General features: G+C 48.4%; 1 protein-coding gene across 2 annotated transcripts; it reads left to right on the top strand.

Moving 5' to 3' along the window:
• Positions 1 to 154,645: 154,645 nt before the first annotated feature.
• taf1b (TATA box binding protein (Tbp)-associated factor, RNA polymerase I, B) lies at positions 154,646 to 270,836 on the top strand. Of its 2 annotated transcripts, none has more exons than XM_038800276.1 (15): positions 154,646 to 154,782; positions 156,251 to 156,349; positions 167,134 to 167,221; positions 182,172 to 182,269; positions 197,879 to 197,974; positions 210,542 to 210,683; positions 212,879 to 213,041; positions 219,209 to 219,308; positions 229,839 to 229,986; positions 232,706 to 232,883; positions 232,975 to 233,021; positions 233,178 to 233,268; positions 250,417 to 250,487; positions 252,559 to 252,778; positions 268,483 to 270,836. In XM_038800276.1, the coding sequence occupies exons 1-15, from the start codon at positions 154,765 to 154,767 to the stop codon at positions 268,664 to 268,666; spliced, it is 1,743 nt and encodes a 580-aa protein (XP_038656204.1). In that variant the 5' UTR covers positions 154,646 to 154,764; the 3' UTR covers positions 268,667 to 270,836. The 2 variants fall into 2 exon arrangements, with proteins under 2 accessions (XP_038656204.1, XP_038656203.1); XM_038800275.1 differs by lacking the exon at positions 154,646 to 154,782 and adding an exon at positions 155,003 to 155,091.
• Positions 270,837 to 288,358: the final 17,522 nt, after the last annotated feature.

Here is a 288,358-nt window from a genome sequence, read left to right as displayed (position 1 = left end):
CCAGGGTGATGGTTAGCTAGTTATTTATTATGATGTTCCTGGTTGTTCTTGCTCTTGTTTTTTGTTTATATTTATTGTTTGTACACATGCCTTAATACAAATATTTTTAAAATACATTGCTTTGTGAATAAAATTGTGCTTGCCCTGACATTGTTGTCTTTGCTTTGCACTAGTGCAGTGATTATGTTATTAGATAGTAATCCAGAGGCCTGGTCCAATAATCCAGAGAATGTGAACTCAAATCCCACTATCGCTGTTTGAGTATTTGAATTCAATTAAAGAAATGTGGAAATAAATGCCAGGTAAAGTGTTCATAACACTGTCAGATCACTAATATCCTTAAGGGAAGAAAACCTGGCATTCTTGCCCAGTTTGAACTGTTTGTGACTCTTGTCCAGCACAAACACAGTTGACTCTTAGCTGGCTTCTGAAGTGGCCGAGCAAGACCACTCAGTTGTATCAAAGTATAATAAGGTTGCAGTGGCTCCAGAAAGCCCAGCGTCCTCTGATAGGCAACTTAAGCTGGACAATAAATGCTGTCCTTTAAAGCGATGCCAACATTCCTAGAATTAATTAAAAAATAGTTATCCTTCTTGGAAAGTTTGCTAAGCGGCTTTGATGTGGTGCTTTGCATGAGATCCACGTTTATTAAATGCACAGAGAAAGGCCTGAAGATGATGTCAGCTTTCTGGGTGCAGTTGCAGAATACGTAGCCAGGGCGATTGATGAATCAGCTGGATGTGGTGGGAGGAGGATCTCTTGTTATCTGATTGCCTAAAAATGTCTCACAGCCAATAATGGATCATCCTCCACATTATTTTCCGACTGTTCCTTCTGCAATCCCAAATTCTCTGAGCTCATGCGCCCGTGCAATGCCATGTTGTATTGTCGGATATCTAAAGCACATGGTCAAAATTGCAACTGAAATTAAGAAACAATAGGTGTATCGTTGTACTATTTATATAGGCAACCAACTAATGGGAAAGGTAGAGGTGTCCAAATTTGTCAGTGCATAAACTAGGTGGCACAGTGGTTAGCGCTGCTACCTCACAGCTCCAGAGAGCCGGGTTCAATTCCAACCTCGGCTGTCTGTGTGGAGTTTGCACAATCTCCCATGTCTGCGTGGGTTTCCTCCAGGAGCTCCAGTTTCCTACCACAGTCCAAAGATTTGCAGGTTAGGGGGAATCGGCCATGCTAAATTGCCCCTTAGTGTTCAAAAGGTTATGTGGGGTTACTGCCAATGAGAACGGAAAATTTGGCGTTCAGCCGAAGCTCCATTCCCTATAGTGGTACCGGAGAATCCTGCCGGCATGAACGGACTGTGATAATAATAAAGGGGAAAGGAAGGAAGAGTTTGTGACGTGAATTCAGGAGCATTTTCTTGATCGTATGTTTCTAGCCAAAAAAAGTAGGTACTGCTGGATTTGGTTCTTGGGAATGAAGTGGGTCAAGTGGATGAAGTGTCAGTCTGGGAAGATTGAGGGAACAAAGACCATAGTATTTAAATTTAGATTAGACACAGATAAAAACGACCAAGAGTAAAACTAGTTAACTGAAGGAGAGCCAATTTCAGTGGGGTGAGAACAAATCTGTCGCGGAATAAAAGATAGTCAGACAAAAGCGTAACTGAAAAATGGGCTGCCTTTACAGAGAAGATAGTTTGGATACAGTTGAGGTTCATTCTTGGGGGCGAAAAGTGAAGGCAAACAAAATCAGGGGTGCGATCTAACTGATAAAAAACAGAGTCCCGTTGTTGGCGAGTTTAGCAGGGTGTTTCCTGGTACTTGCAGCACCGGGAACGACCCAGCTCTCGAATGGGACTCTAGTTATTTTTTCAGGCCTTGGCAAGGAAGGTCCCACTGAGGCTGCACATACCTTCATTTCCTGCACTAAGGAACTCCGATCGCCAGTGTAGGAAGAGATCGGGGTGCCGTTTAAAAATGCTCGGTCCCCCTACCCGACCTCCGGACTCCCAAACTTACCTTGGCAGGGTGGCAGGCTGGCCGTGCCAAGGTACCCGAGTGAGATCAGCAGTGCCAGGGTGCCAACCTGCCCAGAGGCCGACATCCCAGGGCCTCCAATCGCCTGGAAGACCACCCGAAGTGCCATCCTGCCTGGTCCCTGTTTGTGGAGACCAGTGCTAAACGGCCCCTGGCTTGGGTTTCACCGGCGAGGGGATTCGATCCCAGGCACTGGTTAGATCTGGCGAGTGCATAATCAAGAGTTCCTAACTATACACTTAAACATGCAAATTTAGTCCCCCCCTATTGTGGGCAGGATCCAGATCACAACGTCGCACGAGATCCGGTTAGGTCCCGTGAAGTGTGGCTAGCCTGATTAACCTCATAAGAGACCTCTCATGAGATTTACCGGCCATGTCCTGTCCCGGGTTGGGCAGAGTACGGCCATGAGATTTCACCCCAGATCTCCCTGAATGACAACAGAGATAGCGATTCTTGAGATCCTCGAAAAAGGGTGTAAGGAAAAGTTCAGTGTCTGCAGACAGGTCAGTTAAACCTCGGTGCTGGGAAAACATATAGAAACGTTAATCCAAGATGAAATCAACAGTCATTTGGACAAGTGTGGGTTAATTAAAGAAAGTGTTTTTTTAATTAAGAGTACTTAATTAATTTTTACCAATTAAGGGGCAATTTAGCGTGACCAATCCACCTACCCTGCACATCTTTGTGTTGTGGGGGTGAAACCCACGCAAACACGGGGAGAATGTGCAAACTCCACGCGGACAGTGACCCGGGGCCGGGATCGAACCTGGGACCTCGGCGCCGTGAGGTAGCAGTATTAACCACTGTGCCACCATGCTGCCCCATTGAAGGAAAGTTGACTTGATTTCTTAAGGGCAAATTTTATTTACTTAACTCAATTAAGTTTTTTGATAATTTGACAGTGAGGGTTGATGAGAATAATGCTGTTGATGTCATGTAAATGTAATTCCAAAAGACGTTTGCTAAAGTGCCACAAAAAAGATTTGCTAGTTAAGGTGAAGCCCATGGAATAAAGTGAACAGCAGTAGTATGAATATCAGATTGGCTGAGTGACAGGGGGCAGAGAGGAGTGGTGAATGGTCATTTTCCAGCCCAGAGAAGGTAGGGTTTCCCATTGGCCAGTACTAGGAGCACTGTTATTCATGATATATCTATGTTAACCACCAAGATTTGGGTGCAAAGGGTACAACTTCAAAATTTCCAGACAACACAAAACTTGGCATCATTGTGAATTGCAAGGAGGAAAGTGATTGATTATTCTCATCAACCCTCATTGTCAAATTATCAAAAAACTTCAAGAGGGCATAGGTTGATAGAATGGGCAAACACATGGCAGATGACATTTAATGCAGAAGTGGCACATTTTGACAGGAGAACGAGAAGATGCAATGCAAAATAAAGGGTACAATTCTAAGGAGCGGAGAGATCTGGGCGCATGTGTGCATAAATAATTGATGGTAGCCAGGCTGCTTGAGAAAGTGGTGGAAAATGAAAACGCAATCCTGGGTTTTGTAAATGGAGACATAGGGCAGGATTTTCTGGGTGTGCCCGCCCCAAGACCAGAAATTCCAGTCCAAGGTCAACAGACCTTTAAATGGTCTGCCAAATCTCCCGTCCCGCCCGCGATGATTTCCATGGCGGGTGGGACCCTAACATTTACTCCATAGAGTACAAAAGCAAATAAACGACGGTGAATCTTTAGAAAACGCTGGTTTGGCCTATTGTGATCAATTCTGGTCTCCACACTTTAAGAAGGATACAAAGGTTTTAGAGAAGGCGCAGGAAAGATTTGTGAGAATGGTTCAATGAATGAGGGAGTTCAGTTACATGGATAGATTGGATCCTTAAAGAAGAGAAGGTGGAGAGGAGATTTGACACAAGTGTTCAAAATTATGAGGGGGTTCAGAGTAGATAGTGAGAACTGCTCTCATTGGCGGAAGGCTCAAGAACCAGTTGACACAGATTTTAAGTGATTGTCAAAAGAACCAATGTTGGCACGAGGAAAAACCTTTATACACATTGAGTGGTTACCAGGGTTGGTTTAGCACAGTGGGCTAAACAGCTGGCTTGTAATGCAGAACAAGACCAGCAGCGCAGGTTCAATTCCCGTACCAGCCTCCCCGAACAGGCGTCGGAATGTGGCGACTAGGGGCTTTTCCCAGTAACTTCATTGAAGCCTACTTGTGACAATAAGCTATATCTATCTATTATCTGGTTAGGGTGTGGAACGTACCACTTGAGAATGTGGTGAAGTGTAGTGAAGGCAGATTCAATCATGGCACAGGAAAGGAAATTGGGTAAGCACCCACACAGTAATAAGTTACAGGACTGTTGGGAAAAGATAGAGCAATGGGACATTATATGATCCTATGAACTGAGCTCTATCATGACTGATGTCAGAATTGACCTCATTATAGTAATGCTGAGCTTGTGTCATGTGGAAGTGCGCAGGCACATTAGCCAAGTCTGTAGAGGGTAGCCTTAATCTCCCAGAGACTTGCTGATTTGAATGGTGATTACTGATGAAATGACTGAATCATGCCAGCTGCCGGGAAGTCGAGCATGATGCAGTGTTGCTGGGCAAAAACAATCTGGATACTGAGAAAGTGAAATATTTTCCTGTTAGTGTAGGTTTTTTATTGATAGTACTCACTGATGTTGCTTTACCCCTCCCATTAATTTCCTGCTTTATCTCCAGTAAGAAGAATAGGAATTCAGGAAGAGATAGGGAAGAGTAACTGTGTTGTTCAGAACCAATGGTTGCAGATGGAAGGAGAGAAAATGGGAGAAGAATAGAAACAAAAATTAAGACAGAAATAAAAGTTAAATGTCTTTGCCAAATTGCAGCATCATAGAAAATTAATCTTTTATTTAATATTCCATGGAAATATTTGTATAGATGATAGAGGATCACACGAAAAAGAATGCTTAAATAAGGCGACAGACTGAAAACAAATGCTTGTATGTGGTGAATAAAGTTAAGATAGTCTTTCAATCTTCAATGCACAAATAGCTGGTTAATAAGTAAGCATTCACACGAGTTTGATGGTAACAGTGAGAGGAACTCTGCTTCTGGAAGAGGAAATACACCAGGGCTAGGATTTTATGTCCTGACCCAACCATGCATGAAATTGTGCGAGAAAACATCAGTTGCATGCCCCAATGTCATGGCGCCATCAACAATATTGCGGGCACATGGGAGTCAGAAGCACACCCACCAACAATTAAAAGGGAAATTAAGCCCCATTAATCATGCAATTGGTCAGAATTTTACATTGCCCTCGCCCCTTTAACGCTTGATGCATGGGCCAAACAGCTAGAATGCTTTCACGCTTTTTCACCATTCCCGATCCAGGTCGGAATAAAAGGCCCAAATATTTTTGAGGTTTGATGATTTATGAGTATTACTGTCAGTTGTTTGTTGTGTCATCATAAATAGTTTTGGGGCATTTTTTGTATGCTGATATCCCTCCAACAATTCTGCAGCTCTCCGAGGTATCTTTGTAGCAGTTCTCAGTCTTCAGGTAGCTCATGTGATGCTGCCTGCCTGCACCCTCACTTGTCTCAGTGTCTGGCCTTCCCAGTGCGTTGCATGCTAGCCAGTCGTTAATTGGCCAGTCAGCATGAAATTGCTGTTGGGAGTCAATGGAGGGCGGGAGCGGATTTACATTAGCTTCTGGTCCCGCTGATCGCGTCCTGTACAAAATGTAAAATTCAGGTCAAGATCTTAGGCTACTTCTGACTTGTCTCAACAGTAATCCTACACAGCCTATTGATTTTCATTGAGGAACTAGTCTGTTTTCAATGGAATGGGAAGCACAATAGCACAGTGGTTAGCACTGCTGCTTCACAGCTCCAGGGTCTCAGGTTCGATGCCCGGCTTGGGTCAGTCTGTGTGGAGTCTTCACGTTCTCCCCGTGTCTGCGTGGGTTTCTGTCAGGTGGCTCCGGTTTCCTTCCACATTCCAAAGATGTGCAGGTTAGGTGGATTGCCCATGCTAAATTGTCCTCGTGTCCAAAAACATTAGGTGGGGTTACTGGGTTACGGTGATAGGGTGGAGGCATATGCTTATATATGGTGGTCTATACAAGGGCCGGTGCAGACCCAATGGGCTGAATGGCCTCCTTCTGCACTTTAAATTATACCATTCTATGAAAAACAGGCAGATTTCTCAACAACTTAGTTGGATTATTAACCAGGCAGTGCAGATGAGTTACAACCGGTTTCCGCGCACTCCCCCACAGCCTCTCACCCAAAGTGAAACACTCCATCTAGTGGCTTTGGCATTGAACTAAATCAACCCTGGTGGGGAAATAAGAATGACCAGCACTCTGGGATCTAAACTTCCATGATCAGTTTCAAATACAGATGGATAATATGCACCGTTTCAAACAGCTAGTGTGTGTACTTTAAAAGGAAACTTTATTTTGTAAGATTGTAGTTCCTTTTATTGGGATTCAGTTGTATCAGAGAACTTGTATTTCAGGCTAACGTTTTAAACACTTCCTTTCCTTCGCTCTTGAATGGTACATTCCTTAACATAATTCGAATGCCTAAACTTGCAAAAACAGCAGACTGACTTCAGTGGAGAATATTTATAGGAACAGAGGACTTGCTGAGATTCATAACAAGTAGATCCCATTGTTACTTTTCATAATGCTAACTTGCTGACAAATTCACACACGGAACAGCCCAACCTGAGCTTTAAATCTGCAGATTTACTTTCTAACAGCAGTTTCCAATTTATTGAAGAAACGGAAGAAATAAAGAATGAAAAACTGAAAGTCTGACTGTCAATAAGGAAACCAATCAATATTTGGCAGCAGAACTCTGTGACCATTTTAAGGTTCTGATATACAATCCCAGATAAAAGGTTAACTTTATTTGCTTTTACACTGCTATTCTGACTCGGGGGATCATGTTATGAAAGCTGGTTTTCAATATTTATACTGCTAAATCTGCTTTATTCTGACTCATTAATCCAGTTTTTCATGGGCCTGAACTGTGGATTAAGTTTGCCTGGGTCAGTCGTGTAATTAAATTCCCGTGGAATCAGAAGCATAAAAAAGGTATATAACTAGGTTTCCACCTGTAATCAGAAATTTGACGATATTTTATGTCAAACGGAATCCCAATTATCTGTACTCCTATTATTAATGTCTTGATTATTCAAGGAAACTTTCACAGGAATTGAGGGAGTCAGTGGCCGTCAGCATCATTTTTCCTTTCAAAATGTTTAGACTACGAAACTGTATATGGCAGCCGGCAGCATTTCTGCTCTAGCTGTCGCCAATTTTCTTCCTTCCTATCCTGAAGTTGTTGAGTCATAACAATGTGGGTTTGGTTTAACACCTCATCTGAGAGCATATGAAAGAAGCCCTCCCTTCTCACTGGGGAGTGGGGTGATGAGAGTGGATTGTGAGGGAGAAAAATATCACAGTCACAGTCAGATGGAAAATAATTCTTGTTCCATTAACATTTTGATCGCTGTTACGTCTTCTGGGTCCCATAAGGAAAAGAAAAATCACACTTCAGACTGAATATGCTGGAGCTTCACCAAATGTATTTCTTTCAACTCTCCATGCGGCTGGTGGACCGATTGATTGTCGCAAAACGGCAGTGCAGCTGTGAAATGTGACACCCTGAATGTATATTCACAAAACAACGTTCTGAGCATTTTATCAATAATGTAACAATATAACATAGGGCAGCGCGGTAGCATTGTGGATAGCACAATTGCTTCACAGCTCCAGGGTCCCAGGTTCGATTCCGGCTTGGGTCACTGTCTGTGTGGAGTCTGCACATCCTCCCCGTGTGTGCATGGGTTTCCTCCGGGTGCCCCGGTTTCCTCCCACAGTCCAAAGATGTGCAGGTTAGGTGGATTGGCCATGCTAAATTGCCCTTAGTGTCCAAAATTGCCCTTAGTGTTGGGTGGGGTTACTGGGTTATGGGGATAGGGTGGAGGTGTTGACCTCGGGTAGGGTGCTCTTTCCAAGAGCCGGTGCAGACTCGATGGACGAATGGCCTCCTTCTGCACTGTAAATTCTATGAAACATCCCTATTTCTTTAAGCAAAATATAATGGGCTGAATTCTCCGTCGTCGGGATTCTCTCTTTCGCCGGCAGCCCGAGTGTTTCTGATGGCGTGGGGCTGCCCCACAATGGGAAGCCCCATTGACCAGCCGGCGAAACAGAGAATCCCGCCCGCATGCTGAACCGGAAATCCGATGCGGCGGGATGGAGAAACCCGGCCAATGCCTCCCTATCAATGTAACTGTTCCAATCATTAACTTTTTAAAATCTAAACTGAAGTAGATTAACAATAAACTGACATTGTAGGAGTTATGCTTGATGGCGGCACGGCAGCACAGTGGTTAGCACTGTTGCTTCACAACACCAGAGACCCGGATTCGATTCCTGGCTTTGGTCACTGTGTGGAGTTTTCACGTTATCCCCGTATCTGCGTGGGTTTCCTCCGGGTGCTCCGGTTTCCTCCCACAAATCCCGAAAGACGTGCTGTTAGGTTAATTGGACATTATAAATTCTCCCTCTATGTACCCAAAGTGGCGCCGGAGTGTGGCGATTGGGGGATTTTCACAGTACCTTCATTGCAGTGTTAATGTAAGCCTACTTGTGACACTGATAAAGATTATTATGTTGCTAATGTTGCGTCACTTGCTGGTGACGTTGATGTCACACTGCTTGTTGGTGATGCTGTTGATGTTGCCTCACTGATTAGCGACGTTGCCAGCGTTATTTTATGTCACAATGCTTGATGGTGATGATATTGATGTTGCCTCACTAATTAGCAATGTTGCCGTCGTTGTTCATGTCACAGTGCTTGGTGGTGATGTTGTTGATGTTGCCTCGCTGGTTAGCGATGTGGCTGACATTATTGATGATCTTTTCTGCTTTTCCTGCTCAGGTGTAGGTTGAATATGGACTCTGCTCCTGTTGACCTGTTTTTAGTCTCAATGATTTGTGACCTTGTGACCTTGGAGTCTCAACTTCACCAACAACTTTTGTTGGGTGTCAGGTTATCATGATTGGATCCTGTACATGTACAGTTTATCCTTTCAACAACATAGGCAGGAATTTAGCATGCTTCATGAAGCGTAGACCTTGTTCGACCTGCACATCTGTGAGTTGTCTTAGCTTGCTATGCTTGGCAGAGCTGTCTTATAGTTTCTTCCGTTCAACAGCTCTGTAGGTGATTATATGTCTGCCTTAAGATTGGAGTGTCAGTAAGGCAAAGTTCCAAACTTATATATGGACATACAAATTAGAAACAGGAAGCGGTCACATGGCCCTTTCAGCTTGCTCTGCCATTCAATAAGATCATGGTTGATCTGATTGTAATCTCGACTCTCAATTACCTTTCACTCCCTTGCTAATATAGAATAAAAATGTTCAAAGACTCTGCTTCCACTGCATTTTGAGGAAGAGAGTTCTAAAGACTCTGACAGACAAACGTCCTCTTCACCTTTGTCTCAAATGGGCGATCCATTATTTTTAAACAGAGACACTTTGTTCTAGGTTCATGCAGAGCAGGAAAATCCTCTCCACATTCACCTTGTCAGGACTTCTCAGGATCGTATATATTTCAATCAAGTCGCCTCTTACTCTTCTAAACTCCAGCAGATACAAGCCTAACCTGTCCAACCTTTCCTCAGAAGACAACCCTCCCAATTCCACCTATTCATCTAGGAAACCTTCTCTGAGCTGTTTCTAAAGCATCTACATCCTTCCTTAAACAAGGAGAACAATACTATACACAGTACTCCAGATGTGATCTCACCAACAGTGCTCAAAACGTGGTCTCAAGTTATACATGCTTCATATATAGCTGAAGCATAACCCCCCCTACTCCTGTATTCAATTCCCCTAATATTCTATTCGCTTTTCTAGTTACTTGCTGTATCTGCATAATAGCCTTTTGGAATTCACATTCTAGGACACTCAGGTGCCTCTGCATCTCAGAGCTCTGCAATCTCTCGTCATTTTGATAATATGCTTTGTTATTTTTCCTGCCAAAGCGGACATTTCACTTTCCCCCACATTATACTCCATTTGCCAGATCTTTGCCCATTTCAATTTTGGATCTTCCTTTGTCTCTTGGTAGTTCATGAGGGTTTTCTTTTTTTAATATAAATTTAGAGTACCCAATTCAATTTTTCCAATTAAGGGGCAATTTAGAGAGGCCAATTCACCTAGCCTGCACATCTTTGGGTTGTGGGGGCAAAACCCACGCAGTCACGGGGCGAATTTGCAAACTCCACACGGACAGTGACCCAGAGCCGGGATTGAACCTGGGACCTCGGTGCCGTGAGACAGCACATGAGGGTTATCTTGACCGTTGATTTGTAAATGGGTGGATTTGTGCATTCATAGGAGTCATTTATGACCCAGAAGGAGTCCATTTAGCCCCATATAGCCTATGCTAGCCCTCATGGAGCAATCTAGTCAGTTCCATTTCTCCACCCTATCCTCATAGCCCTGCAAGTTCATTTCTTTCAAGTGCCCATCAAATTTCCTTTTGAAATCATGATTGTCTCTTCTTCCACCACTGTCATTGGCAGTGAGTTCCCAGAATCCTAACCCTCCCCATTCCACCATTCATTGCAGAGCCTTTCAGCTATCTCTGCCCTGTCCTCTGGAAACCCATCCCTAAACCGTGCCAATTCTCTCTCCATCTTCAAAGAGATACATTTTGAGAAGGTTTACAATCAACCTGTCAGCCATTTCTGCCAATGTACCCAACAGGGCTTGGTGTCATTCCTCCGTCTGATGTATCTTTCTATAGACTTGTGTTCCTTGATTGATGTGGTGATGATGTTGAACCCAAAATGTTCAGTGAATTACTTAAGTTCTCTGCAGGTGGCGCAGGACGGCGGCGCACTGCTGCCTCACAGCGCCGAGGTCCCAGGTTCGAACCCGACTCCGGGTCACTGTCCGTGTGGAGTTTGCACGTTATCTCCATGTCTGCGAGGGTCTCGCCCCCACAACCCAAATGAGGTGCAGGGTAGGTAGATTGGCCACGCCAAATTGTCTCTTAATTGGAAAAAAAATGAATTGGGTACTCTAAATTCATTTAAAAAAGAAGAGAAAAAAAGATCTCTGGAGGTGAATTGGGTTCCATTATCACATTGTCCTTCAGGAATCCCTTGCTCTGCGTACTGCTGAGATGATTGTTAGGGCGGGATTTCCCATGAGGTAATGGGATTCAGAGTGCAGGAATTGCTTCCTGTTCTTTCCTTCTCTGACACTGCTTTGTCTCCTCATTAAGGTTTTTGGACTCAAAGCATGATGCAGATTGTTGGACAAGTTGTCGCCAATTTGAACAAATCATAGCAAGCTCCTCAGAGTCATTAATATAAATGTTGCCATGCTTCAAGGAGACCTTCAGAGATGCCGTCAAATGCCTTCAAAATCTGCCCTGTAAATCTATTTTTTATCCTTCTTTCAGTGTATGAGTATACAGGGGTTTACATTGAGAAGCCCCACCCACCTTCACGTTTCCCATGTTTGTAAATATACTAACTTTTTAAAAATGAATTTAGATTATCCAATTTGTTTTTCCAATTAAAGAGTAATTGAGCATGGCCAATCCACCTACCCTTACTACAGAAAAATTGTAAATGTCTTTACTCAGAAAATATATATATATATATATATTTTTTTTAAATTTTAGAGTACCCAATTATTTTTTTCCAATTAAGGGGCAATTTAGCATGGCCAATCCACCTAACCCGCACATCTTTGGATTGTGGGGGCGAAACCCACGCAAGCATGGGGAGAATGTGCAAACTCCACACGGACAGTGACCCAGGTCCGGGATCGAACCTGGGACCGCGGAGCTGTGAGGCAGCAGTGCTAACCCCAGTGCCACTGTGCCAACTGCAAATAAACTGACCATCTAATTTCATCCCACCTCGAGTTTGCTGTGGGGTTATTAATAGAAACTGATCACACCAAAACCAAGAGGTTGAGAAATATGTCACTGGTTATAAAGGGAAAATCAAAACTCCTTACTGTTCATGGGCGGGTAGTGAGAGGAGAAAATTAGTCCCCCCTCCCTGACAGTAACACTATATTGGATTTTATTGTCTCGGCTGATGTTACAGCTACGGATGTTACTTTTGGTTTTTCTTCTTGTGCCAGGGCTCGTTCCAGTACTTTTGTAGAAGCATCTATTTCCAGAGTGATAGGTTTCTTTCTGTTGTAGTATGACAGACCTGCCTCCTTGTGTACTACGTCTTTACATTACGGAAACTTCTCCCATGTGACTCTGACAACTGGTACAACATCCTCCCTCATCAGCTCTCGTAGGTTTGCTTTGACATGAGGTATGAAATAACTAGGGGATCAAGCCAAGAAAACCTCTCTGCTCATTCTTGTCTCTTGGAGATTCTGCCTCAAAGATGGCTGTGACTTTTTCGGGACTCAGCTTGACTCTTGTCAGGTATGTTTACCATTCCAAAAAACTGGTATTCTGTCACCTTCACAAGGCATTTGTCTGCGTTGAGCTTTATTGTTTCACGTAGATAGTGGTCATGATCTTTCTCATCCACATCATAGATCTGGATATCATCAGCTATGCTGATTGCTCACTTACATCCTCAGCTACTTTCTACTGCTCACTTCAAGCCTAAAATAGACACAGGAATTTGTACCAGCCAAAGAGTATGTTGAATGATGTCACCAGTTTCTTTGTCAGGAGACATTCCTCGCATTTAGCTTGCCAAAATATTTTATTCTGTCAGTGCTGGTGTGATCCCTTCTGGAGTTGGAATAGGGTGGTGCTTTCCCTTTATTGCTTGATTAAGATCTTTGGGATCCAGGCAAATTCTTAGCCAGGCTTCTCTCTCATCATGATAGAATTTACCCAATCTGCAGACTCTGTGGGCGGGATTCTGTGATCCTGAGGCCGTGTTGATGCCGTCGAAGAATGCGACGGCGTCAACACGGCCTCAGGATCAGCAATTCTGGTTATTCACAACGGTGGCTCGGCCCATCCCTGGGCGAGAATCGGCTAGTGGGCCATGGAGAGTGGCCCCTGACTGGCGCTGCGCCAACCACGCTGATCCTGAGGCCGTGTTGATGCCGTTGAGAAATGCATCGGTGTTTCCGACGGCTTCAACACTTAGCCTCAGGATCTCAGAATCCCGCCCCCCCCATTCACGAGACTGGAGAATCCCACCCAGTATATAAATTGCAGTTCAATCTTTCAGATACTATCCAGTCTTGCACCTTGTTATTTTCTGTGCTTTTGAATGCCTTGGCCCCATAATTCCTTGGGCGTTCTCCCAATTTTCCAGGATAAGAGACTGAAAGCAGTTGGTTACCTAATGGATCCACCTGTCTATCATTGAAACTATGGAAAAATAATGAATACTAATTAGACAAAAATTACACACCAACAATGTATAGTAAAATGGGAATGGGATATAGACAGTTGCCATCGTTATCCTTTTCTTTTTTTTTTAAAAATAATTTTTATTGAAAGAGTTTTTCCATACAGACATTTACCCCTACTAATTTTTAAATTATTTACAACACAATCCCTCTAGGCAAATATCCCTCCCTCGCCGGCCCTCTCGCGCGCACCAGTCCTCCTCCCCCCCCCCCCCCCCCCAAGCCACAACTTAACAAACAAGGCAGCCTACAGTTTCAGACATGAGCAGCGAGCAGACTTGCCCGCGTTACAGTCGTGCATGTCCCCCCACGACCATTGCTGCCCCCCCCCTCCCCTCCCCCCCCTCCCCCCCTCCCCTCCCCCCCCTCCCCCCCTCCCCTCCCCCCCTCCCCCCCCTCCCCCCTTCCCCCCTCCCCTCCCCCCCTCCCCCCCTCCCCCCCTCCCCTCCCCCCCTCCCCTCCCCCCCTCCCCCCCCTCCCCCCCTCCCCCCCTCCCCCCCTCCCCTCCCCTCCCCCCCTCCCCTCCCCCCCCCCGGGTTGCTGCTGCCACGACCCCGAACGCCTATCTCTGATCTAAAAAGTCAAGGAAAGGTTGCCACCGCCTGGAGAATCCCTGTACCGACCCTCTCAGGGCAAATTTGATCCTTTCTAGCTGAATATAGCTAGCCATATCGTTAATCCAAGTTTCAACGCTTGGAGGCCTCGCGTCCTTCCATTGAATTAATATCCTTCGTCGAGCCACTAGGGACGCAAAGGCCAGTATTCCGGCCTCCCTAGCCTCCTGTACCCCCGGTTCTACCCCGACCCCAAAGATCGCAAGCCCCCATCCTGGTTTGACCCTGGACCCCACCACCTTCGACACCGTCCTTGCCACCCCCTTCCAGAACCCTTCCAGCACCGGACATGCCCAGAACATATGCACATGGTTCGCTGGGCCTCCCAGACATCTGACACACCTGTCCTCACCCCCAAAGAACCGGCTCATCCTTGTCCCCGTCATGTGAGCTCTATGCAGCACCTTAAATTGAATGAGGCTCAGCCTCGCACACGAGGAGGAAGAATTGACCTTCTCCAGTGCATCCGCCCACGTCCCGTCTTCTATCTGCTCTCCCAGCTCCACTTCCCACTTGGCTTTCAGCTCCTCCCCTGATGCTTCTTCCGCCTCCTGCATTATCTTGTAGATGTCTGATATCTTCCCCCCTCCGACCCAGACCCCCGAGAGCACCCTATCACTCGCCCCCTTACTGGGGAGCAGGGGGAACCCCTCCACCTGCCGCCTAGCAAATGCCTTCACTTGTAAATATCTGAACATGTTTCCCGGGGGGAGCTCAAACTTCTCCTCCAGCCCTCCCAGGCTCGCAAACCTCCCCTCTATAAACAGGTCCTTCAGCTGCCGTATGCCCACCCTGTACCAGCTCTGAAATCCCCCGTCGATGTTCCCCGGGATGAATCTATGGTTCCCTCTTATTGGCGCCGCCAACAGACCTCCCTTTTCCCCCCTGTGTCGCCTCCACTGCCCCCATATCTTGAGGGTGGCCGCCACCACCGGGCTCGTGGTGTACCTCGTGGGGGGGAGCGGCCATGGTGCCGTTACTAGGGCCCCCAGGCTTGTGTTGCCACAGGACGCCCTCTCCATTCGTTTCCAAGCTGCCCCCTCCCCTTCCATCATCCACTTGCGCACCATCGACACATTTGCCGCCCAGTAATACCCCGAGAGATTGGGTAGTGCCAGCCCTCCACTGCCCCTACTCCGCTCCAAAAAGACCCTCCTCACCCTTGGGGTGCCGCGCGCCCACACGTAGCTCATGATGCTACTCGTCACCTTTTTGAAGAAGGCCCTAGGGAGGAAGATGGGCAAGCACTGAAATAAAAACAAGAACCTTGGGAGGACCGTCATTTTGATTGACTGCACCCTCCCCGCCAGCGACAGCGGTACCATGTCCCACCTCTTAAATTCCTCCTCCATCTGTTCCACCAGCCTGGAAAAGTTCAACTTGTGGAGGGTCCCCCAGTTCCTTGCCACCTGCACCCCTAAGTACCTAAAGCTCTTTCCTGCTCGCTTGAAGGGGAGTCCCCCAATTCCCTCTCCCTGGTCCCCCGGGTGTATCACAAAAACCTCACTTTTGCCCAAATTTAGTTTGTACCCCGAAAAGTCCCCAAACTCTGCTAATAGTTCCATTATCTCCGGCATTCCCCCTTCTGGGTCTGCCACGTACAGCAGTAGATCATCCGCATACAGCGATACCCGATGTTCCTCCCCTCCCCTAGTCAGTCCTCTCCACCCCCCTGAACCCCTCAGTGCCATCGCCAACGGTTCAATCGCCAGTGCGAAAAGTAAGGGGGATAGGGGACATCCCTGCCTGGTCCCTCGGTGGAGCCCGAAATACTCCGACCTCCTCCCGTTTGTCACTACACTCGCCGTCGGGGCCGAGTAGAGCAACTTCACCCACTTAATAAACCCTTCCCCAAACCCAAACCGTTCCAACGTCTCCCACAGGTACTCCCACTCCACCCTATCGAATGCCTTCTCCGCGTCCAGCGCTACCACTATCTCAGCCTCCCCCTCCACTGCCGGCATCATAATTACATTCAGCAATCTCCGCACGTTCGTGTTGAGCTGCCGCCCCTTCACGAACCCCGTCTGGTCCTCATGGATTACCCCTGGCACACAATCCTCTATTCTAGCTGCCAGGATCTTTGCCAGCAACTTGGCATCCACGTTCAGAAGCGAGATAGGCCTGTAGGACCCGCACTGCACGGGGTCTTTATCCCGCTTCAATATCAGGGAGATCAGAGCCTGCGACATTGTCGGGGGCAGAACCCCCCCCTCTCGCGCCTCATTAAAGGCTCGTACCAGTACCGGTCCCACCAAGTCCACATTTTTCTTATAGAATTCCACCGGGAACCCATCTGGCCCCGGCGCCTTCCCCGCTTGCATCTGACCTATTCCCTTGACTAGCTCCTCTAGCCCTATTGGCGCCCCCAGCCCTTCTACCAGCCCCTCCTGGACCCTTGGGAACCTCAATTTGTTTAGGAAGTCCTCCATTCCCCCTCTCCTCGTCGGCGGCTCAGACCGATACAACTCCTTGTAAAAATCCCTGAAGACCCCGTTCACTTCTTGCCCCTTCTGCACTACCTTCCCGCCCCTCTCCTTCACTCCCCCAATCTCCCTAGCCGCATCTCGTTTGCGAAGCTGGTGTGCCAGCATCCTGCTCGCCTTTTCCCCATACTCATAGACTGCGCCCTGTGCCCTTCTCCACTGCGTCTCTGTCTTCCTGGTGGTCAGCAGGTCGAACTTGACCTGCAGGCTGCGCCGTTCTCCCAGCAGCCCCTCCTCTGGTGCCTCCGCATATCTCCTATCCACTTCCAATAGCTCCCCCACCAGCCTCTCCCTCTCCTGCCTCTCCTTTCTTTCTCTGTGTGCCCTTATGGAGATCAGCTCTCCCCTGATCACTGCCTTCAGGGCCTCCCAGACCATCCCCACCTGCACCTCACCCGTGTCATTCAAGTCCAGATAGCTCTCAATGCTCTTCCGGGCCCTTTTACACACCTCGTCGTCCGCTAACAGCCCCACATCCAGCCGCCACAGCGGGCGCTGGTCCCGCGCCTCCCCCATTTCCACATCCACCCAATGTGGTGCATGATCAGAGATCGCAATGGCCGAGTACTCAGCTTCCCGTACCCTCGGGATCAGCCCCCTGCTCAACACGAAGAAATCGATTCTGGAGTACACTCTATGGACGTGGGAGAAAAAGGAATACTCCCTCGCCCTCGGCCTACCAAACCTCCATGGGTCTACTCCTCCCATCTGCTCCATGTACCCCCTCAGCACTTCTGCCGCTGCCGGCCTCCTATTGGTCCTTGAGCTCGATCTGTCTAGCCCGGGGTCCAGCACTGTGTTAAAGTCCCCCCCCATGATCAAGCCCCCTGCCTCCAGTCCCGGAATGAGGCCCAATAGGCGCCTCATAAAACCCGCGTCATCCCAGTTCGGGGCATATACGTTGACCATCACCACTTTCTCCCCCTGCAGCTTACCCTTCACCATCACATACCTACCCTCCTTATCCGCCACCACCTCCTCCGCCACGAACGACACCCTCTTTCCCACCAGAATCGCCACCCCCCGGTTCTTTGCGTCCAATCCAGAGTGGAACACCTGTCCCACCCACCCCCTTCTCAGGCGAACCTGGTCCACTACCTTCAAATGGGTCTCCTGTAACATTGCTACATCAGCCTTCAGTCCCTTCAGGTATGAGAATACCCTTGATCTCTTGACCGGCCCATTCAGCCCCCTCACGTTCCAAGTGATCAGCCGGGTCGCGGGACGACCCGCCCCCTTCCCCTGCCGATTAGCCATGTCCTGTTCCCTGCTCGCCCCGGGTCCTCGTTATCCTTTTCAATCAGTGCCAGGACCTCCTCAATACCATTGCGACCTTCCCACAAATGTGCCACTACCCATTCAAACATTGCCAGAATTGTTGCTGTATCCACTGAAATACAATTGCTCGAACGCCCGATTAACATTGCTACCCCCTCAATCTCTATTATTAGCCCCCCTAATCTTTGTCTCTCTGCATCTTGATCTATGTCATTATAGTTCTCTGGGGAAAAGTGGTGGTCAAAGTGTCATTTTGGGAAAGTTTGGCGGGTTGTTTCCTGCCAGCTTTTTGGGTGAGGTTCGGAACTGGGCCAGAATTGGCGGGAGGATAGAATCCTGTTGCCAGCAAACGGCGCGTGGCCGAGATTCACGCAGCTGGGAGACAGAAGAAAGCCGCCCCTGGATTCACTCACACTTAGTCTTTGGGGCCTTGTGGTTTCTCCCCAGTCTAACCCACACCTAGAATTTTTTCAGAGATCGGTGCGCCATTTTGAAAGGGTGCCCCAATCTCTAAGTGACCTTGAGGGTCCTCCACACCCCCCCCCCCCCATTGACAATTCCACCTCCTGCAGACATGAGAAGTGAGGGTACTCTGCTATGGGGTCGCTGAGGGCTTCTGCTTTCAAGCCCTCCACAACCCCCTTTCAAGCCCCCCTTTGCAATACTGCCCCTTCACCCCCCCAACCTTTTTGATGCCCTTTCATACACTCCACTTTCACCCCCCCCCCCCCACCCTTCATACCCCACCTTTCATGGGCATGGCCCCCTCAGGCCTTGATCCTTGGCAATGCCAACCTGACACTCAGGCACCCTGGCACTGCTGGCCTAGCACTCAGGAAATTTTCCTCTCATCCTGGCAGTGCTAACCGGGCATTATGCCCTGTGCCCAACCACCCGGGGGCTCCAATGGCCCCTGAGACCACGGAGTGACCATAGCAGAGACCAGGACCAATTGGCGCTCAGTTGAGGCCTTACCGGTGAGGCTGGTGACTCCTGGGCGCCGGGTGGATTTGGCGGTGGCATATTTAAATGAGCCTAATGACATTTAAATATCATCATCTGGATCACACCCAGTGAGTCAGGTGACTCACACCATGTTTCGTGCCCAGCATGAAGCCCATGTCGGGCATAACGCGGTGGGAAAATCGCACCTGTAATCTTGGTGGAGCTTGCGTCAGAGGTTCCAAGTGGCACAACTCAGCACTTACTTTGGAATATCCCCCTCCCTTGCAGATATTCAGCAATCCAAATATTCACCCAGTATTTGCTTAAAAAATATATTTTATTGCCGTTAATTAGTCTTGCTGAGTGTTCCACAAATTCGATGTAGGAAAACATTTCTTTATAGCTCCAGGTTTGTTTGAGGCGTGTTAATGCGGTGCATGTGTCCTCTAATGCTGTGATTATAGAGCTAGCTGAATTGCCTACTTACACCCACATCATGCAGCTTTTGTTGCTGTCCCGCACTATAAATTATACCATTTAAATAGGCTACATTATAATTGTTAATCATGATTATTACCCAATGCCCACTTTGCCTCTTATATTGGTAGGGATTTCAGAGATTTGCTTTGTTAGGAGTGCTGACTATCTTCACCTTTCCTGCCTACGGATATCATCTCAGCAGTTCTACGGTTTCATAAATCACTGACAGATATCCTGTGTTGTTCATCGGCTAAAATTTGAAAAAGTACCATGGGAATTTTCAACTTCCTCCCCTCCCTAGCCTGAGTAAGAATGGTGTGGTGGGCAGTTAGGATGCTGTCGGGTGGGATGGGAGCGCTCGCAAACTTTGACTCCTGCCTGCTAACGGTGACGGCATTACCAATGGCTTTGGGTGGAAGGTAGTAACAGGAATGACTCCTGGAGGCTCCTGATAGTACATTAACCTGCTCCTCAGCGGAGCGCCTGCAGTGGCGGTCCCAGCCCAGCAGGGTAAAACTGCTGGAAAGTCAGCATAAGCCGCGAAAGACAAGTGAGACTGAGAACATCAGAAATAGGAGCATGGGGGAGATCATCTGCCCCTCGAGCAAGAAAACCGCGGCTGATCTAAGCTTGCCCTCAACTGCCCATTTATACCCGCCTCCCTAAACATTTGACTCCCTCAAAAATCTGTCTAACTCCCGGCAGCACGGTGGCACAGTGGGTTAGCCCTGCAGCCTCACGGCGCTGAGGTCCCAGGTTCGATCCCGGCTCTGGGTCACTGTCCGTGTGGAGTTTGCACATTCTCCCCATGTTTGCATGGGTTTCGCCCCCACAACCCAAAGATGTGCAGAGTAGGTGGATTGGCCACACTAAATTGCCCCTTAATTGGAAAAGAATGAATTGGATACACTAAAATTAAAAATAAATCTGTCTAACTCAGCCAGAGGGGGCAGATGGGAGGGGTGTGTGCAGAGAGAGAGATTTCCAAAGATTTAAAACCCTCTGGGGGAAGAAATTTCTCCTCATCTCCATCATGAATGGGTGTCCCCTTAATGTGAAACTTTTCCTCAGCGGGGTTCAAGTGCAGCAGAAGCTGCTGCTCCTGGTCCACATGAAGGGAGGCTCTTTGGCTGACAGTCAAACATCACTCAATTAGCTAATGAGCCCGTTTGCTTTCTAATTGTACAGGAAGGCAGTATATCTCAAGGATGGATGTGTTGTTCAACTAATGGCTGGAGCATGGGGGCAGGTCATGTGATGAACCTCCAGGAATACATTTAATCATCTTGGGCAACCTTATTACCTCCCCCGGCTCACCCCATGAACAAGCTGTACCGAATACAGTGCACGCTACACTTTAAGCTCCCCAACACTGTTTCCCCTTCCCAAGAGCCTCGCACTCCAAGTGCAGGTGATTCAACAGTTGACCTTTTACCTCCGTCCCTCCTCCTCACCAAGGCCTTCTAGTTGAAACAGCGATTTACTTGTATTTCTTTCAATTCAGCATACTGCATTCTCTGCTCATGATGAAGTCTCCTCTATATTGTGAAATCCAAATGCAGATTAAGTAATCACTTTGCAGCACATCTCTATTCAATCCATACAAGAGAACTCAGTAATTCACTATCTCTGGCATTTTCCGTTTTAATTTCAGATTCTCAGTATGTGGGGTATTTGGATTCATACAGTATAACTATTAGCGTATACAAGCAAATATTTGCTGGTACTGTCAGCTATGATAGTATAATATTGAACTGTGATGTGTTAGATAAGCTGGGTCTATGTGGACTGCGTTTGATGCAGTGTAGCGAGAGATAGACTTCCAACACTTGATGAGATGCAACATGATTTTATTTAACATCTAAACTATATTACATGTTCAACTGTGGGTTGACACTATGCTGACTTGACTGGAGACCTGAGGATAGCCTGACCAGACTAACTGACTACCACATGGTGTTTGCACTGGCTGCTGCTCACGAGCTCTGACTGTCTCAGAGACTGGATCCCGAGAGAGCGGGGAAACTGGTGCCCTCTGGCTTTATAGTGGTCGTGTCCTGTCTGGTGATTGGCTGCTGTGTTCTGTGTGCTTACTGGTTATCCTGTGTGTCAACCACTGCCTGTCTGCACTTCATCATATACATGGATGTATATTATGACAAACTGTACACATGGCAAACTATGGGCGGGATTCTCTGATCCTGAGGCGAAGTGTCGACGCCGTCATAAACGGCGTCACGTTTTATGACGGCGTCAACAGGCCCCTAGGAGCAGCGATTCTGCACCGCACAGGGGGCCAGGATGGCACTGGAGCGACTCACGCAGCTCCAACGGCCGATACCGGCTTCAGAACGGCCGGCGCAAATTCGCGCATGGGTTGCCTTCTCCGCGACAGCTCCTACGCAACATGGCGGAGAGCCACAGGGGTTCGGCGAGGAGGAACATAGGCCCCCACCGGGATAAGCCCGCTCGTCGATCAGTAGGCCCCAGTCGTGGGCCACTTCACCGTGGAGGCCCCCCCCCCCCCCCCCCCACCAGGCCGCCCCCGCAGGATGAACGCCAAGGTCCCGCCGGGTAGGCCACACGTGAACAGCGCCGGCGAGACTCGGTCTATCCCGACGGGCACTCAGCCCATCGCGCGCGGAGAATCGGTGGGGGGGGGGGGTCCGCATAGAGAGGCCCCCGACCGGCGCTGTGCTGACCGCGCAGTGCCAATAGCGCCGATTCTCCAGTCACCGGAGAATCAGCGGACCGGCGTTGGAGCGGCGTCGCGATTCTCCGACCTGGCCCGGGGTCAGAGTATCCCGCCCTATAACTTATTTACTGAACATATTTTCAAAATAATGAGCACAATTTTAACTGTTGAGTTCTCCAAGTGGATTGGATCACATTGTCCAGACTTCACCACCACCTCCTCAAGGGCAGTTAAGGATGGACAAGAAATGCTGGCCTAGATAGTGATGCTCACATTCCGTGAAAGAATGAAAAATGGGAGTAGAAGGCCCAGAAAAGGATAAGATCGAGACTCGGGCCATGTTGACATCTAATAACCTCCACTGGGGTGAATTCCCGACACCGAGTTTCACTTTTAAAAATCGGGAAATAGGCGCCTTGGCTGGTGAGGGAGAGGGAGATGGTAGGACATGGAGAGGCGCGACCATGGGCTGCTGGTCCTGACACTGGTCAGGTTGGCTGGGGGGGGGTGTTGCCTGCCAGGGACGGGATGTGTTGATGAGGGGACAGGCCGTGGACCATGGGACTGGGATGGTGTCCAGGCAAGGACCACCATTGCTGCGGCCTGCAAGGCAGCCATCTTTTTAAAAAATGAATTTCGAGTACCCAATTAATTTTTTCCAAATTAAGGGGCAATTTTTAGCGTGGCCAATCCACCTACCTGCACATCTTTGGGTTGTGGGCCCCACGCAAACACGGGGAGAATGTGCAAACTCCACACGGACAGTGACCCAGAGCCGGGATCGAACCTGGGACCTCGGCGCCGTGAGGCAGCAGGGCGTGCACCACCGTGCTGCCCTGCAAGGCAGCCATCTTGCTATACACCCCACTGACCACCCACCTTGGCCCCTGGTTCTGCAGAGTGCCACCAGCTGTATGGGTGCCCCCACTCCACCACCACCACAGCCTAGCCCCCACCCCCGCACCCTACCTTCCGCCATACCAACCCCAGCCAACTGGCCGCCACCAGCCGGTGGAGAATCACGCGGTCCAACCAATGGAAGCACCCTCAATAGCCCCCATGGTGGGGACGCCCCAGATGGAGGCCAAGGGCGTAGGGCCACAGAGGCAGCAGGGGGGTTGGCGTTGCCAAACATGCTTCATTATTATTGGGCGGCAAATGTGGACAAGGTGCAGCGGTGAGGAGCTGTTCGTCGCAGGGGGTGGAGTGTGGGTGATGGGGAGGGGGGTGAACAAGGAGAAAAATCTGTACAGACTGTATAGCTGATTGTTGGGAAGTATGTTTCCCGTGGGTTAGGATGGAGGAGGAATCTTGTAAGGAGTCTGGTTTGAGGGCTATGGTGACGGCAGCGTTGCCAATGGCTCCGAGTAGGTATTCAGGGAGCCCAGTGGTGCAGTCCACGATGAAGGTATGGAATCAGCTGAGGAGGCATTTTAAGGTGGAAGGGATGTCGGTGCTAATGCTGCTATGCGAGAATCATGGGTTTGAGCCAGGGGGGGATAGATAGTGTATACAGGAGGTGGAGGGAAGTGGGGCTGGTCAAGGTGAGGGATTTGTATTTGGAGGAAGAGTTTGCTAGTCTGGAGGAGCTAAGGGAGAGGGTAGAACTGCCAAGGGGTAGTGAGTTCAGGTATCTACAGGTTAAGGACTTTGCACGAAAGGTCTGGAAGGGGTGCCTAGATTGCCGGTATACACCCTGCTGGAGAGACTGCTGCTTTCCGGATGTGGAAGGGGAGGGAAGAATTGGGGATATATATAAATGGCTGGGGGAGCAGGGAAGCGAGCGGGTGGTGAGATCAAGGAGAAATAGGAAGCAGAGTTGGGAATGGAGATCAATTGGGGAGTATGAGGGACTGCAAAGGGTAAACGGGACCTACACGTGTGTAAGCATGAGCCTGATACAGTTTAAGGTGGTGCACAGGGTGCATATGGCTCGGGCGAGAATGAGTGGGTTCTTTCAGGGGGTAGCTAATGAGTGTGAGAGGTGTGGGCGGGGGACAGCGAATCACGCGCACATGTTTTGGGGTTGTGAAAAATTGGGAAGATTCTGGGCAGGAGTGTTTGCTGTCTTAGCCAGGATAGTGGAGGAGGAGTGGATCCGGACCCTTTGGTGGCGATATTTGGGGTTTCAGAGAAGCCGGAGCTCATGGAGAGGAGGAAGGCCGATGTCGTGGCCTTCGCCTCTCTGATTGCATGGCGATGACTTTTGCTGATGTGGCAGTCAGCATCGCCACCGGGGGTAGCAGCATGGTTGGGTGACCTATATGACTTCCTGTGGTTAGAGAAGATAAAGTATGAGTTAAGGGACTCAGCAAGGGGGTTTGAGAAAAGGTGGGGGATGTTTGTGACCTTGTTTGAGGAGCTGTTCGTCGCAGGGGGCTGGGGGTTTGGGTGATGGGGAGGGGGTGAGGGGGGTGAAAGAGGAGAAAATTCTGTACAGACTGTATAGCTGATTGTTGGGAAGTATGTTTCCCAGGGTGTTTATTTGCTGTAACCTACTTTGATACATATTTGAACATGAAGACAATCGACCGTTGGTCAGTGAGGAGAGTGAATCTCCTGCCGGCCAGGTAATGCCTCCAATGTCGCACAGTTTCTACTATGGTTTGGTCCTCCTTCTCGATGGAAGAGTGCCGAATTTTTGAGTGAAAAGAATGCCACGGACCTGCCTGCCTGGTTGAGGGTGGCGGCCAGAGCGATGTCTGATGCATCGCTCTCGATTTGGAAGGGGAGTGTCTCGTCGACTGCGTTCATTGCGGCCTTGGCGATGTCGGCCTTGATACAGTTGGGGGCCTGGTGAACCTCGGCCGTCAGTGGGAAAGTGGTGGAGTGAATGAGTTATGGACCCACTGGGCGTAGTACGAGAAGAACCCCATAGTTAGGGACCCACTGGGCGTAGTACGAGAAGAACCCCAGGTATCGTTTGAGGGCCTTGGGGCAGTGGGGAAGGGGGAATTCCATGAGGGGGAGCATGTGATCGGGGTAGGGCCCTAGAACTTCATTTTGAACTACATAGCCAAGGATGGCTAATCGGTTCTGCGTGGGTTTCGTCCCCACAACCCAAAAATGTGCAGAGTAGGTGGATTGGCCATGCTAAATTGCCCCTTAAATTGGAAAAAATAATTGGCTAATCTAAATTTATAAAAAAAAAGGATGGCTAATCGGTTAGTGCTGAACACACACGTCTCCTTGTTGGAGGTTAGATTGAGGAGTTTGGAGGTGTGGAGGAATTTGGAAAGGTTAGCGTCGTGGTCCTGCTGGTCGTGGCCGCAGATGGTGACGTTATCCAGGTACGGGAAGGTGACCCGTAGTCCGTACCGGTCAACCATTCGGTCCATCTCCCATTGGAAGACCGAGATCCCATTAGTGACGCCGAATGGAACCCTAAGGAAGTGGTAAAGGTGGCCGTCCGCTTACGGCCACGCTAGTCTGACGCCCTCCCGCTATTCTCCCCCCCCACTCCCGACACGAATCGCTGCCGCCGTTTTTTTACGGCCAGCAGCGATTCTCAGCTGGCCGATGGGCCGAAGTCCAAGCCCTTTACGGCTGTTTTTACGAACGGCAAACACACCTGGTCTGACCGTTCGTAAAAACGGCCGTAAAGTCCCGATTTTGAAAACCATGGCACCGATTGGCACGGCAGTACCACGGCCGTGCCAAGGGTGCCATGGGCCCGCGATCGGTGGGCACTGATCGCGGGCAGCGGGTCTGATTCCCGCGCACGCTTTGTCCTTCCGCCGCCCCGCTGTATCACTTTGCGGGGCGGCTGAGGGGCGTCCCGGCCCGCGCATGCGCGGGTTTCGCGCAAATGCGCGATGACTTCATCCGCGCATGCGCGGGTTGGAGTCTTCCAATCTGCGCATGCGCGGCTGACGTCATGAAGCCCGCGATGCCGGAGTTCACGGCCGCGGCATACTAGCCCCGACCGGGGACCAGAATCGGTTCCCGGTCAGGGAGGGGGAGGCTGGCGTCAAACCCGCCCGGATTTGACGCCAGCCTTACGATTTCTCCCTGTCTGGGAGAATCGCGCCCTCGATGTCTCGTACCATCGACCTTCACTGTCGTCGACGCGGTCATGAGGTTGTGTGGTCGGGACTGTTCAATCATGATGGAGGTGAGACGCGGCTGGTGTTGGAAGGCCCCTGGCCGGTCGGCGGCGGTTGCAGGCGATGAGCGGCCCGATGAGGTGCCCGACGAGCAGGGGTCCTGGGGCGGGGAAGATGGCGGTGCCCACGGGGCACACATGGCGGGCGGCGTTAAAGATGGCGGCGCTCACAGGCCGCACATTTCCTGAGGCAAGCAAGATGGCGGCGCCCACGGGCCTCACATGTTCTGAGGCGAGCAAGATGGTGGCGCCCAGGGGCCGCACGTGGTCTGAGGTGAGAAAGGTGGCGGCACCCACGGGCCGCATGAGGTCTGAGGCGAAGAAGATGGTGGCGCCCACGGTCACATGTGGGGGGTGCAGGGACAATAGCAGCGATCGAGCGGGCCTGGCACACAGCAGCAAAATGTCCTTTCTTCCCGCAGGCCTTGCAGCCTCTGGGACTCGGCTACGTCCCTCTGTGTCTGTGCCACATCGGCCAGAGTCTGGGCAATGACGCCAACGCTCTCAGCCATGGCCCGCTGTGACTGGGCCACACTCTGGAGTACTGCTGCATTGCCCAGGGAGCCCTGGCATAAGGCCTGCCTGTGAGGCGACAGCCCTGTCCTGGCCCTCAGCCACTGCCTGCACAGAGTGTCCCAGGCCATGGACATGTTGATCCACGGCCGAAACCTTCACCCCCAATGACGCCACTGCGGGTGCCACCCATACGGTGTTGGCCTGGTTGGCTCGCATGGCCGGCACCACCTCCTGCTCCCGTACGCGGTTGGACTCCTCCAACCGCACCTACAGGTGCTGGATACTCCCCGACAAGCCCTCATGTAGTCCCTGGCTCTGTGACTGCATCTCCACAATTGATGGGACTGTCCATTCCAGAAGCCCGAAACCCGTCTGGACGGCAACGAGTCCCTGGGGTCGGCAGCCCTCCAACCATCCGCACCCTCGGGAGTTCCCACCTCTACCTGCTGTACTGGATCAACTGTGTGGTGCGCACCAGATAGTGCCGTGTTGGGGAGAGGCATGTATTGGGGAAGTGAGGAGGGGAGTGGTGGTGGAGCGGGGGTGTGAGGGTGCGAGGGTGCTGTGGGCTCGCTGACCACATCCAGCCCCCTGCTGTGCTGCAGTGAGTGGGGCCACTGGTCCGGCAGTCCCACTGCAGTCTTCCCCGCTCCCGGGGGTGATGAGCGGCCTTATCCATGTGGTGTAGGATGGGGGTTTGGCCGCCCTCTGGGTGGGTGGTGGGTAGGGGTAGGGTTACGGGTGTGTGGGACAGGGGTTGGTGCCAAGGGCCCTGAGGAGGTTGTGCAGTTTCTTCGGCACAGCTGGCCAGCCGGGACGGTGTTACCTACGGCACTGACCACCGCTGCCACTTGCAGAGGCGAATGATGGCGGCTGGCAGCCTCCTTCCTGGGCTGGGGTACAGAGTTGACCGCCTCTCCTCAACAGCATCCACCAGGGTCTCCAGTTCCGTGTGGGTGAACATCTTGTTGGCTGGGATGGTGTGTATGGGAGTGAAGTGTGTATAAGCGGCTGCAGCTTGTCAGCCGCCTGATTGTCAATCACGAAAGCAGCGAATCCAGCACCGTTACTCATTGGAATCGACCATGTTCCAGATGGCTCCAGTGCTAACCCCTTAACAGTAGCTGAATCGATCCTGGTGCGGCGCCAGTTTTCCTGTTGTAGTGGGCAGCACGGTGGCGCAGTGGGTTAGCCCTGCTGCCTCACGGTGCTGAGGTCCCAGACAGATTCATTGAAAAAAAATTTTGGTAGATAAACAAAGGGCGGGATTCTCCCAGCCCTGGGCGGGCCGGAGAATCCTCGCGACCGGGCCACGCCGCCCCGATGCCGGCACGCGATTCTCTGCAGAGCAGAGAAATGGCGCCATTAGCGGGCTGCTCTACGCAGCCCCCCCCCCGTGATTCTCCGGCCCAGATGGGCCGAGCGGCCGTAAGAAAAAAAATGAATCCCGCCGGCGCCGTTCTAACCTGCTCTGGGCCGGTGGGACCTCGGCGTGTAAGGGTCGTGTGGCGGCCTGTGGGGGAGGAAGGGGTTGTCCGACCCCAGGTGGGCCTCCGATGTGGTCTGGCCCGCGATCAGGGTCCGGCAATCGGTGGGCCAGCCTCTCTGTCTGGGGGCCTCATGAACCACGCGTGGCCCCTGTAACCCTGCGCCACGCTGCGTCGGGGTCGACGCATTGAAGGAGGCCACTGCGCATGTCCGCGTTGGCGCTGCGCATGCGCGGACCCCACGGCGCACAGTTCACGCCGAGATCGGCAGCTGGAGCGGCGCGAACTGCTCCAGCGCTGTGCTGGCCCCCCATAGGGGCTGGAATTACTCCTGGCAGCGGCTTGTTCATGCCGACGTTAAATGCGGCGGCGTTTACGACGGCGTGGACACTCTGCCCCGGGATGGGAGAATCCTGCCCTAAGTCTCCACTTGCAAGCTTTCCACCTTTCGTTGAATTGAAGAACTGGTGTGATTTTTCAGCATCCTGTCCATTTTGTAGCCCACAGCCATTTGCGATACTTAACAATATTTTCTTAGAGTCAAAATAATTTTCCTTTCATGGTAGCTTTAATAAGAACACAGAGAGTCCACACCGCGTAAAGTAAACAAGTAGATTTATTTACAATATGGTATATCCAATTCTCGATAGGTCCCGGCCAGGTCTCAATCTGGCCGGTGCCTTACTAGCTGACCGCTTATACATTGGTTAATCAGAGTTCTCCCACCCCTAGTGGGGGAGCTTGTACTCCGCGGGGACCACGGGAAAGCTCATCATTCCCATCCTGTAGGACCCATGCGGGGCACAACATTCCTCCTCCCCAAAGTCCAAAACCCTCTCGACGACCAATGACGGGAAGTTGGAGGAGCAGGTGGAGGACATCGGACTCTCTTCGGCTCCGGTAAATCTTCATGTACCTGATGTATTCGATCAGTCGGCATATAAATCGTCGGTGAATGCCATCTGCAGCAGGAATGTCACAGTAGATGATCAGCAGGAGGTGGCTGAATTATTGAATCGGCGTCCAAGACCTCAGATTCCTGCATCTCCAGGTCAGAGTCAAAAGATACAATGTCGGGCATGTCGGCGTCCCTGTTTCTTTAGTCCCCTTTTAACTGTCTCCTGGCCTTCTCTGCCAAGCCATTTGTGCCAGATGGTATGGGGCAGTGTGAACATGCTAATTCCCTTGCTTTTCACAAAAGCGGCAAATTCCTGCCTCATACCCTGGTAGTGGAAAGTACCCCAATTCATGTCATTCGTCCACGTACATGCTAGGTCCTTGTATAACAATTTTGCCCATGCCACAAACTTTGGCCCAATCCCACACATCTCCAGCACCGCAAAACAAATAATGTCACACCACTCTGTCAAACGCCTTCTTCGCACCTAACGCCACCTTCTAACTCCCTTCCCTCTGCTGGAGAAAGCACCACATTCAGCAGCCACCGCACGTTCGACAGCTGCCTGCCCTTGACGGACTCTGTCTGACCCTCCCCAACGACCTTCGAAAGACACTCCTCCAACCTCGCCGCTAACACTTTGGCCAGTATCTTAGCATTGATTTTGAGTAGAGAAATGGGCCTATAAAACCCACACTCCACCGGATCCTTCGCCTTTTTCAGTAACAATTAAATTGATGCCTGCCTCATTGTCTCCGGCAATATTCCCTTGACCATTGCATCCTCAAACATTTCCACCATTAGGGGCGCTAACTTATTCTTGAACTTCTTGTAAAAGTCCACCTGGAACCCATCCGGCCCAGGTGCCTTACCCGACTGCACCTTCCTCCAACCCCAACTGTTCCTCCAGCCTGGCCTTTCCCTCCTCTCCCACCTCTGAACACTCCGGTCGCTCCAGGAATTTCCTCATCTCTGACTCACCCTCCGGCGGCTCCGACTTTTACAAGCCCATCTAAAAGTCCTCAAACACCTGGTCCACCTGCTCCGGAGCCATTCCATCCCTAATCCGCACGATCTTCCTCGCCGCTGACTGCTGACGGAGCTGACCCATCAGCAATCAACCAACCTTCTCTCCATACTCATACACAACCCCCCATGCTTGCCTCAACTGCTGAACTGCCCTCCTCATGGACAGGAGATCAAACATCACCTGCAACTCCTTCCTCCTCACCCATAGCCCGGCTACGGATCATCCGCATATCTTCCATCAACCTCCAAAATCTCCTGTATCAGACACTGCCTCTCCTCCCGTGCCTCCCTATCCACCTTCGCCTTGAATGAGATGACCTCATTCCTCACAACCATCTTCAACACCTCCCAAACCACCGATGACGAGACCTCCTTATTTCGGTTAAACGCCACATACTCCTCAATCATCTTCTCCACCTTGATGCAAAAGTCCAGGTCTGCCAACAAACCCACATTGGCCTCCACGCTGGCCTCTTGGCCGGACCATTCTCCAAGACCACATCCACCCAGTGCGGAGCATGGTCCAATATCACAATCACCGAATACTCTGCCTTCTTCACCTCAGCTCGCAACTTCTTCCCTACCGCAAAAAAGTCGATCCTTGAGCGCACCTTATGGACTGGTGAAAGGAATGAATACTTACTATCCCGTGTGTGCAGAAACCTCCAGGGATCCACCTCTCCCATTTCCTACATGAACCCAGCGAACACGGTAGCACAGTGGTTAGCACAGTGGATTCACAGCTCCAGGGTCCCAGGTTCGATTCCCGGCTTGGGCCACTGTCTTTGCGGAGTCTACACCTTCTCCCCATGTCTACGTGGGTTTCTTCCGAGTGCTCCGGTTTCCTCCCACAATCCAAAGATATGCAAGTTAGGATTGGCCATGATAAATTGCCCTTAGTGTCCAAAAGGTTAGGTGGAGTTACTGGGTTACGGGAATAGGTTGGAGGCTTGGTCTGAATTGGGGTGCTCTTTCCAAGGCCGGTGCAGACTTGATGGGCTGAATAGCCTCCTTCTGCACTGTAAATTCTATAATTCTATAACCCCCCCCCACCGAAGGGAGAAGCAAGCATGGCCAGGATCAATCCACCTTTGGGTCCAACACCACCCCTCTCAATAACAACTGGTGAGTATCCTAGTCCAGTATGGCAGCTAACATCTTCCTCACAAAGCCTTGTCATCCCATTTTGGACCAACACCACTAGCCTCCCTTCTAAAGCCCCAGTCGCTATCATGTACCTGCCTCCCTGATCCGCCACCACCTTCTCCATCTGGAACTGCATCCGTTTACCCACCAGCATTGCCAACCTCCCAGGCCCTGCTGTCAAAGCCTGAATGGAACACCTGGCTCACACAGCCGTTCTTCAGCCTCATCTGATCCTTTACTCTCAGGTGGCCTCCTGTGGCAACACCATGTTGCTTTCAGGCCCTTTAAATGCAAGAAAACTCGCGCTCTCTTCACCGGTCCCCCCAACCCTCGCAAGTTCCATGTTACCACTCTGACGGGGGACTCTCTCACCGCCCCCCCCCCCCTACCTCCTACCCGCCATGACCATCCTCCCAAGCCCCGCCTATCAGGCCAGACCCAGCTCCAGCCCGAGTCACCGTCACCTCCGCATCCCTTCCCCCTTCTCAGAAACCCCTCTACCATTGGTTTAGGGCTGGTTCAGCTCAGTGAGCTGGACAGCTGGCTTGTGATGCAGAACAAGGTTAGGTGGAGTTACTGCAGTGCGGGTTCAATTCCCGTACCAGCTGAAAATTCTGAATTCTCCCTTAGTGTATCCGAACAGGCGCCGGAATGTGGCGACTAGGGGCTCTTCACAGTAACTTTGTTACAGTGTTAATGTAAGCCTACTTGTGACAATAAAAAGGTTACTTACACGTCCTCTTGAAAATACCTCACCCACTTTCGTCCCCATTCCCCCACCATTCACCCCTCCCAGCTCCATCAAAATCTGACCATACAGGTTCCAACCACCGTGGCCCCTCCTCCCACCTTGCACCCGTTCACAAACCTACAATACGTTTGCTAGCGCGGTGGCTCCTGCCAGACTACCCTCCCCCACATTAAGAAAGAAAAACCCTTCAACTCCAACGCACCCCCCCACACCCATCTCTTCCAAACTCCTCATATCCTGCATCCTAACAAAACCTCCCAAACCCCAACAACCATTAATCCGAAACCACCCTGGCCCAAACCCCTATTACACCAAAAAAGTTAACCATACACCCACACAAGGAAAAAGCAACCAGAAAAAAATTAGGAAAAGCTCAGTCAAAAACCATCAAATTCCAAATTCAGTCCAGTCCCAGGCCTTCTGCCTTCACTAATGCCTCCGCCTCCGCTGTTGTCTCGAAATAATAGTCCCTGCCATTGTGCGTGATCTGCAGCTTCGTTGGGTAGACCACAGCAAACCGTACGCTTCGCTTGTACAATGCTGTCTTGGCTCAAACGAAGGCCGCTCGCCTCCTTGCCAGTTCGTCGTTAAGTCCTGGTATATTCATATACTGTTGCCGTCCCACTCCACCTCCACCCTCTGCTTCACCCACTTCAGCACCTTCTCCTTTACCTGAAAGTTGTGAAAACAGATGATCACTACTCTTGGTGGTTCACCCATCTCAGTTTTGGGCGGAGCGACCGGTGGACCCTGTCCAAATCATACTGAGAGGAATCTTCCCCCTTCCCCATCAACTTCGCTAGCATATCGGCGAAGTATTCTGTAGGCCTCCAGCCCTACATCCACTCAGGCACACCCACGATTGATCCTCAGATTATGTATTTTTAAAAATGTTTTAAATTAGTTTTTCTTCAATTAAGGAGCAATGTAGCATGGCCAATCCACCGAACCTGCACATCTTTGGGTTGTGGGGGTGAAACCCACGCAACACGGGGAGAATGTGCAAACTTCACACGGACGGTGACCCAGAGCCGGGATTCGAACCCGGGTCCTCAGCGCCGCAGTCCCAGTGCTAACCATTGCGCCACATGCCATCCTAGATTATGTCTTCATGACCTGTTCTCCATGTCTACCTTCGATCTCAGCCTTCTGTTGATCTCTGCCACCCTCCGCAGCTCCTCACCCATCAAGGTGAACTGGTCACTGTGCCGTGTCAATGCCTCCTCACCCCCTTCAGTTTCTTCCCCTGCTCCTGCACCACTGTCAAAGTTCTCACCAACTATTCTCTCATAATAATAATAATAACCGTTTATTGTCACAAATATGAAGTCACTGTGAAAAGCCCATAGTCGCCACATTCCTACGCCTGTTCGGGTAAGCTGGTACGGGAATTGAACCCGTGCTGCTGGCCTCGTTCTGCATCACAAACCAGCTACCTAGCCCACTGAGCTAAACCATCCCTGTGCAACAGGGCAAAAGTCTCACCCACCCATGCCTTAAGCGACGCTATCATCCCTGTCCAATGCTTTTCAAAATGCTTCGAAAACAACCGCTCAAACTCTCCAGCTATCACTTCAGCCAACTTCTCCACCGTGATGGGTGTGGCCCTACCCAACGTGCTCTCTCCCACCACCTTTACTCTTACTGCTTCCCTCGCCACGCTCAGAGGTGGGCTTCCGCTCGCTATGTTTTTCCCTGGATTCTTCTTTCAGGTTTTTGACATTTTATAAATGCCACAAGCCTTTCCGCATCTTCTCACAAACAGATTTTCCCCCAAAACTGGGTGTAAGGAGCCTAAAAAGACTGCTCTGGCAGGAGCCACCAAACATGCAACCTCCACCTACGTGCCGTAACAGTCTTTTCTCATCAATTTTTGATAACTCAGAAAAACATTTGCAATTGTTAAGAGAAAACTCTGAGGTGATTAAAGCCATCCTCTGCACAAAACAGCAGACCTCACTGAGAAAACCACAAAGAGCAAAGTAGCCCCATCTCTTGGGACATCCCAACATTGGTTTCCTGATTGTCAGCTGGCCCTTTGACCTTCAAGAAAAATGTGCGTCCTGCTCGCTAGTATCCGTCCACCTCAGAGCACTCCATCACCTGCTCAGCATCAGTCTCAAATTTCATCCCACTCTATGCACTTAAAACTGTCCCCTAAACTAGGTCTGCTTACCACCTCCTACCTCCTGCTTCACCCCCATCTCTGCTGCTGCTGCTACTATTCCTCCCACGTTCAGTAATTATGAGCTTGTCGTGGGTGGTTATCCTCCACTTCAGTGATGGTTCTTCAAATGTCACAAGGGATGCTGGGATAATTGCAGCCCCTTCCCCTTTACAGTTGTAGCTGCAGCAACCATCAATAGCAAACAGTGGAGGAAAAATAAGACAGGATGGAGCAGGTGTGTGAGAAAGACTGATAAACTAGAGGCCAGCTGGGAATGAAGAACAGGAGTTTCATCAGAAATGCTATGGGGTTTCATGCTGATATGTAGAATTTGCAGGTTTTTTTTAACCAGATATGGAATGGTTAAAGCTGAGGGGGAGTCAATTTATTTTGGAACTAACACATGTAAGTCACATATATTTTTTTTGCAATAGGAAAAATGGAACAATGAATGTTTACGAAGAAAGAAATTACTTTTGTGCCAAGGATCATCAATAGTACTCGGTACTGCAAAAAACATGACACAATAAATCCAAATGTTCACAAAATGAATGAGCTCAAAATAATCTTTTACCATCAGAGTAAATTGCAAAACAAGTTTCAACACATGCTGCATGAAAAACCTTTCAAAGCCTTTCTCCCTGAGGGCCGGAATCATCCCTTTTAATATAATTGCTTTCTCCATTCCCGTCTTCCTCTCTGATCTACAGAGAAGTTTTGATTCGCAGGGCAGGTGGGAAGTTAGTTCCCAGTCCCTTTTATGCTGCTCTGTGCCCCGGGTACTAGGGATTCATGACATCAGCTTAATCTTTCCTCCCTCCCTGGGAAAATGCCAGAACTCTGCCCGTGTGCTCCCCAACGTCACGCTGCTTTGATAGAGAACCTGAGTTGTCAGGATCACAGGGCGAAGGTCATAGCCCTTCCCCTCACACACATCAGGCTGCACCTTAACCTATGTGTGAAATGTGGAATCAAGGCCTCATCTGCATTTGCAGGTGCAGATAAATTTGAAGGAGACCAGGGAAATTCTGCTTGTGTCTGGCCAACATTTAGCCTTCAATCGCCAAAAGCAGATTATCTAGTAATTTATTTGATTGCTGTTTGTGGAAGATTGCTGTGTGCAAATTGGCTGCTGTATTTTCCAACATTTCCAGTGTCGTGCTTTGAGCCAGATGAAGTCATATAATGTGGTGAATAAAAGCAATTCTTTTCACCACTCTGTATATGTTTGGAATCTTCTGACTCCTGTTTATTATTTGCTACAGAATTCTTTACTGCTGCACCAACCCAAGGTTTAAAACAGACTCTTAACCTTGATTTGTTGTTATGATCTACTTCGAGACCAATACATTAAAAAATAAATTTGAACTTCCAGTTAATAGATAAAAGGATGTTACAGGATTCCACAGTTTAAGATTTTTACCATAATAAAAGATGAAAAGCACTTATGACTAAACAATATCTTTGTCGGCAACTGTTTGAAAAAAATCCTTCAGGGCTGGGTGCATTGGTGGCAAGACCAGAATTTATTGCCTTTCCCTAATTGCCTTTGAGAAGGTGGTAATAAGCTGCCCTCTTGAATAACTACAGCCCATGTGGTTTATATATGCAAACAGTGCCAATAGGGAGTTCCAAGATTTTAACCCAATGACTGTGTAGGATTGATGATATAACTTCAATTCAGGATGGTGCGTGGCTTGGAGGGGAATTTTCAGGTGATGGATTTCCCATGCATCTGCTGCCCTTGTCATTTGAGATGGTAGAAGTTTCAGGTTTGGAAGGTGCCATTGAAGGAGCTTTGGTGAGTTGCTGCAGTGCAACTTGTATAATCTACACATTGCTACCAATGTACAGTCGTAGTGGAGTGAGTGAATGTTTAATGTTATGGATGGCATACAGACCATGCGGGCTGCTTTGTCCTGGATTTATCAAGCTTCTTGAGTGTTATTGAAACTGCACTCAAAGAACAAAGAGCAAAGAAAACTCCAGCACAGGAACAGGCCCTTCGGCCCTCCAAGCCTGTGCCGATCATGATGCCCTAACTTTTAAAAAAACCTTCTTGATCTGTATCCCTATTCATGTACCCATCTAGATGCCTCTTAAATATTGCTAATGTACCTGCTTCCACCACATATTCTGGTAGCGCGTTCCAGGCACTCATCACTCTCTGTGTGAAAAATGTAACCCACACATCTCCCTTAAATTTCCCCCCTCTCCTTGAACATGTGCCCCCTTGTAATTGACACTTCCAAAGAACAAAGAACAAAGAAAGGTACAGCACAGGAACAGGCCCTTCGCCGCCCCCCCCCCCCCCCCCAAGCCTGCACCAACCATGCTGCCCATCTAAACTAAAATCTTCTGCACTACTGAGGTCCGTATCCCTCTATTCCCATCCTATTCATGTATTTGTCAAGATGCCCCTTAAATGTCACTATCGTCCCTACTTCCACCACCCCCTCCGGCAGCGAGTTCCAGGCACCCACTACCCTCTGTGTAAAAAACTTGCCTCGTTCATCTCCTCTAAACCTTGCCCCTCGCATCTTAAACCTATGCTCCCTAGTAATTGACCCCTCTACCCTGGGAAAAAGTCTCTGACTATCCACCCTGCCTATGCCCCTTATAATTTTGTAGACATCTATCAGGTCGCCCCTCAACCTCTGTCGTTCCAGTGAGAACAAACCGAGTTTATTCAACCTCTCCTAATAGCTAATGCCTCCATACCAGGCAACATCCTGGTAAATCTCTTCTGCACCCTCTCTGAAACCTCCACATCCTTCTGGTAGTGTGGCAACCAGAATTGAACACTATACTCCAAGTGTGGCCTAACTAAGGTTCTATACAGCTGCAACATGACTTGCCAATTTTTATATTCAATGCCCCACCCAATGAAGACAAGCATGCCGTATGCCTTCTTGACTACCTTCTCCATCTGTGTTGCCCCTTTCAGTGACCTGTGGACCTGTACACCTAGATCTCTCTGACTGTCAATACTCTTGAGGGTTCTACAATTCACTGTATATTCCCTACCTGAATTAGACCTTCCAAAATACATTACCTGACATTTGTCCAGATTAAACTCCATCTGCCATCTCTCCGCCCAAGTCTCCAAACGATCTAAATCCTGCTGTATCCTCTGACAGTCCTCATCGTTGTCCGCAATTCCACCAACCTTTGTGTCATCCGCAAACTTACTAATCAGACCAGTTACATTTTCCTCCAAATCATTTATATATACTATGCACAGCAAAGATCCCTCCAATCAGAAAAACACCCTTCCATCACTACTCTCTGCCTTCTATGACCTAGCCAGTTTTGTATCCATCTTGCCAGCTCACCTTGGATCCCGTGTAACTTCACCTTTTGTACAAGTCTGCCATGATGGACCTTGTCAAAGGCCTTACTGAAGTCCATATAGACAACATCTACTGCCCTACCTGCATCAATCATCTTTGTGACCTCCTCGACAAACTCCATCAAGTTAGTGAGGCACGACCTCCCCTTCACAAAACCGTGCTGCCTCTCGCTAATACGTCCACTTGCTTCCAAATGGGAGAAGATACTGACTCGAAGAATTCTCTCCAGTAATTTCCCTACCACTAATATAAGGCTCACCGGCCTGTAGTTCGCTGGATTATCCTTGCTACCCTTCTTAAACAAACGGAACATTGGCTATTCTCCAGTCCTCCGAGACATCACCTGAAGACAGTGAGGATCCAAAGATTTCTGTCAAGGCCTCAGCAATTTCCTCTCTTGCCTCCTTCAGTATTCTGGGGTAGATCCCATCAGGCCCTGGGGACTTATCCACCTTAATATATTTCAAGGTGCCCAACACCTCCTCTTTTTGGATCTCTTGGGACTTGATGGTTTGAGTTACAAGGGGAGGCTGGATAGACTGGGACTTTTTTCTGCAGCGTCGGAGGCTTCGGGTTGATCTTATAGAGGTCTATAAAATAATGAGGGGCATAGATAAGGTAGATAGTCAACATATTTTCCCAAAGGTAGGGGAGTCTAAAACTAGAGGTTTACAGTGAGAGGGGAGAGATACAAAAACATCCAGAGGGGCAATTCTTTCACACAGAGGGTGGTGAGTGGCTGGAACGAGCTGCCAGAGGCAGTAGTAGGGGAGGTACAATTTTGTCTTTTAAAAAGCATTTAAACAGTTATCTGGGAAAGCTGGGCTTCGAGGGATATGGGCCAAATGCAGGCAATTGGGACTGACTTAGCGATAAAAACTGGACAAGTTGGGCCGAAGGGCCTGTTTTCATGCTGTAAACTTCTACGACTTTATGACAGCACCCTGGAGAAGTCCAGCAGCAACGTCCCAGGCCCAAGATGATTAAACTTATACTTTGAACATTTATTGAACATAAAAGTAAAGATCTTACAAATAAAGCATACACAGTATTGGCAAGACTGCATCTTGCATCCTGCGTCTAGTTTTGGTCTTCTTATTTAAGAACAGTGCAAGGGCATTGGAGGTGGTTCCCTGGAAGTTTATTTGATTGATACTTGGAATGAGTAGGTTGTCTTCTGAGGATAGGTGGGAAAAGCTGGATTGGAGTTTAGAAAAGTAGGGCATGATTTGATTCATAGAATTTGCAGTGCAGAAGGAGTAATTTGCCCCATCAAGTCTGCATTGGCCATTGGAAAGAGCACCCTACTTATGCAGTATATAAGATCCTGATTAGAAGTGGCAAGGCAGAAGGGAACAAAGAAAAAGAACAAAGAACAGCAGAGCACAGGAACAGGCCCTTCGGCCCTCCAAGCCTCCAATCATGATGCCTGTCTAAACTAAAACCTTCTGCACTTCCGGGGTCCATATCCCTCTATTCCCATCCTATTCATGTATTTGTCAAGATAGTTCTTAAACACCCATATCGTACCTGCTTCCAATGCCTCCCCGGCAGCGCGATCCAGGCACTCACTATCCTCTGTGTAAAAAACTTTCTCGCAAATCTCCTCTAAACTTTCACTCTCACACCTTCAACCTATGTTCCCTTGTAATTGATTTTTCCACCCTGAGAGAAAGCACCCGACTATCCACTTTGTCCATACCACTCATAATTTCTCCTATCAGTCCGCCCCTCAACCTCTGCCATTCCAGTGAAAACAATCCAGGTTTATCCAACCTCTCCTCATAACTAATACCCTCCAGACCAGGCAACATTCTGGTAAACCTCTCCTGTACCCTCTTCAAAGTATCCACATCCTTCAGGTGGTGTGGCAACCAGAAATGTACACAATGTTCCAAATGTGGCCTAACTAAGGTTCTGTACAGCTGCAGCATGACTTGCCAATTTGTATACTCAATGCCCCGACCAATGAAGGCAAGCATGCGGTATGTTGCACAATTAATGGACATGAAACGTAGATAAAGTCCGAACGATAGGTTTTAATATACAAGAAGTGTACCCGGCAGCAGACGTACAGAAGAAAGGCCGACTGCCGGGAAGCACGGGTTCTTATATCCCACCTTGTAGGCGGGGCTACCTACCGCTCAGCCAGTGGGCTGAGAGGCACATGACTTACCTGGGCCAATGGGCAGCGTGTCCTCTGCACCAATGGCAGCTCACATTTCCAGGTATCGTATTACCACTAGTCATACTACCACATTCACCCCTTGTTGAAAAAGGAACCGGGGGGGAGGGGGGGGGGTACGGGAAACACGGACATGGGGGGGGCGTGTCCCATGAGTGCATGAGAGACTGGTAGTATGACTAGAGATGTTAGGTCGTACCATTGCATTGATGGCTGCCCACTGGCCCACATTTATGTGCAAAATGCAACAAAACTATGTACAGTGTACAAAAACTGGGAGGGAAAATCAATGGAGAACAGACAAAGAAAACAAGAGTCCATCAGTAGGTCACATCGATTCAATCAGTCGATCGGGCACCTTGGATGTCCTGCTTGACCTGCGTAGCTCTGCCGGCGACGTCGGAGCGGTGGTCGTCCGTGACTCCGGGAGCGATGGTCCTGTTCTTGTGTCCATACCCCTGGTTGGAGCTAGCGGGGGCTGGGCCGGGGGAGGGTTGTCCAGTCCGCTGAGCCGTGGGTGTGCAGGTGTCGGTGGGGCCGGGGGGGGGGGGGGGGGGGGGGGGGGCTTGCTAGGGGCAGTTGGGGTTGGGGGGGGGGGTGCTGGCGCCGGGGGGAGTGGCCGGGATCCGGCGGGTGCCAGGTCCCGGAGGGAGACCGTGTCCTGTCGGCCGTCGGGATACTCCACATACGCGTATTGCGGGTTTGCGTGGAGTAGCTGGATTCTTTCGACCAACAGGTCTGACTTGTGCACCCGCATGTACTTCCGGATCAGGATGGGCCCGGGGGTAGCCAGCCAGGTCGGGAGCGGGGTCCCTGAGGAAGACTTCCTGGGAAAAACAAGAAGGCGTTCGTGAGGCATTTGGTTAGTGGAGGTGCAGAGAAGTGATTGGATAGAATGGAGGGCATCTGGGAGGACTTCTTGCCAGTGGGAGACTGGGAGATTTCTGGAACTTAGGGCCAGCAGGACGGTCTTCCAGACCGTACCGTTCTCCCTCTCGACCTGTCCGTTACCCCGGGGGTTGTAACTGGTCGTCCTGCTGGAGGCAATGCCCTTGCTGAGCAGGAATTGTCGCAGCTCGTCTCTCATAAAGGAGGACCCCCTATCGCTATGAATGTAAGCGGGGAAACTGAACAGGGAGAAGATGGTGTGGAGGGCTTTAATAATGGTGGGTGTGGTCATGTCGGGGCAGGGGATGGCGAAGGAGAAGCCGGAGTACTCATCAATCACGTTGAGGAAGTACGTGTTGCGGTTGGTGGAGTGGAGGGGATCTTTGAAGTCCATGCTGAGATGTTCAAAGGGGCGGGAAGCCTTTATAAGATGCTCTTGTTCAGGGCGGTAGAAGTGCGGCTTGCACTCCACGTAGATGTGGCAGTTCCTCGTGACTGTCCTGACCTCCTCGATGGAGTAGGGCAGGTTGCGGGTCTTTATGAAATGGAAAAAGCGGGTGACCCCCGGGTGGCAGAGGTCCGCGTGGAGGGTTCGGAGGCAGTTCACTTGTGTGTTGGCACAGGTGCCAGGGGACAGGGCATCGGGAGGCTCGTTCAGCTTCCCAGGATGATACAAGATGTTGTAGTTGTAGGTGGACAGTTCTATCCTCCACCGCAAGATCTTGTCGTTCTTTATCTTGCCCCTCTGTGCATTGTCGAACATGAAGGCCACTGACCATTGGTCTGTGAGGAGGGTGAACCTCCTGCCGGCCAGATAGTGCCTCCAATGTCGCACAGCTTCTACTATGGCCTGTGCTTCCTTTTTGACCGAGGAGTGGCGGATTTCGGAAGCGTGGAGGGTACGGGAGAAGAAGGCCACGTGTCTGCCCGCTTTGTTCAGGGTGGCCGCCAGAGCTACATCGGACAGGTCGCTCTTGACTTGGAAGGGGAGGGACTCGTCGATAGCGTGCATCGTGGCCTTTGCAATGTCTGCTTTGATGCGGCTAAAGGCCTAGCGGGCCTCCATCGACAGGGGAAAAGTGATTGACTGGAGAGTGAACGGGCTTTGTCGGCGTAATTGGGGACCCACTGGGCGTAATATGAAAAGAAGCCCAACCAGCGCTTGAGGGCTTTGAGGGAGTGGGGGAGGGGGAGCTCGATCAGGGGGCACATGGGCTCGGGGTCGGGGCCTATCACTCTGTTACGCACTACGTAGCCGAGGATGGCTAGACGGTCGGTGCTAAACATGCATTTATTCTTGTTATAGGTCAGATTAAGGAGTTTTGCGGTTCGGAGGACTTTTCGGAGGTTGGTGTCGTGGCCGCAGATGGTGACATTATCGAGATACGGGAAGGTTGCCCGCAAACCATATTGGTCGACCATTCGGTCCATCTCCCTTTGGAAGACCGAGACCCCGTTTGTGACACCGAAGGGAACCCTTAGAAAGTGGTTGAATCGCCCAACCGCTTTGAACACAGTGTACTTTCGGTCACTCGCGCGGATGGGGAGCTGATGGTAGGCAGACTTGAGATCCACCGTGGAGAAGACCTTGTACTGCGCGATCCTGTTGACCAGGTCGGAGATACGTGGGAGGGGATACGCGTCCAGCTGCGTAAACCTTTGATTGTCTGACTGTAATCTGTGACCATCCTATTTTTCTCCCCGGTCTTTACCACCAGCATTTGTGCTCGCCAGGGGCTGTTGCTAGCCTCGATAACCCCTTCCTTCAGAAGCCTTTGGACTTCGGACCTGATGAAGGTCCGGTCCTGGGCACTGTACCGTCTGCTCCTGGTGGCGACGGGATTGCAATCCGGGGTGAGATTTGCAAACAAGGACGGGGGATTGACCTTGAGGGACGCGAGGCTGCAGACAGTAAGGGGGGGGGGGGGGGGGGGGGGGGGGGCATAGGGCCGCTGAATTTGAACGTTAAGCTCTGGAGGTTGCACTGGAAATCTAACCCCAGGAGTGCTGCCGCGCAGAGGTGGGGAAGGACGAAGAGCTTGTAATTTTTAAATTTCCTCCCCTGGACCGTGAGGTCCGCTATGCAGCACCCTGTGATCTGCACTGAGTGAGAACCGGAGGCCAGAGCGATTTTTTGTTTGACCGGGTAAACAGGACGAGTGCAGCATCTTACCGTGGCAGGATGGATGAAACTCTCTGTGCTCCCGGAGTCCAGCAGGCAGCTTGTCTCGTGGCCATTGAGAAGGATCTTCATGGTTGCCGTGGATAGCGTGCGAGGCCGCGACTGGTCCAATGTGACTGAGGCGAGTCGTGGCAGGAACTCCGAGTTGTCATCTGGCAGAGAGCAGTCGCCTGCAGGGTCTTTGGTGCCGATCCAAGACGGCGGCGCCCGTCGGCCGCACGTGGTGGGGGGTGGACAAAATGGCGGCGCCCGGCGATCACACGTGGCGGTGGAGGGTGGGGGCAACGAGGTCCGCGGGCCGCATGGGGCCCCTGAGGTGAGCGGGGGGAGGGGTCCCGCGGTCGCTGCTTGGGATCGCAGTGACCGCATTTGATTGGCAGACGGCCGCAAAGTGGCCCTTCTTGCCGCAGCCTTTACAGGTTGCGTGTGTGGGCCGGGCAGCGCTGGCGTGGGTGCTTTGCCTGGCCGCAAAAGTAGCAGTGGGGCCCCGTGGGTTTTTCGGGGCGCCCTGCAGCGCAGGCCTGGGGGGTCCGAGTCTGCGGAGGTGAGGGGGGGTCGCGTTCCACGCTGCCCAGGGGGCCGCCGCACGGTCGGGGGCGTACGCGCGGGCGTTACGATTCACAATGTCTAGGGAGGAGGCGAGGGCCCGGGCCTCGGTGAGGCTTAAAGTCTCTTTCTCTGAAAGTCTCTGGCAGATCTGCGAAGATTGCATACCCGCAGCGAAAGCATCTCTGATTAAAAGTTCGGTGAGCTCGGCCGCAGAAATTTGTGGGCAGCCGCAGTTCCTCCCCAGAACAAGGAGGGCCCGGTAAAATCCGTCTAGAGACTCACCAGGAAGTTGCTGCCTCCTGGCCAGTAAGTGCCGAGCGTAGACCTGGTTCACCGGCCGAATGAAATGTCCTTTAAGCAAGTCCATGGCCGCGTCGTAGTCTGTTGTGTCCTCTATGAGCGTGTACACGGCGGTGCCGATGCACGAGTGGAGGATGTGCAATTTCTGTTCCCTCATCGGGATGTTTTCGGCTGTGCTCAGGTAGCTATTGAAGCAAGCCAGCCAGTGCTTAAATGCTGCTGTTGCATTTGCTGCGTGCGGGCTGAGTTGAAGACACTCCAGCTTGATGCGAAGCTCCATCCTTTAAAATCTTGTGTATTAAATTGATGCACAATCAATGGACACGAAATGTAGATAAAGTCCGAACGATAGGCTTTAATACACAAGAAGTGTACCCGGCAGCAGAAGTACAGAAGAAAGGCCGACTGCCGGGAAGCACGGGTTCTTATATCCTGCCTTGTAGGCGGAGCTACTTACCTCTCAGCCAATCGGCTGAGAGGCACATGACTTACCTGGGCCAATGGGCAGCGAGTCTTCTGCACCAATGGCAGCTCACCTTTCCAGGTACCGTAATACCCCTAGTCATACTACCACACGGTATTCCTTCTTAACTGCTGTGGTCAATGTATTGCTGCTACAATTCACCACTGTATTGTATTGTATTATGTTGATGCCTTGTGGGCTCCGCCTGTGGCTCCGCCCCCTCAGGGTGGTATATAGATCTGCAGCCTGTAGGCGGCACTCAGTACAGAGCAGTCGCAGGCAGGCACAGATCTAGCTTATTAGAACCACTGTTCACTTCTACTAATCGTCTCGTGTGAATTGATGGTCGCATCAATTGCCTTCTCCACTGCGTTGGCACTTTCAGTGACCTGTGGACCTGTACTCCCAAATCTCTCTGCCTCTCTGCCTGTTAATACTCCTAAGGGTTCTGCCAATTATTGTATAATTCCCACCTGCATCAGGCCTTCCAAAATGCATTACTTCACATTTGTCCGGATTAAACAGCTGCCATTTCTCCAATTAATCTATATCCTGCTGTATCCTCTGATATTCCTTTTCACTATCCGCAACTCCACCAATCTTTGTGTCTTTCGCAAACTTACAAATCAGACCAGCAACATTTTCCTCCAAATCATTTATATAAACTACGAACAACAAAGGTCCCAGCACTGATCCCTGAGGAACAACACTAGTCACAGCCTTCAATTCAGAAAAGCACCTTCCACTGCTACACACTTGTTTGAGCGAGCTGGTCCTGTAAATTCTACCTCTGGCGCAAGTTAGTTGAATGTTCCAGCCTAGTTTTAACACCTCTTAAATTTGGTATTTCTAATCTGAGCACAAACTCCCTCCCACATTCTTCATGGTGAACCACAGCATAGAATCATACAATTTCCAGTGCAAGAGGAGGTCATTCAGCTCATCGAGTCTGCACCAGGCCATGGAGAGAGCACCCTACTTAAGCCCATGCCTCCACTTTATCCCCATAACCCAGTAACCCCATCTAACCTTTTGGACACTAAGAGCCCCCAGGGGACTGGGGCGGACCGCCATTACCCCGACCAACTTGCTGTGCACCCAGTGACCATCGACCCTGGTCCTTGGTTCTGCAGAGCGGCACCGGCTGTATGAGCACCCACACCCCCATCACTGCACCCCACCGCCGCCACACCCCTTCCTCTCCTACCGGGCCGCCACCCGGCAGAGGCCCCCCAGGGCAACACCCACTGTAGCCCCTACGGGGGCAGCGGAGTGCACTCCTGGTGAGGGCAGTGCCAGCCGACGGTACCACTGGCATCAGGGACAGGCGACAGGGCCAGAGGCCCCCACGGCGCCAGCCACCAACGGGGTCAGGGGTGCGGAGATGGGGGAGACACTTGGGGCGATGCCCTGTGGCTGTACGAGCTGGAACTGTCACTGAAGCCACCAGCTACCCACACCCTGGGACTGCTCGAGGAGGAGGAAGTTGCAGAAGCGGAGCGTGCATCAGTGGACTGTGCAACAGTGGAACATTCCCCAGAGGAACAGGTGTAGGTGCCCAGGATGGAGAGCGAGACGCCCAATAGGCCGAGGAGGAGGTGCCAAAGAGGCTCCACATGAGGCCTTGTGTGTTTGTGTGTACTGGCACCACCTGTCATTCGAGAGCCTGCCGGACCTGGCATGCCATCAAAGGCTCTGGCTGAGTAGAGAGCGAGACAGTGCAACATACCTGCCAGATGATGTTGAGTGGTTGCCGAGGGCTCCGGGCACAGTGATGGATGATCAGCTGTCAGGATCATGAGGACAAAGCATAGTGGGGAGGGTTGAGGGTCCCGGAATTGACTGTTAGTGACTCGCCTTTTCTACATCCTACCAAATAAAAAATAAGCTCAACTGAGGTGGCTATTGTCCTGATAGTTGCAGCTGAGGCTGACAGACATTGTCGACTGCATCTAAGCCAATACAGTGACATGGGGTTGCCACTCAGATTCAAGACCCAGTCGCCCATCAAGCTGAGGTGGAGGTCAGAAGGGTACATCGAAGAGGGCCTCGAGCGTACAGGACTCAATGGTCCTTCAATGAGATGAAGGGCACCATTTGCAACAGAAGGCTGCATCTCACCAGGGAGATGGGTGCGGTACCTGTGCCACATCCTCTTGGACCTGACACCCCGTGGAGGAAGAGGACATCTGCGCCCGGTGAAAGTCACGGCTGCCCTCAATTTCCCTGCAACTGGGTCATTCCAGGCCCTTGGGAGAACCTGTGTGGAATCTTGTAATTATTAGCCCACAGGTGCATCTGGGAAGTGATGGATGCTCTGTATGCTCAGGCATCCACTACATCAACTTCAACCTGGACCAGACTCAACTAGATGCCCGGGATGCAGGATTCGCTGCCATCACCGGGATGCTCCAAGTCCAGGCATGCATGTCACTCTGCGAGCAGTGTGGAAACAGGGACTTCCTTTAGTTAATAGGAAGGGTCCCACTCCCTGAATGTTCAGATCCTGTGTGACCACTGCCTCAGGATCATGCACGGATGCACATGCTATCCTGGAAGTGTGTATGGCAGTTACATCCTGGAGCATTGGAGATCCCTGGAGTCTTCGAAGACCACCCCAGGACGACAGGTTGGCTCGTGGGGACAAGAGGTACCCATTGAGGTTATCGCTGAAGGTGCCTGTGCGGATGCCATAGACCTAGGCGGAGACTCGTACTGTCATTGACCGGTGCATTCGGCTGCTAAAGCATGTGGCTGTATTGCCTGGAACCCTCTTTGTAGTACAGCCCCCAGAGGGTCCTCTGTGTCTGGGACATGCTGTCGCTGCCCTCAGCCATGGCCGTCACAGTTAGAGTCATGCCTTGGACTTCACCATTCATGGCTTGGATGTTGTGCCCCAGGATTTCCACTGCAGTCACCACCCTCGCAGTGTTGGCCTGAGTACCAAGCATTTCCCTGTCCCTTGGAAGTTCCTGCATCCCCCTAATGATCATCAGCAGTTGTGTGGTGCTCACCAGATAAACAGGGGCTGTTTAGCACAGGGCTAAATCGCTGGCTTCAAAAGCAGACCAAGCAGGCCAGCAGCACGGTTTGATTCCCGTAACAGCCTCCCCGAACAGGCGGCGGAATGTGGCGACTAGGGGCTTTTCACAGTAACTCCATTTGAAGCCTACTTGTGACAATAAGCGATTTTCATTTCATCTCATTTCATTTCAGATAGTGACCCAGAGGTCTGCCTGCTAATTTGGTCCACTGAGGTGTGTGTCTCTGCGATGGTGAATGGTGGGGGTGAAAGCTGTGAAGCATTGACAGTATTCTCCTCGGAACTTTCCTCTGAGGTGGGCTCTTGGGCGGCGGGCGGGCTGGGGGCGTGTCTCCTGATGGCCTGGCCTTATCAGGTGGTGATCCTGCTAGACAAGGGACATGGGTTCAATGAATGGGAAGGGTAATGGTCTGGGACATCAACAACTTACTTCAGACAAGTCATCTGGATGAAGGTGCAGTGGATCCTCACTTTGCTGGCGCAGGTCAACGTCGCTTTTGATCACTGCTCAGCCAACCCCATGGACTCCAGGGCCCCGTTTACATAGGGGGGGAGGACTCGCTACTCGGAACTCCCCCATCTTCTCCCTCTCTCTCTTACTATGGGCTACCTTCTGTGGGGACAGAAATAGGACATGGCAAGCTGCACGCCTGGCAGGGCAGGGGCTCTACAGCAGGTGATATGTGTGGGCACTGCACCTAGACACAATGGGATTGTGGTGATGAGTGTCGGGGGTTCTGAGGAACAAACTGGCGTTGGATGTTGGAAGGGTGTGAGGTGGCAGCCAGTGAATTGTGGAGATGGGGATGGGGGGCGGGAGTGGTGAGGTGTATCCAGGGGTGGCAGGTGGAACTGATGCCAGGAGGAGAGAGGTCGTAACTTACCCTTGCAGCTCGTAGGAGGTCATTCATCTTCTTCCGACATTGGACACTGGTCCTCCTTATCATGCTGCTGGCACTGACTGCAGCTGTCCCAGCTTCCCAGGCAGGATTAGTCACAGTGCTTTGGGGTCTCCTGCCCACTCAGGGGTACAGGGTGCCTTGCCTCTCCTCCACAGTGCCCAGAAGCCTGACCAGGTCCAAGCGTGCTTCACATGGGGGATCAATTTTCGCACAAAGTGTGGGTGAATTACAGTCTGGATCACGTCCATCCACGCGACGGGAATCACCCCGTGCTTCCCGCTCGAAATAACACCGTCCTTTTACAGGAGAATCGCGCCCACAGTCTCTGAAATTGGACTTGGAGCCACAACCTTCAGATTCAGAGTGTTCTGCCACTCTTTAGAGCAAGCAGGGAACAGTCAATGATTAGTTAGTGGTACGGTGTTTGTGAACTGGGATGCACAGTTGCAGAATATTTCCCAGAAAGAGTGGAGCAAGGTTGTGGGATGATCTTGTTCTGATAAAAAAATTTAAACCACTCAAGTCTGTATGTTGTGACAATTGAGACTTCATTAAGAAACATATTTAAGAGACATTGCCCTGCTCCTACAAAATGTCTGACAGTTACTAAGGCTGTGTGACATGTTTCTATCTCCTAATATAAATCCTAGTAATCAGCATTATACTGGCTGCAGCCGTAATTTAACTAGCTGAAGGCTGATCTTTATGCTTCTTATCACACTTTTGCCTCCCCATTCTGGGACCGGGCTGGTCATTAGGTTTGTGAATTGATACTTTCCCAAACCATCATGCTGAGAATAACTTTTAAAGTTATTAATACTCATGACTACATTTGCCTACTTCAAAACTATTAATGTTTAATGTAAATTATTCCATTTACCCCATTTCAATCTGACAATGAGGAAGAGGATCTTGAAACTAATTTATTGAGGCACATGGCGCCACTGGATCTCAATGGTGATGTGAATTGGATGTGTGGAATTTTATGGGGAAGAAGTCTCAGCCTGCAAGGTTCTAGATTAGCTGACGTTTATGAAGGATGGACATGATCATAGAATCCCTACAGTGCAGAGGGAACCATTTGGCCCATTTAGTCTGCTCCGGCCCTGGGAAAGAGCACCCTACTTAGGCCCACACCTCCACCCTATCCCCGTAACCCCACCTAACCTTTTGGGCACTAAGGGGCAATTTAGAATGGCCAATCCATCTAAACTGAACATCTTTGGACTGTGGTAGGAAAGTGGAGCACCCGAAGGAAACCCACGCAGACAGAGAGGAAGAGCGGTAGCACGGTGGCGCAGTAGTTAGCACTGCTGCCTCACGGCACCGAGGTGCCAGGTTTGATCCCGGCTCTGGGTCACTGTCCGTGTGGCGTTTGCACATTCTCCCCGTGTTTGCGTGGGTTTCATCCCCACGACCCGAAGATGTGCAGGATAGATGGATTGGCCACGCTAAATTGTCTCTTAATTGAAAAAAATGAATTGCGTACTCTAAATTTATTTTTTAAAAAGACACAGGGAGGAAGTGCAAACTCCACACACACAGACACCCGAGGTTGGAATTGAACCCAGGTCCCTGGAGCTGTGAGGCAGCAGTGCTAACCACTGTACCACCGTGCCACTGTGATGAGCAAGCTTGATTTTTGGGGTGATAATACAGCAGATATGGATTTCAGCAGCAGTGGAGTTGAGGGATGGGCACAAGTGGCAATGTTGCAGAATGACAGGTGTAGATGGTCTTAAAGACAGGCCAGGTGAATGACTTGAAATTCAGTTTATTGTTGAGGAGAATGCTAGATCCACAATAATGGGCACAGCTTCAGTAAACAGCTAAATAAATAATAGTGATGGAATCAGAGTTTTGCAGATGCTGGCGAGATTCTACATGGTTTCAGCCTTGTTGATATTGAGCTGTAGGAAATTTCAGTTTATACAGAATTTGATGTTGAACAGGCAGTCAAAATCTACAATAACGATGGGCGATGGTGATATTTAGATAGCGTATTGGAGAATAAAATACCAGAGAGGACGCTGTGGCCTAGGGTAGGTGAACCGTTGTTATTAGCAATGATTGAACTTTCTATCAGAAGACTGATTGTTCTGATTAATTACATGAGTTTTGCATGGTCTCTCCTTATTGAGATGCAAAGGACTCTTTCTTAAAGATCTTAGTGGCAGACTTTATAAGCTCTTATATGCCAATGAAACCTTACTGTTCGAGCTGTGTCCTAAAGCATTACTAATTCTTTGGCACTTCAGGATGGACGTCATTTTTGGAGGAATTATGTGAGCATAAATGATTACTCCCATAAAGCTGGTTTGAAAATGTTATTAATGTGGGCAGCACGGTGATGCAGTGGTTAGCACTGCTGCCTACGGTGGCGAGGACCCGGGTTCGGTCCCGGCCCCAGGTCACATCCGTGTGGTGTTTGCACATTCTCCCTGTGGTTGCGTGGGTCTCACCTCCACAACCCAAAGATGAATACATGAATACGATGAGAATAGAGGGATACGGACCCCGGAAGTGTAGAAGAATTTAGTTTAGACGGGCAGCATGGTCGGCGCAGGCTTGGAGGGCCGAAGGGCCTGTTCCTGTGCTGTACTTTTCTTTGTTCTTTGTTATTTTGTATGTGCAGTGTAGGTGGATTGGCCATGCTAAATTTCCCCTTAATTGGAAAAAAATAATTGGGTACTCCAAATTTACTTTTAAAAACAAAAATTTTATTAACTATCTTCACAAAGGCAGATTTTGGAGACTGGCACTGACCACCTTGTTAGGAGACTCCTGCCTAAATTTGTCTATCCGCAGCCAACTGCTACTGAAGAAGGGAATGAGTCCTAATCTCACCCGGGAATAAATGTCAACGGCCCGATTCCCATTAGGAAACTGTTCTGGCTGATATCACGTTTCCTTGTTAAATTCAGTTTGTGTGTTCCTGCATGTGGTTCAACTGTGAGCTCTGCGGTTGCCAAGTGAGCTGGATCGATCAAGGAATGGCAACAGCAATATTCAAGGAAATGTTTGTGTTGCATCTCCCAGTCCTATCTGGTTGTGGGGTTAACTCTGCTTTGCACAGCCCTAAAGTACAATGAATCACAGAGGAGTACTGCACATCAGGTATTTACTCCAGGCACTTAAAATGAGCACAGTCAGATTGACAAAATAGGACAGCACATGTCTGTGAAGTTAACCTCCTGTACCCACCCACTCATCAGGCTTTCCTATGGATCCACACAATTGCTTCAAGCTCCTTTCCCAAAATCCCACTCAGCTACATTCGGGCTGGCCAGTAAACTCAATGCAGCACATCAGTGACATTTCACATTAAATATTATATGAGCACATTGTAAAGCTGACAGAATCTGAAACGTAAATGCATGTCAAATCTCAGAACATTTTAAAAAGCATGCAATACTGACTCACTCCGATTCGACAGTAAAATATATTTCAACTGAACGATACAAAATGAAAACACAAAGCAACAATATGAACCAGGTTTTAGAACATTTGGCTTAAATTGATATCATTATTATTTGTGTTTAGGAAAGTGAACCAACAATTAAAATACATTTTGTATGTTCAAGAAACCTCTGGAAGAGTGTTTTAAAATGAATCGCCATGTTAGTTTTGATGGAACCATCAATTCACTAGACACGTGCTTTAAGATATGAACAGTGGTTTTAATCTACTTGCAACAGAGTCAGCCTGTTCCGCGTTGAACTCTCGATGAACTGAACGACTGGCTCTGAGCATTGGTATTTATACAGCAGTCCAGAGGAAGGAGTCGTGGGCGGAACCAAGGGTGGAGCCCTGTACAAACTCCTAAGCATTCCCAGCACTACTCCCCCCAGTGGTCGGGCAACGCAACTGCGCTTACAAATGCATGGTCTCATATACAATACAGTGTGAATTACGGAGTTACATTCACCACAAGTTTGCAGAAGAATTTGTGACTAATCAATGCCTTCTTTATTTTGTAACAGATGTTCCCACTTCAGAATATTTTTGCAGGTATGTTCATCTGTCCACATTGCCTTTTTAGTGGCTAGGAAGCTGATGACTGGATTTAACTTTTCTGTCACAGTGTAATTTTAGATCATCACGGCCACGCTCTGTAACATCAGATAGGGTGCAATATGGAAGTGCGTTGGCTAGAAGACAGAAACACTTAGGATTTAGTGGTCGGCATCACAGCAAGTGACCAGTGGGTTGCGGCCACCCAGTTTTCTGGGATTTCTCTACCAGACTCCAGGGCGCAATTGGCGGCACCAACTTTACTTCGTCAGCTCCATAGAAACTAGATTACTGTTCACTCTCTGAAATTACATGTTGTGTGTGACAACATGTAAACAATCTGACATGTCAGTTCTAGGTAGCCAGAAGTCTCCATGAAGAATTTTTCCGTTCCCTTCAGAGAAGAAAATCATGGATATACTTGTAAAGAAAAATTTGCAAGGTTGAGGAAAGAGTGGAGGCATGGGTCTAATTGAACAGCTCTTTCAAATAGCTGGCACTATTTCGATCCAGTGGCCTCCAGTCCTGCTGGATTCTATGCTGGATAGCTTGAAGATGTCAAAGCCTCCCCATGCTCCCATGAATAATGAAGCTACAGTGGCCAAAACAGCAGGAGAGAAGTCCTGCATAAGGTACATGCTTCCACAAGGGTGGTCATCAAGCAGCTTATTGGCATCTGACACAGCTTTTGCTGCCAGGGAGGAACAATGCCATACACTCCAGCTCGTATGTTACAGACATTTCGAGCCAGCTGTACCTTTCACAACTTCACCTTGCAATCAGGTCTGGACTTGAATATTGCTGGGAAACAGCCCTGGCTTCCTTTGGAATCAAAAGTATGTGAAGGAGAGCATCACAATGCCCTGGACTACTGGGTGACTGCTACGCACGACTCATCACTTAAGTCATCTCTTCTGTTGAATGCAATCTATTTCATCATTCTGTTTGAACAAACCAACATCCAATCAGTTCAAGATCAAAGTAATTCTAAAGCTGCAAATCACATCCTTTGTCTCTGAATTGAATTCATGGCACATAGCCACATTAATAAGGAAGTTATACTTTATAGTTTCTGATATTGGATGCAAGACAAAAGTTTCAGTACTCCTGCCAATAACAGAAACTAGCAGTCAGGATAAATATCAAAGCAAATTGCAAATCTGACGCATTCTAACTAGCAGACTTGCATTGATATAGCACCTTCCACAACCCCAGGGCGTTTCAAAGTTCTTCAATTCCAGCAGAGTACTTTCAAAGTGTAACTTGGGGAAAATAGGCAGTCAATTTACATACAAAAGATCCTGCAAGCAGAAATGAGATAAATTACCAGATAATACTGATACTGGCTATGGGATAAATATTAGCCAGGACACATTTCCACTCTTTTTCAAATAGTGCCATGGTATCTTTGATTCCCACTAAGGAGACCAGATGGGGCCTTCATTTAATTTTTCATCTGAAAGAGGGTCCCAAGGAAATAATAATATTACTGGAATGCTACCTTTTTAAGTAACATTTACTTTGTCTTGAATCAGGGTTTTAAAGATACTGTCAATGCATTGTCTCTTGGCCAGAAATCTTTCCTCAACTCAACATTTTGTGGCAATACTAATGAATCTTTGGGCTGAACTGAGTAATTTACTTCTGCACTGACAGGGATTATGTTTTAACTTGTCAAGGTGGGAAATTGGGTGGTGACTTGACCTTAAATGCCCGGGGCTGGATTATCTGTTCCTGAGACTAAGTGTTGACACTGGCCCAGGATTCGTGGAGTTCCACGATCGCAAAACTGGCACCGCACCGGGATCGAATCAGCGACTTTGGAGGGGCTATCACCGGTGCCACGTGGAACACAATCAACTCCAATGAGAAATGGTGCCGGATTCGCCAGATTTGTGTATAACACTGAGGAGGCTGGCAAACTGCTGCCTCATATACACACTGCAAACCCCACACACATTCATCCCACCGCTGGAGTGCGCCCATACAACTGATGGTCGGCTGGGGCCAGAGGGTACGTGGGGGGTTGCTCTGGGACGACATCCATACGACCTGTGGCACTAAGTTCATAGTGGGCAGTCAGCGGCATGCGCAGCTGCATGGCTGGCTTGCAGACTGCGGCAATGGTGTTCCATGCCCGTCCACCCTGACCCCACAGGCCACCTCCTGGCCACCCACTGCTACTCTCCCCAGCGCTGGCAGAAGCCTCCCGGAGAGAGGCACAAATGTCAGCAAACCAAGGCGATGTTGAACACTTTCCGTACCCCCTCTCTCTCCCTTATCAGCCAGAAGGCCGGTTTCACGATTTTTAACAGCACAAGTGAACCACGCCGTCGGGAATTCGGCCCATTGGAGGCAGAGTATCGCAGAGCCCCCGGAGAATACCGGGTCAGCCCCATTAATGATGTTCACACAGTGTTTATTGTACATGCATTCCGGAACGCATTGACGCCACTGTTGAGGCGACGGAGAATTGCGATTTGGCGACAAATCGGCATCTGCCGCGATTTTGACGTCAGAACTGATTCTCCGCCCAATTGTTTTCCTGATTTTGGCATCGGCCGACGGAGAAACCCGCCCCTATTTCCCCTTCACTGTCCATTGTACACAACTGAAATCCAAGAGGTGAAGCCAAGCAAGCTGACAAATTCTCGCAGTTGTCTCCATCGTGGAAGTGACAGTGGTCACTGGGTGTAGCGCTAACAATTATACTCAAAGACGAGAGACTAGTACAATAGAGGCTTTATTGCTGTGCGATGCTATTCCCCCATCTGCAACTGTAGACTAGGGTCTGAGTGACTCACACGCATATTTATACGCAAGCGCCCTGTGGGCGGAGCTAGCTGGCAGGGGCTTACCGGAGGAACCTGTATTACAGGTACAGGCATACATCCCCCTACTGAAAGTACGCATATCTACAGTGGTTATATCACCACATTCACCCCCTGTAAAAAAATGAGTCCGGTGGGGGTGACGTGTAACTATAATACAAAGGATGAGCTATTTACAAGAGGGTCCAAACAAAGAAAACCTAGAGTCCAAACGGTCAGCAGGTCACAGGTTGAGCCGAACCGGCGGTCAAATGTTCCGCTGTGATCGGCGTAGCTGTGGTGGCAACGTCGGTGCAGGTGCTGGCGGTGTTGGTGCTGGCTGCTGGCGGCATGACTGCAAGAGCGAGCCGAAGTCTTCCGAGAGCGAGCCAAAATCTTCCGTGTCCTCCAGTGTGGGCAGGGGGACGAGGGATGGACCTGGTGGGGACAAATAGGGGGCGCCGGGGAAAAAGAGGGTGGCGCGGGGGAAAACGGGGCGTGGGCATGGGATCGGCACCTGAGGGAGCCAGGTCCCGGAGCGAGACTGTGTCCTGGCGGCCGTCGGGGAACTCCACGTAGGCATACTGAGGGTTGGCGTGGAGAAGGCGTACTTTGTCCACCAGGGGTTTCGCCTTGTGGTGCCGGACATGCCTACGGAGAAGGACTGGGCCCGGAGTCGTGAGCCACGTCGGGAGCGACACCCCGGATGTAGACTTACGAGGGAAGGCAAAAACACGTTCATGGGGTGTACTGTTCGTTGCGGTACACAGTAGCGACCGAATGGAATGGAGTGCGTCAGGGAGGACCTGCTGCCAGCGAGCGGCTGGGAGGTTCCTGGACTGTAGGGCCAGCTGGACGGCCCTCCATACCATCCCGTTCTCCCTCTCTACCTGCCCGTTTCCCCGGGGGTTGTAGCTGGTCGTCCTGCTGGAGGCGATACCTCTGCTGAGCAGGAAATGACGCAGCTCATCACTCATGAACGAGGATCCCCTATCACTGTGGATGTAGTCGGGGAAACTGAACAGGGCGAAAATGGAATCCAGGGCCTTGATGACGGTGGCAGACGTCATATCCGGGCATGGGATGGCGAAGGGGAACCTAGAAAATTCATCGACCACACTAAGGATGTAGGTGTTGCGGTCGGTGGAGGGGAGGGGCCCTTTGAAATCCACGCTGAGGCGTTCAAAGGGGCGGGACGCTTTCACCAGGCGCGCGCGATCTGGCCGGTAGAAGTGCGGCTTGCACTCGGCACAGATCTGGCAGTCTCTGGTGACTGTCCGTACTTCCTCGACGGAGTAGGGCAGATTGCGAGCTTTGATTAGATTGTACAAGCGAGTGACCCCCGGATGGCAAAGGATCTCGTGCAAGGCACAGAGCTGGTTCACTTGTGCGCTGGCACATGTACCTCGGGAGAGGGCGTCTGGGGGTTCGTTGAGCTTGCCGGGGCGATACAAGATCTCGTAGTTGAAGGTGGAGAGCTCGTTTCTCCACCGCAAGATTTTGTCATTCTTGATCTTGCCCCGCTGCGTGTTGTTGAACATGAAGGCTACCGACTGTTGGTCAGTGAGGAGAGTGAATCTTCTGCCGGCCAGGTAAAGCCTCCAGTGCCGCACCGCTTCAACGATTGCCTGGGCCTCCTTTTCAACAGAGGAATGCCGAATTTCGGAGGCGTGGAGGGTGTGTGAAAAGAATGCCACGGGTCTGCCTGCCTGATTCATCGTGGCGGCAAGTGCAACATCTGAAGAATCGCTTTCTACTTGGAAAGGCAGTGTCTCGTCTACTGCGTGCATCCCGGCCCTGGCTATATCTGCTCTAATACGGACAAAGGCCTGTTGTGCCTCGGCCGAGAGGGGAAAATGTGTGGACTGGATAAGTGGGCGGGTCTTGTCTGCGTATTGTGGGACCCACTGGGCGTAATAAGAAAAGAACACAAGGCAGCGTTTGAGGGCCTTGGGGCAGTGGGGGAGTGGAAGCTCCATGAGGGGGCGCATGCGGTCGGGGTTGGGCCCCAGTAGTCCGTTTTGGACTACGTAGCCGAGGATGGCTAAGCGGTCTGTGCGGAACACGCATTTCTCCTTGTTGTACGTGAGATTAAGGAGAGATGCGGTGTGGAGGAATTTATAAAGGTTGGCATCATGGTCCTGCTGGTCATGGCTGCAGATGGTGACATTGTCGAGGTACGGGAAGGTGGCCTGCAGTCCGTACCGGCCAACCATTCGGTCCATTTCTCGTTGAAATACCGAGACTCCATTCATGATGCCAAAAGGAACCCTAAGAAATTGGTACAGACGACCGTCTGCCTCGAAGGCAGTGTAGGGACGGTCCGATTTACGGATGGGGAGTTGGTGGTAGGCGGATTTCAGGTCAATAGTAGAGAAGACCTGGTACTGTGCAATCTGATTGACCATATCAGAAATGCGGGGGAGGGGGTACTCGTCGAGCTGCGTGTACCGGTTGATGGTCTGACTGTCGTCCACGACCCTCCTGTGTTTCTCCCCGGTCTTAACCACTACCACCTGGGCTCTCCAGGGACTGTTGCTGGCCTCGATAATACCCTCCCGAAGCAGCCGCTGGACTTCGGACCTGATGAAGGCCTTGTCCTGGGTGCTGTACCGTCTGCTCCTGGTGGCAACGGGCTTGCAATCTGCGGTCAGATTGACAAAGAGTGAGGGAGGCTCGACCTTGAGGGTCGCAAGGCCGCAAACGGTGAGGGGAGGTGGGGTCCGCCGAATTTGAGGGTGAGGCTCTGGAGATTGCACTGGAAATCCAGGCCTAGTAAGAGTGACGCACAGAGGTTGGGGAGAATGTACAGACGGAAACGGTCGAATTCCACGCCCTGTACAGTAGGTTTAACCAGGCAGAAACCCCGGATCGGGACAGAGTGGGACCCGGAGGCGAGAGAGATCTGCTGGTTGGTGGGATGGACCGCAAGGGAATAGCGCCTTACCGTGTCCGGGTGGACGAAGCTCTCGGTGCTCCCGGAGTCGATGAGGCAGGAGGTCACATAGCTGTTGACCAGCACCGATGTGGAAGAGGGTGCCAGGTTGCGAGGACGCGACTGGTCGAGCGTAACGGAGGCGAATAGCGGGCGATCGGCGGTCGAGCCAGATGAGTCCAGCGAGGAGCGGTAGAGACCCGTGTCCTGTGGCCCCGTCCCGGGGAGGACAAAATGGCGGCGTCTGGAGTACCTGTGGGTAAAATGGCGGCACCCATGGAGCACACGTTGTGGGGTCGGGGCAAAATGGCGGCGCCCATGGAACGCACATGGCAGTGGTGGATGAAGATGGCGGCGCCCATGGAGTGCACGCGGCGGGGCGGCGAAAGATGGCGGCGCCCACTGATCGCACGTGGGGTCGGGGGAAGCAGACTGCGGGGCCCATTGAGCGAGCGGCTGAGACGAGGGGACCGGGGGCGCGATAGTGGCAACCGTCCGGGACTGACACACCGCTGCAAAGTGGCCTTTCTTGCCACAAGCTTTGCAGGTCGCGGTGCGGGCCGGGCAGCGCTGGCGGGGGTGCTTCTGCTGACCGCAGAAGTAACAGTGGGGACCCCCAGGGAGCGCGATGCGGTGAGCAGCGCAGGCGTAGTGCGCGGGGGCGGCTGCTCGGGGGGCCATTTGCGGGGTCCACGAGGGGTAGGACGGTGGGCCTGGGGGGTCGTTTGCGGGGTCCACGAGGGGTAGGACGGGTGGGCCGAGTGGCTAGCGGAGTAAGTTCGCGCACTACGGGAGGCGGCTGTCATGGAAAGCACCAGGGCCTTTGCGGCCGCGAGGTCGGGGGCGGCCCCTTCCAGCAGTCGTTGCCGGATTGGGTCCGAAGCAATGCCTGTAACGAAGGCATCGTACATGAGTAAATCAGAATGTTCTGTGGCTGTGAGGGCCCAGCAGTCGCAGTCTCGTACCAGAGGTATAAGGGCCCTCCAGAAGTCCTCAATCGACTCACCTGGCTGCTGGACGCGAGTAGAGAGTTGATGCCTCACAAACAGGGTGTTCGTTGACTGTGCATAGTTCTCCTTGAGCAGTTCCATAGCTCTGGTGTAGTCAGTCGCATCTCGAATTAGCGGAAAGACGCTGGAGCTAAGTCTGGAGTACAGGAGTTGCTTTTTCTGAGCCTCCGTCGGGGGAGGGTCTGCTGAAGAGATGTAGGCCTCGAAGACTGCGAGCCAGTGAACAAAGTCTTTTCTGGCGTGGGGCGACTGCGGATCCAGCTGCAGACGGTCAGGCTTGATCCTGATGTCCATGGTGTACGGAAAATCACACAGCAATAAATTGTAGCGCTAACAATTATACTCAAAGCCGAGAGACTAGTACAATAGAGGCTTTATTGCTGTGCGATGCTATTCCTCCATCTGCAACTGTAGACTAGGGTCTGAGTGACTCACACGCATATTTATACGCAAGCGCCCTGTGGGCGGAGCTAGCCGGCAGGGGCTTACCGGAGGAACCTGTATTACAGGTACAGGCATACATCCCCCTACTGAAAGTACACATCACTACAGTGGTTGTATCACCACACTGTGGCATGTTGGTAATTACCCAAAGTTACAGGATGGAAGGAGAGGACCTATTAATCTGCCTCCTCATGTGCTGCAGCAGTTATGTGACTATCAGAATTGCCCTCCATGGCAGTGGTCGGTCCCTTTTGACAGGTAGCATCCTGGTGGAAGGCCACTCTGCATGATCCCTGACGCTGGAAAATGGGTTTTGGTTATGGATAGGTGGGGGATTGGGAAAGGGAACCCTTCTACTACTCATCCACCATGAGGGAAACTCAGCCACTTTTGACCATGAACCGTGAATACAAACAAATGAGCCTCAAACATAAATCTTTGGGAGCAGGCTCTCACCGTATTAATCTGGGCCAAGATCAATATTTCATTTGGCATAATGCAATTCAAAGGAGTGGTGGAAGGTTTGCAAATATTTTTGAAGCCACTACTTCCTCAAGGTTGTACTGCAATGTTGTGAAAACCACATTGATGTTGATATACTGCAGAACATGCTTTTCTAAGCACCCGCTGTTCACCTAGTGGGAGGGTCTGCAGATCCTCCACATATTCAATAGTAGGAGGGTCTGCAGATCCTCCACATATTCAATAGTGGGAGGGTCTGCAGATCCTCCACATATTCAATAGTAGGAGGGTCTGCAGATCCTCCACATATTCAATAGTGGGAGGGTCTGCAGATCCTCCACATATTCAATAGTAGGAGGGTCTGCAGATCCTCCACATATTCAATAGTAGGAGGGTCTGCAGATCCTCCACATATTCAATAGTAGGAGGGTCTACAGATCCTCCACATATTCAATAGTGGGAGGGTCTGCAGATCCTCCACATATTCAATCGTGGGAGGGTCTGCAGATCCTCCACATATTCAATAGTGGGAGGGTCTGCAGATCCTCCACATATTCAATGCTCTAATTGCATTCTTTGTTTCATGGTCGAGCTTGTGAAATCATAATTTATATACTTTGCTGACATTTCCTAAGACTTCACTTAGCTAACTCACACTCACATGCACTGGCCTCCTTGTGCTTTGTGTCTGACTGCACCAATTTCTCATCTACACTTTTGTTTTTCTTTTTTTTTAAATTTAGAGTACCCAATTATTTTTTTTAATTTGTCATCTACATTATCTGCACTTTTGCTATTGACTGTATCTGGGGTGTTGTGTGCAAGGGAAAAGGTTGAATGAGGATAGGCTAGGTGAATGAGTGCCAATACTGGGCAGAACTCTATATTGAATGTAATGCTATGGGTATCATTCCCTACCCACAATCTGACAAACCATGAGAGTGTTGCTTCCAAGCCTGTCACAATTTTTCCCATGTTGGGCAGGCACCGAGTGGGAAACCTAGTAGTTTTCATCACTGCTGGTGGGCAATGGTGGAGATACCTCCTTTACAGACTATTGGGTCCATTGGCAGCCCCCCACAGTCTCTCACCAACGCCCCCCCCCATCCCCAGGTTTTCCCTCCCCTGCTGGCTTGTCCTCCCTCGCACCACAACCCAGCCCCTCCACTGCCTGTCATTGCCCTTGCCAGTGCCTGCTAGCGGTGCCCACCAAGCCCCAACTTACGTCCCCATCTGGCTCCCGTGAGAATTTTCATTGGGGATTGGGTGCAATCCCAGCAATGTCCACTTCACCCAGTGGTGCTGCTGGGTCCATAGGCCTGCCAGCTATTTGATTAGGGGTTCAGGACCCAGCCTGAGCCAATTAACGCCCCGACGAGCATTAAATGACTGTAGGGCAACTTTGGTAGATGGAGCATGGGCTCGCCACCAAACGTATGTCGGGGGAGGGACCCCAGCGCAATGTACAATTCTGCCCATTGTGAGTGATAGTGAGACTGCTGTCTCTTGGCCATCATTATCTTTCTCTTTCCTGGTTGCAGTCACTGAAGTGAAAAACACTGCAGTTCGCTTGGACTGGCATGATCAGCGTACTGTCTGAAATAGCTCATCTTTGGATCTTCTATGACAGTGTTCTTCAAAGTCGGGGGCGGACGGGTGTCGCGATCGCGCAAATCCCCGTGCAGCAGCCAGCTTTTAATAACACCAGCTGCAAGCGGCCGCGAACATGATAAAAAAAAGTCAGCCGCATTGCGCATATGCGGACGATGATCTGCATGCGCACCGATCATCGTGCGCGCATGTGCAATATGGCCGACTTTTTTTTAAACATGCTCGCAGAATGCGCATGCGCGCCGATCATCGTGCGGCCCATAAATACGGCCGCTATTTTTTTAAACGGTTGCAACTTTTTGTTTTACAAGTTCTGTAGTGGTTTTTATTCATTTATTCATTTATTTTATTCATTTAATTTTTATTTTTTTTCATTTATTTTAATCATATTGTTTTTACAAGTTCGGGGGGGTTTATTTGATAAAAAAATTACAGGAACAAAATGCAGAACTTTGGACAGATGGAGACTCCATACATTCTGACACCAGAGGGCTTCACCTTCATCCAACAGGAGGCGCGTGTACGAGGGCCAAAGGGATAAACCATTTCCTCCATTTTTGTCAGCAGCAAACAAGGTAAGAGAAAATGATGGGTTGTGCAGGTTGACCGGCGTGGGTTGCGAAGGTTGGCCGGCGTGGGTCGCGAAGTTCAGCGGTGTGGGTCGCAAAGGTCGGCCGGCGTGGGTCACGAAGGTCGGCCGGGTTGGGTCCCGAAGGTTGGCCGGTTGGTAAAAATGGGTCCCCGGAAAAAAGTTTGAAGAACACTGTTCTATGAGGAAACTGGTAACTGGTGGACAGATCGAAGAGTATGGACACATAAAGGAATCAGTTTAGAATCTTTTTTGATTATGCCTCTTTGAAGTGCTGTGGGACGTTTTTATCTGTTAAACATGCAATATAAATGCACATTCCCTTTGTTGATCATGAACCCACTGTAGCGTAATGACTCCGACATCTCCACACTCAAAAGACATGGACAGGTTTGATTCCAACTATTGACATCACCTCCTCGTTATGATGAGATAATGTGTGGGTGTCTGTACTCAGTCCCTCGATGGCCTCTGTTCCCTGACAAGAGCTATGTTCCCCTGCAGGAAGAATGCACTGTGTTAATTAGCTACACAACCTGCAGTCACAGTCTCTCAGAATTCATTGGTGATAATTTTAACTGTTGATAACAGCTGAAAACGGCACTATTGAAAATCTGATGTGCTGTACAACATCCGGTCAATTGAATGTTGCCCATTTTACATTTTCACCAGAAGTTAAAATGACCTTGCTGGAATGGCTGGTAATGATGCCCACTTGATCTTTTCTCCTTTGTGCTGATTTTTGGTTTGTGGCGAGTGATTGATGGAGCGTGGGTGCTGATCGCCCTTACCCGCTGCAAAGAGGTGACCATGGTGAGGATACAGCGGTCTCATTAACGAAGGGCTGGTGATCTGTGGGCTGCAAACTGTGGGTTACTAGATTGAGACGTTCCAATATCAGGAATGTAGTGTCCTTGGGTGACTCTGCTCCAGGCTTGGCAGTTATATTGATGAGAAGCAGAGAAAAAAAGTCACATTTTTGTATCCTGGACCACTCTGCAGTTACACACATTTTATATTGTGAGTGTGCACCTGGACCACAGCTTTTGTACATTTGGGATCTGTTATCTCATTTAATTACTGAAGTGGCCTTCCCAACAATGGAATGGAAAATAATGCAGTTCTGAAGATCAGATACGGGATTCTCCAATATCGCGGCCAAGTGTTGACGCCGGTGTCAAAACCGGTGTGAGCGACGCCGGCATCAACAGGCCTCCAGGCCCAGTAATTCTCCTCTTCTTCGGGGGCTAGAACGGCGCAGGAGTGCTGTGCACTGCTCCAGTGCCGACAGCCGGCCCTGCATCACACCCAGCAAAGGCATGGTCAACACCCCCAACCCTCCACCCCAGAGAGGCAACCTTTCTACATCCCCCACCGACTACACACCCCTTTAAGCTTCCCCCTTCAACCACCCCTTGCTGAAACCCCCCATTTCATGGCATAGCCCCCCCCTCAGGCCTCTTAGAAATGCCCATTGGCACCTGGCCGTTTCTCCTGGCACTCAGGAGGTGCCAGTCTGGCATCTCTGCAGTGCCAACATAGCAGTGCCAGGTTGGCACTGCCCAGGTGTCAGGGGTGGTGCCAGGACACTGCCCTGCCCTGTCCCCAACCACATGGGAGCTCCAATGACCTCCGAGCACCCCAGCTTAGCCATCTTGTCTGGTTACCGCTTTTGTAAGCCAGTACCGATTGGCGGAGGCATCATGCTGTGTATCTGGGGCCGATGAATCCCGGGAGCCGGGAGACTCCAGCGTCGACCAGGCTTTGCACATTAAAATTAATTTCATGAGTCATTTACATATACAGATATGGGTCACGCCCAGCGAGGTCATGATCCAGATCCTGTCATGTGCCGTGAGTCAAGAGTATAGTGATCAGTTCGGCACCTGACGTGAAACATGTTTTTGGACTCTCTCAATGTTCACTGGCGTTCTGAAAATTTCCTTGTTGGGAATTGAAGTGAGAAGAAAAGAATTGAAAGCAGATTTTTAAAAATCTAATTTCCAAAGAGAAAAATTGTTGCGTAGCATCTGAATATAACAGAAACACTAAAACTGAATACAGAGAACAATGTTCTCTCACTAGTGGTTTTATGGCACTACCTGCAACATTCATTCGTATTAAGAGGTATTATAGTCTCTCACAGAAGAGCAGAATTGGCCAGTTTTATTTCACAGCTTAGTGCAGTTCCGATCCTGGAAAATCAATGTCAAAATGATCTCTTTGATACTCATTTTTATATTTCAAATCTTTCGCTGGTCTCCCAGGGAATCTGATCAATTTCCATGCAGACAAATTCTTTCACAGGCGTTTGAATGCCCATCCATATGCTCACAAAATGCCACATTAACTTGGAAATGGCCTTGCTATATTTTCAAATTAAATTTGATTTGTTGAGCCTCTGTTACTTACACTTCCTTTTCACTTAGCTTTTTAAAAACTCTTCCAGTTAATTATTTAATCAGCATGCTTGCAATCTGATTATCTTTTGTGTCATCACAGAAATGTGCTAATGATATGCACTAGTTCAATTCATTTAGAAGATCAGAGGAGAAAACAGCTGATCAAATGAGAGGACACAAAGAACAACACAGGATCAGGCCGATCATGATGACTGTCTAAGCTAAATCTTTCTGCACTTCCAGAGTCTCTATCCCTCTATTCCCATCCCAGTCATGTAGTTGTCAAGATGCCTCTAAAACGTCGCTGTCGTATAGGCTTCCACCACCTCCTCCGGCAGCGAGTTCCAGGTACTCACCAACCTCTGCGTAAAAAACTTGCCTCACACATCTAAGTTCATTAAAATCATGGGTTGACCCTACCATTAGATTTGCAGTGATCTGTCAGACAAGATTGGAAATCAACAGCATTCAAGTAAGAAATCATGTATATTTATATAGCACCTCTCAAATATTCCTAAATGTCTGAATGCAGGTTACATCAAAGAATTACATTAAAGTGCAATGACAGTTGTTTTATAGACAAACATGACAACATTTTGCTGACAGCAAGAACTCACAAATAAGAATGAGAGGAATCATCAACTAAACTGCTTTTGGTAGCGATATTTAAGGGGAAAATGGTACCCAGTGAATTCCTTTGCTCTTCTTAGAGCAGCACCTAGAGGAGAGTGTGAGAGGAGGACACCAGGACACCGGGACATACAGTCAGCAAAACCTCCGAGAGAAGAGTGTGAGAGGAGATTGAAAACAGCGCGAGAGTGCAGTCAGATATCTGTGTGGTAGCTTGGAGTTCGGAGCTCCTGAGGTGATGTCAGGTTTAAAAGACACAGGACTAGTGGAAGCATCTGATTGGGTGAGTACGGTCGAGTAAGTATTTGCTACTTTTATTGCTTATAGTTTGTAAGATCTATATTTTATTACGATCACAGACCCCAGCTGGGGCTAGGATACTGGACAGAAACCCCAATATTTTATTTTAATTTTGTAAGACTGTGCGGAAACGATACTTTGCTCCAGGAATGATGCACAAACAAATAGGGTTCTGGTATAATAAAATAAAACTTTATTGCTAGCCATAGAATCACTACAGTGCAGAAGGAGGACATTTGGCACATCAAGTCTCCCTCGGCCCACACCCCCACCCTATCCTTGTAACCCCACCGAACCTTTGGACACTAAGGGGCAATTTAGCATGACCAATCCACCTAACCTGCACATCTTTGGACTGGGGAGGAAACCGGAGCACCCGGAGGAAACCCACACAGACACGGGAGAATGTGCAAACTCCACACAGTCATCCAAGGCCAGAATTGAACCTTGGTCCCTGGTGCTGTGAGGCAGAAGTGCTAACCACTGTGCCACCCTAACACAGTATTAACATTTTTAACATCACACCCGAAAATAGCTTACAATTACCCCTTAAACAATACCACTGAATACAGTGAATACAATACCCTTACTTACTTTCTGAACCAATTCAAAATAATCTGCCATTTCTGCTGCCAGTCTAGCAGTTTTAACTCTTTGCTCTTCCACATGAGTTCTCACTACTGCGGAAAGTGAATCTTTAAATTTCTCCAAAATTTCCCTAAGAGCATCATACGTTTAGTTTATTTTTAATGCTCTTATCCACCTATCAAAGTTATTTTGTTTAATTCTTTTGAATTATATATATGAACAACCTGCTTCTTTCCTCAGATTTCTAAATTTTCGTCTCTAGGCTTCTGGCACTAGTTCATATGCACTTAATATAATTTTTTGCACCTCATCATAATCCTTAGATACTTCCTCTGCTAGCAATGTAAACGCTTCAGTAACTCTGCCTACTAACTTTATTTCAACTAACACTGCCCACATGGCCTTTGGCCAATTCAGTTGTTTATCCACTTTCTCAAATGAGATTTTAAAAAGTCTTCCATATCTTCCTCATCTTGGCAGTGCTTGAATATGTTTAAACACATCCCTACTAAGCTGTTGACTAGGAAGTATTTCCTTTTTTTTTGGACCTTCCTCAACTTCGGCCTTTGTCTCCAACATTTTCCATTGATGTTATCTTTGCAGTTCCTGTTTCTGGGTGAAGTTCATATTCTCTCTCTTTTTCCTTATCCCTTAATTCTTCTGTTAATTTTTCTATTTTTACCTCAAGCTTCCTCCTTTCCATTTCCTTTTCAAAAATCCTCTCTCTTTCCTATCCTTCTGCCATTGCCAATCTCTCTTGTTCTTTCATTTCCAATTTTTTTGTTTTCTTTCTTTCTGTTTATCTTTTTCTTGCATTTCTAATTGTTTCATTTGTATTTGAATTCTAGCTAATTCTAATGATTCAGACTGTATTGCTGGCAAATTTAAATGCTTGTATTATCTCTACCTTCCTCATCCATTCTACTGGCCATTGCATCTCGGGTCCATAGACCTCTGGGGTTTTGGGGGTGGGGGAGTGATAATGGGGCTGGTGAGCAGTGATGGATCACTCACCTGGTAGGCCATACCACATGGTGCACCCACATCTCTGGCCTCATCCTCGTTATTATTGATCAGCCAATTTCATTGCCCTTCAAAGTATTGAAGGCTGTTTATATGCCTAGAAGGCTAAAAGCCTTGAACTGCATTGTTTACATTCAATTCCATGGGCTATTGCCTCTTACAATCATTTTGCTTGAAAGGCAAGGCAGTTTGAAAGGGGAATTAAGATTGTTTATTTATATATCTCTGCAGGAGTCCATTAAATCAGGGGAGCAGCTTGTTTTCTAACCACAGTTTTTGCAAGAGGCTGTTTCTTTGTTTCCAAGAGCTTCTTGAAAGAGCAGGCACCTGCAGGTGTAGGGGCAACATTCAGACAGAGTAGATGATCATTCTAGGAAGCTCTTCAAATCAAATAAACAGCTTCTTTTTTAAAAATTGAGGTTAGAAAGAACACGGGCTGAATTCTCCGCAGCCCCACGCCAAAATTGCGGCCAGCTCCGGGGTGGAGAATCCAGTTTCACGCCGTAATCGAGCCTGGCACCAGTTCGGTGATTCTCCGGGCACTGAAAATTGGCGTCACCGTGGAGTACACCGCGCGGCCGGGGGCCCATTGCGAGAGGCCCGCCCAGCAATCCTCCGGTCCTGACCGCCTGAGTTCCCGACATGTGGAACTAACCACCTATTGCCGGTTGGGATGCTGGCGTGGTGGCTGCGGACTCAGTCTGCGGTCACCCTGGTTGGGGGTGAATGAATAGGATACCGGGGGGGCCTTATAGGCAGCCGGGGATTAAATGTTGGTTGAGGCACGGGCACGCGACCGATCGGGGAGTTTATTCTTTTTGTCTGGCTCCGTGGCCCGAGTCCACCTTGGAGCACGGCATGGCCGCTGGAGGCTGTCGCTGTGCGCATGCGTGGCCTCTGACCCAGAAGTGCGGGGGCCCATATCTCCAGCAAAAGCTGCGTGATTCACTCCAGGTCCCTGCTAGCCCTTTGCAGGGCTATGAATCCATCTAACTTTTTTCAAGGAATTCCGGGGTTAAACGCCACCGTTTGTATGCCGGCATGGGGACATAGTCTCATTTTGGGAGAATCCAGCCCCACGTGCTCAAAAGAGGGGGCACTTCAGTGTTAATGGAACCCTGCAGAGCTATAGAAACATCCAATGTCCCCTCCTTTGCGATAGCCTGGAACTGTCAATAAAGAGGCTTGTAAAAGGAAATGGACACTGAAATTGAATGTGATTGATGCAGTTCAAAGCTTTTAGGCTTCTTAAATTGACCAGAGGCTTGAAAAAGTTAAAGGGGAATGAAAAAAACACATCAAAGGTTTCCAAAACATCAAAGGGAAGGTTTTCACTTTCTTCTGACAGATAATTTATATTGACATGCTAGGAGAGACATAAAAGCGTTCTAATACATCAGACAGTAAACTTTAAACTACAACTTATTCTGAAAGGCAATTTAAGGATCTTTAAAGTTACAGAGGGATGACCTGCCACACAATTCCCATCCCAGGAAAGACCCCAAACCTGTGCCTCTCCAACTCATCCCAACCCAAGCCATTCCAACCCTCACCACCCCTGAAGGACCCCCCTCAGCATCTTGATGCAAGTGTAGAGAAGGTATTCACCCTCTTTCCCCCTCAGAGTCCAAGACACAAGGTAATCACTTGTCAGGAACTGCACTAATTCATGCCCACGTGACTCTCGGCTGCGGCTGGCTGGTGCATCCCAGGCGATCGGTGAATCGAGTTTACTGCCCGATAATCACATCAAAATGAAAGTAAATAGGAGTTAGCATGTTCTCATCCACTCTGGGTGAGGACCTGATTGGGGTTGGTCGAGCGGGCGGGGAAGCTCACAATAGGTTTGATGCCTGGCAAGATTCCCGTTTTGGCCCTCGCACCTGATTCTGCAGGCCTTGCAATTCCTGCCTGGAACTCACAGCCCTGGAAAATCACCCCCCCCCCCGTATCCCCGACAATGAAGAACTATGCAGAGCTACATTACAGGGCAGTACAGTGGTTAGCACTGCTGCCTCACAGCACCGGGGACCAAGGTTCAATTCCAGCCTTGGGTTACCGTCTATGTGGAATCTGCGCATTCTCCCCGTGTCTGCGTGGGTTTCCTCCTGGTGCTCCTGTTTCCTCCCACAGTCCAAGGATGTGCAGGTTAGGTGGGGCTACGGGCATAGGGTGGGGGAGTGGGCCTTGGTAGGGTGCTCTTTCAGATGGTTGGTGCACACCTGATGGACCAAATGGCCTCCTTCTGCACTGTCATGATTCTATGGTTACACTGAAATGTCACACTTAAATTCTGTTCATTCCCCTTTCCCTTTGTTGCTCCTAAGTATGGTAGTGGTTGCATGTGGTATAAGCTAATTTATATTCTTGCACGGGTTGTCGAGTGGTATTATGAATCTGTTTTAGATAGAGTTGTGTAATTGGAAAAATTTTGAGTGTATTTTACATTCCAGTGTTTATCACACATTTAGGTATCAAAATTATTTGATCATACACTGCAATTTTGTCTTTTTAATGGAACTATAACCTGCTTGTTCTGCACATTATTGCCTACAATTTCTGCAGGGGATTTTCCACTATAATGTCAGCAAATCAACAGAAAACCGAGAGAAGCTGCAGAACTGGGAGGTTACACCTTTTCTTCAGGGTTTCCACTGAAGTCAAGGTCAGAGATATCAGTAAACACCTCCCCCATTAAAATTCCAACCAGTTATTACTTCCATTACACTAACAGACAATTGCATTTGGTATAAGTGGACCAAGTATAAATACCGAATGGATTTTGTATTTTTCGAAATAAATGAATATCATTCACATCGCTTTATATTTAAGATTGTCAAGAATGATTTTATTATTCAAGATAATGAGGTATATAACATGGAGCTGAAGTGTAAGATACAGTCTGTTGACCACATTTTATGGTTAATATTCTTTAATTTGGGGCAGCACGGTGGTGCAGAGGTTTGCACTGCAGCCTCACGGTGCTGAAGTCCCAGGTTCGATCCCGGCTCTGGGTCACTGTCCGTGTGGAGTTTGCACATTCTCCCCGTGTTTGCGTGGGTTTCGCCCCCACAACCCAAAGATGTACAGGTTAGGTGGATTGGCCATGTTAAATTGCCCTGAATTGGAAAAAATTAATTGGGTAATCTAAATTTATATTTTAAAAACATTCGTGCAGAGGTCTGAATAACTGCTTCCGGATAAAGCTAGAGCTTCTTCAGCTACAAAAGGTTTCCTATTCGGCTGTTACTAAGCAACAACTTTTCTAATTACACCGCACCATATGAAAAAGACTCTCACTACCGCACAATAATACAAAATGTGCCTTCCACCACATTCAAACACGACCATACTTCGGGAAGGAGGGGAGAGGATGGGAAGGGGAAGGCGGAAAGAAGAGTAGGCATGGTAAGGAAAAGGGAGGAGTGATGATAAGTAGGGAAGAGAAAGGAACAGGACAGAAAGGAAGAGGCAGGTGTGGTGATATGCATCACTGTAAATACACAAGGGGTTAATGTAAATACACTACAACTAAGTAAACACTAGAGGGAGCACCAGAGATGTCATGACAAGCAGACAGACAGCTAATGAGCACAAAGAATAGGACACGACCAATGGGCAGTCAAGACACCCAGAGGTGACACTACCACAAGGGGGCATTGTACAACCCACAAATAAAAGGACCGGGCACACATGCTCTTTCTCTTTCCACAGGCGACACTTAGAGAAGACAGGGGCAGATCAGAAGCATCACACCCACCATGTGGCTTAGAGCAGACTAGTTAGTTAGACTGAGTTACTATAGCAAGATTAGCAGGAGAGTCAAACTCAAGTAGGAGAATTGTTAACTGTTCAATAAAGGTGTTAAACCTATCTCCAAGTCTGAACCTTCCTTTGCCAGAGCATACATCAAAGAAGCAGCTTATGCTACATGAAGAAGCATAACACAACATGGTACCAGTGAGTGCCTGTTGAATCTATATAGTTCAACTCAGCGAGATCCGTGACTACCAGCAACAGCACCCAGGCAAGATGATCGAGATTCCGGTTCCTCAGCAGCTCAGGTGCCACGGCAATTTCAGTGCCAACTGGCGCGCATTCAAGCAGAGATTTGAGATTTACATGGTAGCACCTGACCTAGATGGCGGGGCCGATGCTGAGAAGATAGATCTTCTGCTCACCATTGCGGGTGAAAGTGCAGCAGAAATCAACTCCTTCAGGTACTCCAAAGTGCAAGACAAGAGTGACTTCCAGACAGTCCTGGACAAGTTTGAAAACTACTGAGAGGTAAACACACCAGAAGAAATTGGTAAAACTGGCGCTTATACTCACTACGACGCAAAGGTAGGTTTGCAACAGAAGCAAACGGCAGTTTTGATTGGCAGCCATCTTGCGAAAGGAGCCGCACATGCGCAGTTCTCCAGAAGACGCGAACCGGCAAAACAGTGTTTTGTGCATGCGCGAGAAGCCGCACATGCGCAGTTGCAGAAAGGGCGTACAGTAAAGGAGAAGCGATCTGCGCATGCACAATCCATTCCTACGCACTACGTCACAAGCGTCATGACGTCAGAGGCCCCGGACCACTCCCACTTAAAAGGGAAATGTCCGAAAATAGTGAAAAAAACATTTTAAAGCCAGAAAACACAGTTCTTTCACCTGGAACAACAGCACAATGCCTGAACTTCGACCAGTAGCTGAAAGTAACCTCCACAGAACCCTGCAACAAGCAGTTAGCACTACCCAAAGAGATGATTTGGTCCTTGAAGACTACGACTCAGGCGTTGATTTCTTCCTTGGACATAGCGAGCACAATGACAGCTCCGACACAAAAAGTGATGATATGGTCCTTGAAGACTACGACTTGGAAGATGATTTTGTCATTGGATGTGGCGACCTCAGTACCAAATCCGAACTGCAATGAGATGCGCTGTACATTGAAGCATCCGACACAGTCATGGACAAGTTCTTCGGACTTGAGGATGCCCAGCCCAGCATAGACAACATCCCGACCCATGAGTACAGGATTCTGCTGCGGCCTGACACCAATAGACAGAGAGCGGTACAGGGCCCACAGAGAGCGGCCTGACACCAATAGACAGAGAGCGGTACAGGGCCCACAGAGAGTGGCCTGACGCCAAGAGACAGAGAGCGGTACAGGGCCCACAGAGAGCGGCCTGACGGCAAGAGACAGAGAGCGGTACAGGGCCCACAGAGAGCGGCTTGACGCCAAGAGACAGAGAGAGGTACAGGGCCCACAGAGAGGGGCCTGATGCCAAGAGTCAGAGAGCGATACAGGGCCCACAGAGAGTGGCCTGACACCAAGAGACAGAGAGTGGTACAGGGCCCACAGAGAGCGGCCTGACGGCAAGAGACAGAGAGTGGTACCAGCCCACAGAGAGCGGCCTGACGCCAAGAGGCAGAGAGTGGTACCAGCCCACAGAGAGCGGCCTGACGCCAAGAGGCAGAGAGCGGTACAGGGCCCACAGAGAGCGGCCTGACGGCAAGAGACAGAGAGCGGTACAGGGCCCACAGAGAGCGGCCTGACGCCAAGAGACAGAGAGTGGTACCAGCCCACAGAGAGCAGCCTGACGCCAAGAGACAGAGAGTGGTACAGGGCCCACAGAGAGCGGCCTGACGCCAAGAGACAGAGAGTGGTACCAGCCCACAGAGAGCGGCCTGACGCCAAGAGGCAGAGAGCGGTACAGGGCCCACAGAGAGCAGCCTGACGCCAAGAGACAGAGAGTGGTACAGGGCCCACAGAGAGCGGCCTGACGGCAAGAGACAGAGAGCGGTACAGGGCCCACAGAGAGCGGCCTGACGGCAAGAGACAGAGAGCGGTACAGGGCCCACAGAGAGCGGCCTGACGGCAAGAGACAGAGAGCGGTACAGGGCCCACAGAGAGCGGCCTGACGCCAAGAGACAGAGAGCGGTACAGGGCCCACAGAGAGCAGCCTGACGCCAAGAGACAGAGAGCGGTACAGGGCCCACAGAGAGCGGCCTGACGGCAAGAGACAGAGAGCGGTACAGGGCCCACAGAGAGCGGCCTGACGGCAAGAGACAGAGAGTGGTACAAGCCCACAGAGAGCGGCCTGGCACCAAGAGACAGAGAGCGGTACAGGGCCCACAGAGAGCGGCCTGGCACCAAGAGACAGAGAGCGGTACAGGGCCCACAGAGAGCGGCCTGACGGCAAGAGACAGAGAGCGGTACAGGGCCCACAGAGAGCAGCCTGACGCCAAGAGACAGAGAGCGGTACAGGGCCCACAGAGAGCGGCCTGACGGCAAGAGACAGAGAGCGGTACAGGGCCCACAGAGAGCGGCCTGACGGCAAGAGACAGAGAGCGGTACAGGGCCCACAGAGAGCGGCCTGACGGCAAGAGACAGAGAGCGGTACAGGGCCCACAGAGAGCGGCCTGACGGCAAGAGACAGAGAGTGGTACAAGCCCACAGAGAGCGGCCTGGCACCAAGAGTCAGAGAGTGGTACAGGGCCCACAGAGAGCGGCCTGACGGCAAGAGACAGAGAGTGGTACAAGCCCACAGAGAGCGGCCTGGCCCCAAGAGACAGAGAGTGGTACAAGCCCACAGAGAGCGGCCTGGCACCAAGAGTCAGAGAGTGGTACAGGGCCCACAGAGAGCGGCCTGACGGCAAGAGACAGAGAGTGGTACAGGGCCCACAGAGAGCGGCCTGACGGCAAGAGACAGAGAGCGGTACAGGGCCCACAGAGAGCGGCCTGACGGCAAGAGACAGAGAGTGGTACAAGCCCACAGAGAGCGGCCTGGCACCAAGAGACAGAGAGTGGTACAAGCCCACAGAGAGCGGCCTGGCACCAAGAGACAGAGAGCGGTACAGGGCCCACAGAGAGCGGCCTGGCACCAAGAGACAGAGAGTGGTACAAGCCCACAGGGAGCGGCCTGGCACCAAGAGACAGAGAGTGGTACAGGGCCCACAGAGAGCGGCCTGACGGCAAGAGACAGAGAGAGGTCCAGTGCCCACAGAGAGCGGCCTGATGCCAAGAGACAGAGAGTGGTACAAGCCCACAGAGAGCGGCCTGATGCCAAGAGACAGAGAGAGGTCCAGGGCCCACAGAGAGCGGCCTGATGCCAAGAGACAGAGAGTGGTACAAGCCCACAGAGAGCGGCCTGACGCCAAGAGACAGAGAGTGGTACAAGCCCACAGAGAGCGGCCTGATGCCAAGAGACAGAGAGAGGTCCAGGGCCCACAGAGAGCGGCCTGATGCCAAGAGACAGAGAGTGGTACAAGCCCACAGAGAGCAGCCTGACGCCAAGAGACAGAGAGAGGTCCAGGGCCCACAGAGAGCGGCCTGATGCCAAGAGACAGAGAGTGGTACAAGCCCACAGGGAGCGGCCTAATGCCACACCAGTTCGTCCACGCACCACGAAGAGTCTCCGGCTCCACACAGAAAGCGATGACAGACTCCACAGCGAGACCACTGCACGTCCCCACACAGAGAACACAGAAAGAGACCACTGCACGTCTCTGTTGAGAGCGCACAGATTGACTCCACAGCGAGACCACTGCATGACTCCACACAGGAAACTATGCCAGACTCCACAGAGAGAGCGACACAAGCCTCCACAGCGAGCTTGTTGACAGGCTCCACAATAGAAGCAACGCAAGACTCCAGAGCACAGTCCTTGCATGAACAAGACCATGAAGGTCTAGCAACCTTATCTGAGCAACTAGCAGCAGACGATGCAAGTCTCCACGCTCAAGTGCTCAGCAAGATGACTATGACAGTCTACCACGCTCACGTGAACAACAAAAAGACTACGACAGTCTACCCCAGATTATTTGAGCCACCAGAAGAAGACGCTGACAGTCTACCCAGCTCATTTACCCAACAGGAAGATACTGAATGTCTACCCACTGCATGTGCGACAAGTGACAAAGGCTTCACAATTCCCATACAAGAGGTGCGACATCACAGCGAGACTGACAGACCTCAGTTAGTATATGCAGAGGCACTCGACAATCAAAGTGAGACTACTAGTGACTCCAGTGATTGAAACCGCATCCACTCGAGTCTCTCCACAAGAAAATGCATTCCTGAACGTTTTGACTCCAGACGGGGGGCATCAAGACACCTTAGGTGATTCAAGTAACATCTCAGATGATTCAAGTGAACCTGCAATGACTCCGGACGGGGAGTGTCAAGAAACCAACGCTGATTCAGGTGAACCAGAAAGGATCCAGATGGGGAGCATCGACAAGCCAAAGATGATTCAAGTGAACCGGACATGACTGCAGACGGGGAGTGCCGAGGAATCAGAGTAGGCACGCTCAGTGAAACAGCAGATGCCATAAAGGACACTGACACAAGTAACTTTGTAAAGGACTCAAATTCACCACTCGGTGTGGTCACTGAGTGCAACAAACACAACAACAAAACTGCCAAAAAAAACAACAAAGACAAAAACAAGAAGCGTACCAAAGGCACCAATGTCAACAACAAGCATGACAACAACATCAACAATGGAACAACGACTGGTACGACATGGTACAACTCTGCCAATGTAGGACACTGTGACAGCACAACTCAAGACAAAGGCAAGTGTGCAGACATTCCATGGCATGATAACACATCTTACAAATTCATGTTTGCTACACTACAAACAAGCAGACCATCTTTCAAGGCAGCTGACATGTGGCATCAATACCGCAAACATAAACATCGGTCCACGTCAGACAGGAAAGATGACATCAAGAATCGCTACCACGAGCATCGAAAAAAAAGAGTCCAAATCAGACAACAAAGTGATTTGACCATTTGCACACCTCCTGATGACTTCTTGGTTCCTTAAGCACAAGGACACTGACACCGTTCACAAGGAAATAACAACATCAACATCGGCACTTCAATAACAAAACAAGGAAGCCACTCGACCATATAAATTCATGAATTTTGAACTCATACGTATTATTTGGTATTGTATCATCATTACTGTCATCATGATTTGTATATGTCATCACTTATCGACCTATTTTGTTCAATTTTCTTCAACCAAGTACAGAAAATATGCAACACAAAAAAAGGGGGGATGTGGTGATATGCATCACCGTAAATACACAAGGGATTAATGTAAATACACTACAACTAAGTAAACACTAGAGGTAGCACCAGAGATGTCATGACATGCAGATAGACAGCTAATGAACACATACCCACCCAGAATAGGACACGACCAATGGGCAGTCAAGACACCCAGAGGTGACACTACCACAAGGGGGGCATTACACAACCCATATATAAGGACAGGGCACACATGCTCTTTCTCTTTCCACAGGCGACACTTAGAGAGTAGGACGGGGCAGATCAGAAGCATCACACCCACCACGTGGCTTAGAGCAGACTGGTTAGTTAGACTGAGGTACTATAGCAAGATTAGCAGGAGAGTCGTGCTCAAGTAGGAGAATTGTTAACTGTTCAATAAATGTGTTAAACATATAGAGTCATAAAACAGTACAGCACAGAACAGGCCCTTCGGCCCTCAATGTTGTGCCGAGCCATGATCACCCTACTCAAACCCACATATCCACCCTATACCCGTAACCCAACAACCCCCCCTTAACCTTACTTTTATTAGGACACTACGGGCAATTTATCACGGCCAATCCACCTAACCCGCACATCTTTGGACTGTGGGAGGAAACCGGAGCACCCGGAGGAAACCCACGCACACAGGGGGAGGACGTGCAGACTCCACACAGACAGTGACCCAGCCGGGAATCGAACCTGGGACCCTGGAGCTGTGAAGCATTTATGCTAACCGCCATGCTACCCTGCTGCCCCAAGTCTGAACCTTCCTTTGTCAGAGCATACATCAAAGAAGCAGCTTATGCTACATGAAGAAGCATAACACAACAGCGGGGTGAGGGGACAGCAAGTGAAGGAGAGAAAGTAGGTGGCGGGGTGGTCTATAGGTATCCACCATAGAAAATATCCTGTTGGCTAATACCTCATGAACATATCATTACAGATGTTAAACAACAGATTTTTAAAAATTCATTTACGGGATGTGGATGTCGCCAGCTAGGTCAGCATACACTGCCCATCCCTAATTTCCCTTGTGAAGGTGGTGGTGAGCCGTCTTCTTGAACCACTGCAATCCATGTGGTGGAGGTACACCCACAGTGCTGCTAGAGAGGGAGTTCCTGGATATTGACCCAGCAACAGCGAAGGAATAGCGATAACTTTCCAAGTCAGGATGGCGTGGAGGGGAACTTCCAGGTGGTGGTGTTCCCATGTATGTGCTGCCTTCGTCTAGGAGTGCAATGTGAAGGAAACCTATACATCTTATTCATTGTCAATTGTGGTTATGAATTGATACGGTCTGTTCCTAACTATGGCATGAGTTTTGCTAAACATTTTAATGCTAAATCTCATTCATATACATTCATGAAAAATGCATCAAAATGTGCATTATACAAGGGCAATATTGAATAATTGAGAGATTGATTTTGCATAATTTTGCACATTCCAAATACAGTTGTATTATACATAAATCTATTAACAAAGGGCGGCACGTGGCACGTGGCACAGTGGTTAGCACTGGGACTACGGCGCTGAGGACCTGGGTTCAAATCCCGCCCCTGGGTCACTGTCGGTGTGGAGTTTGCACATTCTCCCCATGTCTACGTGGATTTCACCCCCAAAACCCAAAGATATGCAGGCTAGGTGGATTGGCCACGCTAAATTGGCCCTTAATTGGAATAAAAAAATATTAATTTGGTATTCTAAATTTATTTATTTTTTAATTTTTAAAAATCTATTAACAAGAGAGATTAAGGGGTGGCATTGTGGTGTAATGGTTAGCACTGCTGCCTCATGGTGCCGAGGAGCTGGGTCACTGTCCGTGTAGAGTTTTCTCCCATGTCTGTTTGCGTCTCACCCCCACAACCCAAAGATGTGCAGGGTAGGTGAATTGGCTATGCTAAATTGCCCCTTTGTTGGGGGGAAAAAATGAATTGGGTACTCTAAATTTAGATTTTAAAACAAGAGTGATTAAACTCAGAAATTTATAGAATTCCTACAGTGCAGAAGGAGTCCAGTCGGCCCATCAGGACTGCACCAACCGGGACTTCCAGTGGTGGCAATGCGGAGCTAAGCCGCACATTCGGCAGCTCCCGCTGAAAACAGACTTTGGGGCTCTTTCCAGGGCCCCCAACGGAACTTAATCGGCAAATCCCGACGTGGGAAGAGGACAGGAGTCGACCCCTATGGTCCTATGGTCCGGACCAGGAGTGGGGTAAGGAGAAAAATGGTGGAAGCACCCCTGGAAAAGCGGGGGAAGAAAGACAAAATGGCGGCCGGCGGAGGCCCGGAGGACTGGAGGCAGTGGGCGCAGGAGCAGCAGGCGACTCTGCTGCGCTGCTTCCAGGAGCTTAAGGTGGAGCTGCTGGAGTCGTTGAAGGTCACCACCAGAGAGCTGATGGAGACCCAGACAGCCCAGGGGGCCGCGATCCGGGAGCTGCAGAAGCAGACCTCCGAAAGGGAGGATGAGTCCGTGGCCGTCGTGGGGAAGGTGGAGATGCACGAAGCACTCCATAAAAGATGGCAGGAGCGGTTCGAGGAGCTGGACAACCGGTCAAGGCGGAAGAATTTGCAGATCCTGGGCCTCACAGAGGGGCTGGAGGGGTCGGACCTGGCGGCCTATGTGGTTGTTATGTTGAACTCGTTGATGGGGGCTGGGTCCTTCCAGGGGCCCCTGGAGTTGGAGGGGGCCCACAGAATTCTGGCCAGGAGGCCCAAGCCGAATGAGCCGCCACGGGCAGTGTTGGTGCGGTTTCATCGGTTCGTGGATCGTGAGTGTGTGCTCCGGTGGGCCAAGAAGGAGCGGAGCAGCAAGTGGGAGAACACGGAGGTGCGGATCTTCCAGGACTGGAGTGCGGAGGTGGTGAGGCGGAGGGCCGGGTTTAACCGGACGAAGGCGGTGCTCCACAGACGGAGCGTGAAGTTTGGCATGTTGCAGCCGGCGCGTCTGTGGGTCACCTATAAGGATCGGCACCATTATTTTGAGTCCCCGGAGGAGGCGCGGGCCTTTGTGCAGGCCGCGAAATTGGACTCAAATTGAGGGTCTAAGATGGAGGATGTTGTATAATACTGTACTTGTATTTGCTTGGTTTAATGTAAGATGTGGGTTGGCCTTAGGGTGGGTCAGGTGATGTCGTTATGTCTTTTCTATATGGGTTTTTCTGTATGGGTCTGGTGGACGGGTTCGGGCAGGGGGGTAAACGGGGAGTTCGGGGAGCTGGTGGGGGGGACTGACAATGGGAGTGGCCCTAGAGGAGGCGGGGCTGGGCAGGGCGAAAGCGCGGGCTTTTCTCGGGTTTCCCGCGCTGGGAGATGGTGGGGGCGGAGTCGGGGCTGAGAAGTGCGGGCCGTTGCTGGCTGTTTTCTTTTCCCGCGCAAGAGCGGCGGGGGGGGAGGAGGACCCGTTGACGGGCACAATGGAGGAGGGGTAGTCCCACGTGGGGTGGAGTCGGAAGTAGGGCGGGAGCGCCGGGGTCAGCAGAAGTTTGCTGGCTCACGGGAGTGCTACGGGGGAAGGGGCGCAGCTAGGAGGGATCCTAGCCTGGGGGAGGGGGGGTGTACCGGGTTGCTGCTGAAACGGTTAGGAAGGAGCTGGAGGACGCAGGGGGTGCTGGAGGGGGGAGTTGCCGCCGTGGGAAACTGGCAGAGCGGGAGACACTGGCCGGTGGTGGGCAAGGGATGGGTTATGGCTAATCGGCAGGGGAGGGGGGCAGGGAGCCCTCTGATCCGGCTGATAACCTGGAATGTGAGGCGGCTGAATGGGCCGGTCAAACGGGCCCGGGTATTTGCGCACCTGAAGGGGCTGAAGGCGGACGTGGCCATGCTCCAGGAGACACACCTGAAAGTGGTGGACCAGGTTCGGCTGAGGAAGGGATGGGTGGGCCAAGTATTTCACTCAGAGCTGGATGAGAAGAGTCAGGGGGTGGCGATCCTGGTGGGGAAGAAGGTGATGTTTGAGGCGTTAAATGTGGTGGCTGACAGTGGCGGGAGGTATGTGATGGTGAGTGGTAAGCTGCAGGGGGAGCGGGTGGTGTTGGTGAATGTTTACGCCCCAAATTGGGACGATGCGGGGTTTATGCGGCGTATGTTGGGCCGCATTCTGGACCTGGAGGTGGGGGGGCCTGATCATGGGGGGGGGGGACATCGACACGGTACTGGATCCCCCATTGGATCGATCCAAGTCCCGGACGGGTAGGAGGCCGGCGGCGGCTAAGGTGTTGAGGGGATTTATGGACCAGATTTGGGGGGGTGGGGGGTGGGGGGGGGGGGGGGGGGGGGGGATCCTTGGAGGTTTGCGAGGTCAAGGGCCAGGGAGCACTCGTTTTTCTCCCACGTGCATAAGGCCTATTCGAGGATTGATTTCTTTGTCCTGAGCAGGGGGCTGGTTTCGAGGGTGGAGGATGTGGAATACTCCGCCATTGCCATTTCAGATCATGCCCCGCACTGGATGGACCTCGGGCTGGGGGAAGAGAGGGACCAACGTCCGCTCTGGCGCTTGGAGGTGGGGCTGCTGGCAGATGAGGAGGTGGCCGAGAGGGTTCGGGGGTGTATCGAGAGGTACCTTGAGGCCAACGACAACGGGGAGGTCCGAGTGGGGACGGTCTGGGAGGCATTGAAGGCGGTGATGAGGGGGGAATTGATCTCCATTTGAACCCATAGGGAGAGGGGGGAGCAGAGGGAGAGGGAGAGACTGATAAGGGAGATAGTGAGGGTGGATAGGAGATATGCGGAGGCTCCAGAGGCGAGATTGCTGGGGGAGAGGCGTAGCCTTCAGGCCAGGTTTGACCTATTGACTACCAGAAAGGCAGAAGCTCAGTGGAGGAAAGCACAGGGGGCGGTGTATGAATACGGGGAGGAGGCGAGCAGGATGCTGGCACACCAGCTCCGAAAGCTGGACGTGGCCAGGGAGATTGGGGGAGTGACGGATAGAGCTGGGAAGGTGGTGCGGAGGGGGGTAGATGTTAATGGGGTCATCAGGGACTTCTATGGGGAACTGTACCAGTCGGAACCCCCGGTGGAGGGGGGTGGAATGGGGCGCTTCTTGGACACACTGCGATTCCCGAGGGTGGAGGAGGAGCAGGTGGAAGGACTGGGGGCGCCGATTGAACTGGAGGAGGTGGTTAAAGGGATAGGGAGCATGTAGTCGGGGAAGGCGCCGGGGCCGGATGGGTTTCCGGTGGAATTTTATAAAATGTATGTGGACCTGTTGGGCCCCCTGTTGGTACGGACCTTTAACGAGGCAAGGGAAGGGGGGGGCTTTGCCCCCAACTATGTCACGGGCGCTGATTTCCTTGATCCTGAAGTGGGACAAGGACCCTCTGCAGTGTGGGTCATATAGGCCCGATTGTGCTGCTAAATGTAGACGCCAAGCTGCTGGCAAAGATCCTAGCCACAAGAATAGAGGATTGCGTGCCCGGGGTCATTCATGAGGACCAGACGGGGTTTGTGAAGGGAAGGCAGTTGAATATGAACGTGCAAAGGCTCCTCAACGTTATTATGATGCCGGCTGTGGAAGGGGAGGCGGAGATAGTGGTGGCATTGGATGCGGAGAAGGCCTTTGATAGGGTTGAGTGGGAGTATCTATGGGAGGTGTTGGAGAGGTTTGGGTTTGGGGAGGGGTTTATCCGTTGGTGAGGCTGCACTACGAGGCCCCGATGGCAAGTGTAGCCACAAATAGGAGGAGGTCGGAGTACTTTCGGCTGTACCGGGGGACGAGACAGGGGTGCCCCCTGTCCCCCTTGCTCTTCGCGTTGGCGATTGAGCCCCTGGCCATGGCGTTGAGGGAGTCAGAGAACTGGAGGGGCCTGGTGCGGGGTGGGGAGGAGCATCGAGTGTCGCTTTAGGCGGACGACCTGTTGCTGTACGTGGCAGACCCGGTGGGGGGGGGGATGCCGGAGGTGATGAGGATTCTTAGTGAATTTGGGGGTTTCTCTGGGTACAAGTTGAACCTGGACAAGAGCGAGTTGTTCGTGGTGCATCCGGGGGATCAGGAGGAGGGGATTGGTAGGCTCCCACTGAAGCAGGCAGGGAAGAGCTTCAGGTTCCTAGGTGTCCAGGTGGCTGGGAGTTGGGGGGGCCCTGCACAAGCTCAACCTCACAAGGCTGGTGGAGCAGATGGAGGAGGAGTTCAAGAGGTGGGATATGTTACCGCTGTCACTGGCGGGGAGGGTGCAGTCCGTTAAGATGACGGTGCTCCCGATGTTTTTGTTCCTGTTCCAGTCCCTCCCCATCCTTATCCCGAAGGCCTTTTGCGGGTGGGTTGGCAGGAGTGTTACGGAATTTGTATGGGCACATGGGACTCCGAGCGTGAGAAGAGTGTTCTTGGAACGGGGCAGGGATGGGGGGGGGGGGGGGGGGGGGGGGGCTGGCGTTGCCCAACCTCTGTGGGTATTATTGGGCTGCCAACGCAGCGATGGTGCGTAAGTGGGTAATGGACGAGGAAGGGGCAGCATGGAAGAGGATGGAGGTGGCGTCATGTGTGGGCACAAGCCTGGAGGCGCTGGTAACGGCGCCGTTGCCGCTCCCTTCAACGAGGTATACCACAAGCCCGGTGGTGGCGGCTGCCTTCAAAATTTGGGGGCAATGGAGACGGCATAGGGGAGAAGTGGGGGGCTCGATGGAGGCCCCGATACGGGGGAACCATCGGTTTGTCCCAGGGAGCATTGATGGCGGATTTCTGGGCTGGCACAGGGTAGGGGTTAGGAGGTTGAGGGACCTGTTTGTAGAGGGGAGGTTCGCAAGCTTGGGGGAGTTAGAGGGGAAGTTTGGGCTCCCCCGGGGAACATGTTTAGGTACATGCAGGTGAGGGCGTTTGCCAGCCGGCAGGTGGAGAGGTTCCCCTTGCTGCCCCACGTGGGGTGCGGGACAGGGTGCTCTCAGGGATGTGGGTTGGAGGAGGGAGGATTTCGGGCATATACCGGGTGATGCAGGAGGTAGACGAGGCCTCGGTGGAGGAACTGAAGGGTAAATGGGAAGAGGAGCTGGGTGAGGAGATTGAGGAAGAGACGTGGGCGGATGCCCTGAAGAGAGTGAATTCCTCCTCTTCCTGTGCGAGGCTTAGCCTCATACAGCTCAAGGTGCTGCATAGGGCCCACATGACTGGAACGAGGATGAGTAGGTTTTTCGGGGGTGAAGACCCTGTGCTAGGTGTTCGGGGGGCCCAGCGAACCATGCTCATATGTTTTGGGCGTGCCCAGCGCTGGGGGAGTTTTGGAAGGGGGTAGCAAGGACGGTGTCGAGGGTGGTGGGATCCAGGATCAAGCCAGGCTGGGGACTCGCAATTTTTGGGGTTGCAGTGGAGCCGGGAGTGCAGGAGGCGAAAGAGGCCGGTGTTCTGGCCTTTGCGTCCCTAGTAGCCCAGCGGAGGATCTTGCTCCAATGGAAGGATGCGAGGCCCCCAAGCGTGGAGGCCTGGATCAATGATATGGCGGGGTTTATCAAATTGGAGAAGGTGCAATTTGCCCTGAGGGGATCAGTACAAGGGTTCTTTAGGCGGTGGCAGCCTTTCCTGGACTTCCTGGCAGAACGGTAGGGAAATAGGCCGGCAGCAGCAGCAACCCTGGGGGGGGGGGGGGGGGGGGGGGGGGTTGGTTCGGTGGGAGGGAGAACTGTGTACATGGGTTTGTGGGATGTGGCGGGTGTGATCTCTTTCCCTTTTGTTGTTTGGGTGTTCTTTTATTTTTTCTTTTGTTTGTAGTTGCTTTTGAAGTTGGGTGGGTGTTGTTCTTGGGTTGGTACCGCGGTTGTTTTGTTAATATTGTTGTGATGTTTATATTTTGTAAAAATTTCAATAAAAATTATTTTTTTTAAAAAGGACTGCACCAACCCTCTGAAAGAGCACCCTACCTAAGCCCACTCTCCCACCCTATCCCCGTAACCCCACCTATCTTGCACATCTTTGGACACTAAGGGGCAATTTATCATGGCCAATCCACCTATCTCCCATCAGTAGGAGGAAACCGGAGCACCCAGAGGAAATGCACACAGATACGGGGAGAACGTGCAAACTCCACACAGTCACCCAAGGTCAGAATTGAACCTGGTTCCCTGGTGCTGTGAGGCAGCAGTGCTAACCACTGTGCCACTATACTTGTTCAGTCTATAATTGGCAATGAAAAATTATTTTATTTCATCTCCTGAATTGCCAACGTAGTTGCTCAAATCATTAAATCAGCTTGCTGTAGAACAGTTTCCCACATGGTGCCCTTCAAAACCATGGCAGACGCAGTTCGCCAAGAATTTTGAACCATAAAATTATAGGAAAAAGTATTTTTTAAATGGCGAAAAACTAGGAACAATGGATATCCAAAGAAATGTCGGCCGTCATGTACATAGATCACTAAAATGTAGTTTTCAGGTATAAAAAAATAATCAAACAGACTCATGTAATGTTAGCCCTTATAACTAGAGGTTTAAAATATAATGAGAAGAAGCTTTGCTGCAGTAATACAAGGCTCTGGTTAGACCACACCTGTGTACTGTTCTGGCCACTGCACCTTAGAAAGGATATAAGGAGCCAGACCTTCTGGTCACGGGCAATGCTGGACACAACTCGCTGCCCGCAAACTTTTCTCCCACATGACAGAACTGCCCATTTTCAGAAGAGACTTCTCATCCTGGCGGCTGCAATGATGGGTCAGCATGGCCATCCTCATGGAAGGACCTTTAAAATATATATTTAGAGTACCCAATTATTTTTTTCCCAATTGAGGGACAATGTAGTGCGGCCAATCCACCTAGCCTGAACATCTTTGGGTTGTGGGGGTGAAACCCACGCAAACACAGGGAGAATGTGCAAACTTCACAAGGGGCCTCACGGTAGCATGGTGGTTAGTGATGCACCATCGATTGCACGCGAGGCGAGTGATTTACCAATGTCAGGCTTTAATTAACTAGAACACAGCCTGGCGATCGTCTACAGTGGAAAGGAACGATCGTCAGGCTTCTGAGCATTTATACCTCGTTGATAGAGGCGTGGTTAACTCAGCCTCTCGGCCAATCGGTCGAGAGGCACATGACCGACCAGGGCCAATGGTAAGCCGACGTTCTGGCCCAATGGCAGACGAGTATGCAGATCATATCATCACAGTTAGCATCAATGCTTCACAGCTCCAGGGTCCCAGGTTCGATTCCCGGCTGGGTCACTGTCTGTGTGGAGTCTGCACGTCCTCCCCGTGTGTGCGTGGGTTTCCTCCGGGTGCTCCGGTTTCCTCCCACAGTCCAAAGATGTGCGGGTTAGGTGGATTGGCTATGCTAAATTGCCCGTAGTGTAAGGTTAATGGGGGGATTGTTGGGTTACAGGTTTACGGGTTACGTGGGTTTAAGTAGGGTGATCATTGCTCGGCACAACATCGAGGGCCGAAGGGCCTGTTCTGTGCTGTACTGTTCTATGTTCTATGTTCTATGACAGTGACCAGGGACCGGGATTGAACCCAGGTCCTCAGAGCTGAAGGCAACAGTGCTAACCATTGTGCCACCATGCTGCCCTCCTCACAGTAGAACAATAAGTCAAAGGGAATGAAATGAAAATCGCTTATTGTCACGAGTAGGCTTCAATGAAGTTACTGTGAAAAGCCCCTAGTCGCTACATTCCGGCGCCTATCCGGGGAGGCTGGTACGGGAATCGAACCGTGCTGCTGGCCTGCTTGGTCTGCTTTAAAAGCCAGCGATTTAGCCCAGTGAGCTTATCCAGCCTCAGAAGGTGGAAAAGGAGAGGATGCATCACTGTTTTATGACATTAACTGCCATATTCAGGTGAGTTTTTAAAGGTCTGAAAATGGGCAGTTCTGTCATGTCGGAGAAAAGTTTGCGGGCAGCGAATTGTGTCCAGCATTGCCCTTGACCAGAAGGTCTGGCTCCTTGTGAGTAGCTGGGTGGGTATGTAGGTGGGTGAGTGCATGGATGCGCGATTGGATGGGTGGGTAGATGGGTGGATGGGTGGGTGCGTGGGTGAGTGTGTGAATGGGTGAGTGAAAGGTAAATACATGGATGAGTGAGTGGGTAAATGAGTAGGTCAAGAGTAGGTGACTGCTTTGGGTGAGTGAGAAGATAAGCAAGCAGGTGAGTGGGTAGATGGGTGAGTGGATGAATGGGTGGGAGAGTGAATGGGTGGGTGTGGGTGAATGACAAATTGGGTCGGAGAGTTGATGGTGGGAGAGAGACTTAAATCCGGAAGATGGTTCGGTCGGGTTAAGGGAGGTCATACGGTTGATGGTTTGACTGAGAGGTGAATTCAGTTGGAGAGAGAATTACATTGTGGTGAGGTGGGGCATGGAGGGTTGTTCTGATTCTCAGTTCAGTGCCTAACCCTGGAATCAGATCAGGTATTAACCAGCATTACAATTCCAGAGTAATATCTAGTAATATCCGGCCGACGACTCTGGCCTAGGTTTGGAGGCATTCATGGAGGGCCTGGGCAGTGTAAACCAGCCCATCACAATGTTAAGCTTCTCTTGTAACCTTCTGTGTGTGCCAGGTGGGGGGCATGGGGGTCCTGACATGCATCTCACAACTTAAGTTCCAAACTCAATGATAGGCATACAGGAAGATTTGGGCTATTGGCTTTGGAAATAGTTCATGCTGTCTCAGGCTCAAAAGGTTAAATTATGAGGGCAGATTACATAAACTAGGCTTGCGTTAGATGTTACCTGAAGTGAGTTGGAGCATCTGAACTGCACACTGGCCTGAAATCAGCTAACTCAGCATTAACCAGGAATTGAACGTGCTGCCTGAAAGCCAATCTGTCTGCATGTACGGAGCCATCAGAGAAGAGACATCAATCCAAATTCCTGAATGTAATAAATTGCCACGTCTGGTTTTAATTACAAATATATTACACATAGCAAGATTGAAGTATTATGGGTACTTATAAATAAAAGCATCTGCTGCCTTTTGAAGCAGAACAAATTCTGACAGAATAACAAAATTGCTCTTTTAAAAATATTCTCAGTATGCAGTGATCTTATGCTCATCAAGTTAAGAAGTGTTAAATGGTAGGAATGGATCACATTCCCATTTCTGTCACATAATCAGAACTGAACTTCTGGAGTCTGATCCAGCAAGAGCCAGGCACTGAGTAAAACTTCTTCCTCTTAATCTCAGTCAAGAGGATGATTCCATTTTCTAATAGGTGCAGAATAATGATAAATATATTCTGAGTAAGGTGGCTCAGTGGTTAGCATTGCTGCCTCATGGTGCTGAAATCCCAGGTTCAATCCCGGCTCTAGGTCACTGTCCGTGTGGAGTTTGCACATTCTCCCCGTGTTTGTGTGGGTTTCACCCCCACAACCCAAAGGTGTGCTGGGTAGGTGGATTGGCCACGCTAAATAGTCCTTCAATTGGAAAAAAATAATTGGGTACTCTAAAATTAAAAAATATATATATATCTTCTGAGTAAAGATATTTACAATTTTTCTGTAGTGAGGGTAGAGAGAAAATCAATCCCAAATGTGCCCTAGTCTAAATGTGCCGCAACTGTTTCCCATTCATTTATGCACTTTGCACCATTATCCGTTGATATTGCTTTGCTGAATACAATGCTAATTTGGTGATGGTTGGTAGTGGAACCTTGATTGAAACTACCCCTCATCTCGTGTAGGACCTTTACACACTCAAAGAGAGGGAGGAAGAGAGTGAAATGGAGACTTTCATCCGATCAATCTGAGCTGGATTAAAATTTAGGTCTCAAGACCTTTGCCTATAATGTTAAAACTTAGTGATGCATAAGAACTTGGGCGCGATTCTCCGCTTCCACGCCGGGTGGGAGAATCGCGGGAGGGCCGCTCTGGCACCCCCCCCGTGATTCTCCCACCCCCCCTCGCGTTTTGGGACACGCCGCTCGGAGAATCGCGGGCCACCGTTTTTCACAGCGGCCCGCGATTCTCCGACCCGGATGGGCCGAGCGGCCTGCTGTTCCCGACCAGTTCATGCCGGCGGCAACCACACCTGGTCCCTGCCGGCGTGAACATGGCGCCAATACCTGGTTTGTGGCTTGTGGGGGCGGAGAGGGGAGTGAGCAGCACGGCCGTGCTCGGGAGGGGACTGGCCCGCGATCGGTGGGCACCGATCGCGGGCTGGCGTCTCAAAGGGACACACTCTTTCCCCTCCGCCGCCCCGCAAGATCAAGCCGCCACGTCTTGCGGGGCAGCGCAGGGGAAGATGGCAACCACACATGCGCGGGTTTGCGCCGGCCAACCCGCACATGCGCGCCGGCCGCGTCATTCTCGGCGCGCCGGGCCTTGACGCCAGCAACAAGGCCCCACGGCTGGGATTTACGGCACGGCCCTCCTAGCCCCCCCCCCCCCCCCCCCCGGGTGGGGGGGGAGAATAGGGGGCCAGGAGCGGCCTCCGACACCGTTGTGAACCTCTCCGGGTTTCACGACGGCGTCGGGCCTTGCGGACAATTCCGCCCCTTGTACTTTGTCACTGAGTCACTCAATCTAGAAGTCCAGAAGCTGTTTTCAATTTTAAAAGCGTTATAACTACTGAAAGTATCCAAGCAACATTCTTATTTTTCACATGAAGGGCAGCAGGGTGGCACAAGTGGATAGCACTGTGGCTTCACCGCGCCAGGGTCCCAGGTTCGATTCCCCGCTGGGTTACTGTCTGTGCGGAGTCTGCCCGTTCTCCCCATGTCTGCGTGGGTTTTCTCCGGGTGCTCCGGTTTCCTCCCACAGTCCAAAGACGTGCAGGTTGGGTGGATTGACCATGATAAATTGCCCTCAGTGTTCAAAAACGTCAGGAGGGGTAACTGGGTTACGGGGATAGGGTGGAAGTGAGAGCCTAAGTCGTCCAGTGCATACTTGATGGGCCGAATGGTCTCCTTCTGCACTGTATGTTCTATGAGCATATTTATAACCCTTTTTTTCATTCGTATCACAATCCCAGACCAGACCGCAACAGTGGCTAGGATACTGGACTGAAACCCCAATATTTGAGTTTATTTGTAAGACTGTGCACAAAGAATGATTTGTTCCAGGAGTGATTGCATGAAGCAATAGGGAATTGCTATTTTTAAAACATTAATCAAAATGTTATCAGGAATACAATATTAAACTCTTTAACCTCAAAACCAAAAATAGCAGCTTACAATGACCCCTTAAACACTACTACTCAATTTACCTTTAAACAATAAGAAAAGAAACATACAGCTCTCAATTCATCTTAAAATGCGCATGGCATAGAGTAATACCTACTTTACAGAAGAGATTTGGCACCTGTTAGAACCCCTTCAGAGCCCGGCTGAATATCTTCAAAGAGTTGGTTCACCTGATGTGTTGCAGCTTCTTTCTTGTCCTCAGACCAGACTGATGTGCTTTAAATATTATTACTCTTTTTCTAACTATCCTACTGTGAGAGAATTGTGGATTTGGTGTCAGACAGATCAGACTTCAACACCTCTCCAAAGCTTTTCCAAAATGTATCTCCACATCCCTTAGCTCCACCCAGCAATGACATCATCTCCCTAAGCTGCAAAACAACTTACCTCTTCAGGCTGAAAACACGTTGGGCGCGATTCTCCGCCCCCCACGCCGGGTGGGAGAATAGTGGGAGAGCCTCCCGATATTTTTCACGCCCTCCCGCTATTCTCCCCTGTAGCCACCTAAGATGGACACTGGGCTACAAAATGGAGAACCGCTAAGGCTGCAGGGAAAAAACAGTCTTAGCAAGGACAAGCAGTTTGCAGAAGACTAATTAGCATTCTGCACGTACAGAAACCAGTTTGTGGCCAGGTGCAGAGTCTCAGCCAAAGGTGTAAATGGCAACAAGATCTGCATAGTAATGAGGTGATCCAGATCCAGACCCCGCACAATAGAAACATTTAAGTATCAATAGATACTTTTGAGTAGACGCCCAGACAGAATGGCACCACTGTATCCAACACAAAGAACCATAGGGACAGCCCACCCATCGAGGGACGACCCTCAGATTGGGGGGTTTGGAAGATATCGATTGGGAAAGGCCCAATCGATACATGGCAGGTAAAAGGCCCGCCCCGAAGGGGCACGGACTTCTAGGGACTATAAAAGTAGACCCTGCACATGGTTCGGTCTGTTTTGTCGCTCCGGCTCTGCTTTGCTGATACATCGCATCCTGACTCCAGTTCCATCACCAGCCGTTGAGCCATCAGCCATCGAACTGTAAGTGCCAATACAACGATCGCTACGTGATTCAGACCTTGCTAGATCCTGACAACTTTAAGTACCTGAGAGTTGCAGACCAAGAACGGGACGAAGGCCTTGCTCCCTGACCTTGCCTGTTCCTGTCTAGATAAGTATTTTAGTTGTTTAGTATTAGAAGTAAGTTAGTCTCTTTAGCGTATGCATGTGTATTTATTATTTGTCATAATAAATATCAATCGTTTGGACTTACTAATCGGTGTACAGATTTATTACTTTGAACATGACCTTGATATACTTGTGAGGTGTCTAAATACGGCACCTGGCGACTCCAGAGCATAATTACATACACAGAGCCATAGTAGTGTTAAGCACACGGCCTTTAAACGGAGGCGTGTTAATACACTCCAGTAAAACGCGCAACACCCCCCCCACGCCCGACCCACGCCACGAATCGCCGCTCGCCATTTTTTACGGCGAGCGGCGATTCTCCGAGGCCGACGGGCCGAGCAGCTGGGCCTTCGTGCCCGTTTCAACACGGCAGCAAACACACCTGCTTGCTGCCGTCGTGAAATGGGCGCCAGATGCCCGTTTGGGGCATCTGGGGGCCCGATTGGCATGGCAGTACCACGGCCGTGCCAAGAGGGGCATAGGTCCGCGATCGGTGGGCACTCTTTTCCCTCCGCCGCCCCGCAAGATCAAGCCACCAAGTCTTGCGGGGCGGCTGAGGGAAAAGACGCCAACTGCGCATGCGCGGGTTGGCGTTGTCCAACCTGCGCATGCATGCACGGCTGACATCATCGGCCGCGTCAGCCGGCGTGACGCTTGGTGTGCGGCCTTGACGACCGTCATCAAGGCCGCACACCGCCGTGACGCACGGGGCAGCACTCCTAGCCCCGCCCGGTGGGTGAATCGGTCCTGGAAGTGGGCGTGAAGGCTGCCATGGGTCACGGCCTGTCGCACGACAGCCTTTATGATTCTCCGCATTTGCGGAGAATCGCGCCCATTAACTCCCAGTCAAACCACAGCGCATCAGCCCAGACTGAAAACCACATTCCTCTGGTCAGTTTTACCTTCTGACTCCTAAAAGCTCCCAGGCCCTGCAAAACAAAATCCTCTTTAAAAACATGACCACTGCAGTCAAACACACTTTAACCCCAGGCTTTTAACCCTTAAATTGCCCCAATATTTAGAAGCCGATATTCCTAAAATCCTCCATTCGGCGCATTCGCTACTGGTGGCAGAAAGGGAAGGAAAAATACAAAACCGGATTCATTCTCACATTTTCTTTCACCCACCTTATTCTCTGTTCCCTTCCTCTGGCTTCCCCGTGAGACAGAGAAAGGACATTTGCCATTAACAGAGTGCTGTTGCCCAAAGCAGCAGTCAGTGATTACCTTCCAGACAGATGGGAAAAGTGTAATTCCTCTTCATAGTTAGTGCAGCCAAAATGTTTAGAAACACATTTCTCTGGAAATTAATAATAGAAATTATGCCTAAAAGTAGGTGAAAAACCTAATTCTTGCTATATTCAATCCAGGAGCTCTATGGGACTCAATGCATTTTTAACATGGTTTCGCCCCTTATTTTTAAGCATTTCTTTCTTTAATCCATTCTCATGTCAAGACATGTCTATAGAATATACAATAGTACAGCCCAGGGTGACTCACCGATTGGCTGTCTCTCTCCTTTAGGGAAATATATTTTGATCTACCTCACACCTCTCAAGATGGCACAGTAGATTGACCGTCTTGATTTGCAGTCCTCTCTCCCATCCTTTTCAACCTTGATGATAATCTGCACAACAAATCTTTGGTTTTCACATTTTAACAGTAAAAGAAATGAGTGTTCCTTCTTGATCAATGAATATGAATCTACATCTGCTAAAGATTCTGGGCAGGATTCTCCGACCCGCTCGGCCCATCGGGGCCGGAGAATCGCCGGGGGCGGCGTGAATCCCTCCCCGCTGCTCAGACGCCGGCTGCCGAATTCTCCGGTACCATTTTTTTGGCGGTCCACCGATCTGTGTGTGGGCCTGTGCCGTGGATGCACTCTTTCCTTCCGCGCCGGCCTCTGTAAGGCTCTGAGATGGCCGGCGCAGAGGAGAAACCCCCTGCACATGCACATGGATCATGCCAGCGGTTCTGCGCCTGCAGCAGAACACGTTGGCACTCCCGCGGAGGCCCTTCGCCGGCGGTTGGCACGGCGCCAACCCCTCCAGCGCCAGCCTAGCCTCATGAAGTGCGGAGAATTCCGCAACCTGCGGGCGGCCTGACGTCGGAGTGGTTCATGCCACTCTTTGGCACCGGTACGGCCCGCCCACCGGTTAGGGGAGAATCCCGGCCCCTGTACTTCTCTTTTTTTAAATATAAATTTAGAGTAACCAATGCATTTTTTCCAGTTAAGGGGCGATTTAGTGTCGCTGCGCATCTTGGGGTTGTGGGTGTGAAACCCACGCAAACTCAGGGAGAATGTGTAAACTCCACATGGACAGTGACCCAGAGCCGGGGATCGAACCTGGGACCTCGGCGTCGTGAGGCAGCAGTGCTAACCACTGTGCCACTGTACTTCTCAACACCGTAAAAATTGTGAATAAGCTCTGGTCCAGGGCCAATTTGCATCTGACTATCCCCAATTAGTTGATTTAGTTTCTTTTAATGTAATGCCAGAAAATCTGAACTTGTTTTTGACTGATTTGAGACTGAATAAAATACTTGAGAATAAACAAATTGTTTGGACATTACGTGCCGGGATTTTATTCTGTAACTTTTGTAAAAATAACTAAATTTATATTTCATAAAATAATCTGAGCACCATGAAAAGTACCTTGTAAAAGACAGATTAAAATGTAGCAGGAAAGCACTTTAACAGCAAATGTTTTAGCACTCTGTGGAGTGCAAGTCAGCACAAATTGGGAGGGTGTGGCATCAAGGGTGCTTGAAATGTTGAGTTACCTAGGAAACGTTAGGAAATCCTTCAGGCAGGGGCAAAACCACAGTATGCAAGGGAGGGTTATTGGAAGGTAAGATGTGTTCTGCCACAGGGCAAATTAGTTCTAAAGCTATCAGTTGGAGAATGACTGATGTGGAATGAATTTTCATTTCACTCAGCAGGTTTCCATGCCCACCAGGAACATGTTATGAGACAGCAGGGTGCTCTTACACCTTAGTTGCCTGAGGCCGATTCTGAACAGATCAAACCAGCACAATTGCAAAATCATGTGAAAATCCTAAAATGAAAAAAAAATGAAAAAAAGGGAAATGTAAAGTCTATTCAGGCTCCGGGCGGAATTTGCCCCCAAAATTTGAAGTGCCGTCTCCAGAGGGAAACAAGGTGCATTCCATCCACACGTTGAAATTTATTGGCGTCAGGGATGATTCGCCCCGTGGGAGCCGGAGATGCTGGCAAAGCCAGATCCTCAGAGATTGGGGTGCCCTGATCTTAGAATATCACTGCAGCTCCTCCCACAATCACGGGCAAGGCCCCCCTCCCCTCCCCTGCACATCGCCTGTAAAGTGCAACAGGTAAGGAAATTAAGATCTTCAGCGATACAGGAGCAAGTCAGTCTTAAATGGTGAGGCATAAAGAGATATGGGTCAGGATTCTCTGATTCAGCAGCTAATTGTTGACACCGTCGTAAAAACCGGAGCATTTAACGGTCGCTGTCAGTCGTGATTCTGGACCGCAAAAAGCGCGGGGGTGGGGGGAGCGGCCCCAGACCAGCGTCGGATAGGAGTGACATGTCAATGACGCTGGCCCGCGCTGCTTAAGGTGCTCGAGGGCGCTCAGTCCCGAGACCCGCAAGATGGCCGCCGCCCGCCGTTCCACCCTGAGGTTCAGGGACCTTGACCTGGGCACGCTGCTGGACACTGCAGAGGAGAGGAGGGCGGTCCTGTGCCCCAGACGTGGACAACACCACCCACACAGAACCGTCCGGCATTTGTGGAGGGAGGTGGGCAATGCCGTCAGCATCGTGGGGCACACCGCACGTACGGGCGAACAGTGCTGCAAGAAGATGCACAACCTTATGAGGGCAGGCAGGGTGAGTACACAGTGACGTGCCCCTGGCACCACCCCCGCATATCACCCACACATGTGAAAGGTGGCCCCACCCCCCAGGGGGACGGCGTAACCCCCTACCTGACCCACAAGGGCTGCACCCACCCATGCCAGGTGCTTTGGCTGGGTGCCCCATGCTGCCGTGCCATCATTTACCCATATCTGCGCTGCCTGTGTCGGACCACCTATTACTGACGTTGTACGCCCACAGGGAGGCCAGACACCATGGAAGCCCTTCCACTGACACAGAGACCCAGAGGACGGACACCCAGGACCCAGATGCATACGACAGCGAGGATACTGACACACAGAGGACACTGACACACAGAGGACACTGACACACAGAGGACACTGACACACAGAGGACACTGACACACAGAGGACACTGACACACAGAGGACACTGACACACAGAGGACACTGACACACAGAGGACACTGACACACAGAGGACACTGACACACAGAGGACACTGACACACAGAGGACACTGACACACAGAGGACACTGACACACAGAGGACACTGACACACAGAGGACACTGACACACAGAGGACACTGACACACAGAGGACACTGACACACAGAGGACACTGACACACAGAGGACTGACAGACTGGACAGTGACATGCAGGCGGCGGCGACTCAGGGCCGGCGCCAACCCTAGGGTTGCTGGCGCCCCGGGCAAGCTGAACTTCAGCGCCCTTGGGGGGGGAGGGGGGGGCGCGGGGCCGAGGTGGGGGGGGGCCGAGGTGGGGGGGGGGCCGAGGCAGGGGGGGGGGGCCGAGGCGGGGGGGGCGGGGCCAAGGCGGGGGGGGGGCCGAGGCAGGGGGGGGGCCCAGGCCGGGGGGGGGGGGGGGGCTGAGGCGGGGGGGGGGGGGGCCGAGGCGGGGGGGGGGGCCGAGGCGGGGGGGGCGGGGCCGAGGGGGGACGGACGGAGGGCGACCGGAGGGGGGGGGGGGGGCGGAGGGGGCCGCCCTGGGGGAGGGCGGCCACCGCGCATGCGCTGGTTGGCACCGGCCCAACTGTGTATGCGCGGGACCCGAGTCTGGCGCCCCCTAGCACATGGCGCCCCGGGCGACTGCCCGAGTTGCCGGTACCTTGGGCCGGCCCTGCTCAGGGCCCATCAGGCCAGGGGTCGACACAGGAGACCCGGGACTTTGGGTCCGATGACGACCTTTACTTCTCGGCACTGCTGTTGCCTGCACCCACCACCATCGCAGAGACTATCACCTCGGTTGGGCACTTTAGTGATGAGGCTTCTGGGACACTGACTGGTACGCACCACACAGCCGCCCCGGTACAGCAGGTGGAGGGAGGAGCAGCCGCGGGGCCGGACTGTCAGAGAGCAGCCCAGCCCCAGCAACCAGCTGCCGCCCAGAGGGTTCCCAGGTTCCTGGACTTACCAGATCCACCACTAGACCCGACGCAGTCAGACACCCAGGAAGTGGACAACGGCATGACGGCCGGCTTCCAGCAGCTGCAGATGCAGGTGGAGGACTCCATCCGCATCCAGGAGCAGGGAGTGGTGCCGGTCATGGCTGCCACCCATGCCGACACCGCACGGCTGGCGTCCGCGGTGGAGGCAATGGGGGCAATGCAAGGCGTGGGGCTTCATGTGCACGCGTCATCCGTAGCCCAGGACAGGGCTGCCCTCTCACACGCAGCCATGTGCCAGAGCCAGCTGGACATCTCAACTGTACTCAGCACTGGCCCAGTTTCATCAGGCTGTCGCTGAGAGCATCGGCGGCATTGCCCAGGCGATGGCCCAGTCTCAGCAGGCCATGGCCCAGTCTCAGCAGGCCATGGTCCAGTCTCAGCAGGCCATGGTCCAGTCTCAGCAGGCCATGGTCCAGTCTCAGCAGGCCATGGCCCAGTCTCAGCAGGCCATGGCCCAGTCCCAGCAGGCCATCACTCAGAGCATCGGTGGTCTCGCCCAGATGCTGGATGGTGTCGCACAAGCCTAGAGGGAGGTGGCGCAGTCCCAGACAGGGATGGCTCACTCCCTGAGCTCCATCGCTGCTGACGAAAGGACCCCGGTCGATACCACAGCGGGCCTCCAGGACTGGCAGCGCCAGGTGTCGGTGGTGCCTCGGGGCTTGTCTCCATTCGCACCCCCGTCCCATAGAGAGGCCCGGGGGCCATTGGGCACCCCATGGGAGGGGGAGGGGCTGGGGCCCATGCTGGTGACTCCTGCAGGTGAGGTCCCGGAACACCGCAGCATCTCGGACTCCCCCGGTTCCCTCCCTGGTGCATTTGGTGAGCAGCGGGCAGAACAGGGTGTCACCACGCCATCCAGGATGCCCGAGGAGCAGCCTGGCCCATCCAAACTGGGCCACCCCAGGAAACAAGCGCAGATAGGGAGCCAAGTCACAGGGCAGGGGTCTCAGCAGTCCGCCTCCACTCCTGCTGTACTGTATGGGGAGGCACAGAGACGTAGTGGTAGGGCCCGTAATGCCAGGAAGTTAGACCTTCTGTGCTATGTCCGATGACGGTGGGGTCGGGTAGGGGACTGAGTGCCACTGTGGACGAGGGGTGAATGAACGTTGAGCCCCGGTGGGTGTAATGTGTACCCCCCCCCACCCCCCAGACGTCCACGCCACCCCGCCCCCAGCGGTTCGACACGGCCATTTGATGGAGTGTCCAGCACGCATACTGGGACCATCCAGGTGGAGGGTGTAGCTGTGGCCATGAGTCAGACAGTGTCTAACGATTTGGAGCTCACAGCTCATCGCAAAGTGGGTTGTCATCATCCTTCATGGCATTGATCACACCCGCTTCTGCAAGCGTGTGAGCCCAGCCCGTTGTGCCGCAGGTGGATATGTAATGATGGGGTGTGGTGCATGAGGTCCTGTGGGAGGTAAGGGTGGTGGGTGGTGGGAGGAGTAGTCCAGGCACCTGAAGCACATCTTCAGCAGCCCAAAGCACCTCTCAACCACATCCCTGGTCACTGCATGGGCCTCATTGTATCGGGTCTCCGTGTCGGTCTGTGGCCTCTGTATAGGCAGCAGCAGCCACAACCTCAACGGGTAACCCTTGTCACCCAGCAACCAGACCCTCAGCCGGGGGGGGGGTTCCTCGAACATGACGGGGATGAACGATTGTGCCAGGATAAATGCGTCATGTACACTGCCCGGGTACCAGGCGTAGACGTGCAGGATCTTCATGCGGTGATCACAGACCACCTGAATGTTCATGGAGTGGGTCCCCTTCCTGTTCATGAACACGTCCCTGTTCTCCGCTGGTAGCCGTATGGCGACGTGAACCCCATCCATTGCCCCCTGTACCATGGGTATCCTGGCTACGGCTGCGAATCCCGCTGCCTGGGCATCCTGATGGGCACGGTCCACAGGGAACTGGATGTAGCGGGCTACGATGTCGGACAGAGCGTCTGTCACTGCACGGATGCACCGGTGTCTGGGAGGTGCCGGACAGGTCCCCATTCGGTGACTGGAACAATCCCGTGACATAAAAGTTCAGGGCCACCGTAACCTTGTCGGCCACCGAGATGGCATGTTCTCCCCCAGTGTCACGTGGTGCCCGGTGTGCCATTAGGTGGCAGATTTAGGCGACGGTCTCCCGACTCATCCGGAGTCTCCTCCTGCATGTCTTGTCCGGCAGGTCCTCGAGGGACATGCGGCACCGGTACACACGAGGCATCATCGGGCGCCTCCAGCGCCGTGGCACCACCTCCTCCACCTCCTCCCCATTCACATCAGTATCCCCATCCTGTGCCTCGCTCCCATCGTTGTTCTCCACCACCTGCGCCTTTCGGGCAGCCGGACCTGCAGCCTGAGCGGGTGCCACCTGGCCCTCTGCAGCCTGTCCCTCTGCTGCAGCCGCTGCTGCCGCCGCCTCTCTGAGCCGCCTGCGCCGACGCTGCCATGGGGCTGCATGCAGGGAAGCAGCCCCCGCCACGGCGGCCAACATCGCTGGCTGGTACCCAAACATTATGATCTGCAGGGGTTGGGGGGGTAGACAACAAGTTTAACCATGGCGCATGGCCCCCTCCACAACCATATGCCATGGGCTGCATGGCTGCCCTGGTTGGCCGGTTGCGCCATGCTTGCGTCACCCATACGCATGCACACCCACCCCTGGCCGCACCCTCTGTACCCTGACACTTGTTGCCCGTCCATCTTGATAGCGCCACCGTTGGATGGCCGTGCCCCCACTAGGGGTTTCCATGGATGCAGCCCTGGACTGACCCGTCGGTGGGTGCCGCCAGCTAGGTGGCCCGCTCTCCGGGGGGGGGGGGGGGGGGGGGGGGGGTCCGGCACCCATCTGCACGGCTGGGGGCTCGCGCTCAGCCAGCGCTCGTGGTCGGTGCCCATCAGCCTGGCTGCCGTAATGGCAGCCATGGTTTAGGCACCGCCCTGCCATGGCGGGCCGTTCCCGGCTGGCGGGGCTGTCCTTCTCAAACCCCCTCCCCGAACCTGGAGGCCCTCCACCCCCGTCACATCCTCTACCCCCCAGCCATGGCCATCCCACCACCCGTAGGTCCCCCCACGCCAACCCCTCACCTCCTGCTTCCGGATCGTGAGCCAGCACGACTGGTTCAGGATTTTTAAAAGGAGGTTAGAACTGCGCCGGCAGGGCAGCACGGTGGCGCAGTGGGTTAGCCCAGCTGCTTCACGGCGCTGAGGTCCCAGGTTCGATCCTGGCTCTGGGTCACTGTCCGTGTGGAGTTTGCACATTCTCCCCGTGTCTGCGTGGGTTTCGCCCCCACAACACAAAAATGTGCAGAGTAGGTGGATTGGCCACGCTAAATTGCCCCTTAATTGGAAAAAATAATTGGCTAATCTAAAGTTTTTTAAAACTGAACTGCGCCGGCGTGCCCTGGGGTCATGTCGTTGGGACTTCAGCCCATTTGGGCCGCAGAATCGCCGGAGCCCCAGAGAATCGCTGAACGGACCCCCTCCGGCGATTCTCCTGGCCGCATGGCACCAATCACGACCACGCCGTTTTCGGTTGTTGGCAAAATCACAAAACGGCGTCGGACCGGTGTTGCACGAAATACCTTCGGGAAGAGGGATTCTCCGAACCGCTGCGGGCTGAGAACATCCCGCCCAGGTTGTCTGGAAGGAGCATTTCCTGAAAAAGTGGTCACCTGTGGATTTAGTGGTGAGAGCAATAGTGTGCCACTGTGTAATGTAAGGTAGAAAAGTGGTGGTAAGAGTAATAGAAAAATTACCGTTTTCTGGGTACAATTTATCCTGGGTAATGAAACAGCTGGATCACAGGTAGAAGTGCAGCCTACTGTGGTGGAAAAGCCAATGGAAAGTTAAATAACCGACATGTTGCAAGAAGTATATCCTGGGGTGTTTCCTGATTGTGTGGTGACAAGATCACAAAACCACAGATTGAGACAAGATGAAGAGAACTGAGGAGTACCGATAGGGAGGCTGAGTTGTCAGAAACCAGGTTTGATCAGACAGAACAAGAGCAAGTGGTGGATGAAGTGGAATATTTTTAGTTCAAGAAAGTTGGTTAAATTACAACAGAAAGATTCAGAAATAAAGCAGTTGTATAAGAAAGGACATATGGAAATACGATCTGAGTGTATACTCGAGCATTAATAAGGTAGAAATAATGTATTAATGAGAAAATGGTGACCTCTACATATTCAAGCGGATGAGAAACGGGCACAGTTCATCACGTGGTATTACTGGTGGGTTATAGAAAGGTGGTTTTATGGGTAGCGCATAAGGTTCCGGAAGGGGGTCATTTAGATGTAAGGAATAAATCAAATAAAAATACAAAAACATTTTTATTGGCCCGGGCTGCATAATGATGCAGTCGAATTTTTCCATACATGTCACACATGTTATATAATGGGGAAAACTCAAGCCGTAATCAAACTAGCACCTTTAATATCCATTCCAGAATTTGAGGAACCTTTTTACGAGGATCCTAATTGATTCCGTGGGGCTCGTGCCTAAAACAAAAAACCGTAATCAGTATCTGTTGACCATAGGGGCAGCACGGTAGCATTGTGGATAGCACAATCGCTTCACAACTCCAGGGTCTCAGGTTCGATTCCCGGCTTGGTTCACTGTCTGTGCGGAGTCTGCACATCCTCCCCGTGTGTGCGTGGGTTTCCTCCGGGTGCTCCGGTTTCCTCCCACAGTCCAAAGATGTGCAGGTTAGGTGGATTGGCCATGATAAATTGCCCTTTTAGAAAGCACAACAGCGCCTATACTTCCTCAGGAAACTAAGGAAATTCGGCATGTCCACATTAACCCTTACCAACTTTTAAGGATGCACTATAGAGAGCATCCTATCGGGCTGCATCGCAGCCTGGTATGGCAACTGCTCGGCCCAGGACCGCAAGGAACTTCAGAGAGTTGTGTATACCGCCTAGTCCATCACACGAACCTGCCTCCCATCCATTAATTCCATCTACACCTCCCGCTGCCGGGGGAAAGCGGGCAGCATAATCAAGGATCTCTCCCACCCGGCTTACTCACTTTTCCAACTTCTTCCATCGGGCAGGAGATTCAGAAGTCTGAGAACACGCACGAACAGACTCAAAACAGCTTCTTCCCCACTGTCACCAGACTCCTAAATGACCCTCTTATTGACTGACCTCATTAACACTACACCCTGTCTGTTTCTACCGATGCCAATGCTTATGTAGTTACATTGTATATCTTGTGTTGCCCTATTATGTATTCTCATGTATTTTCTTGAATTCTGTTTAATTCCCTTTTCTTCCATGTACTGAATGATCTGTTGAGCTGCTTGCAGAAAAATACTTTTCACTGTACCTCGGTACACGTGACAATAAACAAATCCAATCCAATCCAATCCAATCCAATCCCTTAGTGTTGGGTGGGGTTACTGGGTTATGGGGATAAGGTGGAGGTGTGGGCTTAGGTAGGGTGCTCTTTCCAAGGGCCGGTGCAGACTCGATGGGCCGAATGGCCTCCTTCTGCACTGTAAATTCTATGAATAATGGATGTGTCTACTAGATTTCCGGAGGCTATTCCATTTAGAAACATTACAGCTAAGAGGGTTGTAGAAGAGTAACCCAAAAATTTTGCAAGATATGAATTACTAAAAGAAATTCAATCAGACCAGGGATTCTATTTTATCTCAAAGTTATTCAAGCAATTTAAGGATAGTTTAGGAATAAAACAATTGAACTCAATTGCATATCATCCGGAATCACAAGGGGCGTTAGAAAGATGACATCAAACTTTAAAGACTATGTTGAGGGCCTATAGTCAGGATTATCCTCAGGATTGGGATAAAGGAATTCCATTTGTGCTATTTGCAATTAGGGAGATACCTAATGAATCTGGGACTGGTGAGTTGCCCAGAAAGTATTTAAAATTGTCACAACTTGTGATTAAAAGACTTATGGCGAATAAGAAATCAAAAATTTGTAGTTTTGTTCGTGGAAAAATAGTTTTAATATTAGTACTGGTAGGTGAACCATTAAAAGCCAAATTTAGTGGACCTTATCAAATTGAAAGGAAGTTGAATGAGGTGAATTATTTAATAACAAAGCCAGATAGAAGGAAAACTCACAGTGTGTCATGTTAATATGCTCAAAAGGTATTATGATAGAGAAGGAAAGGAGGAGCTGTTAGTCGTTGTAACTCAAGGAGAATAGATATATCCCGATGATTCTGAATTTGACATTCCTCAAATTAGTTTGGACAATGAGGAAGTAATGAAAAATTGGGATTAATTATCGAGTTACATTCTGGAGGAAAATCAAAATGACTTAAAAGAGTTATTACAGTTAAATAGAGCTGTATGTGGGAATAAATTGGGCAGTACAAAAGTAATTATGCATGTAGGAAATGCTATTCCCATTAAACAACATCCATACAGGCTCAATCCACTAAAATTAGCACAGGTACAAAATGAGATTGACAGCATGCTTAAGAATGATATCAAAGTGAGTTACAGCAATTGGAGTTGGTACCAAAAGCGGATGGAACACAATGATTGTGTGTGGAGTATAGAAAGATCAATGTAGTTACGAAGTCAGATTTGTATCCTATTTCTCATTTGGGAGACTGTGTTGAAAAGGTGGGACAAGCAAATTTTATTACAAAACTTATCACTTGAAGGATATTGGCAAGTATCTTTATCAGGGAAAGGAAATTTTGGCTTTTGTGACGCAAAATGGTCTGTATCAATTTAAAGCCATGTCTTTTGGAATAAAGAATGTGCCAGCAATATTCCAAAGATTAACCAACAAGGTTATTTCTGGACTAAACAGTTGTGCAGTGTAGCCACTGTAGCCACCTAAAATGGACACTGAACCAAACAAAATGGAGAATCGCTAAGACTGTAGGGAAAAACAGTTTAGCCAAGGCAAACAGCCTGCAAACACTCATTAGCATTTTGCAAGCAGCAAAACCAGTTTCTGGCCAGGTGGAAGATCTCCAACCAAAGGTGATAATGGCAGAACGTTCTACATACTAATGAGGCAGTCCAGATCTAGGCACACACAATGGCAACATTTGGGTTTGAATAAGATACTTTAAGTGGATGTCCAGACAGAGCGGCACCAGAAGTATCCACTATAGAAACCGCCCCCACCATCGAGAAAGACCCTTACATTGGAGGAATTTAAAAGATATCGATTGGAAGCTATCCAATCGATACCTAAAGGTAAAGCCCGCCCAGAAAGAGGGAAGGACATTGGGGACCCCTATAAATATAGACCCCCACACATGGTCCTGTCTGTTGTTTCGTGCTCCGGCCCTGACCAAGAACTTGAACCTGTATCCTGACTCCAGCCGTTGAGCACCAGCCGCCGAACCGTAAGTGCCAATACGACGCTCGCTACGCGAACCAAGCCCGCTAGACCCCCAGTGACCAGCACGCTTTCTGAAGGTTGCAGCCCAAGACCGGGACGAAGGCCTCGCTCCCTGACCTTGCCTGTTCCTGTGTAGTTAAGTATTCTGTTTGCTTAGTTTAGTCATAGCTTAGTCCCTTAGTGTGTGCATGCGTATTTATTATAATTGTATAATAAATATTGATCGTTTGGAACTTACTAATCGGTGTATCGTTTTATTACTTTGAACTTGACCTTGAGATATATGTGAGTTGTCTATATGGCAACTGGCGACTCCTGAGCTGAAAAATACATAAGACAGAGCCTAGTGGTGTTAAGCACACGGCCTTTAACACAGGCAAGTTAATACACCCCAATAAACGCGTTTTACACTCATAGCAAAACGTGCAACAGCAGTGTACATTGACGAGTTGGTGATGCTCAGTCAAGTGGAAGGAGCATTTGAAACATTGAAAGGAATTATTCGATCGACGACAGGAGGCTGGATTGGTGGTAAATTTGGCTAAGAGTGAATTTGCAAAAGCTCAAATCACATTCTTAGGCCAATTGTACAAGGTCAGATGGCCCCAAGGAATGCAAAAACGAAGGCTATTGGGGAGTTTCCAATACCATTAAGAAGGAGAGAAGTTCTGTGATTTCTAGGCTTGAGTGGTTTCCACCAGGAATTCGTGCCAAAGTTTAACTGTGGTTGCTCCACTGACTAAACTTCTGCACAGAAAATTTCCGTGGCTGTCAGGAGGCATTCAATAATCTGAAAACTTTGTTAACCACCTCACAAGTGTTGATGACACCGAATTATGCCAAGCAATTTAAGATGGCAATTGATGCGTGTGATGTGGGTGTTGGTACGGTACTGTTATAGGAAGATGACGACAGAATCTAAAGGCCTGTTGGTTATTTTTCTCGGAAACTAAATATTCATCAAAAGAAATATTTGCCCATCGAGAAGGAGACCTTTGAGTTTGGTATTGGCTTTACAACACTTTGACATGTAAATTGCTAACAATTCATTGGAGACAATTGTATATTGCAGAAGAGAAGGAAAGAGAGAGAACTTTTCAAAGGGTAATGGAAAGGAGGAAGCTTGAGGTAGAAGTGGAAAGATTAGCAAAGGAAGAAAGGGTTAAGGAAAAAGAGAGATTGGCAATGGCAGAAGCAAAGGAAAATAATTTGAACTTCGGAAACCGGAACAGCGAAGAGAACGTCAATGGAAAATGCTGGAGTTAAAGGCAGAAGCTGAAGAAAACCCAGAGGAATGAGAATCACTTACTGGTCAAAAGCTTAGTAGAGATATGTTTAAATATATTTAAGCATTGCCAAGATTTGATGAGAAAGGTATGGACGCCTTTAAAAAAAAATCTAATTTGAGAAAGTGGCTAAACAATTGAATTGGCCAAAGACTACGGGGGGGATTCTCCATTCCGGGGACTAAGTCCCGACGCTGGTGGGAAAACCGGCACCAACCACTCCGGCGCCAATTCCTCACTCCGGAAGTGAGGAATTCTCCAAGTTTCGGGGGCTAGTTTGACGCCGGAGTAGTTGGTGCCGCTCCACCTGGCACCGAAAGGCTGGCACGATTTCACGCATGCACGGAATGGCCAGCATGATCTCGCACATGCGCAGACCGGCCGGCGTATTTGCGCGCATGCGTAGACCAGCCAGTATATTTCTGCGCATGCGCTGGGGTTCTCTTCTCCGCGCCGGTCCCCAGGCAATATGGCGGAGCCCTACAGGGGCCTGCCGCACAGGAAAGAAGGTCCCCACGGAAACAGCCCACCTGCAGGATCGGTAGGCCCCAATCGCGGGTCAGGCCACCGTGCGAGCCCCCCCCGGGGTCGGATCCCCTCCGCCCCCGCACACTTACGCGCCAGGTCCCGCCATGTGTGAGGTGAGTAATTCACGCCAGCAGAACCGACCAAAACTGGATGACCACACGACCCATTGGGGCCCAGAGAATCGCTATCAATGGCCGCCGACCGGTATGGCGGGAATCCTGCCGGCCCCCGAAAAATGGCGCAGGAGAATAGGGCAGCCGGTGATGGGGCGGTGGGGCGGGATCCCTGGCGGGGGGTCGGAGAATTCCGGCCAAGTGTTGATGCCGGCGTAAACACCAAGTGGTGTATGCCGGCGTCAACGGGCCTCCTGGCCCAACGATTCAGTGGCCCTCAGTGGGAAAGCACGGTGCCGGAGTGCTCCACACAGCTCCCTGGCGCCGATACGTGGCCCTGCACTGCCGGTGCGGGTCCGCGCATGCGCGCTATTGGCCATCTCTGCGCCGGCGCATGCGTATGGTGGCTGACCCCACGCCGGCGCATACACGTGGGGGCCATTTCCACGCTGGCACCGCACAATATGGCGGAGCCCTCCAGCCGGCCCACGCGGAAGGAAGTAGGCCCCCTCCAGATTGCGGGCGTCCGCTGATTGCATGCCCCTGATCACGGACCTGGACACCGTGGAGGCCTCCCCCGGAGTCTGATGCCCCTGCCCCCCCCCCCCCCCACGAGGATGGGCACCGCGGCCATGGGTCCAAGCTCCCACCGGATGGTTGGATCCACGGCGGCGGGACTCGGTGGGAATTCGGCCGGTCGACGGCAGAGGCCGGTGCCGCGTCGACCGCATGTGTGCGATTGGTGTCGATTCTCCGGTCGGCGGAGCATCGCGTCCCGGCGTCGGAGCAGCATGGCGGGAATTTTCCGCGTCTCCACCGATTAACCCATCATCCTCAACAGTGGTGCCCCACAAAACTGTGTCCGCAGCCCCCGACTATACTCCTTATATATCTACGACTGTGTGGCTAAATTACAGTCATAGCAAGGGTGTCGGCCTGTGGGTTAGGAAGTTCAGGATCCAGTCACAGAGGGAGGAGCCCAGGCCCAGGCCACAGAGTTTGGAGATGAGTTTCGTCGGAATAATAGTGTTGAAAGTCAGGGTCAATTTGCGCACAGCAGGATTCTGTAAACAGCAATGGGATAATGACCAGATAATGGGCTGTAGGAGGGTAGACAATTGTGACTGCTGTTAGTTAGACTCGCTGCTGTTTTCTTCTGCTGAAAAATCTTTGGCCCATAACGCCGGCCCTGACGCAACATGGTGTCGGTTTACAGGGGCTGGCGCGGAGCAAAAGGGGCCCCAGTCCGAGAGGCCGGCCCGCCGATTGGTAGGCCCTGATCGTGGGCCAGGCCACAGCTGGGGGCCCCCCGGAGTCAGACCGCCCCCTCCCCCCCTCCCCACCAGGCCGCCCCCTGGATGGATGCATGCCGAGGTCCTACTGGGTAAGACCACACATGGACGGCGCCGGTAGGACCTGGAAATTTTTTTGCAGCCGCTTGGCCCATCCCGGGTGAAGAATCGCCGGGGGGGGGGGGGGGGGGGGGGGGGGGGGGGGGGAGGCATGTAGAGCGGCCCCCAATCGGCGCTGCGCCAACCACACTGGCACCAATGGCACCGATTCGCCACTCTCCGGAGAATCGGCGGACCAGCGTCAGGGCAGAGTCGCGCGATTCACAACCGGCCCGCCGATTCTCCGGTCCGGTGTGAGCTGAGAATCCCACCATAAGTATCTACTTACCAAGTAGATTTAAGGACTGGAAAACAAACACAGGAAGGACTGGTAAGAAGGATGAATTAAGAGGGCACCTGGCAGAAACCAGGTTGTGATATGAAGCCTTCACACACATTTTAGGGAGCAGCCTCAGTCAGTCAGACAAGGAGATTCAGAGGAAAGTGATCCAGACCAACAAAAGAAAGCTTGGTGGAATTCTATGAAAATGGACCCTCCCCCCCCCCCCCCAGATTGTGACACCGATTGGTGGCCCTCAGTCGTGAGCCTGGCCGTCCAGGAGGCCCCCCGAGTGACGGTGTCCCCCCCCCCCCCCTACTAGGATGGCCACAGACTGGGTCCACAGCCGCCACTCCAAATTGCTCACTCCACGGTCCCACTAAAAGTAATGCAACGATAAGCTCGGTGGAACAGTGGTTAGCACTGCTGCCTCACAGCACCAGGGACCCGGGTTTGATTTTGGCCTCGGGAGACTGTCTTTGTGGAGTTTGCATGTTCTCCGTGTCTGCGTGGGTTTCCTCTGGGTGCTACGGTTTCATCCACAGGTTAGGTGGATTGGCCGTGATAAAATAACTTGCCCCTTGGTGTCCAGGGATGTGCAGGTTAGGTGGAGTTATGGGGATAGGGAGGATGCCCTGCACAAAGAACGCATTAGCAGGCACCGCTGGGACTGCAACTGGGAACAAGAAGAAGGCCCATGGATCCAGGAGCTGGGTAAGTCTGGGGTCTGGGGTCTTGGGTGGGGGGGTGCATTTCAGCAGTTTAGGGAAGGAGACAAGAGTGGTGTGTTTTAAAGAGCAGAGGAGTAGAATGACAAGGGGATATTATCTAGGGGAGCTGCCCCCTGAAAAGTGTAGAGAGTACCCCTAAAGATAGTGCCACCACCCCCCCCCCCCCCCTTTCCTACCCACCATTTGAAAATGTTTTTAATCAAGTCACTGTGGCCACTCCCATCCATTTTATGGTGTGGGAAGTGTACTATCAAGGTCAATTGGCTGGTTAACTAGCTCAGTTGACCCCTAATTATTTATTTAAATATGGCAAGTAAGCTGGTGATTTCAGTGCCGGCCCCCAACCTCCCGCCCCAGTATTATGTGGAGTATTATCAAGAGGAGATGAGGTGCAGATTTGAGGTTACTCTCAGATTAGCCATGGTGTTATGAAATGGAGCAGGCTTGAGGAGCTGAACAGCTTTCCCCTGCGCCTTGATCGTATGTTCGTGAAGTGTGGAAAGGTGGTCAAGTGGGCACCTGTCCTATTTTACATGCCCGTCCCCGCTGAAAAAAACACGCCTGGCAGGGGCATGTAAATGCAGCCCAATATATTGTGGGATAAATATTGTCCAGGTCACTGGGGTGAACTCACCTGCTCTTCTTTGAAGTAATGACATAGAATCATTTATATCCACTGAGAAGGCAGTTAGGACCTTGGTTTAATGTCTCATCTGAAAGATGGCACCTCCGACAATCCAGCACCTCCTGAGTATTACTCCTGAGTGCAATGCTGCCTAGATTTTGTGCTCAAGTCTTTGAAGGGGGTGTTACACTCATGACTTTCTCATTCACACATTCTGCAACAGGAGCACATTGTAACAGTAAAACCCTCTTCTATTAATGTTCAGCCAGCAGAGGCAGATGATCATAACATGTGCTGTGGAGGCTGCCAAGGATATTGGCACATGTTTATCCTTGCCAATTAGGCATTGGTAGGAGGTTTGTGGAGCAAGAATTATTGATGGATGGTTATTGTTTTAGGTAGAAAGCCGTAATTGGGGCCCTATAAATTAGAAAGCAACACAATATTGGACAACGACTTATAAAATGTGGATTATGATTGTCACAATGATAGAGAAAACCCCCGAATTATGTGTAGGCATATTGAACTTTTAAATAAGACATGTGTTTTTAAAATGAACATATCGGCCAAAGTTGACGATGAATGAAAATTCTGTCACTGTCCAAATTTCTCCGGTGTGGGGGATACAAAGAGTGACACAATGGAATGTCACATCCTTTGTCTCAGAAAGAGATTTGACAGGAAGAAGCTAAGTAAACGTGAACTGCCATCTCCGGTGGAGATAATGGCAGCTGATTGTCATTTCAGCAGGAATTATATCCTGTGGATTATGTCCGATAACCTTTTTGCCTTCTGGGAATATGCAAGAGCCTGGGATAAAAGCCAGCTGGAACACTTGGTCAGTGTGCACTAGTGCTGGGTGTGTCAGGGTGTGTAACACACAGCCGAAAAGAGAGAAGAATCCCTCTGCTCTGCGAGGTAAAAATACAAGTCTCGCTCTTTCTCTCTGATTGCTGAAGCAAGCCTAGTCAGCAAAGACACAGCCAGACCCTGGAATCTGGGAATGAACGACTCAACCGCTGAAGTCAGCTCTACTGGAATCATGAATCTCAAACAGCCGCAACATTTCACTATCTACTCCTCACGGACATGTCACTGATCTGTATTTTTTTAACTTATTGTTGGACTCATTAAAAAATTTTTTTTAGAGTACCCAATTAATTTTTTCCAATTAAGGAGCAATTTAGCGTGGCCAATCCACCTATTTGGGTTGTAGGGCGAAACCCACGCACACACAGGGAGAATGTGCAAACTCCACAGGGACAGTGACCCAGGGCCGGGATCGAACCAGGAACCTCGGAGCCGTGAGACAGCAGTGCTAACCACTGCACCACTGTGCTGCCGACTTCTTACTTCTAATCAATGAGAATGCATTTGCATATGTTTAACTTTATTCCTTGTGTTTATAGTTAATACATTTACTCTTTTACTGACTTATTATTATTAAATTGGCTCCTTTTAAAACATGAATATGGTGGGACTGGGAAAAAGGGATCCACAAGGAAAGAGTCCTTTTTGAAATAATCTTGTTGCGACCAATTGAGAGGTTTGAATGAAGAAAGGGAGTCAGTTCACCCTCCTCACCTGGGAGCATAACAATTTGTGGGTACCTGTCCAGAATGTTACAAATTGGGGCTCATGCCAAGTCTAAAGATGTGCGGGTTAGGTGGATTGGCCATGCTAAATTGCCCGTAGTGTAAGGTTAATGGGGGGATTGTTGGGTTACGGGTATACGGGTTACGTGGGTTTAAGTAGGGTGATCATTGCTCGGCACAACATCGAGGGCCGAAGGGCCTGTTCTGTGCTGTACTGTTCTATGTTCTATAGTTCCCACAGAGGGGACGGAGGGGAATAAATTTGGGGACCGCCCCCGTGGATTGCTCACAACGTGATAGAAAACAAAATTATCATGCAATAAATATTTGAATGTATGGTTGAATTTGTGGTAGAAATGATTTAATACACTATTGACTTATCTTTCTTGGGAGTGAAAGCAACTGAATTTGAAGGGATAACTGCTGGCTTTATTGTGAAAACAACCAGCAAGAATGTCTCATAGGCCACCCAAGTGTGGAATGAGGTTTTACACAACCCTGACATGGTAACAAGCCATTGAATTTGAATCTATTGATACAGCATAAACATGTCTGACTAACAAGCATTATCTGTATTTGAACCAGACGAATACTTGACCCTCTAATATAGTTATGAAAGAGAAACTTTAGATTTCCTTTGTTCCAGCTTAATTCCAAAGGACCCCGGTCCAGTACCTCAGATTAACTTGCTCCAATCTTGTAAACATTCTTAAGCCATCAGATAGAATGGGAGACCAGACACTCTGTGGTAGGTTAGCAGTGAGCAAGCACGCAAGATTAGTCAGGGATTTTGTTTCACTTTTGCATTACATTTTAGTATAGGAGTTACTTTGTTCTTTTCTATTTTGTGAGGAGGAATACTTCAATCTACAAATATTGTCAAATATATAGGGTGCGATTCTCCAGCCTGGTTGTGCTCTCGCTCGAGTGAATTGAGGCCGGTGAATAGCGGGAGAGGCTAGAGCCGCACCAGACACCAAACCGTTTGCGATGCAACCAGGCACCTCCCAGAGGCGAAATCAGGATCTCGCCGTAGCGTAAACCACTTAAACCCTATTTCCATACGATTAATGAGAGCCACCCCATATCACATGGCCTCCCATCATTCGGCAGCCTTCCAAGCAAGTGATCACACTGGCACCAATTAGTGCTCCTTTGGAAAAACGTAAACCTGGTGGAAGGGTTTCTATGGGATGCCGAGGAGGTGAACAGCCATCTTCGCTCAGGGTAAATAGTCCGGGGGCGCTGGGTTTGCCACCACAGTGCTCAGCGGGGTGGGGGGGGGACCCTCGGCTGGGGGCGGGAAGGGAACCCCAACTCCACAGGGGTGGGCCGTCATGGGAGGGTGGGGGGGAGGCGCTGAGGGGGCAACTTGGGGGAAACCATACGCGGCACCAGCATGCCAGCCCCTGGATTGTGTGTACCAGTTCTGGAGGCAACCCTTGTCCCTGCTCGTCTGCCCCACTGACCACCCATAATCCCCATAGACTGCCAAGGCCTCTGGACATGCGGCTGAATGCTATTGCTCATAGGAAATTGGCAATTGTGGTTAAGTGAGCATTTCACACAACGAAAATGGATTCCCGTGGGTGGGCGGGTCATGTAGCATGTGCACCTCATTGCCTAGCATCCCAATCAGACCTTGATGCCTGGACAGTGTACCTGAACACTGAGGGAGGCAACTCCACAGACGCAGCAGCCAACAACGGAACACTCAGAGGATGGGACACAGTTCTGGGAACATATCCAAATCCGGAGGGTGGGGAGTGCCGTGGGGTGGAGGGAATACCTAGTCTGATGGGCCAAGGGTTGGGAGGTGGGCACGCATTGCAGAAGAAAGTGACAGAGGCTTCATACTAGTTGTGCACAAAAGTGTTTATTGTGTGTAACAATTCTCCACTACCCCAATGGTGCTTCCCTCCGACCCCCCACCCACTCTCATCCCCAACAAAACCCCCCCCCCCCACCCCATCTCCCTCCCCCAGAACTCTCAGTGATCCTCGATGTGCTTGCTCCTCCTAGCTCTACCACTACGTCTAAATGTTTCCCCAGGATGCACATGGAGGTATGTGAAGGTAACCAATGGCTTAGCACATCTCATGGCCTTTAATGCCCCTGGTTGGTGCCCTCTGGGGGCTGTGGGGCCGGGGGGCCCCAGCTGGCTTGTCGGCAGCACTTGTACAGCAGTGCCACCCTGGCCCGTGTGCTAACTGTGAGATGTGACCTCATCAGAGGGGTGGAACACGGGGGAGCTGGTGGCCACCGTTGCCACTCCACGGGACGGGTCCAGGTTGGCACCCAGCACCCCCTTCTCTTGCTCGGTGCCCATAGGGTCCTGGGATTCACTTGGGATGGTTCGAGAGACCCGGCTGCCTCTGCATCATCTGTCTCTGCTTGTCCTGGAGGCTCCCCATGGTCTGCACCATCGTGTTGTGACGCCCTCGCCAATGCTCCTCAGTGACTGGGACATGCTCTGCAGAGCCTCGGCAATGCCAACCTGCAACTGGGACAAGTTCCACCGCACCGCCACCATTCCCATCTGAGAGTGGGACATGTCCCACAGAACCTCATCAAGGACTTCCGGTGTGCACCATGGAGTGTGTGGTCACACACACGGCAGCTCCTGCTAAGATCACAGAAAAGAGCTCTTTTTTAAGCAATATGGAGTGGAATTTTTATGAAAAAGTATAGGTGAATGTAGGAGGAGTTTTTTTCACCCAGGAATGATATGTTTCTTGGTTTCCAGTCCCGCAGAAACAGTGTGGGATTTGGCTGGGGCTGCAGCAGAGAGACAAAGCCTATTCAGCAGGCAGGCGGGGGAAGGGCTGTGTTAGAGGCCTCAAGCTGACCTGAGGGCCCTTGTGAAAGCTGGATTCTAGCAGCAAAGGGAACAACTGGAAAAGATCTCACCAAGGGCTCTTTTAAGGGCCCGCAACGGCGCTGATTTGATTTTTCCCCAGGTGGGAACACAGCCTCGGCGCTTGGCGGCCGGTGGATGGGCTGGACTAGAAGTGGAGCGACCAGAAAATCAACTTTGAAGCAGAAGAAGGTGCGAGGCAAAAAGGACAAGATGGCGGCGGGCGGGGAACCGGCAGCGTGGCAGCAGTGGGCGAGGGAGCAGCAGGAGCTGCTGCTGCGCTCCTTCTGGGAACTAAAGGCTGAGATCCTGGAGCCGTTGAGGGCATCGCTGGACAGGCTCGGGGCAACTCAGACGGCTCAGGCGGTGGAGATTCGGGAGCTGCAGCAAAAGGCTTCCGAGAACGAGGACGAACTCCTCGGTCTGGCGGTGAGATCCTGGTGGGGAAGAGGGTGTTGTTTGAGGCATCGAGTGTGGTGGCAGACAGCGGCGGGAGGTACGTGATGGTGAGCGGCAAGCTGCAAGGGGAGCGGGTGGTGCTGGTCAATGTATACGCCCCGAATTGGGATGATGCAGGTTTCATTCGGCGCATGTTGGGCCGGATTCCAGATTTGGAGGCGGGGGGGCCTGATAATGGGGGGGATTTCAATACGGTGCTGGATCCGCCACTGGATTGATCCAGTTCCAGGACGGGTAGGAGGCCTGCGGCGGCTAAGGTGCTGAGGGGGTTTATGGACCAGATGGGAGGGGTGGATCCTTGGAGTTTCGCGAGGCCGAGGGCCAGGGAATTTTCATACTTCTCCCATATGCATAAGGCCTACTCCCGGATCGACTTCTTTGTTTAGAGGAGGGCGCTGATTGCGGGCGTAGTAGACGCTGAGTACTCGGCGATAGCCATTTCTGACCATGCCCTGCATTGGGTGGACCTCGAGCTGGGGGAGGAGAGGGGCCAGCGCCCGTTGTGCCGCTTGGAGGTGGGGCTGCTGGCGGACGAGGAGGTGAGGGGGTGGGTTCGAGGATGCATCGAGAGGTACCTGGAGGCCAACGATAATGGAGAGGTCCGTGTGGGGACGGTCTGGGAGGCGCTGAAGGCCGTGGTTTGGGGGGAGTTGATCTCCATTCGGGCCCACAGAGAGAGAGGGGAGCAGAGAGAAAGGGAGCGATTGGTGGGGGAGATGGTGAGGGTGGACAGGAGGTACGCGGAGGCCCCGGAGGAGGGATTGCTGAGGGAGCGCGCAGCCTTCGTGCTGAGTTTGACTTGTTGACCACCAGAAAGGCGGAGGCTCAATGGAGAAACGCTATGGGTGCGGTGTACGAGTATGGAGAGAAGGCAACTAGGATGCTGGCACACCAGCTCCGTAAGCGGGATGTGGCTAGGGAGATTGGTGGAGTTAAGGACCGGGGAGGAAATGTGGTGCGGAGGGGGGTAGATATTAATGGGGTCTTCAGGGACTTTTATGAGAGACTATATCGGTCCGAACCTCCGGCGGAGAAGGGGGGTATGGTGCGCTTTTTGGACCGGCTGAGATTCTCGAGGGTGGAGGAGGGACGGGTGGAGGGTCTGGGGGCGCCAGTTGAGCTTGAGGAGCTGGTTAAAGGGATAGGGAACATATAGTCGGGGAAGGCGCCAGTGCCGGATGTATTCTGGGTTGAATTTTACAAGGCATATGCAGACCTGCTGGGCCCCCTGTTGGTTAGGACCTTCAACGAGGCGAGGGAGAGGGGAGCTTTGCCCCTGACGATGTCTCGGGCACTGATCTCCTTGATCCTTAAGTGAGACAAGGATCCCCTGCAGTGTGGGTCATACAGGCCGATCTCACTCCTGAATGTGGACGCCAAGTTGTTGGCAAAGATCTTAGCCACGAGGATAGAAGATTGTGTGCCGCAGGTTATCCACGAGGATCAAACGGGGTTTGTGAAGGGGAGGCAGTTGAACACTATATTATGATGCCGGCGGTGGAAGGGGAGGCGGAGATAGTGGTGGCGCTAGATGCGGAGAAGGCCTTTGATAGGGTCAAGTGGGGGTACTTGTGGGAGGTGCTGGAAAGGTTCTGGTTTGGGCAGGGGTTTGTCAGTTGGATGAGGCTGTTGTATGAGGCCCCGATGGCGAGTGTGGCCACGAATAGGAGGAGGTTGGAGTATTTTTGACTATACCGAGGGACGAGGCAGGGGTATCCCCTGTCCCCCCTACTTTTTGCGCTGGCAATTGAATCCCTGGCTATGGCGCTGAGGGAGTCGGGGGATTGGAGTGGGCTGGTCCGGGGTGGGGAGGAGCACCGAGTGTCGCTCTATGCGGATGACCTATTTTTGTATGTGGCGGACCCGGTGGGGGGAGTGCCGGTGGTGATGGGGATTCTCTGGGAATTTGGGATTTCTCAGTGCATAAGCTTAACTTTGGGAAAAGCGAGCTGTTTGTGATACACCCGGGGTACCAGTAGGGCGGGATTGGGAGGCTCCCACTGAAAAGGGTGGAGAGGAGCTTCAGGTACTTGGGGGTCCAGGTGGCCAGGAGCTGGGGGGCCTTGCATCAGCTTAACCTCACAAGGCTGGTGGAGCAAATGGAGGAGGAATTTAAGAGGTGGGACATGCTGCCGCTGTCTCTGGCGGGTAGGGTGCAGTCAGTCAAGGTGACGGTACTCCCGAGGTTTCTGTTCCCGTTCCAGTGCCTCCCCATCCTTATCCCGAAGGCCTTTTTCAGGCGGGTTAACAGGAGCATTACAGGGTTTGTGTAGGCACATGGGACTCCAAGGGTTAGACGGGTGTTCCTGGAACGTGGCAGTGATAGGGGGGGGCTGGCGTTGCCCAACATCTGTGGGTATTATCGGGCTGCCAACGCAGCGATGGTGCGTAAGTGGGTAATGGACGGGGAGGGGGCGGCATGGAAGAGGCTGGAGATGGCATCCTGTGTGGGTACGAGCCTGGAAGCGCTTGCAACGGCGCCGCTGCCGCTCCCTCCGACGAGGTATACCACGAGCCCGGTGGTGGCAGCTACCCTCAAGATTTGGGGGCAATGGAGGCAGCACAGGGGGGAGGTGGGGGCCTCGATGGGGTCCCCGATATGGGGAAACCACCGGTTTGTTCCGGGGAGAATTGATGGCGGGTTCCTGAGTTGGCACAGGGCAGGTGTCAGGCGGCTGGGGGAACCTGTTCATAGATGGGAAGTTTGCGAGCCTGGGTGGGCTGGAAGGGAAGTTTAGGCTCCCCCCGGGGAACGCCTTTAGGTACATGCAAGTTAGGGCGTTTGTCAGGGGGCAGGTGGCGGAGTTCCCTCTGCTGCCGCCGCGTGGGGTCCAGGACAGGGTGCTCTCGGGGATGTGGGTTGGAGAGGGGAGGATCTCGGAAGTGTACCAGGTGATGCAGGAGATAGACGAGGCCTCAGTGGAGGAGCTGAAAGATAAATGGGAAGAGGAGCTGGGTGAGGAGATTGAGGAGGAAACGTGGACGGATGCCCTGGAAAGGGTGAACTCCTCCTCTTCCTGTGAGAGGCTTAGCCTCATACAGTTTAAGGTGCTGCATAGGGCTCATATGACCGGGACAAGGATGAGTCGGTTTTTTGGGAGTGAGGACAGGTGTATTAGGTGCTCAGGGAGCCCAGCAAACCATGTCCATATGTTCTGGGCATGCCCAGCGCTGGGGGAATTTTGGAAGGGTGTAGCAAGGACGGTATCGAGGGTGGTAGGATCCAGGGTCAATCCGGGCTGGGGACTCGCAATATTTGGGGTTGCAGTGGAGCCGCGAGTGCAGGAGGCGAAAGAGGCCGGTGTTCTGGCCTTTGCGTCCCTAGTAGCCCGGCGGAGGATTCTTCTTCAGTGGAAGGTTGCGAGGCCCCCAAACGTGGAGGCCTGGATCAACGATATGGCAGGGTTTATTCAATTGGAGAGGGTGAAATTTGCCCTAAGGGGGTCAGTGCAGGGGTTTTTCAGGAGATGGCAACCATTCACAGATCTCCTGGCAGAACGGTAAAAACAAAAGGTCAGCAGCAGCAGCAACCCGGGGGGGTTTGTCTTTGTTTTGGGTTGAATATCTGTTTTTTGCCAATGATGGGCGTTAATTTATTGTTTCTCTTTTGTATTTACGGCACGGGGGGGGGTTATGTTTTTTTTTGTTCTTAGAATTTTCTGTTATTGTTTTCTTTTTTGTGAAAATGTGAAAATTTGAATAAAAATTATTTTTTTAAAAAAGAACCTCACCAAGGTCAGCCTGGTACTGGGTGCCATCCCTCAGCGAGTTGGATATTCTGGTGAGACCCTCAGCCATGGCTGTCACTCACTGTGCAACGCCTTGGACACCTTCACTAATGGTGCCGATGCCGTGCACCAGACTTTCCACAGTAATTGCAACCCTTGCAATGTTGGCCTCGGTGCCACGCATTGCCGGCAACATCTCCTGGGCCTGCAGCCTCTGGGACTCCTCTAAGCGGCTATAGACCTGCTGGAGTGTTGCTGCCATCTCCATCTGAAAGTCCCGCCGCTCTCTAACATCTCCATCAGCTCCGGGATGACCTTTCCACAGGCTCAGCATCAGGCTGGGACTCAGCTGCGTCCTGAAATCCAGCAGACTTCTGACTGCTGTCTTGCCTGGGCATTACTGCCTCCACCTGATGTACATCAGCAGCAGTGTGGTGCTCACCAGATTGTGCCCCAGGATCTTAACCACTAACGTTTCCCACCGAGGTGTCTGTGTCTATGCTGCTGGAGGGTGGGGATGACAGCTGTGACACCTTGATCGTGGCATCCTTGGAATTCCCCACCGAGGTGGTCTCCTGGGAGGCAGGAGAGAGGGCCAGGATGGGCTGGCACCGTTGGCTGGAGATCTGCAGGAGAATGGACATGTGGTCAGTGGAGGGGGGGGATCAGTCAGTAAGGCAATAACAACTCATGTCCTTTGGCTGGGACCTCTGCGGTGTCCGCCAGCCTCCGTGTTGGTGACCGCTCTGTCCTCTGCCTCCCCAGGTCAGGCGACCCTGACCTGTACAAGAAAGCTAGATATGATATAAAGAAATCCATCAAAGATGCCAAAAGATAGTACTGGACCAAGCTTGAGTCCCAGGCTAGCCACACGGACTCCCACCATCTATAGCAAGGTCTGCAAGACATAACGGGCTACAAGATGAAGGCATGTAAACTCGCCGGCTGCAATGCACACCTCCCTGATGAGCTCAACGCATTCTATGCCCGCTTTGAGCAAGAGGTCAGCGAGAGCGAGCCCTCCACCCCAGAAGCCACGGATGAAATGAAATGAAAATGAAATTAAATGAAAATCGCTTATTGTCACAAGTAGGCTTCAAATAAAGTTACTGTGAAAAGCCCCTAGTCGCCACATTCCGGCGCCTGTTCGGGGAGGCTGGTACGGGAATTAAACCGTGCAGCTGGCCTGCCTTGGTCTGCTTTCAAAGGTAGGGATTTAGCCCAGTGTGCTAAACAGCCCCTGTGAACTTGTATGAACTTGTATCTGAGATCACCACTGCAGACGTCAGAGCAGCGTTCTCGAAGGTCAACCCATGGAAAGCCACTGGCCCGGTTGGGGTACCCAGGCGAGCACTCAGGCCGTGCGCGGATCAGCTGGTGGGGGTATTCACAGACATCTTCAATCTCTCTTTACAACAATCTGCTTCAAGAAGATTACCATCATCCCTGTACCAAAAAAAGCCAAGCAGCGTGCCTTAATGACTATCGTCCCGTGGTTCTGACATCCATCATCATGAAGTGCTTCGAAAGGTTAGTCATGGCACGAATCACCTCCAGCCTCCCGGATTGCCTTGATCCACTACAGTTTGCCTACCGCTGCAACAGGTCCACAGCAGGCACCATCTCCATGGCCCTGTACTCTACCCTGGAACACCTAAATAACAAAGACACCTATGTCAGACTCATATTTATCAACTACAGCTCAGCCTTCAACACCATCATTCCTACGAAACTCATCTCCAAACGCCGTGGCCTTGTCCTCGGCTCCTCTCTCTGCGACTGGATCCTGAACTTTCTAACCCAATGTCAACAAAACGAAGGAGATTGTCATCGACTTCAGGAAGCGTAGTGGGGAACATGCCCTGTCTACATCAATAGGAACGAAGTACAAAGTGTTGAGAACTTCAAGTTTTTAGGTGTACAGATCTCCAACAACCTGTCCTGGTCCCCCCATGCCAACACTATAGTTAAGAAAGCCGACCAACGACTCTACTTTCTCAGAAGACTAAGGAAATTTGGCATGTCAGCTACGACTCGCACCAACTTCTACAGATGCACCATAGAAAGCATTCTTTCTAGTTGTATCACAGCTTGGTATGGAGCCTGCTCTGCTCAAGACCGCAGGAAACTACAAAAGGTCGTGAATGTAGCCCAATCCATCACACAAACCAGCCTCCCATCCATTGACTCTATCTATAATTCCCGCTGCCTCGGAAAGGCAGCCAGCATAATTAAGGACCCCACACACCCCGGACATACTCTCTTCCACTTTCTCCCGTTAGGAAAAAGATACCAAAGTGTGAGGTCATGTACCAACCGACTCAAGAACAGCTTCTTCCCTACTGCCATCAGACTTTTGGATGGACCTTCCTTGTGTTAAGTTGATCTTTTCTCTACACCTTGCTATAACTGTAATATTATATTCTGCAGTCTCTCCTTCCATCCCTATGTACGGTATGTGTTGTTTGTGTAGCATGCAAGTAATAATGCTTTTCACTGTATACTAATACATGTGACGATAATAACTCAAATCAAATCAAATCAAACCAGTAATCCTCGGGGTGAGGATTCTTATATCCGGCACACCACCGCCAGTCTGGGCCCTCTCCCGGCGATCGTGGGAGAGCTTTTCTTGAGGACACAGAGAGAGGACCATTAGCCACACGTGCAGTTCACAGTGATGGATGGGAGGGGTGTGAAGGAAGGGTTGAGGGTGGTTTAGGGAGAAGTGATGGAGGGAGTGTTGGGGTGGATACTCTTTTCGAGGTAGAAAGGTCTCGGGAGGGGTGGAGGGGGGGGGGAAACGTTGGTGTCTACTCTCACATGCTGCCGGTGTAGGTCGTTTTTCCGACACTGGTAGCCAGTCCTCCTGGTCACACTTCGGCACTCACAGTAACTGCCACCTCAACCCAGGCAGCATTGGTTGCCCTGTGGCTGACCCTCCAGGACCCTTGGTGAACAGGACATCCCTCCTGGCCTCCACTACATCCAGGAGCCTCCCCAGGTCAGCATCCCCGAATCTTGGGGCCGGTCTCCTGGGAGCCATTGTTATGAGCTGGCTGGGGTTGGCTGAGCAAGAGCTGTGTAATTGCTGCTCAACCTTGTTAACGGGGGGTTGACGAACGCGATGCCGGTGAATTGTTTGGTGAGCCTTCATTTGTGGTGGGAAGCCCGTGGGGCCTCGTTAAGTGGACCAATTAACGTTGAATTGCATTGCCGGCCTCGCGGGGCCGAGTGCCAGGAAGGTAGTGGCAGTTCCTGCTCGTTACCAAACTTAGAAATCTTTCCGGAGAATCGCGTCCACAGTTTGTTATTGTTGCTGTTCGTCTATCGTTCAAATGGTTGCTCTGGTAGAATGTTAATCTTCTTTTCAAAGTCCTGTGAGATATCCCAGTAGACTGAATTCAGTGAAAAAGATCATTTTGTGAGACCCATTTTTGGGCCCTATTTGCCGAGGTAAAAATAATTCCAGTTCATTGGAAGTCAGGTCTTTTGCGGAAATGGTCTGTGATGCTAAATCTGAGTGCAAAATCTAAAAGCATGCATTCTTCTGGTGGTATTGATCATAGAAGTTGCAGTATTACTTATTGTGCCTGTGCTCACGCCGCTTATTAGCAGATAGTGCATCTTTGGAGTAGAAGGCCATCGGGTTAGCCCATGATGCACGATCAATAACCACAGAAACGAAGAGTAGTCTGAATTGAAGGCTTTAATCAACAAGAAGTGTGCCCAGCAGCTTGAGTACAGAAAGAACGATGGCTGCTGGGAAACATGGGTTCTTATACTCCGCCGCATGGGCGGAGCTACCTTCATCTTGGCCAATGAGAAAGCAACACTTGGGCCAATGGGCAGCGAGCCTTCTCCACCAATAGCAGCTCACACTCCCAGGTACCGTAGTACCTCTAGTCATACTACCACAGCCCACTAAACTGGTTCTAAAGAATAAACAGGACTATTTACTTTTGTACAAAGGCATATTCAGACCCTCCTGTAGCTCCCCTGGGGTTCATTGGACATAAGTGATGTTTTCAGGTCAATCCAATGTGGAAAATGACTCCCCCGAATGTGTTTCATGTTGTTCCATCAAGTGATGATGCCTTTTCCCTAGTTTCACTGTTTTTCAACCTATTGAATATTTAACTTCAATTTAGGACAATTAAGTTAATTCAATGTTCTTTGCTTGCATCATTGATTTTTAAGAATTTTTTTAGGAAACAATAAATTTAAATTATTATTTGCTGAAAGTGCACTTTTTTCTGCTGAATATTTTATGAGGCTTTCAAAAATATTATTACTTTATCTTAATCAGAAAGCCCCAGTGTTAACTTCATTCCATTATTATTGTGGCCACAGCAACTCTATTTTATTTACATGATTTCTAGAATGCACTTATTCATCGGTCTAAGTAATGGAATGTCAAATTTCCACCAAAACCTGGTGTTAAGTATGTGCCAGGAATCACATAAGCAACTAAAAAGGTCCTTCTGTCATCCTCTGAGTTCTGTTTTCTAAAACTATACAAGCTATGTTATTCCCTTGCCGAAAGTAGGTTTCACAATTGGCATCAATGAATCAAAGACATTTAGCTCGAGATCAGCCTTGTACAAGAAACATTTTTCACATCAGCATTAGAAGCTTATAGGTCCAGAACTGCCAAGTCTGTTGCTCAGCAGGTGTAGTTCAATTTAAGAGCCAAACAAACACCGAATACTGCATTTAATATGCCTCAAAATACATTCTGTCCTGCTTTGTGGGTGACCATTTTGGGAAAACTGACCAAAAGTATTCCATTTCGGGCAGCACGGTAGCACAAGTGGATAGCGCTGTGGCTTCACAGCGCCAGGGTCCCAGGTTCGACTCCCCGCTGGGTCACTGTCTGTGCGGAGTCTGCACATTCTCCCCGTGTGTGCGTGGGTTTCCTCCGGGTGCTCCGGTTTCCTCCCACAGTCCAAAGACGTGCAGGCTAGGTGGATTGGCCATGCTAAATCGCAAAGGGAAGGAGGGGTTATTGGGTTACGGGGGTAGGGTGGAAGTGAGGGCTTAAGTGGATCGGTGCAGACTCGATGGGCCGAATGGCCTCCTTCTGCACTGTATGTTCTATCTTCATTTCGGGCCTTGAAATGCAACAGTATTTCCTGCAATCTGGATTGGATTCTGGATGTAGAAATATGCTCTGAATGTTTGTTTCAGAGGCCATTCAACTATGTTACTCATGTAAAGTCTTATTCTTGCAAAATAAAGTTTTTTGTTTCCCACAGGAATTGTAGCTATTGACATTTTTTTAAAACATAATTTACGGGATATGGACGTTGCTGGTTAGGCCAGCATTTATTGCCCATCCCTAGTTGCCCTTCAGAAGGTGGTGGTGAGTTGCCTCCTTGAACCATTGTAGTCCCTGGGGTGTAGGTTCACCCACTGTACTGTTCGGGAGGATTTTGACCCAGCGACAGTGAAAGAATGGCGATATATTTCCAATTCAGGGTGGGGAATGATGGTGAATGACTTGGAAGGGAACCTCTAAGTGGTGGGGTTCCCAGGTACCTGCTGTTTTGTCCTTCTAAATGGGAGTGGTTGTGGATTTGGAAGATGCTGTCTAAGGAACCTTGGTGAATTCTTGCTGTGCATCTTGTAGATGGTACACACGGCTGCCACTGTTCGTCTGTGGTGGAGAGATTGAACATTTGTGAAAGGAAGAGCAATCAAGGGGGCGGCTTTGAACTGAAGCTTCACTCATCCAGGCAGGTGGAGAGAATTCCATTACACTCCTGACTTGTGCCTTATAGATGGTGGACAGGCTTTGAGGTGGGGGGGGGGGGGGGGGGGGGGGGTGTTGTCAGAAGGTGAGTTACCCGCCGTAGGATTTGTAGCCATCTGGGTTGGCCACTTCCTCACACAAAATGGAAGAACGCAAAGGTTACAGGGAAAAATGGACAGTTGCAAAGAGACAAGCAGTTTGCAGAATCCCCCGTGTATTCTAGCTGCTAAAGAAACCAGACAGCATTGTAACTAACGAGCTGCGCCTATTAAGTGAGCAATTCCCGGTGATTCCCAGGCACAAGGGACACAACAACAGGGCAGCACGGTAGCATTGTGGATAGCACAATGGCTTCACAGCTCCAGGGTCCCAGGTTCGATTCCGGCTTGGGTCACTGTCTGTGCGGAGTCTGCACATCCTCCCCGTGTGTGCGTGGGTTTCCTCCGGGTGCTCCGGTTTCCTCCCACAGTCCAAAGATGTGCAGGTTAGGTGGATTGGCCATGATAAATTGCCCTTAGTGTCCAAAATTGCCCTTAGTGTTGGGTGGGGTTACTGGGTTATTGGGATAGGGTGGAGGTGTTGAACTTGGGTAGGGTGCTCTTTCCAAGAGCCGGTGCAGACTCGATGGGCCGAATGGCCTCCTTCTGCACTGTAAATTCTATGATCAATTCTATGATCTATGAACAATTAGAAGAGATTGAAACATTCTATAGAAGGTCAGACATCCCGACGCCAGTGGAGTCTGAAACAAAGGACACAAATAAGGTGGAAAGAACCGCCCAGTGATCGAGGAACAGCCCCGTTATTGGGGAAATTCAAATCAATCGATTGGAAAGAGACCCAATCGATTGCAATTTATAGAGGGTCCGCCCAGAAGGGTGCGAAGCCCCTGGGACCTATAAAAGTCAGGTCCCAGGACTGATTCTTCTTGACCAGCCGGCCCTCCCAGCAGAACACCGTTGCAGCAGAAGACCTTGAGAAGGAGAGGCCTGGTCAGCCGCCACCATCAGGTAAGTGCCATACAATGCACACTACGAGAGTAGACACTCCTGACACCTTTAGTCCACACCAACTGGAAGCCTGCGGATCCAGGACAAAGCAAGAGGCCATTGTTCCCCGATCCGGCAGTTCTCTTATTCCAGATAAGTATTGGCCTGTTAGTGGTAGGAATAGCCTAGTCTTTTAGTGTTATATGCATGAGTAATGAGTAGTAAATAACTGTGTAATAATAAACGTGTCTTGTTTGAACTTGCTAACTGGTGTATTGAGTCATCGGTCTGAACTTGAACTTGAATATTGTGGCGGTATCATAAGGATACCTGGCGACTCTAGAGCTAAGGAATAAAACAGAGCTAATTGAGTGTAAAGCACACTCACCCAGAATGAGCAACAGATTCCTACTCTTTGACCTGCCCTGGTAGCCACAGTATTAATATCGCTCATGCAGTTCAGTTTCTGATCAATGGTAACCCCCAGGATATTGATTGTGGAGGGTTCAGCAATGGTAATGCCGTTGAATGTCAACGGTTGATGGTTAGACCCTCTCTTGTATTGGGCAGCACGGTGGCATAGTGGGTTAGCCCTGCTTCCTCACGGCGCCGAACTACCAGGTACGATCCAGGCTCTGAATCACTGTCCGTGTGGAACTTGCCATTCTCCCCGTGTTTGTGTGGGTTTCGCCCCCACAACCCAAAGATGTTCAGGGTAGGTGGATTGGCCACGCTAAATTGCCCCTTAATTGGAAAAAATGAATTGGGTACTCTAAATTTATTTTTAACATTTTGTTTTTAAAAAAATCCTCTCTTGTAGAAGATGCTCATTGCCTGGCACTTGTGTGGCACAAATGTAACTTGTCACTTGTTAGTCCAAGCCTGGATATTATCCAGGTCTTGCTGCATTTGGACATGGACTGCTTCATTATCTGAGGACTCACAAATGGTGCTGAACATTGCCCAGTCATCTGCGAACATCCCCACTTCTGACTTTATGATGAAAGGGAGGTCATTGATGTAGCAGCTGAAGATGGTTGGGCAGAGGACACTACCCTGAGGAACTCCTGCAGTGATGTCCTGGAGTTAAGCTGATTGACCTTCAACCATCACAACTATCTTGATCAGTCGTAGCCACAAAAACCCAGGGAAACCGGGTGCTAATGGCCATAGAAACCAAGGGGTAAGAGTGTTAATGGCAGTCCCCAGAGAGAACCAAAGATGTGAAAGGTTAAACAGCAGAGAAACTAACATCAGAGATGAACTGTAGATGTGGGGGGAGGGGAAGGGGAAGCAAAGAGGAGAAAGGGTAAGGAAAGGTGGATAAGATGAGGAGCGGTTATATATATTAAGAAAGAAATGGTAAAAGGCAGTTAAAATGAAATGGGATGAAAGCAAATGAGTCGAGGTGGGGTAGAGCAGATCATTTGAAGTTGTTGAATTCGATGTTGAGATCGGAAGGCTGTACCTTTCCCTCCCGGAAGATGAGATACTGTTCCTCCAGTTTGCATTGAGCTTCACTGGAACATTGCAGCAGGCCAAGGTTAGACATGTGGGCATGGGAGGAGGGCCTTTTGTTAATTTGGCAAGTAACCCGCAACCACTCTCTCCTTCAGAACTTTCTGCTCTTCACTCCGTCAGGTCTAACCCCGACTTTGTCATCAAACCTGCCAACCGGGCAGCACAGTAGCATTGTGGATAGCACAATTGCTTCACAGCTCCAAGATCCCAGGTTCGATTCCGGCTTGGGTCACTGTCTGTGCGGAGTCTGCACATCCCCCCCCCCCCCCCCCCCCCCCCGCCGTGTGCACGTGGGTTTCCTCCGGGTGCTCGGATTTCCTCCCACAGTCCAAAAATGTGCAGGTTGTGTGGATTGGCCATGATAAATTGCCCTCAGGGTCCAAATTGCCCCTTAGTGTTGGGTGGGGTTTCTGGGTTATGGGGATAGGATGGAGGTGTTGACCTTGGGTAGGGTGCTCTTTCCAGGAGCCGGTGCAGATACGATGGGCCGAATGGCCTCCTTCTGCACTGTAAATCCTATGATGACAAAGAGGGTGCTGTTGTTGTCTGGCGCACTGACCTCTATCTCGCAGAGGCTGAGCGCCAACTCTAAGATACTTCCTCTTACCTCCCCTTGGACCATGACCAGACCACAGAACATCAAGCCATTATCTCCAACACCGATAGCGACCTCATTTCCTCTGAATGCCTTCCCCCTACGGCTTCCAACCCCGGACAGCCTGCTTTTACCTACTTCCCAAAATCCACAAAAAGGACTATCCCGGCAGGCCCATTGTGTCAGCATGCTTCTGCCCCACCAAACGTATTTTCTCTTATCTTGACTCCAACCTCACTCCTCTGGTCCATTCCCTCCCCACCTACATCCGGGATTCCTATGATACCCTGCATCATATTCACAGCTTCCAATTTGCAGGCCTGAACCACATTCTATTCATCATGGATGTGCAATCCCTCTACACCTCCATCCCACACCAGGATGGCCTGAGAGCTCTTCGCTTCGGTCTTGAAAAGAGACCCGGACAATTCCCATCCACCACCACTCTCCTCCGCCTGGCTGAACTTGTTCTATCTCTCACCATGGGTCTTAGCTACGCTTGCCTTTTTCTGGGATATGTCGAATGTTCCTTGTTCCAGGCCTACCCGAGTCCCCTCCCACAACTCCTTTACCGATACATCGATGACTATTTTGGTGCCGCGTCATGCTCTCGCCCGGACCTGGAAAAATTCATCAACTTCACTTCCAGTGTCCACCCCTCCATCACTTTCACCTGGTCCATCTCACACACTTCCCTTCCTTTCCTTGATCTTTCTGTCTCCATTTCCGGCAATAAACTATCTACTAATATCCACTACAAGCCGACTGACTCCCACAGCTATCTGGACTACAGCTCTTTGCACCCTACACCCTGTAAGGACTCCATCCCTTTCTCTCAACTCCTTCGCCTCCATCGCAATTGTTCCGATGATGCCACTTTCCAAAATGGTGCTTTGAAAATGTGTTCCTTCTTCCTCAACCGTGATTTCCCACCTACAGTGTGGACAGGGCCCTCAACAGTGTGCGGTGCATCTCCTGCGCCACTACCCTCGCCCTCCCCCTCCCCTCCCTTTCAGAACAAGGATAGAGTCCCCCTCGTTCTCACAATTCATCCCACCAGCCTCCGTATGCAAAGCATAATCCTCCGCCATTTTCGCCAAATCCAGCGTGATGCCACCACCAAACACATCTTCTCTTCACTCCCTCTGTCAGCATTCCGCAGAGACCGTTCCCTCCGGGATTATCTAGTCTACTCCTTCACCATACCCAGTACTTCTCCCATCACCCATGGGACCTTCCCATGCAATCGCAGAAGGTGCAATACCTGCCCCTTTACCTCTTCCATGCTTAACATTCCAGGTTAAGCAGCATTTTTCTTGCACCTCTTTCAATCTGGTCTATTGCATTTGCTGCTCCCAATGTGGTCTCCTCTATATCGGAGAGACCAAACGCAGACTGGGTGATGGCTTTGCTGAGCACCTTTGGTCTGTGCGCATTCAGGACCCTGACCTTCCTGTTGCTTGCCATTTTAACACAAGACCCTGCTCCCATGCCCACATGTCTGTTCTTGGCCTGCTGCAACATTCCAGTGAAGCTCAATACAAGCTGGAGGAACAACATCTATCTTCCGGTTAGGCACGCTACAGCCTTCCGGCCTGAACATCGAATTCAACAACTTCAGATGATCAGCCCCACCTCGATCCATTTGTTTTCATGCCATTTCATTTTAACTGTCTTTTACCATTTCTTTCTTTCTTGTCTTTCTTAATATATATAACCCCTCCCCATCTTATCCACCTTTCCTTACCCTTTCTCCTCTTTGCTTCCCCTTCCCCTCCCCCCCCATCTACAGTTCACCTTCTGATGTTAGTTTCTCTGTTGTTTGGCCTTTCACAACTTTTGTTCTTTCTGGGGACTGCCATTAGCACTCTTTCCCCTTGGTTTCTGTGGCTATTAGCACTCTTTCCCCTGGGTTTCTGTGGCTATGATTTATCTTTCATTCTCACTCCACAGTATAAATATCTCCCACTTTCTCTGTCTGTTAGCTTTGACAAAGAGTCATCGGACTCGAAAAGTTAGCTCCTTTCTCCCCCTACAGATGCTGCCAGACCTGCTGAGATTTTCCAGCATTTTCTTTTGTTTCAGATTCCAGCATCTGCAGTCATTTGGTTTTATCACAACTATCTTCCTTTGTGTCAGGTATGACTCCAACCAGCAGAAACTTTTCCCCCTGATTTAATTGACAACAATTTAATTAGGGCTCCTTGATGCCATACTCGGTCAAATGCTGCCTTGATGTCAAGGGCAGTCACTCTTACCTCACCTCTGCCATCCAGCTCTTTCATCCATGTCTGAACCAAGGTAATAAGGTCAGGAGCTGAGTGACCCTGGCGGAACCCACCTGAGATTGCGTGATCACGTTATTGCTGAGTAGGTGCTGCTTGATAGCACTGTTGATGATTCCTTCCATCACTTTGCTGATGATGGAGAGTAGATTAATAGGGTGATAATTGGCTGTGTCGGATTTGATCTGTTTCTTTTTTTATAAATAAATTTAGAGTACCCAATTACTTTTTTCCAATTAAAGGGAAATTTAGCATGGCAAATCCACCTAGCCTGCACATCTTTGAGTTGTGGGGGTGAAACCCACGCAAACACGGGGAGAATGTGCAAACTCCACATGGAGAGTGACCCAGAACCGGGACCGAACCGTGAGGCTGCAGTGCTAACCGACTGCGCCACTGTGCTGCCCTTGTTCTGTTTCTTGTGTACAGGACACATCGGGGCAATTTTCCACATTGCTGGGTGGATGCCAGTGTTGTAGCTGCACTGGAACAGCCTTGGCTAGGGTGCGGCAAGTTCTGGAGCACAAGTCTTCAGTACTATTGCCGGAATATTGGCAAGGCCCATGGCCGTTGCAGTATCCAGTGCCTTCAGCTGTTTCTTGATATCACATGGAGTGAATCATATTGGCTGAAGAGTGACATCGTAATGCTGGGGACCTCCGGAGGAGACCAAGATGGATCATCCACTTGGTACTTCAGGCTGAAGATTGTTGTGAATGCTTCAGCCTGGTCTTTTGCGCATTCTACTCGAGAAGCAGTTATTAAAACTTGAACTTTCACAGGAAAATAGATTTGCGAAATCTACTGGATAATTAACTCTCATTATTTGATTGGTGCACAAAGGCCTGCAATTCTTTCCAAGATAACTTTTGTCAATCAAAATCAAATTTCTTTCTGCAGGTACAGTATGAACAGCAGAACTTCCTCTTTGACTATTGCACATTCCTTGGGCGGAATTCTCCGCAAGGCCCAAAGCCGTTGTGAAACCCAGAGAGTTTCACGAAGGCGTCGGAGGCCGCTCCTCGCCCCCTATTCTCCCCCCCCCTCCCCCCACCGGTGGGGGCTAGGAGCGGCCTTTTGTAAATCTCGGCCGCCGGGCCTTTTTGAAGCTGCGAAAATGTGGAATTTTAAGCTAAAATGTCACAAGCACTTCCCTCTGTGAGATTATCTAATACGTAGCCAAGCCACCTTATTGAGGGATGTAGGATTTTCAGGGGGCTTGAACTGTGTTCATCGTTCCACCAGTCACGCTTGTGACTTCAGTCGTCATGACCTATGCTCTGGAATTCTCTCTTTTTTAGTGGTTAGCACTGTTGCCTCATGACACCGAGGACACGGAATCGATCCCGGCCCCGGGTCACTGTCTGTGTGAAGTTTGCACATTCTCCCCATATCTGTGTGGGTCCCACCCCAACAATCCAAAGATGTGCAGGGTAGGTGGATTGGCCACGCTAAATTACCCCTTAATTGGAAAACAAATTGGGTACTCTAAATTTGTTAAAAAACTGATGAGGAAAGTTCAGAATAGAACTGGATATTTTTTTTGAACCTTAAAATGATGCAACAAATAATAGTAAGTCAGAGGAGTGAAAGAAGTATAGAAACCAGCAAAGGTTGATCAAAAGTTGATTAAAAAGTAGAGAAATCGAGAGAGTATATTAGCTAGGAGTATGAAAACAGGTTATAAGCACTTTTAATAGCATATAAAAAGGATGAGAGTAGCTAAAGTAAATGTTTATACCTTAGAGGCAGAGACTTAAATTATTCTGAAGAGTAATGGCTGAGACATTGAACAAATATTGGTCTGGATTCTCCGTTCTGGAGACTAAGTGCTGTCGCCGGTGGAGAAGCCCAAGAACTGCGCACATGCGCTAGGAGAGCCAGCAAGGAGAAATTCACATCATGTAAATGGGCCAGCACATAGGCCACATGCAGCCTGCCCGATTCCTGGCCCGCTGGTGACTTATTCACTCGAGTTGGGATTCGTGTTCAGAGCCTGACACGCTGGAGCAGTTTTTAAGCACTCCACTCAGCACAGACCCTCATTCCAGCCAAGGTGATGGCAGCGGAAAGACCAGCTCCAAGGCTCCTGGACTCAAAGATTGCCCAAATACTGGATGGCATTGGGGAGAGGATAGGGGCCCACCAATCTGCGGGCGGGCCTGTGCCGTGGGGGACACTCCTTCCCTTTATGCCGGCCCCTGTAGGGCTCCTCCATGGGCGGCGTGGAGAAGAGACCCCCCTGTGCGTACGCCAGAATATGCCGGCTGGTCTGCGCATGCGCTAAACCACGCCAGCTAACTTGTGCAGTCCCTTCGGCGCCGGTTGGCACGGCACAAATTCCTCCGCCGCCGGCCTAGCCCCCGGAAGTGCGGAGAATTCCACCCAAGTTTGACTCCAAGTTTATCATGTTCAGTAATCACTTTTCCACAACAAAACAGTGTAATCTGTAACCCCTTTATGTACTGGTGCAATGTATTGAACAATAACTGCAATTTATTAATCAATTAAAAACTCAAATCTAATTTAAGTACAATGAAAGAGTTTTCCCCTCTTAAAGCTCACTATTTCAATCCGTAGTCTCTTTTCATTGATGCATTTGGCAGAGTCTCCCAAAGGGACTTGTTATCTATGTGACACTCTGTAGGTGTTGTTCCTGAATACTCTGTACCATTTGAAATTTCAGTCAGGATCCGGGATATAGAAAATAACATATCTACAGGCTTCACTGGACACGGGAGCCAGTGGGCGCGATTCTCTGGAAAGATTTCTAAGTGTGGCAGCTGTGAGCTCGGGAAGTGTGACCATGAGGACTGGCCACCAGTGCCATAAGAAGGTTAAAACGACCTACACCGGGCAGCATGAATGAGTATATACCAAAGCCCCCCCCCGCTCCCAAGGGAGCATCTACACTTTATTATTGTCACAAGTAGGCTTATGTGAACACTGCAATGAAGTTACTGTGAAAATCGCCGAGTCTCAAACTCCCCATGCGACCCCCAACCCTTCTTCCATCCTTCCCCTTCAACCCCCCAACCTTCTCTTCAAACCACCCCTCCCACCAATCTGAACAACACGTGTGGCTAATGATGCCCTCTCTGTGCCTCCTCAGGAACATTTCACCCATAATCATTGGGAGAGGGCTCAGACTGGCGGAGGGGTGCCCGACTTAAGAATCCTCACCACCTTCGAGGAGTGGGCCCTGGAGGTGACTGGGGTGGCCGAGGACAGAGCGGTCATCCATGCGGAGGCTGGCAGATGCCGCAGAGGTGAGGAACCACCGGGCTCCACCCTGGGGACCTGTCAAACGTGAGCAGTGATTGCCTAACTGACTGACCCATCCCTCCCACTGACTACATGTCCATTCTCCCGCAGGTCCTCCAGCCGACGACTCCAGCCCGCCACGGGTAGCACCCTCTCCTGACTCCAGAACACTTAGAAGGAAAGCTCCGACGATGTAACTGTTAGAGTCGCGGCACAGCTGTCAACCCCACCCTCCACCAGCGCAGATGCACACACCTTGGTGGAAAACACTCGTGGACAGGCTTCGAGGGCACTGTAGAATTCCTAGTTTGTATCAAATTTCTTGACCTTGTTGAGCGGTGTCCTCTATCCTGCAGCACAGTGGTTAGCACTGTTGCTTCACAACACCAGGGTCCCTGGTTCGAATCCCGCCTTGGGTCACTGTCTGTGCAGAGTCTGCATGCTGCCCCCATGTCTGCGTGGGTTTCCTCCGGGTGCTCCGGTTTCCTCCCACAGCCCAAAGGTGTGCTGTTAGGTGAATTGGACATTCTGAATTCTCCCTCTGTGTACCCGAACAGGCGACGGAATGTGGCAACTAGGGGGTTTTCACAGTAACTTCATTGCAGCGTTAATGTAAGCCAACTTGTGACATTATTGCAGACTGTTATTGCAAGATCGCCTCTTCCTTTTATGAGATGTTCTTTCAACAGTTCTTGACCTCCTCGTATGGTTATGGTCACTGACAGGCCTACTGTCTGAACTGACACTACGTTTCTGTGCTCTCCATTTTTTTTATATCATGTTCCCAATCGATGGGCCTAACCTCCTGCCCTTTATGTTATACATTCAACCATTAAAAAAAATATTTTCCTGTGGCCTTAACTACTCTGCCAACAATAGTTGCTTCCTCCCGCTGACTGACCTCTTCTTGCAAATATGTCACTTTAGTGCCAACCTTTGGCCGTTGTCCTTTGGCACAAAAAGCCCCCTCTGGTTTATTAGAATTATTCTGTCCCTCTTCAGATACCCTACAACCTGGTCCTCATAATTCTGCAACATACGTGCATGAGAAGTACCTGGTCCCTCAGCTTGTTCAATAACCCTTTTTGAATCTGCAAATTTATAATCTGTGCCCACAATTCTTGACAGTATTCTCACAAGTATGCTTGAACAATATGGTTTCCATGCTGCAAAATTATTGTTTTACCATCTGGCCCTATAACCTTACTTGGACCTTTCCATTTGTTAAATTAATCTCTTTTAAATTATGTCATGTCGCCCTGTTTGAAAATAGTTTTTGATGGCTGTGCATGATGCCTCAAATCTTTCTTTCTAAGATTTCTGCTTTCAGGAATGTTCTTCTGTCTCTGTGAAGTGCATTGAAATGCTCAGAAAAGGTAGAGCTAATCATTGTTTCCTCCCAAGCCGGAAATTTTGTGCTTTTTCCCCAAAACCAACTGATGTGGATTGTGGTTCCCAACCATCTGTAGCGAATTATTTGCATAGATGGCCCATGCTAAAGCCTCAGTTAATTTATAATTTGGCCTATCTGCCAGAATTTTACAAAGCATTTAATCTATCACAGCATACCCTATTGCTAAATGGGCACCTGCAGCTGCATTCTTAACTACTATGTTCATGTCCTGACACATATTCCAAAATTCATTGTTAGCAAATCACCCCAATCCCCCCTCCCCCCCCCCCCCACACCTCACCCCCCATTATCCATGAGAAAATTTGCCAGTGGCCCCATCTTGGTTCCTATCCATTTTTCCATTATCTGTTCCACAATTATTTTCTTTACTATATATGATTATCGACTGACTAAACCTCGTTGCTTAGTCTACAAAGTGTCAAATGAAAATGCTCTTTTCTTTATCCCACACCTTAAGATTCATGGCCACAACTTCATTAAAATCTGACACTAAGGCATACTCACTGTAGGTCATGATCGTGTTCACCTAGATTTCTTAAATATATCGCATCTATCGCTTGTCTATTCTGTACATTTGGTGAATTCTTCAACTTTTACACCAGCATCCCTGAACAAAATTTCTAATCTTTGGGCAGATGGATGGACAAATTGCCGATGCAACTTTAACATGATCAGCTTTTGGTTTTCTAGACTTTTGTTCTCTGATACCAACAGTACTTCCTTAATTTCTTCACAAGAAAAATTAGGATTCATTAATGCAATACAACAGTGTCCAGACTGTGTAAACTGCAAGACCACAGTTCTTCCAAATATGATGGCATTGTTGTTTCCATGTGATGCACAATCAATGGACACGAAACGTAAATGAGATCCAAACGATAGGCTTTAATGTGCAAGATGTGTGCCCGGCAACAGACGTACAGAAGAAAGGCCGACTACCAGGAAGCACGGGTTCTTATATCCCGCCTTGTAGACGGATCTACCTACCTCTCAGTCGATTGGCTGAGAGGCACATGATTTACCCGGGCCAATGGGCAGCGAGTCCTCTGCACCAATAGCAGCTCACTTCCAAGGTACCGTAATACCCCTAGTCATACTACCACATTCACCCCTTGTTGAAAAAGAAGCGGGGGGGAACGCGGACGTGAGGGGGGGGGGGGCGTGTCCCGTGAGTACGTGAGACTGGTAGTATGACTAGAGATATTTAGGTCGTACCGTTGCATCGATGACTGCCCACTGACCCTCAACTAATGTGAAAAAAGAAAACAGCAACTATGTACAGTGTATAAAATTGGGGAACAGGCAAGGAACAAAAGAAAAAACACAAGAGTCCATCCGCAGGCAGAAGTCCACCAGTAGGTCACATCGATTCAATCAGTCGAATGGGCACCTTCGATGTCCAGCTTGACCTGCGCAGCGGTGCCGGCGAAGTTGGAGCGGTGGTCGTCCGTGACTCTGGGAGCGATGATCCTGTTCCTGTGTCCGTACCCCTGGTCGGAGCTAGCGGGGGCCAGGCCGGGGGAGGGGGTTCCGGTCCGCTGGGCCGTGGGGGCGTCGGTGGGGCCGATGGGGGGGGGGGGGGGGGGGGGAGGCTGCTGGTGTTGGGGGGTATGGCCGAGATCCGGCGGGTGCCAGGTCCCGAAGGGAGACCGTGTCCTGTCGGCCGTCGGGATACTCCACATACGCGTATTGCGGATTTGCGTGGAGTAGCTAGACTCTTTCGACAAATGGGTCTGATGTGTGCACCCGCACGTGCTTCCGGAGCAGAATGGGCCCGGGGGTAGCCAGCCAGGTTGGGAGCGGGGTCCCTGAGGAAGACTTCCTGGGAAAAACAAGAAGACGTTCATGAGGCGTTTGGTTAGTGGCGGTACAGAGAAGTGACCGGATTGAGTGGAGGGCGTCTGGGAGGACCTCTTGCCAGTGGGAGACTGGGAGAGTTCTGGACCGTAGGGCCAGCAGGACGGTCTTCCAGACCGTACCATTCTCCCTCTCGACCTGTCCGCTACCACGGGGGTTGTAACTGGTCGTCCTGCTAGAGGCGATGCCCCTGCTGAGCCGGAATTGACGCAGCTCGTCACTCATAAATGAGGACCCCCTGATCGCTATGAATGTATGCGGGGTAACCGAACAGGGAGAAGATGGTGTGTAGGGTTTTGATAATGGTGGTCGTGGTCATGTCGGGGCAGGGGATGGCAAAAGGGAAATGGGAATACTCATCAATCACGTTGAGGAAGTACGTGTTGCGGTTGTTGGAGGGGAGGGGACCTTTGAAGTCCATGCTGAGACATTCAAAGGGGCGGGAAGCCTTTATCAGATGCGCTTGTTCAGGGCGGTAGAAGTGCGGCTTGCACTCCACGCAGATGTGGCATTCCCTGGTCACTGTCCTGACCTCCTCGATGGAGTAGGGCAGGTTGCGGGTGACCCCGGGTGGCAGAGGTCCACGTGGAGGGTTTGGAGGCAGTCCACTTGTGCGTTGGCACAGGTGCCGCGGGACAGGGCATCGGGAGGCTCGTTTAGCTTCCCAGGATGATACAAGATGTCGTAGTTATATGTGGACAACTCGATCCTCCACCGCAAGATCCTATCGTTCTTTATCTTGCCCCTCTGTGCATTATCAAATATGAAAGCCACTGACCGTTGGTCTGTGAGGAGGGTAAACCTCCTGCCGGCCAGATAGTGCCTCCAGTGTCGCACAGCTTCGACTATGACCTGTGCTTCCTTTTTGACCGAGGAATGGCGGATTTCGGAAGCGTGGAGGGTACGGGAGAAGAAGGCCACGGGTCTGCCTGCTTGGTTGAGGGTGGCCGCCAGAGCAACATCAGACGCGTCGCTCTCGACTTGAAAGGGGAGGGACTCATCGATAGTGCGCATTGTGGCGTTTGCAATGTCTGCTTTGGTGCGGCTAAAGGCCTGACGGGCCTCCATCGACAGGGGAAACGTGGTGGACTGGATGAGTGGGCGGGCTTTGTCGGCGTAATTGGGCACCCACTGGGCGTAATATGAAAAGAAGCCCAAACAGCGCTTGAGGGCTTTGAGGGAGTGGGGGAGGGGGAGCTCATCAGGGGGCGCATGCGTTCGGGGTAGGGGCCTATCACTCCGTTACGCACTACGTAGCCGAGGATGGCTAGACGGTTGGTGCTAAACACGCACTTATCCTTATTGTAGGTCAGGTTAAGGAGTTTTGCAGTACGGAGGAATTTGTGGAGGTTGGTGTCGTGGTCCTGCTGGTCGTGGCCGCAGATGGTGACATTATCGAGATACGGGAAGGTTGCCCGTAAACTGTGTTGGTCGACCATTCGGTCCATCTCCCTTTGGAAGACCGAGACCCCATTTGTGACACCGAAAGGAACCCTTAAAAAGTGGTAGAGTCGCCCATCCGCTTCGAACGCAGTGTACTTTCGGTGTACTTTGGGGAGCTGGTGGTAGGCGGACTACGGTCCACCATGGAAAAGACCTTGTACTGCGCGATCCTGTTGATCAAGTCGGAGATACGTGGGAGAGGATACGCGTCCAGCTGCGTAAATCTGTTGATGGTCTGACTGTAGTCTATGACCATCCGATTTTTCTTCCCGGTCTTAACCACCAGCACTTGTGCTTGCCAGGGGCTGTTGCTAGCCTTGATAACCCCTTCCTTCAGAAGCCTTTGGACTTTGGACCTGATGAAGGTCCGGTCCTGGGCACTGTACCATCTGCTCCTGGTGGCGACGGGTTTGCAATCCGGGGTGAGGTTTGCAAACAAGGATGGGGGATCAACCTTGAGCGACGCGAGGCTGCAGACAGTAAGGGGGGGGGGGGGGCATAGGGCCGCCGAATTTGAACGTTAAACTCTGGAGGTTGCACTGGAAATCTAACCCCAGGAGTGCTGCCGCGCAGAGGTGGGGAATGACGAAGAGCTTATAGTTTTAAAACTCCCTCCCCTGGACCGTGAGGTCCGCTATACAGCACCCTGTGACCTCGACCGAATGCGAACCGAAGGCCAGAGCGATTCTTTGTTTCACCGGGTAAACAGGAAGTGCGCAGCATCTTACTGTGGCGGGGTGGATGAAACTCTGTGCTCCCGGAGTCCAGCAGGCAGCTCGTCTCGTGGCCGTTGAGAAGGATCTACGTCGTCGTCATGGACAGCGTGCGGGGCCGTGAGTGATCCAATGTTACTGAGGCGACTCGTGGCAGGAACTCCAAGTCGTCATCCGGCAGCGAGTGGTCACTTGCAGGGTCCTCGGTGCCGATCCAAGATGGTGGCGCCCGTCGGCCGCATGTGGCCCTTCTTGCCGCAGCCTTTACAGCTTGCGGTGCGGGCCAGGCAGCGCTGGCGGGGGTGCTTGGCCAGGCCGCAAAAGTAGCAGCGGGGCCCCGTGGGTTTATCAGGGCGCCCTGCGGCGTAGGCCTGAGGGGGGTCCGAGTCTGCGGAGGTAAGGGGGGTCGCATTCCATGGTGCCCAGGGGGCTGCCGCGCGGTCGGGAGCGTACGCGCGGGCGTTGTGATTAGCCTAGAGAGGAGGCGAGGGCCCGGGCTTCGGCGAGGCTTACAGTTTTTTTCTCTAAGAGTCTCTGGCGGATCTGGGAAGATTGAATACCCACAACGCAAGCGTCTCAGATTAAAAGTTCGGTGTGTTCGGCCGCAGAAAGTTGTGGGCAGGCGCAGTTTCTCCCCAGAACAAGTAGAATTTGTCTAAAGACTCACCAGGGAATTGCTATCTCGTGACCAGTAAGTGCCAAGCGTAGACCTGGTTCACCGGATGGATGAAATGTCCCTTAAGCAAGTCCCTGGCCGCGTCATAGTCTGTTGTGTCCTCTATGAGCGTGTACACGGCGGTGCCAACGCACAAGTGGAGGGGTTTTCGACTGTGCTCAAGTAACTATTGAAACACGCCAGCCAGTGTTTAAATGCTGCTGTTGCATTTGCTGCGTGCGGGCTGAGTTGAAGGCACTCCGGCTTAATACGAAACTCCATCCTTTAAAAACCTGTGCATTAAATTGATGCACAATTAATGGACACGAAATGTAGATGAGATCGAAATGATAGGCTTTAATGCACAAGATGTGTGCCCGGCAGCAGACGTACAAAAGAAAAGCCGACTGCCGGGAAGCATGGGTTCTTTTATCCCGCCTTGTAGGCGGAGCTACCTACCTCTCAGCCAATCGGCTGAGAGGCACATGACTTACCCGGGCCAATGGGCAGCGAGTCCTCTGCTCCAATAGCAGCTCACTTCCGAGGTACCGTAATACCCCCAGTCATACCACCACACCATGTCAAGTTTCATATATGCTTTCTTCATTGATGGTCAGCTCAATAATAAAGATATTTCATTGGATATGACATCTGATCTAATAAAATAATTCCTTCTGACGATTTTATAAGGTATCACTACTCTTTTCAGCGATTTAAGGGTATTACATCTCCAAATATGAAACTCATGGAACTTTCAAGTTCCTTAACCTTGTTCCTATTTTTGTCACTTAAAGAGTCCAGGTAACATTTCAGCCAGTCTATTCCACATACCGTACATGTACATCTACTGTCTAATACAGCACAATTGAAGGATTCTGTGACCAGCACGTTTCGAGTTATCAGTCCAAGGTTTAGACCTGCACTGGCTGAGATGAGTGGCTTTGCTGACCGTTTATGATCTGGAACTATAGATTTTTATTCTCGTCAATACATTGGATTGTCAGACTAATTTGTTCAGTGGCCATCTGTATAAGCTTGGGTTCCTTTTTTCTAGTGAAAGATTTGTGTGTGGAATGATTTGGCATCTTGCATTTAGAACACTGCTTTCCCCACACTGGACACACCTTTTCCTATGTGTGATGTCCTCCACAGTATTTGCATCCTGGTCTTTGTCGGTGATTATTCTGCTCTTTCAGCCTCGAAAGTCTATTAGCATAATGCAAAGCCTGCTCTGTTCTGCCATACATATATTCTAGCCAACATTTTACAATCTGTTCTTTTGCACATGTTGATCACTTTCTTGAGATTAAGTTTCTCCTCTCTCAGTGGACTTGCTCTCACTGCCGAAGACAATCCTATCTTTAATGAGATCCTATTTTAGTTGCCCAGATTCACAGGCTTATGTGGGCTGTGCTGCTGTGTCGCATATCGATAGATTATTTTTCACCTTGAGCCCTAATGTTGAATACATGGGGTTCATAAGTTACTTTCACCAGGAGTTCAAAATTTAGAGCCATAGAGTCATAGATGTTTACAGCATTGAAACAGGCCCTTCGGCCCAGCTTGTTCATGCTGCCCAGTTTCAAACCTTTCAAGATTTCTGCTGTCTGTTTCTTCTGTTTTTCAGAGAGATTTAGGGTGGAATACAGAACTGTTTTATTGTTTTAAAAACAGCAAGTGCCTGGCATATCCTTGCTGTAAACTTGAAATTATCCTGAATCGACAGAAAAAGTAGACAACCTTGCCAGAAGCCTCAAGATCCTTAAAGGAAGAGGAGCTGTGTTTTCTCCCTCTCTCTGCTACCAGTTGTCTGCTGTCTTTGTCAGTCTGCAGTAAAGAACGTTACAAACTGAAGGAAAAGAAAGTACACAATTGAAGGCCTAACCTTCAGAAAGACATTAACTAGAAGTCATGCTAGTGCATCAAAGATCCTTTATCCTGTTATCTTATTAATATTTTCTTTACCTCTCAATCACCCTTTCCCCTCTGTGTTGTTTGTAAGTGTGTATATAGAGTGGGGGTAGTTAGAAAAGGGCGTTGCAAAAGGGGTATTAGGTTGTCAGTTACATTAGTAACTAGAATTACTGTAAATAATAAAATGTTACTTATGTTAAAGTTACAAATCTGGTGATAGCAGTTTATTGGGCTCAGCCAAGGACCTTGGTTACTTTAAATAACATCTAATTTTTCTTATGTTGCGACTCAACTCTGGGTCAATTAGGGTTGGAATTGGCCATGCACAAGCCCAGGGTGTCGATCAGTTGCTATTTGTATTTACCCCAACTTGTTAATTAAATCTGTTGCAATCTCATTGTTTTGCCTTTCCAAGTAGAAAAACTGCCAATTCTGTCACATATCACCTTTCTTTTCAACAGGAGATGGTACAGGAAAACTAACAGCCATTTTGACTCATCCAATGGTTTCCTTGCAGTTTGTTAGCTTTCCTTTTCAATGGCTTTGTTTTTGTTTCAGCAGCTTTTGGCAATTCTAAACATTCGTTTGTTCCTCTTTCATAGAATCATAGAATCTACAGAGCAGAAGGAGGCCATTCGGCCCATCGAGTCTGCACCGGCTCTTGGAAAGAGCACCCCCTACTTAAGACCACACCTCCACCCTATCCCCGTAACCCAGCAACTCCATCTAACCCAAGGGCAAGTTAGCGTGGCCAATCCACCTAACCTGCACATCTTTGCACTGTGGGAGGAAACCAGAGCACCCGGAAGAAACCCATGCAGACACGGGGACAACGTGCAGGCTCCGCGCAGACAGAGACCCAAGCCGGGACTCAAACCTGGGACCCTGGAGCTGTGAAGCAACAATGCTAACGCTGTGCTACTGTGCCGCCCAGTGGCTGTCATTGCTCCAGCACTTCAAAACTCTCTGAAACCATGTGATTAGCTCAAAGAGGACAGTGCTTTTTTTTAAATTTAGAACACCCAATTAATTTTTTCCAATTTAGGGGCAATTTAGTGTGGCAAATACACCTAGCCTGCACATCTTTGGGTGGTGGGGGCGAAATCCACGCAAACACGGACAGTGACCCAGAGCTGGGATTGAACCAGGGATCTCGGTGCCGTGAGGCATCAGGGCTAACCCACTGAGCCACCATGCTGCCCGAGTACAATGCTTTGAAGACAATGGCTGCTCTCCAAATTTTTTCTGTCCCATCCACGATGTCACCATAGACGATTAACCCAGTGTGTTTGATTCAACCCTTTGCTGACAATCTCAATTTATGCGATTGATCCTTGAAGCCGATCAGCTCAGATTACATCATTCCCCCATTTATCTTTTAGTTCAATATGTGTGTGTGCTTCCCCAGCCGAGGATCTCTGTTTGTGGGATTCCCCCATAGTCACTGATCTTTGAATATGTGATTACACTGTTTGCTGATGAGCTTTGTGTGTGTAATTACCCCTGAAAAACAATGAGCATGGCGTGTGTGAGTCTCCCACACCCCAGACCATGAAAGTGGTTTGTATGATTACCGTGAACATCAGTGACATTGCCGAGTGTATATCTCGCCTCAGCAGAAGAGCTTGGTGTTTATGACTCCCCCGCCTCGTCCTCCATAGCTGCTGAGCTTTCTTTGTCCAATTTTCCACCAGACGCAATGAGCTTGGTATGTGGGCTTCCTCGATTTACCAACAGGCTTATTGTGTCTGATATCCCAAGGATTGTGTGACCTCCCCCCCCCCCCCCCCCTAGTAGCTGAGGGAATCCATGTATCTGATTCCATTGCAGCTGACCATCTAGGTGTGTATGATTTGTTCATCTGCCAATGATCTTCTTGCCTGTGATTCCCAACATAATCAATGTGCTCATTTTGTGTGATGTCTAACATAGCCAAGTGGTCACAGTGTGTGTGATTTCTCCATTTCTATACCTTTGGTGTGCAACGCTCCATCATGGATAATTAGCTTGGTTTGTATGAGTCGCCTCGATTGTTGATGGGCTCAACCATGGGTAAAAACCCTGCCCACATTTGCAAGTTACCATGGGAACAGACAGAGTATAGTTTTGACGCTCAACAAGGGCAGCAGGCCCCACATATAGAAAAAGGTCACCAGGGGGAACTAACACTGCCCACAGTCCCAGATCACCATGTCAAACATCCCCAAATTTCAAACTGGCACAACAGAAATATCTCTCCTGTGCACCCCCCCCCATAATCATGAAATGAAATGTGGAAACTCCAAAAATTCTCAAAGATTCAGTTCTTCTCATCATTAAATTAATTGAAGAATTAGAGTAAAGGGATATTTCGGCAGATTCTTCAACTGTTCTCTTAACTTAGCCAGGGTCACAGCAAAATACCAGTGTCTGTGCAGCAACTCAGGTTCTGCAGCTTGAAACACATTTTTGAAACGTAATAATATAACCATAAAGAATTATACCCCAAATACAACATCCAGTTCCACATAAAAAATTCAATTTACACTGACCATAACGAGATGAACTTGGCTGAGATAACAAGCTTTTAAAATGATGGATTTCTTTCAACTCTCCATCTCTGTGTCACTGGGACTGTCCCAGCTACTGTGGCATGGAGTCTCCTTTGGGCTCTGCTGGCCACTAAAATTTATCTGATGGTAAAGACATTGAACAGCAGAATCAGAACAAATGATATGCATGGTGTTATAATGTGGAACAACTCAATTGTTCCCCAGAATGGAGAGTCCATAACATCGGCTGTAAAATTACAAAACCAGTGGGAATTGCCCAGTGGCTGCTTGAGGATGAGTGTGTGTGGGTGAGAAGATGAGTGTATATGTGTGTGTGGGAGGAAGAGTGTATGTGTGTGGGTGAGAAGATGAGTGTGTATGTGTGTGTGAGGATGAGTTTATGTGTGTGAGGATGAGTGTGCATGTGTGATAATGAGTGTGTGTGAGAATGAGTGTGCATGAGGATGAGTGTGTGTGAAGATTAGTGTGCGTGTGCATCTATGTGAGAATAAGTGTATGCATCAGGATATGTGTGTTTATGAGGGTGAGTGTGTGTGTGAAAATGAGTGTGCCTGAGGATGAATGTGTATGTGAGGATGAGTATATGTGAGGATGAGTGTGTGTCTATGTGAGGATGAGTGTGTGTGAGGATGAGTGTGCGTGTGTATATGAGAATGGGTATGTGTGAGAGAGAGGGGATATGAGACGGGTGAAGGTGTGCGAGAGATGGGCGAGTTAATGTGAGGGGTCCATGTTGCTGCTGATTGTATTTGCAACTGTGTGCCTCTTCCATTTTAAAAATAAATTTAGAGTACCCAATTCTTTTTTTTCCCAATTAAGGGGCAATTTAGCACGGAAAATCCACCTAGCCTGCACATCTTTGTGCAGTGGGGGTGGGACCCACACCGACACGGGGAGAATGCGCAAACTTAACATGGACAGTGTCTTGTAAAAGTACCTTTAAGAAATGGGTGTTTATCGAATAGCTGCAGTGATGTCAGTGTGGGTGAAGCTGGGCTGCTGTCTGCTTTACTTTCATTTTTGAGCGAGCAGCTACAGTGTGTGTTTAGTTTCGCTTTCAGAGTTGGAGCTGCATCCAGCTAAACAAGGTGTAATTTTTGATCTCTCTGAATGTAAAGAAAGTCTTCAGATCATTGCTAATTTAAAAGTGATAACTGCTCTCAATAGAGAATTTAAAACCTGCTGTCTTTGTTAAAGAGGGTATTTGTCTTATGGATGTTGCTGGGAAAGATTAAGGGTTACTTCTAGAGTACTGTATTCTTTGGGGAGAGTATTTGAGTTGATAGTTGCTAAGATGTTCACTGTGTGTTAATAAAATGATAACTGGATTCATAGAATAAACATTGTTTTGTTTTATAAGTACTTTAGATCTCTATTGCATCACACCTGTAGAGTGGGCCCTTGTGCTCCTCATAACCAAAATCTATTAAAAGTGGTGGGTCAGGTGAACTCCATGATACACTTTGGTGTTCTCTAAACCCGGCCCATAATAACAGTGCCCCGGGGCCGGAATCAAACCTGGATCCTCAGTGCCGTGATGCAACAGTGTTAACCACTGTGTTGCCCAACCTTTTCCTAATTCCTAATATATGAAAAGATATAGCGAGAAAAGACTTGCTTACATTTGATTTTTGTGTTTGCACCTATTTCTGCTATTCCGGGGAAAAAAAGGGCATCGACATTATGAGAATGCTTGGGATTCCCCAATGTTCTTGGGAGGTCACTAGCGGATCCGCAGTTCGAAGGCTTTAGGAAACTCTGTTTTATTAGAACTGAATATAATATGGTTGCTCCCAACATATGTCACATGGGAGAGGTCACATGACTACAGCAAGCCAGATAGGAACTTGAGTACGTGATTGCATTTCAATTCCAAACAGTCATGATAACGGAACAAGTAGACAGGAAGGGTCTATGATCTGTCGCCCTTGGAGGAGGAAAGTCAGACACAGCCCTGCTCAGCTGGGCACACGGACATCACAGGCGCCAGAAAGTCAGGCACAGCCCTGCTCAGCTGGGCACACGCACATCACAGGCCCCAGAAAGTCAGGCACAGCCCTGCTCAGCTGGGCACACGCACATCACAGGCCCCAGAAAGAGAGCACACACAGAATTGAAGGTCTTGTTGCGGGCGCAGACCAACTGAATGTCGGCGGAATGGAAGTCCTTCTTGTTGATAAATCTAATTGGTGACTTGATGGCCATAAGGATATAATCAACAACGTTCTGCCCCTTAGGAAAATCAGTGATGACCTCTGCACTCTGTCTCTGTGAGGCCTGGGTGCAGACTCAATGGGCCGAATTTTCTCCTTCTGTACTGTATGGGTTCTATGAATCTATGAATTGGTGTGCAACCATTTGTGAGATACCTGTAAGGGTCTACAGCTGACCCTTGGAAGGAGTTGGAAGTGAACACAGTGACTATGAAGACTCCTCACTGACAAGTCACGGCGACCAGTGTTGTGAGATGCCAAGGTCTTCGACATGGCCACAAATTTCTGTGATCACTTTCCTGGTGAGTTTCAATTTCCTGCAGCACTGGTTCTCTGTTGACACCAGCTCGCTCCGTCGTTGGCAGTAGATTCTGTCTTGAGGGTGTGGTCTCTTTGTCCTTCATGCTTCACGTTCCTCTCCTTTGCCCTCCTGCTGCTTAGTGCCCTTCCTTTCCTGCAGATGGTGCTGCCCCTCAACATAACCAGCGCCTGGGACAGTGACTCCAAAGTGATTTAAAATTAGAATATTGCTGATGCTGAAAATCTGAAATAAAAACAGAAAATGCTGGACAGGTGCAGCCAGTCTGGCAGCATTTGTGGAGAGAGAAACAGAGTTAGCGTTTCAAGCCTGCTTTGAAGAGGCATTCGAGCTCAAAATGTTAACTTTGTTTCTTTCTCCACAGATGCTGCCAGACCTGGTGAGTCTTTCATCATTTTCTATTGCTATCTCCAAACTGACACACTGGTCGGCATATCGGTATTTTTGGGCCCCGCTACCTTCAATTTCCACCCCTGGCAGACGCTGAAAATACAGCCCTCTGTCTTTGTTCATAAAATTGCTGTTGGGTGACAGGATGCACGAATTATCAGGAAGGAGTGCAGCCAATTTCTGTCAGAACAGATCTCATATAATCAGGTTGAAGCGAAAGCGTGCATGAACCTGTCCTGTATGTCATACAAATTAATGAGTGATCCTCTTCAGGCAAGTAGAGACAGTGTTTAATATGGAAATTCTACAACACTGTACAGGTAAATTATCAGTCTAATTAAGGCACTCCAGACTCTGATCAGCACTAAATTATGCATGTCAAGCAAATACATACTGATGGCGGCACAATTGAGATGTTCAACTTCTTAACTGTAACATGATCTGTGCTTTAAGCACTTAAAACAAATGACCTCACTCCATTGGTGACCTGTGCCAATGCTGGAAAATTCCACTCACTCTATTGTCAGGTGATAGAAACTAGCCAGCTTTGGTGAGTCAAAGAGCAAACCAGCATGCCGACTGAATATCTGAATAACTTTTCTTCAATCTCTTTCATTTATTTATATTTGGTCTGATTGCTTCTGCTTTGTGGGGTATTGTTATCCTGTCTTGCTGAGGTTGAGGGTGTTAAAAGCCATACCACCAAATAAATGCTCTCTGGAATGTTTTGAAGCAGGCTATTTGTGTGTCACACAACCCATCTGTCTTTTGACCTGTAGATGCTCCAGACTTGAAATTCGTGGGAGGGTGATTCAGCAGGCGAACAGGAATTAGTGTGGGACAGAGTTCAAGGAATTTCTTCCCCTTTTTTCCCTTGGCTGTGAATTTCCAGAGTCAGTGAGTAATGCAGTTGTTGTGCTACCACCCTATTTGAAAAAAAATAAATTTAGAGTACTCAATTCATTTTTTACAATTAAGGGGCAATTTAGCGTGGCCAATCCACCTACCCTGCACATCTTTGGGTGGTGGGGGCGTAACCCATGCAGACATGGGGAGAATGTGCAAACTCCACACGGACAGTGACCCAGAGCCGGGATCAAACCTGGGACCTCGGCGCCGTGAGGCAGCAGTGCTAACCACTGCGCCACTGTGCTGTTGCCTCCCTATTTTAATGTTTGTAGAAGAAGCGAACAAATTCATTCGCTAGAAATCCTCCTAACCTCTCAAAGCAAAGCAATATCCTGTCAGAAATGGGGACCCAATGAATAGAATATTCTGGTTTTCTATTGGCAATTGAAAAACAAGGGATTAAACAAGTGCCCTAGCCCTGGAATTTGAGGCTGGGCCAGGGAAGGGCAGATTAATGGAGACATTAACAGAGTTCTGCTCCACCATACTTTTGGCGATGGAGGCTGGTCCTTGAGATCCAAGGCCAAGAACATTTGTCTATTCAAAAGGTGGTTGTTTATTATTTACTTAACTTTCTTAAAGGAAACAAACAAATCAAAATACATTTAAGTAGAAGCTAGAAAAGCCATGAAGGGAAAGGACTAGAGGGTTGTCACACAGTGATGCAACAGAGGAGGCCATTCAGCCCATCATACCTGCATTGGACCTTTGGCAGAACTATCTCATTAATCTCACTACCCGGCTCTTCCCAAGTGTTTATCCAATTTCCTTTTGAAACTTATTTCTGAATCTGCTTCCACCGCCCTTTCAGGCATTGCATTCCAGATCATAAATCATAATGTAAAAAAAATCTTTCTCATGCGACTTCTGGTTCCTTTGCCAGATACCTTAAGTCTATGTCCTCTGGTTACCAACCTTGTTTGTTAAAAACATATTTTTATTGAGGAAAAAAATTTTTATTGAAGATTTTTCATTTTTATCAATATAACCATATAAAAACAGATGTTGTAAGTTGCAATATAAAAAGAAACACAACCAACAGTACAGATCACATCCAAAAAACAAACACCCTCCCAACTGTTAAAATAACAACACCCCTTAAAAACCGACGGTGACTAACTCTTTAAAAAATGAAATGAGAGGGCAGCACGGTGGCCTAGTGGTTAGCACAACCGCCTCACGGCGCTGAGGTCCCAGGTTCGATCCCGGCTCTGGGTCACTGTCCGTGTGGAGTTTGCACGTTCTCCCCGTGTCTGCGTGGGTTTCGCCCCCACAACCCAAAAATGTGCAAAGTAGGTGGATTGGCCATGCTAAATTGCCCCTTAATTGGAAAAAAATTATTGGCTAATCTAAATTTTATTAAAAAAATTTTTTTTTAAATGAAATGAATGGCTGCCAACTCAGGTAGAACCCATCAACCTTCTCCAAATGCAAAAATTCCATGAGGTCACCCAACCAGGCCGAGGCACTGGCTGGACTGGAAGACCTTAACCCAAGCAGAACTTGCCTCCGGGCTATTAACGTGGCAAAGGCGAGAATATCCACCTTCACCCCCATCTGCACCACCGGTGAGTCCGGTACCCCAAAAATGGCCACCGAACGACAAGGCTCCAGTTCGACATTAAGAATTGCTGACATGATGCTCAAGGAGACCCAAAAGCTTGACAACTTTGGACACGACCAGAACATACAAGTGTGATGAGCCGGCCCCTGAGAATACCATGCACACTTGTCCTCCACCCCGGAAAAGAAACTACTCATCCTAGCCTTGGTCAGATGAATCAGGCTGAGCTGCACGCAGGACGTGGTGTTGACCCTGCAAAGCGCCTCACTCCACACCTCCTCATCTTCACTTCACTTCACTTCAGCCATTATCACAGCGGTCTACATCCCACCCCAGGCAGAAGTGAGGAAGGCGCTGGATGAACTGTACACAGTTATAAACAACTATGAAACAGAACACCCGGAGGCCCTGTTCATTGTGGCCGGAGACTTCAACAAAGCCAACCTCAAGAGTGTACTGCCAAAATTCCACCAGCACATCTCCTGTCCCACCAGGGGCGACAACACCCTTGACCACTGCTACTCAAAAATCAAGGGCGCCTACCGTTCCATCCCTCGACCGCACTTTGGGAAATCAGACCATAAGACTGTGCTCCTTCTCCCGGCTTACAAGCAGAAACTCAAGCGGGAGAATCCAGCTAAGAAGGTTGTGCAGTGCTGGTCCGAGGAGACAGAAGAGCTCTTACGTGACTGCTTAGAGACAGTGGATTGGTCCATATTTAAGAACTCAGCGCCTAACTTAAGTGAGTATGACACCACCGTCACAGACTTCATCAGCAAATGTGTGGATGACTGCGTGCCAAAGAAAGCAGTACGTACGTTCCCCAACCGGAAACCATGGCTCAACCGCGAGATTGACTCCCTACTAAAGGACAGATCTGAGGCGTTCAAGGCAGACGACCCTGTCCTATACAAGAAATCCAGGTACGACCTCCGCAAAGCCATCCGAGATGCCAAGAGAGAATATCAAACTAAGCTAGAGTCACAGACAGACTCTCGGCGGTTGTGGCAAGGACTAAACAACATAACGGGCTACAAAGCAAAGCAGAGCAGTATCTCTGGCAGCAGTGCACCCCTCCCCGATGAACTGAATGCATTCTATGCTCTGTTCGAGCAGGTAACCAACAACCCACTGTCGAGTGCCCCAGCAGCCCATAATTCACCCATACCCACTATCACAGTTTCCGAAGTCAGATCGGCCTTCCTGAAAGTGAACCCACGGAAGGCGATGGGCCCGGACGGGATCCCTGGTCGTGCACTCAGAGCCTGCGCATACCAGCTGGCAGAGGTATTCACAGACATTTTTAACCTATCCCTACTCCACTCCGAGGTCCCCACCTGCTTCAAGAAGACCACCATCATACCGGTACCAAAGAAAAACCAGGCAACATGCCTCAATGACTACCGCCCGGTGGTCCTGATGTCAGTTGTAATGAAGTGCTTCGAGAGGCTGATCATGAAGCGCATCACCTCCATACTTCCGGAACGCCTTGACCCACTTCAATTCGCATACCGTCGCAACCGGGCCACATCAGACGCCATTTCCCTGGCCCTACACTCATCCCTAGAGCATCTCGAAAACAAGGACTCCTACATCAGACTCCTATTTATTGACTACAGCTCCAACTTCAACACCATAATCCCAGCCAAGCTCATATCAAAGCTCCAAAACCTAGGACTTGGCTCTCCACTCTGCAACTGGATCCTTGACTTTCTGACCAACAGACCACAGTCTGTAAGAATGAACACCAACACCTCCCCCACAATAGTCCTCAATACCGGTGCCCCGCAAGGCTGCGTACTTAGCCCCCTACTCTACTCCCTGTACACACACGACTGCGTGGCAAAACTTGGTTCCAACTCCATCTACAAGTTTGCTGACGATACGACCATAGTGGGCTGGATCTCGAATAACGACGAGTCCGAATACAGGAGAGAGATAGAGAACCTAGTGGAGTGGTGTAACGACAACAATCTCTCCCTCAATGCCAGCAAAACTAAAGAGCTGGTCATCGACTTCAGGAAGCAAAGTACTGTACACACCCCTGTCAGCATCAACGGAGCCGAGGTGGAGATGGTTAGCAGTTTCAAATTCCTAGGGGTGCCCATCACCAAAAATCTATCCTGGTCCACTCACGTCGACGCTATCACCAAGAAAGCACAACAGCGCCTATACTTCCTCAGGAAACTAAGGAAATTCGGCATGTCCACATTAACACTTATCAACTTTTACAGATGCACTATAGAAAGCATCCTATCGGGCTGCATCACAGCCTGGTATGGCAACTGCTCGGCCCAGGACCGCAAGGAACTTCAGAGAGTCGTGAATACCGCCCAGTCCATCACACGAACTTGCCTCCCATCCATTGATTCCACCTACACCTCCCGCTGCCGGGGGAAAGCGGGCAGCATAATCAAGGATCCCTCCCACCCGGCTTACTCACTTTTCCAACTTCTTCCATCGGGCAGGAGATTCAGATGTCTGAGAACACGCACGAACAGACTCACGAACAGGGGAAGAACACGAACAGCTTCTTCCCCACTGTCACCAGACTCCTAAGTGATCCTCTTATTGACTGACCTCATTAACCCTACACCCTGTATGCTTCATCCGATGCCAATGCTTATGTAGTTACATTGTATATCTTGTGTTGCCCTATTATGTATTCTCATGTATTTTCTTGAATTTTGTTTAATTCCCTTTTCTTCCATGTACTGAATGATCTGTTGAGCTGCTTGCAGAAAAATACTTTTCACTGTACCTCGGTACACGTGACAATAAACAAATCCAATCCAATCCAATCTAAAGTACGAAATCGGACCGCTAACCCATCGCAACACCTTCTCAATGTTGGCCACCCAATAATAGAACAGCAAATTGGGTAACACTAACCCCGCCAACTGTCTATTCCTCTGGGGAAACGCCCTATAGAATCCTTGGAGTCTTGACCACCCAGCTAAAGGATGACACCAACTTGTTAACAAAATGAATTAGGGAGAAAATGTGGCGACATTGAAAAATAAATAAAAACCTGGAGAGGATATTCATTTAAGTGTTCTGGACCCTGCCTGCCAAGGACAAGGGAGGTTATCCACTTTTGCAAGTCAGATTTAACCCCATTCACCAGACTGATACAGTTTAATGTATGAAGCAAAGCCCAATCAAGGGCTACCAAGATAACAAAAGCTAGATCTGGCAAGTCAAAATGGTAACACCCCCAGATTGGCTCCCCTTCCCAGGTGATTAACTGGAACGTATTTGTTCTTATCCAGATTCAACTTATCCCTAGAAAAGGAACCAAAACATCTCAGTAACTTCATTATCTTATCCATAGTGCAGACTGGATCTGTAATGTAAAGGAGCAGGTCATCTGCATACAAAGACACCCTATGTTCCCTCCCTCCCTGCCTTAAACCCTTCCACATATTGGAATATCTCAATGCTATGGCCAATGGTTCAATCGCTGAGGCAAACAAAAGTGGAGACAATTAACCCCCTTGTTTTGTATCGCTGTTCAACAAAAAATACCCCGAGCTCAAGGCATTAGTGCAGACAACTAGCCATGGGGGCTTCATACAATAATCAAACCCACGAAATGCCTTTGCTCCAAACCGAACCTCCCAAGAATCTCGAAAAGATATCCCCACTCCTCCACCTTATCAAACGCTTTCTCGGCATCCATGGATACACCTCTGGCTCAGGCACAGGACAGGGGGAAAGAACAATGTACAACAACCATTGTATATTGGCTGACAATTGCCAATCCTTGACAAAGCCTGTCTGGTTTTGTGCAATAACCTGGGAGCCAGAACTCTAATTGCATCGCCAACAACTTGGCTAGCAGTTTGGCGCCTGTGTTCAAAAGCAATTTGGGTCGATATGACCTATATTCCGTGGGATCCTTGTCCTTCTTCAGGATCAGAGAGATAGAAGCCTGTGCAAGTGTAGCGGCCAATGAACCCTAGGACAATGAGTCAACGTCCAATATTTATAGAGTCATCTAACCCGCAAAGCTCTTGTAGAACTCAATGAGGAACCCATCAGGGCCCTGGGCTTTAACCCTTTACATTGATCTAATACCTTTCGATATTTCCTCAGGACTTAACTGAGCCTCTAACTCCTCCCTCCTCTATATCTTCACCAACGAGAAGGACAACCCATCTAAACATTCGGCCGTGTCTGAACTCTCCTCCGGGGTGGAAGCCAAACTGCTACTTGAATCCCTAATAATAGAATCACTACGTGCAGAAGGAGGCCATTTGGCCCATTAAGTCTGCACCAGCCTCTTGAAAAAGAACCCTACCTAGTTCCACTCACCCGCCCATCCTGCCCTATCCCTGCAACCCCATAATCTAACCTGCACCTCCCTGGACACTAACAGCAATTTCGCATGGCCAATCCACCTAACCTAAGGGGCAGCTGGAGCTGGAGAAACTGGCCCACCGATTGGTGGGCCCCAATCGCGGGCCAGACCCCATTGGACGCCCCCTCCCGGGTGAAGGAGGCCCCTCTCCCCCCCACAGGCTGGCCCCCGACCCTGCACGCAGAGTTCCCGCCGGCTGCGAGCAGGTGTGGACGGCGCCGGCAGGACTCTGCCGTTTCCGCACGGCCGCTCAGCCCATGGAGGCATAGTGGTCAGCACTGTTGCCTCATGTCGCCGAGGACCCAGGTTCGATCCCAGCCCCGGGTCACTGTCCGTGTGGAGTTTGCACATTCTCCCTGCATCTGTGTGGGTCTCGCCCCCACAACTCAAAAAGATGTGCAGGTGAATTGGCCATGCTAAATTACCCCTTAATTGAAAAAATAATAATTGGGTACTCAAAATCTATATTAAAAAAATTAGGGATGGGCAGTAAATGCTAGTCCAGTCAGTGACACCTGCATCCCATGAAACATAGTTGTCACAATCTCTTAAAATAAACACTGTTCCATTGTTTAATGAATCTGTAATACTGTATGTGCCCTGGCCTATTAACAGTCCAGCATTCCTCACACTTGTTATTGAGATTTCCTATCAGATGGCCTTTAACATTCTTATTGGTATTATTTGAATAAGAACGGGAAATTTGTTCAGTATCATGACCAATATTCTACTCTCAACCATGGCTACCAATAATAGATCAATTAATTATTCATACATGTCTGGTCACAGTTTGCAAGGGGTGGTTAGATTCCATGCTATATACCTCTAGTGTGAGGCCAATCAGTAGTAGTGTCTGAGACTAAGAAAAAATAACTCTCTTCCAATTCTGATTCAACTCAAACTTGTCTTCATTTCTTTACAAGTTCTTGTTGTTGACTTTGAAGAGGAAGTCTGCAGCTCACTTTGCTGTTCATTTACAAGATGGAAATTGGCTCTTCAGAGGTGAGCATCTTTCAAGTGTTCTGCTCATTTCTACACAGGAAGGTTCCTGTAATTTGATGTTGTGGATCGGTAGGAAGGGTGCTGGGTCACAGATTTTGTGAGTGTGATAGTCCAGGGGCGGGGTTCTTCGAAATGGAGGCAGAGTGTCCGCGCCGTCCTGAACGCCGTCGCGTTTCACGACAGTGCGAAACAGGTGCAGACACTACCGATTCTGGCCCCTACAGGGGGCCAGCACGGCGCTGGAGCGGTTCACGCTGCTCCAGCCTTCTTTCCCGCCGCCAACTGGGCGCCACATCAACCCGCGCATGCGTAGTGGCACCACGCCAACCCACGTATGCACAGTGGCACGAGCCAAACCCATGCATGCGCGGGGGACTTCCTCAATGCGCCGGCCCCGACGCACCATGGCGTGGGGTTTCGGGGCCGGACGTGTAACAAAATAGGGCTGGAGCTGGAGAGACCGGCCCACCAATTGGTGGGCCCAATCGCGGGCCAGACCCCATTGGACGCCCCCCCCCCCCCGGGTGAAGGAGGCCCCTCCCCCCCCACAGGCTGGCCCCCGACCCTGCACGCAGAGTTCCCGCCGGCTGCGAGCAGGTGTGGACGGCGCCGGCAGGACTCTGCCGTTTCCGCACGGCCGCTCAGCCCATCAAGGCTGGAGATTCGGCGGCCCGGCCACAGACAGCGGCCGGTGCCGCACCAAACGCACCAGCGCAAATGGCGCCGATTCTCTGCTCCTTGAAGAATCGCATGCCGGCGTCGGGGCGGCATGGCACGGTTGCTGCGATTCTCCGGCCTGGCGCGGGGCTCAGAGAATCCCGGTCCATGTTCCTGCTAGTCTTGAAGTCAGTGGAAAAGAGATAATCAGCTGATGAGAGATGATGAATATTGGATGATAAGCTAATCCTACGGCTGATGGATTGAATGTGAATATCATTGGTTTGGGAAGTTCATGCACATCTTTCCAAGATGTAGAACTTGTACCATAGACTGGAAAGACAATAGAGAGGTGGGAAAGATCTTTTGAATCACTTTGGAAGCTTCAGAAGATTATTTTGTATCTCTTACCTAAGAGTTGGTGGGCAGCATTTTCCCCACCTTTTATTCTGAATGATTTGCTGGGATACTTTTAAGCCAAAAATTGGTGATATACATAGAACTCTCATTTAGGCAGCTTCTCGGCCATGATGGGATGATTTTGACAAATGTGATAAAGGAACTGAATATAAATGGGAGTTATTTTTTTCCTGTCTCACTTAAATGGGAGCCTACATAAACTGCTTTCTTTCATTTCTCTTTACTTCCTTGTAGGAAAGTGTGATTTTAGACCTACCGTGACCAGGTTCTCTTACTCCTGAGTGAAAGAAAACACATGCAAAAGTGAAGAAAAATGATGCTGCACTGTCCTGGCTAACATTCATCCCTCAACATGACTGAGAAAGATGAGCTGGTTATTAAAAATATTGTTATTTGTGGGATCTTTCTGTGGTAATTGAGTGCCACATTTCCTGAACTTACAAATGTGACATTTCCAAATAAATCATTCACTCCCTCCACCACCTATGCATGCTGACAGTAGTGTATATCATCTACAAGGTGAACTGCAACTTGCCACCCTTCCTTGACAACACTCTCCGAACCCACAATCTCTACCACGTAGGACAAGAACAGCAGGCACAAGGGAACATCATCATCTGCATGTTCCGCTCCAAGCTATGCAGTCTGCTGACCTGGAACTTGTTTGACCTTCCTTCACTGTCACTCGTTCAAAATCCTGGACCTCCTTCTCTGTGGGTGTTCCAGAATTGGACTTTAGTGGTCCAAGGAGGTGGCTGATCACGCTTCCTCAGGGGCAATGAGGGATGGTCCAAGATTTCTGGTCTGGCTAGCAACACTCACAATGCATGAAATAATAAGAAAACATGACTGCCTGAGAATGGCAAAAGAATGCAATTTCTTTATTTAAAAAAAGGACGCAATGGGGAAGCAGAGGAGAAAAAAATTACAACACTTCAATACAGTCAATCAGTTTAAAGTGTTAAATATTTTACCTCAATGAGGTTGCTTGGGGCGAATTTTTCAACATTCTTTGTAAATGCTATTTACACATGGTCAGTTGATGCCCCTCCCCATTAATATTTGGTAGAGCAGAATTGATTATATTATTCATCAATGTCACCGGCATTGTATGTTCACTGTAGCCTCGACCATATATTGAGTAAATGCTGCAGAATTCTATTAGTTTTTTAGTGCTTCTTTTATAATTTGATTGTGATGTGGTTACAATTCTTCCAAGTCCATTTTGAAGTTTCCTTACGCGAAGGCATTTTCATTTAATGTTTGTGTATTGTTTTCACTGCTCAGATTTAGTTTCAATTCCTCGACTCAAAGAATCTAAATCCATCTGCGGCTAGGAATATTTGTCGTGCTTAAAATTCACCATGTTTGCAGAAAACATATTAAAATTATTGTCTGATAACTAGAAGCTGCAGCAGCCGAGTAACACACTCATCACAAATTATACCCTCCGTGTTGATTTAAAGCGGTTTTAAATATATTGAAACAAATGATGTTTGAACAGTTAAAGGAGGGGAGCAAATGAGCAGGATTTCTGTGCCATTTTGGAACATTTTACAGAAAGAAGCTGAAGACATACAACGTGTCGACCCGGCGATGTTTGAGCGGCGGACCGGAAGTGTTCGCGGGGAAAGTGCTCCGGCCTGAGACGTGCAGGGTCGAGCGGGACTGAAGATGGATGAGGAGGACACGGTGAGTGGCGGTTGGCCCAACTCCGCCTTCCGCGTGTGCAGGCGGTGCATGTGCAATTTCAAATCACACCCCCCGCCCCGCCATGACGTGAGCTGTGTGTGTGTGCGCCCCCCCCCCCCATGACGTGAGCTGTGTGTGTGTGCGCTCCCCCCCCCCCCCAATGACGTGAGCTGTGTGTGTGCGCCCGCCCATGCCACACTGCGGAAGAGGCCCTTCAGCCCATCCAGTCTGCACCCAGACATGGAAAACACCTAACACATGCCATTTGCCAGCACATGGCCCATAGCCGTGAATGTTGTGACCTGCCAGGTACTGTTCATCCAGGTACTTTTTAAATGATGAGTGGCACCCATCTCTATCACCCTCCCAGGCAGTGCATTCCACACCGTCGCCACACTCTGGGCGGGTGGAAAAGTTTTTTCTCTCAAATCCTCCCTCACCTTGAACGTGTCCCTTCGTGACTGACTCTTCAACTACTGGGGAACAACTGTTCCTTATCCACCCTGTGCACGCCCTCTCGTAATCTTCCACAACTCTATCAGGTCACCACTTGGAGTGTGGCTTTCCACACCTCCCCTCTTCTGTGACTTGCAGCCGTGTGTTTCCCACCTCACCACCGCAACTCTCTTCCCCCCCCCCCCCCCCAGTGACTTGGAGCTGGGTTTTCCAGCCCCGACTCCCCCAGTGTCATGGAGTGGTGTGTTCCCCCCCCCCCCCATGTCGTAGAGCAGTGTGTTCCACCCACACTGCCCCTAGGGGCAGCACGGTAGCATTGTGGATAGCACAATCGCTTCACAGCTCCAGGGTCCCAGGTTCGATTCCGGCTTGGGTCACTGTCTGTGCGGAGTCTGCACATCCTCCCCGTGTGTGCGTGGGTTTCCTCCGGGTGCTCCGGTTTCCTCCCACAGACCAAAGATGTGCGGGTTAGGTGGATTGGCCATGATAAATTGCCCTTCGTGTCCAAAATTGCCTGTTGTGTTGGGTGGGGTTACTGAGTTATGGGGATAGGGTGGAGGTGTTCACCTTGTGTAGGGGGTAGGGTGCTCTTTCCAAGAGCCGGTGTTGACTCGATGGGCCGAATGGCCTCCTTCTGCACTGTAAATTCTATGTAAAATATCCTGAAGCGGTGTGTTTCCCACCCTCCCCAATGACTTGGGCCACAGGACACGGAGCAGTCAGCTCCCCCGGCTGTCTGGCACAGAGAAGTCAGCTCCCCCGGCCGCAGGGCACGGAGAAGTCATCTCCCCCGGCTGTGTGGCACAGAGTAGTCAGGTCCCCCGGCCGCTGGGCACGGAGAAGTCAGCTACCCCGGCCAGAGGGCACGGAGCAGTCAGCTCATCCGGCCGCGTGGCACGGTGCAGTCAGCTACCCCGGCCGCAGGGCACGGAGCAGTCAGCTCCCACGGCCGCGGGACACTATTATTCCTGCCGGAAAGGATTTGCTGAGATATATGTTTTATCCTTTTCAGAGAGATTTCCAACAAGCATGCAAACAATGTTCTGTGATTAATTGGGGCATCTCAGATGAAGGCAAGTTCTTTTGCAAGTCCTGCCACAATGTTATTGAGGTGAGTACTATTTTGACAAGGTTGAGCCTTGTTCAGCCATTTACGTTGTTTCGTCCTCATTGGGGAACAGATCAGGGTAGTGCAAACAATAACTTTATTGCAATGCATTTGTATTTAAGATTATTTTACAAACTGCACCTTTAAAAGCTCGGACCAAAGAAAATCTCATGGTTTTAAAAAGGCAAATTGCAAGATCATCTGGCTGAAACTAGAGTGAGTTAATTTGAAATATATTATTAAAATACATCTGAACAAAATAGAAGAACACTTCAAACCAAAGGTGTTGAATAGGAATGGTAAATGTGGACACATATTCATAAGAAAAATGAATATGTATTAAATAATTCTTTCATAATGCAGGTATAGATCAATGAAAGTTGGAAGAAGAAGGTAGACAAACTGAATGAAGCTTTAGTTAAATGGAGAGAGCCCTAGGAACAGGAATTTGAAGGAGGCAGTGGTATTGTCACTGAACTAGTAATCTGGAGACCCAGGGTAATGCTCTGGGGACCTGGGTTCAAATGGCAAAATTTGAATTCAATAAAAATCTGGAAATATAAGTCTAATAATGACCGTGAAATCATTGCTGATTGTTGTAAAAACCCATCTGGTTCATTAACCTCATTTTAGGGAAGGGAATCTGCCAACTTTACCCGGTCTGGCCTACACGTGACACTGGTTGACTCTGAAATGTCCTAGAAAGTCACTCAATTAAGGGTAATTAAGCATGGGCAATAAATGCTGGCCTAGCCAGCGACACCCACATTTCACGAATGAATATAAATAAAATTACCCTGAACAATTACAAGTGCTATTCGGCAAGTAAATGGGACCCTGAAGGTGCAGAGCATAATATTTCAATACTAAAGTTCTTCCTAGGTTATCTACAATATCTAACCATGATTTAGAATTCTTGGCGTTTCATTTAATGTGTCTACTTCCTATTTATTTTGCAATTTGTTAATGTTGTTGTGATTTTTGGCCATGCAATTAACAGTAATACTGCTTCTGCTGCTGTCAATAGAAGCATTTTTATCCCACATCGTTCCTGGTACTGTGAGTCAGTGTTAGTTTAAAATTAATTAAAATTAAATTGGGGACACTGGTTTAAGCTTGTAAAAGGTAACTTGGGATTCTATCAGGAAGTTCTTCACACAGACTTTGATCAACATTTGGAATGGACTTTCAGCAAGAGTGAACATAGAACATAGAACATAGAACGATACAGCGCAGTACAGGCCCTTCGGCCCTCGATGTTGCACCGACATGGAAAAAAAACTAAAGGCCATCTAACCTACACTATGCCCTTATCATCCATATGCTTATCCAATAAATTTTTAAATGCCCTCAATGTTGGCGAGTTCACTACTGTTGCAGGTAGGGCATTCCACGGCCTCACCACTCTTTGCGTAAAAAACCCACCTCTGACCTCTGTCCTATATCTATTACCCCTCAGTTTAAGGCTATGTCCCCTCGTGCTAGCCACCTCCATCCGCGGGAGAAGGCTCTCGCTGTCCACCCTATCTAACCCTCTGATCATTTTGTATGCCTCTATTAAGTCACCTCTTAACCTTCTTCTCTCTAACGAAAACAACCTCAAGTCCATCAGCCTTTCCTCATAAGATTTTCCCTCCATACCAGGCAACATCCTGGTAAATCTCCTCTGCACCCGTTCCAAAGCTTCCACGTCCTTCCTATAATGAGGCGACCAGAACTGTACGCAATACTCCAAATGCGGCCGTACTAGAGTTTTGTACAACTGCAACATGACCTCATGGCTCCGGAACTCAATCCCTCTACCAATAAAGGCCAACACACCATAGGCCTTCTTCACAACCCTATCAACCTGGGTGGCAACTTTCAGGGATCTATGTACATGGACACCGAGATCCCTCTGCTCATCCACACTGCCAAGAATTTTACCACTAGCCAAATATTCCACATTTCTGTTATTCTTCCCAAAGTGAATCACCTCACACTTCTCCACATTAAACTCCATTTGCCACCTCTCAGCCCAGCTCTGCAGCTGGTGGAAACAAAATCCCTGGATGCATTTAAGAACTTGGGATGAATCTCAAGGCCTTGGAGAGGATGCAGAGTTATTTATTAGAATGTTACCAGAGACGTGGAACAGTTAACCTGAGAGACCAGGAAAGCTGGGGTGCTTGTTCTTCAAGCGGCCAAGTGAATATTTCGTTGAGATGTTGAATGGTGAGTAAATAAGGCAAAACTGTTTCCAGTGACAGAGCAGTCTGCAACTTGAGGTCATTGATTTAAAGTAATTCAGCAATCCGTTATGAAATGCCTTGCCTGAAAGGCGTGGTGAAAGCAGATTCAATACCAACTTTCATTCTCTCTTGCCACGATAAATTTGTAAAAATTGGTGAAGTTGTGCAGGAAATCACTGTGCCAGCATTTGAGCCAGGCAACTATCAAATTGTAATCTATTTGTCAGGGACAAAATACTGGACAACTGCTCTGGGGTATGTTGCCTGTATTGTACTCTTAGCAATGCAGCCAGCATGGACTTTGAAGGAGAAGTCTCCATTGAGTCATTTACAGATACAGTAAACAATTGCACACAGCATGGCTTTGTTAAAAATCTTCTGAAAAGTCTAAATAAACAAAATTCCACATGAAATACATCTGACTAAATGAAAAGCCAGAAGAACCCAGGGTGAAACAGCAGAAATTGCTTTAAAAAATAGGAGAGAGAGTACTCACGATAGATTCAATGCCAAACTGGAAAATTAAATGGAGTCTTGTAGGATCAGTATAGCAACTTCATTTGTTTCTAATACACAACATAGCTGGCCAGACCAACTATAAACTGGTCAAAGGCTGAACACTGTGGATGCTGGAAATCTGAAATAAAAACACAAAATAACACACGTAAAAACACACAAAATAATAACAAAAACGGCTGGAAGAGAGGAATCCTGCTGAGTATTTCCAGCAATTCCTGTTTTTATTATTGTAAACTGGCCAAATTAAAAGATACAAAAATAGGGAGAGCTGCAGCAATATCGAATTTCCCAAAAACATTTCAGTTATACAACTGGACAGATGCAGAACAAATTAAATTTGACTCTTAAAAATAACAATTATTTCACAGATTGAAAATCTAGGGCATAATGAATCAAATTAAATTAGGACAGGGGACCTGAAAATGAACTTGGCAGTAATAGCAATCGTGTCACTTTCAATTTCCAGATCATGTGTTGAATCAATTCTTTTTAAAAAGCTAATGGAATGTTGAAGTGTGTAATCGGCTCATTTGAATACAATTTTACATTGGTCACCCTAAAGTCTTAGACTGGATTGGCCATCCCTCACTTAGAATACTGTGGTCAATTCTGGACATGATGCCACCAAAACATAATTGCATTAGAAAGGATACAGAAGGTCTTGGAGCTAAAGTAGCTATTGCCAAACATTACAGGTCACGCATTTGGCCTTAGTGAATTGAAGCAGGGTTAATCCCCTGGTTTGGTGGTAATGGTAGAGTGGGGACCTTCATTGAAGCAGGGTTAATCCCCTGGTTTGGTGGTAATGGTAGAGTGGGGACCTTCATTGAAGCAGGGTTAATCCCCTGGCTTGGTGGTAATGGTAGAGTGGGGACCTTCATTGAAGCAGGGTTAATCCCCAGGTTTGGTGGTAATGGTAGAGTGGGGACCTTCATTGAAGCAGGGTTAATCCCCTGGTTTGGTGGTAATGGTAGAGTGGGGACCTTCATTGAAGCAGGGTTAATCCCCTGGTTTGGTGGTAATGGTAGAGTGGGGACCTTCATTGAAGCAGGGTTAATCCCCAGGTTTGGTGGTAATGGTAGAGTGGGCGATGTGCCAGGCCATGTGGTTGAGCACAATTCTGCTGCTGATGACCCACAGCACCCCATGGATGTCCAGTATGGTGATGCTAGATCTGTTAGAAACATTTCCCACGATGGAGGTTATCCTCAATGTGAAGATGGGACTTTGTCTCCACAAGGAGTGTGCAGTGGTCACTAATACTGTCTAATATTGTCATGGACAAATGCATCTACAGCAGACAGGTTAATGAGGATGAGGTCAAGTAAGTTTTCACTCTGGTTCCCGCACCACCTGCCACAGACCCAGTAGAGTAACTGTGGTGGTGCTACCGAACTACTCTTAGTGATGGACACACCCAGAGTTCATTCTGCAACCTTGCCCCCCCTTTGTGCTTCCTTCAAGTGGTGTTAAATATGGAGGAGTACTGATTCAACAGCTAAGGGGGAATGATACATTGTAATGAGCAGGTGTTTTCCTTACCCATGTTTGATCTGGTGCCTTGAGACTTCATGGGTCCAGTGTAGACATTGAAGACTCCCGGCGCAACTCCCTCCTTACTGCGCAGCACTGTACCACCACCTCCGCTGGGCCTGTCCTTCCAGTGGGACAGGACATACCCAGGGATGGTGATGGTTGTATCTGAGACATTGTAAGATATGATTCTGTGCGTATGACTCAGGCTGTTACTTGACTAGACTGAGACCACTCTCATAATTTTGGCACAAGCCCCAGATGTTAGTAAGGAGGACCTTTGTTGGGTTGACAGGGCTGGGTTTGTTTAGAGGACCACAGACTAGTCTGAATTGAGTAGGTAAAAGAAAGCTATATTTATTGCAACACAATTATGTTTACAATATACGGATGACGCGGTTCATGGCCTTGGGTCACTGTCCGTATTGAGTTCGCACATTCCCCCCCCCCCCCCCCCCCCCCCCCCCCCCCCCCCCTATCCCCCATGTCTATAGGTCTCATGCAGGATATAATATCCCCTGCCCAAATTCCAAAAACTCTACTGACGACTGCGGAGTAGGAGAGCGCCGGACTATCTTTGCTTGTGGCTGTGCTTCCTGACTTGTGGGGTTGGGCCAGGCGATATATATCTGGACGGTGAACGCTGCTTCCATTTGGAACGCCGTGGCGGATGCACTGTCTGAGGCTGCTGCACTGCCTGCTCCACATCGGAGCCTTCTGGCGCCTGGGTCTCCATTTGAAAATCCGTGTCTACGACACCTCTCTCATTTCAGCGTATTGACCCTCTTGAGGTAATGGGCTAGCCTCTACTGGCACCGGTTTTGGCTGGACTGCAATTTTCCTCTCCTGAGAAATTTTTCGTAAAACTGGTCTCCTGGACCTTGGGTGATCAAAGTATTTTTTCATCATGCGACCCTGTGCCTGAACTGGCCCTGTTTGGCCTGAGATCCACTGGGTGCCATCTGCAAAGTTGCAAACAAAGACTGTGTCACCTGGTACAAACAGTCAGGCTGGCTTTCGTCTAACTGGGCAACACCTTTGCTGTTCCTGGCTGTGGTGTACTTTCCTGCCAATAGCAGAGAAAGCAAAACCAAGATGGGTTTGAAGCTTCGGGCCCATTATCAATTCAGCCGGTGCTACCCTGGTCGCGGTATATGGAGCGGTCTGATAGCAGAACAAGAATCTAGTCGGTTTTGTGTGTATTGATCCTGAAGTCTGTTTTTTCAGCCCTCGCTTGAATGTCTGTACTGCCCTTTCTGCCAGCTCATTGGAAGCCGGGTTATGGGGTCAAACTCCATTTGCCTTCATGAACCCTGTGAATTCCTCAGTGGTGAAGGGCGTTTCATTGTCGGTAACAAATCCCTCTGGGACACTGTGCGCTGAAAAACAGGTGTAGTTTATCAATGGTCGGCGACATTCTATGGACTTCTAATCACTTTGGGCATCTATCGTGAATAAGAACACCGAGCCTTGAAAAGGACCGGCAAGGTCGGCATGTAACCGCACCCGCGATCACCACAGCCATTCCCATGGTGAAGGGGTGCGTCTGGCGGAAGTTTCTGTTCCTGGCAAATGCTGCACTGCTGGGCTACTCTTTCCGTATTGACGTCCAGGCCCAGCCATCAACCATAACTGCGAGCAAGCATTTTCATTTTGGACAGCTCCCGGTGCCCGTTATGCAGGCCCCTCAAGATCAGGTCTTGGCTCTTCCTTGGGACAACGTCATGTGTCCCTCCCAAAAGGATTCCATCTTGTACAGTATACTTGGACATTTCTGCCAATCTGGGTACCTGGACGATGCTCAAATGAGTACTGGATCCAATGCTGTATCCTGGCTGAGGCGGTGAGTGGAATTGCTTTGTCTTCTTTGAAAAGCTGCAGCATGTGGTCCGTGATGATCGTGAACTGATCATCTGGTACAAACGTCTGGTTGACTGGACACCTACCAATTGAATTTCTTCATGACAAAGGCAACTACCAAACCTTTCTCAGTTTGCATATTAATGTGCTCGGCCAAGGCCAGTGTCTTGGGGGTGAAAACGATTGGTCTCTCTCTGCCACCTTCCATGCGGTGTGATAAAGCCTGAGGAAGTGAATTGTTTTTTCACTTGTGTAAATGCTTCTTCTAGAAAGTTACACAGGCCAACGACATTCCAAAGGGTTGTCTAGTGTACTTGTACAGGCCTCTATGGGTGTTTGTGGTAACATATTTACATGAGGCAGGGTTGAATTCTAACTGCAAGTACATATGGCTCATATCGAGCTTTATAAATGGCCATTTTTCTGTGTAGATCCTCGATGCGGGGCATCGAGTAACGATCCAGCCAGAAGGCCTGTTGACCGTCAGCTTATTGTCCCCACACAATCTGACCATTTTAGCTGGGCTTTTCACAGTAACTTCATTTGAAGCCCACTTGTGACAATAAGCGATTTTCATTTCATTTCAAGGTACACAATGTAACTACATAACACCGGCAACAGGTGAAGCATACAGGGGTGTAGTGTTAATGAGTCAGTCTATAAGAGGTCGTTTAGGAGTCTGGTAACAGCGGGGACGAAGCTGTTTTTGAGTCTATTTGTGCGTGTTCTCGGACTTCTGTATCTCTTGCCCGATGGAAGAAATTGGAAGAATGAGTAAGCTTGGTGGGAGGGGGTCTTTGATTATGCTGCCCGCTTTCCCCAGGCAGCGGGAAGTGTAGGTGGAGTCATTGGATGGGAGGCAGGTTCGTGTGATGGACTGGGCTGTGTTCACGACTCTCTGAAGTTTCTTGTGGTCCTGGGTCGAGCAATTGCCATACCAGGCTGTGATACAGCCAGATAAGATGCTTTCTACGGTGCATCTGTAAATGTTGGTAAGAGTTAATGTGCACATGCCGAATTTCCTTCGTTTCCTGTGGAAGCATAGGTGTTGTGCTTTCTTGGTGGTAGTGTCACGTGAGTGGACCAGGACAGATTTTTGAAGATGTGCACCCCTAGGAATTTGAAACTGCTAACCATCTCCACCTCGGCCCCGTTGATGTTAACAGGGGTGTGTACAGTACTTTGTTTCCTGAAGTCAATGACCAGCTCTTCAGATTTACTGGCATTGAGGGAAAGATTGTTGTCGCTGCACTACTCCACTAGGTTCTCAATCTCCCTCCTGTATTCTGACTCATCGTTATTCGAGATCCAGCCCACTATGGTCGTATCGTCAGCAAACTTGTAGATGGAGTTGGAACCAAATTTTGCCACGCAGTCGTGTGTGTACAGGGAGTATAGTAGGGGCTAAGTACACAGCCTTGCGGGGCTCCGGTATTGAGGACTGTTGTGGAGGAGGTGTTGTTTATTCTTACTGATTATGGTCTGTGGGTTAGAAAGTCGAGGATCCAGTTGCAGACTGAGGAGCTAAGTCCTAGGTTTTGGAGCTTTGATATGACTTGGCTGGGATTATGGTGTTGAAGGCAGAGCTGTAGTCAATAAATAGGAGTCTGATGCAGGGACGTTTCAGTCCTTGACCAATAGCTCCTTCGGTACTCTATCCAGCGGAGGGTTTCGGCCTTTGGGATGTCGCTCGCTGGGATGGGACACATCCTAGAGTGTTTACCTCCAACCCCTGGATCTCTTGCACTTCTCTCTCAGCACTTTTGCAGGAATCTGAAATGTATATGGCCTGCTGAAGATCTAGAATCACAGAATTTACAGTGCAGAAGGAAGCCACTCGGCCCATCGGGTCTGCACTGGCTCTTGGAAAAAGCACCACACCCACACCCACAGCTCCACCCTATCCCTGTAACCTCACCAAAGCTTTTTCGATACTAAGGACAATTGAGCATGGTCAATCCACCTAACCTGCACATCTTTGGACTGTGGGAGGAAACCGGAGCACCCAGAGGAAACCCACGCAGACACGGGAGAACATGCAGACTCCGCACAGACAGAAGCAACGGTTTGGCCAGTTTTTGTAATATCATCAGAAACAGGATATGGATTCTCCTTGGGTCCTCTCTGTCATGGTAAAATGGTGGCCGGGATTCTGCAGTACGGCGGCCATGTGTTGACGCCGGTGTGAACACCGGAGTATTTCACACCGGCGTCAACGGGCTGCCTGGCCGAGCGATTCCGTGGCCCATATGCAGCCCTGCATATCCGGCCACGAGTCCGCGCATGTGCGCGGCAGCTGCCTCCGCGACGGGCCCGTGCAACATGGTGGAGCCACACAGCGGGCCAGCTCGGAAGAAGGTAGGTCTCCCGGAGATTCGCCGCGGGGGCCTCTTTCAACGGCCCCCAACTGGCGCCGTGTCGACCGCATGGGCGCGGCCGGCAGCAATTCTCCTGTCGCCGAAGAATTGCGTCCAGGCATCGGATCGGTGTCACAGGCCGTCTCGGCGTCAACTCCAATTCTCCGAGCCAGCGCCAAATCTCGGCCGGTATTTCTGCACTATAACCAACAGGTTAGGGTTGAAGTGTTGTGCTACTAGGGTTACAAATTCTTCCAAAGTCTTAGTGTCCGGAGCTGCGGGAGATGTAAGGCTCTTTATCACTCTGTAAATATGAGCTGCACAGGAGTCAGCAATATCACTGCCTGTCGATTTTCACCCGTGAAAGTGTTTGCCTGGAAAAAGTAACGTATGCGTTCTGCTTACTGTGTCCAATCCTCTATGCTCATGGCAAACACATTCAATCTTCCGAACCAAAGCATTTTCCTCCAACCGTAGTCCAGCAGTAGAAAGGAGATGGTTGTTTGTCCGATGGTGTAGCAGTGTCGACAATAACACAGTTTTATCCTCGTCGCCAGTTCAGTAGGCCACAGAAGAGTTTGAATCGAGTTGGAAAATAAACTGTTTATTGTAAAGCAATTATATTTACAATACACATCAGGCAGGTCTACTCTCAGTTCCATATCTGGCCAACTTTATATAGAACTCAATCATAAACTCTATCATGAATGTCCTCAGGCTCCTCGCCCACATAGCAGGGGAGCTTGCATGTGGCAAGACTCATGGAGAGACTGATTGCTCTAACTCCATAGTTCTCGTGCAGGATATAACAGTTTGCCGTTGTTGTTTCCGGTGCCTTGACGGATACTGTGTGATCCGTTCAGTTTTGTTCTTCTTTATTGTCTTTGTAGTGCCTGGATACACCTGAGTTGCTTGCTAGGCCATTTCAGAGAGCATTTATGAGTCAACCACATTGCTGTTATACTGGAGTCAGACCAAGTAGGCCGGTTTCTTTTCCCTAAAGGACATTAGGGAACCAGATAGGATGTTTTTTTACAACAATCGACCATGGCTTCATGATCATAGACTTTTAATTCCAGATTTTTTTCAATTTCAACCCTGGTTCCCCAAACATTACTCTGGATTAATAGGCCAGTAGCATTACCAATACCCTGCTGCCCCATATGACAGATATGTGGGTCAATGACATTGTGGTACTTTGGGTGGGAGGGGAGAGAGAGACAAATGAATTAGAAAGAGAAAGAAAGTATGGGAGGAAAGATGATTCAGAGCCTGATCAAAGGCATGTGTGGAGGTGTTGAGCACTGAGCATCAGAGGCATGTGGGTGTCGCAGGCATGTGAAACATTGGGTAGCAGGTGTACTATGGTAGGTGTTGGACATCAGGCACAGCATGGGGGAGGAGGATGAGATGTGTAAACAGCAAGTGAAGCCTGTCTGCAGTGCCTGCCTCCGTAAAACACCCTTGATTATTGCACTGCACAGTGTGCCATTTCTAATTCCAACAGTGTGCATGTCTCTTTGAATGCGACTTCTAATTTAGTGCTAAATTAAAGGCAAATTTGATGCGGAAGGAAGGAGAGTAATCAAACATCAGGTGGTAGAAGAGTGAAATAGTCAGTAATGCTTTCATTAATCTGGATCAGTTCTGTTCCTTTGTGCCACCTATAGGTCTGTGTTGTGTAATGCAGATGTTATGATGCACCATAAAACCAAATTTGAGAATTGGGGTGACAGTAACAAGGAAAAACCCTTGGGTCAACAGTGTCTCATTGGGGGACAGGTTTAACAAACTTTAAATGCATTTATACATTTGTATTCTAGTTTTCGTGTACTCTCCTACTTGTTATCTCTGAACATTATTAAGATATGGATAAATGATTTTATTAACAGCTCATTTGTCTAAAGGTCTGATGGAAGAATCAGAAATGTCCTTCTGCTCAAAAATTTCAAGAGATTTTAGAAGAATAATTCAATGGGAAAATTCCTTTTTCTCCTCCAACTGCGTTTGCAAATTAGACACTAAGGATAACTGCATGCCATCTGTGTGCCTCCCACCTTCATTTTCAGGATAGTCACACAAATCGTCTTGATTTTTGTCCCTGTCCAAAATATTCTTCTCTGTAATGGAGCTATTGGAAGGAGCGGGTACCAGTTTGCTCTCATTTTGGGGTTGCCTCCTTCCCATATGTGGGGGTGAAAAGTATAATGATTGAATGAAGTGTTCGATTTTGAAGCAAAAACAAACCTGCCAGTGCCTTTCAAAGATGCATTTCTTCTTCTGACAGAAAACGGCAGATGTTGCCTCTGAGGTTTTTATGCAGAATGCAAGAGTGAACACCATCTCCAAAGGACTGAAGAAAAGAGACAAACTTGGTAGGTGTAGTTTAATTATCCTGCTGTATTATGAGTTATTTTGAATGACAACTTGCTTTTGATTTTTGAATAATGATGACATTTAATTGTGTTGTTCAAAGTGTTTTAAAAGTATGAAATAAAAAGACTAGGAATGTTTCTGACTGCATTTGCACCATTCAGATTTGAACTGAGATGCTTGGTATGAATTTTACATTCCTAGAAGGAGCTTCTTCAAGTTTTAAAAAAAAATAATTTTTATTAAGATTTTCACAAAATATAAACAACAAAATAATATTAACAGAATAACCATTGTAAAAACCCAAGAGCAACACCTGCCCCCCCTACAAAAACAACTACTAACTCGAAAAAAAAAGCAAACAACAGAAAGGAAAGAGATAACACCCGCCATATCCCACAAACCCATGTACACACTTCTCCCTTACCCCCAAACCCAATCCCTCCCCCCAGCTTCTTCAAGTTTGAGGCCACTTACTCGAGGAAAGAGGAGGCTCACATGATCTAAAGGGAAACAGTATAAATCTTTTCCTGCTTACCCATAATAAATCTGCAAATAAAATATGCTAATGACTGAACCTATGTGCAAAAATTGTTTCTTTAAAACATAAATTTCGAGTACCCAATTAATTTTTTCCTGGGTCCTCTGCACCATGAAGTGATTCTTTGATTCTAGGTTCAGAACTGCTGAGATTGTCCAGCATTTTCTGTTTTTGTTACTGAAAATACTCAGCAGGTCAGGCAGCATCTTAGCTCTGATGAAAGGTTTTGCAACACAGATGCAGCCTGGCCCGAGTATTTTCAGCATGTTTTTTTATTTTTATTTCAGGTTTATAGCATCTTCATTATTTTACATTCCTCTACAGTCACAGTGAAACCTCATTCATCTTTAAAGTCATTTGCTCTCTGTTCTAAATCACTGATGAAGATAGAAGTATGGTAATTAAATCATGTGTGATATCCCTCCCACCCGGCTTACTCACTTTTCCAACTTCTTCCATCGGGCAGGAGATACAGAAGTCTGAGAACACGCACGAACAGACTCAAAAACAGCTTCTTCCCCACTGTCACCAGACTCCTAAATGACCCTCTTATGGACTGACCTCATTAACACTACACCCTGTATGCTTCATCCGATGCCAGTACTTATGCAGTTACATTGTAACATTGTATATCTTGTGTTGCCCTATTATGTATTCTCATGTATTTTCTTGAATTTTGTTTAATTCCCTTTTCTTCCATGTTGATCTGTTGAGCTGCTTGCAGAAAAATACTTTTCACTGTACCTCGGTACACGTGACAATAAACAAATCCAATCCAATCATACATCATCATTTTTGCACATAGACCTGGCAGCATGGTGGTGCACTGGTTAGCACAGCTGCCTCATGGCGGCGAGGTCCCAAATTCGATCCCGGCCTCGCGTCACTGTGTGGAGTTTGCACATTCTCCCCGTGTCTGTGTGGATCTCACCCCCACCATCCAAAAAGATGTGCAGGGTAGGTGAATTGGCCACGCTGAATTGCCCCTTAATTGTAAAAACAAGAATTGGCTACTCTAAATTTCAAAATAATAGCCATAGAATCTCTGCAGTGCAGAAGGAGACTATTCAGCTCATCGAGTCTGCACTGACCCTCTGAAAGAGTATTCCACCCAAGCTTACTTCTCCGTCCTATCCCATTAACCCCTTAACCTAATGTACACATCTTTTTTGAACACTAAGGGGCAATTTAGCATGGCCAACCCACCTAACCTACACATCTTTGGACTGTGGGAGGAAACCGGGCCACCCAGAGAAAACCCATGCAGACATAGGGAGAATGTACAAACTCCACACCAGTGACCCAAAGGTGGAATTGAACCCGGGTCCCTGACGCTGTGAGGCAGCAGTGCTAACCACTGTGCCGCCGTGCCAAGGATAAAAAAGGGAGCTACCATTTTGAGTCTGGATGACTCTTTGTTAAAGTATTTTCAGGAATTTTGTTTTTGTTTCACAGTGACTTAACTGAAATCATTGCATGAGATTAATTTCTCCAGTGAAAATTTACATTTACCTGCAGGCTTGAAATTCAAATGACTTGATTAAGTACTATAAACAGAATGCTAATGAGCTATCATTTAAATTGTATCCTGCTGGTCATATCACTGGTGAGTTGTCAGATCAATCTTTACTTTCTTCCTCCATTTCCCCCCCCCCCCCCCCCCCCCCCACACCCCCACCTGGTCCACAATCCTTTCAGGAAATCTGCAGAATGTGCATCGTTATTCCCTGTTTCACGATAACCAGCAAAAACTGATTTCTTGATGGATTTTTCTCAAGTGCATAAGTGAGCTTTTACTCTAGGGGCAATTATGACAGTATGGGCAAATTATCTGTGAATACAGAATTGTTTGGGAATTAAACTGCTTCAATTTGCTCACTGAAATTGACATGAGCCTGTGTATTGCGCAGTGAAGAATAATTAATGTTTCAGACCATGTGATCTGGATAAATATTTCTCCTTGTTGATATAAATGAATGATGAATTTCAACTGTTGCTATTGTGCATAAATGACAGCATGGTACAGACTTTAAAAAAAAAACTTTTATTGAAAAATTTTGAATTTGTACAACAACATCGAACCATAATAAAATACCAACAATAACAATAATGATAGCAATTATAAACATTCGCCCCTCCTCCATGAACAACACAACATATTAACATCAACTTAAATTAACACCGTGTTAAGTTACATAACCGTAGAGAAAAAGAGAAAAAAAAATAGAAACTATAATAAGGAACACCCCCCCCCCCCCCTTCCTCCCCCCCCCCCCCCCCCCCCCCCCGGTTGCTGTTGCTATTGACCACAGGCATTGGAAACATAAGAACGTAAGAAATAGAAACATGAGTAGACCATGTGGTCCTTCGAGTCTGCCCCACTACACAACATGATCATGACTAATCTGTTTAAATTCTACTTTCCACCCTCTTCCTATATCACTTAATTCCATGAGAAACCATTAATTTATCAATCTCAATCTTGAATATATTCCACAACAAAGCATCCACAACCTTTCAAGGTAGAAGATTCCAAAGAATTTTCTCCTCATATTAGTTCTAAATAATTGACCCTTCTTGAGACTGTACCTCCCCCCCCACCCCGTGTTCTAGATTCCCTATCCAGAGACAACAACACATGTTCATCTTCAACGCCCCTGCAGTATTTTCTATGTTTCAATAGGATCACCTCTCCCGTTCTCTAAACTCCAGAGAATATAAGCCCAATCTACTCAGCCGCCCAGAACAACCTGCCCGTCCCAGGAATTAATCTAGCGAACTTCACAATTTGGCTTCCAAGGCGAGTATATCCTTCATTAGATATGGAGACCAAAACTGCACACTGCCCTGCAGGTATCGTCTCACGGTGCCGAGGTCCCAAATTTATTCCCGGCCTCGGGTCACTGTGTGGAGTTTGCACATTCTCCCCGTGTCTGTGTGGATCTCACACCCACCACCCAAAAAGATGTGCAGGGTAGGTGAATTGGCCATGCTGAATTTCCCCTTAATTGTAAAACAAGAATTGGCTTCTCTAAATTTGAAAATAAAAGTCTAGAATCTCTGCAGTGCAGAAGGAGACCATTCAGCTCATCGAGTCTGCACTGATCCTCTGAAAGAGTATTCCACCCAAGCTTACTTCTCCGCCCTATCCCATTAACCCCTTAACCTAATGTACACATCTTTTTTGAACACTAAACGGCAATTTAGCATGGCCAATCCACCTAACCTTATATAGCCTTGTATATTTGCAGCAAGACTTCCTTACTCCTGTACTCAATTCCCCTTGCAATCAGAGCTAGAATGCCATTTTCCTTAAATAAAAACAGAATTCATGGTTTAGGTCTGTGATTTTTCATCAGAGTAAGTCACAGACCTGATACATGAACTGTGTGTTTCCCTCACCATTGCTGTTCAATGGCCTCACCAGGCCTGCAGAGTATTTCCAACATTTTCTGTTTTTATTTAAGATTTCCATCGCCTGCAGTATTTTGCTTTCGAGTGCCATTTCTTTTCCTACTTGCTTGCTTTTGAAACTTTGTTCCTTGTATGCCTACGCTCTGAAAGTTGAAAAGTCCCATTTCTTTTCGAAGTTATTCTGCTTTTCTATTCTTACTACCGAAATTTCTAACCTCATACTTCACCAAATTATACTCCATCTGCCACCTTGTTGCCCACTCACTTAACCGGCCTATATCTCTTTGCAGCCTCTTTCCCCTCTTCACTGCTTACATATTCTCTATTTGATTTGTTTTGATTTTTTATTGTCACATGTAAAAATATTACTTCTTGCAAGCTGTACAGACAACGTATACTGTACATGTGGAAGGAAGGAGAAACTACAGAATGTCATGTTACAGTCATCTCTAGGGTGTAGAGAGATCAACTTAATACGAGTTAGGTCCTTTCAAAAGTCTGATGGCAGCAGGGAAGAAGCTGTTCTTGAGTCGGTTGGTACGTGACCTCAAATTTTTGACTCTTTTTCTTGACAGAAGAAGGTGGAAGAGAGTATGTCCGGGGTGCGTGGGGTCCTTAATTATGCTGACTGCCTTTCCGAGGCAGCGGGAATTGTAGACAGAGTCAATGGATGGGAGGCTGGTTTGCGTGATGGACTGGGCTACATTCACAACCTTTTATAGTTTCCTGCGGTCTTGGGCAGAGCAGAATCCATACCAAACTGTGATACAACCAGAAACAATGCTTTCTGTGGTGCATCTGTAAAAGCTGGTGAGAATCGTAGCTGACACGACAAATTTCATTAGTCTTCTGAGAAAGTTGAGTCCTTGGTGGGCTTTTTAAAAAAACTTTTTTTTTTTAAATTTAGAGTACCCAATTATTTTTTCCAATTAAGGGGCAATTTAACGTGGCGAATCCGCCTACCCTGCACATCTTTTGGATTGTGGGAGTGAAACCCACGCAGACACGGGGAGAATGTGCAAACTCCACACGGACAGTGACCTAGGGCCGGGATTCGAACCCAGGTCCTCAGCGCCGTAGGCATCAATGCTAACCACTGTGCCACCGTGCTGCCCCGTTGGTGGGCTTTCTTAATAATAGTGTTGAAATGGGGAGGGGGGGGGGGGGGAGACCAGGACAGGGTGTTGGTGATCTGGACTTTAAGCTCTCGACCCTTTCTATTTCATTCGCATTGATGTAGACAGGGGCATGTTCTCCACTATGCTTCCTGAAGTCGATGATAATCTCCTTTGTTTTGTATTTTCAGCAAACTTGGATACATTACTCTTGGGCCCATTACATTTGGTATTCTTGCAGGTTGTCCACATGAGTGAAAGATGAAAAGCTTTGACGAGTGCCCTTTTCAGCAATGTGCAGTATACCAAATTAAAGTGTTTGAGGCTTTGGATTGTGAGGACAGAGGTAGTAAAAAGCAGGTGTTGCATCGCCTGTGCTTCCATTGAAAAGTGCATTGGAATGCAGGAGTTTGTTGGGGGTAATTGAAGGTGGACCAGAGTGTTGCAGAGGAAATGGTCCCTTTGGAATGCTATGAGAGGAGGGGAAGTGTCTTTGGTGGAATCACCGTGATGGTGAGAATGCCTGAGGACAATCTATTGAATGTGGAGGCTGGTTGGGTGGAAGATGAGAACAAGTGGAACCTTTTTTATGGGAGGGGAGGGAGTGAGATCAGAAATGTGGGTAATGAAATGGATACTGTCAAACACAATGGGATGGGTTTCTTTGTTGAGGGTGGCATGATGGCACAGTGGTCAGCGTTGCTGCATCACCGCTCCAGGGACCCGGGTTCGTTTCCGGCTTCGGGTGACTGTCTGTGTGGAGTTTGCGTTTCCTCCCCGTGCCTGCTTGGGTTTCCTCTGGGTGCTACGGTTTCCTCTCACGGTCCAAAGATGTGCAGGTTAGGTGGATTGGACATGATAAATTGTCCCTTAGGTTGTCGAAAAGGTTAGGTGGGGTTACTGACTTACGGGGATAGGGTGGAGGCGTGGGCTTAAGTAGGGTGCTCTTTCTAAGGGCCAGTGCAGACTCGATAGGCTGAATGGCCTCCTTCTGCACTGTAAATTCTATGTTTCTATGAATCTTCATCTAAATTATTGATATGGATTGTAAATAACTGAGGCCCCAGCCCTGATCCATGCTAGTTACATTCTGCCAAGTTGAAAATGCCTTGTTTGTCCTTATTCCCCCCTTCTTGTTTGTGAGCTATTCCTCCAGCCATGCTTATATATTAGCAACTCCATGAGCTCTTATCTTGCATATCAACATTTCATGTGGCAGTTTATCGAATGCCGTTTGAAAGTTCAAGTATACTACATCTACTGGCTACCCTTTATCTTCTGATTACATCTTCAAAAACTTTAATAAAAATTTGTCAAACACTATTTCTTTTCACAAAACTGTTGACTCTATTTGATCATACGTTACCCTTAAGTGCTAGTAATCGATTATGGCATTTTCCTCACAACAACTGTCAGGCTAATTGACCTATAGTTCCCTGTTTTCTCTCTCCTTTCTTGAGTGGCAATGTTCCATTTGCTAACAGCTTTCTGGGACCATTCTAGAATTTAGGGAATTTTGGAAAATCATGACCAGTTCATACACTAAAATTAGTGGTTTAAAAAAAACATGACAGCAACACAGGTTCAACATTCATGATATGTTTTGAAAAAGAGATGAACTAGGATTTTGGATTTTTATTGATGAGTGGTCAACACCTGAAATGTTAATTGGTTTCCTTTTAGATGTAGAAAGACCACTACATTTCCAGAACTTTGTTTCTAAGTTGAACAATCTCTCAACGATCCCAATAGAAACCGATGGGCAAGATTTCACCTTTAAAAACTTTTACTTTTACAATCAAACCAATATCAACATAAAGTAAATGTGAATTAACAGGCAGAATGTATTCTGTAGGAACTATAAATTACACTTCAAATATTAATAATCTTTATTATTGTCACAAGTTGGCTTACATTAACATTGCAATGAAGTTACTGTGAAAAACCCCTAGTCACCACATTCCAGAGCCTGTTCAGGTACACAGAGGTAGAATTCAGAATGTCCAAATTACCTAACAGCACATCTTTCAGGACTTGTGGGAGGAAACCAGAGCACCCGGAGGAAACCCACGGAGACACTGGGAGAGCGTGCAGACTTCGCACAGACAGTGACCCAAGCTGGGAATCGAACCTGGGACCCTGGTGCTGTGAAGAAACAGTGCTAACCACTGTGCTAGCATGCCACCCATAACTGACAAAACAAGGGTAAATCTCATGAATTGTTCAGCTAATAATAATCTTTATTGTCACAAGTAGGCTTTCTTTAACACTGCAATGAAGTTACTGTGAAAATCCCCGAGTCGCCACATTCCAGCGCCTGTTCAGATACACTGAGAGAGAATTCAGAATGTCCAATTCACCTAACCAGCATGTCTTTCGGGGCATGTGGGAGGAAACCAGAGCACCCGGAGGAAACCCATGCAGACACAGGGAGAACGTGCAAATTCCACACAGACAGTGACCCAAGCCGGGAATCAAACCTGGGAACCTGGCGCTGTGAAACAGCAGTGCTAACCACTGTGCTACTCTGCAGCCCTAGCTAGACCTCTTAACAAATATGTAGCACAATATGCAATCCCAAAATCCTTTCCAGTTCCTTCTCATCCCTGGACTCGTCATAGCTTTTCAGAACCTCTATCTCTCATTGTACTAGAAAGGGTGCAGAGGAGGTTCACCACGATGTTGCCTGGGAGTGTTTCAGTTCTGAAGAGAGGTAGGTTAGGCTGAGGTTGTTTTCCTTTAAGCCGAGAAGGCTGAGGAGGGACCTGATTAAATAGTACAAAATATTGAGGGACATTGATAGGGTCGATAGGAAGAAACTTCTCCCCGTAGTGGAGGGGTCAGGGCAGCACGGTGGCGCAGTGGTTAGCACTGCTGCCTCACGGCGCCGAGGACCCAGATTCGAATCCCGGCCCTGGGTCACTGTCCTTGTGGAGTTCGCGCATTCTCCCCCTGTCTGCTTGGGTTTCACCCCACAACCCAAAAAGACATGTAGGGTAGGCAAATTGGCCACGCTAAATTGCCCCATAATTAAAAACAAAATAGAATTGGGTACTCTAAATTTAACAAAAAAAGTAGAGGGGTCAATAACAAGGCGTATAGATTTAAGGTAAGGAGCAGGAAATTTAGAGGGGATTTGAGGAAAAATATTTTCACCCAGGGGGAAGTGGTAATAAGAGTGACAAAGGTGTGAACATAACAGCAGTAAGAGGCATTTAGATGATCACTTAAAACACCATAGCGTACAAGGCTACGGACCAAGTGCTGTAAAATAAGATTACAATAAATAGGTGTTTTATGGCCAGCACATACACAATGGGCTGAAGGGCCTCTTTCTTGCTGTAAAACTTGAGCCTGTGTTATCATTCAATTTGATTGTCATTGGCTGTTCTCCACTTGCCTTGATAGTCAATCCAGAGTCTTGGGTACAGTATTTGCAATGTCAGATGTGTTCTCTTTCGAGTAAGACTTTAAAACGATGATCCTCAAATGGGTGTAAGTGATCCTGAGGCATTATTTAAAAAAACAGTAGGGCAGTTGTCCTGGTCTCCAGGTAAATATTTAACCTACAAACAAAATAATTAAGGCACATCATTTGGTCATTTATTTCACTGCTGTTTGTGGGAACTACCTTTGTGAAATTGGGCTATCGTGTTTCCTTGCAACAGTGACAGTACTTGAAAAGTACATCATTGGTTATGACGTGCTTCGTGGTGTGTTGAGGCCATGAAATATGCCACTTACATATAATCTCTTATCCTTGTTTAACAAATATCTGTTGATTTCCGTTTTGAAAATTCCAATTGACCCAATCTCCAGAGCCATTTGGAGCCAGAGTTCCAGATTTCCATTATCCTTTTCGCGGAAAAAGTGCCTTCGGAATTCGCTCCTCACTGGTCTACTTCCAATCTTAATATTTTTTTTTTTTTTTTTTTTCTTCTTTTTTTTAAAAAATAAATTTAGATTACCCAATTATCTTTTCCAATTAAGGGGCAATTTAGCGTGGCCAATCGACCTACTCTGCACATTTTTGAGTTGTGGGGGCGAAACCCACGCAGACACGGGGAGAATGTGCAAACTCCACACGGACAGTGACCCAGAGCCGGGATCAAACCTGGGACCTCAGCGCCGTGAGGCGGTTGTGCTAACCACTAGGCCACCGTGCTGCCCTCTTCCAATCTTAATATTATGCTCCCTTGTTCTGAATTCCCCAATCAAGGGAAACAGTTTCTCTGTATTTACCCTATTGAATTTCTTTAGAATTTTTAACACTTTGATTAAGTCATCTTCAACCATCCGAACTCCATGGGATATGAAGGCTGTGATTCCCGTTAGAGGTGAATTGCACCTGATTTGCGCTCCTGCTGGGACTGCAAATCAGAAGTAATTTACTATCTTTCACCATGCAAATTTATGCATGGAAAGGATTACGAGGGATTCCCAAGGGAATCCAGCTATCGAGCCACCATTTTGAACAGGCGACACGATAGTAGCTGCCCCCCCTCCCATCACAAATCAACCCCCCCACCCCCAAATTGTCTGGTGACCCCCAGAGAGATCCATTCAATAGGGGGACTGCCTCCCCCATCAGAGATCCCCTGAATAGGGGGACTCCCCCTGACAGGGAGCCCTCCAGAAAAGCGAAACCTCCTCTTGTCAGAAGTCTGCGGGGGCTTCCTGACAAGTCTCTCTTTCCCTCGGGAGCTTCCTTTTTTTTTTATAAATTTGGAGTATCCAATTATTCTTTTCTGATTAAGGGGCAATTTAGCATGGCCAATCCACCGAACCTGTACTACTTTGGGTTGTGGGGGTGAGACCCACGCAGGCACAGGGAGAATGTGCAAACTCCACATGGACAGTGACCCAGGGCCGGAATTGAACCCGGGTCCTTGGTGTCGTGAGGCAGCTCCACTGTGCCGCCCCTTCTGGGGGGCTTCCTGACAGGTGTCTCTTTTCTGGGGGGCTTCTTGGACAGGGGTTGTATTTCTGGGTTTCTCTGCATGGGATCCCCCTATATATGGGGTTTCTGCTGGGGAGGGGGGTCACAGAATCACAGAATAATATGTGCAGAAGAGGCCCTATGGCCCATCCAGTCTGTACCCGTGCATAAAATACACCTGACCTACCTACCTAATCCTATTTTCCAGCACTTGTCCCATAGCTTTGAATGTTATGACGTGTCAAGTGCTCATCTAAGTACTTTTTAAATGATGTGATGCAACCCGCCTCTACCGCCCTACCAGGCAGGGCATTCCAGACCACCACTACCCTCTGGGTAAAAAGGTTTTTCCTCAAATCCCCCTAGAGCTCCTATCCCTCACCTTGAACTTGTATCCCTTCATAACTGACCCTTCAACTCAGGTGAACAGCTGTCCCATATCCACCTGTCCATGCCCTTCATAATATTGTACACCTGTGGCACAGTGGGTTAGCCCTGTGCCTCACGGCGCCGAGGTCCCAGGTTCGATCCCGGCTCTGGGTCACTGTCCGTGTGGAGTTTGCACATTCTCCCCGTGTTTGCGTGGGTTTCGCCCCCACAACCCAAAGATGTGCAGGGTAGGTGGATTAGCGATGCTAAATTGCCCCTTAATTGGAAAAATGGGCACTCTAAATTTAAAAAAAATACAATAATATTGTACACCTAGATCAAGTGTTTAAGGGTCTCGGGGGTGGGGGTTGTCTCTATTTAGGGGGTCACAAGGTGGGGCCTGATGGGCTCCGATCCCGCTTTTACCCCAGACGCCCAATTCTCTGCCGCATTGGGAACCCCACTGCGCGGGCGGCTGAGAATCCAGGTCAAAGTTTCTATAAGCTGCTGCCATAATTTAAACCTTTCAGCCCCAGTTAATTCCGGTAAATCTGTGCTGCATTGCCGACTAGGGCAATACATCTTTCTGGAGGTATAGTGCCCAAAGCCGAATGCATTACTTTAGATGGATTCTGCCAATGTTCAGCACAACTGAAAAATCACTTAGAAGATAGTATCTAAATGCAAAATACAGTGGTGGCTGAAAATCTGAAATAAAAACAGAAAATGCTGGCAAAAATTCTGCAGGTCTGGCAGCATCTGTGGAGAGATAGAAGCAGAGTTCACGTTTTGAATCCATATGACTCTTCAGCATTACTGAAGCATCATATCCTCTCTTTTTGTATTGCACCCTGTGTACCGGAATAAGCATCGGAGTGTGGCCGCCAGGGGATTTTCACAGTGGTTACATTGCAGTGTTAATGTAAGCCTACTTGTAACAATAATAAAGATTATTATTACTATTATTGAGGTAAGACGGTCACCATTCCAGTGGGCTTTTATATTGATTTTTCTACCAGTGCTTAGCTTTTAATTAAATACATGGGTACCTAAATCAGTTTGCTTCTTCATGGCTCCTAGACTTTTACCATGCAGGAAATACTCTTCTCTTTTGGATCCAACGTAAATAATCGTGAACCTCCCTCTCTTTCTCTTTCTCTAGCCCCCCCCCCCCATTGATTTAATCCAGCAACATAGTCAACAATCCTTTGTGACTTCCTCCAATGCACATAATCTGTTATGCCTCCTAATTTAGCATCATCGATAAATTTTAATGTGGGCAGCACGGCGGTGCAGTGGTTAGCACTGCTGCCTCATGGCACCGAAGACCCAGGTTCAATCCTCGACCCGGGTTACTGTTGTGTGGAGTTTGAAAATTCTCACCATATCTGCGTGGGGCTCACCTCCACAACCCAGAAAGATGTGCAGGGTAGGTGGATTGGCCATGCTAAATTGCCCCTTAATTGGAAAAAAGGAATTGGGTTCCCTAAATTAATTTTTTTTAAATCTATAAATTTTAATATTTAGCCATGTATTTCTTCATCCGAGTCATTCACTTGTACGGTAGAAAGCTGAGGCTGCAGTCTAGATTCATGGAGAGCACAGTTTGTTGAATCCTGTCAATTAGAGAGCGTTCTCTTTATTTGTACGTTACATTTCCTAACTCCTTATTAATCTATATCACAAGGTTGCTCCAAATTCTGACTCCTTTGTGTAACCTTCTAAAAAGCCACAGAGGCAACCCCGTATTCACCACATTAGTGCCCTCCTCAAAAACAATCAATCCGATTAGTCAGATATCACCTACCCTTCAGAAATCCATGCTGTGATTACTTGAACAGCGCACACTTCTCCAAATAATGAGTCACTCTGTCCTTGGTGGATTTCAGTAATTTACATACAACGTATATTTAACTGGCAGGTCTGTAGCTTTTGTTTTACATATTCTTTCATGGCATTTGAGTGTAGCTGGAAAGGCTTTCCCAACTTTCCCATCCCAACTATACTTGAGAAGGTGATGATGAGGTGCCTTCTTGAACCACTGCAGTCCACCTGGTGTAGGTACACCCACAGCACTGTTAGGAAGTGTATTTCAAGTGTTTGACCCAGCAACAGTGAAGAAACCGCAATACATTTCCAAGTCAGCATGTTGTGTGGTTGTGGTGTTCTGTTGTCCTTGTTCATTTAGGTGATGGAGGTTGTGGGTCTGCAAGGTGCTATTGAAGGAGCCTTGGTGAGTTGCTGCAGTGCATTTTGCAGATGGTACACACTGCTGCCACTGAGTGCTTGTAGTGAGGAAAGGAATGAATGATTAAGGTGATGGATGGGGGATTGGTCAAGTAGACCGCTTTGTCCTGGACGTTTTTGAGCACCTTGAGTGTTGTTGAAACTGTAGGCATCCAAACAAACCGAGCTTATTCCTTCACACTCCTGACCTGTGCCTTGTCAAGTTACTCACAGCGGAATTCCCAGCCTCTGACCAACTCTTATAGCCACAGTATTTATGTAGCTGGTCCAGTCAGTTAACGGTCAATGATAATGCCCAGGATGTTGATAGTTGAGAATTAAGCAACAGTATTGCCATTGAATGTCAAGTGGAGATGCCATGATTCTCTCTTGTTAGAGATGATCATGGTGTGGTGTGAATGTTGCTGGCCACTTATTAGCCCAAGCCTGAATGTTGTCCAGGTCTTGCTGCATATGGACACTGATTACTTCAGTATCTGAAGAGTTGCAAATGGCACTGAACATTGTGCAATCGTCAGCGAACAACCCAGCTTATGATGAAGCACCATAGGCACCAGTCCTGAATCCAGAGTCCTCGAGAAAATTATTTTAAAAATAAATAAATTTAGAGTACCCAATTATTTTTTTCCATTTAAGGGGCAATTTAGTGTGGCCAATCCACCTGACCTGAACACCTTTGGGTTGTGGGGTGAAACCTACGCAGACATGGGGAGAATGTGCAAACTCCACACGGACAGTGACCCAGGGCCGGGGTTTGAACCCACGTCCTCGGCGCCGTAGGTGCTTGATAAAATTATGACTGGTGCACCTATAGTTTCTTTTACTACCCTAGGGTGGAATCCATCAGGGCCTGGAGATGTATGCCATTATTTTCTGCATTACCATTTTTAATTGATGTTAAATTCACTAAGTTTCTCTCCTTCTGGGTTTCTTATCCTGCTGACATATGGAACTTTTTCTCCACTGTGAGAATGGATGCAAGTGTACAAAGTACTACATCTGTTATTTTTTTATTGTTCATTATAATCTCACCTGCACCGGTCTGTAATAGATTTACGGTTTCTCTCTCTCTCTCTCGCTCTATCTATCCATTTGACTTTTAAAAATAATTTTATTCTCCTTTTCAACATTTTCATCAATAAACAACCAAAACAATAAACAAACAAAACAAATACAATAATAATCCCCCACACACAAACTGCACCCCACTCAATATACAGACCGAAGTGTCCACCTGTATATTCCAGGTAAAAAACACAAATTAACAATCAATCCGTAAACAGTGTAACCAAACACAGCAATACCACCGACCGCCCCCCCCCGCCCAAATGTTCAATGGCAACCAATTCTCGATGTGCATAATTTTTTTATTTATTTTTTTTTTAAATTTAGATTACCCAATTATTTTTTCCAATTAAGGGGCAATTTAGCGTGGCCAATCCACCTACTCTGCACATTTTTGGGTTGTGGGGGCGAAACCCACGCAGACACGGGGAGAATGTGCAAACTCCACACAGATCGATGTGCATAATAAACAGCCCCCATGAATTGTGAAACCCTTCCTTCGTCCCCTTCAGCTGAGACGTCATCTACCCGAGGGCCAACTATCCATCTATCTTATTAAAAGTATTGTGTAGGAAGTTAAAATGCCCATAAAAACCGTGGAGGGTAATTTACTCTAGAAGGTGGCACGGTAACACAGTGGTTAGCACTGTTACTTCACAGTGCCAGAGACCTAGTTTCGATTCCCGGTTTGGGTCATTGTCTGTGCGGAGTCTGCACATTCTCTCCGTGTCTACATGGGTTTCATCTGGGTGCTCCGGTTTCCTCCCACAAGTCCCGATAGACGTGATGTTAGGTAAATTGGACATTCTGAATTCTCCCTCGGTGAACCTGAGTAACTTCATTGTAGTGTTAATGTCAGCCTACTTGTGACACTAATAAAGATTATTGTCATTTTTGAGGCTCATAAGTTTGCAGTGAATTTAGGCTTCAACTTACCTTCAAAGTGATAAATAAATGCACTGATTGCAAAACATATCACTTTTGCATTACTGCTGTATTTCACTTAATTGTAAAGTTCATATGCAAACTAAATTAAAATTACCTGTATTGCTGCAATTGTATGATCTTATCCCTCTTGCTGCAGGAAAAGAAAGAAATTGTGTCACATTCATACACGAAATGCTATGCCTCTTCATCTAATAGGTCCTGTTGGTTTCTTGCATGTAGTGATCAGCTATGCTTATAAATGATTAATTTTCAACCAGAACCCAATCTGTGATCCATCATTGCCATATTGATTGATTGTCCATGTTCTGTCTTAGATCGAGGCTGTGAATGGTACATCTGTGAAGGCTTTCAGTACATCTTGAATCAGCAAGCTAAGGCTTTAGTAAACTTGGGGACTTCTCCACTGATCAAAGTAAGTGTGTTTTCTAGATTTAATACCACCAAACTAACTGATTTATTTTAATTTGTTAAGATTAAAAATGAATTATATTTTTGCTAATGCAGCGCATGCTGACATTTATTTCGAAGTGGACAGGTATTGGTATCAAATTTCTCCTTTTCACACCTAACATTGAATTTGATCAGATTATGATCGCTCTTCGATGAATTGTCCCTGACTATTAGAATAGTAGTTATGTCCGAATATCTACTCATTGCTAAATCTAATGTGGCCTGCTACCTTATTGGTTCTAAGATTATTTTAGAAAAATCTCTTGAATGCATTTTAAAAATGCATACCTTTCTGACCTGGGCTGCTCTGCTCTTCCCAATCTATGTTAGTCTTCTATTGCAACCTTACTTTTGTTACACACTCATCTAATCTCTGAATTAATACATTTCATGGCTGTTATCTGGAAGCCTATAGATGCCCACTGTCAAGCGATTCCTGCAATACACAATTTCTCCTTTGGTGGAGCAAAGGAAGGGGAGGATAAATAAGTACCTGCCATACGTCTTATATGTAAAGAAATGCCAGTACAAAGCATTTCACTGCTTCATTTAATTTAGTAAATTATCCACTCAAAAGTCTAAATTCCATTCTCACTATTGGCCTATTGTGATAGTTAAATCCCCCTAAAAGCACAACACTCTGATCATTAAAATATTAAATCCTTCCAGTGACTGTGGGCAATGCCAGAAGTTGTTCACTGGTTAGTTGAAAATTAATTTTGAAATGATGCCAAATATTAATCAAAATAATTAGAATTAAAAGTATTATAAAATATTTACGGGCAGCACGGTGGCGCAGTGCCTCACGGCGCCGAGGCCCCAGGTACGATCCTGGCTCTGGGTCACTGTCCATGTGGAGTTTGCACATTCTCCCCGTGCTTGTGTGGGTTTTGTCCCCACAACCCAAAGATGTGCAGGGTAGGTGGACTGGCCACACTAAATTGCCCCTTAATTGGAAAAAATGAATTGGGTACTCTAAATTTTTTTTAAAATATTTACATAGGTGGCAGTACAATTTGTAAACGTAACCATATGCATGACTTCAAATATATTGGTAACATAAATTTATCATTTTATTTAATTTGCTCGTGATTTTTCTTCTTCATTCTTTCATGGGATGTGGGTGTTACTGGCAAGGCCAGTATTTGTTGCCCATCTGATGGAGCTCTGTGTCTATTCGGAACCCTGGATATGTGTTATCCCATCTTAGATCCCAAATAACAGAGATTCCAGGCTGTGCTTTTTGGCAAAGTTTCGTTGAACTTTATTGTCAGCTTTGGTGTCTACTGGTAAACGTTTGGTTACAATGCAAACTTAGGTCAGATTGATTGTCTTGAGTGAATACAGTGGTTGAGTTTAAAATACAATTACAGATTGGGGTAACTTCTTCAAATCATGATACACTGTACAAAATTACTGATTGATTTAAACAAAAGAAAAATGGTGATTTAGCAAAAGAAAGCAGCAAAGACATAGGTTTCAGAAAGCGATAGATTGATTCCGGAATGGATTTTTCCATCCCGACAAGTGATTTTTAAGAAGATCATTAAGTTAAAGTTTCACATTCTTTACAGCTGTGATTGGCTTCAACTAATTTATAATTCACTCAATTAGACCAAACTGTCTGACTGTCAATTTAAGAGATATATGTTTTGGTGTAATTTTTCATATCCTGGCTTGCCAGTTATGCCTCTAACATTAATTAGATTAACATTGTTTTCGAAAAGCCATTATGACCCTGACTGACTGTTACCATGGAAACGGACCTGTGCAGGCCTGGGAAGGCAACTGCATACAATGGAGTCTTTTGTCACTGGTCTTGGATTCTCTGGCAAGTCTCGAGCAACTTGCAAAATGTGAAAATTTAAAGTCTTATCTGATTAGTTCCCAGCTAGTCGGCTTTCCTCACTCTCATGGTTAATATGATTTAGTCAATTACTCTTAATGATTTCTCAATTCAATCTTTTATCTATCTCATCTATAGCTAACCAGAAAAGCTGATTTCTATCACCATCCCAAACTGTCCTTGCACTCAGTGGCTTACTAGTTCATTGCAGAGTTACTGTTAGGACTCACATTGCTGTAGATCTACATCCATATGTAGGCCAGACCAGGTAAGGATGGTAGATTTTCGACTTACGGTGACAGCCATGGTGTGAGTGGTCGCACATTTGGCAGCTCCCGCTTGAGGCGTTTTTTTTTTTGCTCCTTTTCCCTGGTTGCCGGATGGATGTTTTGGAGGAAAAAGGTGTAGAGGTGGTGGAGGAAAGATATATTCCACTGGTAAGGTCAGTGGATGGATCCGCGGATCAGAAGTGGGTCTAGAAGAAAGGAGGTGCAGGAGCTAGAAACTCTTTGTGCGACACAGCTTGGATCAGTTGGTCGGATTGAAAAGGGATTCTGGAACAAGAATGAGTTTCGGCAGGTAAGTTGATGAGAGTTCCTCTGGTGGCTGGAGGTGAAGTTCTGAGAAGGGCACACAAGCCTCATGTTTTGTATGTGGAGCATAGTTGCTGGCCTATGAGATTGGAGACTGCCCCTTGCCATAAAACCATCTCTGTACATCAAGATCCCTACTTGCGCTTGAAAAGGAAATTATTGTGCTCTATTTCCAATTTATTTCAAGGGCTGTTGTACCTTGTTTAGGCTGTCTTCCAGATTGTCTGGGAAAAATTATTACTGAATCCACAATGGAACCTAGAGCTCCTCTTTTTGGTGGCAAGTTACATCTGACTATACGGACATTAATATACTATGATCTAATACCAAATCATTCTAAATTATATCAAGTTCAATTTATATAAATATGGAATGAGGAAAGGACATTTGGTCCAAAAGTCTGGCTCCTTCCACAGATTGACTACAATTTATCTGGCAATAAAAATGGAAAATACTGGAAATGCACAACATTGACATAAATCAGAAAGATCGGACTATTTTCCACTTCTTTGGACTTTGTTCCACATATTTTTTTTAATATAATTTTAGAGTACCCAATTCATTTTTTCCAATTAAGGGGCAAATTAGCGTGGGCAATCCATCTACCCGGCGCATATTTGTGTTGTGGGAGCGAAACCCAGCAAACACGGGGAGAATGTGCAAACTCCACACGGACAGTGACCCAGAGCTGGGATCGAACCTGAGACCTCGACACCGTGCGACTGCAGTGTTAACCCACTGCGCCATTGTGCTGCCCTGTGTTCCACATATTTAATCTGTTGAGCAAAGGTTATGCATAATTTCTACGAAAACCCTGAAGGTCATCTAACAAAACTTTAAAATATCGAATCACTCCACATTATAACCTTTCCGTAATAAGACCATAAGAAGTAGTAGCAGATGTAGGCCATTTGTTCCATTGACTCTCTCTGCCATTTGATGAGATCAAAGCTGATGTCATTGATCTTCAAATATGACTAACTCCACAGTTGTTTTTTAAAATAAATTTAGAGTACCCAATAATTTTTTTTTCAATAAAGGGACAATTTAGCGTGGCCAATCCACCTACGCTGCACATCTTTGGGTTGTGGGGATGAAACCCACGCAGACACGAGAAGAATCGCAAACTCAACACGGACTGTGACCCGGGGCCGGGATTCAACCCGGGTCCTCAGCGCCGTAGGCAGCAATGCTAACCACTGTGCCACTTGCCGTCCTAACTCCACAGTTGAATCCTGCCAGATGCACTGTCTGGCAGCACATTAGCACAGTGTTTAGCACTGTTGCTTCACAGTGCCAGGGTCCCAGGTTCAATTCCCAGCTTGGGTCACCACTGACTGTGTGGAGTCTGCACGTTCTCTCCATGTCTGCGTGGGTTTTCTCCGGGTGCTCCGGTTTCCGCCGACAAGTCCCGAAAGACGAACAGTTAGGTAATTTAGACATTCTAAATTCTCCCTCAGTGTACCTGAACAGGCGCCGGAATGTGGCGACTGGGGGATTTTCGCAGTAATTTAATTGCAGTGTTAATGTAAGATTTTGAAGCAGATGTGACAGTGTTAGCTGCTTTTGCTCTCTGTTCCATATATCCAGTACTCTGGGTGGGTTGGAGGGGTGATGATGTTTCTAACCTTCAGTTTTGCCTGAAGCTGGTTGCATTTTGTGTTCTTTAGTTCTTAGCTGCCAGTCCATGTCAAATGGCCTGCTTACCTACATTAACTGAACCTTATTACCATTTTATGGCTTTGTTTAATGTTGTCTGTCTTCATAACTTAAAATTCCTAGATTCAAGAATTATACTCATTCCTTTGAGCATTCCCAATACATCAGTGTTATTTTAAAGGCAGCATGCCAAAAATTGTAGATGCTATTCCATGATCTACACAAGGCTTGAATAATTTGTTCCCACTTCAAATGCCTTTGAGAGGTATCCTAGTTCTTGATTAACCTTTGATAATGGCTTCATAATGACTCAAGCTTTCAGTGATTGTCAATCATTTCTCTATTTCCCAAATGGGGCTGTGACCGACATTGGCTTCTTCTTAAATTCCTTGTGTTGCTTTTTGATTTCTGGTTTATGTTCTGCAAGTTACTACAAAGCTAACAACTGTATTGTTGGCATGTGATACTGTCCCACCGACAAATTTGGAGCAGTCATTTGCCTATGATATTACTGTTTTCTCTTATAGTAAGAGTGAACTGAATATTTGCCCCGAAAAACTGATCATTCTGTATGCGCATTTAATTCACCCAATTTCAACTCGATTTATCCGATGTAAAACCTTTTGGCTTTTTTTGGCCCATCCAATTAATTGAAGCAGATGCTTTTGAATCTTGTCAATGTCCCTTGCACTAATTACATGGCACAGAGCTTTGTTTTTTTTGCAAATCTTGTAATTGTAATCTACAACATTAGTGTGAACAACAGGGAACCCAAAACGAACCCTGTAGTGTATCATTAATTGCTGCTCTATAGCTAGTGGTTTTTCGATGTATCATCTGCTTATTTTCCGCATTCAAGCCAAAATTAATTTGCCATTAAATTCAGTGAGAATTAACCTACTTTAAAATTTTTATGTGTAAAACTTTAATGCAGCTGAAGTATGGGCGGAGACTTGTGCCCTAACCCACGTGCAAGTTTGGTCGTGGGGCGATATTTATTCAGGTGGAAGGCTGGCAGTTTGGGGATCCCATAACCTTCTTGCCTCCACGCTGATTAAGCCTGTAGTGGGAAGACCCATGGATGCCCTTCCAGCCCCATCACCAATTGAGACCCTTAAGTGAACCATTAATGCTGTCTAGTTGATGGCTGCAACAACTCCGCCCCCCTCACCTCCACAAGATTCTGTGCTAGATCTTCTGACTAGCTTTCATCCATCAGTTTAGTTACCTCCTCAGAGAATTCCAGTGAATTACTAAGGCATGAGCAAATGTTTTTGCATCCATGTTAACTAATGCTTATAATTTATTTGCTTTTTCGCTAGCTGTTAATAGGATACAGTGCCTTTGATATGTCTAAAATGAGCACAGCATGTTGAAAATTAATATGAATCCTATGAGACATACTGTTTTAAGAATATGTGTTAGGTTTGGTTTTTTTGGTCTATCAGTGAGAATCCTGATGAAGCTGAAAGATATGCTCGACAGAACAGTATATTAAGAGATACAATAATTAGGATTGTTCATCTTCAACAGTGCATGATAATGCAGATCATGCTGTGCCTGGCTAAGCAATTTCTCTAAACAGTTCTCACTGATGCCATCAGCACTATCTGTTTAACATTTTTGAATACCAGCAACTTCAAATAAACTGAGCAAGTTTGTTTATTTTCAGTTTTTGCAAAACAATATTAGGAAAAAAGACACAATTTTTAAAAAATGAATTCACAGAATTTGACCGTCCCTGGTGAGGCCAGCATTTATTGCCCATCCCTAGTTGCCCTTCAGAAGGTGGTGGTGAGTTGCTTTCTTGTACCACTGTACTTCCTGTGGTGCAGGTACACTCACAGTGCTGTTAGCGAAGGAATTCTAGAATTTCGACCCAGTGACAGTGAAGGAACGATGATATATTTCCAAGTCAGGGTGGTGAGTGACTTGGAGGGGAACCTCCAGGTGGTGAGGTTCCTAGGTATCTGCTGTTCTTGTCCTTCTAGATGGCAGTGGCCATGGGTTTGTAAGGTGCTGTCTAAGTAACCGTGGTGAGTCACTGCAGTACATCTTGTAGATGGAACACACGGCTGCCACTGTTCGTCAGTGGTGGAGGGTTTGAATGCTTGTGGAAGGGGGAGCAGTCAAACGGGCTGCTTTGTTCTGGATGATGTCGAGCTTTTTTTTGATAAATTTAGTGTACCCAATTCATTTTTCCCAATTAAGGGGCAATTTAGCATGGCCAATCCACCTACCCTGCATATCTTGGGTTGTGGGGGCGAAACCTACACAAATAAGGGGAGAATGTGCAAACTCCACACGGACAGTGACCCAGAGCCGGGAGCGAACCTGGGACCTCAGCGCCGTGAGGCTGCAGGGCTAACCCACTGCGCCACCGTGCTGCCTATGTCGAGTTTCTTGAGTATTATTGGAGCTGCACTCATCCAGGCAAGTGGAGAGTATTCCATTACACCCCTGACTTGTGCCTTTTAGGTGGTGGGTAGGCTTTGGGGTGTTAGGAGGTGAGTTACTCACCGTAGGATTCCTAGCCTTTGACCTGCCCTGGTAGCCACAGTATTAATATGGCTTCTGATCAATAGCAACCCCCAGGATGTTGATTGTGGGGGATTCAGCGATAGTAATTCCATTGAATATCAAGGGGCTGCGGTCAAATCCTCTCTTGTAGGAGGTCGTCATTGCCTGGCACTTGTATGGCGTGAATGTAATTTGCCAAGCCTGGATATTTTCCAGGTCTTGTTGCATTTGGACTTGGTCTGCTTCATTATCTGAGGAGTCACGAATGGTGCTGAACATTGTGCAATCATTTGTGAACATCCCTACTTCTGACCTTATGATGGAACGGAGGTCATTAATGAAGCAGCTGAAGATTGTTGGACCTAGGACACGACCCTGAGGAACTCCTGCAGTGATGTCCTGGAGCTGAGATGATTGACCTGTAACCACCACAACCATCTTCCTTTGTGCCAGATATGTCTCCAATCAGCAGAGAGTTTTCCCCTTGATTCCCATTGACTTTGGGGCAGCACAGTAGCATAGTGATTAGCACTGTGGCTTCACCGCGTCAAGGTCCCAGGTTTGATTCCCTGCTGGGTCACTGTCTGTGTGGAGTCTGCGTGATCTCCCCGTGTCTACGTGTGTTTCCTCCGGGTGCTCCGGTTTCCTCCCACAGTCCAAAGATGTGCAGGTTAGCTGGATTGGCCATGCTAAATTGCCCTTAATGTCCAAAAGGGTTTGGAGGGGTTATTGGGTTTGGGGGATTGAGTGGAAGTGAGGGCTTAAGTGGGTCAGTGCAGACTCGATGGGCCGAATTGCCTCCTTCTGCACTGTACGTTCTATGTCTAGTTCCAGTTAAGCTAGGGCTCCTTGGTGCCATACTTAGTCAAATGCTGCCTTCATGTCAAGGGTAGTCACTCTCACCTCACCTCTGGCTTTGAGCTCTTTAGTTCATATTTGAACCAAGGCTGTAATGAGGTCAGGAGCTGAATGACCCTGGTAGAACCCAAACTGAGCTTCTGTGATCAGGTTGTTGCTGAGTAAGTACCGCTTGATAGCACTGTTGCTGACTCCTTCCATCACTTTCCTGATGATGGAGAGTAGACTGATAGGGTGGTAATTGACTGAGTTGGATTTGGCCTGTTTCTTGTGTAAAGGACACACCGGGTCAATTTTACACATTGCCGGGTAGATGCCAGTGTTGTAGCTGGACTGGAGCGTCTTGGTGAGGGGTGTGGCAGATTCTGTAGCACAAGTCTTCAGCAATATTGCTGGGATATTATCAGGGCCCATAGCCTTTTCAGTATCCAGTGCCTTCAGCCGTTTCTTGATATCATGTGGAGTGAATCGTATTGGCTGAAGACTGACATCTGTGATTACATAGAATTTTTACATAGAATTTACAGTGCAGAAGGAGGCCATTTTGCCCATCGAGTCTGCACCGGCTCCCGGAAAGAGCACTGCACCCAAGGTTAACACCTCTACCCTATCCCCATAACCCAGTAACCCCACCCAACACTAAGGGCAATTTATCATGTCCAATCCACCTAACTTGCACATCTTTGGACTGTGGGAGGAAACCCACGCACACACGGGGAGGATGTGCAGACTCCGCACAGACAGTGACCCAAGCTGGAATCGAACCTGGGACCCTGGATCTGTGAAGCGATTGTGCTATCCACAATGCTACCGTGCTCGGGATCTCCGAAGGAGACCGAGATGGATCATTCACTTGGCACTTCTGGCTGAAGGTTGTTGCGACTGCCTCAGCCTTGCCTTTTGCACATATGCGCTGGGCTCCTCCATCATTGAGGATGGGGATATTTGTGGAGCTTCCTCCTCCAGTGAGTTGTTTAATTGTCCTCCACCATTCACCGCTGAATGTTGCAGGACTGCAGAGCTTAGATCTGATGCGATTGTTGATCCCCTGGCTTGGTCGTATTTGCAGAGTGGGGGATATGTCGGGCCATGAGGTTGCAGATTGTGGTTGTAACTACTGGAACAGCTTGGCAAGTTTGAGCTCAGGTCTTCAGTACTGTTGCCGGAATATTGTCACGAGTACTGATGTTATTTAAATTATATCCTTAATACTATAATATTAAACAAAGGGTGACACATTGATTAGCACTGCTAACACACAGCGGCAGGCTTCAATTCCGGCCTTGGGTGACTGTGTGGGGTTTGCACGTTCTCCCCGTGTCACTGGGTTTCCTCCGGGTGCTCCAGTTTCCTCCCACAGTTTAAAGTTGTGCAGGTTAAGTGGATTGGCCATGATAAATTGCCCCTTCATGTCCAAAGGCTAGTTGGAGTTATGGGGATAGGTCGGGTGCTCTTTCGGAGGGCTGGTATAGACTCGATGGGCTGAATGGCCTCCTGCACTGTAGGGATTCTATTATATGTATCAAAAACACAATTTTGCTTAAACATTTTAAAAATCTTTGCCTTCACTTACCCTGTTATGCTTCTGTCCTTCCTTTCCTTACTCCCTTTTTTCTGATTAATATTCTCCCTCTTCTAACAGTTTGCTTGTTACTGATTCAACTCTTGCACCTAACTTTTCATTCTGCCTCCCAGTTTGCACTTTTCGTTTTCTACCTGGAGGCAATTTCACATCAACCAGTAAAAGCTATCACTGACGATCTGTTCATAACCAGCATCATCACTAATACGCCCCTATCAACCCTCCCCACACCCGAAGAACAATTTGGTCAACAACAGTGTTTAAAAAGGAATGTGTGAACTTTTTTCTACCTACAGATGACCGTGTATTTTGAAACTTTTGTTTATAATAGGATACTATAATTTCTAAACTTGCATTTGTTGTGCAGCAAGTGAAACAGTATTCCTATGTGCTAAGTCTACCATGGTTTGTTGAACCTGTCTGTCTTGGGTTGTGTTTTTATCTGCATGTTACCTTGTTTCTGCACATTATTGTTTCAATCTTATTATGTTGAAAATTGTTAAACATAAATGCACACAGATTCGTGATCATTGCAGACTTAACCATGCCGAAATGTTGAAAATGCATAGTGCTATTCGTGCAGTTAAATTACATTACAATCAATTTCAGTTGTCTGCATTAACAATTTAGAGCCACTGAATTTGTTTTGGATACTGTAAACTATATTTCGTGCTGCAGTTGTGCTTCAGATTGTCTGGTATTTCTTCCAAATTGTATTTTCGCCGTTTATTTGTCCCCTCCCTGTAATGTCCATTCCAAATTGCCTTTGTGCTTCCACGTAATTCTTCCTTCAAGAAAGGAATGTGGTACAGCCTGCAGACATTTCTACAACCTTGACCTTTCACATTTAAGTATACTGCTGTGACAATCCAATAAATCGCATTGGTTTTGTGTTGGCATGAGGAAGAGTTGCTTGACAGTTGTTTTGCCTGAGTTAGAAGGTTTGCATTTAAGCCCCAACCTGCACTGAGTCCTTATTGAGAATATGTTATCTAAGATGCTGTGAAATTAGTTGTGAAACTGTGAAATTAGTTGCGAAACTAAATTGGTTGCTGACTCTGCTGGCATACAATTCTCACTCATCCAGCACTAGAATCATAGAATAGTGTGGTACTGAATTTGGCCTTTTGGTCCATTGAGTCTATACTGGATGCTCCTTTTGAAGAGCAATCCAGTTAGAGCACTTTCTCTCTCTTTCCTCATCTCTGAAATTGTTTCTCCTTCAACTATTTATTTATTCAATTATCTTCTGAAGGCGACTATTGAATCTGTTTCTACTTCCCTATCGGGCAGAGCATTTTAAATTATAGCTATTCATTGCTCAACAAAAGTTTTTCTTTTTTCCTCTGGGTATTTTGCCAGTCTTCTTAAATCTTGGTCATTCTTTAGCTATTGGAAACAGTTTCTCTTTTTTTTTTGCTCAATATAACCCCTTCATGATTTTAACTCCCCCTATCAAATCATCTAATACCATCTCTACATTAAGAGACCTCAGCTTCTCCAGTCTAGCCACATAACTGTGATCCCTCATCTCAGCAACCATTTTAGTCATTCTTTTTTGTTTCCCCAAAGCCTTCACATTCTTCCGAAGGTGTGGTGTCCAGAATTGCAAATTATACTCCATCTGGTGCTGAACCACTATTTTATACAAGGTCAGGCCAACCTCCTTGCTTTTGTAGCAATGCCTTTATTTATAATGGCTAGAAATCCCATTTGCGTTATTAGCCTGTCCTGCCACCTTTAAAATGTTGTGCATAAACATCCTCAGATCTCCCTGTCCTTGCGCCCACTTTTCAGTTATACTATTTGGCATGTATTGTGCTTCCACGTTCTTTATTCCAAAATGTGTCATCTCACATTTATTTGCTCTGACTTTTATCTGCCAATTTCTGTTCATTCCATCAATTTCATGTCCTCTTCTTGTCCACTACTAGCATCCTCACTGTTTACTATACTTCCAAGTTTTGTATTATCTATCAATTCAAAAATTGCCCTGTATCCCCAAGCGCAAGAACTATATGAAAAAGAGCAGTGGTCTTAGCACTGAATCAGGGGGTGCACCATTGTGTACCTCTCTCCCACTGAAAAACAGTCATTTGCCAGACCTCCATTTTATATCCCTTAGCTAATTTTTAACCATGCTTTTATTGCCCTATTAAAACCATGGAATTCAATTTTGCCTAATATGTCGGCACATTAAGATCCATATACGCATCATCTGTACTGCCTTCAACCACCTGCCCTGCTACCCCATTAAAAACTCAATTTAATTACAAATACCCTCAACAAACCCATGTTGGCTGTTTTATTAGTCTATATGTCTCCAAGTGGCAGTTGATTTTGTCCCAGATTATTGTTTCTAAAAGCTTGCTCATTACCGACATTGAGCTGACAGTGATGTCGGTACCGTACATTGTAATTGCCAGGTTTAACTGCCCCCTTTTTTGTCCAGGGGTGTAACATTTGCAATCTGCCAGTCCTTTGGCACCACCTTTGTTTCTAAGGAGGGTTGGAAAATTGTGACCAGAACCTTTTGTACTTAAATTTTGAAATATTTTTATTGAGATTTTGGAGCTTTTGTTTTACAAAAAGACCATACATTTACAAAGCATACCAGGAGTAACCTATTTGTGTTTCATTGGTGTCAGGTTTTTAATTATTTACATGTGCCATCCCCAACGAATAGAAAAGACAGGAGTGGAAGGCATTGCATGTGGAGTACCGACACCCCCCCCCCCCCCCCCCCCCTTTTTAGGTGTACATTGGCTCAGCTCGTTCGCTGGTTTTGTTTACACATTTCCATCGGGTGGGGGTGGAGCCCTTCCCTGTACAGGGTTAATTTAATTTTGACCCCGCCTCATGAATAGTTCTGGCTGGTCAGGTACCCCAAATACTGCCACTTTCGGACTTGGCTCCACCCTCACCCACACAACCTTGGACATTGCCTCAAAGAAGGATGTCCAGAACCCAACAACTCTGGGGCATGCAGTGAACATGTGTGTGTGGTTGGCTGGGCCCCTGTGACACCGTTCACACTTTTCTCCATCTCTGAGAAGAACTCGCTCATTTAAGTTCTTGTTATGTGTCCAGTGCACCACTTTCAGTACCCTCATACTTTCTATCTTCAACAACCTAGCATTGGATGACTTCTATATTTTGAATACTACCAGACTTCTTAATACCTCCTTTTTATCTATTATATCTCATCCAGTATTCCACCAATCTCTTCATTTACTGAAGCTTTGTAAAAGTCCGCTTCCTTGATAAACACCAATACAAAGTACTAATTTAATATCTCAACCATGAATCCACCAAGATATCTGGATTTTCTGGCACCTAATCAGCTTCACTATTCCCTTCTGAGCCCTTTTACTGTTAATATGCCTAAGCGCATCTTATGATTTCCTTTTATGTTAGCGTCCAATCTATTTTTGTTATGTCCTTATTCTCCAATTATTATTTTGCATTTTTTCTTTGTACGTTTTATATGGTGTCTGATTCACCTTTTTATTGTCAAGCTGATGTTGGTGACACAAACATTTTTTCTGTTTCATCCTATTCGCCAACTCCTTTGTGATCAGGGAACTAACTTGTGATTTGGTTTCCCTACTTTTTCTCCCTTTTTGGGATAAACCAGACTTTATCCAGATAATCTCTTTAAAGGCTTTCCAATACACCATTACTCTCCTGCCTGCTGGATTTTGGCTCTCATCTATCTAGGTCAGATCCCTATTCAATTTTCTTAAATTAGCTGCCCTCCAGTTAAGCATTTTTATCCTATATTGTTCCTTGTCTTCCTCTATAACTAATCTAAAGATGTGTGTGATGACCCATGTACTGGGAAAAGCCTGAATTTTCTGTGTGTTGGCCAATGTGCTTTGGGAAAAGTTTTTTTAGGAAAACCCTGGGGTTGGATTCTCTGTTTTTGAGTCTACATCCCCATGACGTCGTAAAAACTGTGGCCTTTCGCGCCAGAAAAACTGGCGTGAAAAGACCACTTATTCATAGCAGGAAGCTAGCAGGGACCCGTCGTGAATCTAGCAGCTTTAGCTGCAGATATGGGCCCCCCCACACTTCCGGGTCAGAGATTGCGCATGAGCACGGTGCCGACCTCCAGCAGCTGCGTCGTGCTCCATGACGGACTCAGACCGTAGAGCTGGACCTCCTAAATCGTGCCCGCTCCCGTATGAGGCTCCCCCTGCCCTCCGATTGGCCTGCCACAGACCATGGTGGCCGCAGCCGCCACGCGTGTGTCACGAACGACAGGACCACATTAGTTCCATGTCGTTGGGACTTCTGCCGGTCGGATGCGGAGAACGGCGGGGCGGGTCTCCAGCAATGGCTGCAGATAGGGGATACACGGTATGGCGTACTCTCGGAATACGCCGCTTTTCTGGGCCCGGAGAAATTGCGTCCGGCGCTGGGGCGGAGAATCCACTTCAACACATGTAATCAGGACCAGCGCCGGACACAATTTTGCCGTCATAGTGCGGAGAATCTAGCCCCTGTATTTTCTTTTATGCAATTTGCCTTTAAGACCAGTGTGAACTGGGGAATATTCTGAAAGAGGGTTAATTGGTTTTCTGATTACGGCATCATGAGGTTCTAAGAAAAGTCCATGTGACCTGAAGTCACTGGGGATGAACAATTAAGAAGCAAAGAGTAAATAGCAACCATATTAAAAATCATTGGATGATTTGTGATTTTATTTTTTTTTTTATAAATTTAGATTAGCCAATTATTTTTTCTAATTAAGGGGCAATTTAGGGTGGCCAATCCACCTACTCTGCACATTTTTGGGTTGTGGGGGCGAAACCCACGCAGACACGGGGAGAACGTGCAAACTCCACACGGACAGTGACCCAGAGCCGGGATCGAACCTGGGACCTCAGCGCCGTGAGGCGGTTGTGCTAACCACTAGGCCACCGTGCTGCCCGATTTGTGATTTTATTGTGATTATGCGTTGAACTATATCTGTTTGACAAGTACTCTCAATATTTAATTGTGTACCGTGCTGTCACAAGGTTGTCATTATATTCACAAAGCTATTCTAATGAAATAAAATACTTGTGAGATTTGAACTTCTTTCAAATTGATTTTTATTTTTTGTCACCATGTTTTCCCCAAATAATACACATTCCTAAAGCTTGGGCCCTCAAATATGCCCAAAAGTTGCTTCAAAGCTGGATTTTTGAATGCCCATTCATGCACAGGCAACTTCAGTTTGATTTTGGGTTCAATTTCTTGCTCCCTGGTGAGATGTCTAAATTTTTGTGGTTTCTTAGTGCATTGTCTCTCTGACGGTTAACTACTAAATAGGAACATCTGCATATTGAAATAGATGCACATTATGGGTAGTCTTTATTTAGCTCTCTCAGCTCCATTGTATGGACCCTAGCCATTCATAAGACAAAAGCTTTGTAATGCAGAATATATATTGTTTAACTGACATTTATTTCATAGGCTTAAAGAAACTAATATTTTTTTCTATCAGCAGATCATTTAAAATTGCCTTTCTCTTCTTCCCAAGAGCTACTTTCACTGACGGTGCTCTGACATTTCCCAATGTCCTATTTTGTAATATCCAGAATATATTGTATAACCTTTATTGTTTTGAATAAGTGCACTTGCAATTGGAGGACATTTCTAATAGCTTTATGTTGCATTGCGCAAGGTTTAATGACTGGGGAAAAAAGTGAAAAATACGTTACTTCCTTGAACATCCAGCAGAGGGCACTCTTTGACTTTAACAAGAACAGGTTAATATTGTACATGTTATTTAATTGGAAATCTGTGTCTGCTAATTTTGCAATACTGACAAATTTCTGATTGTTTATTTGTTACTGCCAAAAATGTTTTTTATTTCTGTTATTTCCAAACATGTTTAGTAGCTAGCTTTAACTGTTATAACGCAATGGACATGGTATATAATCAACAAGGTTCTCAATTAATGAAGTTCCTTACATTAAAAGTGATATTGTAGACATTTGCAAGTTTTTACTTTAATTCTCAGTCTGTGCCTAGTTATGTATCTGTAAGCATGCTACAGTGGTTCTGTGTCCCTAATGTAGTCAAGAAAAAAAGCCAAAGTTCCCACTCTTGATTGGAATCCAGTAATCCCTGCTGGGTAGTGTCTGTGTGCAGATTGGGCTGAGATGTCATGTTGCTCATAGTTAAATAACCTATCTAAATTTGCATATGAAGAAGGCCAAATTTCTTTGGAAATGCATTCCAGCAGGAGTCTGTGCATGCCAGTTCGGTCTTCGCAGTGCCGCTCCGCAAGACATCGCTAGTAAATTTGCTAAAATGGTTCAGGATGAGTTGCCTGTAATTTTCATGGCTTCCTTCCTTCCTGGTATGACTGTTTCCTGATTATAGTGAGATTGTGATCTCAAACGTTATGGGAACATGCATTCTATCCTTCACAGTGCAGTGCAATTGAATACCAGTACACTGCCACTGAACCACTCCCTGAATTGCAGCATAATAGATAATGTATTTTTCTTTTCCCAGGATGAAATTCTGTGCAATATTTGGCGACGTTACTTGCAAAAAAGCCGAAATGCGTACACGAACAAGCCAATTGATCACTCTGACAGAAAAAGAATGGTAGGTCTGATTAAACAAGAAATATTGGCAGTTCCAAATTTAAGTTAGAGAACCATTTTTCGATGTTTGTAGCATTGAATAGGAGCTGCTTGATCCCAAATTTGTTTGGGAATTTTTGACCTCTGTGCATAAAAGTTAGAAATATGGAATTGGCTGGTTAACTCTATTAATTTATGTTGGTGTATATCCTCCACACAAGCAGTGAACCTGTTCCCGTATGACTGGCTTGTTCCCATAACCCTTTTACTTCCTTTATTTCAACCATTTATCTAATGTATTCTTAAATCTTGTTGTGACCTCAGCTGCAATCATAATACAATAGTGCATTCCAGTCACACAACCCTATAGGTAAAAAAAATCTGTTCTATTGTCTGTCTTACATTTAATGGTATCTTCTTTTAGACTGCACAATCATAGAACCATAGAATCCTGCAGTGCTGCAGGATGCCATTCGGCCCATCGAGTCTGCAACGACCCTCTGAAAGAGCACTCTACCTCTGCCCACTCTCTTGCCCTACCCCGTAACCCCAGCTAGCCACCTCTCTGGACATGGGGCAATTTTAACATGGCCAATCCATCTAACCTGCACACTTTTGGATCTATAAGGCAATTTAGCATGACCAGTCCAACTAACCAGCGCATCTTGGGATACTAAGGGGCAATTTAGTATGACCAACCCATCGATATGCACATCTTTGGACTGTGGGAAGAAACCGGACCACCTGGAGGAAACCCACACAGAAATGGGGAGAACGCGCAAACTCCACACAAACAGTCACCCAAGGCTGGAATTGAACCCTGGTCCCTGGAGGTGTGAAGCAGCCATGGTACTGCCACTGGAAACGGCCCATTTTGAACTATTATAGCCCATCCTTTCATAATTTTAAATGCCAATATTGAATCAACCCTTGCATTTCACTCTTCTAATGAAACCATTTCATTAGAAGTTTTCAAATTTGCATTTCTACATAATAGTGTACCACATCTATTTCTCACCATCCTGCCTATATTGTCGTACCCTTTAAACGCATTTCTGAACTTTATTCAGTGAGGCATATTTGAATTGACTTAAAATGGACATGGTGCCATGACAATGATGGCTGCCAGAGGTCAGATGACAAGGTCTGTGTATTCAAGAACTGATCTCACAAGAGCAAAAAGGTGCATTCCAGGCTGATGGCACCTGTCGATCTCAGAAGATATTAAGGTGTATGTCAGTTGTGGATTGAACATCATCTGTTGTGGCTGGAGAGACTGACCTGACTGTTAGTCCTTTCCACAGCTGACACAGATGAACAATAATTGCCCAAGGTCAACCAATGTATTTTTTTTCTTCGGAAGGGACTCTCTTTCCTGCTATCTGGTCATGTCTTTTGTCTTCTTCTGTTACCATACCCTAATTGATTCTCTCCAGTCAGCAGCAAGGACTTCCCATGAATTGATTCCGCTCCTTGCTCACTTGAGGTCTTGCTTGCACATATCCTTGAATCACAGACATGGGACACCTGTTTGTCCCAAGTAGATATATCTGGAAGACCATAAGAAGGCATTCCTAATTTGGATGGGTCTCTTTAAAAAAAAGTAATTGTCTTAACCTATTAAGATGGATGTCTCAAATTAATGAAACAATATCCGAGGAACAATAAAGCAAGATGTGACTCATCTAAGAATGCTACCTTATTTGGTGAAGAAACCACAATTGTGAGGAGACTCGTGGTGGAACAGCCATGTTTGCTCTTTTGACTCTTCAAATAAGAAATACTGTCTGCATTTCTCAGACTCAGAAAAGACAATACCAACTGTGCCTGAGACAGATCCGAAGGTTGTAAAATAGTAAGATCTTCAAGCCTGTTTTTTTTGCGTTCATGAAAACAGCAAACCTAATTCCTGGTAATGAGACTATGAGAAACTGACTTTATGACCTGCAGAATGCCCATCACTTCGGGAAAACCTACAGACAACTTCAACATACAATTTTGGCTGTTGATCTCACCTAAATTGCACTTCAGGTGTGAAGTTCAGGCCTGCAACTTTGATCTTCAAATTACAACAGTCAAGTTATATATAAACATTTCCGTGGATACGTGGGTTTGAGTAGGGTGATCATTGCTCGGCACAACATCGAGGGCCGAAGGGCCTGTTCTGTGCTGTACTGTTCTATGTTCTATGTAACTAAATAATCATTGAATTAACTAAAACCTATGAAAAGCTTGCTGCTGGTTATCCAACTATCCACACACTCGGTTTAAAAAGCATACACTCAAATCGTCCTCTCAAACGCATTCATTTTGACATAGCGACAATGAAGAAAGGTTGATATATTTCCGAGTCCGGATGCAGTGTGTGGCTAGGGGGACAGCTTGGAAGTGTTACTGTGCGCCTGCTGTTCTTGGTTTCCGAGATGATGGAGGTTATAGGTTTGGTGAGTTGCTGCAGTGCATCTTGTATGCCCCCATTAGAAGTATATTGTTTTTCTTGAATCAAATGCACCGTAGTCTTATTTACTGATATTAAATTCTATCACTGATATTAAATTCTATCAGCCACTGTTTTGCCAATACCCGAATCTCGTTAATATCTCGTTGCGGCTTCATTTTGGCTGTTGTCACTATATTGTAATCAATATGATCTCCAAATTTGGACATCACAACCTCTAGCCATACATCCACATAATTCATGCACACAATGAAAAAACCCTGTGGGACACTACTATGCACTTCTAAAAGCACTGAGAATCTGCTCCTGACTCCCACTCTCTGTTTCTTTCGCATATAATTTTTTTCCATCATATAAGTTGTCCCAGTACAATTTTGATCAGTTTAGTTTGGTATGTGGAAAAATATTGATATTTAGATTTGCTGTGTTCCTTATATCTGAAAACGTGCAATAAAAAAAGCGATACCTTTTTTAAAAAAGTTATGAAGCGGAAGACTAATCCATAGTATCTATCTCGGACTTTCTTTCTACAATCACCCGACTCTACCTTCACATTAACTGACTAGATCTTTACTGCTAATGTCGTTCTTTATCCAGTTTTTGAAAGTTTCCTGCAATATAAGAAAAGGCACTAAATAGATTCTTCCTTCAATAAGAAGTTAAAACAACCCGTTGTATGATAAGTCATCCGATATTGGGGGAAAAACTCAGAAAAGGGATTATTATATATGCTGCTTTTGTATGCATACAGGAATACCAATAGAGCGGAGTAAAATATCTGATGGAACACGCTATACTCTAATGTGTGTATCTATTTCTTGTTTTGGTTACATGCATGTCTTTACATGTTTGAACATGAATCAAATAAAATCCCTCCCATTCAGAAACCTTGCAGGAGGTTGATTCCAGTAAGTGTGCTTTTTCCCCACTGAAACAAAGTGCCAACAATGAACTGTATAATATAGTATTTTAAAAAAGAAAGCTGTGGCTATAGAAACTGATGATGCCAACAGAACACTTTTTTTTCTTTTAAGTACATCAAACCTTGAATGTAATATGCTTTACATATTGTGTTTTTTCCACATGGGCCAGGCTGGATTTAATTGATTAGATTGAATTAATGGAACATTTAAATTTAAAAACTAGAGATTTCCCAGCTATGCCTTAAAGTTGAAGCAGCATGTTGTCATTGGTTGTATTTCTATTTTTTTAGACAATGCATTCCACTTCTGGTGTGTCGTACTTTAATTCCTATTTTTATAAAATCTACTTGGTGAGCGCTGATAAATCTTTTATTTTGTTACTCAAAAATATCAACAGACATGTGGGCACATTTTCCTTCATACACGATATATAAAAAAATTGCTGTTTGCAATTCATGGAGACAACATTGAATGGGGAAAACAACACATGCAGTCTAAGCCTTCTTGATTTTCTAGTAATCAGACAGGATCCATTACACGTGAAATGAAAATGGCTTATTGTCACAAGTAGGCTTCAATGAAGTTACTGTGAAAAGCCCCTGGTCGCCACATTCAGGCGCCTGTTTGGGGAGGCTGGTACATTTACAATCCTTTCTGTTTAATTTTCCTTTGTGTACTGAGCTGAAACAACCTTTTAAAAAATCCATTTGCTATAAGAAAGCCAGGGTGTTTTGTAAATGAATGGACAGCTCTGTATGTAATATGCCCGTTCTTTGCCTATGCAACAACTATTCTCGAGCCAGCAGCTATTTGCTCATGAACATTTTGAGGCTCACTGACCCTCATTCTTTCCTTTCCCTTGTGTGATATTTACTACCCATTCATTAGCAAATGAGCAGTCTCACCACTTAGCCTCCTTGGAGCTTTAACGGAGGAAGGTACAACAAGATGAGCCTAGACGCTCCTTCCCAACAGTGTTCTCAGCAGGGGTGGCACAGTGATTAGCACCGCTGTCTCACAGCACCAGGGACCCGGGTTCGTTTCCGATCTCAGGTGACTGTGGAGTTTGCACATTCGCCCTATGACTGTGTGGGTTTCATCTGGGTGCTCCTGTTTCCTCCCACAGTCCAAGATTTGCAGGTTAGGTGGGTTGGCCATGACAAATTGCCCCTTCGGGTAGGGTTACAGGGTGGGAGATTGGGCCTAGGTAATGTCCTTTTTGGAAGGTTGGTACAGACTCGATGGGCCGAATGGTCTCGTTCTGCATGGTTAGGATTGTAAAATTCTATTCTATGATTCTCGTGTGAATCATTGCAGTACAAAGTTACAGAATTGTGACAGCACGGAAGGAGACCATTTGTCCCATCATGTCTGCACCGGGCTGTCCAAATGAGCAACATGACTTGCTACCATTCCCCTGACTTTTCTTCGTACCCCTGCACAGTGTTTATATTCAAGTATTAATCTAATGCCTCATTTGAACTTGCCTGTACCATACTAACAGACCCTAACCACTCGTGTGAAAAAGTTTTTACTCATATCACATATGCTCTTTTTTGAAATTCACTTGAAATCTGTTCCCTCTTGTTCTTGATCCTTTTACGATTGGGGACATTTTCCCCCTATCTATTTGGTCCAGACCCACATAATTTTGAACATCTCTAACAAATCTCTTCTTTTTAAAAATAAATTTAGAGTACCCAATTATTTTTTTTTCCAATTAAGGGGCAATCCACCTAACCTGCACATCCTTGGGTTGTGGGGGGAATGTGCAAACTCCACACGGACAGTGACCCAGGGCTGGGATTCGAACCCAGGTCCTCAGCACCGCAGTCCCAGTGTTATCCACTGCGCCACATGCCACCGACAAATCTCCTCTTAACCTTCTATCCAAGGGGAACACTCCCAACTTCTCCAATTTATCCTCATAATTGAAGTTTGTTGTCCCTGGAACCATTCTTATGAACCTCTTCTGCACTCTCTCCAATGCGTTCACATTCTGCCTTAGTGTGGCACCCAGAACTGTGCACAATTCTTCAGCTGAGGTCTAGCTATGGTCTTGTATAAGTTCAACAGAACCTCCTTACTCTTGTGCTCTATACCCCTATTAATAAAGAGCAGGATACTTTACGGTTTATTAACTGCTCTCTCCACATGTCCTGCCACCTTTAATGATCTATGCACATATACATCCAGGTCCGTCTGATCCTGCACCCATTTAAGAATTTTTCCCCTTATTTTTTATCGTCTCTCCACATTTTTCCTACCAAAATGCATTACCTCACTCTTCAAGTAGAATTTCATCTACTGCCAATCTGCCCACTTGTCTATGTCCTTTTGAAGTTCTACACTGTCCTCTTCACAGTTGTCAAGTTGCAGTTTTGTTTTGTTGACGATACCCATTGTTAATTATTAAAGAAAATTACCAAGAAAGTACCAATTGAATACAGTAGTAATTAACAGCAGTTGTAAATAATTAGTGGTTTAATATGACTATATGTGTATATATTAGGGGTCGATTAGCTCAGTTGGCTGGACAGCTGATTCCTGATTTGGAACAACGCCAGCAGCGTGGGTTCAATTCCCGTACCAGCTGAGGTTATCCGTGAACGTCCAACCTTCTCAACCTTTCATCTCGTCTGAGGTGTGGTGACCCTCAGGTTAAATCACCACTAGTCGGCTCTCTCTCAAAAGGTCCTCGGGGGCCAACTTTTACTTCACATAGGAATTTGTTGAGTGCACAAAATTGAGTATGTGAGTAGTTTTGGGCCCCGTATCTAAGGAAGGTTGTGCTGGCCTTGGAAAGGGTCACAAGAATGATCCCTGGAATGAAGAGCTTGTCGTATGAGGAACGGTTGAGGGCTCTGGGTCTGTACTAGTTGGAGTTCAGAAGGATGAGGGGAGATCTTATTGAGACTTACAGGATACTGCAAGGCCTGGATAGAGTAGATGTGGAGAGGATGATCCCAACTTATCGGAAAAACTAGAACCAGAGGGCACAACCTCAGACTAAAGGGACGATCCTTTAAAACAGATATACATACATAGATTCATACATATCTCTTTAACCTGGGATTACCCCTCTCTCTGGATCTGTAAAGACTTAATTACCTGCAAAAGCTCGCATTCAAAGGATTGTCTTGCATCTTTATGTTTCTGGAACCTACCTCTTCATTCACCTGAGGAAGGAGCAGTGCTCCGAAAGTTAGTGATTTGAAACAAACCTGTTAGACTTTAACCTGGTGTTGTAAGACTTCTTACTGTACATACATGGATACATAGACGATAGGAGCAGGAGGAGGCCTTTTGGCCCTTTGAGCCTGCTCCGCCATTCATCATGATCATGGCTGATCTGAATCTGTGGAACTCTTTGCTGCAGAAGGCTGTGGAGGCCGAATCACTGAGTGTCTTTAAGACAGAGATAGATAGGTTCTTGATTAATAAGGGGATCAGGGGTTATGGGGAGAAGGCAGGAGAATGGGGATGAGAAAATTATCAGCCATGATTGAATGGCGGAGCAGACTCGATGGGCCGAGTGGCCTAATTCTGCTCCTATGTCTTATGGTCAAAATCAATTTAATCCAAAGACAGACATATGACAAAATGCTTCCTGCGTGTTAAAAATACTATGGTGCCAATGAATTTGCATTTCTTTTTTAAAAATCAGGCTCAATATATTTACATGGTTGTGGTTATTTTAATTGCCCTCTAGACACCAGGAAGTCTGTGCAAGTGAACACTGGGTGTGGATTCCTTGGTTTAAATTGATTTTCAGTTTGAATTGAATGTAAATTGAGGCAGAATCTTGGAAACTGTTGGATGTTGTCAGCACAATGGCATATCTGTGCGAAGGTGTCACTTTGCTGTTATCTGGTAATTGACTTTCAAAAATTTTCATTCCTCAATTTTACAGTACTACACAATTTCTGAAAATGACAAATATTTGAGGGTTTTTTTTCAGTATGTTTAAAGAACAAAGAAAAGTACAGCACAGGAACAACAGACCCTTCAGTCCTTCAAGCCTCTGCCGATCATGGTGCCCTAACTTAAAAAAAGTTTCTGACCGTACTCAGTTCGTATCCCTCTATTTCCTCCCTATTCATGTATCCATCCAAGATGCCTCTTAAATGTTACTAATGTGCCTGCTTCCACCACATTCTCTGACAGCGAATTCCAGGCCCCCACCACGCTGCATGAAAAACTTACCTCGCGCATCTCTCTTAAACTTTCCCCCTCTCATCTTGAACCTCTGCCCCCTTGTAATTGACACTTCCACCCTTGGAAAAAGCATCTGACTGTCCACCCTGTCTATGTCTCTCATAATTTTCTAGAACTCTATAAGGTCTCCCCTCAGCCTCCGTCTTTCCAGTGAAAACAATCCGAGTTTATTCAACCTCTCCTCATAGCCTATACCCTCGAGACCAGGCAGCATCCTGGTGGACCTTCTTTGCACTCTCTCCAAAGCTTCCACGTCCTTCTGATAATGTGGTGACCAGAACTGCATGCAGTACTCCAAATGCAGCCTAACCAAGGTTTTATATAGCTGCAAGATAATTTCCCAACTCTTGGGGGCAGCACGGTAGCATGGTGGTTAGCATAAATGCTTCACAGCTCCAGGGTCCCATGTTCGGTTCCCGGCTGGGTCACTGTCTGTGCGGAGTCTGCACGTCCTCCCCGTGTGTGCGTGGGTTTCCTCCGGGTGCTCCGGTTTCCTCCCACAGTCCAAAGATGTGCGGGTTAGGTGGATTGGGCATGCTAAATTGCCCGTAGTGCCCTTAAAAGTAAGGTTAAGGGGGGGGGGGGGTTGTTGGGTTACGGGTATAGGGTGGATACGTGGGTTTGAGTAGGGTGATCATTGCTCGGCACAACATCGAGGGCCGAAGGGCCTGTTCTGTGCTGTACTGTTCTATGTTCTTGTACTCAATGCCTCGGCTGATGACTGTATGCATGCCCTATGCCTTATTAATCACCTTGTGTTGCCAGACCCCTCTATGATAATGTTCCTCAGGGTTCTGCCATTTACAGTACAATTCATACCTAGATTTGATCCTCCAAAATGCATCACCTCGCATTTGTTCGAATTAAACTCCATCTGCCATTTCTGTGCCCAAGTCTCCAATCTATCTATATCCGATGGTATCCTCTGACAATCCTCGTCACCATCAGTAACTCCACCAGTCTTCAAGTCATCCATAAACTTACTAATCAGACCACCCACATTTTCCTCCAGATCGTTTATATATACTACAAACAACCGAGGTCCCAGCACTGATTCCTGCAGAACACCACTAGCTACAGATCTCCATTCAGAAAAACACCCACCGCTACTCTGTGTCTTCTATAACCAAGCCAGTTCTGTCTCTATCTAGCCAGCCCACCCTGAATCCATGTGATTTTAGTTTTTGTACCAGTCTGTCATGTGGGACCTTGTCCAACACCTTACTGAAGTCCATATAAACTACATCCACAACCCTTCCCTCATTAATTTTCTTTGTCGCCTTTTAAAAAAAACTCAATCAAGTTGGTGTGAAATGATCTTCCCCATACAAAATCATGCTGCCTGCCGCTAACTAGTCAATTTTCCTCCAAATGTACATACATTCTGTCCCTCAATATCTTTTCCACAAGCTTTCTCACCACTGATGTCAGGCTCAGCGATCTATAATTTGCTGGCTTGTCCTTGCTTCCTTTCTTAATCAAGGGAATAACATTGGCTATTCTCCAGTCCTCTGGAACCTCACCTGTGGTCAAAGAGGATGTGAAGATATCTGTTAAGGTCCCAGCTATTACTCTCCTTGCTTCCCGCAGTAACCTAGAATAGATCCCATCCGGCCCGGGGACTTGTCTACCTTAATGCAATTTGGGATACTCAATACTTCCTCCTTTTTTAGGTTGACGTTCGCAAGAGAGTTCACACACATATCCCTGACCTCAACATCCGTCATGTCCTTCTCTCTGGTGAATATCGATGCAAAGTACTTATTAAGGATTTCACCCACTTGAAATGAAAAAAAAATGAAAATCGCTTATTGTCACAAGTGAGCTTCAAATGAAGTTACTGTGAAAAGTCCCTAGTCGCCACATTCCGGTGCCTGTTCGGGGAGGCTGGTTAGGGTTAGGGAATTGAACCTTGCCTTGGTCTGCTTTAAAAGCCAGCTAATTAGCCCTGTGCTAAACCAGCCCCTTGTTGGAACCAATTCCTGTGGTTCCACGCATAAATTCCCTCCGTTATCCTTTAAGTAGGCCTACTCTTTCCCTTGCTACCCTCTTGCCCCTAATATATGCTTAGAAAAGCCTTGGGATTCTCCTTGACCATGTTTGCAAAAGGCATTTCATGGCCCCTTTCAGCCCTCCTAATGCCACGTTTAAGTCCCTTCCTGGGCAGCACAGTGTCACAGTGGTTAGCATTGCTGCCTCATGGTGCCGAGGTCCCAGGTTCAATCCCGGCAATGGGTCACTGTCTGTGGAGTTTGCACATTCTCCCCGTGTCTGCGTGGGGTTCGCCCCCACAACCCAAAAGATGTGCAGGGTAGATGGATTGGCCACACTAAATTGCTCCTTAATTGGAAAAAATGAATTGGGTACTCTAAAACTTTTTTCAAAAAGTGCCTTCCTACTTTTATTGTATCCCTCAAGGGCTTTGTCAGTTTTTAGACCTATCATAAGCTTCCTTTTTCCTTTGACTAAGCTTACAATTTCCCTTGTTATCCATGGCTTCCGAATCCTGCCATTTCTATCCTTCATTTTTGTGGGGACATGCCTGTCCTGCACTTCAATCAACTGGCCTTTAAAAGCCTCCTACACGTCAGATGTACGATTAGCCCTCAAATAGCCGCTCCAAATCCACATTCCCAAGTTCCTGTTTAATTTGGATGTAATTGGTCCTCGCCCAATTAAGCACCCTCACCCATGGGCCACTCTTGTTCTTATCCATGACTACTCAAAATCTTATGCAATTATGGTCGCTAAGCCCCAAATGCTCCCCCACTGAGACATCAATCACTTGGCCTGGCTCATTCCCCAATACCAAGTCTAGTATGGCCCTCTCCCTGATTGGATGTCAACATACTGTATCAAAAAGCCTGTCTGGACACATCTAACAAATAGCTCACTGTCTGATTTTATATTTTAGAAACAGATGCAACAAAGTTACAAAATAATACCACACATAAGGAGAACGGGGGGTGGGGTGGAAGACTGGCCCAACACAATGGACACAAAATAGAACAGGAGAATGATATGACATTTGGCTCAGTACAATCATTGGACTAAACCGATAATTCCCATGATCTCACCAGGGGAAGAGCAGGATAAAGTCATAAAAACATGCCAGGATGGTGTACATCCTCCCAGGCCTCACTGCTCTCAGCCAGGCTGGGTGCACCCTAACATACAGACCCCTTGGCCCAAGCAGTGTCACAGACACCAGCAACCCAGCTTAGCCTTCTCTCTCGGGTATCAGACCCAACTACACCCAAGCAGAAGCCAAGGGCGAGTACATTAGACCAGCACTACAAAAAAACCAAAGTAAGTCCACGAGGACCCCTGCTCTATGGGGAAGTTACATATGTGCCCCGAAACGTAACCAAACCCCCATTCAGGTCCAGAACAGAACCAACATAGATCATATAGCCAAAAAATAATGAAGAGAGGACCGGCAGCAACAAGTACGAGTTGTTCTCAGACCCAGAGTCTCCCACTGAAGAAAAAGAAGAAGAGGAGAGAAGACCAGAGCCACCAGAAATGACCCTCCATATAATATGAGCACAGGGCCTAGTCCGGGCCCTGACTCTTCTCAAAACTCGTGGAGGAATCCTCAACTGCAGAGGGATAGATTACTCAATTGATGACCAGCCAACAGGCCCCTAAGGAGAACGACAAGATACCAATGAAGCCCAAAGCTGGGGTAAGGATAATTAGTCCTGCCCCAGTCAAAGGGGAGGGGGGGGGGGGCTGCCTTAGGGAGAATGAGGGTGATGGTGCTGTCAAGACACCCTTTGAAAGGGCGCCCTGGGAGGCAGGGTCGGCACCAGGCAACCCAGCCCACCAACCAGGGCTGCCCTGTAGAAAAACCAACGCCACTGTATATCGAACACTCAAAGTGAACCCACTCCTGAACAGCCTGAACACTGAAACCCAGCTGACCTCAACGTGGCCAGGATTATACTTCACCTCTAAGTATCTCAGGGGAAGGTAAAGTGAGGCACACAGCAGAAGACAAAAAGATGGAAGAAAAAGCAAGAACCATCAGAGCTGATTACTTGGATAACAGGAAAACAGCATCCAACCCAAACCCCCACCTCTGGGGCAACTGCCCGACAAAAGACAACGAGTGGGGGGAGCCAACCATCCAGTCAACAAGAACCTCCTTGTGCATCTCCATAAAAGTACCCCACAACCCTTGGAAGTGAGCCCTGGCGACCTGCACCTTAGAGCCGAGACTTTCAGCCAGGATGACACCTCTGTTGGCAGCCCTCACCTGATGCACAGCACCGCCAAAGCGGGAGCCCTCTCAATAGCAAACCCACTCGAGCCCACTCTGCTGCCACGGACAAACGAAGATTTCAACATTTTATCTCTACTCTTTCTTGCAAGAAAACCGACCAATCATCCCTCGGGACCCAGCACAAACCATGCACCCCAAGAAAAGAAGAATACGAATGTGCAACAGGATGAAAAGACAGATTCAAAGATGAGCAGAGCCGGGTAGGTGGATTGGCCACGCTAAATTGCCCCTTAATTTAAAAAATGAATTGGGTACTCTAAATTTAATTTGTAAAAAGTATTACACGTATGACTCTGCTACGGCAAGAAGAAACTCATATTGCAGACAGATAAGCTTTGCTACCTCCTTTAATGGCACAGAGAACCCAGCTTTCTTAGAGGTCAGTAGCAAGTGGTGTTGCTCCGCCGCTGTTTGCAAAATCCAGTTTAGTATCTTTGTGATGCTAAACTAAGTTGAGTTGGGGAACAGATTTATATGGAACAAACAGAATGAAATTAAACCGACACGACAAAGAAGGTTTCTTGCAAAGCAAATATAGTTATGCGGTTTCGTTTTTTATGAAACAAGTCAGCATTCATAGTCTTATTAATTGCACAATGTAAACTCCCAATATGAAATGCTTTTCAGTGACTTCATTTTCCTTTGTTCCCTCCTCACCACTTTGCAAATGCTGGGATTTAATGAACACATACATTATTACAGATTTCAGAGAGCAGTTCTGGTTCATCAGGATTGCCGACCGACTCGGATTTGTCACTGGTGCGTGGATGGTCTTCGTTTTCTGAAAGTGATCCTGAAAGCCAAGACAATAGCATTCAATTACTCAAAGATACAGTCGTATCAGGTATGAGATTTTGTCCATTTTTAATATTTTACTGTTTCTGAACAAGATCACCTAACCATTCACTTCAGGTGAGAGCCTTTTGTTATTTCTCTTGAGCTCTTGCCATACAATCACAAATTCAGTCTTATATATTTATTCTCTTATCTCTCTCGTCCCATTTCACGGCCCAATCGCACACCTTGAGATCACCTCCTTGAGGTTATTGCCATCAAGGTTTATTTTCTTCATTTTTGATCATACGCATACTCTAGTTCACGTGAATGGATCAGTTTTAACAGACTTCTGTTTGGCCCTCTCACCCTAAAAAAATAAAAAAATAACATCTAATGATAATTTGTTTCTGGGACATCAGCCTATGGTATAGTCATGCAATCCAGTTCAATATTTTTTTTTGCAGTTAACGGAAACCATAAGACCATAAGACATATGAGCAGAATAAGGCCACTCGGCCCATCGAGTCTGCTCCCCCATTCAATCATGGCTGATATTTTTCTCGTCCCCATTCTCCAGCCTTTGTCATAACCTCTGATCCCCTTATTAATCTATCTCTGTCTTAAAGACACTCAGTGAATTGGCCTCCACAGCCTTCTGCTGTAAAGAGTTCCAGAGATTCACCACCCTCTGGCTGAAGCAATTCCTCCTCTTCTCTGTTTTAAAGGATCGTCCTTTTAGTCTGAGATGGTGTCCTCTGGTTCTAGTTTTTCCTATAAGTGGAATCATCCTCTCCACGTCCACTCAATCCAGGCCTCGCAGTACCCTGTAAGTTTCAATAAGATCCCACCTCATCCTTCTAAACTCCAATACAGACCCCGAGTCCTCAACCGTTCCTCATACGACAAGCCGTTCATTTCAGGGATCATTCTTGTGAACCTCCTCTGGATCCTCTGAAACAGAACATTTTACTGTGTGCAAGAGGGTCCTGAAGTCAGTCTTGAGTTATACATAAATATTTATAACTTGTTGAGTTGTAAATTATTTTAAAGGAGATACGACAGTCCAAGAGCATATTATACCAGATTGGTACTGACTATTTCACATCCATAATCTTCCATATAGTCAATCCCTAATTTAATCTGGATATTAAGATACATGGAAGAATAATTTTCATTTAAAGAAGAATTCACTTCTTCATGGTTAATTATTTTGTGTACTCGGCAGAAGCCTGGAAATAGGTTAGCTGTTTTCTATTGTTGAGAGGCCACAATATTTATTTGAATTGGAAATGGCAAAAGCATTTTGTATGCATTAGAGTATACGGATATTTTGAATATGAGACAGTGTGATTGATGGTGCAGCATGTTGAAGCATAATATGGTAGATGAAGGTGATGGTTGGTTTCTTGAACTGTGCTACTCCAAATTTCAGCTATGTGCTGAAGTGAGAATCATAGAATTTACAGTGCAGAAGGAGGCCATTCGGCCCATCAAGTCTGCACTGGCCCTTGTAAAGAGCACCGCACTTAAGCCCTCCACCTATTCCGTAACCCAGTAACCCCGCCCAACCTTTTAGGACACTAAGGGCAATTTATCATGGGCAATCCACGGAACCTGTACATCTTTAGACTGTGGGAGGAAAACGGGGCACCCGGAGGAAACTCACGCACACGGGGAGAACATGCAGACTCTGCACGGACAGTGACCCAAGCCTGAATCGAACCTGGGACACTGGAACTGTGCTAACCACTGTGCGACCGTGCTGCCCAAAGGTATTGGTGAGGTATTGAGGCAGGCCAGGAATCTATCCGAGAATTATCATAGAATTTACAGTGCAGAAGGAGGCCACTCGGCCCATCGAGTCTGCACCGGCTCTTGGAACGAGCACCCTACCCGAGGTCAACACCTCCACCCTATCCCCATAACCCAGTAACCCAACACTAAGGGCAATTTTGGACACTAAGAGCAATTTATCATGGCCAATCCACCTAACCTGCACATCTTTGGACTGTGGGAGGAAACCGGAGCACCCGGAGGAAACCCACGCACACACGTGGAGGATGTGCAGACTCCGCACAGACAGTGACCCAAGCTGGGAATCGAACCTGGGACCCTGGAGCTGTGAAGCAATTGTGCTATCCACAATGCTACCGTGCTCCCCATCAGAGAAGGTGGTGAAAACATTTCTAGAGAGTAGCTCATGAACTACAGAGGAAATGGAAGGATAATGTGTAAATATTGTGATACATTTATTTTGTTAAGACGATGAAGCAACATCTATACGGTCAGGATCTATTGATGGTCGTTTATATCTACGTGCTGCTTGTCGTAAAGGATTATTGATGTCTATGCCTTTGACACTGGCATTTTGTTATCTGGCACTGCTATGGCTTCGTGAATCAATCACTCTTGCAGACCTCCTACGGTAAGACAGTGGCATTCGCGTTTCAACTTTTTATATTGTGTTGTATTTAGTGTGTTGACATATTAACTGTTCCATGTTGAAAGTAAGACGTAGGGCAGCACGGTGGTGCAGTGGTTAGCACTGCTGCCTCACGGCGCCGAGGACCCGGGTCTAATCCCGGCCCTCGGTCACTACACGTGTGGAATTTGCACATTCTCCCCGTGTCTGCGTGGCTTTCGCCCCCACAACCCAAAGATGTGCAGGTTAGGTGGATTGGCTATGCTAAATTGCCCCTTAATTGTAAAAAACAAATTGGGTACGCTAAAAATTTTTTTTAAAAAGTAAAACGTTGTTGATTTTTCTTTCTTCGTAAATTAATGAATGTCTTGTGGGCGTCACTGCAAATCAGACAATAGGCTTTTCCAGTGACCGAGGTGTTTCACCGTGCAATACACAATGTATCACTCTGCTACTGAATTGCAGATGCACCTTAGCTGACCTTGCACCCTCCCTAAATTTAAGCTTATCCAAAAATATGTGGGGCTGGATTCTTCATGCGATAACGGCGAAATCACGAAACACGATTGGCCGAAGAATCGGCTCCTGTGCCGAAATCAGGCCTGATGCTGGTTTCGCACCCATTCGGCATTCTCCTGAATCTGAAAACGACAAAATTGGCACGGCCGGGAAGTACAGTATGCATCTCATTATCAGTCCCAATGACCAATTCGGCACCTTGGATGGGCTGATTTCCCGACGGCCTGTTTCTAATGTGCTATTAAAAAAATTGTGAACTTTGTGTGCTGGCTGAAGCGGCTGCTAGAGGAGGTAGGAGGTGGCGTGGGGTGATTGCGGGGTCCCGGATTGGACACTGGCCGTGCTTTCTGCGGGGGGTGGGGGCAGCCAGTCAGTCAGGGCCGGGGGAGCCCAGCCAGGGCCGGGGAAGGGGAGGGGAACGGTGGGGTGTCAGGCCGAGCAGCCTGGGAGCCCCCAACAGGACTGGGGCGGTGCCTACGCACCGAGTGCTATTACGGCGGCCGTCTTACTGGCCACCCAACCTGGCGCCTGGGTGGATTCAGAGAAAACGGCCGTATGATGGCCCCCCCTCCCCGGCCACCCAGGGATACCCACCGGGGGCCACACTGACGCCCCCACTAAGGGCAGTGCCATTAAATGGAGGCCCTGGCAGCAGGGACGGGTGCCCGGACTGGGCAACAACGGGGCGGGGGTAGGGGGGCATGCGTGGTTCCATGGTACCTGATTGAGCGCGGGTGTATGGGCCATGATGACATGTCCGTCCCCCCCCCCCAGCACGTGGTGATGGTCGCTGCCCTGCATGCAGCCCTGTGGCTGCACAAGCGGGGGCGGCTCCTGGGGAGGCTGAAACAGCAGCAGAGGAGAGGGCTGCAGAGGGGAAGGTGGCAGCCGCTCAGGCTGGAGGGCACGTCGCCGCCCAACAGGACGAGAAGGGGGAGGTGGACGTGTCTACCATGACCGCATGTCCTTCGAGGACCTCCCAGACTGGGCATGCAGGAGGAGACCGCAGATGAGCAGGGAGACATTGAGACACATTTGCCACATAATGGCATGCCTGACACCGTATGGGAATGGGGGGGGGACTCCCACTCCCACTCCCAGTGGCCGTTGAACTTCTACGCGACGGGGTATTTCCAGTCGCCGAGTGGGGACCTATCTGGCATCTTCCAAACATCGGCGCACAGGTGCATCCGTGCCGTTACGGATGCCATTGTGGACCGGTACATCCAGTACCCAGTGGACTGCGCCCACCAGGATGCCCGTGCAGCAAGGTTCATTGCTGTCGCCGGGATTCCCCGGGTCCAGGGGGTCATCGATGGTGCATATGCTGCCCTGCAGCCACCTGTGTATAACAGGCCGCTGTTCACAAACTGAAAGGGGTACCACTCCATGAACGTTCAGGTGGTTTGTGACCACCAGATGCAGGTCCTGCACTTCTGCACCCGATACCCGGGTAGTGTACGTGACTCGTTCATTTTGGCACAATCTGTGATCCCCGACATGTTCGAGGGGGACTCCCCCCGGCTGCAGGGCTGGTTGCTGGGTGACAGGGGTTACCTGTTGCAGTTGTGGCTGATGACGCCTATATGGAGGCCACAGAATGTTGTGGAGACCCGCTACAATGGTACCTATTGTGCGACCAGCGGTGTTGTATTGCGGTGCTTCGGGGTCCTGAAAATGCGTTTCAGGTGCCTGGACCACTCTGGAGGGGCCCTCCAGTACTAGGAGGCTAGGAGGGTCGGGGCACATTCACCACTATACTGCACCCCTTCACCACCGAACACCCTCACCTCCCCCACCACCGAACACCCTCACCTCCCAAACTACCAAACCACCTGCATGCACACACCCCTCCGTTATATATACCTGCGGCACTACGAGCCGGGGGCACTGTGTTGGCAGTGACAGCGGGCCTGGTCCATGGCGTGGAGGATGATGACTTCCAGCTCTGCGATGAGCTCCATGCTCAACATCGTGAGACAATGTCTGACTCATGCCCACAGTAGCACCTTCCACCTGTGTGATCCCTGCATGCGACCTCGCCAGTCCGTCACACGGCCCTGTCGAATAGCTGGGGACGGGGTGATGTGGATGATCGGGGGGGAGGGGGCTACACGGGCCTCATTCGTCCACCACCCCTCACTCCCAGTGGCCATCACTGACCGCCCCAACCCCACACCCATCAGACAGAGCACCAAGGGTGGTTTTAATGGTATGAACATGTGTTTATTCTTATCAATTATATACAGTCTGTGCCTAGCCCCTATATCTAAACTGTGCCCTGCACCCGTGCCAACTTGACTGGTGTCTAACTTCCTTGCCTTGTGGGCACTACGCCTTTATGGTTCTCCATACGGTACAGCAGGAGTGGAGGCGGCCAGCTGTGACTCCTGCCCTGCGACGAGGGTCCCTGTTGGCGCACGCCTCCTGGGGCAGCCTGGCCTGGATGGGCCCGGCTGCTCCTCGATCATCCCGGGTGGTGTGGTGCTTCCCTGTTCTGCCTTCTTCCTAGCAGATGCACCAAGGACAGGAGGGGGGAATCCGAGGTGCTGTGGTGTTCCGGCACCTCCCCTGCGGGAGTCACCGGCACGGGCCCCATTACCACCTCCTCCTTCGGGGTGCCTGATGGCCATTGGGCTTCTCCATGGGAAGGGGGTGTGAGCGGAGCTATCCCCCGAGGCACCTCCCGTCATCTGGCAATGCCAGTCTTGGAGGCCCGCTCAGGTCTCGACAAGGGTCTGAGAGTTCACGCCCATGGTGCACAGGGTGTGGACCATCTCCGTCTGCGACTGTGCCACCACCCTGAGGGTCTGTGCCACATCAGCCAGTGAGTGAGCTGTGTCCCACTGAGTCTGTGACGCGGGCCTGCACCTGGGCAATGCTGCCGATGCTCTCAGCAATGGCCTGCTTTGACTGTGGCTGTGACTGAGGAGCGCCGCTGTAATCTCCGGCACATGGCTGCCTGTGAGAGGGCGGTCCTGACCTTGGCCTCGGTCCCCGCCTGCTCAGAATGCCCCAGGCCTTTGAACTGTTGACCCATGTCCCACACTGTCGCCCCCATTGCCTCCACCGCGCGGTGTCGGCCTGGGTGGCACGCGTGACCGGCACCACCCCCTGCTTCTGCACACGGATGGACTCCTCCGCTTGCCCCTGCAGGTGCTGGAAGCTGGCCGTCATTTCCTCCTCTGGTCCCTGGGTCTCTGCTTGCTCCTGCACCATGGGTGGGACTGCATGTTCCAGGAGCCCGGGACCCGTCTGGGCGGCCGCTGGTTCCTGCGGCCGAACTGCCCTCTGACCGTCCGGCCCCTCGGCTGCTCCTACCTCCGCCTGCTTTACCGGACCGACTGTGTGGTGTGCACCAGAGATTGTCCCAGGAACCTCTTCACTAATTTGCCCAACCGAGGTGATAGTCTCTGAGATGGTGGTGTAGGAGATAGCAGTGACGGAAAGTCCGTATCCTCCTTCGACCCGAACTCCGGTGTTTCCTGGTTCTCAGGCATAGGGCTGGTGTTCCGGCTGCTCTCCCCGTCAGTGCTCGGCTGTCTGTGGGGCACAGGCTCTGGCACTGGCTGGGTGCGGGGGCTCTGGATGGGCCGGGCCCATCCCCGGCTGGTCCTGTAAGACACAAGATGGCATGTATGGTTAGACAGCGGGTCGGGGTACAGTTGTAATGTGGTGGGGTGAGGGGGGTTGGGGTGTGGGGTGAAAGGGGTTGGTGTGAGGGAGGTTGGGGTGTGGGGTGAGAGGAGTTGGGGTGCAGGGTGAGAGGGGCTGGTGTGTAGGGTGAGAGGGGTAGGGATGTGGAGTGAGAGGGGTAGGGATGTGCAATGAGAGGGGTAGGGATGTGGAGTGAGAGGGGTAGGGATGTGGAGTGAGAGGGATAGGAGTGTGGGATGAGGGGGGGTTGGGGTGAGGGGGTTTGGGGTGTGGGGTGAGGGGGGGTTGGGGTGAGGGGGGTTGAGGTGAGGGGGCGAGGGGGGTTGGGGTGTGGGGTGAGGGGGGTTGGGGTGTGGGGTGAGGGGGGGTTGGGGTGTGGGGTGAGGGGGGGGGGTTGGGGTGAGGGGGTTGAGGTGAGGGGGATTTGGGGTGAGGGGTGAGGGGGTTGGGGTGTAGGGTGAGAGGGGTTGGAGTGTAGGGTGAGGGGGTTGGGGTGTGGTGTGTTGGGGTGTGGGGTGAGAGGGGTTGGGGTGTAGGGTGAGGGGGGTTAGGGTATGGGGTGAGGGGGGGTCGGGGGTGTGGGGTTGGGGTGTGGGGGGTTGGGGTGTAGGGTGAGGGGGGTTGGGGTATGCGGTGAGGCAGGGTTGGGGTGAAGGGTTGGGGTGTGGGGGGTTGGGGTGTAGGGTGAGGGGGGGTTGGGGTATGGGGCGTGGGGGGTTGGGGTGTGGTGTGTTGGGGGGTTGGAGTGAGGGCGTTTGGGGTGTGGGGTGAGAGGGGTTGGGGTTTGGGGTATGAGGTGAGGCGGGGTCGGGGGTGTGGGGTTGGGGTGTGGGGGGTTGGGGTGTAGGGTGAGGGGGGTTGGGGTATGGGGTGAGGGGGGTTGGGGTATGCGGTGAGGTGGGGTTGGGGTGAAGGGTTGGGGTGTGGGGGGTTGGGGTATGGGGTGAGGGGGTTTGGGGTATGGGGTGAGGCGGGGTTGGGGTGTGGGGGGTTGGGGTGTAGGGTGTGGGGGGTTGGGGTGTAGGGTGAGGGGGGTTGGGGTATGCGGTGAGGCGGGGTTGGGGTGAAGGGTTGGGGTGTGGGAAGTTGGGGTGTAGGGTGAGGGGGGTTGGGGTATGGGGCGTGTGGGGTTGGGGTGTGGTGTGTTGGGGGGTTGGAGTGAGGGCGTTTGGGGTGTGGGGTGAGGGGTTGGGGTATGGGGTGAGTCGGGGGTGTGGGGTTGGGGTGTGGGGAGTTAGGGTGTAGGTTGAGGGGGTTGGGGTATGGGGTGAGGAGGGTTGGGGTATGCGGTGAGGCGGGGTTGGGGTAAAGGGTTGGGGGGTGGGGTGTTGGGGTTTGGGGTGGGCACACATTTGCCATGAGGACCCGGAACCAGGCAGGGGGTCTCACTTTGTCACACACCGTCCGCGTCAGCGAACTCCCTCTCCTCCAGCCCGCCGACCATGTCCAGTGCCCTGTGCTCTGCCATGGTTCGGGGCCGCAGGTTCCCCTCCCTAGCTTGTGGTCACAAATACATCCATGGCTTCAGTGCTAAAATTATTTTGCAGGTGCTATAGATGTGCAAGTTGTTTTTATTAAACAGTGTTTTTCTTTTTTTCCCAATTAAGGGACAATTTAGCGCGGCCAATCCGCCTACCCTGCACATCTTTTGGGTTGTGGGGGTGAGGGGTTGGGGAAGTTCGAGCTTGGAACCTTGTAGCTGAGCTGCTTTATTTTTCTCCTTCTCCCTATATATCTGTTTTGGTTTTTATTCAACTGTACATACTTCATTCTTGATGGCACATCATTGTTCTGAAATAGGAACTAACGTTTAACCATTCACGTCCTAATGCTTTCCAGCCCTAGGCTGCCAGGTGTTGCTTGAATTACTTGATACCTTTTTTAATTTAACTATCTTTATATATTATTATTTGTTAGGTAATACAATTTTTACTGTAATCTGTAGTCTAATTTAACCATTAACTATCAATATGTACATAATCTGTTTGAAATAGGTTTGTTTCAGAACGACATGTGCCATATTTAAATACCTTCCAGTATTTTCCTGAGGAGATGAAATTATACGGACCCGATATCCATATATTTCAAGTACAGGTAAATACTTATTTCAGCTAAAACTTTACATCTTCTGAACTGGAAAAAAATACAATTAATATTAATGAATGAAAATACAACTCGTCCTTCAAGAAGAGCAGATTAAGAGGAGGTTCAATCGACGTGTTTAAAATCATGAGGGATCATCTTGTTCTCACAGGTGACATCTTGTTGATTTACACTTCTTCAGTCCAAGTTAGACAGTCACTGTGTGTTGTTAGGTGCATTGCTTTGAATTTGCTGCAGATTTTCAGAGGCCACATTCATTTACAATGTGGTGGAAACTCTGATCTTGGTGAGCACAGTCCGATGATGGGCTCCTCTTGAAATTCCATATGTGGAGGAATTAAGAACATAAGAACTAGGAGCAGGAGTAGGCTATCTGGCCCCTCGGGCCTGCTCCGCATTCAATGAGATCATGGCTGATCTTTTGTGGACTCAGCTCTACTTTCCGGCCCGAACACCATAACCCTTAATCCCTTTTTTCTTCAAAAAACTATCTATCTTTACTGTAAAAACATTTAATGAAGGAGCCTCAACTGCTTCACTGAGCAAGGAATTCCATAGATTCACAACCCTTGGGGTGAAGAAGTTCTTCCTAAACTCAGTCCTAAATCTACTTCCCCTTATTTTGAGGCTATGCCCCCTAGTTCTGCTTTCACCCGCCAGTGGAAACAACCTGCCCGCATCTATCCTATCTATTCCCTTCATAATTTTATATGCTTCTATAAGATCCCCCCTCATCCTTCTAAATTCCAACGAGTACAGTCCCAGTCTACTCAACCTCTCCTCGTAATCCAACCCCTTCAGCTCTGGGATTAACCTCGTGAATCTCCTCTGCACACCCTCCAGTGCCAATACGTCCTTTATCAAGTAAGGAGACCAAAACTGAACACAATACTCCAGGTGTGGCCTCACTAACACCGTATACAATTGCAGCATAACCTCCCTAGTATTAAACTCCATCCCTCTAGCAATGAAGGACAAAATTCCATTTGCCTTCCTAATCACATGTTGCACCTGTAAACCAACTTTCTGTGACTCATGCACTAGCACACCCAGGTCTCTCTGCACAGCAGCATGCTTTAATATTTTATTGTTTAAATAATAATCCCGTTTGCTGTTATTCCTACCAAAATGGATAACTTCACATTTGTCAACATTGTATTCCATTTGCCAGACCCTAGCCCATTCACTTAACCTATCCAAATCCCTCAGCAGACTTCCAGTATCCTCTGCACTTTTCGCTTTACCACTCATCTTAGTGTCATCTGCAAACTTGGACACATTGCCCTTGGTCCCCAACTCCAAATCATCTATGTAGATTGTGAACAATTGTGGGCCCAACACGGATCCCTGAGGGACACCACTAGCTACTGATTGCCAACCAGAGAAGCACCCATTAATCCCCACTCTTTGCTTTCTATTAATTAACCAATCCTCTATCCATGCTACTACTTTACCCTTAATGCCATGCATCTTTATCTTATGCAGCAGCCTTTTGTGTGGCACCTTGTCAAAAGCTTTCTGGAAATCCAGATATACCACATCCATTGGCTCCCCGTTATCCACTGCACTGGTAATGTCCTCAAAAAATTCCACTAAATTAGTTAGGCACGACCTGCCCTTTATGAACCCATGCTGCGTCTGCCCAATGGGACAATTTCTATCCAGATGCCTCGCTATTTCTTCCTTGATGATAGATTCCAGCACCTTCCCTACTACCGACGTTAAGCTCACTGGCCTATAATTTCTTGCTCTCTGCCTACCTCCTTTTTTAAACAGTGGTGTCACGTTTGCTAATTTCCAATCTACCGGGACCACCCCAGAGTCTAGTGAATTTTGGTAAATCATCACTAGTGCATCTGCAATTTCCCTTTGTGATGTGCTTGCATGGAGAAGACTGATCCTTTTAAATGTAGGCCACATTTCTGAAGGAGGTCGAACCCTGGCGTTCTACAGTCAGATCTTTATTGGTGTCAATCCAGAGATTGCACCATTTCTCCTTTTTGTCAAAACCTGCGTTGGATTGGATTTGGGTTTATTGTCATATGTGCCGAGGTACAGTGAAAAGTATTGTTCTGCGTACAGTCCAGACAGATAATTCCATACATGAAAAAACATAAGACGTACAATAAATACACAATATAAATAGATAGAGACATTGGGTGAGCATACAGAGAAAAGTACTACTCAGTCGAGAAGATGTGTGAAGAGATCAGTTCAATCCATAAGTGTCATTCAGGAGTCTGGTAACAGCAGGGAAGAAGGTGTTTGTACGTGTTCTCAGACTTTTGTATCTCCTGCCTGATGGAAAAGGTTGGAAGAGAGAATAGCCCGGGTGGGAGGGGTCTTTGATTATGCTGCCTGCTTTCCCAAGGCAGCGGGAAGTGTAGACAGAGTCAGTGGATGGGAGGCGGTTTCACATGATGGACTGGGCTGTGCTCACGATTTTCTGTTGTTTCTTACAGTATTGGGCCGATCAGATGCCATACCAGGCTGTGATGCAGCCAGATGGGATGCTTTCTATGGTGCATCTGTAAAAATTGCTAAGAGTCAATGTGGACATGCCGAATTTCTTGAGGTAGTATAGACGCTGTTGTACTTTCTTGGTCGTAGGTTCGACATGGGTGGACCAAGACGATTGTTGGTGATGTGCGTACCTAGGAATTTGAAGCTGTCAATCATCTCCACCGCCGCACCATTGATGCAGACAGAGGTGTGTGCGATACTTCACTTTGTGAAATCAATGACCAGCTCCTTAGTTTTGCTGACGTTGAGGGAGAGATTGTTGTCGTTACGCAGCACTGCTAGGTTCTCTATCTCCCTTCTGTACTCTGACTCATCGTTGTTTGAGAGAGAGTGTGTGTGTGTGTGTGTGTCACAGCCTTGCTGGGCCCTGTTATTGAGGACTATCGTGGAGGAGGTTTTGTTGTTTATCTTTACTGATTGTGGTCTTTGGTCAGGAAGTTGAGGATCCAGTTGCAGAGGGAGGAGCCAGGTCCTAGGTTTTGGAGTTTTGATATGAGCTTGGCTAGGATTGGCTGGTGTTGAAGGCGGAGGTGTAGTCAATGAATAGGAGTCTGACGTAGGAGTTATTACTGTCGAGATGCTCCAGGGATGAGTGTAGGGTCAGGGAGATACCGTCTGCTGTGGACTGGGTGTGGAGCTATGTGAATTTCAGTGGATCAAGGCATTCTGGAAGTATGGAGTTGATGTGTCTCATGACCAACCTCTTGAAGCACTTCATAATGATAGATGTCAAGGCCACCGGACGTCAGCCGTTGAGACACATTGCCAGGTTCTTCTTTGGCACCGGTGTGATGGTGGTCTTCTTGAAACAGGTAGGAGCCTTGAAATGGAGTAGCGAGAGGTTGAAGATGTCCGCGGACACACCCTCCAGTTGGTCCGCGCAGGATCTGAGTGCACGACCAGGGACTTTGTCAGGACCCGGTGCTTTCCAAGGGTTCACTTTCAAGAAGGCCAATCTGACTTCTGAGGCTATGACGGTAGGTATGGATGTGTCCGAGGCTGCTGGGACAGTTGACAACAGTTTGTTGGTTTCCTGCTTGAAACGAGCATAGCATCCATTGAGTTCATCTGAGAGGGGTGCTAATGTCGGAGATTCTACCACTTTGCTTTGTAGCCCATTATGTTGTTCGAGCCTTGCCACAACCGACGAGAGTTTGTGTCATTCATCTGTGACACTAGCTTAGTCTGGTATTGTCTCTTGGAATTCCTGATGGCTTTGCGGAGGTTGTACCTAGATTTCTTGTATAGGTCCGGGCCGCCAGTCTTGAACACCTCAGACCTACCCTTCAGTAGGGAGTGAATCTCCCAATTAAACCATGGTTTCCAGTTGGGGAACGTATGTACCACCTTCTTTGACACTCAATCTTCTCCACACTTGCTGATGAAGTCTGTGTTGGTGGTGGCATGCTCGGTTAGGTTGGCTGTTGAGTTCTTGAATATAGATCAGTCCACTGACTCAAAGCAGTCGTGTAGGTAGGAGCTCTTCTGTTTCCTTGGACCAGCATTGCATGACCTTCTTAACCGGATTCTCCCACTTAAGTTTCACAAGCATTGCTCAGAACATTTGCAGAGCTCCAGAAAGGTTTGCGAGTCAAATTCAGCATTTTGCCCTCTGCTGCACGTCAATACTAAACCAGATTGGGATCTTTTCTACAGATGTTGATTTCAGGTGTACCATTGATATTCCACATCATTGTATTGAGGACAGTGGCCAAGCATTTAATGTAGCTGCTCTCAGCCCATATAGGGGAGCCATTTTTTTCTTTTTATTCATTCTTTCTGCAGACTATGTGATGTAGGTACACCTATAGCTGTTGGGGAGGAAGTTCCAGGATTTTAATCAAACGACAGTGAAGTAACAGCAATACATTTTCAAGCCAGGATGATATGTAGCTTGGAGGGGAATTTCCAGGTGGCGATGTTCCTGTCCTTCCAGGTGGTAGGGATTGCGGGTTTGGAAGATGCTGTCTGAGGAACTTTGGTGAGTTCTTGCAGTGTATCTTGTGAATGGAACACACTGCTGCCACTGCGCATCAGTGGTGGAGGAAATGAATGTTTGTGGATGGGGTGCCAATCAGGCAGGCTGCATTGCCTTGGATGGTGTCAAGCTCATTGAATGTTGTCGGAGCTGCTCTCATCCAGGCAAGTGGAGAGTATTCCATCACACTCCCGACTTGTGCCTTGCAGATGGTGGACAGGCTTTGGGGAGTCAGGAGATGAGTTACTCACAGCAGACTACCGAGCCTTTGACACGGACACAGTATTTATATGGCTAATCCAGTCCAGTTTCTGGTCAATTGTAACCCCCAGTGTGTTGATAGTGGGGATTAAGTGATCATAATGCTACTGAACATCAAGGGGTGATGGTTAGATTCTCTCTTATTGGAGATGGCCATTGCCTGCCGCTTGTGTGGCATGAATGTTTCTTGTTCCAGCCCAAGCCTGGATATTGTACTCTTCAGGATGTGTGCAATGGATTCTCAGCTGTTGCCTGCTAGTTTCTAAATAGTGTTTATTCCAGTCTTGGGCTTTTCCATGACCCTTCTCAGATGTTCACCGTACATGAAGCTGCAGTGGAGGGAACTTGGGGTATGGTTATTGCCCTGTTTGCTGCAAAAGGGGACCTGGAACTCGTTGTTAACCAGTAGATAAATAAATAACCTTTTATTGTCACAAGCAGGCTTACATTAACACTGCGATGAAGTTAGGTTTTTGTGGTGGAAATCAGTGACTGTCATCTTAGTTTTGCTCCGTCGCTTCGAAGTTCTGGAGTGTTTTGCTATTGAAGTGCTCAAGTTTGGTTGCCTGGGTAACGAAGGCCAGATTATCATAGGCAAACTTCCTCGAGGTGGTGGGAGATCTGTCACTCTTGTTAATGATAAAGACGATGGAGCTAAAACAAAAGTATGGAGAAATCTATCAATCCTTGTGGAACTTGCTTGGACTCTGAGTGAAGCTCTGCAACTTTGATTGCTAAAAATTGAAGAAGGGACATGCATTCTAGCCTGACACTGAGAAAGTCTGGTAGCTTTCAACAGGATCTCATGTCACCATACAGTGTCATATGCAGATGAATGGTCAATAACACGTGTCTTGAACGTGTGCTGGCAGCCAATCTCAATGTTGGTGTAATGTGAATATTTGGTCAACACAGCTCCTACTAGGTCTGAATACAGCTTGCTCCTTGGGGAGGTTCGGCCCCACCAGTGGAGAGAGCCTGGCCAGGAGTTTGTAAGAGGGATATAGCAGACACGTGGACCGATAACTAGCTGGGCCAGCAGCAGGTTTCCCTGACTTGAAGGTGGCGATGACTTTAGCATCGATCCAGACTGATGGAATGACGTCAGTTGCGTCTGTGATTCTGTAGATGTTTTTCACGAAAGAAGCCAACCAGTCATGTTCATTAGGTCCCACGTCCTTCAGGAATTCCGGATAGTTGCCAGTGGTGAGAGACCTGGGGGAGAAGCTGTTTTCACTGGTGGAAGGATCAAGATCGTGAGAAACCAATTTAAACTGATGTCCTGAAGAAAATCCTTTTTATCAAGCAAATGTAATCTCTCCCTGAGAATGTAGTGGAGGCAAATTCAATCGAGGCATTCGAAAGTAAATTCAGTTGTTCGCTGAGAATAATGAATGTGCAGAATTATGGCCAGAAAGTAGGCAATAGCACTTCGTTCACCAGCACAGATACAAAGGGTCAAATGGCCTCTTCCGGTGCTGTAGCAATACTCTGATTCTATATTGAGGTCTTCAGAAGAGAATTGGATAATTATCTGGAGAGAAGAAAGTGCAGAACTGCAGGAAAAGGCAAGTGGGTGGAACTAGGTTTGTTGTTCTTGCAGAGAGCTGGCATGGACATGGCAGGTCAAAAGGCCAACTTCGACACTGTGACCATTCTGTGATGCAATACTACAAAGGTGATGCTGTCAAATTAGCAGCTTATTTAAAATCTATCTCTTAGCACCTTGTTGCACTGTCTTATGATCTTGTGTCTCATATTCTCACCATGGGAAAGTGTAAGGTTTCATTTTCCTTGTTTTGTTTTTGCATGTGATTAAATAGAAGATTGGTTCCAACCCGGTCTGAGCAGTATGACACATATACATGGGCAAAGATAATGGTGGATACATAGTGTAATTTTCATACTCTGAAAGTCCATCAAATACAAAATAAAAATCAACGCTCTTGGATCTTCAAGGCTGACAATTATTCTATTCAGAACTTGAAGCATTTAGAGTTGAGCTTTTGTAGAAAAATGAATGACATTTCAATGTCATAATTATATGCTGGACTTATTTCACTGTGTAAAAACTGCTTTTATGATTTGCACCATTGCTTATACACGAGTAATATTTTCGAAGAGTTAAAATCCATTTTCGTATCACTTCTCGGTCTTTTGGCTAAGATGAGCATGAGGTCTGGTGTAATGCCTGGATCTGGTAGGTCTCTTGTGGGGAGCATGAATTGGATTCAATTTGAATTAGTTTGTGGAGCAGACAAGGAGCTGGATTAGGGGTTTGCCCCTGTCCACACTCTGAGCTCTGGCTTTGTAACTCTTTGGGGCAGCAGGGTAGCATGGTGGTTAGCATAAATGCTTCACAGCTCCAGGGTCCCAGGTTCGATTCCCGGCTGGGTCACTGTCTGTGTGGAGTCTGCACATCCTCCCCGTGTGTGCGTGGGTTTCCTCCGGGTGCTCCGGTTTCCTCCCACAGTCCAAAGATGTGCGGGTTAGGTGGATTGGCCGTGATAAATTGCCCGTAGTGTCCTAATAAAAGTAAGGTTAAGGGGGGGGTGGGGGGGTTGTTGGGTTACGGGTATAGGGTGGATACGTGGGTTTGAGTAGGGTGATCATGGCTCGGCACAACATTGAGGGCCGAAGGGCCTGTTCTGTGCTGTACTGTTCTATGACTGTTCTATAACTCTGATAAAGAAATAAACAAAAAAAGAAATCAATTTTCAAGAGTGCTATCATTCAGCATGATTTTACTAGAGCGAAAATAATCGGGCCAATATCTGCAGATTGGGATCTGGACTTTGTCCTTAGCACTGTTTTGTACGAAGCGTGTGTAACCTTTATGGTCCCATTCAGGAGTACCCTTTCCCACTCCACAAGACTATCTCCTGCTCTCTGACTTTCATGCTGTCTAGCTGCTTCACTGCCCCGACTCTCACACTTGCTTCCCTGACCAACTTTCTCACTCTCTCTTGCCACTGCTCTGACTGACTCTCTGCCTGACTCCCGGGTGGTGAGTCGGGCAGGGAGGCGGCGAGATGGCCAGAGGGAGAGAGTAGGTCTGAGAGAGGTGCCTAGCAGGTGCACAGTAGAGTTAGGATGGATGGGGGAATCAACATTTACACAAGATTGACTAATACTTGAATTTTTATGACCTAGTAGTTAGCATGATCATTTCATTTTTAAAATAAATTTAGAATACCCAATTCTTTTTTTCCCAATTAAGGGGCAATTTCGTGTTGCCAATCCACCTATCCTGCACATCTTTGGGTTGTGGGGGTGAGACCCTCGCAGACACGGGGAGAATGTGCAAACTCCGCAAGAACAGTGACCCGGGGCTAGGATCAAACCCGGGTCCTTGGCGGCGTGAGGTAACAGTGCTACCACTGTGCCACCATGCCGCCCCGTACAGTGGCCATTTCTGTGTATGGTTTGAAATATATTCTTAAAAAAGATCATAATGATTCTCTTAAGTTTTGGAATGTGAAAGATGAATTCTACTTCCTGTTTTTTCCCCTTGCTCCTTGGCTTTCTTTCCCTCCAGATCATATGGGCCAATCTTGAGATGATTTGAAGGGCACCGTTACATATTTTATTCAATGGTTTAATTCATTATCAATTAAAAGTTTTTGGGGGCTGCACGGTGGCGCAGTGGTTAGCACGGCTTTTTAAAAACAACTTAAGAGGACCCAATTCTTTTTTTTTCCAATTAAAAGGGTCAATTTAGCGTGGCCAGTCCACCTACCCTGCACATCTTTGGGTTGTAGGGGTGAGACTCACACAGACACGGGGAGAATGTGCAAACTCCACACAGGCGGTGACCCGGGTCCGGGATGGAACCCGGATCCTCAGCGCCGCGAGTGGTTAGCACTGCTGTTGTTCCTGCTCCTGATTTCAATGCCAGTGATCCCTTTCGGAAGTGCATATGTGCAACTTTTGACTTAGAACAGGTTTAAGTCTCAATGTGATCTATTTACCTTCCTTCTTCCCATACACTAAAATAGCCTGTATCTCTCACACAATTAATGGCACCCTTGCGAGATACTACAGGGCAATTGACACCTGCAGATCTGTATCATAGTCTCAGCAAGGAGTTAGTACTTTAGATAGTGAAGAGAAGAAATTAATGTGGAAGAAAAATTAACTTGTTTTGCATCAGGACACGATGAGTGATGTGTAAGCTTACGGGTGTATGTAAGAATGAATCTTGTTTATATTCGATCAATTTTTGTGGTTTTAGAATGAGAAGTAGCATTTTATTTTTACTCCTAGCTATTTCTTTTAATATCCAAGCATACCACAATGTGTTATGTGAAAGGAAACATAAAAAAAAAGTTACTTTAAGTTCTGCCCTGTTGTCAAACAGACTGAGTATGTGCACGGTTCTCCAGCATGTCTATTTTCTGTTGGGGGAAGGGAGAGGTGCATTAGAGGAGGAAGTAGGATTGTGTTGAACCTAAAAGATGGGCTGGTATCTGATTATGTTGATCAAGCGCAGTAATGCTATTTAGAAGATATGGTTGTGGTGCCAGTTTGTCATGTTCTGTATTTTTTAAATTGTTGCGTAATAGCAAACATGTAAAACTCACAGTGGTTCACACAGGTGGAATTTCCGAATGGGCTGACACAAAGAAGAAAAGGTTTATTGATACTTTGGATTAAAACTATTCCATTGCAGCATTTGGTGCCATCAGTCAAATGTGACCTTGTAAAAACACTTTGGTATCGCGAGTTTAGTGAGGAGTGTACTGGACTGAAGCTTGGATGCACATTGCTCGCCTTAGTCACCCAGCCCCTGTGGAAGACATTTAATCGGGGAGTATTGCTCATGTTTGCAGGCGGGAGCCTGGAAATCTTGCTTACCCTGAATTAACTACCTGTTTGTAGTCAGGTCCTCTATTTGAGTTCATAGCTTCCTGAAACCTTAAACGCCTCAAAGATTGCCCCATTAGTAGCACTGGTAAGTGCTAAGAGGATCAGCATTCCTCGTTTATGAATAGTGTTTAACCCAATTTGTCAACTTGCCCGAAGTTCTTTCGAAGGAAACACGGTCATTGTTTTTTGTTTGGATAATAGCTAAATATGTGTAGTGAGGTGTATAGAAGTTGCCAAGGAAATAATGAAGGAAAATCTATAGGAAAAAATGGCTTTATAATGGTGAGATATAAGTTATTGGAAAATGACAACAACAGAACTGCATTCATCACAAAAAGGATACTTAATTAAAATTAAATCTATTGCGGTGACGAGTTCTAGTCTAACTCGGGGTTTGTGTGGGTGTGAATTAATCTTTTGTACCAATGCCAAGTGTTTCAGACTTCGTGTAGCCAGACTGATTAACCCTTATAGTAATTGTCACAAGTTGTATTTGCCGTAAGTGGCTCTTTCTGCTAAACAGCCAAGGGCAATAAAACAGTGAACAATAGAAATGTTATTTTTATAAGGAGTATGGGTGTATCATATTGAGAAAATAAATGATTTTTCGCACTGATGCAGGGATTGAAAATGCGAATGCTGATTCAGGGAATAAATGCTCCTGGAATAAACTTCAACTACATGAGCAAAGTCAAGTGATAATTTTGAATATCTAATTGACAAGTATGGGGTCTATCACTGTTTTGCATCCTAAGATATTTTGTGTGTATGGTTTTGCATACTTTAAAAAGTCATTGCAGTTATTGGTAATGTGCACAAATGCTTTGTTTAATGCTTTTTTTTCTACGCTAAACTAATTTAATTCTATCTCCTGTGCTGATATGTTGTAGTCCATTCCATCCTATGAAGAAATCCAAAGGAAGATGCATCAGCTTGCTGAGTTCCTGGACATGCCTCGTTTTCCTGAAATAACTGAGAAGTGTTTTCTCCATCCAAATATACTTTGTATCAAGTATTTGATGGAAGCTAACTTGCCAGGTAGACTTACAAATAAATCTCTAAAACAGTAGAGTTCAGAACGGAGTTGGGCAAAGGATTATCAATGCAAAGTACTTACTTACCACCATACTTCCCCCTCTCTCCCTCAATTTTGTGTATTTTTTATATAGAAGAATTTTCCAAAGTTTCTTTGTTCCTTATGAAGGTGTTGTTCAAATGGCAGATTTAAAACTTATCGAGCAACATCTCTATCGATTATACAAAAACAAAATACTGCAGATGCTGGAATTCTGAAATTAAAATAAAACGAAAAAGTGCTGGAAACATTCAGCAGGTCAGGAATGATCGCAGCAGACACGGGAGAATGTGCAAACTCCACACGGACAGTGACCTGGGGCCGGGATTGAACTCGGGTCCACGCTGCCATGAGGCAACAATGCTAACCACCTGGCCATAGTGCCGCCCCTGACAGCAGAATTGTTAACAGGGGGCTGCAGTTATGATCTGAAATTGTTGAACCCAGTTTTGAGTTGGAAGGCTGAAAAATGCCAAATCAAAGATGAGATGTTGTTCTTTGAACTTGCATTGAACTTCACCGAAACATTGCACAAAGCCGAGGATGAAGAGGTCAGTAAGAGTGGGGCAGAAGATTAAAATGACAGGCAACTAGAAGCTTGAACAGTAACTACATTTTTCCCCAATGTAGAAAAGAGACTGCATAGTGAAGAAAGAATACAGTATATCACATTGAAAGGAACACGAGTAATTCCTATTTCACCCGAGAAGAGTGTTTAGGTTCCTGGACAGTGGGAAGGGAGGAGGTAGATACCCAGATAGTGCATCTTTTGTTCTTATAGGAATGCATCGTTGGAAGGATAGATAGGGCCTAGTTGGGTGATTGAAGAGTGGACCAGTGTATTGTGGAGGGAATGATCCCTTTAGCATTTAATAAGTAAGAACATTGTCCTTGCGTCTGTTTAGTGGCTGAGCTGACTCGAAGTTAGCTCTGCATTTTTCTGCCGAGTCTGGATTCTTAAAATGCAGGTCTCACAATGGGAGGGAGGAGGTGGCTATAATTTTATTTGTGCTTATTTACGTTGGCGGGATAATTTTACGTTGATGTGTAAAATAATTCATTCCTGACAGTCACAGGGTGGGGAAAAGATTTAAGTACTTTCAAACATGGTACTTGGCATTTATTAACTTCTCTTTACCATACATTTCTTATTTTACAAATGAGGTGAAACCTAGTCTCTGAGAAATGCTATTCTAAATACTGTTATCCGATATCCTGTCCATTAATACAAATAGATGTAATTTCAGTCACATAGATGGGCTAATTGTTATACCAACATAAAGTGAACGTTGTTTACTTTCCATTAGGCTTTGTATGAAACCGATAAATGCATCGGCCCAGAGTGTGCTGTCAGTGGAAAAGCTCTCTGTGGCGAGAACCTTGCCTCTGTCTCTGTGCACTGGATTGCAGGATAGTCAAATGGTGATTCCCAGCATGGAACTGCAATGATGTCACCACACTGCCCAAGCAGCCAGTCACAGTAAAAAAAATTCAAAGATGGCCAATCAGGAAATGAAAAGCACTAAAATCAAATAACTTTTAAAACATTTTACACAGAGTAAAATAAACATTGGGATATACATATGGGGTGAATGTAGGGGCTCAAATATCATTGACAAGCTTTTAAAACTAGAATTAAAAAATTTAGTTTAGCAAGTCTAGTAACTAATCATAATGACAACATTAAACAGCACTCCACAAGTATAAAATTACCTTTTCAGGGCCAGATCTGTTGTTCAGAAATAGACATTACTCCGATCAGATCGCCATTAAAAAAAATCACTTGATTTAATAAGGAATAATTATGAGATTTCTAATTGTGATACGAGAGCAGAAAAGGGACAATTACTTGATTTCACTAGTTGCTGGCTTGGCGCAGGGTCACAACACAGTTTATGGCAGAGCAGTAGCAGAATTTCCATATTAATCTGCTCAATCCTCAAGTTGTTGTCAGTTTCAGAGGGGTAATGACCGCAAACATTGACAGTAAATCAGTGCAAAGTCCAGACCAATACATCTTTATGTAGTATTTTATAGAAATGCAGCACACATGCACACCAAGCATTTATTATGTTAGAGTATAAACTGAAGTCTTTTACAGTTTCAGATGATTGAAAATGTTCCTCCATAGTAGTCAGCAATAGAACTTTACCATGAGCTCCATATCCTCCAGCAGATTCTTTATCTTGCTTTCCATTACAGTTGTAAAGACTAGTTGGCACCAGCCAATCTTTGTTTACATTCATTATTGTTTACAGTCATTAATACTAAAAGGCTGGCTATCACGGGGTCAGTGCAAACTAATCTAGCTGATCTGCTCCAGTTCTTGCCTGAAGATTAAAACAGATCTTACTATCTTTTTAACCTTTATTTATAAACTATTCAATTAAACACAAATCGATGATACAGATGAGACATGCAATTACATTGGTACTCCAACCAGTTTTAATGGGGAAAAATAGAAAGTGAGGACGGGTAACTTCCCCACCCCAATGCCTGCCACTCTGCTATCTTTCTCCCCATCGCCTCCCCCCATCAAAGAAAATCATGAATATATTTATATTAAGACTTTTTATTGTGGCTTTAAGGATCACTTCCGAGTCGAAACAATATTTGAGATGGTGGTTCCTATTGAGTAAATTGTGTTTTGTTTCGATCTTAATTTTGGCTTTGCAAAACCAGAGAGCATGCATATTTGGACACGAAGATTGGTGAAGAAAATGGGAATTGGAGAGGTGGACTTTCTGACCTTTTACCCATTGTCTAGAAGAGCAAAGACAGTCAAGTATGAAGTTCAGGCTGTGGCAGTAATTGTGGTTGCCCTGAAGCTGCTGTTTGTGCTTGATGACAAACATGAGTGGTAAGACACTTCATGGTTATTTAGTAAAATATTGAAGAAGGTGCAGAGCTCTGATTTTAACAATTGTTTTTTAATTTTGTATCGTTTTCAGGTTTCTATCTAATCAAGCAGATGAGATAAACAAACAAAATAGTGAAGGTATTTAATTATTATTATTGTAGAATATGTGAATCTATATTCCAGTTTTCCATTCATGCCAATTCTGGCTAATTGTGTTAAGAATAAAGGCAGGTTAATGCTTCAGGTCTCCACCTTCATTCGAACCCTTACTTTTCTTTGGTTTGACTTTTTTAGGTATTAAACTCTTCCAATTCAGAAAATGGTACAAGGTAATGAGACTCCGTTTGGGAGAAAGTGAGAAGGAAGTGGAAGAACAGGCAGCTAGGTAAAGTGTTCAATCCTTTTATTTTTAAAATAAATTTAGAGTACCCAATTAATTTTTTCCAATGAAGGGGCAATTTAGCATGGTCAATCCACTCACCTACCCTACACATCTTTGGGTTGTGGGGCGAAACCCACGCAAACATGGGTAGAATGTGCAAACTCCACATGGACAGTGACCCCAAGCCGGGATTGAACCTGGGACCTCGGTGCCGTGAGGCATCAGTGCTAACCACTGTGCCATCATGCTGCCTTTCAATACTTTGATAACCTGCAGTAATAAAATTCTAGTTTTTAAACATTATTTTAGAGTACCCATTTCCCCCCCCCCCCCAATTAAGGGCAATTTAGGGAATTCTCGTTTTTCTCCCATGTTCACAAGGCTTACTCCCGGATTGACTTTTTTGTTTTGAGCAGGGCTTTGATTCCAAGGGTGGAAGGTGCGGAATACTCGGCGATAGCCATTTCAGACCACGCTCCGCATTGGGTAGTAGGGGGAGGGGAGGGACCAATGTCCAATGTGGTGGTTAGAGGTGGCGTTGCTGGCGGACGAGGAGGCGTGCGGGCATGTCCGGAGGTGTATAGAGGGGTACCTAGAAATTTACGGTAATGGGGAGGTGCAGGTGGGGGTGGTCTGGGTGGCGCTGAAGGCGGTGGTTAGGGGGGAGCTGATCTCCATCAGGGCGCATAGGGAGAGGGGGGAAAGGAGAGAGAGGGAGAGGCTGGTGGAAGAGATGGTGTGGGTAGACAGGAGGTACGCGGAGGTCCCGGAGGAAGGGCTGTTGAGGTAGCGACGTAGCCTCCGAGCGGAGTTCGATCTATTGACCACCAGGAAGGCGGAGGACACAGGGGGCGGTATACGAATATGGGGAAAAGGGACTTCCGGTTGCGGCTATACGGAGCTAAGCCGCACGTTCGGCAGCTCCCGCTAGAAACGGACTTTGGGGCTCTTTTCAGGGCCCCCAACGGAGCTTTATCGACGATTCCCGACGTGGGAAGGGGTCTGCAGTTGATCCCCAGGGTTCTATGGTCCGGACCAGGAGTGGGGTGAGCAGAAAAGCGGTGGCAGCGCCTCTGGAAAAGCAGGGGAAGGAAAACAAAATGGCGCCGGCGGAGCCCTCGAGGAGTGGAGGCAGTGGGTGCAGGAGCAGCCGGAGACACTTCGGCGCTGCTTCCAGGAGCTTAAGGTGGAGCTGCTGGAGTCGCCGAAGGCTACCACCGGTAAGCTGCTGGAGACTCAGACAGCACAGGGGGCCGGGAGCTGTAGCAGCAGGCCTCCGAAAGGGAGGATGAAGCCACGGCCCTCGCGGGGAAGGTGGAGATGCACGAGGCGCTCCATAAAAGGTGGCAGGAGCGGTTCGAGGAGATGGACAACCGGTCGAGGCGGAAAAATTTCCGGATCCTGGGCCTCACGGAGGGGCTGGAGGGGTCGGACGTGGCGGCCTATGTGGTCGTTTTGTTGAACTCGCTGATGGGAGCTGGGTCTTTCCAGGGGCCCCTGGAACTGGAGAGGGCCCACAGAATACTGGCCAGGAGGCCCAAGCTGAATGAGCCGCCGTGGGCGGTGCTGGTGTGGTTCCACCGGTTCGTTGACCGGGAGTGCGTGCTTCGGTGGGCCAAGAAGGAGCGGAGCAGCAAGTGGGAGAACACGGTGGTGCGGATCTACCAGGACTGGAGTGCGGAGGTGGCGAGGCGGAGGGCCGGGTACAACCGGACGAAGGTGGTGCTCCACAGACAGAGTGTGAAGTTTGGCATGTTGCAGCCGGCGCGTCTGTGGGTCACCGACAAGGACCGTCACCATTATTTTGAGTCCCCGGAGGAGGCGTGGGCCTTTGTGCAGGCCGAGAAATTGGACTCAAACTGAGGGTCAGGGATGGGGGTTTTGTATGTAAATGTAACTGTGTCTTTTTTTTGGAGGGGGGTTCTCTGTTTCATGCAGGATAGGTGTTGGCTTTAGGGTGGGTGGGGCGATGTTTTTATGTCTTTCTGTATGAGTCTGGTGGACGGGTTCGGGCAGGGAGGTAAACTGGGAGTGCGGGGAGCTGGTGGTGGGGACCAGCAATGGGAGTTGCCCTAGAGGAGACGGGGTTGGGCAGGGCGAAAGCGCAGGCTTTCCTTTGGTTTCCCACGCTGCGGGGTGATGGGGTTGGGGCTGAGAAGCGCGGGCCTTTGCTGGTTGTTATTTTCCCGCACAAGAGCTGGGGGGGGGGGGGGGGGGGGGTGGCTACCGGGTTGCTGCTGAAATGGCCAGGAAGGAGCTGGAGTATGCTGGGGGGGGGGGGGAGTTGCCGCCGCGGAGAACAGGCCGAGTAGGGGGCGCTGGCCAGTGGCGGGCAGGGAATGGGTTGTGGCTAGTCGGCAGGGGACGGGGGCAGGAAGCCCTCTGATCCGGCTGATAACCTGGAATGTGAAGGGGCTGAACGGGCCGGTCAAGCGGGCCCGGGTGTTTATGCACTTGAAGGGGCTGAGGGCGGATGTGGCCATGCTCCAAGAGACGCACTTGAAGGTGGCGGACCAATTTCGACTGAGGGAGGGATGGGTGGGCCAAGTATTTCATTCAGGGCTGGATGAGAAGAATCGGGGGGGTGGCGATCCTGGTGGGAAAGAGGGTGTCGATTGAGGTGTCAAATGTGGTGGCTGACAGTGGCGGGAGGTATGTGATGGTGAGTGGTAAGCTGCAGGGGGAGCGGGTGGTGCTGGTGAATGCTTACGCCCCAAACTGGGACGATGCGGGGTTTATGCGGCACATGTTGGGCCGCATTCCGGATCTGGAGGCGGGGGGCCTGATCATGGGGAGGGGGGGGGGGGGGGGGGGGGGAGTACTCGTTTTTCTCCCACGTGCATAAGGCCTATTCCAGGATTGATTTTTTTGTCCCAAGCAGGGGGCTGGTTTCAAGGGTGGAGGATGCTGAATACTCTGCCATAGCCATTTCGGATCATGCCCTGCACTGGGTGGACCTCGGGCTGGGGGAGGAGAGGGACCAGCGTCCGCTCTGGCGCTTGGAGGTGGGGCTGCTGGCAGACGAGGAGGTAGCCGGGAGGGTTCGGGGGCGTATCAAGAGGTACCTTGGGGCCAACGATAACGGTGGGGACGGTCTGGGAGGCATTGAAGGCGGTGATTTAGAGGGGGAGTTGATTTCCATCCGAACCCATAGGGAGAGGGGAGAATAGAGGGAGAGATCGGTGGGGAGATGGTGAGGGTGGACAGGTGATATGCGGAGGCTCCGGAGGAGGGATTGCTGAAGGGGGGGGGGGATGGGGCGCTTCTTGGACAAGCTGCGATTTCCGAAGGTGGAGGCGGGGCAGGTGGAGGGACTGGGGGCGCCGATTGAGCTGGAGGAGCTGGTTAAAGGGATAGGGAACATGCAGTCGGGGAAGGCGCCGGGGCCGGATTGGTTTCCGGCCGAATTTTATAAAATGTATGCGGACCTGTTGGGGCCCCTGTTTGTCCGGACCTTTAACGAGGCAATGGAGGGGGGAGCTTTGCCCCCAACTATGTCACGGGCGCTGATTTCCTTGATCCTTAAGCGGTACAAGGACCCTCTGCAGTGTGGGTCATATAGGCCGATCTCGCTGCTAAATGTAGACGCCAAGCTGTTGGCAAAGATCTTAGCTACAAGGATAGAGGATTGTGTGCCGGGGTCATTCACGAGGACCAGACGGGGTTTGTAAAGGGAAGGCAGTTGAATACCAACATACGAAGGCTTCTGAATCTCATTATGATGCCGGCTGTGGAAGGGGAGGCGAAGATAGTGGTGGCATTGGACGCGGAGAAGGCCTTTGATAGGGTTGAGTGGGGGTATCTGTGGGAGGTGTTGGAAAGGTTTGGGGAGGGGTTTGTCCGTTGGGTGAAGCTGCTTTATGAGGCCCCGATGGCGAGTGTAGCCACGAATAGGAGGAGGTCGGAGTACTTTCGGCTGTACCGGGGGACGAGACAGGGGAGTCCCGGGGGGGGGGGGGGGGGGGGGGGGGGCATTGAGTGTCGCTTTATGCGGACGACCTGTTGCTGTATGTGGCGGACCCGGTGGGGATGCCGGAGGTGATGAGGATTCTCAGCGACTTTGGGGGCTTTTATGGGTATAAGCTCAACCTGGGTAAGAGTGAGCTGTTCGTGGTGCACCCAGGGGATCAGGAGGAGGGGATTGGTAGGCTCTCACTGAAGCAGGCAGGGAGGAGCTTTAGGTACCTGGGAGTCCAGGTAGCTGGGAGCTGGGGGGGCCCTGCATAAGCTTAACCTCACAAGGTTGGTGGAGCAGATGGAGGAGGAGTTTAAAAGGTGGGATATGTTACCGCTGTCGCTGGCGGGTACGGTGCAGTCCGTCAAGATAACGATGCTCCCGAGGTTTTTGTTCCTGTTCCAGTGCCTTCCCATCCTTATCCCGAAGGCCTTTTTTAGGAGAGTTAACAGGAGTATTACGGGATTTGTATGGGCGCATGGGACTCCGAGGGTGAGAAGGGTGTTTTTGGAGCGGGGCAGGGATGGGGGGGGGGGGCCTGGCGCTGCCCAACTTCTGTGGGTACTATTGGGCTGCCAACGCAGCGATGGTGCAGAAGTGGGTAATGGAAGGGGCAGCATGGAAGAGGATGGAGATGGCGTCCTGTGTGGACACAAGCCTGGAGGCGCTGGTAACGGCACCGTTGCCGCTCCCTCCAACGAGGTATACCACGAGCCCGGTGGTGGCGGATACCCTCAAAATCTGGGGGCACTGGAGACGGCATAGGGGGGAGGTGGGGTGCTCGATGGAGTCCCCAATACGGGGGAACCACCGGTTTGTTCCAGGGAGCATCGATGGCGGATTTCTGGGCTGGCATAGGGTAGGTATTAGGAGGTTGAGGGACCTGTTTGTGGATGGGAGGTTTGCGAGCCTGGGTGAGTTAGAGGGGAAGTTTGGGCTCCCCCCGGGGAACATGTTTAGGTACATGCAGGTTAGGGCGTTTGCCAGGCGGCAGGTGGGGGGGTTCCCTCTGTTGCCCCCACGTGGGGTACGGGACAGGGTGCTCTCGGGGGTGTGGGTTGGAGGAGGGAGGATTTCGGACGTATACCGCGTAATGCAGGAGGTAGACGAGGCCTCGGTGGAGGAACTGAAGGGTAAATGGGAAGAGGAGATGGGTGAGGAGATTGAGGAGGGGACGTGGGCGAATGCCCTGGAAAGGGTGAATTCCTCCTCTTCCTGTGCGAGGCTTAGCCTCATACAGTTCAAGGTGCTGCACAGGGCCCACATGACTGGGACGAGGATGAGTAGGTTTTCCGGGGGCGAAGATAGGTGTGCTAGGTGCTCGGGGAGCCCAGCGAACCACGCCCATATGTTTTGGGCATGCCCAGCGCTGGGGGAATTTTGGAAGGGGGTAGCAAGGACGGTGTTGAGGGTGGTAGGATCCAGGGTCAAGCCAGGCTGGGGACTTGCAATTTTTGGGATCGCAGTGGAGCCGGGAGTGCAGGAGGCGAAAGAGGCTGGTGTTCTGGCCTTTGCGTCCCTAGTAGCCCGACGGAGGATCTTGCTTCAATGGAAGGATGCGAGGCCCCCAAGTGTGGAGGCCTGGATCAATGATATGGCGGGATTCATCAAATTGGAGAGGGTGAAATTTGCCCTGTGGGGATCAGTACAAGGGTTCTTTAGGCGGTGGCAGCCTTTCCTAGACTTCCTGGCGGAACGGTAGGGAAATAGGCCGGCAGCAGCAGCAACCCGGAGGGGGGGGGCGGGTTTGGTTCGGTGGGAGGGAGAATTGTGTACATGGGTTTGTTTTGTTAATATTGTTTTGTTGTTTATATTTTGTGACAATCTTAATAAAAATTATTTTTTTAAAAAAAGAATATGGGGAAAAGATGAGTCGGATGCTGGCGCACCAACTCTGGAAGCGGGAGGCAGCTAGGGAGCTTGGGGGAGTTAGGGATGGAGGAGGGAGTCTGGTACGAAGTGCGAGGGGCATTAATGGGGTTTTTAGGACTTTCTATGAGGAACTATACAGGTCAGTGCCCCCAGTGGAGGAGGGAGGGATGGATCGCTTTCTGGGCAAGCTAAGGTTTCCGAGAGTGGAGGAGGAGCAGGTGGGGGGGTTGGTGGTGCTGGTTGGACTGGAGGAGCTGGTTAATGCGATGGGGAGCATGCAGACAGGGAAGGTACCGGGGCCCCATGGGTTCCCGGTTGAATTCTATAAGAAGTTTGCAGACCTGCTGGGCCCGCTGCTAATTAGGACCTTTAATGAGGCAAGGGGGGGGGGGGGGGGGGGCTTTGCCTCCGACGATGTCTAGGGCGCTGATCTCACTGATCCTGAAGCGGGATAAGGATCCCCTTTAGTGCAGGTCATATAGACCGATTTCGCTCCTGAATGTGGATGCGAAACTGCTAGCAAAGATATTAGCCAGGAGGGAGGAGGATGACGTACTGTTGTACGTGGCGGATGCCGGAGGTGATGAGGATTCTTAGGGAGTTCGGGGACTTCTCCGGGTATAAGCTCAACGTGGGGAAGAGTGAGCTGTTCGTAGTACATCCGGGGGACCAGGAGAGAGGGATTGGGGAGCTCCCGCTGAAAAGGGCGGAGAGGAGTTTTAGGTACCTGGAGTTCCAGGTAGCCAGGAGCTGGGGGGCCCTAAACAGGCTCAACTTTACGAAGCTGGTGGAGCAGATGGAGGAGGAGTTTAGGAGGTGGGATGTGTTGCCACTCTCCCTAGTGGGCAGGGTCCAGTCTGTCAAAATGACGGTGTTCCCGAGGTTTTTGTTCTTGTTCCAGTGCCTCCCTATCATGATTCCTAAGGCGTTCTTCAGGCGGGTCAATAGGAGTATTATGAGGTTTGTGTGGGCGCAGAAGACCCCAAGGGAGAGGAGGGTGTTCCTGGAGCAGGGTAGGGATGTGGGGGGGTTGGCGTTGCCCAACCTATGTGGGTACTACTGGGCCGCCAACATGGCAATGACACGTAGGTGGGTGATGGAGGGGGAGGGGCGGCACGGAAGAGGCTGGAGGCGGCGTCCTGTGTTAGCACGAGCCTAGAGGCGCTGGTGACGGCGCCGTTGCCGCTCCCCCCAACAAGATATACTACGAGGCCGGTGGTGGCGGCTACCCTCAAAATTTAATGCAGTGGAGGCGGCATAGAGGGAAGGTGAAGGCTTCAGTCTGGTCCCCGAAACGGGGGAACCACCGGTTTGTACCAGGGAGAATGAACAGAGGGTTTCTGAGCTGGCACAGGGCAGGTATCAGGCGGATGGGGGACCTTTTTCCCGATAGGAAGATTGTGACCCTTGAGGAGTTGGAGGGAAGGTTGGGCCTTCCCCCAGGGAACACCTTTACCATGCAGGTAAGGGCGTTTGTCAGGCGGCAGGTGGCGGAGTTTCCACTGCTGCCATCAAGGGGGGTTCAGGACAGGGTGCTCTCGGGGACGTGGGTTGGTGAGGGGAGGATTTTGGCAATCTACCAAGTGATGCAGGAGGGGCAGGAGGCCTTGGTGGAGGAGCTGAAAGGTAAGTGGGAGGAGAAGCTGGGAGAGGAAATCGACGAGGAGATGTGAGTGAATGCCCTGGGGAGGGTGAATTCCTCCTCCTCCTGCGCGAGGCTCAGTTTAATTCAATTTAAGGTGCAGCATAGGGCGCATATGACTGGGGCAAGGCTGAGCCGGTTCTTTGACAGAGAAAACAGATGTGTCGGGTGTTCAGGGAGCCCGGCAAACCACACCCACATGTTTTGGGCGTGCCCTGCGCTGGAGGGCCTTTGGAGGGGCGTCGCGAAGACGTTGTCAAGGGTGGTTGGTTCCAGGGTTGAGCCGGGCTGGGGGCTCGCAATATTTGGGGTAGCAGCAGAGCCGGGAGTGCAGGAGGCGAAAGAGGCCGGTATTCTGGCCTTTGCGTCCCTGGTAGCCCGGCGCAGGATTCTCCTGCAGTGGAAGGATGCGTTGCCCCCGGGCGTGGAATCCTGGGTCAACGATATGGCTGGGTTTATCAAACTGGAGAGGGTCAAGTTTACCCTAAGGGGGTCGGTGCAAGGGTTCTTCTGGCGGTGGCAGCCGTTTCTAGACTTTCTGGCGGAGCGTTAGAGGATGGTCAATTTCAGCAGCAAAAATTATTTTTGAAAAAAAGATTGACCAGTAAAGAAAGCTTAATTGAAAATATCTTAATCTAGCTGCTCTGGGTAAAATAAAAAAAATTAAAAATTTAGAGTACCCAATTCATTTTTCCAATGAACGGGCAATTTAGCCTGGCCAATTCACCTACCCTGCACATCTTTTCGGTTGTGGGTGCGAAACCCACGAAACACAGGAAGAATGTGCAAACTCCACACGGACAGTGACCCAGAGCCGGGATCGAACGTGGGACCTCGGCGCCGTGAGGCCGCAGTGCTAATCACTGCGCCACCATGCTGCCCTCGCTCTGGAACAAATGAGAGGAAGTCACATAAAACTTCACGGAAGACATGGATTTGCAACTTATTTAAAAGTTTGTGAGGCAAATAGTAGGCATGAAAAGAGTAAGGAGAGTGTTCTCGAGTGCATGGTCAAAGATGGGACGAGAGATTGCGTAAATGGCGTTAGCACAATTGTTACTAATAGTTTCTAGCTGACAAAATGAGGTTATAATCTGCAGTTGTTGAACTCAATGTTGAGTTTGTTGATTCAACAGAGCCGACTAGTGGGGCAGAGGTTTCTGTTTATGAAGGTAGGTGCCGTGGTGGGTGCGTTCTGCGACACATCCCACTGGTTGGAATATTGGGAAATCAAGCATGATTCTCCACTTGGAAGGTCATTAATTAAGCACAGGCAAGTAGCTCTCTGAATCACCTGGCGGTGTGAGAAATGATTGACCCCCACCAGGTACTGGCGGGGCAGATGAAAGGTCCGAGCACCATATTTAAATGCCACCTGACCACAAACGTTTCACTCTCTCCAGCCCAGCTGTCTCCAAGACACTCAGCTGCACCCCACCAGCCCTGACGGCCTTGATCTGAGGAGTGTGATAGTATACGGATGTGCTTTATCCCAGGGACAACTCTAAGAAGCATATCAACCTTGCCTTCCTGGCCTGAGAGGCCAAAGCAAAAGCCATCAAGGCTGGTCACCGCACCCACAACAACATCCAATAAATAATAATAATAACCTTTATTATTGTCACAAGTAGGCATACATTAACACTGCAATGAAGTTACTGTGAAAATCCCCTGGTCGCCACATTCCAGCGCCTGCTCGGGTACACAGAGAGAATTCAGAATGTCCAATTCACCTAACAAGCACGTCTTTCGGGACTTGTGGGAGGAAACCGGGGCACCCGGAGGAAACCCACGCAGACACGGGGAGAACGTGCAGACTCAGCACAGACAGTGACCCAAGTGGGAATTGAACCTGGTGCCATGGCGCTGTGAAGCAACAGTGCTAACCAGTGTGCTATCGTGCTGCCCTTAGAAGGTAGATGATGAATGATCTTATCGGCTCAGCTAGGGAAAGTCATCTTTCAACTCAGTCCAATATCAGACTCTCACCTGTACTCTACAGGGCTACTCTCCTTCGGGATCTCTCAGAACCATTTAAAAAATATATATTTTTATTCAAACCAGGGCATATATATACGTGAACATAATCCTTCAAAAACACTACACATTCCCCATAACTTGACTTTTTGTCCCCCTCCCCCACCCAAACCCACTGACTGTGAACAGGGACACGAGTATCCACCACCCAACACTGGAGATGCAACTGGCGGCAGAATATCAGGCAGAGATGAAGCAGTCACACAGCAGACTAGAACGAAGAATAGAGGAGCCCATCCACATTCTATCTCATATCTTGGCTCTAACATGCCAACGCCTTGAGGCCACCATGGGAAGGTTGGTGACCAACATGGCGACCTTGGTCTATCAGGTTTGTGCACAGCCCTGGACTCGATTGATCTCACACACTTATGGACAAAATCTATGTCTAGACGATAGGGGGACAATATATCCCAGCCTCCCTCCAGGTGCGCCTTCAGCACAAAGAGTCGTGAAGGGGTCCTCGGTCACCCACATGGAGGAGGACCGACAGCCAGACACTGAGTGGCCTTCACTCGGGACACTCCCAGGGTGTCCAGCGATTCCCAATGCCATCTGCCTGTGACCCCATCTGCTCCAGCTGCTCAGGTCGACAAGGGTGCATTTGCCCTTGAGCAGGAGACCCTTAATCAGCCCGGGACCCTCTATGCCTTGGGCCACTAGAGGACATCCGCTAAGATCATCACAGACATCAGGACGTGGCTGTTAGCAGGCTGACTCCACATCTGCTCCAGATGTCGGAGCTGCACCCAGGTGTCGTGATAGCTATAGGAAAATGAAAAAATGTTTATATTGCATTTGGGCCATGGGTGTGCAACCACTGTATAAATATTGCTCCTCTGTTAATACATTGATGTGTATGTGAAGGGCTTAGTCCTTTGAAGGCGTTGTGATTATGTACATATGATTCCTCTTGTGTCAAGGTTTAACCATCCTCCCACTCAGTGATAGGCTCTCTTTGTGAGATTCACATTCATGTGAGATCAGCCACACTGAAGGTAGTTCCCAGACCCTTGTGTGATGTCATGGAGCTGGATTAGAATCTTTATTTAAAATATATACTTAACGCACTTGTAACCTTTTTTCCACACAACATATTATTGTGTGAGGGCAACTCGTGACCTTGCAGGATTAGCAATAGTTTTGTCTTCTCAGTGTTTGTGCCAAATGACAAAAGTTGGTTGGGAGGATGATATCCCCAAACATGTCCTCATCTGACTGGTGACTGTAGTTCATAGAATCATAGAATATACAGTGCAGAAGGAGGCCATTCAGTCCATCGCGTCTGCACTGGCCCTTGGAAAGAGCACCTCCCTTAAGTCCACACCTCAACTCTATCCCAGTAACCCCACCTAACCTTTTTGTTTCTCATTAATGTGACGATAATTGCATCAAGAAAGGTGCCACAGCACTCTCGCTGTTGTATCAACTTTCACTTCCCAGAGTGGCACGGTGGTTAGTACTGCTGCCTCACAGCGCCAGGGACCCAAATTCAATTCTGGCCTCGGGTGTCTCTGTGTGGAGTTTGCACGTTCTCCCTATGTCGCCGCGGGGTTATGCTGCAACTGTACATGACCCTGGTGAGACCTCATTTGGAGTATTGTGTGCAGTTCTGGTCACCTCATTATAGGAAGGATGTGGAAGCATTGGAAAGGGTGCAAAGGAGATATACCAGAATGCTGCCTGGTTTGGAGAATAGGTCTTATGAGGAAAGGTTGCGGGAGCTAGGGCTTTTCTCTTGGGAGCGGAGGAGGATGAGAGGCGACTTAATAGAGGTTTATAAGATGATGAGGGGGATAGATAGAGTGGACGTTCAGAGACTATTTCCTCAGGTGGATGTAGCTGTTACAAGGGGGCATAACTATAAGATTCAGGGTGGGAGATACAGGAGAGATGTCCGAAGTAGGTTCTTTACTCACCCGAGAGTGGTTGGGGTGTGGAATGGACTGCCTGCTGTGATAGTGGAGTCGGACACTTTAGGAACTTTCAAGTGGTTATTGGATAGGCACATGGAGCACCAGAATGACAGGGAGTGGGATAGCTTGATCTTGGTTTCGGACAATGTTCGGCACAACATCGAGGGCCGAAGGGCCTGTTCTGTGCTGTACTGTTCTATGTTCTATGTCTGTGTTATATCCTCCAGGCACTCCTATTTCCTCCCACAGTCCAAAAATGTCCAAGTTAGGTGGATTGGCCATGCTAAATTGCCCCTTGGTGTCCAGGGATGTCCAGGTGAAGTTATGGGGATAGGGTGGGGGAGTGGGCCTAGGTAAGGTGCTCTTTCAGAAGGTTGGTGCAGATTTGATGAGCCGAATGGACTCTTTCTGCACTGTAGGAATTCTATGGAACAAGCGCATACAAGTTGCTGCTTATCTATTCATTGCCTGGTCAATCATTAGGATGGTAGATGCAAGTCTGCATGCTGAATTCTTTGTGACTGCTTGGATATTCTGTTTATTGCAATGGAATGGCATTCAGGTACAGGAGGAAAGTGGCCATCTCCCTTTGCCTTTAGTTTACTCCTGCTGGAACCCTGTAGCAATTAAAGTGGCACGGGCACATCTCCCACATCGTGCTTGCTCAATGACATTGTCCTGTGGTAGCTGACCCTCAGCCTCCAGGTTCCTGGCCGTCCTGTTCTTCATTGTCCGAGGAGCTCTCATTGTCCTACATTGCCCCTTCTGGCAAGGGATCTCCCTTTTACAGTGCCAGGTTGTGAAGGGTGCAACACATGATGATGATGCAGGAAACTATCAGGAATATACTGCAATGCAGAGCAGTCCAGACATCAGAACCAGATTTTCAGAATGCTGATCATCTGCTTGATTAGGGACCGTGAGGAGCTATGAGCTGCTTGTACCTCGCCTCTGAAGCATTCTGAGGCCAATGATTGGGTGTGATGAACCAGCGTTTCAGTGGGTACCCCTTATTCAAAGGCAGACACGCTTGATGCTCAGGACCATCGATATCTGAGGCACCCGAGAGTGATTCAGGATGCATAAGTCATGGTAACTCCCAGGGTACTTGGAACTATCATGTATTATGTGTTTCCAATGATCGCAGCCCAGTTGTATATTGATGGAATGAGAGCCTTCCTGCTGACAAACATTAGGAACGCTGCCATGGAAGTCTAAAAGCCACATGGGTGCAGTTGATTGCACCCTGCACTCTAGGGAAGCCTGAGATAGCTATAAACTTAATGAATCAAGCAGCCTTGCAAATTTCATCGAATATAAACATCACATAGTACTGTGCCTTGTTGTAGAGGGTATCTGTGACAGGTGGTGGACCGCGAGTTACGACAGCAGTTCCCTGTGGATCCCTGGAACAATCTGCAGACAAACGAACAATGATGACTTTTAAGGCCACAGCTAGGGAGCAGCCTCTGACTTCACGGCCTCCCCCTCCAATGTATTTAGAACCTTCACAAAGACAGCATTGAGCCCTGGGTGCATAAATGTTGTCCTTTACTCTGAAATTATAGATTGAACAGGTTAATAAATGAATAATATTTGAAAATGGTGACACACTCAATCTTGAGCCAGAAGCAACTATAATGGTCTGCAGTAGCTTCTAAAAACCTACTAACCTAGTCGCTGATGCAGCCTTGTGTTTGAGGCGCTAACATACATATTGATGTGACCAAAATGCCATCCCGAGGTTTGAGAAATTTTGAATGACGTGATTTGAGACTAGGAAGAGATCAGCTGGCTTGAAGAGCTGAATTGCCTACTTCTGCTCCTTGTTCCTTTGCATGACTCATCTAGCTCAGTGCTGCAATCTCACATCTTTTTTTTTAATAAGCAATTTTATTGAGGTAGTTTTTGGCTTTGTAAACAGTTACAGACATCTACAGAAAGAAAGCAAAAAAGGCAAAAATGTGCAATACTTCAATCGTAACATACTGCACAAGCCCGCTCCTCTCCCACCGGTACTACCCGCCATTTTATCCCTCCTACTCTACTCTACTCTTAACCCCCCACCCCTGCTGACGCTCACTCTCCCGCACAGAAGTCAATAAATGATTGCAACCTCCGGGCGAACCCCTGTACAGATCCCCTCAAGGCAAACTTAATTTTTTCCATACCCAGGAAACTCGACATGTCCGCAAGCCACAACTCAGTCTTCGGGGGTGCAATCTCACATCTGGCATACTCATTGACAATAAATTGCTCACGAGTAATGACTGGCTCATTGTGAATGCCAATCCTGGACATCACATAGAAGTCTTTCATTATGGGATGCCAGATAGGCAGCACCTCTGCCTCCTTATTGGCTGCCCTCATTTCCAAATGTCACATTCCTGTGTATTAATGTTGGAATGCAGCGACTGTTATGTTAAGCCAGTGACTCCTACGTTTCCCTGTTACACTATGCTAAAAAGGTATGGGTCCAATGGCTAGCTTCTTGAATTGTTCCTCCTTTCTCCTAGCTGTGATTCAGTTTCAGTCTTGTGTCCCCAACAAGTTAGAGGCCCAGAAAGGACCCCTTAGTCCAGCGGTGCCCTCCTCCCACACATCCTCAGACCCCTCCCGTAAAAATTGGCTTCTACTTTTCATTTGTAACTGCGCCATTAGTTCGAGAGTGCAATATGGTGGTTTTCCATTGTTTCAGCACTGTCTCTCTCAATGTCTGCATCCCTGATACAGGCTGTAGCTGCATCTCATAACCAGGTTCACTGGTCAGGGTCCGGGTTACTGTCCATGTGGAGTTTGCATATCTCCCCGTGTCTGCGAGGATCTCACCCACACAACCCAAAGATATGCAGGGTAGGTGGATTGGCCCCGCTAAATTGTCCCTTAATTGGAAACATTTAAAAGAAAGAAAATGCACTGCATATTAAGCTGCATTATCTGACTGAGCACACTGCCCTTGTCTCTCCCTGGCCCACTACACACAGGACCTTCTCTTCACTGTCATTCTTGACTGTGAGATCCACAGAACCAAGAACAGTCTACACTCTCACTCCTGGCTGAGAGCCTATAGAGCCTCTCTACTCTCTCAGTGTTAACTACTGGCCCCAGATCAAGGCCTTTGACTTTCAATGAGTTCCCCGTTGTCTGCATGACTGCTCACTACACTGTATCCTTTCCAATACTCTCCACCCCCTGAATGAGTCTTGTGACCCATCCCTTTTGTGCCGCGGTAAACCCACCCCCTCCGCACTTTCCGATTTCAGATTCTGTGTGCATCCCCTCCCAATCATACCTGTTGTCTCCCATCCACTCCCTTGTTTGTCAGCATTTCCGTTTCCCTTGTTGGGCTGCAAATTCCCATCCCTCGGTGTCTTCTCTGGCTGCCATTGTTTCCCTTTCTCTTCCAACCCCTTTCAATGTGTTTCAGACTGGCGTGAAACATGATTGAAGGTGGCACATTATTTCAGTGAGCAGTACATGTAATGAGCATTCATGACATGGTAAGAACGCAAATGGCTTTCTTACCACTAGTCAGTGGGAAACCCAACCCGCCATTGGGAGAATGACAAACTGTTTTCATGACGGGGAGATTGATTTTTTTTTTATGGCTTCCACTAGATTCGCCACTCCTGCCTGCCACGAAGCCCCCGGGTAGGATGGGATAATGCTACCCTTGGTTTTTAAAATTATATTGATCCATAATCTTATTGGAGATTTCAGTTGCAACAAGCTGTTGAGTCTGTTTTTAAGGGTTTTTTTCTCCAGGAAATACTAAACTTTATAAAATCAGTCATATTGGTCAATTTTGGCAGTGGAAGTAATTGATGGCACACATCTGACTTGCAGAGTGCTTCATCACGTGCTGGGAAATAAAATGACTGGATTATCCTTGTCCAATAGAAATGCATTTATTATTTTTTTTTAAATAATTTTTATTGAGATTTTCACAAAATATCAAAAACAGAAAATATCAACAAGAAAACAGTATTAACAACAAAAAAAAAGAAAAACACAATAACCCCCAAAACCAAACCCCCCACCCCAGTAACTGCAAACAAAAGAAATAGATAAGCACCCGGCATATATCTTCCCCCCCCCCCCCCCCCCCACCTACTCATCCTCGTTCCGGTCATGTGGGCCCTATGTAGCACCTTGAACTGTTTGAGGCTAAGCCTCGCACAAGAAGAGGAGGAATTCACTCTTTCCAGGGCATCCGCCCGCGTCCCCTCCTCAATCTCCTCACCCAGCTCCTCTTCCCATTTACTCTTCAGCTCCTCCACCAAGGCCTCATCTACCTCCTGCATGACGTGGTACACATCCGAAATCCTCCCTCCTCCAACCCACACCCCCGAGAGCACCCTGTCCCATACCCCACGTGGGGGCAACAGAGGGAACCCCTCCACCTGCCGCCTGGCAAACGCCCTAACCTGCATGTACCTAAACATGTTCCCCGGGGGAGCCCAAACTTCCCCTCTAACTCACCCAGGCTCGCAAACTTCCCATGCACAAACAGGTCTCTCAACCTCCTAATACCTACCCTGTGCCAGACAAGAAACCCGCCATTGATGCTCCCTGGAACAAACCGGTGGTTCCCCCCTATCGGGGACTCCATCGAGCCCCCCACCTCCCCCTATGCCATCTCCATTGCCCCCAGATTTTGAGGGTAGCCGCCACCACCGGGCTCGTGGTATACCTCGTTGGAGGGAGCAGCAACGGCGCCGTTACCAGCACCTCCAGGCTCGTGTCCACACAGGACGCCATCTCCATCTTCTTCCATGCTGCCCCTTCCCCGTCCATTACCCACTTCCACACCATCGCTGCGTTGGCAGCCCAATAGTACCCACAGAGGTTGGGCAGCGCCAGCCCCCCCCCTATCCCTGCCCCGCTCCAAAAACACCCTTCTCACCCTCTGAGTCCCATGCGCCCATACAAATCCCGTAATACTCCTGTTGACCCTCCTAAAAAAGGCCTTCGGGATAAGGATGGGGAGGCACTGGAACAGGACCAAAAACCTCGGGAGCACCGTCATCTTGACTGACTGCACTCTGCCCGCCAGCGACAGCAGCAACATGTCCCATCTTTTAAACTCCTCCTCAATTTGCTCCACCAACCTAGTGAGGTTAAGTTTGTGTTGGGCCCCCCAGCTCCTAGCCACCTGGACTCCCAGGTACCTAAAGCTCCTCCCTGCCCTTTTCAGTGGGAGCCTACCAATCCCCTCCTCCTGATTCCCCGGGTGCATGACGAACAACTCACTCTTACCCAGGTTGAGCTTGTACCCTGAAAAGCCCCCAAATTCCCTAAGAATCTTCATCACCTCCGGCATTCCCCCCACTGGGTCCGCCACATATAGCAACAAGTCATTTGCGTAAAGTGACACTCGGTGCTCCTCCCCACCCCGCACCAGACCCCTCCACTAGAAATGCATTTATTATTGTTACTGGCAGATTATTGGTTTCTTAAGAGGTTATTCATGAAGACTCTCCTTCTCAAATTTGCCCCTCGCCTGAAGTGTGGTGATCCTCAGGTTAAAGCACCATCAGTCAGCTCTCCCCCTCAAAGGAGAAAGCAGCCATGGTAACCTGGGACTCTGGGAACTTTATTTTTAATTACCGAAGTAACAAGGTGACACATAATAATGGTGGATTTTGTAATAGGGAAAATATGGCTATGAAATTAAATTATAACAATTGTCTAAAAGCACTGCTTAAGATATACATTGGATTTCACAGGCACATGTGGAAATGTGAAAAGCCACTGTTCTTTTCTATAAAAGACAAGTCCGTAATCTACAAAAGGAAACGTAAGTTGATTTATTTTGTATATTTGTTTCTGATTAAATGTTTTTGAAACATGCATGTCTTTCTTGTATAACTTTAGGTGCGTGTGCAGGATCTTTGAGGATTCTGGGGCACGACTAGATTATAGCAATAGGACAATATCGACTTTAAGGATAGGGCGAAGATCTATTGTACAAAACTAACTGTCTGCCACAAATTAACATTTCCGCTCAGCCCACAACGGTGGCTGCTTGGGGAATTGGATAAATATATATTGTTCTAGTCGGGGGTAACTGAGTAAAGTTGGAGCTAAGTTATAGGCTGTTGTGCCATCACAGACGTGAAGCTCTGTTTTACTCCTCGTGTTCTCCTCTTCCATTGTGAAGGCACTAGCTCTTTACACTAACTTAGTAAAAGGATATCTATTTGATATATTGCCCTGGTAATGATGACTTCAGATGCTGCAATATTTGAGCACTGCCCCAATATTTGATTGTGGAAGGCTCTTTAGCTGAGCCTGTTGTTCATAGCTGACATCCACATGCATACATTTTATCAGGGTTGATTGGTTAATGGTAAAGAAAAAGGACACTGGCCTGACCCACCAAACCCTTCCCTAGCCTCGACGAGTAAAGCACACTTGAATTGATCCCACTGGAGATCAAGCCTTTTGTGGCTCATGGTTTGGTGCTATGTCAAACAGTATATTTACTCCCTAGCCATTTGGAGGGAACAGTTGACCTGGATGGGTTTGAAATTGATGCAAGAGGCTGAATCTGAACTCCCAAAAGCAGGTGAGTTGGGGTCAAGTCGGGGGTTAAAAATCCAGAGAATCTGGGACAGGAAACAAACCTTTCTCAGGCTTGCCCATTTTTTGATTTTAGCAAAAGGTGGCTGCCCAATTTACTCCCAGGAAGCGGGTTGGTAATTTTTTTATTTTATTTTAGAGTACCCAAATATTTTTTTTCCATTTAAGGGTCAATTTAGTGTGGCCAATCCACCCACCTGCGCATCTTTGGGTTGTGGGGGTGAAACCCACGCAGACACGGGGAGAATGTGCAAACTCCACACGGACAGTGACCCAGAGCCGGGATCGAACCTGGGTCCTCGGCACCGTAAGCAGCAGTGCTAACCACCGTGCCGCCCCTACGGGTTAGCAATTTAAACATAATAAGGCAGGGTATCTTATTTTTGAGTCATTCTATTTTTAACCACAGACAGGAAGACTTATGAAGACAGAAGTGAGAGGGGATGAATTCATGCATTGAGGGCCTTTGCAGCATTGCTTGTGAGCGGACAGAAACAGGAGTGCTTACTGGTTTACAGGGATGGGGTGGAGGTGTGGGCTTGGGTCGAGTGCTCATTCCCAGAGCGGTGCAGACTCGATGGGCCAAATGGCCTCCTTCTGCACTGTAAATTCTATGATTCTATGATCCAGCCCAACAAGCCATATACATTGCACATCCTCAACCTTGTATCCCCCCTCCCTCCCACCCCGTGATCAGTCTGCTTCTTCTCCATCTGCATTCAGTAACCCCCCCACCCCCTGCAATTCTGTCCACAACCCCCCACAAGTTCTCCCGTCTCTCACTGCACCAACTGTTCTCATAGGCTACAGGCATATCCAAAAGATCTCCAGCTTATCAATCAGGCTGTCAGCCGGCAGGAATCCTAGAGAAGACAAAAGAGCCCTGTTGTTAAAGTCTTGGGACATTAAGGAAACACATTTCTCCAGGCTACCAAACCTCCACCCCACTCCCCTCATGCAGAACCTGCCTGCTCCCCTGATGCAGGACTTGCCTGCTCCCCTCATGCAGAACTTGCCTGCTCACCTCATGCAGAACATGCCTGTTCCCCTCATGCAGAACTTGCCTGCTACCCTCATGCAGAACCTGCCTGCTTCCCTCATGCAGAACGTGCCTGCTGTCTGAAATCATGGTGCCTGAAATGAGGATTACTATCGCAGAACTTGTGAGCAAATAATCCATTGCAAAATTTTGAAATGTGTTGGTAGCCAGAAGTTACCACTTAACTAAGAGTGTTGTCTTCTGTTGGTTTAAAGTTAAGGTTATTTTATTTTTAAATTTATTGTAGGTATGATCCACAGTCTTAAGAAGCAATTTGTTAGACTCAACAGTTCCCATCAAACAATGGAAAAAGGAGGACCTTCCAGTTTCAGGTTCAATTGGAGTGAAGGCAACTCAGAGAGACCTTGCTTTCATGGAGACAGCTTAGAAGCATATGTGAAAAGTGAAAGGATCACAACAGTCAATGTGCACTACTGGGTCAATTGTCTAAAGATTTGCAGAGATAAGTATGTATTTGTTTTAATTCTAAGAACTTGCATTCAAAATTTTCTGATCTCCTGAATTTGTTGACCTTTGCAGTTGGAAGAAATTGCCATCAAATTTATGGCTTGAGAAATAATAAGCAATACCATATACAGCTATTTACCAGACCACATCCATGTTAGATATTAAAAGTAGCTGTCCCGACTTCCGGTGACAGCCATGGAGTAGAATGTCGCACATTTGGTAGCTCCAGCTTGTGATGGAACTTTTGGACATTTTCTCCTGTTTTTTTTCGGAATTTCACTTGATAAATCGGTGGAGTGAGGGGAAATCCCCCACCAGTGTATAGAGCAGTGGACTAGAAGTGGCAAGTGTAAGGCAACATAGTCAAGCAAGAAAGACACGTGCAGAGCCGGCAGCGCAGGAAAGCATGGCGGTGGCACAGTGTCGACAGTACAGCTGGTGAAGTTCTTTGAGGAGAGCTTTGCCAAGCTAAAGAACGATACGCTGGACCCAATTAAAGCATCAATCGATTGGGTGGAACAGGGTCTAGAAACCCACAGACGGACGATGCAGAAGGTGGAGGAAAAGGTGCCCGAGCAAGAGGACCATTTAACCCCTTTGGAGGTCGAGGTGGGGCTGATGAAGTACCACCAGAAAAGGTTGCAGGAGAATTTGGAGGACTTGGAGAACAGGTCCAGGAGACAGAACCTGAGGGCAGTGAGGGTTCAGATGCGAGGGCATATGTGGCAAGTATACTGGAAAAGTTGATGGGAGCTGGGGCGTTTACGCGGCCCTTGGAAGTGGACAGAGCACATAGATCTCTTGCAAGGAAGCCACAAGCGAATGAACCACCGAAGGCGATGGTGGTGCGAATGCACCGGTTCCTGGACACGGAACAAATTTTGTGCTGGGCCAAGCAAGTACAAGCTGCGAGTGGGAGAACTGTGAGTTGCGCATCTTCCAGGATCTGGGCACAGAACTGGCCAGAAGGCGAGCCAGATTTAACAGGGCAAAATCGGCCCTCTTCAAGAAGAGGGTGAAGTTCGGGATGTTGTATCCAGTGCGTCTTTGTGTCGGGTTTGAAGGCCAGGAACTTTATTTTGAAGCACCGGACGAAGTTATGAACTTTATCAAGGACAAACGGCTAGCAGATGATTAAAGTCACTGAACCCTGGGGCAGGGCATTGCGGTGGTGATTCGGTCAAAATCACTTCCATGTTGTTTTGAATATCTCTGTAACAAGCAGTTATTTTTGTTTGCCCCTTCCTTTTTTCTTTGGTTTTCATTGTGATAAGATGTTTGAGCAGCTGCTCAGAAATGTAAGTTAATTCTGTTCCATTGGAAGTTGGGTGGAGGGGTTTTTTCTATTGTTTACTTACTGGGGACTGTGATGCTTTGAATGTGTATGTCCAAGCTGGGGGAGGAGAGAGAACAATGGGGAGGTAGGATGCCTGGTGCCATGGGCGGGAGCTACCAGGCTGGCTAGGTTAGCTAGCTCACGGAAGCACAGTGGGGGATGAGCAGGTGTAAAGTTTGATATGGGGGGTTGGGTTTCTGGTGCTGTTACTAAGGGGGGGAGAGCTGCTCTGCCTAACAGGGGAGGAATTGTTGCTAGGGCACAAAAGGAAGGTTGAGGACCGCAGAGGCCCGAAGGCAGGCCTGAGAAGGCGAGAGACGCGAGCTGGTGGTTGGCCTAAGAAGGGTGATGGCTAATCGGTGGGGGGGGGGGGGGGGGGGGGGGGGGGGGGGGGGGTTAGGGTGCCAGCTGTAGCGAAGGAATTAAAGGGGTTTATGGCGCAGATGGGGGGAGTAGACCCATGGAGGTTCGGACGGCCAAGAGTGAAGGAGTTTTCTTTTTTTCTCCCATGTCCACAAAGTATATTCTCGGATCGATTTTTTAAAAATCCTGTGCAGGGCTCTGCTGCTGGGGGTGGTGGATACTGAGTATTTGTCAATCGCGGTGTCAGATCATGCCCCACATTGGGTGGATCTGCGGGTTAGTATGGGAATTCGGTCCTGGACCCAGTGGGGGTGAATGAGGTGTTGAAGGACTTTTATAGCAAGTTATGTGATTCGGAACCCCTGGCTGGGGTGGAGGGGATGAGGCAGTTCCTGGGTCAGCTGAGGTTCCCGAGGGTGGAGGAAGAACTGGTGGAAGGGCCGGAAGACCCAATTGAAATTGAGGAAATAATGGGTGGCGCATCTGGTTTCGCTTTATGCGGATGACTTGCTCCTGTACATTTCGGACCCGTTAGAGGGGATGGGGGAGATTATGCGGATCTTAGGGGAATTTGGCAGGTTCTCCGGGTATAAATTGAATATGGGGAAAAGCGAGATGTTCACAATCTAGGTGAGGAGGTGGGAGGTCATGCAGTCGGGCAAGGCCCCGGGGCCGGACGGCTACCCAGTGGAATGCTACAAGAAGTACTCTGATATATTGGGCCCACTGCTGGTGAGGACATTTAATGAGGCAAGGGAGAGGGGAGTCCTTCCCCCAACAATGTCGCAACCCTCAATCTCATTGATTCTGAAACGGGAGAAAGACCCTGAGCAATGCGGGTCACACAGACAAATCTCCCTATTGAATGTGGATGCCAAACTGCTGGCTAAGGTACTGGCCACAAGGATAGAGGATTGTGTCCCGGGGTGATAGGGGAAGACCAGACGGGGTTTGTAAAGGGCAGGCAACTCAAGGTCAATGTTAGAAGGCTCTTAAAAGTTATCATGATGCCCTCAGAGTGGAGGGAGATGGAGGTGGTTGCGATGGATGTGGAGAAGGCCTTTAATCGGGAGGAGTAGAATTATTTGTGGGAGGTGTTAGGAAGGTTCGAGTTTGGTCAGGGTTTCATTGATTGGATGTGGTTGCTGTATCAAGCACCAGTATTAAGTGTACATACGAATCGGCAGTTGTCGGGCTATTTGAAACTGCACCAAGCGACAAGGCCAGGGTGTCCCCTGTCCCTGCTGTTATTTGCTTTGGCCATGGGGCCATTGGCTATGGCGTTAAGAGCTTCCAGGAACTGGAAAGGTATGGTCCGGGGGTGGGAGGGTGGCGCATCTGGTTTTGCTTTATGCAGATGACTTGCTCCTATACATTTCGGAGCCGTTAGAGGGGATGGAGGAGATTATGCGGATCTTAGGGGAATTTGGCAGGTTCTCCGGGTATAAATTGAATATGGGGAAAAGCGAGATGTTCACAATCTAGGTGAGGAGGTGGGAGAGGAGATTGGGAAAGCTGCCGTTTAGAATGGTCGGAAGGAGCTTTCACTATCTGGGAATCCCGGTGGCATTGGAATGGGAGATATTGCACAAGTTTAACTTGTACCGGCTTGTAGAACAAATGAAGGAGGACTTTAGGAGATGGGACATGCTCCCTCTGTCACTAGCCGGGAGGGTGCAGACCATGAAAATTACGGTTCTCCCCAGATTTCCATTTGTCTTTCAGAGTCTCCCCATCTTTATCCCCAGGACCTTTTTTTAAATGGGTGAATAAGGTAACTTTGGGCTTTATGTGGGCAGGTGTGAACGAGTGAAAGAAGTGTTGTTGGAGCGTAGTCGAGGGGAGGGTGGGTTGGTGCTGCCAAACTTAAGCAACTATTACTGGGGGGCTAATATAGCCATAATTAGGAAGTGAGTAGTGGGGGGGTTCGGCGTGGGAGCGCGTAGAGGCGGCATCGGTTAGAACACATGTTTGGGGGCACTGGTAACAGCACCTCTCCCATTCTCCCCGGCCCGGTACTTCACAAGCCCGGTGGTAATGGCGGTTCTGAGAGTCTGGGGGCAGTGGAGGAAATATAGGAGAGCAGAGGGATCATCGGTCTGGGCCTTGATTTACAACAACCATCGCTTTGTGCCGAGAAGGCTGGATGGAGGGTTCCGGAGGTGGCAGAGAGCAGGAATTGAGAGGATGGGAGATCTATTTATAGACGGGAGCTTCCCTAGCTTGAAGGATTTGGGAGGAGAAATTTGAATTGCCAGCAGGGAATGGGTTTAGATATCTGCAGGTACGGGATTTTCTGAGAAGGCAGGTTCCAACCTTCCCGCTCCTGCCACCACGGGGGATACAGGGCAGGGTAGTTTCCAGAACATGGAGGGAGGGGGGAAGGTATCAGATATCTACAAAGATCCTATGGAGTCGGAGGAAACCCAGATAGAGGAACTAAAGGATAACATAGAACATACAGTGCAGAAGGAGGCCATTCGGCCGATCGAGTCTGCACCGACCCCCTTTTTCGACACTGAGGGCAACTTATCATGGCCAAACTACCGAACCTGCACGCCTTTGGACTGTGGGAGGAAACCGGAGCACCCGGAGGAAACCCACACAGACACTGGGAGAACTTGCAGACTCCGCACAGTGACCCACAGGTAAGTGGGAAGATGAGCTAGGGGGAGAGATAGGGGCGAGTCTGTGGGCAGATGCCTTAAGCAGGGTTAACACATCCTCATCATGTGCTAGGCTTAGCCTGATACAATTAAGGTAGTTCACCAGGCACACATGACGGTGGCTCAGATGAGCAAGTTCTTTGGGATAGAGGACAGGTGTGAGAGGTGCGCGGGAGGTCCAGCAAACCATGTCCATATGTTGTGGGCATGCCCGAAGCTTGGAGGGTTTTGGCAGTGTTTTGCTAAAGCTATGTCCATGATACTTAAAACATGGGTGGTGCCGAGTCCAGAGGTGGCGATCTTTGGAGTGTGGGAAGAGCCAGGAGTCCAGGGGGCGAGAGAGGCTGACGTTTTGGCGTTCGCCTCCCTTGTAGCCCGGAGACGGATACAGTTAATGTGGAGGGACTCGAAGCCCCCAAAATTAGAGACCTGGGTTAGTGACATGGCTGGGTATCTCAGTCTCGAGAAAATAAAGTTGGCCCTAAGAGGGTCAATGTTAGGGTTCGTCCGGAGGTGGCAGCCGTTCGTCGACTTTCTCGGAGAAAATTAAAATGTCAGCAGAGGCAGAAATCTAGAGGGGGGTTAGGCTATTGTTTCATGGATTGGGGTGCGAAGGACGTGATAGGGATGGAAATGTTTTATGTACCATGTTTATGTTGCTGTTATTGTTATTATCACAAAAACTACAAATACTCTAATAAAATGTTTTTAAAACAATAGCTGTCCCAATGTAAGAAAATTTGATTTGCCCATTGATTAAAAATATTCAGTTGAGTCTTTATATGTAAGCTAAAACATAATTCAAAATACGAAAAGATGGAACACTTTATTTAGTAATGGACATTAACATTCTGTAAAATTTATAATGCAAAAATTATTGAAATTATTATTTAGTCTATTCACAAAAGCAGATTATCTGACCATTCTGAATTGTTGTTTGTGGGAGCTTGCTGTGTGAAAATTTCCTATCATTTCAAAAGCATCTAATTGGCTGTAAAGTGCTCTGTGACGTCTTGTGATCATGAAAGGCACTATATAAATGCAAATCTATTTTACTTCTACTTTGCGCTTGGCAAAACAGTCTGCGGTGCATGTTAGTAGCAGTGACCTATATTTTTGCATTTCATTGTACTTGCCCATGCTTGAATGTAATGTCAGTTATTGAACTACTCAACTGTGCCTGGATTGGATGGCAAATGAAACGTAAACATAGTGTTGTATTACATGGGTTTGTGTTGTACAGGTACATTCTTCTGAATGAGCTGGAAATTTCAAGCCAATTGTGCGGTTTAGAATTAGTGTCCCAAATCCTCATGGCAAGGTAAACTAAAGAAATTTGGGAAAAAAGACAGAAAATGTGATTATATAGCACCTGTCACAACCAGCACATCCCAAAGCAATTTACAGCCAATTAAATGCTTTTGGAATGTAGTCACTGTTATGCAGGTAACTAATTTGTTCACCGTGAGGTCCCAGAAATAACAATGAGGTAATGACCTGTTTTAGTGATATTATTGAGGGAAAAAGATTGGCCAAGACACCATGAATAACTTTGGTTAAGATCGAGTCCGAGATCAGGTACAATGCCTTTTTCAGCTTAGATCGTCCCTTTTGTAGGCACGTGAATTGGATTCAGTTTGAATTGTTTTTTTGGGTCAAGCAAGGGCAAGCGAGGAGATGGATTAAGGGCTTGCACTGTCCTCTGTGTATTGGCTTTGTAACTCTGAGAAGTGGCTAATCCACCTTCCCTGCACACCCTTGAGTTGTGGAGACAAAACCCACGCAAACACAGGGAGAATGTGCAAACTCCACACGGACAGTGACCCAGAACCGGGATCGAACCTGGGATCTCGGCGTCCATGAGGCAGCAATGCTAACCACTGTGCCACCGTGCTGCCCTCAGGATTTCTTTCATTTTAAAAAATAAATTTAGAGTACCCAATTATTTTTTCCCAATTAAGGGGCAATTTAGCATGGCCAATCCACGTATTCGGCACACCTTTGGGTTGTGAGGGTGAAACCCACGCAAACAGAGGGAGAATGTGCAAACTCCACACAGACAGTGACCCAGGGCCGGGATTCGAACCCGAGTCCTCAGCGCCGTAGGCAGCAATGCTAACCACTGTGCCACCGTGCTGGCCCAGGATTCCTTTTTTTTAAAATTTAGATTACCCAATTATTTTTTCCAATTAAGGGGCAATTTAGCGTGGCCAATCCACCTACTCTGCACATTTTTGGGTTGTGGGGGCGAAACCCACGCAGACACGGGGAGAATGTGCAAACTCCACACAGACAGTGACCCAGAGCCGGGATCGAACCTGGGACCTCAGCGCCGTGTGAGGCGGTTGTGCTAACCACTTGGCCACCGTGCTGTCCCAGGATTCCTTTCTAACTGAATATGTAAAAAGCCCAACAAGGGACAATTCACCATTACTAAATCAAATATTAAATGAACCAGAGCAGATAAGAGAAATAAAAGTAACAACATTAAAAGTAAATAACATTGGATAATAATGACTAATACAACCTGGTTTAAGGTGAAGAGAGGGCATAAGTATGACAAAAAACAGATTAATAGATTGGAGAAAAACGGATTCTGACTCGTTGAGAATAGAACTCAAAAAGTAAAATGGACAATATTGGCAACAATGTAAAATAATAATAGTAGGAAACGTTTAAAACTATCTACAGAGGGCAGCACGGTGGCCTAGTGGTTAGCACAACCGCCTCACGGCGCTGAGGTCCCAGGTTCGATCCCGACTCTGGGTCACTGTCCGTGTGGAGTTTGCACATTCTCCCCGTGTCTGCGTGGGTTTCGCCCCCACAACCCAAAAATGTGCAGAGTAGGTGGATTGGCCACGCTAAACTGCCCCTTAATTAGAAAAAATGATTGGGTAATCTAAATTTATTAAAAAAAACTATCTACAGCATTATAAGGAAAGGGCAAACTAAACAGGTGAAGCTTCATGGATGAATAAAGACAGAACAATTGAGAGTTAGGAAAAAGATGTAGTTTAAGATAGCAGAGGAGGGCATGATAAGAGGAACATAAGAGATTAGAAGCGATTTTTAGATTAGGAAAGTAAAGAGGAACTATTAAATTATTAAGGAACATGAAATAGTAAAATATTTTATTGGCATATCAATTAAAAAAAGGAAAACTGTGATGGGAGTGGGACCATTAAGGGATAACAGGGTAATACCACAGTTAATGATAGAGAGGTGGCAGAAATATAAAATCAATATTTCATTTTGGTATTTACCAGGGGTATAGAACAGGTAGACCTGGCATTTGAATGGGAAGTGCATTTCTTTTGCTTTAAGATAATGTATGGAAGAAGCTAAACAAACTCAGAGGATATAGCCCTGGTCCGGATAGATTGTATCCACTGATTTAAAAAGAATCTAGGGAAGAGATAACAGAAGCACAACTACATATATTTATTAAATCTTTAGAAATAGGTTTAGTGCCAGGGGAATGGCTAAAATAATTATTGTATTTTTAAGGGAGACAGAACATGTCCAGGAAACTATAAACCAAGCAACTTAACAAGAGTGGTAGGAAAAATACTGAAATTCCCACTAAAAGAGAGAATTGAAGAGCATCCAGAAACTAGAAATATGTTGATGAATAATTAGCTTGTAAAAGAAACATCTTGCTTGACCAACCTTATTAATTGCTTTGAGGAGATAAAGTAAACAATGGTAATGCAGTAGATGTAGATTATCTGGATTTTCAAAGGCCTTTCAATAAGGCGCCCCACAATAGACTGATAAATAAGTTTGGAATGAGGGGACAAGTGGCAAGATGGTGTTGCTCGTTCTGGGTGAGTGTGCTTAACACTCAATTTGGCTCTGTTTTGTTACTTAGCTCTGGAGTCGCCAGTTATTGTTAAGATACCGCCACAAGTTTCAAGGTGAAGTTCAAAGCAATAAAATCATACACCAATTAGTAAGTTCAAACAACTGAGTTTATTATAATACAATAATAAAACTACCCATGCACACGCTAAGAGGATTAAACTATTCCTACCGCTAAATAAACAAATACTTATCTCGAAGGAACTGCCGGATCAGGGGGCAAGGCCTCTTGCTCTGCTCTGGGGCGGGATTCTCCGACCTCACGCAGGGTCGGAGAATTGGCGGGAAGCGGCGTTATTTCCGCTCCCGCAGGTTTTCGAATTCTCCCGCCCGTAAAAAACCGGCGTTGTGCAAATCCCGCCGGCAGCCTGTGAAAACAGCTGGCGCCGGCGGGATTTCATTTTATTTGCACTGACCTTAAATCTCCGGCCCGGATGGGCCGAAGTCCCCGCCGACGTGGCCACGGGTCACGTCGGCGAAAATCACAGTTGATTTAAAACGGCGTCAACCATTGATGATGGTTGACGCCGTTCAGTGTCGGGGGTGGGTTGCGGCATGGGGGGGGGGGGGGGGGGGGGGGATCGGGGGGGGGGGGGGGGGGGGGGGGGTGCGGCCATCGGGGGAGTGGGTTGCGGCCATCGGGGGGTTGCGTTGCGGCCATCGGGGGGTTGCGTTGCGGCCATCGGGGGGTTGCGTTGCGGCCATCGGGGGGTTGCGTTGCGGCCATCGGGGGTTGCGTTGCGGCCATCGGGGGGTGGGTTGCGGCCATCGGGGGGTTGCGTTGCGGCCATCGGGGGGTTGCGTTGCGGCCATCGGGGGGTTGCGTTGCGGCCATCGGGGGGGTTGCGTTGCGGCCATCGGGGGGTTGCGTTGCGGCCATCGGGGGGTTGCGTTGCGGCCATCGGGGGGTTGCGTTGCGGCCATCGGGGGGTTGCGTTGCGGCCATCGGGGGGTTGCGTTGCGGCCATCGGGGGGTGGGTTGCGGCCATCGGGGGGTTGCGGCCATCGGGGGGGTGGGTTGCGGCCATCGGGGGGGGTGGGTTGCGGCCATCGGGGGGGGGTTGCGGCCATCGGGGGGGTTTGGGGGCAGCGGCGGGCAGAGAGGGGGGGGGCGACGGATGCCCGGGGCCAACGCACCGTCGCCCCCCCCCCTCTGTACGCCGCTGCCCCCTACCCTAACCACCCCCCCCTCACCACCCCTACCTCCCTCCAACGCCCCTACCCCCCTCCCCACCACCCCTACCCCCCTCCAACGCCGCCCCCCATCTCTCGCAACGCCGCAACCCACCCCCCCTCAACGCCGGGTCCCCCCCCCTCAACGCCGGGTCCCCCCCCCCCTCAACGCCGGGTCCCCCCCCCCCTCAATGCCGGGTCCCCCCCCCTCAACGCCGCAACCCCCCACCCTCAACGCCGCAACCCCCCACCCCGTCCCCCTCCCTCTGAAGGCCGGTACCCACACCCCCCCCTCTCTCCTCCTCCCCCCCTTCCTTCCTCCTCCCCCCCTTCCTTCCTCCTCCCCCCTCCTCCCCCCCTTCCTTCCTCCTCCCCCCCTTCCTTCCTCCGTTAGTGGGGGGGGGGTGCGGCGTTAGTGGGGGGTGGGTGCGGCGTTGGAGTGGGGTAGGGGTGGTGAAGGAGGTAGGGGTGGTGAGGGGAGGGAGTTGGGGTAGGGGCAGCGGCGTGCAGAGGAGGGGGGCGACGGATGCCCGGGGCCAACGCACCGTCGCCCCCCCTCTGCACGCAGCTGCCCCTACCCCAACCCCCTCCCTTCACCACCCCTACCCCCTTCACCACTCCTACCCCCCTCCAACGCCGCACCCCCACACCCCCACTAACGCCGCATCCCCCCCCCCACTAACAGAGGAAGGAAGGGGGGGACGAGGAGAGAGGGAGGGGGGGGGAGGAGAGAGGGAGGGGGGGAGAGGGGGAGAGGGGGGATGGGGAGGGGGGGAGGGGGGGGGAGGGGGAGGGGGAGGGGGGGGAGGGGGGAGGGGGGTAGGTGTGGTGGGGAGGGAGGGAGGTAGGGGTGGTGGGGAGGGAGGTAGGGGTGGTGAGGGGGGGGTTGAGGTAGGGGTGGTGAGGGGGGGGTTGAGGTAGGGGTGGTGAGGGGGGGGTTGAGGTAGGGGTGGTGAGGGGGGGGTTGAGGTAGGGGTGGTGAGGGGGGGGTTGGGGTAGGGGGCAGCGGCGTACAGAGGGGGGGCGACGGTGCGTTGGCCCCGGGCATCCGTCGCCCCCCCTCTCTGCCCGCCGCTGCCCCCCAAAACCCCCCCCCCCCCCAAATTCCGGAACACACCCCCCCCCAAATGCCGGAACACACCCACCCCCCAAATGCCGGAACACACCCCCCCCCCCCCAATGCCGGAACACACCCCCCCCCCCCAATGCCGGAACACACCCCCCCCCCCGAATGCCGGAACACACACCCCCCCCCCCCCTCCGTGGCCGAATGCCGGAACCCACCCCCCCCCCCAAATGCCGGAACACCCCCCCCCCAACAAATGCCGGAACACCCCCCCCCCCCAACAAATGCCGGAACACACCCCCCCCCCAAACCCCCCCACCCCCAACAAATGCCGGAACACCCCCCCCCCAACAAATGCCGGAACACACCCCCCCCACCCCACAACAAATGCCGGAACCACTCCCCCCCCCAACAAATGCCGGAACACACACCCCCCCAACAAATGCCGGAACACACACCCCCCCCAAATGCCGGGAACACACCCCCCCCCCCAAATGCCGGGAACACCCCCCCCCCCAAATGCCGGAACACCCCCCCCCCCAACAAATGCCGCAACACACCCCCCCAACCCAACAAATGCCGGAACACACCCCCCCCCCCCCCAAATGCCGGAACACACACCCCCCCCACCCCCCACCCACCCAACAAATGCCGGAACACACACACACCCACCCCCCCCCCCCAAACAAATGCCGGAACACACACACACCACACCCCCCCCCCCAAAACCCCAACAAATGCCGGAACACACACACACACACACACACACCACCCCCCCCCCAACAAATGCCGGAACACACACCCCCCAACAAATGCCGGAACACACCCCCCCCCAATCCTCCAAAAAACGCCGGGTCTCACCACTTCCGCAGCTGGTGAAACTGACGCGTATCGCGTCAGTCAGCTGCTAGCCCCTCCGGGAACGGAGAATAGCGGCCTTAAAGAAGGCCCCGACGCCGGAGTCATTAACACCGATTTTTCTCGCCGGAAAACCGCGTTACGACGGGCAACGGAGAATCCCGCCCCAGGTCTGCAGACTTCAGGTTGGTACAGGTTAAAAAGGGGTCAGGAGTGTCTATCTCTGGTAGCGATCGTTGTGAGACACTTACTTGCTGGCGGCTGCTGTCCCCAAATCTCTCCTCTCTCTTCGTTCAAGGTCTTCTTGGCAAAGCTGGTCGAAATGTTGGTCCAGAGAGGAGGGCTGGTTCAGAAGAGAGGAGGTCTGGACAAGAAGAGCGAACTAAGTGTGGGACCTGTCTTTTATAGGTTCCACGGATCTGCGCCCCTTTGGGCGGGCTCCCTTACCTGCTCGGAATCGATTGGGTCTCTTCCCAATCGATATGTTTGAATCCCCCCAATACTGAGGCTGTTACTTGGCTACTGGGCGGGCTTTCAGGCTCTTTGTTTTTGGACCCCGCTGGTGCCGGGGTGTCTGGTATCCTTTACAATGTTGCAGTTACTTCCCCATTTGTGTCCATTGTCTCTGGGATCGTTCCATTACTATGCTAACTGCCTCGGAGATTGCCTCATTAGTATGCAGAATGTTCGTTTCGGTGCTGTCTGCTCTCTTAGCAGACAGAATCCACATTTGCTTGGTGCAGCCTGCTGGTGCTGCAAACATTGTTCATTTTAACCTGCAAGCTTTGCGTTCCTCCATTTTGTATTTAGGGAATGGCCAACTTCGGTGGCTACAATGGATTGCTTCTATCTTGATGCCAGCTAGCAGAGAATGGGAGTAAGGGGTACTTATTCAGAATGGCAGAAGGTGGGAAGTACTGTTCCCCAGTGATCAGTGTTGGCCACAGCTGTTGTATGATTTACATTAATGATTTGGAATTAGGAATGGAATACACAATTTTAAAATTTGCACATGAAAACAAATTATGGGGGGCGGACGGGGGATAGTCAATACTGAGAAAAACTAACAACAAATTGTAAGAGGACATTAATAAACTTGCAGAATGGGCAAATAATTGGCAAATGAAGTTCAACACTGATAAATGTGAGATAGTACATTCTGGTAGGAAGAATAGGGAGGTCACTTATTTGTCAGGGTAAGTTCCATAATGTAAATTCAATTGTTGCATTGTTTTTAACTAATGCAATTGCTCATACGAAAATATACCTGTATATTTAACCCTTGATATGTCTGATTGTATTGTAATCAATCTCCTGGAGGAATCTAGCAGTTTCTAGATCTAGTTCAAAATATAGTCCTGGAAATGTTGGAGAGCTCAAAGATGTATATTTTTATATACAATTTTAAGGAATCAAATACTTGTAACATTATTTTCAGATCCTACCTGAATGAACTAAGTATTTTAGTGGCTTCAATTGAAGTACATTCCTTTTTTAGCCCTAATATTGATGGCAGCTTCTTGCTCTTTTATTTTTAAACACTCAGTTTATGTATGCTTACCTTTTCAAACCAGAGCCGAGTGTTTTCTTTCCCTCCTTTTTCAGTTTCACTTTTACTTTCATTTATATTCCATTGAAATGCATTCTAATAATTGTGTAAATATTTGTGTATTCTGGTTTTGGCTCCAAAGAATATTTTGAACAGTATATTTGCTTTAGGCGTACAGAAATGTTTTTTAAAAATATACATTTAGAGTATCCAATTCATTTTTTCCAATTAAGGGGCAATTTAGCGCGGCCAATCCACCTACCCTGCACATCTTTGGGTTGTGGGGGTGAGACCAATGTAGACACGGGGAGAATGTGCAAAGTCCACATGGACTGTGGCCTGGGAGTGGGATCGAACCCAGGTCCTCGGTGCCGTGAGCAGTGCTAACCACTGCATCACCGTGCCTCCCTGACGTACAGAAATTGTAATGTTCTTGACTATTTTGGAACTGAAGGCTCTTGATATGATTTATTTGAAAAATGTTCCTTTTAAGTTAATTCTAGCTCTCAAAGGCTGACAATTGCAAGAAGATGAGGGAGGATATATATATTAAAGCTGGGGATTGTAGCTATTTCACTCTCAACTGACACTAGAATTTAGGAGACACTAAACGATAGTTTCCAGGGGACTCAGACATGTGTAGCAGTTTCGGGAGCTGTGGTAATGATCAGTCAAACAGCTCTACTGGCCAACTGGAGAGGGATTGGATCAGAAGTTGCATAAAAGAACATAAAAGGTCTGGACCAGTTGTAAATGGGATCTGGTAGAGGAGATGAGAGTTTGATAAATGACCTTGTTTAACAGAAAGCTGGTTAAAGAAAGTTAAGAGATGGGTAGAAAGATTAAATGTTTATCACAAGCTTTTGTGTATTCAGTACAATGAGGAAGTTTTGATGAAGGGAGTTGTACATCTGATTTACAGGGTAACTGGTATGGGTAGGGCTAGGAAGTTACAAAGGCGCATAGACTGATGAGGTATAATAAAAACAGAAAATTCTGGCACTACCCAGCATGACTGGCAGAACATGTCAAGAGAGAAACAGATCTGAGGTATTGGCTCACAAATGCTGACCATTCTCAGCTTTTTCTATTTTTTGGGCAGGATTTCCATCCTCTACAGTATTTTGCTTTTGTGATAGACTGATGAGGTAACTTGACTTGTTATCCCTTAAGTTTAGAAGGTATGGAGATGATCTGATTGGAGTGCCTAAAATTCTGAAGGAATTTGATTGAGTGAATTGATCCAGAGAAACTATTTCCTCTGGTGGAAAAACAAGGGGACATAATCTTAACATTCGAGCTAGGCCATTTTTAGTGAAATCAGGAATCACATTTTCACATAAAAGGTTAATGGAAAACTGGGCAGCATGGTAGCGCAGTGGTTAGCATTGCTACCTCACGGCACCGAGGTCACAGGTTCGATCCCAGCTTTGGGTCACTGTCCGTGTGGAGTTTGCACATTCTCCCCATGTTTGCGTGGGTTTCGCCCCCACAACCCAAAGATGTGCTGGGTAGGTGGATTGGACACACTAAATTGCCCCTTAATTGGAAGAAATGAATATGGTACTCTAAATTTATTTTTAAAAAGTTAATGGAAGGCTAGAACACCTTACCTCAGAAGTCTGTAGACTATAGGCCAATTGAACTTTCAGAACTTTCAGTCTTAGGTTGATAAATGTATTGTATTAGAGTCTCAAGGGATGTGGAACAAAGGTGAATAAAATTAGGTGCAGATCAACCGTGCTCAAGTTGAGCAGTGAAACAGACTTGATGGGCTTAATGGCTTGCTCATTTTTCTAGGTATCTGAAATTAATTTGAATTGAGATTAGATTTGTTACACTCTAGGTTTACTCACTAACTAGTGCAAAGCAACTTGGTGATTTGTACCTGTCACTACCTTGGGTCAGGGGCCTCACGGTAGCATGGTGGTTAGCATCAATGCTTCACAGCTCCAGGGTCCCAGGTTCGATTCCCGGCTGGGTCACTGTCTGTGTGGAGTCTGCACATCCTCCCTGTGTGTGCGTGGGTTTCCTCCGGGTGCTCCGGTTTCCTCCCACAGTCCAAAGATGTGCGGGTTAGGTGGATTGGCCATGCTAAATTGCCCGTAGTGTAAGGTTAATGGGGGGATTGTTGGGTTACGGGTATACGAGTTACGTGGGTTTAAAGTAGGGTGATCGTTGTTCGGCACAACATCGAGGGCCGAAGGGCCTGTTCTGTGCTGTACTGTTCTATGTTCTATGTTCTATTGTTTGATTCGATATGGGCAATAAAAATAAACCCCTGATCATAAGAATCCACTTACGGGAGAACAAGTGTTGGAGTAGATCTGAATTTATAACGCACGTTATCATTTTCTTTAGGAGTGGTCGTTTAATTCTTAGAAATGATAGCATGTGTGGTCAAATACTGGGACTTGAGTCTTCCCAATTTAGTTGGCTAAAATAGGAGGTTAGTGGACAAATACTCCCCTCTTTACTAAATGAGTTTGGAAATGCCTTATTTTACCACTGGTATCTAGTTATGAATTCAGATCAGATAAACAGAATAAAAGTCTTCCTGCCTTGTTGATATGAAGGATCCCAACATAAATAGCTTTGCCTGTTTTAAATCAGCTCCTGGTGCATTTTAGTGGCAGTCTTAAGTCAAGGACCTTAAGGATGCTATGGTATAGTACAGGTGCTTATTGGGGAATGACAGGGAAGTGGGATGAACATCATTCTGGTATTGAAGTTAAGGCCTGTCCTTTACATTTTATAAATTTTGTTCCATATTTAAAAAGCTGTTTTTATTTGAAACTAATCAAAAAACTATATATTTTTCCCCTTGTTAGGTACTGTGGACACTTAACTAAGCCTGAAGAAAAACATTTTCCTGGAAGTTACCTGTTTGTTCTAAATTTGTTCTCCTTCCTGCTTGGGATAGAGTTCTCCATACTACATCAGGAAGTTTGTCAATTGGAACACATACTGTTTGATATACCAGAAACACTGAAGCGTAAAAGAAAGTGCAAGTAAATAACTGGGTTCTCTTGAAGAGCAAAGACTACTTGGCACACAACTTGAATCTGAAATTTATAATCTTTGAATGCTGACCCGTTTTACTGAAGGGTGCTAGGTTTGCATCAAAATGAGTTTTTTTTATTTAAAAATTGTGTATTTAAGAAGTCTGTTGTTCCAGTTCTTCAAATAATAAACCAATACTCTGGGAGGAAGAGAATATAAGCAATCATAACTTCAAGTGAAATTTATTTTACTTGTTTTTAATTTGACCCTTTTTGATGAGGACATGTTTTCAAATCCATTTTGCAAAATCATTGCACAATCTTGGTCATGTTTTCACATCCAGTTTGCAAAGACATTGCACAATCTTAATAGCCATGATGAATATGCTTTCATTGAACCGTCTGATGACAACACAATAGGATAAAAATTCTACTATAGGTTCATCATTTTTGTGCTAAAGTGGCATATTGTTATTTTGACACAGTTTTACTGCTTTATAAGTATTAGATTCTTCAAAAATAAGCTATTTCTCCTAAATATACTAATGACAATTATAATTCAATCGTTATGATTGTTGTAACACTTCATCCAAATAATATTTACCTTGATGGCTTTGGCCTTAGCTGTTATTAATGTGAGATCAAATTGCTGCCTTAATGCGAGTCTTCAACACTAAGCCTACCAGCTTTACTAGGCTGATCAACAGTGTTAAAAATTTCAAAGTTTATTTCAAACTATTATCATTGAAAGGAAGATGATGGGGAGTGTGGGGGTAGAGTGGGGAGTTTTGTTTTGACTGACCGGTCAATGACAATCTATTTTGCTTTTGAAGATATGCTCTTATCTGCTCTTAACTAAAATAGTGAGCTTTGGTTTAATCTGAAGTCTAGAGTTTTTTTGTACTTTTAGATCTGAGATTGCAAATATTATACACTTGTTCAAAAAGGGTGTAAAAGATTATCCAGGCAATCAGTTTAACCTCGGTTGGGGAAGCTTCTAGAAATGATAATTCAGGATAAAATTCAGAGTCACTTGGGCGAATGTGGGTTAATTTAAGTAAGCCAGCCAGGATAAGGTATGGGCAAATTGTGTTTCACTAACTTGCTGAAGTAGGCTGATGATCGTAATGCTGTTGATGTGATGCACATGGACTTAAGGCGTTTGATAAAGTGCCGCCCAACAGACTTCAGCAAAGTTTTTATTTTACAAGTTTAGAGTACCCTATTATTATTTTCCAATTAAGGGGCAATTTAGCGTAGCCAATCCACCTACCCTGCACATCTTTGGGTTGTGAGGGTGAAACCCACACAGACACGGGGAGAATGTGCAAACTCCACACGGACAGTGACCCAGGCCCGAGATTCAAACCCGGGTCCTCAGCGCCGTAGGTAGCAATGCTAACCATTGTGCCACCGTGCTGCCCTTAACTTGAGCAAAGTTAAAGCTCATAGAATGAAAGGGGCAGTGGCAACATGGATCGGAAATTGGCTGAGGGATAGGAAACAGAGCATAATGTATGCTTTTCAGACTGGAGGAATGTTTGGAGTGGATTTCTCTAAGTGTTGGTGTTCCAAGCCTTGCGTTTCCTGAGATAAATGACCTAGACCTTGGTATCCAGGGCACAATTTCAAAATTTGTGGATGATACAAAACTTGGAAACATTGTGAACAGTGCGGAAGATAACTTAGAATTGCAAAAGGACACTGGCAGATTGGTAGAATGGGTGAAAAGGTGGCAAATGAAATTTAATGCAGAAAAGTGTGAAGTGATTCACTTTGATAGGAAGAACATGGAGGGACAATACAAAATAAAGGTACAATCCTAAAGGAAGTGCAGTGACACAGGGTATTAATTCCAATAATTGTATATTGGGGAAGAATAAATTTGAAGCTAACCTTGTACAGTAAAATATGTTTATTTCCAAGACAAAAATTGGAAGAAGTCACACAATCTCCCAGTTCTTCCCCCACACCGAGTGAACTGTTTATGTACTCTTTCACTCATTCCCAAAACCCTCTCCACTTAGGAATAGCTGTGTTTAATTACCAACTTAAATCATTTATTTTATTGCACTGTGATTTCAACATCATCAGATTTCCTTTTTAAAAAACGAGCATTTCCTTTTCGGGAAAAAAGATGTAAAACCGCAGATAGAAAATAAATCACTAATTTTTAAAATAAACCCACATCCTTGGTCATCCTTCTTCTAACATTTTCACTACAAGCATTCCTTTTGTTGAAGCAGGGGAATAACTGATGGTTTGTATCAACCCACTGAAGCTTAGAGATTTCTTTTTACTCTACTATTTGTTTTCGACTTACAATATCAATTTGTAATCTTTTAACGCTCACACTACCCCAAAGGGATCGATCGATTATCCATATAATTGTCTATTGGGACATTTCCTTCATTTCTTCATGTAATATTTCCCCTAATATTGTAGATAAAAAGAATGCCTTGTCAAACCCCTTTACTCGTTCAAGGGTCTCTGCAGTCAGGGTGCTTTTTACTATTCACCTTATTTTCTGGATTTCCTGAGCCAAGGGACTACACTTCCCATTTTCACCCATAAGAAATATTATAAAATCTGCTGCACTTAAAGCTCATCAACAAGGTTTACGTGAGAGGTGTCACTAAACACAATCAATTCTATATTCTTAGGGTCACCTAAAGATGGGAGAAGTACACATTTCTCCATCTTTAACTTTTTTAATGTTTCAGGGCAGCACGGTGGCGCAGTGGTTACCACTTCTGCCTCACGACACTGAGGACCTGGGTCACTGTCTGTGTGGAGTTTGCACATTCTCCCCATCAGGACCGGCTCAAGGCACCGGCAACTCGGGCAGTCGCCCGGGGCGCCATGTGCTAGGGGGCGCCAGAGACTCGGGTCCCGCGCATGCGCAGTTGGGCCGGTGCCAACCAGCGCATGCGCGGTGGCCGCCCTCCCCCAGGGCGACCCCCCCCGGTCCGCCCCCCCCCCCCCCCCCCCTCGGTCCCCCTCGGCCCCGCCCCCCCTCGGCCCCGCCCCCCCTTGGCCCCCCCCCCCCCCCCCCCCCCCCCCCCCAAGGGCGGCGAAGTTCAGCTTGCCAGGGGCGCCAGCAACCCTAGGGCCGGCGCTGCTCCCCATGTCTGTGTGGGTTTCACCCTCAACCTAAAGATGTGCAGGCTAGGTGGATTGGCCATGCTAAAATTGACCCTTAATTGGAAGAAGGAATTGGGTACTCTAAATTTATTTTTAAAAACATTAAATGTTTTGTTCATCTGGACCTTGGGATGTTTCATTATAGAACTCCGTTCAAGAACATCAAAATTTGCATCCAGCCTAGTCTGTGAGCCCAAATAGCTTAATAACCCAACCAGACTTTGCAACTATAGCTTTTTTGCGAAGACCCAGCCCAACTGACAGCAATACTTTCAAAGTACGGTGACTGATGCAAAGTATCCTTAAAACCGTATAGCTCTATTTCTAATCCAATATTTTTGAACGCCCTATTAGCCTGACTTCCAACCTTAAAGTCTGTCCTAATCTTGTCAATAACTCCGCTTGGAACCTCAATGGTATCACCTCACAGGAAGTCATCAATATGCACCAAGATGCCTGCCAATTTCTTGCTATGATACCATGCTGGGGGTGAGGGTGGAGCCATGCCTGATAGTGGCTGTCTTCGGGGTTTCAGACCAGCCAGATCTATTCCTGGGGAGGAGGGCGGACGCCCTTGCCTTTGCCTCCCTGATTGCCCGCCGTAGAATCCTGTTTGGCTGGCGGTCAGCAGCACCACCCAGAGCTGCAGACTGGCTGTCCTACCTCTCGGAATCTCTCCAAATGGAGAAAATCAAATTCGCCATCCGAGGGTCAGACGACGGCTTCCATAGAACGTGGGAGCCATTCATGCAACTGTTCCGGGACCTGTTTGTGGTCAACGAACAAGAGGAAGAATAGCCGGGTGGCCAAGAATCAGGGGAAAATGGTCGGGAGTAGGGGGAAAGTAGCCGGGGCATGGAGGGGAGAGATGGACTGGGAGTGGGGGGGGAACGGCTAAACCTGAGGAGGGAGGGGCGAACCAAGGCGGGGGGGGAGGGGGAAGACAGCTAAACCTGGGGAGAGGGAGGCGAACCGTGGAGGGGGACGGACGGGAGAGGAGGGCCTGCGGGGGGCAGGGAAGCGGGAGCCGGAGGGAGGACATGGGATGCCAAAACATGCATGACATCTCCAGGAGTGGGGAACGAGGAAACTGGAGATGGAGGACGGGAGGAGTGGCAGAAGCGGGGGTGAGCGTGGGATGGCAGCAAGACCCGTCCGGGAGGGGCGGGCGACAGTAGCACACAGCACAGCCAAATATCGCACACTGATTTTCTCCCCAGCACCCAAATGTGTGCTTGCCCCCCCAGTCCCCCCCCCCCCCCCCCCCCCGCAGGCAGTCGCCTACTTATGTGGGGTGGGTAATTTTGCCAGATGTACAGAGATGCCGCTGTCAAGCTGGTGCACAATACCCCACCAGTTATTCCATTTCATATGTTATTGTATTTTTGTTTATGTCAGGGTGTGCCCTTCTCCTCTAAATATGTGTATATATATATATTTGTTTCTTATTCTGTGTACATAACGGTAATTATACCTTGTTCAAAAAAACCCAATAAAAACATTTATTTTTAAAAAAAGGACCAAAATAAAATTCTAAATTACCTTCCCTGCTGTGGGTGAGTCTACTCTGATTTCCTTATCAACTAAGCAATCTTCAAACCCCTGGGCCATTAAACTTATAAGTACCATCTGGTGGGATCTTTTCCATGTAGATGTACCTATGTGATAATGTTGGCTGACCCCTACGTTGGACTCCTTCCCAACTGTAACTCCCACTGTCTAGCCTCCCGTATAGCTTGATGCCCTAACCTGACAGCCATTACAAAGACTTCTTGGTCGTGGGAACTCCTGCTTTTGCTACTTTTTCATTTATGATTCAGCATTCGCCGTTCAATTATGTCGTCTAGTCAGGCTGCAAATCCTGCAGTCAGATCCCCTGCTTACCCCGTCAGAGGCCCTATCCTTCTCATAGAATTTACAGTGCAGAAGGAGGCCATTTGGCCCATCGAGTCTGCACCGGCTCTTGGAAAGAGCACCCTACCCAAGCCCATACCTCCACCCCATCCCCGTAACCCAGTAACCCCACCTAACACTAAGGGCAATTTCGACCCTGAGAGCAATTTAGAACATAGAACATAGAACACTACAGCGCAGTACGGGCCCTTCGGCCCTCGATGTTGCGCCGACCTGTGAAACCATCTGAAGCCTATCTGACCTACACTATTCCATTTTCATCCATATGTCTATCCAGTGACCACTTAAATGCCCTTAAAGTTGGCGAGTCTACTACTGTTGCAGGCAGGGCGTTCCACACCCCTACTACTCTCTGAGTAAAGAAACTGCCTCTGACATCTGTCCTATATCTCTCACCCCTCAATTTAAAGCTATGTCCCCTCGTGTTGGTCATCACCATCCGAGGAAAAAGACTCTCACTGTCCACCCTATCTAACCCTCTGACTATCTTATATGTCTCTATTAAGTCACCTCTCAGCCTTCTCCTCTCTAACGAAAACAACCTCAATTCCCTGAGCCTTTCCTCGTAAGACCTTCCCTCCATACTAGGCAACATCCTAGTAAATCTCCTCTGAACCCTTTCCAAAGCTTCCACATCCTTCCTATAATGTGGTGACCAGAACTGCACGCAGTACTCCAGGTGTGGCCGCACCAGAGTTATGTACAGCTGCAGCATGACCCTGTGGTTCCGAAACTCAATCCCCCTGCTTATAAAGGCTAGCACACCATATGCCTTCTTAACAGCCCTATTAACCTGGGTGGTAACTTTCAAGGATTTATGTACCTGGATGCCGAGATCTCTCTGTTCATCTACACTACCAAGAATCTTGCCATTAGCCCAGTACTCTGCATTCCTGTTACTCCTTCCAAAGTGAACCACCTCACACTTTTCCGCATTAAACTCCATCTGCCACCTCTCAGCCCAGCTCTGCAGCTTATCTATGTCCCTCTGTATCCTATAACATCCTTCAGCACTATCCACAACTCCACCGACCTTCGTGTCATCTGCAAATTTACTAACCCATCCTTCTACACCCTCTTCCAGGTCATTTATAAAAATGACAAACAGCAGTGGCCCCAAAACAGATCCTTGCGGTACACCACTAGTAACTGAACTCCAGGATGAACATTTGCCATCAACCACCACCCTCTGTCTTCTTTCAGCTAGCCAATTACTGATCCAAACCGCTAAATCACCTTCAATTCCATACTTCCTTATTTTCTGCAATAGCCTACCGTGGGGAACCTTATCAAACGCCTTACTGAAATCCATATACACCACATCAACAGCTTTACCCTGATCCACCTTTTTGGTCACCTTCTCAAAAAACTCAATAAGGTTTGTGAGACATGACCTACCCTTCACAAAACCGTGTTGAGTATCGCTAATCAACTTGTTCTTTTCAAGATGATTATAAACCCTATCTCTTATAACCTTTTCCAACATTTTACCCACAACCGAAGTAAGGCTCACAGGTCTATAATTACCAGGGTTGTCTCTACTCCCCTTCTTGAACAAGGGGACAACATTTGCTATCCTCCAGTCTTCCGGCACTATTCCTGTCGACAAAGACGACATAAATATCAAGGACAAAGGCTCTGCAATCTCCTCCCTGGCTTCCCAGAGAATCCTAGGATAAATCCCATCTGGCCCAGGGGACTTATCTATTTTGACATTTTCTAAAATTGCTAACACCTCCTCCTTTTGAACCTCAATTCCATCTAGCCTGGTCGACTGAACCTGAGTGTTCTCCTCGACAACATTGTCTTTCTCCAGTGTAAACACTGACGAAAAATATCCATTTAACGCTTCCCCTATCTCCTCTGATTCCACACACAACTTTCCACTACTATCCTTGATTGGCCCTAATCTTACTCGAGTCATTCTTTTGTTCCTGATATACCTATAGAAAGCCTTAGGGTTTTCCTTGATCCTATCCGCCAACGACTTTTCGTGTCCTCTCCTCGCTCTTCTTAACTCTCCCTTTAGGTCCTTCCTGGCTAACTTGTAACTCTCAAGTGCCCTAACTGAGCCTTCATATCTCATCCTAACATAAGCCTTCTTCTTCCTCTTGACAAGTGCTTCAACTTCCTTAGTAAACCACGGCTCCCTTGCTCGACAACTTCCTCCCTGCCTGACAGGTACATACTTATCAAGGACACGCAGTAGCTGTTCCTTGAAAAAGCTCCACATTTCGATTGTACCCATCCCCTGCAGTTTCCTTCCCCATCCTATACCTCCTAAATCTTGCCGAATAGCATCATAATTGCCTTTCCCCCAGCTATAATTCTTGCCTTGCGGTATATACCTATCCCTGCCCATTGCTAAAGTAAACATAACCGAGTTGTGATCACTATCACCAAAGTGCTCACCTACATCTAAATCTAACACCTGGCCGGGTTCATTACCCAGTACCAAATCCAATGTGGCCTCGCCCCTTGTTGGTCTGTCTACATACTGTGTCAGAAAACCCTCCTGCACACACTGCACAAAAACTGACCCATCTATAGTACTCGAACTATAGTATTTCCAGTCAATATTTGGAAAGTTAAAGTCCCCCATAACAACTACCCTGTTACTCTCGCTCCTGTCAAGAATCATCTTTGCAATCCTTTCCTCGACATCTCTGGGACTATTCGGAGGTCTATAGACAACTCCCAACAGGGTGACCTCTCCTCTACTGTTCCTAACCTCGGCCCATACTGCCTCAGTAGACGAGTCCTCAAGCGTCCTTTCTACCGCCGTAATACTTTCCTTGATTAACAATGCCACACCCCCTCCTCTTTTACCATCTTCTCTGTTCTTACAGAAACATCTAAATCCTGGAAACTGCAACAACCATTCCTGTCCCTGCTCTACCCATGTCTCCGAAATCGCCACAACATCGAGATCCCAGGTACCAACCCATGCTGCAAGCTCACCCACCTTATTCCGGATGCTCCTGGCGTTGAAGTAGACACACTTCAAACCAGCGTCCTGCTTGCCGGTGCCCTCTTTCGAACTTTTAACCCTATCCCTGACCTCACTACTCTCAACATCCTGTACACTGGGACTACAATTTAGGTTCCCATCCCCCTGCTGAATTAGTTTAAACCCCCCCGAAGAGCACTAGCAAATCTCCCCCCCAGGATATTGGTACCCCTCTGGTTCAGGTGAAGACCATCCTGTTTGTAGAGGTCCCACCTACCCCAGAATGAGCCCCAATTATCCAGGAAACCAAAACCCTCCCTCCTGCACCATCCCTGTAGCCACGTGTTCAACTCCTCTCTCTCCTTATTTCTCACTTCGCTAGCACGTGGCACGGGTAACAACCCAGAGATAACAACTCTGTTTGTTCTAGCTCTCAGCTTCCACCCTAGCTCCCTGAATTTCTGTCTCAAATCCCCATCTCTCTTCCTACCTATGTCGTTGGTACCTATGTGGACCACGACTTGGGGCTGCTCCCCCTCCCCCTTAAGGATCCCAAAAACACGATCAGAGACATCACGAACCCTGGCACCTGGGAGGCAACATACCAACCGTGAGTCTCTTTCGTTCCCACAGAACCTCCTGTCTGTTCCTCTAACTATGGAGTCCCCAATGACAAGTGCTCTGTTCCTCTTCTCCCTTCCCGTCTGAGCAACAGGGACAGACTCTGTGCCAGAGACCTGCGCCCTATTGCTTACCCCTGGTAAATTCACCTAACCTGCACATCTTTGGACTGTGGGAGGAAACCGGAGCACCCGGAGGAAACCCACGCACACACGGGGAGAACGTGCAGACTCCACACAGACAGTGACCCAAGCCAGGATTCGAACCTGGGACTCTGGAGCTGTGAAGCATTTGTGCTAACCACTATGCTACCGTGCTGCCCTCAAATCCACCGTACATGGCTGTTTCCCTACCTGGGATTGGTCATCCAACCCATTACTGCAATTTGGGCTATGTTCCCTTTATTTTTCCACACTGATACTCCACTTTCTAAGACCATGATCTTCACTGCTTCTCCATCATCCGAGACTGTCAGCAAATTCTTATGTTTTCCAGATTTTCCTGCCCGTTCAGCCTGTTGCATTCCTCCAGTTATATGATCCTTGTGGACAGTATGATACCCGGGAACCCATTTGCGGCAGCTGACCTCTGGACAAAATCACCCCTTCCTGTTTATTGCAATCTGATTTTCTAATGATACCCAACAGCTTCTCCGGCTAGCTCTGCGCTGCAAAGTGATGCACATGATTCTTTGTCAGTATTTGCAAATTAATAATGCATTCCGGTGACCTGTGAAAAATGAGTTTTTATTGTTTGATTTCAGTGTTCAGTTTTCCCTTCTGTCCTATGACTTTCCCTTTTCCCCTCCCTTATAATAAACCAGATCACCTGAACTAAATTTTACCTCTGAGGATTTTATGCAGTGTCACGATGCCGGCCAAATTCTTTCTGAAACCGCCGCCTCAATGATGAGATTTCTTGTCTGCGTCCAAGGCATTCAAGTGGACAGAAAAAACAGAACTAGCTAATATGGTGGTTTGATCAAGAGCAGGGGAAACCATCCATTAGCACTGAAGGCATCTTCAGATTTTTCCATACACCAACCACTACGGGCTATATTCCCCAACCATTTATAAAGAATTCTTTGCAATTATTGCTCATACTTTCGCCGTTTTCAACTTGCACTCTGGTTGTTTGACCTGTGACTTTCTGTAATGTGATGATTCCCCTTGCATAAGCCTCTGCTGAATGGGCTCTCAGCTGCATTGTGCGTGACAATGATATTCAAATTTTCACACATCCCAAAATTCATAATTTGAAAATTCCCCTTCATTATCTGTCAGTAATTTTGTTGGTGTTCCTAATCTGGTACCCACACATTTCTTCATGATCTTTATCCTCAATGGTCTATTTGTCCTTACCATTTATTACTGTAGATAGGCTAAATCTAGTCACCAAAATGTCGCAAATAATTACCCCAATCCTGTCCCATAAAGTCCAGTACCATTAGATCATTAAATTCCCTGGCAGGATATGGCAGTGTCCTTTGGTATTAAATACAAATATCACATTGAGCCAGGTCTTGCTCAATAAGGTTGTTGTATTTTGGGGACATCCGGTGGTGGCCATGCAGGGGTAGGTCGCACATTTGAAAGCTCACGCCTGTAACTTACTTTTGGACCTTTTTTTCCCCCGTTTTTTTTCTGATTTTATGGGATAAAGCAGTGAAGAGTGAGACAGTAAGGAGAAATCCCCCTCCGGTGTATGGAGAATTGGGCCAGTTGTGGCCATGTGAGACGACAAAGTCCTATAAGGGAGACGCAAGCAGAGCTGGTAACACAGGACAGCATGGCGGAGGGCAAGGGCCGTGGGGAGACGGCACAGTGGTCGACGGAGCAGCTAGTGAAGTTTTTCGAGGATTGCTTCGCCAAGCTGAAGAAAGACACGCTGGTCCAATTAAGGCTTCGATTGATCAAGTGGTTCAGAATCAGGAAACCCACGGGAGAGCGATCCAGGAGGTCGAACAAAAGTTGTCCGAGCTCGAGGAGTATATAACCGTGCTGGAGAGCAAGGTGGGGATGATGAACGACTGCTAGAAAAGAATGCAGGAGAAGCTGGAGGACCTGGAGAATAGGTCCAAGAGGCAGAATCTCAGAATTGTTGGCCTCCCTGAAGGCAGTGAGGGATCGGATGCGAGGGCCTATGTGACGGACTTGTTGGAGAAGTTGATGGGTGCTGGGGCATTCCCATGGCCCCTGGAATTGGATAGAGCACACAGAGCCCTCGCGAGGAAGCCCAGAGCGAACGAACCGCCAAGGGCCATAGTGGTACGTTTTCACCGTTTCATGGACAAGGAACACGTTTTGCAGTGGGACAAGAAAGAACAGAGCAGCAAGCGGGACAACTGTGATTTGTGCATTTGTCAGGACCTGGGAGCGGATTTGGTCAAGAGGCGAGCTGGGTTCAATCGGGCAAAAATGACCCTCTTTAAGAAGGGGGTGAGGTTCGGGATGCTGTACCGAGCCCACCTGTGGGTCACACATGAGGAACGGGACTTCTACTTTGAAACGCCAGACTAAGTATGGACCTTTATTAAAGAAATGAAGCTGGAGGTGAATTAAAAGACACTTAAGCCTTGGAGAAGTACTGTGGCAGCGATTTGTGGTGCTGGATTGTAAAAATTTAAGTAGCTCTATGTGAAATAATGGGCTGTGTGAATGGTTAAAGGTTGATCTGTCTTGGATGGACCTTGTTAGTGGGGGGGTGGGCTTTGAATTTAGTTCTGCTTTTTGGGTGACTATTTTTCTAAAGTGATTGTTTCTTCACTGTTTTTTTTCTCTTGTTTGTTTACTGGGGAATGTGATGCTTTTAAAATGTTTATTCATGTGGGGGTTGGAGTGAGGTGAGTACAATAGGGAGACAGACTGCTTGGTGCCGGGGTGGGAGCTATCTAGTCAGCATGGGTCAGCTGGCTCTCGGAAGCGCAGTGGGAGGTGGACAGGTGTTAAGCTGGAGCTTGACTTGGGGGATTGGGTTTTTAGTGTTGTTACTAGGGGGAGGGAGAGGGGGAGCTGCTTTGCTGACAGGGGAGGAACTGTTACTGGGGGACAAATGGGAGGTCGGGAACGGCGACAGCCCAAGTGGGAACTCAAGGAAGCAGAGGGTGCGAGCTCGAGGCTGGCCTAGAAAGGGTTATGGCTAGTCGGGGGGGGGGGGGGGGGGGGGGGGGGGGAGGTTGGAAGCCCCCCATCCATGCTGATCACATGGAACGTGAGAGGACTGAATGGGCCGGTCAAGAGGGCTCGTGTGTTAGCGCATTTGAGGGAACTGAAGGCGGACATGGCAATGCTACAAGAGATGCACCTAAAGGTTTCAGACCAGACGAGATTGAGGAAGGGGTGGGTTAGCCAAGTGTTCCACTCAGGACTGGACTCAAAGACCAGCGGGGGGGGGGGGGTAGCGATCTTGATCAGCAAACGAGTGGCATTCGAGGCAGAGAGAATCATGTCAGACTAAGGGGGTAGGTACATAATGCAGAGTGGGAAGCTGGAGGGTTGCGAGTGGTACTTGTGAACATATATGCTCCCAATTGGGACGACGTGGAATTTATGAGGCGGGTGTTAGGTAAGATCCCAGATTTAGAGTCACATAACCTGATTATGGGAGGGGACTTCAACACAGTAATTGATCCGGAATTGGAGCGGTCAAAATCCAGGACAGGGAGAAGGCCGGCTGCGGCAAAGGAATTGAAGGGTTTTATGGAACAGATTGAGGGAGTAGACCCATGGAGGTTTGCACGGCCGAGGATGAAGGAGTTTTCCTTTTTTTCACATGTCCACAAGGTATACTCTCGCATCGACTTTTTTGTTCTGAGCAGGGCGCTAATACCGAAGGTGGTGGATACTGAGTACTCGGCAATTACAGTGTCGGATCATGCCCCGCACTGGGTGGATCTATGGTTAGTGTGGAGAGAGGGCAACACCCGCTCTGGAGACTGGATGTGGGGTTCCTAGCGGACGAGGCGGTCTGTGGGCGGGTTAACATGTCCATCCAGCACTACCTGGAAACAAATGATACGGGGTAGGTCTCTGCAGCGACTGTCTGGGAAGCTTTGAAGGCAGGAGTCAGAGGGGAATTAATCTCGATACGGGCCCACAGAGAAAAGGTGGAATGGGCTGAGAGGGATAGATTAATGGAGGAGATACTCCAGGTGGACAGGAGATACTCGGAGGCCCCAGACGCGGGGCTACTGAGGGAGCAGCGGAGGTTACAGGTGGAGTTTGGGCTGTTGACCACAGGGAAAGCAGTGGAACAGTTGAGGAAGGCAAGGGGGGCGATCTATGAGTTCGGGGAAAAGGCAAGTAGAATGTTGGCGCACCAGCTCAGGAAAAGAGAGGCGGCCAGAGAGATAGGTAAAGTAAAGAGTAGAGACGGTAATACTGTCCTGGACCCAGCGGGAGTAAACGAGGTGTTTAAGGACTTTTATAGTAAATTATATGTCGGAACCCCCGGCTGGGGTGGAGGGGGTGAGGCAATTTCTGGATGGGGGGGGGGCTAGGAGCCCCAATTGAGATTGAGGAAATAATCAAGGGGCTGGAGATCATGCAGTCGGGCAAGGCCCCGGGGCCTGACGGCTACCCGGTGGAATTCTATAAGAAGTTTTCAGAGATATTGAGCCCACTGCTGGTGAGGACATTTAATGAAGCAAGAGAGAAGGGAGTCCACCCTCCAACAATGTTGCATGCCTCGATTTCATTGATCTTGAAACGGGAGAAGGATCCGGAGCAATGCGGGTCATACAGGCCGATTTCTCTACTGAGGTAAGGGGGGGTTGTTGGGTTACGGGTATAGGGTGGATACGTGGGTTTGAGTAGGGTGATCATTGCTCGGCACAACATCGAGGGCCGAAGGGCCTGTTCTGTGCTGTACTGTTCTATGTTCTATGAATGTGGATGCCAAACTGCTGGCTAAGATACTGGCCACAAGGATAGAGGACTGTGTTCCGGGGGTGATAGAGGAAGACCAGACAGAATTTATTAATGGCAGGCAACTCAAGGTCAATGTTCGAAGGCTTCTAAATGTTATGATGCCCTCAGAAGGAGAGGTGGTGGTAGCGATGGATGCAGAGAAGGCTTTTGATCGGGTGGAGTGGAATTACTTGTGGGAGGCGCTGGGAAGGTTTGGGTTTGGTAAGGGCTTTATTGACTGGGTGCAGTTGCTCTATCAGGCACCAGTAGCGAGTGTGCGTACGAACTGGCTGAGGTTGGGGTATTTTGAACTGCACCGAGGGACGAGGCAAGGGTGCCCCTGCTCCCCGTTACTGTTTGCTCTGGCCATAGAGCCATTGGTCATGGCATTAAGAGCCTCTAGGAACTGGAAAGGGCTGGTTTGGGGAGGGGGGGGGGGGGGGGGGGGGTGGAGCACCGGATCTCACTCTACGCAGATGACCTGCTCTTGTACATTTCAGACCCGTTGGAGGGGATGGGGGAAGTAATGTGAATCTTGGGGGAATTTGGCAATTTTTCGGGGTATAAATTGAACATGGGGAAAAGCGAGATGTTTGCGATCCAGGCAAGAGGGCAGGAGAAAAGACTAGGAGAGCTGCCGCTTAGAATGGTAGGGAAGAGCTTTCGGTATCTGGGAATCCAAGTGGGCCGGAAATGGAAGGTACTACACAAGTTAAACCTATCCCGGTTGGCAGAACAAATGGAAGGGGACTTTAAGAGATGGGACGTGCTCCCGCTATCACTGGCGGGGAGGGTACCGACCGTTAAAGTGATGGTCCACCCCAGATTTCTGTTTGTCTTTCAGTACCTCCCCATCTTCATCCCTAAGGCCTTTTTCAAGCGGGTGAATAAGATTATTTGGGCTTTGTGTGGGCGAGTAAAACGCTGCGAGTGAAGAAAGTGTTGCTGGAGCGCAGTCGGTGGGGGGGGGGGGGGGGAGTGTGGGTTGGCACTGCCGAACATCTGCAATTATTACTGGCCAGCTAATATAGCCATGATCAGGAAGTGGGTAGTGAGGGAGGGGTCGGCATGGGAGTGGATGGAGGCAGCATCATGTAAAGACACCAGTCTGGGAGCATTGGCAACGGCACCTCTGCTGTTCTATCTGGCCCGATACTCCACAAGTCTGGTGGTAGTGGCGGCTCTGAGGATCTGAGGGCAGTGGAGGAGATATAAGAGAGTGGAGGGAGTATCGATTTGGACCCCGATTTATAACAACCACAAGTTTGTACTGGGTAGGCTAGATGGCAGGTTCCGGAGTTGGCAGAGGGCAGGAATTGGAAGGATGGGGGATCTATTTATAGGTGGGAGCTTTCCCAGCTTGAAAGCTTTGGAGGATAAATTTAAATTGCCACAGGGAATGGTTTTAGTTATTTTCAGGTGCGCGACTTCCTGAGAAAACAGGTGCCGGCCTTTCCATTGCTGCCGCCAGGGGGGATACAGGATAGAGTAGTCTCCAGTACCTGGGTGGGAGAGGGGACGGTATTGGATATTTACCAAGAGCTTTCAGAGGTGGAGGAAACTCCGGTGGAGGAGCTTAAAGGCAAGTGGGAGGACGATCTAGGAGGAGAGATAGAGGCGGGTCTGTGAGCGGATGCCCCAAGAAGGGTTAATACATCCTCATTATGTGCCAGGCTTAGCCTGATACAATTTAAGGTAGTCCACCGGGCACACGTGACAGGGGCTAGGATGAGCAGGTTTTTCGGGGTAGAGGACAGGTGTGCAAGGTGCAAGGGAAGCCCAGCAAATCATGTCCACATGTTTTGGGCATGCCCGAAGCTTAGAGGGTTTTGGCAGGGTTTTGCTAAGGCAATGTCCACGGTGCTAACAATACGGGTGGTGCCGAGTCCGGAGGTAGCGATCTTTGGAGTGTCGGAAGATCCGGGAGTTCAGGGGCGAAAGAGGCCGACGTCCTGGTCTTTGCTTTCCTGGTAGCCCGGAGACAGATCTTATTAATGTGGAGGGACTCAAAGCTCTGAGTATAGAGACCAGGGTTAGTGACATGGCTGGGTTTCTCAGTCTTGAGAAAATAAAGTTTGAGTGAAGAGGGTCAATGTTAGGGTTCTCCCGGAGGTGGCAGCCGTTCGTCGACTTTCTCTGGGAAAATTTAAAATGTCAGCAGATGCAGCATTCCAAATGGCGGGGGGGGGGGGGGGGGCTTGTGGATGGTTGTTGTATGGTTGAGGTGTGTGAAGATTGGGCTGGGGGAGAATGTTTATTTTGCCATGTTGATATCATTGTTTTTGTTACTGTTATAAAAAATGTCAAATACCTTAAGAAAATATTATTTTAAAAAAAGGTTGTTGTATTTTTCAATCAACTACTCCAAAGTCCCACAGCAGAGCTTTCAGCTTTTGTGATGCTGGATGTGCAATTTGTCTGTGCAACTTCCAAATGATTATCTTGTCCAACAAACCTTTTCCCCCACAAGTTATTGGCATATAGCAATGGCCTGAACAGTACATTTTCACCTGTGCTTTTTTCCCATTGATAGCATTGATTAACCAATCCATGTGCGTTTCTCAGGTTCAAGCACATCCGCTTGCCGACCCACTTTTTGTCTCGACTCAAATTGGCTGGAAGTGTAGAATCCCCTTCTTCCTGGAATCTGCATTTAATAGTTTGGCGATCTTGAAATTCGGTCTTTGCTTCATCGCAGAGTTGTTCATATTTGATCAGAAAGTAGCTGGAAATTGTTTTCCCAAAAGACCTTTTTAGGGCAGCAGTCGTTTGGTCTCAGAGAGAGTCTTTCCAATGTAATTGAACCCCTGTCAATATCAATAAATGCATGCACAATCGAGTGAACTAAAATGCCAATACAGACTGCAGGATTTCAGCATCTTATACATTATCAAAATACATAATATATACCTCTATGGACTGATCTTCAGTTTCTTAATTTAATAAAAGTTGACCATGCTTCATACGATTCCAACAATCTTTCTTTTGGTAAAATCTGTCCAAAAACTGAAAAAAAAGGGTCAATTCCTCTTCGGTATCCAAGTCACCCACGTCTAATTCTGAAAATGTGTGATTCCTAATCTTTCTTTTTGCTGGTAATTTTTTAAAATAAATTTAGAGTACCCAATTCATTTTTTCCAATTAAGGGGCAATGTAGTATGGCCAATTCACCTAGCCTGCACATCTTTGGGTTGTGGGGGCGAAACCCATGCAAACACGGGGAGAACGTGCAAACTCCACACGTACAGTGACCCAGAGCCGGGATCGAACCTGGGACCTCGGAGCCGTGAGACAGCAGTGCTACTCACTGCGTCACCATGCTGCCCCTCTTTTTGTTGCAAATGACAAAGCCAAAGACATAGCTTCTTTTAAAGTAAGCAAAGGTAACCTGTCTCCACATCTGACTTCATTTTTTTTATTGATGATATGCTTACGCCTGTGAAAAAACAATTTGCGGATAGTCGAAGCCTGAGATTTTGCAATTTTCTGAGCTACGCTCCAAAAGCTAGTGATTCGAAACAAACCTGTTGGGCTTTAACCTGGTGTTGTAAGACTTCTTTCTATAAATGAGATTACCTTAAAATATGTTTAACTTATTTTGAAAACTTGAAGTATATACCTTTGTATCTAATCAGTGTAATTATCACCTAAGTACTCATAAGGATATTGATGAAGTCTCTTCCCAGCATCATCCTCCTTCAGGTACCATGCCTTGTTGGTGACTATGCACTTCCATTGGATTGATCCGTGATTATGCTTGGCAAAGTATTGAGTGGTTTACCGCCTTTTGCACTATATCTGTCCAGGAAATTCTCACATTCACATATTGAGAATCAACCTGTTTAGCCACATTATGAACGCACATTCCAATACTTGATGGTCAAGAAAAGTCTGTTCATAATGTGGTCGAACAGGTTTATTGTTATACTGTATATATAATCCCGGAGTGGAACTTGAACCCAGAGTTTCTGGTCTAGAGATGGGGACACTGCCACTGCATGACAAGACCTCCTCCTCATCCCAGGATAAGGGACCACAGTGCAAATGCATGAGAAGGATGGGAAATTTCTGTCCCCTCAAGGAAAAAGCTAGAGTGTGTAAATAAAAATCTTGGTATCATCTCACTGTTCAATTAAGTCAGATACCGAAATGAAAGCGCACAAAGCGATAATGTTATTTAAAAAGCGAGAGAAGACTTTTCCACACATCATTCCTCAAATGTATTTCTTTACAATATTTGGATCTCAGCAATTACCTTTGCTTAAAAAAAATTGTGTTGTGGTATCAGTCATCATCTAAGTATCAACAAAAACAAAGTTACTTTGGCTCAGTGACAATACCAATGTTAATTCTATTTATGAGGCACAGGCTGTTCTTTTTACGTTGATGTCTCCTTGCTACAGGTAATGTCATGAAGGTGCTGTCCTTTCAAGTACTGGGTCGGTATTTACTTGATACCTGGAACAATTGGTTAATTTGGCAATATTTCCTGATTTAGAAGAATGATATTCAAATTTTCACACATCCCAAGTTTTTATGGTGTGAATTCTTTATTGGCGGAGTACACCTTGTCCAAGGCTTTGACTCCACGTAGGAAAGAAGCAAAGTTTCAGTTGTCTACTACTGTGGCAAAGAATGTCTCCAAGGTAAACATTGTGTGATTCTTTCTGATAAGAAATGGTGACCTGTAATACAGGAATGAGGTGGAGAAAAAGGAAATGGAGCACACAAAGGGTTCAAACTGGAAGATTGATGTGGCAGTCACTGATTTAGATGGGTGCATAAATTTACTAAAGTAGACTGAAAGAATTGCCAGAAAACTGTTGATGATTATGATATAGTTTGAGCTTTATTTGTATGCAACTAGCCATAAAGTGTTTTTGAAAATGATTTAAATTGCCCATATACAATTGAATAGATAAATAATATTGAATAGGGGCTGTTTAGCTCACTGGGCTAAATCGCTGACTTTGAAAGCAGACCAAGGCAAGCCAGCAGCACGGTTCGATTCCCGTAACAGCCTCCCCGAACAGGCGCCGGAATGTGGCGACTAGGGGCTTTTCACAGTAACTTCATTTGAAACCTACTTGTGACAATAAACGATTTTCATTTTTTCATTTCATAAGAAAGATTTCTGCCCAATTTTCTAATTGGATTTTACTGATGGAACAATTTATTCTGTCTTCAAAACATTTTCAAGTTTTACTTACAGCGTATTTCTGCAATGTCTTCAGCAACCCCTTATTCCTTCCAGCACTGGTGACAGGATCTTCAGCTTCCTTGGCTTAACTTTCGGAATTGCCTGACTAAATCCCCTTGTGTTACTAAATTTTTCCCATCTTTATAAGTCTCATCAAAACGTTGGCCAGGATTTTCTGACCCAGCCAGTGTTGGGCATCATCACAGACGGGACAGGAACATTTGGAGAATAACCAAAAATCTGTTTGTTTTTTGGCCATTTACCTTAACACTGTTTGGCAACCCATTTCTTTACAAAGTATCTTAACATATGTTCTGTTGGGACGGCGTGGTGATCTTATCCCCACAACCCAAAGATGGTGAGCACTGCTGCCTCACGATGCTGAGGACCCGGGTTCGATCCACGCTCCAGATCCCTATGTGGAGTTTGCACATTCTTCCCGTGTCTGCGTGGGTCTCACGCCCAGAACCCTAAAAAATGCACAGGGTAGGTGGATTGGCCATACTAAATTGTCCCTTAATTGGAAAAAAGGTTTAGGTACTTTAAATTTTAAAAACAGGTTAAAAAGAGAAGAAAAAATACAAATAATGGAAATCCAAAATTTAAACAAGTGTTGGAGCTCCTTGCTCAATGTACTTCTTAATACTGGTAAGAAAGAAATTGCAGACATATGAAGGCAATTTTAACTACTTCTCCCTGTGGAAATTGGGTTGAGGAATGGAGCAGAAGACATGCCCACTGCCGTCCTGCACCAATACCTTTAACTGCAATTTAAAATTGCAGACATCGAATATACTTTCCTGAAGTAAACACGTCTCTATCGGTCAGGTCCCAATGCTACTGTCAGAATTGGACTGGCAAGTTGGAGTTCCCTCAGGTGGAGAAGGATCTGGTGGAGGGACTGGGAGCCCCCATTAGGCTGGTGGAGGCATTGGAAGGTATGGGGCTGATACAGGTGGGGAAGGCCCA

The sequence above is a fragment of the Scyliorhinus canicula genome, chromosome 6, assembly GCF_902713615.1.
Source record: "Scyliorhinus canicula chromosome 6, sScyCan1.1, whole genome shotgun sequence".
NCBI lineage: Eukaryota > Metazoa > Chordata > Chondrichthyes > Carcharhiniformes > Scyliorhinidae > Scyliorhinus > Scyliorhinus canicula.
This window is presented reverse-complemented; position numbering and strand designations above follow the sequence as displayed.

What these genes read in the sequence shown, in the direction of transcription:
- taf1b (XM_038800275.1), top strand. Translation starts at nt 155,041, where the DNA reads ATGCCATTTGCCAGCACATGGCCCATAGCCGTGAATGTTGTGACCTGC. An exon ending in GAAGAAAAGAGACAAACTTG is followed by an intron (nt 167,222 to 182,171) that starts GTAGGTGTAGTT and finishes GTTCTGTCTTAG; the next exon opens with ATCGAGGCTGTGAATGGTAC. An exon ending in ACTCTGACAGAAAAAGAATG is followed by an intron (nt 197,975 to 210,541) that starts GTAGGTCTGATT and finishes ACATTATTACAG; the next exon opens with ATTTCAGAGAGCAGTTCTGG.